The 288,358-nt window shown below is 45.3% G+C and overlaps 3 long non-coding RNA genes across 4 annotated transcripts; 1 reads left to right on the top strand and 2 right to left on the bottom strand.

Annotated features, from left to right (window-relative positions):
- Positions 1-81,847: 81,847 nt before the first annotated feature.
- On the bottom strand, positions 81,848-205,051 carry LOC132249462 (uncharacterized). The gene is made up of 5 exons (XR_009460934.1): positions 204,886-205,051; positions 139,610-139,724; positions 105,033-105,169; positions 86,592-86,644; positions 81,848-82,606 (listed from the first exon to the last, which is right to left on the bottom strand). It is a non-coding gene; the product is annotated as an uncharacterized LOC132249462 (long non-coding RNA).
- Positions 187,264-206,092, top strand: LOC109283919 (uncharacterized). Its single transcript, XR_009460935.1, has 4 exons — positions 187,264-187,551; positions 191,769-191,889; positions 202,036-202,141; positions 205,545-206,092. It is a non-coding gene; the product is annotated as an uncharacterized LOC109283919 (long non-coding RNA).
- A 29,604-nt stretch (positions 206,093-235,696) lies between these two features.
- Positions 235,697-264,089, bottom strand: LOC109283912 (uncharacterized). 2 transcript variants are annotated; one of them, XR_002091231.2, is made up of 4 exons: positions 263,490-264,089; positions 263,225-263,377; positions 237,351-237,525; positions 235,697-235,988 (listed from the first exon to the last, which is right to left on the bottom strand). It is a non-coding gene; the product is annotated as an uncharacterized LOC109283912 (long non-coding RNA). The 2 variants fall into 2 exon arrangements; XR_009460516.1 differs by having other exon boundaries at positions 235,697-235,985.
- Positions 264,090-288,358: the final 24,269 nt, after the last annotated feature.

Genomic DNA, 288,358 nt, shown 5'->3' with positions numbered 1-288,358 from the left:
GGGCCTCACTGCTGGGGAGAGTACAGGGAAGACTCTGGGGGGGAAAGGGAAACCTGCAGCCTGTGCTCCCACCCCTTCCCCTTGCTTGCCATGCCTGTGCCTCCCCCCTCACCCCAGGTTGTCTCCTCCCCACTTACTTTCTGCTTGTTCCAGTCCTTCCAGCCCTGACCCAACCCAGCTAGAAGCTACTTCTCTCTGGTTAGGCGGCACTGGGGCTGCTGTTACTGCTGACTGCCCTGATCCTGCAGAGCTGCAACAGAATGTGAGATGGGAAGGTGCAAAGAGGGGAGCAGGGTATGTTGTGGGGCAGGCTGCAGGTAGAAGGAGGGTGGTGGGGGGTTAGGGGAAGGGATGGCAGGCATAGGCATAAGGAAACATGGCAGAGGAGCAAGGGGCAGGGGTCTGACCTCTCATCTCCTACTGCTGCTTTCCCCACTACATCAGTGGATGGGGAAAGAGAATTTAAGATCAACTTCCACTAATTTGATTCCACACATAGAAAATAATAACACATTTATAATTTTCCATGTACAGAATGTAATTATTGAGGGGTCGTCTTAAATTCAAACTCATCTTGGATTCAATAAATATTGTACCTTAACTTAACACATTTTTTGCTGTACGTACCCACATATCTTTTCTGTGTCCTATGCATTACTCAGTACTCTCCTTTCACATTAAATTCTGTTCACTTCTCTGTGAAAAGATGATGCCCAGACCTCCCCATCCAGACAACTTCCTCCTTGAAAACCATATAATCATTCCAACAAAGAGATACACACTGAACTATGAAAATTAGCTTGGATGTCCTGAAGCATTTGTGAAGGCTTCAAGTGTTTCAGGGAATCTAGGCTGAGCTCCAAGCAGATAGCAAATCATTTTGGAAACCATGTAAAATTCATTAGCTGTTAGCATAGCTTTGACCTGAAACTCAGCTAAACCTGAGTTCCAGTTTCTTTAGCTGAAACTTTGTCTGAATGAAACCCTGTAAACTAAAACTCTCTGGCTTCATACACTTTAAGAAGCCACTGCCCTGTTCTTCTCTCCTGAAATCACAACAGAAACACAAGACCACTAGATTAGGCCTGTTAAAGTCTATGTAATTTAACATGACACACATTTAAATAGAACTCCTCTGTTTGTTTGAACAACAATTTTAATTCTATAAATACCCTCCCCTAGATTGTGCTGAAAGTTTTCATCTGAAAGAATTGATGAAACTTCAGATATTTAAATAAAAAGAAAGTCTCCTAATTTATCTCTGAGGGAAAGTTAATGGAGGTATATCCACCATGTGCCCATTGGTACCAATATCAAATCATGAATAAAACCTGTAGTATCAGTGACAGTGCCATTTACATTAATTCACTCTATGCTGGGAGCAGCTTTGGGAGCTCTCATTGGCAAATGACCTCATTATCATTTGTAAATCATTTGTTATTAGTGTCATATTATAGCAAGAGCATGGAGCTAGAGGTCTTGGATGAATAAGGCATAGAGAGACTACATTTCAAGTAAAGCTGCTTTTAAGGGTTATCAATGTATATTGAATAGGATAAAAATATTCGAATATGCATCACTGGACAATGCACATTAAGTTTTAAAATGCTTCATTTGCAGGAAGAGCGATGCCTTTCCATTTTTTTAAAGACTGCATCCCCCTTCTCCAAAGATATAGATCCAGTGTGTTACATAACTTTGACAGCAGTGATTTACAGTTATCTAGGCAACATTTTCTCAGCTGCTAGAATAAAACAGAATATTGGATGTGCACACCACAAATCAGGAATCTGATCACATTAACAAGATAAGACGGAACCTAAAAATATTGTATAGTCATTCAGTTATTTCCATGCGGAGCTCAGTATATTAAAGACAGCCGCAAGCATTCACTTAAAGATGCTAGCTTGGCAGCTGAATGGATGCTTGTGAATTTCTGGCAGATGATCAAACCAAGTGGAGAACTATAATAAATAATGGAAAGGACACCTTGGAAGGAAGAGACTGGAGATGCTCAGATTGTAAAAGACTTGCTTGTTATTGAGCCAAGTGGGATAACACTTACATGGAAGAAACCTTTCAAATAAACATAGATTTAGCTTCATGCACCACATCAAATCAAGTTAAAGGTTATCCAAAGCCTGATGGCCCATTGGACTAGTGCGGTGAAGATACACAAGAGATTGATGTGGTTAGCATTGTGTCTGGCCATATGCCTCCTCAGACTGAAAGGACACAGCATTCACAGCTGAGTCAAGTGGGGGACAGCCTTGGCGGGGTTTCATCTCATAACTCCAGAGCTGTAGCAGGATTCCTTAATTGCTCCAACAGAACACATTGACTATATGGAAAAAAATAAGGGGAAAAGAACTCTTTTAACAAAATTTGAAGCCAACACAGATCAAGTTGCTGAAACCATACTCAGGTGGAACATGGCATTCCTGAGTCAGTCCCACTTGCAGAGAACAACTTCATGATAAAAGGACATCTGGATGCATTCTGCTCCATTTCAGGCACATATAATGTAAAAAATGTATACGCTGTCTATATTAAAAATAAGGTATAACTGCATAGTGAAACACCTAACAGTCTGGGGGGTTTTCTCATAGACTATTCACTTTTGTGGGACAGCCAAGTACTATCAGTTCCAGAGGACCCTGCTTCATTCTTGGTCTGATCCAACAGTCCATGAAGTCAGAATGAAATCTATACTCTTGATGAAAAGCTCTTGGTGAAAAGCGTACAGTGAATGAAGCAGGGATTCATCCTATGGAACTATGCCTCATTCTCTTTATACATTCCTCCAGAACAAATCAAGGTACATTAACTGTAGATGGTGGAAGTTGGCATAGTACAGAGTAGGTAATGTATACATTGGGTAACATATAGTAAATGATACATACATCCAAGAAGTTTAGCTTCCTAAAAATTTAGAAATGTCTTAATATGGGACTTTTAGAAGAGAAGAAGGCGATTAAGAACTGGACAGCATGGATTCAGCATGGGCAAGTCATGCCTGACCAACCTGGTTGTCTTTTATGACAAGGTGACTGGCTCTGTGGATGCAGGGAGACCAGTGGATGTGATATACCTTGATTTTAGCAAGGCTTTTGATATGGTCTCCTACCACATTCTCACAGGCAACCTAAGGAAATATGAGCTGGATGAATGGACTGTAAGGTACATAGAAAACTGGCTGGAATATCAGGCTCAGAGGGTAGTAATCAATGACTCCATGTCTAGTTGGCAGCCAGTCTCAAGTACAGTGCCCCAGGGGTCATTCCTGCTGCTGGTTTTGTTCAATGTCTTCATCAGTGGCCTGGAAGATGGCATAGAGTGCACCCTCATCACGTTTGAATATGACATCAAGCCGGGGGGAGTAGTAGATATGCTAGAGGGCAGGGCGAGGATTCAGAGTGACCTAGACAAATTGGAGGACTGGGCCAAAATAAATAACATGAGGTTCAACAAGGACAAGTGCAAAGTCCTGTACTGAGGGCAGAACAATCCCATGCATCAGTACAGGCTAACTGGCTGGGCAGCAGCTCTGCAGAAAAGACCTGGGGGTTACAGTGGACAATAAACTGAACATGAGCCAACAGCATGTCCTTGTTGCAGAGAAAGCTGACAGCATACTGGGCTGTATTGATATGTGTGTTGCCAGCAGGTTGAGGGAAGTGATTACTCCCCTCTATTCAGCACTGCTGAGGCCATACCTGGAGTACTTTGTTTTGAGCCCCTCCACTCAGAAAGGATGTGGACAAATTGAAGAGGGTCCAATGGAAAGCAACAAAAATGGTGAGGGGGCAGAGGCATATGACTTATGTGCCCCTTACTGAGGGAACTGGGCTTATTTAGTAGGGCTGTACAAAACAGCACCGTTTCATTTCGACTTCCGTTTCGACAGGACAGTGTTTCATTTTGAGTTTTGTTTCATTTCAAAGCACCGTTCTGTTTTATTTTGTTGAAACTGTTTCACTGTTTTGATGCTGTTTTGATGTTTTGCCCATAGGCTATAATGGGGAATCACAAAACCGCCTATAACTTTATTATTTCTTGCCTGATTTGAATGAAAACAGCAGGGAGAGTAGCCCCTGCTAAGGCCACAAAGTCTGTCAAGTGTCAAGGAGATAGGTACAGGGGTTTTAGCGAAACTGCACCTTAAAATCTTGAAAGCAAAACTCATGTCACTTGTAAATGTGAAGGCACATGGGGGGTGAAAACAGCAGGCATGGTAGCCCCTGCTGAGGTCATGAAGCCTGCCAGGTTTCAAGGAGATAGGGGCAGGAGTTTCTGGGAAACTGCACCTCAAGCTGCTGACAAGCACAGCATGTGACATGTGACTTTGTGTGTGTGTTAAGGTGCACCTTCACTGGTGCTGGGGCCTCTACACAACACGATAATGAGCCCCAATGAGGCCTCCTCCTCCCTGACAGCCTCAGTCTGGTCCACCACTTTCAATAACAACAGGTAATAACTTAATAAGCAGCATAGTAGCACCAGCAGCATCTCAGGCAGACAAATGATCACAGAGCCTTTCTTTCCTCTCCTGCAGGAGCTTCTCCAGCAGCTGCCAGAGAACTCTCCATGTCAGCCCCAGCCCTGGGGCTTAGATGTGCCCAGGGCCCTATGTCCTTCTGGTCAGCTGACCAGAGACAGGTGCTAGGGGTGTTGGTCTTAGGACATGGCACTGGCAGACAAGGTTTTTTGGGTCAATCAGGTATCTTTTAGTAGACCAACTGAATAGTTAGAGAAATATATCTTAGCAAGGTTTTGGGTTGAAAAACCCTTTGTCAGGCTGAGGAAGCACCTGCAATTGGTGTGTGTGTGTGTGCTGTTCCTGGATGGAAGAAATAGTAAAGAAGCCAGAAGCTGGCAATACAATGCAGGAAAGAAAGCCAGTCAGTAAAAATGGAAATGGAAGCATCATGGGGATGAGCCATGGTACCAGACAACATCACCCACTCGCTTCTGGGATGTGGAAGCATGTGCAGATTCTGCCTTTTCCTCCTCCTGAGCATGCACAGGGACAGCAACAGGAGGCATGGACTCAGCTGAGCCACTTGCCTCCACAACTTCTACCTCAACCTCCTCTGAAGTGCCTTCTTGGGAAGGAGACCTGGCTCTAGGGGAAATTTGAGGGGTGTGGAGCACAAATTCAGATGATTCCTCTCCTTCCCCAGAATTTCCCTTGCTATGGCACTCAGATCCAGGTCCAGCTCTGGCACTGGAAGGCTCAGCATGGGAAATGAAATGGGGGTGGAAGAGACAACAAGCAGCAGCAGCAGCATGACAGTCATAGTGGTGTTGGGGAGGGGTTATGGCTGGTGCTCTTGGAGGTGATGCAGACTCATGCACAGGCAGTGGCATGGGCACTGCTCCCCTCTCCTTGCTGCCTGTAGAATGAATGGAAGCCTCATGCCTGCTTGCTGTAGCAAAGAGGCTGTGTCTCAGTTTGGGGTGGGGGGAACTTACAGCTTTCCCTCTACCCCCTCTTCTGCTCCTCCCTGAAGGCTTGCCAGCTGCCTTTCCAGCATGCTTCATAGTGCATTTCATAGTGTCTGGTCTTTGCCTTTGCCTTGGTGTACTGGAAAATCTGTGTCTTCTTCTGTAATGTTATCTGATTTATGTAATAAATCAGGGAACCAGCAGCGGGAAGGAGAGGATCCAGGCACATGTGTGTCCCGCACGCACATGTGCCCCCTTAACTAACTAACTTACTGACCCGAGGTGGAGGAGGAAGCAGCAGCAGCAGCAGCAGAGGAAACAGCAGCGGGGGCAGCAGCAGCTGATCCCCCAAAGGTAAGTGGGATGGAGGGACCCGGCACAGCTGAGCCAGATCCGGAGGGGTAGCCCCCCAGGTCCCATATAGCTGAGCCGGTAGGGAGCCGTGCTCCCAAGCTGCACAGCGCAAACAGAGCGTGCAAACAGGCACGCTCTGTAAGAGCGCGCCAGCATTTGCGCAGGCGTTCGCACTGGCGGGTGGGCAGGAAGGGTCAGGAGAGAGACTCCTGTACGGGTAGGGTGTAGACACCACACAGATCTACAAACGGCAGCTTAGAATGGTGTCGACAAGGAGTGCTGCTAGGGCCTCTGCCCAGGGGGACAAGGCTAACTGGGGCTGGTCTGAGGCCTCCACCCAGACCGAGCCCATGGGGGGGGGGGCTGATGTCCCCCTACCTCCTGGCCTGTGGGGGATCCCCAGCAGGGCCGGGGGGGGCAGAGATTGGGGGCCCCCACATCTGTCCGGCAGGTGCCCATCTTAGGGATCTGGAGGCACAGGTGAGGGAGCTCCGGGAGGAGGTTAGCAGGCTGAGGGGTATCAGGGAGGCGGAGGATGAAATTGACAGTTATTTCCTTTCCCTGCAGGACCAGGCACCAAAGAAGAAGCAGCCCGGGGAATGCCCTCCACAGCAAAGTGGCAGATGATCACATCCAGGACCGGAGCTGCTTGCAGCAAACAGGTACCAGTTCCTCCAGTCCAACTGGAGAACAGGTACGAGGCCCTGGCAACCCTGCAGGAGATGGAAGGGGAGGAGGAAACCCTTGGGCAGGAAGAAACACCGCATTCTTCACGCTCCGAACAGGTCAAGAGATCCAAGCAGACCCAGAGGAGGAGGCGACGAGTGCTCATCATAGGCGACTCCATCCTGACAGGTACGGAGGGGCCAATCTGTCGCCAGGACCCCTCAACACGAGAGGTATACTGCCTGCCCGGAGCAAAGATTCGGGATGTGAAGGAGGTAATCCAGGCCAGGATCAAGCCCACCGACTACTACCCCTTGGTCCTAGTCCATGTGGGTATTAATGATGCGGCCAGGAGTACCCCCGATCACCTGATGGTGGACTACACTGCTCTGGGCAGCGTGCTGAGGGAGTTCGGTGCACAGGTGGTATTCTCTTCCATCCTACCAGTGAACGGATGCGGAAGACGGCATGAGAACTGCATCCAAGAGACCAACTGGCGGCTTCGGCAGTGGTGTCTCAAGGCAGGCTTCGGCTTCCTGGACAACAACCCGCACATCATGACGAGGGACATGCTCAGTTGGGATGGGCTTCACCTGTCCCCCAAAGGTAAGCGTGTGTTTTCTTCTAGGTTGACGGATCTCCTTCGGCGGGCTTTAAACTAGGCTCACCGGGGGGAGGGGAAGATGAGGGCAGGGGAAGCTGTGGACCACCAAACCATGTGGCACCCACAAGGACAGCCCAGCCTGAAGAAAGAGAACATTGGGAACCTGCAAGACGTGGGGTGGCCAACACTACGGCACAGGTAAGAAACGAGAAGGTAAGAAATAAGGGGCCCCTTGGGACTTGGAGCGGGGGGGCAGCAAAGGCACCTGTCGCAGGGCTCAAGTGCCTATATACTAATGCTAGGAGCATGGGGAACAAGCAGGATGAACTAGCGCTCCTGCTTGCACAAAACACGACTTAGTAGGGCTAACGGAAACCTGGTGGGATTCGTCCCATGACTGGGCGGTACATATTGAGGGTTATAGATTGTACAGAAAAGACAGGGTGGGGAAAAAAGGGGGAGGGGTTGCGCTCTATGTCAATGAGCAATATACATCAACCCTCATCAAGATGGAATCCAAGGATGAGGAAGTAGAAGGATTGTGGGTTAGGCTACATGGGGGGCAAGGAGAAAGGGATTTGGTGGTAGGGGTCTGCTACAGACCCCCACATCAAGGGGAAGAAATAGATGCAGGGCTCCTGAGGCAGTTCACGGAGACCATAAAAGCTAAAGAGGCGGTAGTCATGGGGGACCTAAACTACCCAGACATCTGCTGGGAGACACAGATGGCAAAGTCCCACCGCTCATGCAGGTTTCTAACCTGTGTACAAGACCTCCACCTGACACAGGAGGTACATGGTCCCACTAGGGGGAATGCCATACTGGATCTGGTATTGGCAACGGGGGATGACATGGTAGGGGACCTACAGATCGGTAGCCATCTGGGGGACAGTGATCACCTAATAATAGAATTCAACATGAAACGTCGAGTGGGTAAGGTAACTAGTAGGGTGAAAGTACTAGACTTTAGGAAAGCTGATCTCAATGAACTCAGGCGATTAGTCAAGGACGCACTGCAGAGTAGGAGTTTTGAAGGGATGGGAGCCCAAGAAGGGTGGCTGTGCCTTAAGGAAACGATCCTTCGGGCACAATGTGAGACAATCCCCATGCGGGGTAAAAGAGGGAAAGGGGCCAGGAGGCTTCCCTGGGTGACCACAGAAATCCAGGGCAGCCTAAGGGCCAAAAGGGGAGCACATAAAAACTGGAAACAGGGAGAGATCACCAAAGACGAATATACCTCCTCTGCTCATGTTTGTAGGGAGGCAGTTAGACGGGCCAAAGCTACCATGGAGCTGTGGATGGCATCCCAAGTAAAGGACAACAAGAAATTGTTTTTTTAGATATATAGGGCTAAAAGGAAGGCCCAGGGAGGAATAGGACCCCTGCTAAATGGGCAGAAACAATTGGTGACGGACAGGGGGGACAAGGCTGAACTCCTCAACGAGTTCTTTGCCTCAGTGTTCCTAAGCAAGGGGCGCGACAAGTCTCTCACTGGGGTTGTAGAGAGGCAGCAGCAAGGCGCCAGACTTCCATGCGTAGATTCTGAGATGGTGCAGAGTCACTTGGAAGAACTGGATGCCTTTAAGTCGGCAGGCCCGGATGAGCTCCATCCAAGGGTGCTGAAGGCACTGGCCGACATCATTGCAGAGCCACTGGCGGGAATATTTGAACGCTCATGGCGCACGGGCCAAGTCCCAGAGGACTGGAAAAGGGCCAATGTGGTCCCCATTTTCAAGAAGGGGAGGAAGGAGGACCCGGGCAACTATAGGCCAGTCAGTCTCACCTCCATCCTTGGCAAAGTCTTTGAAAAAATTATCAAGGCTCACATATGCAAGAGCCCGGCAGGACAAATTATGCTGTGGGGAAACCAGCACGGGTTCATGGCAGGCAGATCGTGCCTGACCAATCTAGTCTCTTTTTATGACCAGGTTACGAAACGCCTGGACACAGGAGGAGGGGTGGGTGTCGTATACTTAGACTTCAGGAAGGCCTTCGATACGGTATCCCACCCCATACTGGTGAACAAGTTAAGAGGCTGTGACTTGGATGACTACACAGTCCGGTGGGTGGCGAATTGGCTGGAGGGTCGCACCCAGAGAGTCGTGGTGGATGGGTCGGCTTCGACCTGGAAAGGTGTGGGCAGTGGGGTCCCGCAGGGCTCAGTCCTTGGACCGATACTCTTTAATGTCTTCATCAGCGACTTGGACGAGGGAGTGAAATGTACTCTGTCCAAGTTTGCAGATGACACAAAGCTATGGGGAGAAGTGGACACGCCGGAGGGCAGGGAACAGCTGCAAGCAGACCTGGACAGGTTAGACAAGTGGGCAGAAAACAGAATGCAGTTCAACAAGGAGAAATGCAAAGTGCTGCACCTAGGGAGGAAAAATGTCCAGCACACCTACAGCCTAGGGAATGACCTGCTGGGTGGCACAGAGGTGGAAAGGGATCTTGGAGTCCTAGTGGACTACAAGATGAACATGAGTCGGCAGTATGACGAAGCCATCAGAAAAGCCAATGGCACTTTATCGTGCATCAGCAGATGCATGACGAATAGGTCCAAGGAGGTGATACTTCCCCTCTATCGGGTGCTGGTCAGACCGCAGTTGGAGTACTGCGTGCAATTCTGGGCGCTGCAATTCAAGAGGGATGCGGATAACCTGGAGAGGGTCCAGAGAAGGGCCACTCGTATAGTTAAGGGCCTGCAGACCAAGCCCTACGAGGAGAGACTAGAGAAACTGGACCTTTTCAGCCTCCGCAAGAGAAGGTTGAGAGGCGACCTTGTGGCTGCCTATAAGTTCATCACAGTGGCACAGAAAGGAATTGGTGAGTATTTATTCACCAAGGTGCTCCTGGGGGTTACAAGAAATAATGGCCACAAGCTAGCAGAGAGCAGATTTAGACTAGACATTAGGAAGAACTTCTTCACAGTTCGAGTGGCCAAGGTCTGGAATGGCTCCCAAGGGAGGTGATGCTCTCCCTTAACCTGGGGTCTTCAAGAGAAGGTTAGATAATCATCTAGCTGGGGTCATCTAGACCCAGCACTCTTTCCTGCCTATGCAGGGGGTCGGACTTGATGATCTATTGAGGTCCCTTCCGGCCCTAACATCTATGACTCTATGAATCTATGAATATTCGTAGATAAGATAATTGCATGCGTGCATATTTATGTAATATATGTATGTATTTATGTAATAAATACAACAAAAATATAAAAATGTATGCATGTGTTCCTATATACATTCTATATTATAATATGCAATATTATGCTGTGCTTCCCTGCACAATGAATGGAATGCACACTGAGAGACAGAGCACAGATTTGAAAAGAATCACAATAGAATAACAGAAACAAAAAGAGGATTTTGAGGGAGAAATAAATTGAAAAGAATCAATGAATATAAAATAACATAAAAGAGTATAGAAAGCAAAAGGTATTGATGAATCCCACTTGCTAGGCTAGCAAGTAGGAAATGATTGGTAGACTTTGTTGTCTGACACTGCTGAGCTGCTGGAAGGCAGCTCAGTAACCAACCCAAAGGGAGAAAGCAACTCACTTAAAACAATGCTGCTTTTTATGCCTTTTTTCCATCCCTCCCCCAGAGCACTAGGATTGGAAGGAACCTCAGGAAAAGATCACAGTCACTGGCCAGCTACAGAGTCAATATCAGAGCAGTCCTTCCCCCCTCTCTCCCTCCCTCTCCTCACTTTCTGTTTCCCTGCAGGCAAGCCCAGCTTCAGCTTCGAAACTCAAAATGTTTTGAAATGTTTCGACTGCCCTCGTTTCATTTCAAGGCTGTTTCAAAGCCCTTCATTTTGTTTTGATTTTGCTGTTTAAGCTCAAAATGAGTAGAAACAGTGTTGAAATGAAACAGCGGGCAAAATTTCGCACAGACCTATTATTTAGTCTAGAGAAGAGGAGACTGAGAGGGAACTTAATAGCAACTGTCACAGGGCACTAAGGTGCCTGCTCCTTTAAAAGCAGAAACTGTGTAGGGACAGGGCCCTAAGAGCCAGACAGAAACCCCACACATGCAGGTTACTATGGCAGCAGGCTAACAAGGGAATTAGCCTGCACCTGCATCCAGTCAGCTCCCCGAAAGAAGGCAGGGCCTGGGCACATATAAATCTCAGGCCTGAGGCCAGCAGGAGTTGGTTCTCTGACAGCAGCCAGGGGAAGGAGCCTCCAGGGAAGAATTGCTGTGTACAGGGCTAATAGGGCTCTAGGAGCCCACCAGGTACCCTGGCCTACAAGGCACTTAGTGCTGGGGGGGGGGGGGAGTTTGACTCTTTTAAAGGGACAGAGTACACTCTGAACTGCTTGTATTATGTTATAGCCCAGGGGTTCATATTTTGGTTGCTGTTTATAAACCGGGCTGAGGCTATTGGGGGAAGAGGAGGCCTCATTAGGGGCCCACTACAGTGTGGGGACCCCAGCACTAGGGGGTGCAGTGACAGAGAGGCTGTGGAGAGCCCAGAGCTAGTTTGGGCACAGAGACAGGGCTGTGGAGAGCCCAGTGATGACAGGAGGGTGAGCTATAGCAAGGCCCCAGAGAGGCAACTTTTAAATACCATCTGCGAGGTTCGGAGCATGGTATAGGACTGGTTTCGGAGCCATGCATCTAGCCCACAAGGCTGAAAGTGTCCTGTGAGGCAACCATTTTGAGTAGGACCCAAAAGCGGTCCAAGAATTCACAGGATTCAGTGGGGTCCATCAGGACTGTGTCCAAACACAAACTCGAGGGCAGCCTCCCTATTTATTATAGTTACCAACAAGATGTGGCAGGAGAGGGAAAGGGTGCCCATTGGGCAAGATTGGCATAGTCACGGAGCCCTAGGGGAATCATGGCCATCCCTGGGGACCCTATCCCGTGACAGCAGCCTTCAACTACCTGAAGGAAGGTTCAAAAGAGGATGGAGCTGGACTGTTCTCAGTGGTGACAGATGACAGAACAAGGAGCAACAGTATCAAGTTGAGCAAGGGAAGTTTAGGTTAGATATTAGGAAGAATTTTCTTACTGGGAGGGTAGTAAAACACTGGAACAGATTACCCAGAGAGGTGGTGGAATTGCCATCCTTGGAGGTTTGTAAGACCCGGCTAGACAAAGCTGTAGCTGAGATGATCTAGTTGGGGGTGGTCCTGCCTTAAACAGGAGGTCAGACTAGATGACCTCCTTAGGTCCCTTCCAACCCTCACTTTCTATGATTCTATGATTCTGTTTTCTAAACAGCTCCAGGATGCTCCATGCTTCATATACATGAAGGCATTGAAACAAACCTTATTAGGATAGCTCTAGTGGTCTTTTAATTGGGCTCCCAATGTATCCAAGGTCCCAGGAGCCTTAGCTTCAGAATGCACAGTTCCAGACCGTAAAAGCACTAAGTCTTATGGAACTGCACATCTTCCATATGGACCTTCATGCTCTCCTTACCCATGAGGCAGGACTCTCTATTTTTCATTATGCCTGTGGAATCTGCTGCTGACATTCAAGCTATTTAATTCCTGCATATCTCTAGCAAATTTTACATCATTTTCAAATGCAATAAATAATAGCAATGTTCATCAAGTAATCAACAACCTTAATTTTGACATGTTGCTTGTGTAACCAAAGCCCACAAGCCCTAATAATTCATTGTAGAATGCAAAACAGCTTATTAAAAATCTCCCTGTGTTTATTTCAAAGATTTTCCCAGAAAAATGCCTATCGGTAGGTAAGCTGTTTTCCCTTTTGTGCCACAGCAATTGACAGGACTGACAATTTGTTTTTATTATTCCGAAGTCACGTCTTCAGGAAAACAATAGCTTCCTTCTTCCCTCATATTCACCTAGGAGTCTCACTAATGCACTCAATCTGGGCTACTGTATAGGGACCTTCCCTGAGACATGGAAGTCAGGAATACCTGACTTGGTAACTGGCCCACTGTATAACCTCAGGCAAATTACTTTGTCTCTGTAACTGCTCCTACTACCAGTCTATCCATTTAGATTGTCAGGTTTTGGAGGCAGGGGCTGTCTCTTATAATGGGTGTGTGGAGGACCTAAGATGAAGGCCTCTTAGCACTACCCTCTAGAGTTAGTTAATGCTATTTATCTCTACTATTTCTCTGAAATACTTGTCTGAATATTTCAGCTGAAAAATAGAATTAAAACAGGTAAGCTATTAGAGACAAAGCCATTGTCAAAGGCCTACCCATTCTCCAACCCCAGACAGAGAATCACACAAACCCAAGGAGGAAAAAGATTCCAAGGGATTAAGGGGTTTTCATCCCTTTAGGGATGCAGAAGGTCAAATGCACAAATAAATGTAGTATTCTGGTTCCAATTCGAACTCCGGCATAAACATGAATAAATTCACTGATTTCAGTAGACTTGTACTTGTTACACTAATAGTCAGTTTGGCCCTGTGACTTTATTTCAGGGTTAACCAAGATAGGACAATGATCTGGGTAAAAAGCAAACCTTTAAACAAAAAATACCTAGTCTGGTATTCTTTAGGATAACTAACCATCAGAAAGAAAAATACAGAAGACTACAAAACTCCCAGTCTAGCAGGGGATGCTCAGAGAATAAAAATAATTCTTTGAAACCCCTGAAAAGTAAGTTGTTTCAATCAGAAAGATATTTAATTTAGGCAACAAAATGAATGAGATCACTTCTCTTCATACAATTCTCTAAATCATCTGACATTTTTTGAATAGACAGGGAGTGATCAAGGAGATAACGAGAGAAATTCTTGCAAGCTTCTTTAAAAAGGCTACTGAAAACAGTCAAGATAGAACATAGTGTACCCTTTTCTTAAAAAAATACCCCACTTCATATTCTTCTGTGCACTCCATGGTTCACAATCATAATGGAAATGAGTGACCTATTCACAGCCCTTTGCCTAGTCTCTGGTCTCAATAAGGCTACCGTTGCACTCACGCGATCCCTGCTGATTTCAGTGGGATTATAGCAGAGCAGCTGAGAGCAGAAACTAGTTTCTTAGGGTTTCTTTCAGCGCTGCTCTGGCAGTTGAAGCAAGCATGATTAGCATGTTAAAAGTGTGCACCTATCCTGACGTGACTTATGGAGTTCTGGGTAAGGGAAGAAAATACAGAAAAGGAAAAGACGTTTATCTAATTAATTAGTGATACTTTGCGATGGCTGTTCTAGAATAAACTCTGTAGCCTTCTCCTCTGAATGCTGCCAACCACAATCATTGCTAATCCTGAGGAGATTGTTTCATTTATGAATATGCTTTCTCTTCAGAAAAAGTGCTCGAGTTATGGTACATCGAATTCCCTGTGTACAAGCCAGGAACCGGGAGTATTTTCCTTATTAATTCTACCTTTCCATCCTTACATTTGAATTCTCTGAAGCTATTAAATGGTGTTTCCTTCTAAACTATGGAAACAATCAGTCCTTCAATAATGTCTTTCAGAAAAGGACCATATTCTGTTTATAAGGAAAAAAAAATAATTCACTGACCCTCTCAACTTATTTGCCCATTGAACTTACTTGGACAGAAAGTTTTATTATCCCCATTTTACAGACTGTTTAGGGGTGATTTGAGTGATTGCATTTAAACCTTTTGCCAGCATCTCAGTCTCCCAGGAGGCACCTTGCCTTGTCAGTAGGCAATGTAGATTAGAGAGGTATGTCTTAAAGCCAGCCCGCCTCTGGGACTTAGGGCTGGAACAGATATCACCTGATGTCTCATTTGTGCTGCCATAAAAAACTTTATGGCAACACAAATGGCGAGCTAATGGATGTCACTACCCTTTGTCACACGATATCAAAGGAAAATCAGTGGTGTGATAAAAGATAATAATAAATGTTACCTCTATATTGTGGCAGACACCTGTTTGCTCTGTGATGGGAGAGTAGAGTAGTCTGAGCTCTCCACAGCTACCCTGGGCAGGTGCTTTAAGAGCTTAAGGGCCCCTCAAACCCTTAGAGCACCTGCCCTCTTTCCCTACTTACAGAGAGGCACCCCAGGGAATCCCAGGGTACCTCTCCATAAGTGGTGATGTCAGGGTTCATCACTCAACCAGACCTGCCCTCCACAATGGCAGGAGTGAGTCCAGCTGAGCAGGGAAATGCCCTTCCTAGCCCAGATGGACTTGCTCCCCAGTGATCACTGGGGGTGGGTCTGGCTGAGTGAGTGAAGAGGGGAGATCACATCACTCCTAGTCCTACACCATCAAGAGTAAGACAAGGGGCAATGTTGGTTTCACCCAGTGAAGCAGAGCAACTGTGCCACAACAAATCGCCACACAGCTGATCGACTTCAATAGGCTATGTCTGTTTCTAGCTTTAAATACCTTACTGGGAAGCTGAGCTGTGATTTTAAGGACTTAAATTTTGGACTTGGGCATTTAAGTCCTGCCAAGGTCCCACTTGACATCTGATTCTTTTTATAGATATAGTCCTTTATGCCTGGAGTAAAAGATGAAAAATGCCCTCAAATTCCATTGACAGCCTGGCACCACAGAGGTTATTGTTTTGCCACTGACTTCAAGGAAACCTGAATATCACTCAGGTCTGTTTTAAGTACTTTGTTAACACTATTTTAAGTCAGTAGAGGCCAGCCTTTGTCAGCCATGCCATAAATAAGCCCCACACTCTTTGCCTGCTTTCCTTTTCCCCTAACCCATCTGCCATTCTGCTCACTGTTCCCTGCAGCGTTCCCTGCCTGATCTGCTGCTCTCCTTTCTGTTCCCTGCTTGATCTGCTGTTGTTCTTCCTGCCCTCTCCCTGTTCTGCTGCAAGCCTCAGGCTGGCCAACCCTGCTTCAAGTCATGCAAAATTAAGTAAAGGTAGAAGCAACATCAAACAGGGTCTTTTCTAGGGAACTGAAAATTCAAGACATTTCTTTCTTTTATTCCAAGCCTTGACTATTAGACCATTTCTGAGAGGTGAAGGTGGTACCGAATACAGAACAGTAAACTGTAACACCTGCAGGTATACCAGAAAAAAAATCTACCATTATGCCCTTTTCAGTACTATATAACAAAAATGTGTGGGGGGGTTTTAAACTTGGGGCAGTTCTGCTGATTTCTTTCCATAAGTAATTTTTTTCCAAGAGAATAATTGTGCTTTTTCTCCTTTCTCGAATCCAAATATGCTCCTCAATCATCACTAAGTGCTGCATTATTTGTTCCTGGAGGTATAGTGCAGGTAACTGCAGAGCTCTCCAGGAAATTTCTGTCGTGTATATTTTTCTGCAAATCAGACTCAGCAATACACGCAAACGTGGGATATGCTTATCGGTGATGGCTTCAATTGAAGAACAGGTGAAGTTGAAAATTAAGCATATAATTTGCTAAAGTAATTTTTCCCACCAAAATGAAAGTGCGCTATAGGTCAAAATGAGATGCACTTACTTATACTGAATATTGCTTTACTCCACACAGGTTCAATAGGGATGCTCATAGTGTATAGTACAATTCATCATTATTGAAGCTATCACCATCTACGTCTGCATAATTAGGGAGAGTTTTAAATTGCAATAGATAGGTGATATAGAAAGAAGTAGCAGAATGCATTTACTCAAAAGGTTGAAAGGGACCTCAGGGGTCATGTAGCCCAACTTCCTGGCCAGATGCAGTGGGATGTGCTATTCATAAAGGTTCCTAGCCAACCCCTTTTTGAAAATCTTCAGTAAAGGAGATTCCACAACTTCCCTAGGAATCTTGTTCCATTGTCCTATTGTTCTTGACAGCAAGGGACTGGGGTTTTTTCTAATTCAATCTAAACCTACTTGACTGCAGTTCAGACCCATTGCTCTGTCTCCTACCCTCTGTAGGAAGGAAGAACAGTTGTTCTCCATGTCCTTTATGGCTGCCTTTCAAATATTTGAACATTGCTATTATGTCCTCTTTTAATCTCCTCTTTCCAAACTAAATATACCTAGATCTCTCTACCTTTCCCTGTATCCCAAACATTGTATGACTTGCCTTTGGATCCTCACCAGTTTTCTCCATGTCCTATCTAAATTGTAGAGCCCAAAACTATACACGAAATACCAATTGAAGTCAAATCAGTTACTATTACCTTTTGCAATAGAGCTAAAGGATAGTAACTTTTTAAAGTTTGAAATGAAGTCCTCTATAACAGAGAACCATAGAATCATAGAGTATTAGGGTTGGAAAGGACCTCAGGAAGTCATCTAGTCCAAACCCCTGCCCAAACCAGGACCATCCCCAACTAGATCATTCCAGCCAAGGTCCTTATTGAGCCTGATGAGATTTCTTTTGGTCCAATCATCCAATTTGTTGAGGTCTCTCTGAATCCTAACCCTACCCTCCCACATATCTACCACTGCTCTCAGCTTGGTGTCATCTGCAAACTTGCTGAGGGTACAGTCCGTCCCATCTTCCAGCTCATTGATGAAGATGTTGAACAAAACTGGCCCCAGGACCAACCCTTTGGGCATTCCACTTGAGACCAGCTGCCAAGTAAACATCAAGCCATTGACTACTACCCTCTGATCCCAATGAACCAGCGAGTTTTCTGTCCACCTTACATCCATTTATCCAACCTGCACTTTCTTAGGTTGCTTGCGAGAATGTTGTGGCAGACCATATAAAAAACCTTGTTAAAGTCAAGGTATACCATTTCTACTGCTCTTCCTGCATCCACAAAGCCAGGCATCTCATCATAGAAGGCAATTGGATTGATCAGGCATGACTTTCCCTTGGTGAATCCATGCTGACTTTCCAATCTCCACCTTTTCCTCCAAGTGCATAGAAATGGATTCCTTGAGAACCTACTCCATGATTTTTCCAGGGACTGAGGTAAGGCTGCAGTTCCCTCAATCCTCCTTCTTCCCTTTCTTAAAGATGGGCACAAAGGTGAGAGAGATTAAAAATGTTCCCGTCCATCTTGTACTCAATGCCAGTGCCATCTATAGTGGGGTGTAAACCCACTAATTTTAGGAAACACTCCCATCGGGCAATTTCCTTGTTCATATTCATGTTTGTTGTAGTCTCCCTAGATTTTAGCATGGTTGGCCTCTCCAACCCTAAAGAAATGCCAGGCCAAACTTCCTTCTCTCATTTAAATGCAAAAAGGAATGGAAGTTTTCTGTTATTTACATGGGATTTTGACTGGGGCAAGTCCACTCATTCAAACATGTCACAGGAGGAAGCTACCTCACAAGACACCAGCCTTACTTAATTACTCTAAAGCATCACAGGAGAACTGGACATTTGAGCTGAGACTCAGAGCACTATTCAACTAAGCTAAGATTTTCAAACTGCTTTCACAAGAACTTGATCCTTCCATACTATTAACAAAAGGATCTTAGGAGTATATATTTAGTATGTATGGCAGGATGATTCAAAGTAATGAAAGTCCATGGTCTCTCTCCCAGGGGCTGTACTGCACAGAGCTTTGGCTACAGCAAATGGAGATGTGTTTCACAATTCAGCATCACAGACAGATGACAGTCCTACTGGTGGTGCACTAGTCATCATGATAGCGTGCCTGGTAATATCTTGGGCTTTGAAATGTGACACTTAAAAAATATATGGAATGCACCCTTTAGAATGGCCTACTAGAGGGGTGCTCCTCCCCCAGCCTGGGGGCCAAATCCAGCCTGTGAAGCCATGGCACCCAGCGCACAAGAAATTTGGCAGTGGGGTAGAAGTGGCAATTAATAATGCCACCCCTTCCCTGCTATCAAATTCCCAAGTTCTGAATGCCTGAGCTGAAGCCAGGCCACACTGCCTTCTCCAAGGCAGCTAGATTGGGGCCGGGCCATACCCCCTCCCCCCTGCAGGTACAGGTTGGGGCTAGGCCAAGCCCTCTTCCCCAGCATGGCTGGATCAGGGCCGGGCTACCCCTTCCCCTACTTTATGCAACCAGATCAGTTGGGCAAAAAAGTTGATCACCACTGGCTTACTATATATTTCAAAGCAAAATTAGAAATTGCAGGAAAGGAGAATATTGCCTGCAGTTAGAAGGACACTTAGCAAGCATCAGTCTTCAAAGTAATAAGTCAGTCATTTACTGTGGTGAGGAAGAAATTTTTCACACTCCCCACCATGACACAAGCTTACATAGTTACTTCCATTATTGGGGTCAAGGATGGATTCCTAGGAAGGCTCAGATGTTGGCCTGAGAGAACACCTGAAGGGCTGTTAGATTAACAGAATAATACTTAGCATTTATGCAATAATTTATGAACCTCATGCTTCTCTGACTTTCACCAAGTTTATGTAAATGTAACAACACTGGTTTCACTGACATTTTTCTGAATACAATCAGCCAGAACTGAGAGAAGTATATGGCCCTACCTGCTCAAAATGTTTCATAAACATTGATTAATGAATATTGCTGATATCTGTATAATGCAGATATTTCACATACATGTAATGAAATGGGAAACTGATGCAGAACAACTGAATCAATTTGACCAAGCTCACACGCAGGGAGTCACTGGAAGTTCTGGGAGTAGAAGCCTAATTTATCATCCTTTGGGTTTGATCCAGAGTCCACTGATGTCAGTGGAGAGTTTTCAGTGGGCTTCAGATGATGCCCCAAGACAGCCTGTTAAATTAACTAGGAGGGAGATGCTGGTCACGGATGTGTTTCCATCTTCCTTTATTACTGCCTCCTGTGGAGGTTACTCTTTCTCCAGTTCCACAGCAGGGATGCTCACCTTTAAATTGCTTGCATACACTCCCAGAACTTCAGCCTGAGGAGTGATGATTATCTAAGGCATGTACAACAAAGAGCAGTCTCCAGGTCCTACTTTCCCCTTTAAATGCATGAACATAAAAGCTAATAGAAAGATGGAGGGAAAAATCTCTATTCTTTAGAGTACCTGATTATATCAGGAGAGGTCTTTTGCTATTTGTGTACCTTTTCAGTAACCTTTTTAAGTGCTCTTGATCTGTAGATTTGAGTGTGCAATTATAAAATGCAGATGTTGTAATTTTCAGAGGGAAGAGCAGCAGCTCCAAGCATTTTTATTTCCTGGTTTTTGAAACATCTTACCCCTTTTTTTAACCCCTGGGCCAGATTCTTTGATATACCACAGCTTCTTTCTGTGGTTGCTGCTGCATAAAGGAGTTATACAAAGGGGGAAAACAGTAGTGTAACCAAGAGTGGGCAACCAGGACAGTAGCTCTGGATATTACCTTTGGGGACCTACGCTGGTATGGTAACAGTCCTTGTGATTCTAACAGTGTTATTCTGTTCCTCATTGTGGAGAGCTTACCCTTCAAGAACATAGCAACAAAAGGAAAGAATAAGAGTGGGTGGGGCGGGGGAGTGGGGCATGCAGGGCACTGCTGCTACTCTTAGGCCTGAGGAGCTGGGAGAAGCTGACAAATTCACGGGAACCCAGAAGCCCTTATTATTTGTACCAGGTGCTGGAAAAGGCCTTATCAGAGCCAGACTATCACAGGTGCAAAGCTACCTGAAACCACCTATTTCTAGCTCCTCTATTCCTGTAGAACTGTGGGAAGACAGTATCTGCACCTTCCCAGTGTAAATACCTAGCTCAAAGCAGGAGAAGCTTTTGCTCATGCTTAAGGCATTTTAAATTAACATCTTCAATGTTTGAATCATTATTTGCCCTTTTCAGCACATTCCAGTGAAATTCAAGTATCACTTGCCTTAAAACTGCAGTTAAATGCCAGAGGATTCACATTAGCATCGTCACCACATATGGTGGGCACGTGGGCAAAATGGTTTGTCAAATGATTTCATACATGCAACGTGGAGACTAGAAGCCAGAACTATCAGCTCCAAAATCAAAGACTTTTACCAGGAGAGGTAAGTGAACTATGCCATTTATTCAACTACTGATGTGAATTTATAAAACTTAAGCAGTCTGACACATCCCATCCAATATTGGAGAGGGGTACTTGTGTATTAAAAGCAACTAACATTACAATAGAACGCAGAACTGCAAGTATTGGATTATATATCCTTCCAGTGTTCTGCCTGCATTATATTCATGAGTTCTCTGCATGATTAATGGCTAGATCAGTGGGTGTAAACTACTGGAGTACAATTGCTTTGGCTTTGAGCCAATGTCTCTTACGTTGGGATTTGACAAACTGAGTGAGAGAAACAATCAGACTATGTTGGAAGGTGGTATACAGTCCTCTGACAATCATGATCTGCTGTTACTTAACCAGGTTCTTGGAAAACAACTGCAGTGATGCAGGATTTGAACCTGAATCAAGTATTTGTCACATCCCTAAAATACAGTGTCATTTTAACAAGTCTCAGGGTTGGTTTTCTGGTTTTATGTAAATTGCTGGGGAAAGGGAGTGTGTGCATGTGATTTCACAGGAGATTTTGTATATATTTGACTCCCATCCAATTCTGAGAGACAGGGAGATGTTCTTGTTTCTGCAATGCCTGAAAAATGTCTGAAAATATCCCAAACATATCACTTTCACCAAGACTTGGAAATGCCATGGAATTCTGGAATATTATATGGGCCAGATCCGTAGGTGGACTAAGTCACTGCAGCTTGTTTGACATCAAATAGACTTACCAGCTAACTATTTCACTCATAATTCTATGATTATGGATGGTAGAACAGGTTGAGGCAAAATATATACCCATGTGTGAGCACATATGCACACCCAAAAAATGTCATTGTAGCAGGTGCCCACGCCCAGACCCTACTATACTCACCCCTTGCGACAAGTGTGGCCAGGAAACACAGCCACCGAGAACATTGGAGCCAGGGGAAAATGTTGATGTGGCTCCAAAAGGATTAAGTCACATGTGCTGCTGCCAGGCGCAGCTGGGCCCAGTTCCCATAAGATAGAGGAAGTTCCAATCCTCTGAGAGGAGGGAAGCAAACAAAAACCTATTGACCCCTGGAAAGGAGGAAAGCGAGAAAGTGAAAGACTGTATTATCCAAAGTAGATTTAAAAAAAAAGGTTGGGGGGCAATTAAGGACTGGTCAAGAAAGATAATTGATGATTGAAGCATGATTTGTGTTCTGCGGGGTGTTGCAATTACTTAAGGATTCATCAAGAAAGATAATTGATTAACTGAAACATGAATTGTGTTATGCAGGGTGTTGCAATTAATTGAAGACTGATCAAGAAAAGATAATGGTTTAATTAGAGAATGAACTATGTTATGTGAGATTTCGTAATTAATTAAAGACTGAGTAAGAAAGGTAAATTGATGGAGTAGAGCCTGAACTATGCAAGGGGCTGCAGTTACTTGAAGATTGGTCAAGGAGGATATCGATTGGTTAGAGCATAGACAATACGTCACATTGAAATTCATTTAGGACTAATCAAATAAGAGAGCTGTTTGAAGAGAGTGTTCTACTGAACTGAGAAGGACCCAAATCAACCCAGAGGAATGGGTGTGAGATATTGTCTTTTGGGGGCGGGGGACTCAAAGTGGATAGCTGATCCAAGTGACAATTCATTTAAATTCATTTAATCCAGAACCTAAATGGCTCAGGCCTAACAAATTGCCGGACCAGAGGAAGATCCCAAAAGGGCACATCAAGAGAGCAGTACAGTAGAAAGCTTGGAGTTAATCCCATTGCCCAAAGAAACACCGAGACCACATCAGACCAGACTGTAGGGGAGGAGGAGCCCTGGAAATGTACCTGGAGGACTTGCATAGTGTGACCCACTAGCAGAACATCACCTCCTCATTGTTCATCTCATCATCTCAGCATGGTAGGCAAAAAAAAAACAGAGAGTGGAAAGGTAAAAAAGGGTAAAGTAAAGGTTAATGGGTGACTGCTGTTACAATCCCAAACCATACATTTCTTAAATGTGGAACAATGCAGGTTACAAAAATTATATGAATATTGCAATGCATTACCATTGCCTTTGGTCACAAAATGAAGCAGAAATGTTGACAACCCAAATAATTGTCGTTCTTTTAGTATTTCCAGCCTTGACTGGAATGGAAAGCAATGATAATATCATCAGAATGTTTATCACTAAGAAACTTGTAGCTCAACCATGGATTCTTGAATAGATGTAATAAGTATCCATACTTTTTGGTCCTTACTTATGTGCGGGCCGGGGGCGATCCGGGCCCTTTTTCGAGCCACGCGGGCTGTGGCCAGCAGCCCGGGCACGCTGGATCAGAGAAAACAGGCGACGCGCTAGAATTAGTTACGGACTCATAATGGTTAATTTAAGATTATTTTACTTACACCAAAGATGGTCGCGGTGTAGGCTGGAAAACTTGCTTGAGTTGCGGTTACAGATAGAAAAGAAGAGAGGTGGGCTAGAGTTCCTTCCCGTGAACACTCTTCTAGCCCATCCGGTTGGAGACTCTAAACCGTGAGCCCGTTGCTCCAACCGAAGAAAGTACTCGAAGTGAAGAGCTCTGAATAGACTCACACGAAGTTTGCTAGGCTCCGTGGATCCTTTTTGCGCGCAGGGAGAGGGATACGTCGAGGATTGCGAACGGCGATGGGGAGAGGCTACAGGCTGATCAGACCCCTGTTGCCTGCTTGAAATGCGCTGGGTCCAATAGGCTCCGCAACGCTTAGAGATCTTCACACAGTGTGAAGATCCCTCCTCCTGGTGTTCGTGGAGTCCTCCAACTTGGGCGGAAACCACTCAAGCCTTTTATACGGCTAGCAAGCCAATCACTAGCCGCCACGTGTGAATAATTTCACGCAAGCCAATAATGGGGCTCGAATTATCATACAAATGGCGGGAACTCTTTGCAACGAGCATTTCTTAACTGCAAAGAAGAAATGCACACTGCAAAGAAAGCTACAAATTGGTGGGAAAATAATTCAGTGGTGCCAAAGCACACACAAAACAAAAAAATCACACCCTTGGGTTGTGACAACTTAAAGCGAATTTCTGATGCTGAAACTTCTGAAATGTATCTACCAAGGAGTATTACCATATCTCATTTGCTCATGGTCTTATTCAGGTCTTCCACTGATATCAGTAAGAGATGGATCAAAGCACTTAACCTGATGCTTGCTGTATACAAATCAGAGAAATTTAAGATATTGCTCTTAGTCATCAGATGTCCCATTTTTCTTTTCCCTGTAGTCATCTAGCACCTACCAATTATTTTACATGGGAGGCTAAATGAACCCATAGATACCACAGGAAATACGGGTGAGGGACTGTAGGATCTACATTTTCATTTAAATAAAGACAGATTTTTTAAAAAAAAAGACACACCTATGGAAGAAGGCAATGCCACCTGGCTAAGAAACTTGAATTAAAGAACCTTTGACTTTAAAAAATTGGGGTGGGGTTTGATCTTGGGAGAACTATACTGAGTGTATTGAAAGTCGCATATGAAGGAGAGAGAACTCAGGGAAATTGTGTGTGAAGAATTAATTTGAAATCAAATTACCCCCTGGGAAATCTTCTAGAAATGTCCAACCATTTGCTACAACCCAGCCCATTTCAGGGCCTAAAATATTTTTTTTCATAATTTTATTTGGCTTAATGATAAACCATCTATAGTAGAATAGTTTAGCAGTGACCAGCAGGGCAATGACTTCACCAGAAACAGACAGAAGGTAGGTGGTCAAAGTTTAATAAAGGGTCTCAGAGATGCCCCAAGAGCTCCATGCTGACCTATAGCTATTTAGAATATCATTCATGCCATCCAAGTTATTAGCATGTTATGCTGCTATTAGAAATTTTAAAAAGGTTTAATCTTCCCCCTTCATCTTGATTTTGACTTTCATTTTGAATTACTTAGTCTCATGTGTCCTTTTAAATTGATTTGTGATGCTAAATTTGTGCCAAATAAATAATGAGCTTCCCAATTAGCCTATGCTGTAACAAGGCAAGGATTAAATTATTTCCAACAGTCTTACTATCTGGAGCCCTCTCCAAAAATATGCAAGAGACACTTGAAAATTTACAACTCCCGATATGTTACTTGTTTTAATGTCACTGTTTCCTGAATGTTATTGCTTTTATTAAAATAGCTGGTTGGAACACAACTAAGAATGGAAAGGGCTGTCAGCCCAAATCATGGAAGACTCATCCTTATCTTTGAATTTATTCACAAAGCATGTGCTGTGATATTTCTTATAATTATTAATAAATATGTGCTATAAAATTTCATAGAGTTCATAGACATCAGGGCTGGAAGGGACCTCAGAAGATCATTGAGTCCAGCCCCCTGCCCCAGGGGCAGGAAGTCAGTTGGGGTCTGTCATGACCCAAGGGTATGATTTTGTGTGTGCTTCGGCACTGCAGAATTATTTCCCGCCACGAGGAGCTTTCTTTGCACAGTGCAATTCTCAGTTGCAAAGAGAAAACCCTGGTGCAAAGGAGTTCCCGCCATTCGCATGCAGATTTGTTCCCCACTATTGGCTGTTTCTAAATTATTCCTATGTGGCAGCTAGCGATTGGCTTGCTAGCCGTATAAGAGGCTTGAGCAGTTTCCGCCCAAGTTGGAGGACTCTACAACCATCTGGAGGAGGAGAAGGAGGACTTCACATCTTGCGAAGAACTCTAAGCACTGTGGAGCCTAACAAACCCAGCGTGTGCCTTAAGAAGGATATAGGGGCCTGATCAACCTCTAGCCTCTCCCCGTCACCGCCTAATCCCTCGACGAACCCTTCCCTGCGCGCTCATTCCACGGAGCCTAGCAAACTCCGTGTGTGTGTGTATCCAGAGCTCTCCTCCAAGTTGCTGCTGGCCACAGCCCGCCACATGCCCCCGAAAGCCTCGGACTGCTCCCGGCCCGCACAGGGTCAAAGGATCCCAGCAAGATAAATGTCCAAATGTTCCTTTTAAAGGAGTCCAGAGTAGGTGCTTGCACCACCTCTGGAGGCAGTCTGTTCCAGGCCTTGGGGGCTCAGACAATAAATAAGTTCTTCCTTGTGTCCAGCCTGAAACGGTCTTGGAGGAGTTTGTAACTGTTTGAACTTGTCATCCCTTGGGGTGCTGTGGCGAACAGGTGTTCCCCCAGATCCTTATGTACACCCCTTATATACTTATAGGAAGCCACCAGGTCCCCCCTGAGCCTACACTTTTCCAGGCTGAAGAGTCCCATAGCTCTCAGCCTCTCATCATAAGGTCTGTTCTCCTGCCCTCTGATCATGCTTGCGCCTCTCCTCTGGGCTCTCTCAAGCTTCTCCACATCCTTTTTGAATTGTGGAGCCCAGAATTGGATGCAGTACTCCAGCTGCGGCCTCACCAAGGCCGAGTACAGCGGGAGTATGACATCCTGTGATTTGCTAGAGAAGCATCTATGGATGCAAGCCATAGTTTTGCTTGCTTTGCCAGCCTCAATATCACATTGGTGGCTCATATTCATCTTGTGGTCGATCACGACCCCCAAGTCCCTTTTGGCCATGGTGCTAGCAAGCGTAGCACTGCCAAGCCTATAAGCATGCTGCAGGTTTTTCTTCCTGAGGTGGAGTACCTTGCATTTTTCAGTGTTGAACACCATCAGGTTTTCGTACACCCATTTTCTGAGCAGGAGGTCCACTAGTTCCCTGCAAAGCCAAGGGGGCTGCTGTGCCCTTTTGCTGCCTTTCCTCTGAGCTGGGATAGACATTGCTTGTGCTTCCAGGATCACGCCCTTGAGGAGCAACCACTCATCCTGAACCCCCATCCCCTTCAGGTCATGATCTCTTAGGGCCCCGCCACCAAGCTTCCTGAGCTTGTCAAAGTCAGCTTTCCTGAAGTTGAGGACTTCTGCATTGCTGACTGACTTGCCAGCTTCATGGCAGATGGTGAAGGTGATCACCTCATGGTCACTGTCTCCCAGCTTCCCTTCTATCGTTAGGTCACTGATTAAGTTATCCCCTGTTGCCAGTACCAGGTTGAGCAGTGCTTTTCCTCTCATTGATTCATAGACTTCTTGAGTCAGATAGAGCTCATCCATGCACACGAGGAAGCTTTGCGACCATTTGGATATGGCTGAGTGCTCTTCCCATGAGATGTCTGGGTAGTTGAAGTCTCCCATGACAACCATGTACCAGGAGCATGCAGCTTCAGCCAGTTCCCTGGTGAATTTCTAGTCGAGCTCTTGATCCTGACTAGGAGGTCTGTAGTAGACTCTCACCATTGTGTCCCGTGTGCCATGTTCCCCACAGATTTTAACCCAGAGAGTCTCCAATCATCCACCCTGGGTGCCAATGCCAAGATGCTTGCCTAGTGGTAAGCATAGTATACTACTTGTACATCTGGGATATTTAAGCACAAAGGATAAAAAGTGCACAGTCAGCTAATTCATGGGCATCTAAGTCCCATTTTCAGAAGTAATTTTGACATTTTGATGCTTTTGTGTATTGACTTTATGAAGGTCTTAGGTTCTTAAATGCTTGTATCAATTTTCAAAATTGAGCCAATGCACTCAAGTCACGTCACATAGTGGCTTCTGAAATTTTGCCTGAGAGCTTAAGGTTAGCAAGTTGGCCCACTATTTTTAATTACACTAGGGTCAGTATTTCAACCCAGGCTCAAGATCACCAGGAAGTCTGTGGTAGATCCAAGACCTGAAGCTGCATCTCCAATGTCTCTACTTAGTGCCCTAATCCTTTATCACTATTTTTGTAATTTTCAGCTGTCTCATAAATTATTCCTCTATCCAGAGATGTTTTGAAGTTTTTATTTGGTAATATATCTGGGCAGATGAAGATACAGCCCATGCTTTTCCTTTCAAACATAGTTTTTAATGAGATCTTCAGAAAGGATATAAATTTTTGTCAGGTGTTAGGGATGGTGAAAACAGTGTAGATGAAGTGGAACCAAGACCCAGCAATTTTAATAGCTAAACCAATGACTTACTTAAATCTATCAGCCATGACAGGTAACTTCTTGCCTGGGAGAAGCATCATGGAAATAGATTATGAAAAGTTAATTATATAGATGCATTAACTCTTTCTTTAAGACAAAATATTTCTGAGTTACAAGAATACACTTATGAGATTAATAAAATAACCATATGGTTTAGTTAGTAATAAAATGAATCACTCCAGACTAATTATCCTCCAGATCATGCTGAGTCTAGTAGTAGTTCACTGGTGGAGAGAAGGTGTTCAAAAATAAAAAAAGAGAGTTTTACATCTTTACTGAGGGCAAGTGAAACTTACTTGCTGTCAGGAGGAAAGTACAACTCCTAAGCAAAATAGCCAGTAAGTAATTTAACTGCTAAGAATAGGGAAGTAGTCAGGAAAATATGTCACCTACTCTTATTCTACTTAAAGTAAGGTACCATGAAATTTTGAAACTATGGCTTGGAGTTGGTCCCTATGGTATATTGGACTTTGAATGTCCCCAGAGGCTGTTAAACTGGAGAACATATTGCCTACAAATCAGGTGATTTTAGAGTGCAACTTTTAAACAAGAAAATAAAAGGGCAACCTCAACTGCCATTCAATTCATATTTCAAAAAAATGTTGTTTTGTTCTGAAAACTAGAACACCTACACTTTTGGAGTACAGCACACAAGTTGCAAAGCTCTCTAAGAATCATAATATATTATTAGTACACAGGAGGCATGTCTACACAAGATGCTATTGCACAGTGGTTACTGAGCATTTATTTGGTACTTGTATAATTACGTACCAAACAAATGCGTAACTGGAGTTACTGAGCAGTAGTGCTGTCAGATGCCTCTTAAGTGACAATACTCTGCAGTAGTCTAATAATACTGTGCAATAGCATATTAGCACTGTTGGTGCTGTGACACACTACTGTGCAGTATTAGTTGGCTACTGCAAAGTCAGCATCTTGTGTAAACACGCCCAAAGAAATTTTCTGAATGAGAAGTCAATGAGATTCACAAGCCGGGGTAGGACTTCCTATACATAGCAACAAGGCAACCTAAAAAAACATGAGTTCAAAATTAGTGTTAATGTAAATAAAAGCAGTAAAGGTCCCTGATGAAGAAAATTAATTTTCTTTCAGCAAATGACATTCATACAATATCCATTCCAGAAATGTTAATTTATTCTGGAAACCATAAGACTACGGCCTGGTCTTCAATACCAACAATGTTAAGTTTTAACCCGCATTAAATTAACCTGTATTAGCTAAGTCATGTTAACATGTTATATGAGTTAAAACTAAAAACTGCTTTGCCTCTGCTTAGATTTTTACCTCCTGTTAGTTACCACATGTTAGCCACCTGAGTTAAGAACATGCCTCTTTCATATTGATGATAATGCACCCAGTGGAGTTACAATGTGCAAATGAAATCAGATTTTGGATTATACTGCGTAATGGATCTTTCTGCTTACCAGTCCATCTTTTGTGAGGCACTCAGCAGTTAAAAAGACTATCAATCAAAATTCTTTTGCAGTGATCTAGAGCTTAATTATTCTGTAGGTACATTAAAATAGTTGGAAGACATTTTAGGTCTTTATTGGAGAAAATATTTCAAAATTAAGGATTTAAAAGTGGATTTCAGTTCTATATAAATCAACAAAGTTCTGTAAACACCTTCTTAATCAACATTTAAGAATTTTGGCTTAAATTTTCAGAAGTGATTATTAATCTTAGAGCCTCCACTTTTGTGGCATCCAAGTTCTGATGTAGTACCAGGACCTTACTTAAAATCCCTTGTACCTGAAGCTATTTGAAGGATAAATAAGAGAAAGTGGAACTGAATTCTACCCTGAAGAACTGGATTCCAGTCCTTGCCACTGCCACTGAATTCTCCCTAAATCCTACTAGCCAGGTAAAGCAAATTTGTCATAGGTTATCACTAGTTATGTGACCCATAATCTGGTTGTCCAATTTGACCCCTTGAGCCTTTGGCTGAAACTGGAGTCAATGGGAGCTAAATCCTCAGAAAAATCAGAGCCGAAATGTCTCCCATTTGGTAGTCAAAATTGGTGAGTATTTTTTTTTTTTTACATTAAGCTGTAAGTAAATGTTTCACTTGATAAGGGCCTGATTGTCCCAAAACATGTGCAGCACAGTCATTTACATGCATTGGTCTTCCAAGCTGCATTGCTACTACTCCACCACTAGGTAGCCAATGAGAACACATAGCCAGTTCACCTTGTCCTAGAAAAAAAACCTAATAATCTTATGGACTCATGCAGTCTGTCCTGCATACTTCAGGACTTGAAGTGGGACAGCAGACGTTTATGCCTGTAGGATTCCAGGACAAAAGGCTTTTTCCTTGGGCAAATTAAATGTCCATTTACAGCCTTAGTAGCTCAGCTTCCCTGCACTAAAATGGGTATGAACAGGTATACATGTGATGATAATTATGTTTGTAAAGAGTTTAGATGCTGTGATGATGAGCACCTTATAAAAATTCACAATGAAGCTAATATTTCTATTTTCAGAGCAGGGATCAAATAGTGAAAGTAAACATGGCCTAGGTCTTCTATCCTCATTGATCAGCAAGGATAACAAAAATATTGAGCAGTTGCTCATTAACTTAGTACTAACTGTAATTACTATGGTATTATACACATGCACAGAGGGATTAAACTGAGGTTGCACAGGCAACTGCAATTCTTTCATTTCCTAACTTTCCAGTGCTTGATTTTGCAACCTTAATAATCATCTTTCAACATGGGAGGCAGGGAATGAGAAAGGAAGGAGATGGGTAGCTGTTGTTAGGTTTTTTGCTAATCCACTGCAAGCATCTATTCGAAATAAATCTTCTGTCTGTCACTGGTTAAACATAAAACAACTGCCTCATCAGTTCAGATTCACAAGAACCTCCACATGCTTCCCATACAATCTTAAGGTACTTAATGGTAGCATCAGGGTGACCAAGCACAAAATAATTGTACACAGTCAGAGAGACTACAATTGTTAAGAAGACCTTGTAAATGTTCCCCTGTTCCAGTGAAGCACGTGTACTCCTTTATGAACAATAACGTGATGTTTACAGACACTACAATACCCTTGGAAACAGTATGTTTCATGTCCAAGGTCACATCCGGGAACAAAGTGTTGTTAAGAAATTGATAAGCGACTGGCTACAGGCATCGTAAAATTGAAGTCTCAGCTCACTGGATGTATTTTAGGCCTGAATGTATTAATCAATAACTATAAAACTAATGCGACTCTAGTTTTAAAGATAGATTATCTTTTCTGTCCTCTTTCTCACACCTTTGAAGGTGATCGGTAAAACCAAAGTGCATCAAGTGCTCAGAAGTGATATACACCTCTGCAGAGCTTCTCTGCAAGGTTGTATGCCTCATATAAATTGTACAGCAGCCCAGCATCCAGTGACTAGCCTGTGTAACAGAGCTACATGCTAGATAGATGAGCATGACAAGGAGAGAGAAGAAAGTAGGAGTAGCATAGCAGCACATTGCCCCACCCTAGCCCTATGCTGTTTTATAGGGAGAAACTGTAGAATCCGATTCTGTGCACATGATGCATAGCTCCTGTAGCAGGTTGCCAGGCTTCTCAAACAGTATTTATTTTCTTGGGTCAATCTGCCCTGCAGGACATAGCATAAACCATAATTCAAGCACATACACACACAATAAACATTTAGATCTTTTCCCCTGAGACAGTACCCTGGCTCAGTGTTGCAGGCTCTAGCCTGGTAGCCCTCTCTTCCTTACAGTCAGTCTTTCACTCCCTTTCACTATTTCTTTGTTCTCCCTTCTGTGTCAGCTCCTTTTCCTGGGAGCCCTTAACTTCCTCTGGGCCACCAAATTTTCTGTATCAGCTGGCTGAGTCCTCTTAGACAGGCCTTTAATCACTCTCTTACTGCCTGCAGCTGAGCTCCAGCCCCTGAGGCATGCAGCCTGCTACACTCCTGCAAAACCTCTCCCATCATTTGGGTTTTGTCTTCTCTTTAGCCTGGTTCCATGCCCCTATGTGTGTTCTTGCTGACACTGTACCCTCCCTCCATTTCTCCCTGCTATCACCCATACACAGTCACTAAAACATATATATGCTTGTTTGTGTTTGCAGAGCTGGATTAAAGCCTGCACTAACTTTTGCTTTGGCTATAAACCCCTGCTCTGCAGTGAGAATGCAGGCAAGATCTCTTGAGCACTGGTACTTCCTCAGTGCCTTCTCCACAAGTCTGCCTGAGAGACAAACACATTTTCTCAAGGTGACCTGATGAATCAGGAAAGAATTCTAGAGCCTTTCACTGCAAGAAACCATAGGGTAGGCTCCCAGATTGGTGTAGAAGCATGAGGACAGAATAGTGTGGGTAGGGCTCTGAAGTGGAGATGCTCACACATGGGTTAGACTCATCTGGATGCCAAACACCTGGTTTAGCTGCGAGGTGTAGAGATACACTGAAAGTCTGTCTCTTTTATGCCTCAGAGTCTATAAAACTGTGGACATGGGGTTGGCATTCTTCTCTTAATATGCGATTTTACTATTGCATGTTAGAGCCAGATATTAAGGGAGTAACTGCAGGCTTCTGCAGCTTTATGTATAATCTATGGCTTTTCATTTGAAAGCATTCAATCATACAAGGGTAACTTTTTGTACTGACAGGGAAAATAAACAAGAGAGATCAGTTTGTGTCGGAAGACATTGACATCACTAATGAATCATACATTTCTGAGACATTTTTTTTACTATTATGTGAAGGCCAAATTACTGAACTTTATAGTTTAGCAATCGCAGTGGGTTTGTTTGGGAGCTTTATTCTTTTATTAAATTCACAGCTCTTTGTGAGAATTGTGTCACAACCCCACTTATCTTTGTACCTGATGTCATAAACAGCAGCCACTTCATTGTACTGGAGGAAGAAAAGGTTTCCTCATGGCTACAGACTGGATTAAGGCAGAAGCACAAAAACCCCCAACCTTGAGATCCTAGCTCTCTGAGTCAAGTGAGGGAAGAAAATCTCAAGTGTCCTTTAAATAACAGGATTTTTTTGCCCTAAGGGTTGCATAAAAAAGTTTGAAAACCAACGAAAATGGTTGTGCTTCCTTAAGGAGGCAATTCTCATGGCTCAAAAACAGGCCATCCCCACGCCAACAAAAAGCAAAAAAGGAGCCAAGAGACCCACTTGGCTCACCACGGATATTAGGGAGCTATTGAAAAAGAAAAAAGAAGTATATAAACAATGAAGAAACGGCTCAGCAACCAGGGAGGAATACACCTATATTGCCAGGACCTACAGATACGAGACACGGAAAGCTAAGGCAGGCATGGAAATCAAGCTGGCAACTAGCATAAAAGACAACAATAAGTCCTTCTACAAATACATAGGGAGCAAGAAAAATATCTGGCTCCACTGCAGGACCCCTACTGAATGCTCAGGAATAGCCCACAGTCGATGCCTATGAAAAGGCAGAACTCCTAAATACATACTTCATGTCATTATTCCTGAAATCAAATGCAAGCTGTTCACCTGACCAAAAGCCCAGGGAACATGGGGAAGAAAACAGATTACATGAAATCAGTCCTGAACAGGTGAGGTATCTCCTACAACATTTGGACGCTTTCAAGTCTACTGGGCCAGGCAACCTGCACCCGAGAGTCCTGAAAGAACTAGCTGAGGTTATAGCAGTGCCACTGGCCAAGTTGCTTCAAGAATTGTGGAACTCAGGAGTAGTCCCAGATGACTAGAAGAGGGCCAATATGATGCCCATCTTTAAGAAAGGGAAGAAGGATGACCCTGCAAACTACAGCCCAAGCAGCCTGACTTCAGTCCTGGGTAAAATCTTTGAGTTTGTTAAGGAGGCCATCAATTACAAGCTGGTAATGGACAGGGTGTTAAGAAGCAACCAGCATGGCTTTGTCAAGGATAGATCATGCCTGACAAACATAGTGTCCTTCTATAACCAGATAACTAGCCATCTGGATGAGGAACACAAGGTTGACAACATTTATTTGGATTTCAGTAAAGCCTTTGATTCAGTTTCCCACAGGATTCTCTCAGCCAAACTAGAGGGTACTGGGCTGGACCAGTCTACACTGAGGTGTGTGGACACCCCCTTAGTGGCTGCTCCCAGAGCATTGTAATCAATGGGATGACCTCATTCTGAAGCGCTGTCTCCAGTGCTGTCCCCCAGGGATCAGTGCTGGACCCTTGCTCTTTAATATATTTATTAATGACCTGGACAAGGGGGTGGAAACCTCAATAATTAAGTTTGTAGATGATACCAAGCTGTGGGGAAACACGGGCACATCAGAGGATAGGGTAAAGATCCAGGACGACCTTGACAGACTGGATTCATAGGCGGAATGAAATCAGATGAGGTTTAACAGGGGGAAGTGCAAAGTCCTTCATCTGGGTAGGAAGAACCTTCATCATAACTACCTGATGCATGGTGATCCACTGGATGGCACAGCATCTAAACAAGACCTAGGGGTCACGATCGACCTAAAGATGAACATCAGCCAACAGTGCAAAAGTTGCTAGAAAGGCAAATAGGACTCTGGCGTGCATCAGCTGATGTGTGGCCAATAGATCCAGGGAGGTACTCATCCCTCTCTATTTGGCATTGATGAGGCATCAGCTGGAGCACTGTGTACAGTTCTGGACCCCTCACTCAAAGAAGGATATGGATAAGCTTAAGAGGGTACAAAAAAGGACCACCCATATGGTTAAGGGCATGGAGAATAGGCCCTATGAGGAGAGGCTCTAGGAACTGGGCCTATTTAGTTTGAGTAAGAGAACGCTGAGGGGTGACTCAGTAGCTGCCTATACATACATTGGGGTGAGCATCAAGATCTAGGGGAGCATCTCTTCAGGAAGGCACCTCAAGGGAGGATAAGCCCTTGAGGGATATCTTTGAGGGCTTATTACCAATGGGCATAAGCCAGGGGTGGGCAATTATTTTGGGCAGAAGGATGCATCCCACGTTTTAGCAAGCCATCGAGAGCTGCAAAGGTATCCCCACCACTTGACAGATGCCCTGCCCCCTGGTTGCCATCTTGGAAGCAGGAGTCCCACCCCCTAACCCCTGATCTTTGACACAGAAAATCCCTCCCCTTGCACCCCGCTTTCAGCAAGGGTTTGCCATCTTGGAACCAGAAAAATACCAAATTATATTCTAAAAATCAAACACCTCCTACAACATTCATTAATTTCATTTCAAACAATATTTTTGTCCTGATTTACATGTTTCTGTACTGCACATAGAGGTGACTGCATGATAATTTAAAATGAAGACTCACTCTTCTATATTGTGGGGGCATGGAGGGGTATAGGTTTGTGGGTGTGTAGGTATGTGGGGTGTGCAGTTTGTAGGGATTTGAATAGGCATGGGGGTGTATGTGACATGAAGGAGTATGTAGGTGGGTGTGTGGATATGTGATGTGGGTGGGTATATGTGGATGACTGTGACGTGTGGAGGGGAAGGATTTGCCTATATCCTGCTGTGGCAGGCAGAGCCCCCACCAGTGCTCCTTCAAGCCCGGGCTCCACACTCCTACCACTCCTGGCCCCGGGGCACCAGCACGGCCCCATGCTCCCACTTGCATCCACTTCCCCCATCTGCCACCACTGCCTTTCTACCACTTCCTTATCCCCCTCCCCAGCTGACCGCTCTGGCACAACACCCCAGCTGCATGGCCAAGACCACAGGACACAGAAGGAGTTGGAATGGCCCAGCCTGAACTGCATGGAGCCAGCCAAGAATCACAGGGGCCAGGCCAGCTCCTGCTGCATACTGTGGTCCCAGTGCTGCAACCAGGAACCATGTGGTGCTGGAGCCACCAGCAGAGGGGTGGAGGGGAGTGGTGGCACCAGCAGGAAAACGGCTATGGCAGGTGGTTGGAACAAGTGGGCAGACAGAGTGCAGTGACAGCTTGGCGGTAGTGTGGGCTGTGCCAGTGTCCCAGGGTCAGAGCTGGCAGGGCCCAGAGCAGAGCAGCAGACACACAGGGCGGGGGCCTGCAGGGGTGTTGGAGTGGGGCTGGGCTGTGCCAGCAGGGATAGGGGAGTTGGCTCAGCTCCAGAGCTCCTGCCAGGCTGTGCCCCATGCTCCTGCCACCCTGCCCTGGGCTCCCACTGGCCCTGGGACACCAACACAGGCCCCATGCTCCCACCTGGCTGTCACTGCACTCCCACATGCCCGCTCACTGCCCCTCCCCCACTGCCCGCTTGCTGCAACTTTTGGTGCTTCCCTGCCTGCAGTTGCCACCACTCCTCTCCACCCCCCAGCCAGCTGTTCTAGCACCATGTTGTTCCCAGCTGCAGCACCAGGACTGCAGCCACCAGCTCAGCCCGACCCTGAGGAAAGGGGATGGGGTTGCTGTCTATGTAAAGGAGCATTAAACATCTACCCTAATCAAAATGGAATCAGAGGAGGAGAAAGGTGAAGCATTGTGGGTTAGGACAGTTTCTCAACCCATGGTATGTGTACCCCTGGGGGTACCCGAGACACATGCAGTGGGTACACAGGTGTTGTGTTTTGGTCTTTGCCTGCTCGGGCCAGAAGTTCCAGCTGCCACCCCTCACACTGTATTTGGTGCACCAGGGATTTCACTCTCCAGCATCAGTGTGCCAGGGGATAGGGAGGGAAGCCCCACGCAGGCTGCTTTGCTTCAGGCCACAGTGGAAAAAGTGGGACATAATGGGACTTACAGTTTCACTTTTCCTGCATCAATTTGCAAGGAGTATGTAAGATACCAAAGGTTGAGAACCACTGGGTTAGGACTCATGGAGGTCGAAGGGAAAGGGACTTGGTAGTGGGGGTCTGCTACAGACCACCACACCAAGATGAAAAGCTAGACTTGGAATTCTTGAGGCAGTGTTCAGAGGTCATACAGTCTAGGGACGTGGTTGTCATGGGGGACTTAAACTACCCTGATATCTGATGGGAGGAGCAGTCAGCCAAATCCAACCATGCATGCAGGACCTTCACCTAACACAGGAGGTATATGGTCCCACTAGGGAGAATGCCTTACTGGACTTGGTGTTGGCTATGGGGGAGAACCTGGTAGGGGAGCTGCAGATTCGTGGTAACATTGGGGACAGTGACCACCAATCAGTCAAATTCACCAGACAGTGTAGGGTGGGTAAGACAACTAGTAGGGTGGAAGTGCTCAACTTTCGGAAGGCGACTTCAGTGTGCTTAGGAGTCTAGTCAATGATGCACTGCAGGATATGAGTATTGGTGAGATGGAAGTCCAGGAAGGGTGGTCATTTCTAAAGGAAGTGATCCTTCAGGCACAGAGGGAGACTATCCCAGTATGAGGGAAAAGGGGGAAAGGAGCCAAAAAACTTCCTTGGCTAAACAGGGAATTCCAAGGGAGCCTAAGGGCAAAAAAGAAGGTATATAGGTGGTGGAAGCAGGGGGAAGCTACCAAGGAGGAGTATATCTACTTGGCCCACACTTGCAGAGAGGCAGTTAGAAAGGCCAAAGCAACTACAGAGGTGAGGCTGGCAACACAAATACAACAAAAAGTCTTTTTTAAATATGTAAGGAGTAAAAGGAAGGCACAGGGCAGCATAGGAGCCCTACTGAACAAGAAGGAGCAATTAGTGACAGACAGGGGGGACAAGGCTGAGCTATTCATGAGTTTTTTGCCTTGGTGTTCCTGAACAGGGCTCAAAATAAGCCTCCTAATGGGTTCTTACATAGGCATCAGATGAACACCAGTCCACCAACTGTAGATGCTGACTTGGTGCAGAGACACTTAGAAGGACTGGATGTGTTCAAGTCAGCAGGCCCGGATGAGCTGCATCCGAGAGTACTGAAGGAATTACCCAGTGTCATAGCAGAATCACTGGCATGGCTATTTGAGCGCTCATGTCAGGACTGGAAAAGGTCCAATGTGGTCTCTATTTTCAAGAAGGGGAGGAAGGAGGATCTGAGTAATTATAGGCCAGTTAGTCTCACCTCTATCCTTGAAAAAGTCTTTGAAAAAATTATGAAGGATCATATTTGTGGGAGTCCAGCGGGAAAAATAATGTATCAGGGAAACCAGCATGGATTTGTAGCAGATAGATCATGCCTGACCAATCTGGTTTCATTTTATGACAGGGTCACAAACCACTTAGACACAGGAATAGAGGTGGATGTTGTTTTCTTGGATTTTAGCAAGGCCTTCAATATGGTATCTCATCCCATTCTTATAAATAAAATAAGAGGTTGTGACATAGATCTTTACACAGGGTGGCAAATTGGCTTAGCGGTCGCACCCAGAGAGTGGTAATAGATGAGTTGGTATCGACCTGGAAGGAAGTGGGTAGTGGGGTCCCACAGGGTTCGGTCCTTGGACCCATACTCTTCAATATTTTCATCAGTGATTTGGATGTGGGTGTGAAGTGTACTCTGTCCAAGTTTGCAGATGATACTAAATTGTGGGGTGAAGTGCACACTTTGGAGGGTACGGAATGATTGCAGGCAGACCTGGGCAGCTTAGAAAAGTGGGCAGTACACAATAGGATGCAGTACAACAAGGACAAGTGCAAAGTGCTGCACCTAGGGCACAAAAATATCCAGCACACCTACTGGCTAGGAAATGACCCTCTCAGCAGCACAGAAGCAGAAAGGAATCTCGGAGTCATAATGGACTCCAAGAGGAACAAGAGTCGTCAGTGTAATGAAATCATCAGGACAGCTAGCCTCACTATATCATGCATCAGCTGATGCTTGACAAATAGAACCAAGGAGGTGATACTTCCTCTCTATGCAGCATTGGTCAGACTGCAGCTGGAGGGCTGCATCCAGTTTTGGGCACCCTAATTCAAGGATGTTGATGGACTCAAGAGGGTCTAGAGGAGGGCCACTTATATGGTTAGGGGCTTACAGGGCAAGCCCTATGAGGAGAGACTGAGGGACCTGGACCTCTTCAGCTTCTGAAGAGAGACTGAGAGGTGATCTTGTGGCTGCCTACAAACTCATTAGGGGAATGCAGCAAGGGATCAGAGATGCTCTGTTCACTAGGGCACCTCTTGGGGTAACAAGGAACAATGGTCACAAACTGACAGAGAGCAAATTTAGGCTGGATATCAGGAAAAACTTCTTCATGGTAAGGGTGGCCAAAATTTGGAATGGGCTTCCAAGGGGGGTGGTGCTCTCCTCTACTTTGGGGGTCTTTAAGAGAAGGCAGGATAGACATGTGGCTGGAGTCATGTGACCCCAGCACTCTTTCCTGCTTAGGCAGGGAGTCAGACTCGATGATCTGTTGAGCTCCCTTCTGACCCTAGCATCTATGAATCTATGACTTGGGTGATTGCCCACAGTCCTTCACTGCCTCTCCCCCCACCTTATCTGAATTTCTCTCCAGTGCAGAGGCAGGAATAGCCCCATGGTCCCAGGCCAGAACCCTCTGCTAGGCAGTGGCTTCCATCTGGGGGTGGGCAGAGCTGGGGGTGAGGGTGTGGGGCCAGGAGGGCCTTGTTTCTGCAGTCACTTGGTCCTGCCAGCAACTCCCCGCTACTGCCCCTGTCTCCTGTCATCTTTGAAAAGCAGCCGGGGCAGATAAATATTAATTTTCTAAATTTTTTAGAGGCCCTGCAGTTTGGATAGAATGGCCTGGTAACCTGGATCCAGCCCAAAGGCCATATTTTGCCCATAATAAAGAGTAAATTCAGGCTAGACATAAGAAAAAACTTTTTCTCTGTAAGGGTCACCAGAATCTGGAACACATTCCTAACTGAGGTGGTGCAGTCACCTTCCTTGGAGATGTTCAAGAAGAGGCTTGACAGTAGGGGTGTGCAAAGCTTCAGTCACCAATTTGATTTGGAGATTTGGCCTGATTCAGAGGCCAAATCACCTAATCTGAATCCAATCGGGAGACCAAGAAAACCCTCCGAATTGATTCAGAGCCGCTGAATTGATTCAGAAAAGATTTGGAAAAAGATTTGGAGATTCAGAAGGCAGTCTTTCAGGGAAACAGAAACTGAGAAGAGGGAAGGGGAACAGAGGGGGAAAGACAAACATCTGTAGCTGGCTGGTGATTGTGATCTTTCCCTGAGTCCCCTTCCAATCACAGTGCTCTGGGGGAGGGAGGTAGAAACAGCACATAAGCCTCTGTCTGCAGCCTTTCTGTCCCTTTTGTGAGCTGTTTCTTCCTGAGCACTGGGAAGGCCCACTGTTACAAGCTACCATCCCTGCTGTTTTCATCCTGCTGTGCTTTAACACACACACACAGTCACGTCATGAGTTTTGCTTTCAGAAGCTTGAGATGCAGTTTCCCAAAACCCCCTGCACCTATCTCCTTGAACCTTAGCAGGCTTCATACCCTCAGATGGAGCTACTGTTCCTGCTGTTTGTATCCAAATCTGCCAAAAAATGACAAAGTTATGGGTATTTCAGTGATTCCCCATTATAGTCTACGGCTGAATAGCCAAATCTCTTCAAATCAGCGACGGATCTTCTGAAGCTGATTCAGCCAAATCAGTTTGGGACACTGATCCAAATCCCTGAATCGGCCTCTGAATCAGCCGAACCTGAATCGAATACTTCCCTATTTGCACAGGCCTACTGGACAGGCACTTTGTCAAGCTTGTCTGAGCTCAATAACTTCCTGCCCAGGACAGGGGACCACACTTGATAATCTTAAAGATCCCTTCCAGTTCTATGATTCTATGATTAAACATATAATTCAAACAGGTACACAAGCATTTCTGGATCCCACAATAAGCCAGGCTCATTCAAATAGTGCACATTTTTATCCAGCCAAATGCAAGGACATATAGCAAGAAATAAAGAAGTTGCATCATATCTACAGGGACTATATCCTAGAAAGGAGTGTTTCTGTAATAGTCTTAAGAGTCACGCTTAAGACCCTCACTGCTCTGATCCTAAATCCACCCATGCAAATGGTAATGGCAAATCAGAAAGCATTCAGAAGACTCCCACCATGATCCAAAGAGAGGAAAACCTGTCTGAAAGCATCAGGCTTAAAAAATTAAATCTATGTAGCTTATCTGTGACTGGATCATCCTCTATAAACTCCTGCATGAGGAGATTTATGGTAGGGTAAGTGGTGTTTTGACAAAGGCGGAGGGAGAAAAAATTCATTGGGGGGGGGCTAAGCACATGCACACCATCCTACCCCCCCAAGCAGGTAAGTCTGTGTGGGAAAAGCTGTGAAGGGGGCAGATCAAGGCCCCCACAGTGAAGGAGGATGTGGAGTCGGGGCAGGGGCACAGGCAGGGGCAAATGGGGCCCTAGCTGGGCTGGGTGGTGAAACAATCAGAGCCTGAGTGGCTCATCCAGAGGTGCGGCGGGGTAGGGGGGTTCTGTCGCTGTGCGCAGCCCAGGAGAGATACAAGGGCCATGTGCCTCCCCCCCCCCACCACCGATCTGTGCATGGGGCAGAGGCGACTGCCACTGCATGCTGGGCTTTGCACGCCACTGCCAGTGCAGCTGCCTTGAGAGTTATGCAACACTATTTGCATCCTGCCAGGGGGTGGGCAGGGGGAGCAGTGCAGCCCAGCAATGGCAGGATGCACATGGTGTCATGCCACTTCCAGGGCCACAGCAGAAGCCATGACAGCAGCACACAGAGCTCAGTGTGCAGCCATAGCCACCTGCTCCCTGCACACAGATGCGGGGCACATGCCCCCCAGGCCTCTGCCGGGGTGCACACAGCAGCAGGAGCCCCCTAGACAAACCACCCAGGCTCCAATTGTCCCACCACCTAGCCTGACCAGGGCTCCATTCACCCCAGCCCCTGCCTCTACCCCACACCCTCCCTCATTTTGGGGGCCTCAGTCTGCCCCCTTCACAGCCCTTCTCCTTCACAGAATAGATAGACTGATTGCCTGCAGTGCTGGGCAGCCAGTCATCCACATGCCGGGCTGCAATCCTGGCTGTGTACGTGACCCTCCTCACTCCTGCTCCAGCCTAAGACCAAGCTGCCTTGTGGCCCTACCTGCTGCCCTGCATTTGGCGGGGCCTGAGCCTTGTTAGCCCCAGCCTGCCACCACCTATGGTTCTGAGGCATGTGGTGTTTGTCTGGCCTCTTGCTCATGGTTGCTTTCAGTGTTCAGGCTGCTGGGGTCTGTGCACTCTGGAATGCTAGAAAGTGGCCTTCTGGAGTCCATGTGTAATACAGAAAGAATGACTGAAGTTCATGTTCAGTAGTGAAACCTCAGAGGTATTTATCACTCAGACAGTACATTGGCTGATCTGTTTAGCAGTGACTCTATCTCAGTTAAACTACCCGGACAAGATAGCAACTCTTTGTATTAATTAGGTCACTACAAATTAACAAATGAAAAAGCAGCACTTTTATTTATATCCATAATACCCACATTTTTGTTCCAGCTCTTAACCATCTTTCTGCCCAAATACCCATTTCTACTTGTCTCATTGCCATGTTCACCAATCTGGCATTTTCAGTTCTTTTCTCAACTCAGCACCTGCCCTTATTAACTTTGCTTTACTCCTACCATTTCCTTCTTGTACCAGTTTTACTGCTTATTAATGGATTTTTACTTTGTACAGTTCTTCAAGTCATCCAGAGGTCAGTGAGGCCTGTTCTTCCCAAGTTCCTTTTTGGCACCTTGGCTTAACTATGGCTTAGCATAACTACAGCTAAACATTATAAGAAATCTTACAAGAGGGATCTTTCATCTGGTAGAAAATAGCACAACAAGATCCATTAAATCAAACAGGAAATATGATTTCCTGTGTGAGCTCAACCAAGCCACTTAATTCCTTTCTGTCTCAATTCCCTATTGGTAAAATGGAACTAATAATACTTCCCTGCCTGGTGGGGTTGGGAGTGTTTCAGGGTAGATACGTTAAAGACTGTGAAGTGTAACTGGAAGCCACATAGATACTATAGTTGGACTACTATTTTTAACAGTCACAATAATTATCTATTGGAACCATTTACTGAGGAACCTGTTAGATTAGCCATTAATTAGAGACTTAAGTTCATAGCTAGATACTTTTCTGAAAGATATGCTCAAACAGAAGTTATGCCAGAATCAAGATAAACAATATAGGCTTTACTGTTCCTAAGAACTATAAATTATTATTTTCTAAGAAATAAATCCTGTCCTTCCTTCTATGGCTGTAAATAGACATCCTATTTGAAGTGGTCCTGATCAGTCTGAATCAAAACCCAAGAGGAAAGAGGAGCAGCACAGCCCTTTACACATATAGCCATTCCAAGCTGCATTGCTGCTCCTCTACCATACCCACAGCCTGACAGGCTTGACCCTGAAAGGACTAGCACTTAACTTGAACCAACAGACCTACAACATTGGCCACAGGGAAAATGTTTTAGCACATTTTATCTCATGTGCTTCACAGGTACTGAAAGTGAGACAAGGGACTTGTATCTCTGTAGGATCCCTACACAAAAAGGCAGGAGAAATGTGACTCCTGTTTATACCCTGTTGGGATATCACCATGTATGGACATGGGCCTTTGTGACCCATTGACATTCATTGGCCTTCTTCCCCAAGGCTGGCACTAGTCAGTCCAATTGGGTCAGTCTTCCTCACTGTTTTCTCACCTGCCACAACTTTGATGACTTAATTAACGGGGGGAAGGGTGATGCCCAGAGTTGATTGTCACTTGCCCCAGTGCCAGACCAGGTACACACAATGAAAAAAAACTTATTTGCAAAGGAAATAAATTTAAATGCAACTTGCTGTCCATCCAGTGGTCCTTTCCCTGCTTCAGGAAACTCAGATGAAGCCTTTCTCTTCCTCTTGTCTTCAGGCTACAAGTGCTTGATCGCTAGAGCCGCAATCAAGCATTTATTTTCTTTTTTTCCTTCTTTCGATAATTGATGCCGTGCCGAACTCAACTGACCACCTGCAGCGGCCAATTAATGCGGAAGCATCTTCTTTTTTGGTGTGTGAGCTCCTCTGAGCTCTCAAGACCCTGCAGGTCTCTTGCCCCATTTCTGGGGACTTCAGTTCTGGGTAGCAGACAGGCAATCACCCTTTCTGCCAGCCCCATCTCTCTCCTCTACTGTCCTCCATCATTCCGTCTCCTGGGGCTGGAAATAGCTCTTGGCCACCTAATTAGCCCAATCCTCCCCACCTGGCGAGTTGATAAAACAGCGCTGGGGTGGATCAGGAAATCCCACTGGAGTGTGGCGATGCCACTGTGGCTGGGCAAACTCCTCTGGCCAGAGGTCTGCTCCAGGTACGTATTCTTGGTCTTTTCACACACCCTATCTGCAGAGATCCAGACTACACACATAGCTATTGGACAGTATGTTCAGAATCTATAAAGACTTCTGCCTCCCCTGCATGACTTGGAGCTCAGCACCACTGGAGTACCTTGTGCACAGTCACAAAGGTACATTGTCTTTAGGGCAGTAGATCTGTGACTGTGCTAATTCACCAGTTATTTTACTCCTACTAGAAGTACAGAAGAGCTGTTCTAACCTGCCACAGCCCTGAAAGTTCATCAGTGAACCCTGAGAAGCAATACCGCTGCTCTCTAGTCTTAGGGGAATACTCCATTTCTCTTTTCAGCAGTAAGCATGGGAGGGTTTACACTTCTGAGTGACGTCAGACCTCATGCTGTGGCAGTGTACTTATGCCCTTTATGCTGACGGTTCTGATCTCCCGATAGGCTACACCTGTCAAGAGAAGTGAAAAATCCAAAGAGATTATTCCTGCAGAGTGACATCTGCAGTGTAAGCGAACGCCAAACTGCTGCAACCTGTAAGTAACACATGGATCTGAGTCAGGAAGACTCCTTTTGCCAGATATGCAGCTTATTTCTAGCACTTAGCTTCACCAACAGAAGGTTAGTATTGCTCAGAGTTGCCAGCCCACTGGCAGAAAAGAGATCCTACTTCAGAGTATCATTTATTCAATAATATTGGATTAATGGTGTAAAATAATTCATCAATCCTATCCATGGCCTACTCTTAGTGACAGTAAGTAAAGCTTTAGGCACACATGTTTGTGCTTCTAAAGCTTCATTCAGACAAGTCCTTGAAAAAGATTATAAGATTATCATTCACCATGTGTCACCTGAATAGATATAAGTACACACGGAGATGGCTTACTTTCACCAGGTTAAGATCATTGTTATTGGAGGAGGCAGGACGTACAATTTGCATACTACTACTTGGGCAATCTGGGGCTTCACTGACATGGCAAGGTAAATAATTTAAAAGATGTTCATGTGAAATAACTGACACCAACTCACTAGAGGGGTGTGCATGTGCATGCACATACCTTCAGCCAATTTAGCGTATGTTGATAGCTATGTGAATGGTCCATGGATACACATAGAATCATAGAAAATTAAGGTTGGAAGGGACCTCAGGAGGTCATCTAGTCCAACCGCCTGCTCAAAGCAGGACCATTTCCAACTAAATTATTCCAGCCACAGCTTTGTCGAGTCAGACTTTAAAAACCACCAAGGATGGAGATTCCACCATCTCTCTAGGTAGCCCTTTCTAGTCCATCACCACCCTCCCAGTGAGAATTTTTTTCCTAATATCCAACCTAAACTTCCTTTGCTGCAACTTGAGACCGTTGCTCCTTGTTCTGTCATTTGCCACTGAGAACAGTCTAGCTCCACATACCTGTCTCCCACACAGACATGAGAAATCTGCACCCCCTCTTTTATTCCACATGCCAAGCCCATTACCCAAGATGGTCTCTGCTAGAACACATGGAGGCTCCAACTGGCATGAGAGGCTCATAGTGCAAGGTGCTATAGACACGGTAACAATTTGCCTCTTCCTTGAAGCCGTTACATACTGAATAGACTAGAGACACCAAAAGATGGAGAAAGAATTATCACCTTTCATTTATAGAAGAGGAAGTGAGATGCAAAGCACCAAAGTGCCTTGCCCAAAGTCATTCAGAAAGTGACAAAATGAGAATTTTATCATCGGCCTTTTAAGGGCCTGTTAAGTCCTTTGAACATAAGCCCCTTATTGATCCCAAGAAGAAAAAGTGAGTGGGGAGTAGTTGGGCTGGATACAGAGTTGCTGGTTGTAGCCATGTTGGTCTAAGGACATAGGCACCGGCAGACAAGGGTCTTTGGGTCAATGTGATATCTTTTATTAGACCAACTAAATAGTTGGAAAAATTGTTCTTTGCAAGCTTTCAGGTATAGTAGTCACCCTTCTCACCCTTCTTCAGGCATGAGGAGTCTGACTCTCCTTATATATAGACTTTCCTTATGTCTGAAGAAGCTCGCAAAGAGCTGCTGTGTGCCTGAAAGCTAGCAAAGAACAATTTTTCCAACTATTTAGGTGGTCTAATAAAAGATATCAGATCTACTCAAAGAACCTTGTCCAGGCTGGATACAGGCATGCAAAGGGGAAGGACATTTCCCCTTTGGAGGAAGCTGTCTTTCTCAGTGATCTCAACCCTGCTTTCTCCATGATCTCAGCCCTGCTTACCTTAATAAGTTACAAGACTTACTTATTCTTAGAGTGTTTTCTCTCCAATGAAAACTTTTTTTCCTTTTATTAAAGTGCCAGTATTATTTTATTTTATTTAGTCCCAGGGAAAAGGTTATATAGAAAGAAACTATTAGATGAAAAGCTTTCATTCTGGTGAGTGCTTAGGGGGAAGCTCATATAAACATTTAGAGAAAATAGAAATATTTCATTTCCATCCCTTTATTTCTGTGAAGTGACTGATTTCACTGTCAACAGCTTAACAAGGCTGGACCAGAAGCCAATGCTGAAATGCATGAAAATGAGAAAAGAATGTGATTGGAGATGCCTATTTAATTCTGACTTTATGTAGCAGCATTTACTTTAAATCAAACTGCTCTTCCTTTTAAAAAAAAGGACAGAAAGAAAAAAATAAGTCAATGGAAAAACTCCCCTTGATTTCAAAGGGCTATGGATCAGACCTTAGGGTCTGTATTACCGGGGACTGTGGATTGCTGCTTTCTTTCCAGCTGGTTACTTGTTACTTCTGTGTCTTGATTTCCATTTAAAAGTTTTCTTCTCTTCTTATATTGGGGACTTTAAAAACCTCTGAAGTAGTGTTTGCTGCATATCAATATGCAAACTAGACATCTTTATAGACATGATTTATTTTCTGTTCTAAAATACTAGTGTTTCAGCCAAACGAGATTTCACAGGGGTTACATGTTATCAATGAAGAGCAGTAACTCTCCTCACTTACAATAATCAGAGTTCTCATATCATATTCACCTCCCAACTCCCTTAGCTGTTAAGCATCACTTTCCCAGGATACTCTCCTTATTGTGCACTAGACACCACTCTCAACCTGAAATCCACTCACTTCATGGTGGATTCTAGTTTAGGTTCATGCACCCTTGTGGGTTTACTCCAAATTACCAGTTCAAACAAACTTAGAACTTAAAGCAAAAACTACCAGACTCATATCTCAGTCCTGGATACTGTGCACATAATTCACATCATCTGCTGCAAAATCACCCCCTCAAGTGAGTAATAGAGATAGTGGTATTTGGAAGCTGCACTTCAATTTGCCCTCCTCTTAACACATGCGGCAGCTGCACCACCTTAACAGCTGCTGCTCCAAAGGGGTCACAAATCCCATGAAACTTCCAGCTAGCCTCTTATGTGGCCTACCCATGGCAATTAGTGATTCCTTAGACCAGTGCTGCAGCCTCACCCCCAAAGCAGACTCCTCACCCCACAGTCTCACTGTGGAGCTCAGTCCTTGTGGAAGGGCTTGTGTAGGCCCTTTATACATACGTGAGTTTCACCTTTATTAAGTTATTCTTTCACAATTCATTCACTCACTCCACTGTTTTGACACAATATTCATGGGGCACTCAGTTTTTAGCCCTTTGTTTTCTGATGTAGGGAGCCTGAATAATTTCCACAACACCAATCATCACAGATACATCCCTCCTATCAAATTATACCCCTTATATTTTTAATTCCTCTCTCTCCAATAGTCTCTTGCTCAGTCACAGTCCATCCACTAGTTTCATACAAGAAAAATACAAATCTATCAATTCATATGGTTCCTTAATGCTATTATAATATAAATGATCACTGCACAAAGCTAATGACTATTGCCCCTCATTAACACTCATCTGCATCCTTTAAAAAAAACCCTCTTTCTGACTCTCACCATGCTCTAAATATAGATAGATGGCCACCTTTAAATACCCATGATTATTTTCTAGTCTGAGTCCAGGTGATTCTTGTTCTGTCTTCCAGGGAGTTGGTGGTAGCTATGAGTACTTAAGCATCCATTTTTGAAAATTCTGGCCCCAATCATTACCCCTAAATGGCCTGATGTTTTAACAGTAGTCTATTAAATCATAAATAGACATCTAAATAGAAGTGGCTACGTATCCAAAAAGCAGTAACCATCCATTAGTTTCCATTGAGTTGTAGGGTTCATTAACATTCATTATTTTTGAAAATCTAGTCACTTCTCTTTGTGCCCAAGTATGAATCTCTACTTTTTAAGTTTGAACACTGTGTTGTTTTAAGACCTGGCATTAATACCTGACTTTGAACATTTCACCATAACCTTCTTCACTTGGTATTCCAAAGAGCCTTGCCTCTCTTATTTACTCTCTTTGGAAATTGACTGGAAATTATATACACTTATCAGGATTTTACAAAAGGTATCTCAGTAGTTTTTCTCTGCATCATAGTTTTCAAAGAGTCCTGAAAAGATAGGCCTGTGCTTCAGAAAAAGATTAAACTGAGGTGTATGAAGAAGAACAGACCAGAGTTATACATAACATTGCCGCAGCCTTCCCTTACCCTATTACACACATCTCATGCTTTTGCTAAGAAAACATCCTGGTGGAAATAAGCAATCCTCTTTACTGAAACAGAAACTTCCTGAGAAATCTTTGTTGTTGGAACACATTTTCTGGTTGGCTTCCTGTATTACAAATTTTTCTGACCTCTCGTTTAAGCATTGCACTCTCCTCTAAATAGATTCCGCCAGTGAAAAGTTGCTAAGCAACTAGTCCCATATGATCTATTGTAGTTTCAATAAATGAAGCAGGCAGATAAAAGAGAGTTTAGAAACCTAATGGGTTGTAAAAAAACAAACAAACAACCGAACAGAAATACCACTAATGCAAATAGATCAATATTGTATTTTATCTGAAAATAAATAATTTCTGCAGAAAACACAATAGGAATATTTGAAGGGACATTTAGCAGAAATGAACTGAAAAAGGAGTACCAAAATCCTGGACTAAGTGGTGCTACTTATCACATGAGAGTCTCTAGCTGTCATCTTAATGTACCATTGGTTCCAAGCTATAGGAGACAGGCCTCCTTGTTGGGGTATTTTATCCTTGCGTGATCTGTCATGCAATTTTAAGTGGCCATAAAGAAGCTGTGGTTCATGCTTTAGAAGTGCTGACATGATACTCTTTTTTTTTTTTTTTTGTTCTAAGTTCAAAGGAGTTCATTGTGTAAACCAGGCAAAGTGGGAGGAGGGGAACCAAAAAAGAAAATTGGTGGTACAAGTCTACTGAAATAATTTTATACCAAGCCATTTGGAACTTCTTGTTTTGCTTCAGGTAATCAACCTGTTTCTTTTTAACCGTGTTTTTAATGAAATGTGGATCAAATCTATGAATAAAACAATTATTTTGAAATGGAAAGACAGAACATTTTTATTCAAAAATATCAAAACATTTGGATTTTTCTAAATGTTGCTCCCTTGTATTGGCCTGAAATGTGCCAAACTGACTAGAATATACACAGACTTTTGACTTGGCTCCCTGAACAGTAAATGGGGGGGTGGGGAGGAGGGGGATACAACAAACAAAATCCCAAATACTTAGCTTTAACTAGTTAAAACTTAGCTTTAACTCAAACCAATCCGTCATAAGATGCATACCAAATTTATGGTGATTTAATTTTAAAAAGCCATGAGATAGTTTTTCAAGATTCTTCACTCCCACCATGTTTCTCATGCAGGCCCACAACTTCCCCACAGAATCCCAAATATGGTAGTTTGGATGACCCAGCTGTCATTATAAGACATAAAACAAAACATGAGAATAACAGCAGAATTGGGCCTTAAATCCTGAAGACTATTTGTTGCATCTTTCCTCTCAGAATAAGAAGTCATTGCATAGACACACGTGGGTTCCACATAATTATGACTAAATCAGCTGGCTAGGGGGACCATTTATGTGCAAGGTAATATAAAACCATGCTTTGCTACTGCTCTCAAATGATCTGCATTATGGTATCTTATATAGGTCCCATTTAGAATCAAGGGCCTATTGTGCTAGGCACTATACAAATGCAGAGGAAGATTTTTTTTTTTTCCTGAACAGCTAACTTTCCCCACAACCCAGCTTGGAAAGTTTTTCCTCCCCATGGTTTTTTCTTAAAACTATAAACCTTCATGAAGACTCTCTTCTTACGTCAACTGAGTAGTTAAATATCTCCAAGCATAATGGCAGATTTTCTGATACAAATCTACAATGTTTCACTGCTATTACGGCTGAAGCATTTTGCATTCTGTGAAATCGTAAAACCTGTAAAATATGAGCAGATGAGCCTCGTGCTGAGGCTGAAATCTTTAATATCAAGAAAAATAACATAAGCTAAAATAAAGCTCCGATTCACTTGATATTTACATAATTAACAAAATGCTATTCCATGGCACAGTTTCAAATGCACCATGCCAGAAAAAGCTGTTTCCATCAGTGAGACCTCTCTTAAATGATAGTTAAATCCCAGAGCTATCAGTAATATATACAGCACGTTACAAAGATATGCACCATGGGGGTGGAAAGGCTGCTAGATCTCAGAAACACATAAATTCAAGCCTGGATTGGTTTTGGCAAAGCTGTTGCTTGTGGCAAGGATGTCATTAAGAGATTTCAATTTAAAAAAAATCATTTGCCTTTTTCTCAGCCATGTTTCCCCTCCCCCGTGCATTTGATAACAGATGAGAGTAAGGCCAAGGAAAATATTTTATAATGCTGTTTCATTTGTAAAGCACTTCAAACAGTCAACTGTACAGAGAATGCAACATAAAAATATTAAAAATAAATAGTTATTATTATTTATTTATTCTGTTTCATAATAGTGCATAGTAGTTTGCAGACAAATAGTATGCATAGGTCCCTGCCCAGTGAAGCTAATCTACATAAGATATGCTGTAGAAACAAAAAAGTGTAATGAAAGGGAAGTACTAGAGATGGCAGCACTTTATGATTAAGCCTGCTGGAAGCTCTATTGCAGCAGTTCTGAACTGGTGGTACATGTAGCTCCAGGGGGTACGTGAAGCCTCATCAGGGGATCGTGAGATATATTTCATACGTTGTCTAACACAGGTCAAAGGGCCTAAAAAAAGCCTTGACAATTTGAAAAGTCTTTGTATTTGTATCTTGCCATTTTTATAATACATGATTACACGTAGTTTGACATAAAAATTAATTGCCCATTGAAAGGGCGTACATGAAGTCTTACTCTGAGACCAAGGGGTACATTGACTGAAAAAGGTTCAGAACCGCTACTCTATTGTATAAGCACAGCTGTTTATCCTCTCTCCTGAACCATAGGGAAATCCACCAGCAATTTTGCACTAGTCTTGCCACCGCTCTTTTCTGAGGCCTGAGTGTGACATATCTGAGATACAGGAAGAGATCAAGTGCTGGCAAGGTTTAGTTAACCCCACCTTCTGGAGGACTATTATCTAGGAAAGGGAAATGGAAGAGGTGGGAGAGGTACACTGGCATAGTGCATTGGTTTCTTGAAATGTGGCTAGGCCATTTCATCCCATGACTAATACATGGTCTTCCCTCAGTACGTCACCTACCAGCCCAAGTTCTCTTCACTGGCTTTTACCTGTCATAAGAAGGGGCCAGCTTCTTTCTCGCATACAAACCTCCCTTGACACTTCCTGCTGTATGATTAAGTCAAACTCCACAAAGGAAGGTTATTCATCTGAGGAAGAGTGATTTCCACAGTCTTAGCACGAGGGAGTGTTATGTCTTCCTGAACCCCATACTAGGGGCTCAGGAAGGCAGGTTGTGTGAGCAGTGATAAATTTGCTGTCTTCCAAAAACATGTATACTCAACAGAGGTGCAATGCCTATTTTTGATCCTATATTTCCCCCAGCTGACAGCAGAGCCTGACTGACACCCATGAAGCTTTAATTGGACTAGTGCTCTGAACAGCAAATTGGCTAACCATTGTGCAGTTTATATTTGTATTATGTATTTGTATTACAAGAGCATGTGGATGCCCCAAATGAGATTGGAGCCTTGTTGTATTCCAATGCCTGGACCTGAATAAGAGACACCCTGCTACATTTAAAATATGAATTACTGATACAGTTGATAGAAGATCAGAATATTAATTAAGAGCAGAGTTTTAACTTTGACCCCCTGCTGGGTAGACCAAATTGAACTGGTAATATATTCCTGAAGTGGCATACTCAGCTAAAAGGCTGTTAGATTTGCATCACGCTTTGTATATTGCAATATTGTCATTGCAGGCAATTATGAAAAGCACACAGGCAGAATCATCTGCTTTCTCAAAGCACAGAGTTAATAGAAAATATTTCATCCAGAGCTGATTATCATTTTTTAAGAGAAAGTATTCAATTAGGGTTTTTTGGAGACAGAGGGTAGAAGGGGAACAGGAAGGGATGCTTATCCACTCGATCCATTTATACACTTGCAGGAGCCATGCAAGCTTCTTGCTTCATGGGGCTGATGTGTCTTGGCTGCTATCCCTAGCAATAAGAAAGTGGTTGAGCCTCAATGTGTGTTCCGTCCTGGCCCTGAGACTCTACTGGTTAATGATCACAGCAGCGGTAGTTTTATCACATAGGGCAGATCTTGCTCTCCAAGTAGAGTTGGAGAGGAAAAAAGCGAGGTTCTGAGGAAGAGGAGCAGAGGAGTGAAAAGGGATAGGTGGATGAAAGAAGGCTAAGCTCTTAAAATAGATATGCACAGATCAGTATTAAATCTTAAGCAGTATAGGCCTATATTTAGGGGTCAAATGCCCAGAGTCCTGCTATTATATTGATAACCCACCCTCACTTACAGGGAGAGTTCTAAATTACAGAGCTATGAAAGCTTTTAAAATGAGCACCAAGTGTAACAGGTAAAGACAGCTGCATGAGTCTACAGACAGCCTATAACAATAGCTCTAAGAAGTGTGACCTGTTCTGTTTGCCTCAATGGGATGATAACTGCCAGACCCTCTTCTTAGGTACTTCATCATTATCACTCTAGGGCTAGGGACAGACATTCAAAAATCCTGAGCCTGAATTGATTCAAGCTTTGCAGGTAAGTCTAACCTGGCTAGGCTGAACAGGTTTCCAACTATATAGACAATCCCTCTGAACTGAGGAAATTCAAGCACATGCCTGAAGTGGCTCAGGCTGGAAGCCAGAGGGCGCTTGAGCAGCCCTCCCTTCCCTTTCAGAGCTGAGCTGAACAGCGGGTGTCCAGGTCCCAGCAGGAGGCTCTGATTAGGTAGGGGTGTAAACCCCCAGCCTGCCTGTGGTCCCAGGCTTTTCCCAGCTTGCTGCCCAAGGTGTGGGAGTGTTGCCAGCCCCCAGCTAGCACTGAGGCAACGGGGGTGTGAGCAGTGTGCTGTATCATCTGTTGATGATACAGAGCTTTTCAATTTCCCTCTCTGCTTCTGTATATGCTTCTGTATGCAGCAAAATGACAGGCAAGCAAACCAGGGGTGGCGGGGGATGATAACAGTGTCACTCCTGTCTCAGTGTTTATCATCTCATTAACAGAGGGACATTACCAGCTACCTGTTGATTCTGCCTGTTGATTCAGCACGGACCCAGCATGTGATCTGCTAGATAATACATAGATACCTTCTCCGCAAGGCAGAGGGGAGGACAGAATTCCTGCTTAGCAGGGAGTTGTATAGGGGAGTTGGGGAGCAAACAGATCTTAAACAGCTTTTCCAAGGAAGGACATTAAGCTACCTGTTGTATAGCTCCAAAAAGTCTGTCTGCCTGTCATCTCCCACAGCACGGACTGTATCCAGCATGTGGTCTGCTAGCTAATGCTGAAGTGTCTTTGAGGGACAGAGAAATGCCAGTTTAGCACAGAAGCCAGGCAGATGTCTTCAGAGGCTGCCGAGCTTCAGTGAGGCAGCAGAGGGGAGGGGTCAGCCCAGCCAGAGAGCATGCCAGGATGCTGGGGGACACTGATTTATCTTAAATCAGCAAGGGGTCTGGGACAGACATTGCATAAACTGGTTTGAGCCAAATCAGTTAAGTCTGATACTACATTTAACCAGGTTTATCTCAAACTGGTTCCAGCCTTTTTCAAACTGGTTTATATGAATTGAACATCTGTTCTGCTACAGGTTTAAACCAGTTTCTGAGCAACTCAGTTAAACTGGTTTGTGTGTCATGTCTGTCCCTAGCCTAGGAGAGTTCTCTGTGGACACCAGAGAAGAAAAGTTTAGGGGTCTTACTTACCTACCCAACCAAATACACCCTTGTTTCTGCTCTAAAAAGTAATGGAGCCTGGGGGCTTGCTGATGACACCCCCTCTCTAAAGGAAAAAAGTGGGGTGGGGGGATGCAGGCTTGATGATCCTGAATAGGAGGGAACAGAGGTCTCCAAGCTAAGGAAGGAGTACCATGATGCGTCCCCTGCCTCTCAGACTTGAGAGGCACCTATCAGACCAAGGGGGGGGCAGGGCTATTTCATATGTGTATAGCTGTGTATATTCCTACCATGTCCTGGGTATACTTAGGGTCATAAATTTCCATACTCTGGCCCTGGATGAACAGGATATTTATTAATAGCTAGCTCCCAGTACCTAGTTTTCTTTAGAAAGGTGGTGCTTGTTAGGTCATTGGCATATTGATATTGCTGGTCTTCACTACTCTAATAGGAGCCAGTGCCCAATTTTCCTCTCATTGCTTTTTACCATATCACAACCCTTCCAACTTTGCTCATATTGTGCCTGATTTACACCTTCTTAGTCCTTCTCAAGGCTCTTCTTCTCCACAGGTCATGCTGGCCTCACTGTTCGTGATTCTTCCCTTCAGTTAGAGAAATTACACATGCATTAGTACAGGTGATTGGAAGCCGGTTCAAATCTGTTACACAACAGAAGTTCAATGCATACAAGCCACTTTCAAAGCGGCCAAAACTGGTTTAAGACAAACCTGGATGGATGTAGCATCAGACTTAATTGATTTAGGTCAAATTGGTTTATTGAATTTCTGTCCCAGATCCCCTCCAGATACAAGTTAACTCACAGCCCCCCAGCATCCCAGGATGCTTTGTACCACTCTGCAAACCCCTCCTCCCCCAGGGTGGGCAAGCTAAACCTAGCCCAAGCTGTCTGCTCTAGCCAAGCAGGGAGGCATGCTCTAGCACCCTCTAGCTTCTGGCCTGGGCTACTACAGGTATATGGCTACATTTCCGGAATCAAAAGTGAATGTCTGTTCACTTGCTTATTGGTTCAATCTACACAGCTTAGACTAACCTGCAAAGATTGAATCAACTCATCCATGGGCTTTTTGACTGTCTGTACTTAGCCTTCGTGACTAGCAGTAAATGCTGGGATTCAAGGCATTTTCCCTTAAACAAAATATTGTTTAATCTTGCCAACATGAGCAAAGTAGAACTAAAAGACTTTTAAAAGAACACAAAGTTGTACACATGTGCCTAGGTTACCTCTGATCCTAGGCAGGCCCATCTTAATCTGCACCCCTAACATCAGTGTCTATTTGTCTGTGACACTGAGTAAATTCTCCTGGATGCATAAGCTGTGCAGAAAGCGTGACCATGCAGGAAACAGCCTGGTGAGGCCAGCAGTGATTTCCAGGTGGCAGAATAGAAACAGGCCAACCTCTGTTACTGTTTAGTGTAAAGTAGTGTAAATACAAGTTTGCATGTGTAATAGAGTTGATTCACATCACAAGCCTCCAGATATTACATGGTACCAGCATACAGAGGGAGAAGGCACGGGGGTCAGGAGAGTGAGGGGAAGCATTGCAGTAATTATTAAAAAGTGTAAAGATCATTGCATTCCTAGAAAATGCATTACTTAAAAGAGATATATGTTCAGAATGAGACCACAAAAGGAAGGGGAGACAATAGGCAAGCTCTTCCACATGAAACTATTGGGATTTCCTGATAGCAAATTTTGGCCCAGTACTGCAAATTTGCACAGCAGGGCACATTTTAGCATGCCAGGCATGTGGTTTGTGGCACCACAGAGAGGTTTGCAGCACCACAAACCACACATGCCTACACATCTGGATCCAGCCACTGGGTCCATTCCCTGGTAACCATAGGGGGAAAAAAAAAGAAAGGAACCACATGTGTGTGTAAACTACGGCTGTGTGAAATTTCACCGCCCATTTTGTTTCAACACTGTTTCGAGCCGTTTCAACTTCGAAACAGCAAAGTGAAAACGGAACAGGCAGGCTCAAAACAGGGTTGAAACAAAACAGGGCAAGTCAAAACATCTCGAAAAATTCAGTGTTTTGAGTTTTGACTGGAAAGCTGGGCTTACCTTCAATGGCTTGAAGCTGTCTGCTTGAAGCTGGCTTGAAGCTGTCTGCAGACAGCTTGAAGCTTTGAGGGAGGGACAGAAGAACTGCAAGAAGGCATAATTTTTTGAACTGCCTTGCTTTCTGCTTTGGGGTCACTTACTGAGCTGTCTGTTCTAGCAGCTCGCCGTCAGACCACTATGGCTATCAGCACTGATTTTATAAAGGATTCCCTGCTTGCTACCCTAGCAAGTGGGATTTCGGAATACCTTTTTCATGTAGGTGCTTTTATTTTATTATTATATTAATTGATTTATTCTTTTGAATTTTATACTTCTATTGAATAGGGATACTGTAGAATTTACTCTATATAGAAATTTACTATATATATTTGTTTTTATACATTCATTCTTTGCACCACACCAACACTATTGAATTTATATACACAGACAAATATACTTCTATCATGTTCATAAATCTCTTCACTGCACCAGACCTACAGTTTTGAGTTTATATAGGAATGCAAACACATTTATATATTTCTTGAAAAGGAAGACATGAAACACATCATGAAGCATGGTGGAAAGGCAGGTGGCTAGTAGGGCTGTGCGAAATGGCACCGTTCCATTTTGCCTTGAGTTTTGACGGTTCAACGGAACAGTGTTTTGTCTCAAATTTAATTTGGAGTCGAAACAGCTGTTCCATTCCATTCCATCGAAACAGAAAGGTTGTTTCGATGCTGTTTCAAGTTTCACTGGGGATAGGAAGTCAGACCAGCTGGGCTGACTTCCCATCCCCAGCACTAGATCGCGCCAGGGACAAGGCAGCCCAGCTGGGCTGCTTTCCCATCCCCCATGCTAGATCATTCCAGGGCCAGTGAGACAGCCCAGCTGAGCTGCCTTCCACCCCCTGCCATTTGCACTGGGAATGGGAAGTCAGCCCAGCTGGACTTACTTCCTATCCCCAGCCTACGATCAAAATGTTTTGACTACCGAAACTTTTCAACCAGCCTCGCTTTGTTTCAAGGCTATTTTGAGGGCCTTTGTTTTATTTTGATTTTCCTGTTTCAACCTCAAAATTGGTCAAAACAGTGTCAAAACAAAACAGCCAGTGAAATTTTGCAAAGCCCTAGTGGCCACACTAGCCAACCTTCAGGGAGGGGCGGAAGAGAGGCTAGAGGGAGAGCTGTAAGTTCCCCCCACACCAAACTGAGATGCAGCCTCTTTCCTCCAGTCAAACAGATGAGGCTGCTACAAGCAGCAAGGAGAGGGGAGCAGTGCCACTGCCACTGCCTGTGCCTGAGACTGCATCCCCTCCATGCACAGCAGCCATATCCCACCCCCCCACACCATGACAACAACCACAACCAGCAGCACCAGCACAGCAGCCTACTGCACCCCTATGTCACTTCCCATGATGAGCCTTCCAGTGCCAGAGGAAGAGCTGGTGCTGGATCTGGATCTCAGTGCCCTAGCAAGGGAAATTCTAGGGAAAAAGTGGGGAATCAGCTTAGTTTGTGCTCCACACCCCTCAAGTTTCCCTTTGAGCCAGGTCTCCTCCCCCAGAAGGCACTTCGGAGGAGGTTGATGTAGAGGTGGAGGCAAATGGTTCAGCTGAGTCCGCTCCTCTTCTTCCTGTGCCTCTGCCTGTAGAGGAGGGGGAAAGTGCAGTAGCATCCATAGATGCACCTGCATCCCAGAAGCAAGCGGGTAGTGTGGTCTGGGATCATTTTGAGCTGGCAGATGATCCCAAGTATGCTATCTGCCTGCACTGTCAAGCCAAAACCAGCTGGGGCAAGGGAACAAAACACATGAGCACCACAGGGATCCTGATGCATCTCCACAGGCACCACCCCCTTGTCCTTGCTCCTCCTCAGCCTGGCACCAAAGGGAGCATGCCCAAAGGTAAGTCCCCTACTTGTTCCAAAGCCCCTGTCCCCCCAAAGCAGAGACAGGCCACCCTGGGACAGTGGGGGAAAGGTGGACAGAAAGGGGGGCATGTTCCAAAGGTGAGCAAACTCACCCAGAGAATTGGGGAGATGCTTGCTGTCGATGGCCAGACATTCTCCCTAGTTGAGCAGCCAGGGTTCAGGCAGCTCATGGCACTCACGGTCCCATCATACAAAGTGCCCACATGCACCACCTTCAGTAGGGCAGTGATGCCATCCCTGTATGAAGCATGCAGGTAGTACTTGAGGAGAAGCTGCGCAAGGCAGGTCCACAGGTGGCCTTATATTTCACCTCGGACATCTGGAGCAGCTGGGGTGGAGATCATGCCTACCTCTCCCACACAGGGCACTGGTGTGACCAGTCAGGCCATCAGTGGGCTCTCCTTCAAGCCAAGGTGATGGATGAGTCCCACACAGCAGCAAATATCATGGGAGCTATAAACTGCTTGATGCAGGGGTGGCTCGCTGGGCAGGACGAGCTCACCCATGGGTTCATGGTCACAATGGGGCAAATATGGTCAAGGCAGTCTCTAATGCCAACTTTGTTGGCATCCGCTGTGTGGCACACAAGTTACACCTTGTTGTCAGGGACACCTTGGAAGGGGACAGGCTGCTGGTGATGTTGCTGCCACTATCAGCAAGCTAATTTCAAAATGCAGGAAGGTTGCAGGCTACTTCCACCACAGCATCAAGTCGGGCAAGATGCTCAGGATAAACAAAAAGAGCTGAACATCCTGCATCACAAAATCATGCAGGATGTGGAGACTTGGTGGAACTACACACACCTGATGCTCGAGAGGCTGGTGGAGCAACAGAAGGCCATATATGAGATGGCCTTGCTCAGGGAGATTGGGATCAGCGGCCTCCTGAACAGAGCTGAGTGGCATACTGTCTCCCAGATCTTGGTGTTCCTCAAGGCCTTCCTCGAGGCAACTGAGAGCCTCAGCGCTACTGATGCCCTCCTTAGTCAGGTAATCCCCATAGTGAGGGAACTGCAGAGCTAAATGGAGAGCTCCCAGGGGATCAATGTTCCTGGCTGGGGCAGGCCGCTGTCACCAGACGTGCAGGCACTGGTGAGGTGGCTGAAGGAGGGCATCACGAGGTGGCTAGATCCCTTGCAGTCCAGTGCAGTCCATGTGCTGGCCACCATGTGTGACCCAAGGGTGAAGGGCACCGTATGCGGCAGCCAAACACTGAATCAGTGGACGGAGGTGCTGGTAAAGAAAGTCAGGGAAGCAGAATGGCAGAGGCAGGGGGACATGGAACAGGGGGATCAACTGTCTCATGCTAGCACTCCATCCATGAGCCAGTCTTGTCCTCCACCACAGATGCTGCCAGTATGGGCTAAGGGCATGGCTTCTATGGTGGGGTCCAGAGCCACCAGACCCCAGCATCAGGCCGGTAGCACTCATACCTTGGTGGCTGCCTATCTTGCCGAGGATGTGGAGACACTCTGTGCGACCCCTTAGCCTGCTGGGCAAGCCACAGCCAGGTGTAGCTAGATCTGGCCACCATTGCCTGGGAATACCTGTCCTGTCCACTGACCAGTGTGCCAAGTGAAAGGGTGTTCAGCATTGTTGGGGATGTAGTCACATCCCACTGCACCTGCTTGGATGCTGGTTTGGTGGAGCAGCTGGTGTTCCTGAAGGTGAACCTCCCACTGCTGGGGTTCCCCAAGCTCCAGGTGCAAACGGACCGAATGCCACCCTCCTCGCTCTGTCCACACCTATTTCCTTTTTTCATTTTTTTTTTAAATTAGGTAATGCCCCGCTCTCAGTTGAAGGGGGCACTAACTGCATCACCGGCCAGCAGGGGAAGAACATGTCCCTGATGAGCTCATTCCCCTGCCAGGATGAACTTGGAGGTATGGGATGGGGCTGTGGGGAAGGAGGAGACCCCAGCTCCTGGGCATGACCACTAAAACTGGACCCTGCCAGGGTAGGGAGGCCTGGTGGGACTGCTGGCAGTGCAGCAGCCCCGTAAATGCCATAACCAATGATCCCCTGGTGAAAAGCAGATAGGAGGCGCCATAACCTCCAACTAACACACAATTACACACAGTCCTGGCTGGGGAAAGCCCAGACCTGTCATGTCTTTGACAGGCCTCATGCTTGCTGGTTGCAGTGCAATTGTGAGGCTCCTGGTGTGCTTGGCTTAGCTGCCTGGAATGCCAGATTTTGGGTTGAAAAACCCTTTGTCAGGCTGAGGAAGTACCTGCAGTTGGTGTGTTTCCTGGTCCAGAATGAAAGGAATAGTAAATAAGCCAGAGGCCGTCCTGGCACGCAATGCAGGCAAAGAAGCCAGTCAGTGAAAATGGAAATGGAGGTGTCAGGAGGTGAAGGACAGGATGGGGTGGGGGTACAGGGTGAAAGGGAGATGTAGCAGTGCAGGTAAAAGTGCAGAGATACCTGGGGAGTCAGATGTCTGGCAGGTTGCACTGTGTCAGAATTCCACTATGTAATCTATATTGAGTCCATGAGTTTCTGTACCTACTACCTAGGAGGCTGATGAAGTGAAGTTCATAGGCCCAGCTGTGAAAAGTGGTTTGTAATTTGTTCCCTCTCAGGATCAGGCCCGAGAGACTGGAGGCATAGTGTTTTTTTTGGTGAGGAATGTGCCCCCACAGGTACTTGGGTATTGTTGTCCTTGATAGATTCTGGTGTGCAGTTTGTGGGGGTATTGGAGATAGTTGGCAGGTTTTGTGTTTTGAACTGTAGGAAAATGGCTTCAGTTCTGGTGATGAGGTTAGGTGCTTGTTTGAATGTACAAACCACTTTTCAGAGCTGGGCCTATGAATTGTACTTCATCAGCCTCCTAGGTAGTAGGTACAGAAACTCATGGACTCAACATAGACAGTGGAGTTCTGGCACACTGCAACCTGCCGGACATCTGACGCCCCAGGTACCTCTGCAATTTTACGTGCACTGTTACATCCCCCTTTCTCCCCCCTCCCCACCCCAACCTGTCCCTCACCCCGTGACGCCTCCATTTCCATTTTCACTGACTGGTTTTCTTGCCTGCATTGTGTGCCAGTCCAGCCTCTGGCTTCTTTACTATTCCTTCCATCCTGGAACAGGAGACACACCAACTGCAGGTATTTCCTCAGCCTGACAAAGGATTTTTCAACCTGAAAGCTTCCTAAGATATATTTCTCTAACTACTCCGGGTTTTTTTCATAATAAACATAAAAACACAAGATAAGCCATCACACACACCACGAGTAACATATATCCAACACAACATCTTTACTTCTTGCTGTCAATTCCTTCATAACAAGAAAGGCTCTGTGACAGTTCCGTTTTGCTACCTTAGATGCTGCTGGTGCTATTACTGTTGAGCCAGCTAAGTTATTTTCACCTGCTGTCATTTACAGTGGTGGACTGGATGGAGGCTGTAGGGGCAGAGGAGGCCCTCACTGGGGCACACTGCTGTGTTGTGCAGAGGCCCCAGCACCAGGAAGGGTGCACCTGAACATACACAGTGTCACCCACCCATGTCACAAGTTTTGCCTGTCAACAGCCAGAGGTGCAGGGCCCCAGAACCCAGACTCCCCCTGCACCTATCTCACTGAGAGCTGGCAGGCTTCATGGCTGCAGCAGGGGTTGGCAGGCCTGCAGCTTTCACCCTGCTGTGCCTTAACACATACAGTGTTACCTACGTCATGAGTTTTGCATGTCCGCAGCTCGAGGTGCAGTTTCTCCAAACCCCCTGCACCTATCTCCCTGAAACTTGGCAGGCTTTGTTGCCTCAGCAGGGGCTAGGAAGCCTGCAGTTTTGACCCTGCTGTGTCTTAACACATACACGACACAAGTTTTACTCTCAAGATTTTGGGGTGTAGTTTCTCTGAAACCCCTGCACCTATGTCCTTGAAACTTGGCAGGCTTCATGCCCTCAGAAGGGGCTATCATTTTCTACAAGTATCAAAAAAACTGGACAAGAAATGACAAAGTTATAGCCTGTTTCATCCTTCCCCATTATATCCTATGAAAGATATGTTGAAATAGGCTCGAAACGCAAAGTTGTTTCAATGGAACGATACAGAACAGCCGTTCCAACTTGAAACAAAAGTCAAAATGGAACGCTGTTCCATCAAACTGTCGAAACTCTGGTTGAAACGGAACACTTCTGTTCCACACAGCCCTAGTTTTAACCCAAAAGAGTTAAACAAAAACATAGAAGAGAACACTTTCACTTACCCCAAAGAAGTGAACTATTGTGAGAGATGGCAGGAGCCAAATTCTTCAGCAAACTAGATATATCAGCACTATTTAGGCAGATTTGTTTGGACACTAAGAACTCCAAGATGTGCACTTTCAACACACCATTTGGGAGATAATGTTTCCTATGACTGCCTTTTGGAATTTGCTCAGCTCCAGAACATTCAAATGCAGGCAAGAACATAAACAAAGAAGAACTGTAATATAGTAGAGCTGGAAGACTGCTAAAATGGCCCAAGCTATTGAGACATGTTAGCTTGGGTTTGTAATAGCTGTTATCCTACTGTTAATAGTTTAATTAGGATTTTATGAACAGGGAAGAAATGACTTGGAGTGAGTCCACATGGACGCAGAATCTCCAGGTATAGTGACCTCCTAGGATACAGTCTGGTGAGGCCAGCAGGTACTTCAGGATGGCAGAACAGGAGCAGGCCAGCCACTATTACTTCCTACTATAAACAGGTATGTATACGTTTTTGTGATAAAGAGTTGTTTTATGTCACAACTTTTTTTGTAACAAAGAGTTGTTTTATGTCATGTCACATGTCCAGATACGGCACCGTCTATAGATAGATAGATAGATATAGATAGTGTAGTATGTGGAGGCTTGTGACATAAAACTCATGTCTTCTTGTGACTTAAAACAAGTCATATCTTCCCATATATATAGATCTATATAAATATATATATAATCTCATATCTGCCTTTCCCTCATCCTTTGTTCTCACATCCTATGTGCGTGCCCTGTCCATCTAAAAAATCTGGTAAGTTCCTTTAGTACTCACAGGAATGCATAAAAGGCATGTTACTTCTCAATGTTTAAGAAGTCTCCTCTCTGTTTGCTAGGAGGTGTTTAATCTAGAAATCTAGAGCTATTTTCTGGCCTTCATTCACGTGTAGCCAACCCATGCTGGAACTGCCTCCTTACATTCATACAGGAACCCCTCTCTCCTTTCATACAAGCAACTAAGTATATAATATTACTATATTATTACAGAACATTTCCAAATCACATACACCGCCCGTGCCAGCAGCAGCAGAAGCTGGTCCACAGTTTCAACTTGCCCTCTCCAAATCCTCTGAGTAACAGTGGCATAGAAAAAACTCAGTTATGACAAGGTCACCTAACTAATAATCTGGCTAGATCCAAAGGCAGTCCTAGGCCAAAAGAAGCCTAAACATGAGCTGTTCCTGCTTAAAACCTGCTTGAACTAGTGACTCTGATATAGAACATCAAAGTCTGAGGGAAGATGAGAAAAGCTAGGTGCAGTTTTCTCTTTCAAGTAGTATGATTTTTGGTTGACATTTCAAAAATAAAATTGTGGAGGGCTCTCAATTAAAAAAGTAATCTGAAACTAACAACGTTTCAGGTTTTGACAACTGAAAACCACAATGTTAGATTTATGTCTGCAAGCCTTCATGTTTCCAGTTAGAACTTTTGAAGAAAAATGGTTCCCAGTCAGGTTTAAGAAATAAGGTACCTCAGATCTAAAAGGAATATGAATGCCACTGGGGGAGGGAAAGGACTTGTCCATGGATTTGGTGAGCCTCATTCTCTACTGACTTGCATTTTGAGAGTCCTATACATCAAATCAAATGGTGTTACATTCATTTCTTGACAGACAAAAATGACTACACAAGACCATCAGGCTTACTCCATCTTGTTCTTTCCTAATAATGACTAAGAAATAATAACATGAAAAGGAAAAAAAGCAGAGCTCTCCTTGCCTGGCTAGTATGGGACTGAAAAGAGAAAGAGAAAAGCAGGGGAGTAAAGATAGTTAAGTTCCAAGGATTGTATACTATTTATGAATCACAGAAGTTACATCCTGTCTCACCGGCAGGCTTTCAGACTTGAATTTACATTATGCAGGGTTTCAGAACGTACAGTAATTTTTCAGCAGAAAAAAATAATCAATTTCTTCAAAACAATCATTCACATAAATGAACCCTCCCTCCCCCTCCCCCCCGACCCTGTTTTCATCACTTAAATTGAGCTGGCTTTCTGATTACTGTTATAAAATTAAAAAATAATATGACTACTCTCTGGCATTAGTGCATTTCCAAGTAGCAAACATTCTAGTTAATGTTGCAGAGCAGTTTCACATCCTTAAAAATTAATTAAATACTCATCTTGCAAGTGAAACTTTCCATGTACAGGGTCTAAGTAATAGTGTTGGAAAACCTGAGTCAGATTTCTTATCTGGCTTTTGAGTCAGTCACAGGCGACCCCTTCACTTTCCTTTCTTCTAAAAATTGAAAAGTACATTACAGCTATGTAAAAAAAAGGCTTGTTAGCAGTAGTCACTGAGGACTGATATGCTTGATGAGTTTGAAAGTTGAACTGGTCTTGGTAAAACTATGTCAGCTGCAGACCTACATACGATGTACATGTTGGGCAAAGTGTCCTGAAGATGAACTGAAACACTGGCTACCATACATGCTCAGCCTGAGAAGTGTTCACCTCATAAGAGCAACCATTAAAGTTCTCATTATGATTGAATCATGTCAGTCCCCATGACCAAACTGCCAGCTTTTTATTCATTACCAAAATTACGAACATTTCTTGGAATATAAATTCATTTTACACGTCCTGATCTCTCTCACTTTGCTTCCAAGGATGCACTGAAGTCCCAGGAAGCCAAAAATGAATAGGCAGAAAATGGAAATTTCTACTGGTTTCTGACTAGGACCCCTTTACTTAATAAATCAACTTCTTGTCAACTGTGCCTTACCTGGAAAACTATGTAGATGAGCTATGAGGTGATAGCATGAAAGGAATTATGAAAATGGAACCTGAATGAGATATGGGAAGTGATATTTTTTGACAAAATTAAACAAATATTTGAGGCTTGTAAACCTTTCTTCTTCTTTGGTAATAGCTACTGAATGCAACTGTTTAAGAAGTACTCAAAAGAGCCATCTTAAAGATTCAGCATCCAAACCTTGCTGGTCATAGCTTAGCTGCTGGATCCCACCTGGTATCTCCATTGTAAAATTTTGGGAGAACAGACAGGACTTTTTAGTAGCTGAAAGTGAAAAACTTCACATTCAAGCCTCCTTATGCATCATAAAAAATGAGAGAATGTTGCAATTCCAATACTTTCCTTTGCAGGTCATTTCTAGGTGCCCATTATCATATGATCTACATGTTTTAACATAAGTTAGAAATGGATAAAAACCAGGGAGAAAAATCTTATTTCTCATGTGCAGTTTGTCACTGTAACTATGAACCCATACCTTGCCTCTACCCTCTCACACCAGCTGGGGTAAATCAGCATGTATTTGCTGAAGTGAACAGAACCATGCCAGTCTGTCCCTTTGGGAGAGCTGATAGCTTTCATCTCCTCTGCAAGCAGGCACACACTCTCCACTAAGAGCGACATTGACTGTGTTCCTTTGTTACCAAAATATTCCACCCACCAGATAGGCTTTAAGGGGGAGAAGAAAGAGTTAAAAAGAATAAAGCAATACATAAAATAAATATGGAAGCAGCCCTGTACTGGCATTAAGTTATATAAGTATACTTGTCACAAACAATAAAAAGGGAAAAGGAGAAAATACTGCATACATAAACAGCAGTGAATTGTTATGGCAGCAGTGCTTTCATCTTGAAAACCTCTAAGTGAGTATGTGCCCACACACAGAAAGCACAGGGTCAAAGCATGTCACTTGACTCTCAGCACGAGCTCCTAGGAGTCTTCACTCAGGGTTGGCATATGATTAACAAGGAAATACATTAAATTCAGTGATTTAGCACAAAGGAAGAGTGAGCACTCAAGCTTTTAGAGGCAATGCAAAATGAACTGTTCACTAGGCTGAGACTGCAAACCGTCTAGGGCAAGGCTGGCCAACTGTTGGCTCACGGGCTACGTGCAACCCATGAGTGGTCTATTCACAGCACACAAGGCCCTGCTACCTTGGCCTCCTCAGTTCCCCATATTTCCCCCTATGGCACTGCACCCTCCCCACCATGTTGTTCTCAAAAGACCAAGAAGTTAAGCCTATAGAACAATAAAGCTTGTTTTTTCAGAGATCAGTACCTTGCTTACAGTTCTGCTGTTCCCTCCTGCAATCCCTGGGGCCAATGCAACAACTTACACATAACACTCTTAAAAATATTGATGTATCCTTCCCCCTTTACATGTAACATATCCCCATATAATACTAACAGTGGTAGTTTAATTCAACCCATAGTTAAAGCACATTTTAACAGGTCTCTGTTAATCTTTGTGTTGGCTTTTTAGCTCTAAATGATCTTCTCAGGGTCTCTGCGTTCACAATCTTAATTCGTTCAGTTCTTGTTCAGTTTCCTTGTTCAGAAGTCTCTATTTCTGTGTCATTTTCTTGTTCCTTTGATGTTCCATTTCCTTTGGTGAATCTCATGATGTCGCTTCTTTTCTCCCCTTTATGAGCAGCAAATGTTGTCTGTTCCTTCTTAACATCTGTCCTTTCAATGTGACTACCGTATAGGATCTGGGAGCTACCTAATGGGAAATAAGTGCTTTTTGTTTCCACGTTCATCCATCTGAAATAAGCACCATATCTTTGTAGTGCAGTTGTAGTAACTCACTGGAACCTCTGTCATAGTAACATTTTTGTTTGAGTTTGTCAAATTTTTAAAGTATTTTCACGTCTTCCTTTTCATTCTGATGAGCATCATCCACAAGATTTGGCAGCCTGGTTTTGAGTTTCCTGTAAATCGCATTTCTGCTGGGGATAATCCATGTTTCATGGGTATTGCCCTGTAATTTAAGAGTGATAGGTAAACACTAGTGTGTGAATCTGTAGCTTTTTCCAACAGTATCTTCACTATTTGTACTCCATTTTCCACCAGACCATTGGATTGTGGGTATTTAGGACTTGAAGTGTTGTTACAGAATCCATATTTGTTTGCAAACTCTTTAAACTCAAGACAGTAGAATTGAAGTCTGTTGTCTGTTCTCACAATTTGTGGAATCCCATGTTTAGCAAAAATTGATTTGATGCAAGTTATGATATGGTTAGCTTTTGCGCTCCTGAGCAATGCAATTTCAGGATAGTGAGGAGAATAATCCAGCATTAATACATAATTTTCTCCTGAATGTATGAATAAGTAAATTCCCACTTGATACCACAGAGCTCTGAGCTCCTCTATGACCATCATAGGCTCTTTTCTTTGCTCTGATCTGTACTTTAAACATATTGTATGAGCCTTTACAGCATCTTCTATGTCATTACTTACGCTGGGCAAAAACAGAGCACCCCTTGCTCTCCTTTACAATTTTTCAATGCCTAGATGCCCCTCACATATTTGGTTTAACATGTCTTTCTTCAGCACTGCTGGAATAACAAGTTGCGTGCCGTTGAACAAAATTCCATCCAGTATTGACAGCTTTTCCGTAACTGAGAGTTGGGGCTAGGAATATGTTTTCCAGACCAACTAGCACAAATAGCTGTTGCTACATTTTGCAACGTGATGTCCTAAGCAGTAGTTTCTGCAATTACTGCCCACATTTCATCTGTGACAGGAATCACTCTTTTAATTAGATGAACATGTACTATGTCTGAATCTGGAATTCTGTCATTTTCTGTTGTGTCATATGCTCTAGACAAGGCATCTGCAATAAGTAGATATTTTCCTGGCATGTACTGTACAGGCTTTATAGGAAGGATCAGATTGGGAAGTAGGGAGGATGTGTGGCCCTCTATGTGAAAGAGCAGTACTCCTCCCTGCAGGTCATGTTTGACAACAGGGAAGGGTCCTCTCAGTCAGGATAGAAGAGAGACCAGGAGAGAGAGGGGCTTTTGGACCAGGAGAGGGAGTTCCTTCCTGCTGCCACCCAGGAGTAGCACAGCACATGGTTTCTCAGAATTTGGACAGCTCTGGTTTAGAACAAAGATCGTCTTTTTGTTCTGTGTGAGCAACCAGCCTGAAGAGATGGTATTTAACAATGGTTAGAGCAGTAGCCTACAACTTAGGAGACCTGAGTACAAGTCCTGGTACTGGCCTAGGATATAGAGGGAAACTTAGACAAGTGATTCATCCTCTCTGTACCTCAATCTCTCACTTGTAGGATAGTGATATTAGGACTTCCCTACCTCATAGAAAGAGGGCATGAGGATAAAAACCAAAAACAGTACAAGCTCATTGTAAGGAGCTGTGGGCCAAATAATAGGCCAGCTGTAGGCCTCTAAGGGCATATCCACACATGCAAGCACATGTGCTTGCAACAGCTCAAATAGAAGCAGTGCAAATTTGAGCCGGGGCTTTTTGCTTCAGCACATGTGCTTGGACATGCACTTGGTTATGCAGCAAATTGTGCCACTTGGGGCAAAACAACCCTGCCTGGCTCCTCCCAGATCTGCAGCCAGGGGGAGCTAGAGCCCAGGGCCAGCACCTGTGCTGTTCCCACCAGTATAAAAAGCTGCCCTGTCCTGACCCCAGAAGTACAAAAAGCTGCCCTGGCAAGTAGCTCAGGGCTACTTGCTCTCAGGAACTTCTGGGCCCCAGCCAATTGGTACCTGGGGACACTACCCCTTGTGCCAGCTGGACTGCTGAAGCAGCCCTAAGAGTTCCCTGCACCCTCTACCCACTGCAGTAGTCTGGCAGTGGGGGCTGCTGCCAGGCTGTGACCTGCTGTGCACCTCCTAGACCCAAATGGGGACTGCACAGCCAGTAGAGGCATCTGCCCCTCTGGGCCAGGTGCCAGTGGTCTTTGGCTGCAGAGTTGGCCTCTGTGCAGCAGTACTGCCACATGTGCCCCCTGCCTGGCCATCTGGGTAGCTATTGCCTGGAAGATGTTCCGGGTGTGGTGGCCTGCTTTGAACTATCAAAGCATGTCCTCCTGGCCCCATTTGGCCAGGAAGTCAGCCACAGCCAGCTGGGTCCAAGGTGCCAGCTCTGAGCAGGCAGGGTCCAAGCAGGAATTCTGGTGCTCCCTATTGGAAAACTGAAAAATCCCTGATAAAAAAAATCCCAAAATCACTCCATAAAATACCCCAAAATCCATGTTCCTCCACAAGTAAAACAAGAGACCACTATAAGGAGAGAGAGAGACTGAGACAGAGACAGAGAAAGTGATCAGATGGGCAATGTTTTATTGATATATCTACAGTGTTGAAGCAATGTGGAAGCCTATCAGTGTGTCTATCCTAATAACAAAGTGAACTCTAAATATGTGTTCATAAATTCATGAAACATGAATATATATTTTGCTGCCCCCACACACGGATTACAGCCCCCCAACAGGCGGTATGACCCCCACACAGGGGCTATGGCACCCACACAGGGGCTATCACTCCCCCTGCAAAGCCCACATGCCCCACCCCAGCCCCCTGATTGCTGCCCCACCTGGACCCATCCCCCACCAGCTGCTGCAGCCCCCCGATAGCTGCTCCCCAGGACCCCCAATGGCTTCCCCAACCGACTTCACCCTGCACTTGCACCCCCAGGCCCCCATTGCTGCCCCCAACCCCAGGCACCATCACTTTAAAAAGAAAAAAAAAAAACCTGAAAAAAGCCTCTACCTACCCCAGGAGCAGGGGCTGGGGGGGCTCCAGGGCCTCCTGGCAGAGCCCCCCCCCCCAGTCAGCACAGGGCAGTGGGGGACAGAAGGCCCCAGGCTGGGGCTGCTAGGGCTGTCTCTCTGCCCCGCAGTGTGCAGGTGGGGCCCTAGTGATACAGACAACAGCTCCAACTGCCAGTCAGTGCCAGGGTGGGGGTTTGTTTTAAATTTTTGGGATGCTCGGGTGGAGGGGCAGGGAAGTGATTGGAGGGGTGGGGGAGTGGGCATGGCCAGCAGGAGCCCCCCCCCACCACAGTCGCCACCCCCCTTCCTCCAGCCCCCTGACCCTTATTTACCAGCACTGGAGCGCTGGTACTGAAGCAGACCATGTGTTTCAGCACCAGGGTGAGAGGCCAACCATAGAGATGCTCTGGCAGCTAGAGCATCTCTGTCGAAGACCCAGCCTCTGGTTGCCTCAGGGCATGGTCCGGGACCATGCCTTGTCCCACTTTTTTTATCTTCATTTTTTTTAGACCCCTGGATATCCAGGAGTCTAATTTTCTCCCCATGCTGCAAACATTTTTTCCTTCCCGCACGTGCCTCTTGCCCCGTCTCAAAGCAGTTTGAGACGGGGCAAGAGGCATATATGCACTTGTCTGGACGTGCCCTAAGAGAGGTCAGAGCAGCATGGAGAGGGAAGGTGGAGAAGGAAATGATTGAGCAGAGACTGACAGCTGTCTCAGCTAGATATTTAAAAAGTCAAAACCCTTGGTGAGAGGTTTTATTTCCTGCCTTCCCAGAGATTTCAGAGCTTCCGTGTAAATCACATCTATCATAAGTGGGGTTTGTTAGTTTTCTTTGAGTGAAGATGAAGAAAAATTCAAAAAAATAAAAAAATGCTCTTTTTTTGGCTTTGTTCCTTGGCTACCATACCTTAGCCTATGCCTCTGGCACAAGAAGTAGCTTTGCTGGTGTGACAATTAGATAGTAACTGACTGGAAGTCATAGAAGTCTAAGAAATGTGCACTCTTTCTAGACAAGCAAAGAGAAGAATGACCTTAGTCAATAACCTAAATGATATTGGCAACGCATATACATTGCTTACTAGCTAATTATGGGGGTGGTGATAGAGCACTGAGAGTATGTGGAAAGCTAGGGGAGAATTAAATGCTGAGAGAGGTTTTGTTTATTCATAAAGAATGGCCAAATTCTGCATCCCATGTGAGCGATGTTTGACATTGAGGTGGGGATTCTGTGTTGGCTTCTTTACTCATACGGACTGGCCTGACACAGTGGAGGGTGTCAACTTGATGAGTGGGGAAGACAATAATTTGAAACATAACACTGCTAGTGTGGAGTGCAGAAAGATCTTAAGACATATCATTCCAATTAAACCAGGTTGAAGGTTAAGCCCCAAATACAATTCAGTTAGAATATTTTAAAGGAAAAAGGGATATAGCACTAGCAGAGTCAGCCTAACCTTGATACCAGAAAAGATCATACAGTAGGTCCTCAAGGAATCTGTTGTGAGGCACCAAGAGGAGAACAAGGTGATCAGGAGAACAAGGTGATCAGTAATAGTAAGCATGGGACCAGAAGGATGTCAAGCCTGACCAACCTGACTTCCTTCAATGATAAGATGACAGGCACTGTGGAGGTGGGAGAGAGCAGTGTATGTGATATACCTCTACTTTAGCCAGGCTTTTGACACTGTCCCCCTTGACATTCATATTAACAAGGTAAGGAAGTACAGACTAGATCAAAGTACTATGAGGAAGATACAAAATTGGTTGGATCATCATGCTCAAAGAGTAACCATTAGGAGGAGGTATCAAGTGATGTTCCCTGGGGCCTGTCCCAGGTTTGGTATTTTTCAATGTCTTCATTAATAATTTGGATGATAGACTTGAATGCACACTTAGCAAATCTGTAGATGGGTGGAGCTGGCAGACAATAATCAGTAGGGCAGGGCTAGGATCCATAATGACCTGGAGAAATGATCCACGTTCAATCAGATGAGATTCAGTAAGAACAAGTGCAAAGTCCTGCAACTAAGACAGAATAATTGCATGAAAATAAATAGACTGGGACATGATTGGCTAAGCTTCAGTACTGAAGAAAAGACCCTTAAGGTTTCAGTAGATTATAAACTGAGTATGAGTCAAAAGTGTTCTCTCTCTTTTTCTTTTTCGGCAACAAAAGGCAGCAGCACACGGGGTGTCACTTGCAAATCAAGCAAAGTGTTTCTTCCACTCTGTTCAGCCCTAGTGAGGCCTCACGTGGAGTATTATGTCTGGCCTTAGGTTCCACACTTCAAAAAGAATGTGAACAGATTGAAAGGAGTCCAGTGAAGAGCAACAACAATTATTAAGGGTCTGGAAAGGAAGATTTATGATGAATGGCTGAAAGAACTAGGGTTAATTAGCCTGGAAAAGAGAAGACTAAAGGGGGATTTGATAACAGTCTTCAAATACCTGAAGGGCAACTACAGAGAGGATGGAGATGGGCTTTTCTCTGTCACCATAACTGAAAGGATTTGGAGCAATTGCCTCAAGCTGCAGCAGAGGAAAGTTAGGTTGGAGCTTAGGAGGAATTTTCTGACTATGAGGGTGGTCAAGCACTGGAATAGGATGCCTAGAGAAATGTGGAATCTCCATCCTTGGAAGTTCTCACAGTTAGCAGGCTAGACACACGGTTAGCTACTATGGATTAGTCAGAGATATCTGCTCAAGGAAGGATCGTCTGGACTGGATGATCTTGTGAGGTAAACCTACTATCTTATGAACCTTTTACACTCTCCCTCTCTGAAAACCTTGCCAACTGAGTCCAACAGTTCCTCAACACCAGTCATTTTTCCATCCTTCCACATTTGATCTCAACTATGAACCATTTTCCCTTCCTTTAATTTATCTTTCTAGATTCGTGTGAGGGATTGCTACTTTTGAGATTATGTAAGAAACTCAACAGCAGTTGAACATGACATAAAACTGCCCATCATACACAAAAAACCCTGGGAATTTCCCTGGAAAGGAACAAAACTCATCATGATTTTACAGCAAAATGGAACTTCACCTCATCAAAAACATTGAAAGATTATGTCAATGAAAAATAATACACATATTGCTTCCTTTTCATTCAAGCTGCTTGGTAATTTTTTTCCCCTCCAAAATACAAGCATGGCAGATGGAGGAAAATCTCATGGAAAGGAATAAAGGAGTAGGAAAGGGAGAAAGAGAGAGAAAAAGAGGAGCAGAGGAACAAAACCTGCTTTTCTTTAATTTGGGGATATTTCATTAAAATATTGACTAAAATGCAATTAGCTACCTTTCTTTGGAAAATAATTTTGAAATAAAATTTGACTGATTTTTTTTTTTTTTAAGTCTGTTGAACATCCACCCCTTCCTTTAGGGTTGTACATATTTGTGGTTAAGAATGCTGCTAAGGTGAAAGCAGCAGAAGAGCACTACAGTGACATTCCAAAATCTTTAAGATCCCATCTACTACTGAAAGCTGGTTGATGGGGGGCGGGTGAAAGAGGGAACTGCCCCCGCTCTCAGCAAACCCCTGCTCAAACTTACTGCTGGCTGTGACTGTGGACTACAAATCCCAGAAGCACCTGCAAGCAGGAGGACAAAGTGATGAGCAACCCTGCAGAGTCCTGCTGCTGTAAGTCTGGACTACAAATCCCAGAGACCTCAGGGGCAGCAGGAAGAGGAAATAAGCACACAGCCAGAGAGCCCTTCTCTAGCACTCCCTGGCTTCTGGCCTGAGCCACTGCAGGCATGTGGCTGTATTTCCTGAATCAAAGGTAAATGTCTGTTCACTTCTGTTTCAATTTAATCTGTGCAGCTTAGACTAACCTGCAAAGACTGAATTAATTCAGCCTCAGGCATTTGACTGTTTTGACTGTACCTAGCCCAAATGAGAATTTGACCACTGACTTTACTGGGGCCAGAATTTCACCAAATCTATTCATGTAAGATACATAAAATGTTAGAGTTCTACATTGCCACCTTTCAGTTTGCTACTTCTGCTTCTGAACAAAGGCAAGGATGACTAAGATATATGGAAAAAGAAAAATCAAAACAAAACAATATGAATTTATATGCTATAAATTTGCAAAAGGATTTGCTCAGGTTGGCATAAGAAATGGGCAGACACTGATTTGTTCTTATTTCTCCAAGCTACTTGACCTAGCCCTGTTATATATGGTGGTGGGATTTGCAATTGAGATTTAGATTAACTAATATAACACATCATCGGCACTGGATGTATAAACCAGTCCCAATACCTTGTTCCAGGCAGACCCAAACCCTCAGAGTGATCCCAACTTCTTCTATTCAATAATAGGTGAATTTTATTCATACACAGTGATAACAGATAAGAGTCATGCAGGCAAAGGAAACAAAATAATGCCCTGTGGCAGGGCACTGTTTTTGCCTGACACTTCAAGGGCCAGAAGGCAGCAGCCGGCAGGTGCCTGATGATGGCAGCCATTTTGGATCTGCGGCTGCCCATATAAACAGGGCAGCTCTGCTGCTGGAGGCCAGGCAACAACACCGCCTGGCAGCAGAGCTGCGGGTATCATCTGGAGGTAAGGGAGGAGCTGTAGGGGACAGTAAGGAGGCTCCTGGTCCTGGGTATGACCTAAAACTGCACCCTGCCGGGAGTGGGTGGCCTGGTAGGGCTCTCATTAGTACGGGAGCCCCCAGGAAATGCCAGGCCAATTACCACCCTGGTGAAGGGTGGGTCATGGTGCCTTAACCCCTAGCCCCCATGACCAGGTGGCTGACCCCTTTGTTTGGAGGTCCCAGAGGGTAGACCCTCAGAGAGTAAGAAAAGGGCCATAGACTCAGGCCTGTCTGAACTCCCCCTGACTGGTCCATGCTGGGGCCAGGACCGGAAGGGTCGAAGGGCCGGTGGCCCACTGCGAGGAACACCCAAGAGCCGAGGGCCTGGGTTTCTGACTGGCCTGGAGGTGGGCCAGGGCTAGTGAGCCGAAGGTCCCAGTGGGGGGATCACACACAAAAGGGGATCAGTTCAGGGAGCTATGTTGCCTGGCATGATGGCGGAAGAGTCTGCCTGAAGGGAGGAATCCAGGTGGGTTCAGTAGTAGGGTTCTGGGGCCCAGTACGGGGGCCAGTGACAATGAGAACACCTAGATGCCATCTGCGAGGCTTGGGCTGCAGTGTAGGGGAGGAATGGAGCCGCAGATAGTGCCCCCTGGCATTGGGGCAGGAAATGGGTAGCCTCCCACTTATTAGCATCTAAATTAACTAATTAACAAGGTGTGGTAGGCGAGAAGGTGGCTGGTTAACCCAGGAACAGGTGGGCGGGCTACTCTGAGAACGGCCCCAAGCAGGCCCTGTTACATGCCCCCCCCCCAATCCCAAGGATTCACAGAGGGATGGCATGCCTGACCAGTATATGAGCACCAACCTGAGGTTCTTGTTTGATTGTCAGCAGTCTTAGATGTCAAGAGCCAATGCCCCTCCTATCCCAGACAGGGTGCACAAGATGAGCCAGTGGTGTACCCTCCGCCCATGGTAGCCTTGGGATCCCCCTGATGGCTAGAAAATGATATTTAGAGATTTGCTTTTAGGAATTGTGGTAAAGTACTTTAATACTGGTAAAGTAAATTATTGCATTAGAACAATGGTCCAGGGGAACAGCAAGATTAATTGGTTTCTAAAAGCCTATTTGTGGCAAAGTTTCACAGCCTTTAAGGAAGACACTGTGCATGAAGCCAATGGACATACGTATCCTGGGAAACTAAAAACATTCAGCTTGTATTTTCATAATAAAGATAGGCCTGGCACCAGGTCACAGTGCCCAGCTGCAAAACGCCTAGGATTTCTGGTTTAGTATGAAATGATCAAATGAAGGTGTGTGCATGTGATGGGTTTATGAAGATAGAATTTTGACTGGCAAAACAAAATATGGGTAGTATGACAACCACAAGGAAACCAATTGATGGTACTTGGAAATGGAGTCATCAGAAGAGAGAGAATAAAAAAGGAGTCTTCAGAACAAGAGGTTGGCATTGGCCCCCAACCTCCAAGGTTGCTGACATCAGACATTCAAGCAAAGAACCACAAGGTGGTGCTCACATGTATATTCTGGTCACTAGGGAATATTTTGGGTAAAGTATTCTGTAATCATCTTGCTTTCTTTGCCTCAATTACTCTTATTTCATATAACTGTGCATCAATAAAATTTGCCTATTATCAGCCAGAGGAGTTATGGTCGGTCTGAAAGTTATGCTCACCCAGAACAAGGTATCAGGACTGGGTAGTAAATCCAGTGCCAATTGTCACAACCCAAAGTTGTGATTTTTGTTTTGTGTGTGCTTCGGCACTGCTAAATTATTTTCCCGCTAAATTGCAGCTTCTTTGCACAGTAGAGTTTTCTGCTGCAGAAGAGAACCCCGGTGCAACGGAGAATTTCCCGCCAATTTGTAGCTTTCTTTGCATGGTGCATTTCTTTTTGCATCTAAGAAATGCTCGGTGTAAAGAGTTCCCGCCATTTGTATTCAAATTCGAACCACGTTATTGGTTCAAGTGAAATTATGCACACGTGGCGGCTAGCGATTGGCTTGCTAGCCATATAAAGAGCTTGGGTAGTTTCCGCCCAAGCTGGAGAGAAATTGGAGTTAGAGAGAGAAAAACCTTCGCCTTGTGTGAAGATCTCCAAGCGCTGCGGATCCTTATGGACCCAACGTATTTCTTAAAAGGCAACAGGGGCCTGAACAGCCTCTAGCCTCTCCCCGTCGCCGATAGATTCCTAGACGTATCCCTTCCTGAAACAAAAGAAACGAACCCACGGAACTTCAACAACTCCGTTGGAAAGAGCGAATTTGTAAAAGAAACGAACCCACGGAGCTTCAACAACTCCATTGGAGAGAGCGAATTTGTCGTAATCCTCAAATGAGGATTTAAGCGGAGCTGTGCCTGGAAAACTGTCCAGCCTACACCATGACCATCTTTGGTGTAAGTAAACAATCTTTAAATCAACCACTACGCGTCCATGACTAATTCTAGCTCGCCCCCGGTCTTCTCCAACCCCGCGTGCCCGGGCTGCTGCCCACAGCCCGCGTGCGCAAAGACGGCGCCCGGCCCGCACACCAATAACCCCTGCTTCTCTGAAAATCCCTCCTTTTATATTCTCTCTCTCTTCTGATGAGGCTTAATTTCTAGTACCATTGATTAGTTTCCCTGTGGTAGTCACACTGTCTACATTCTGTCCTGTCAGCATAATTCTTTGTTTCCACAAAATCATCACATGCATAAATCTTAATTTGGTCATTTACCTGTGTCTTAATTTGGGCATCCCCGCCTCCTAATTTGGTCATTTCACCAAAACTGGAAATCCCAGGGGCTTCGCAGATGGTCACTGTGTCCCAATGCCTACCAATTCTTCAGGTTCCTTATCTCTTGTTATGGGTTTTCAGGGCATGTTTTCAATTTCCCAGCCTGTCTGCTAGCTTTGGATACAGTCTGCCTTAAAAGTTGATAACACGGATCTTTGCCACAAACAGACTTTTAGAAACCAATTAACACTTACCATTCCCCTGGACCATTGTTTTAATGCAATATTTACTCCATCTACAAACTAATTCCTAAAAGCAAATCTCTAAATATAATTTTCTAGCCATCAACCACAACCAATTTCTAAAGAATGTGCAAGTAAGAGGCATGATTATATAGCTGAATACCCTGGGTTACTATTCAATTTAGTGGCCTGTTTGTTCTCTCTGTGCTCCAATGGAAGTCTGAACTAACCCTACTGAAGTCAATGGAGATATACTAGTGTAAAATGAATGAGAGAACAATCAGTCCCACTGAGAACATCCAGTGCCTTGCAGTTTGGACCCTTGAACTTGCATTACAACAGTTTGTTAATTTTCCTCTCACTGTTCCAGGGAGATTACATACTTTGGATAAGAAGAGGAACAAGAAAAAGCAACTGCAAGCAGTTCTGTGTCAGGATTATCACTGGCATAATCTCCAATGTAACTCCCTTTCCAAAGAGTCCTATGGTTCAAAGAAGACTGCAGTTTTCTGGTTGGGTACTGCCCATGCTGAGACTTTGCTGTGAGAGCGCCTGTGTTTGCTAGAGTTTTACTTCATCCCTAGCCATATAGTCAGTGATTGACAGGAAAAGCACATGTTTGGTCCTAACATCAACCCCACCTGTCTTTGAAAAGCTGAGCACCTGAAAAATTCAGTAGCTCAGCATTGCAATATTCCTACTCCAAAGCTAGAAATGTGGCTCAAAACCTTTTATGTTCTTTTCTGTCTTTTACTTGGGTTTCTCATAAATGCACCTCTTGAAATTCCTATTGGGCCTATCCAACATAAAGAGCAACAATGCCAAGATTTTCTAACATAAGTATTTGGTGGCTTAATATAAGAAGCTTTAGATTTTCAACACTCATAGCTAGAGCACTGGACTACAGTTCAGGAGACAGGGGTTCTATTCCTGATTCTAGCATTAACCAACAGGGTGAATGTGAATAAGTGTCTCCACTTCCTGTGCTTCAGTCTCTCTGTCTGTAAAACAAGGATAATGATATTTTCATCCTTTATAAACTGCTGTGAGATTTTTCTGAATAAAGAAAGATCTGTATAATAGCCAGGTAGCGTTGTCATTATTCTAAGATCCTATTTTCAAAAGAGGTGCACAGAACTTTCTGAAAAAGTCAGGCCCCCTTTTCAGATGTTTCAGTTTGGAAGCTCAAAAATAAAAGCCTCCAAAAATACAATAATCAGTTGACTCAGTGGACACTGATGAGTATCAGGTTACAGTTACAGTGATAGGATTACTACAGCACCTGGATACCTGTTTTCTGCAAAAACTAACCACAAAGGGATGATGGGCTTATTTTGAGGTAAATGGATATCAGGGAAGGACTTACCACTCTATTTCCTCAAGATAAAGGGCCTTGGTTACCTGCTGTAAGCATGGAAACCTGTAACAGAGCACTGGTATCGGCCCCTGTTTTAAGGAAGGAACAGTGACAGGGAGAAGCTTACTTGGGACAGACACATTACAGCAGCATCTGATTATATCAACCCATGGTGGTTTTTTTCAGAGCCATCCTGGTCCTCCTGGGTGATTTGCTGTTGATTGATTGGGCTGGCTGGAATGACCTGTAAAAGAAGCAGCACCGATGGCTGTTGGTGCCCTGGAAAGGGGACAGCTGACCAACCAAGCTAGTTGTGCTGGGTCTATGCAGAGGTGTAGAAACTGAGGACTAAAAAACAAAGGCCAGAAAGTGTTGCTGTAGAGTCACTGAGATGACTGATGCAGTGAGTTAATGGGAGAACAGGGTAGAGAAGACGGGAAGAGAAAAGTGGAAGCAGACCTGATGATGGGATAAGCCAGGTGAGAAATTTCCAACCACCATACAAGGAGAAACTCTGGGCTACGGTACTGGCTGGGCATGGACAGGATATAAGGCAGGGGCGGGCAATTATTTCCAGCAGAGGGCAGCTTATCCAGTTTTGGCAGGCTGTCGAGGGCTGCATGGGTAGCCCCACCCCTTGACAGGTGTCCCACCCCCTGGTCACCATCTTGGGACCAATGTCCCCATGTCTTGGGACCAATGTCCCAGGGCCAGCACCGGTGAGGCCCAAAGCAGGGCACAGGCTGGCAGGGGTAAATGGAGCTGGGCTTGACTGCACCAGCAGGAAAAGGGGGGAGCTGGCCCAGCTCCATAGAGCCCCTGCCATCTGGGACCCCATGCTCCTGCCACCCTACTCTGGGCCCCACCGGCACTGACCCTGGGGCACCAGTGTGGGCCCCGTGCCCCCACTGGCTCCCCACCCACTCATACCCAGTGCCCCCCAACCCTGCGATACAGGCAGGGGGCAGCACACAGCCCTGACCCCCTGCTTGCTGGCAGGGAAGAAGCTGATGCTGAGCATAGGGAAAAGCATCCTTTCGCCCACCCCATGGCTGGTGCTTCCTGCTGCAGCCGCTCGCAGTCCACATGGGGCTGTCTGGAGCAGGCACAGGCAGCCCCATACAGGCTGTAAGCAGCTACAGTGCAGGACGCCAGTCACAAGGTGAGCGAGGGGCCGTTTTTCCCCACGCTCAGCATCAGCTTGTAACCTGCCCTGTGGCCAGCCTGGGCTCCAAGCCAGCTCTGGGTTCACCCGTAGGCAGCAGCAGCTGTGGCCCCCCTGCTTGCCACGCTGGGCAGTGTTGGCTGCTGCTGCCTGCCCGAAGATTGTGTGCTGGGCAGTCCAGAGGCGACAGTGGTAAACACTGCCTGGTGCAGCAAGCTGGGGGGCTGCAGCTGCTGTCACCACTCACAGCCCTGATGGGCAAGGCTGGAGCCAGCACAGGGCCCAGGCTGGCAGTGGGGCTGAGCACGGGGGGTGGGGAGGGAGTGGCACCTCACCCACCTCATGCCCAGAGCCCCATGCTGCAGCCACTTACAGCCTGCCTGGGACTGCCTGTGCCTGCTCCAGACAGCCCCGTGTGGGCTGTGAGCGGCTGCAGTGTGGGGTGCCAGTCACGGGGTGGGGGAGGAGCCACTTTCCTCTGCCCCAGGAAGGAGCCTGGGGAAAAGCTGAGCACAGGGAAAAGCAGCTCCTTCCCCACCCCATGGCTAGCACTCCCTGCTGCAGCCACTCACAGCCCATGGAGCTGTCCAGAGCCTGGGTCCTACTGCCCTTGGTTCCTGTCATTTTTTACAGGAACCAAGGGAAGATAAATATTAATTTTCTAAATTTTTTAGGGGCCCCACAGGCCAGATAGAATGGCCTCACAGGCCAGATCCGGCCCGTGGGCTGTATTTTGCCCACCCCTGGTATAAGGGGTGGTGAAGCCCTGCAGCAGAGACCAGCATACCAAGCACCTACAGTCACAACATCTGCCATCTACCCGCTTTGTTGTATTTTCTTCTCCAATCAAGCCGTGGAAGGTGAATCAAAGGGGATGACAGTTTTCAAGGTCACTGGAGACTGTGAAGGTGTCCTGTAACGGAACTCAATGGTTTGAACCAATCATCCAAATCTTTCTGTTTACATTAAAAGAGACACATAACAGGGAAAACAGGGCTGAGTCTGGTAGCAACCAGCAAGATAGTAGAAAGAATGCTGTGGAACGGCAATTTAAAGAGTCAAGGGGTTCCATTTTATCTCCAAGATGTAGCTGAAGCTAACTGTGCTTCTATCTTTTGATTAGGACATGATTGTTGTAGTTGTATTGGATCTTTTCCCACCATACCCCAAAACTGTGCCTAGAGATGATAGGATTTCTGTCTGTATCTGTGGCAGTATTTCCTTCCCTCCTCCCCCCGCCCCCCACCTCTCCCACACTGTGGGATTAGGATCCACAAAGGAGAGGAAAAAGAAATGACAGTGAAAAATGGACAGTCAATTGATCTTCGAGTGGTAGGGGAGAAGGGGTGATGGGAAGGGAGTAAAAATGCCCATTGTCTTCTCTCCAACCCTTCTGAGGTTATCTTAGGAATTAATTATCTGCAGAGTTCCTCTTTGGTTTCAAAGTCTCCTTTGGGGGCATCATGCACGTAGTGGTGACTGGATAGAAGAAAGCCCTAGTAACATGGTTTTATGGGGGTCATGCTAGCATGGTGAACAGGCAGCAAGGGTACAGAACCTCTGTGAGGATTGCCCTGCAATTGAAACATGATGCACCTCTAGGCAAAAGACGGATGTTACAATCCATACTGGGCCTGATCCTATGCATTAACATCAGCTGGAGTTCTGCCACTGACTGCAACAGGAGCAAGACCTTCACTAAGCCTAAGCCTGCTGTTCTTATTCGCAAGCAACCCCACTGAGTTTGATGACTGTTCATAGGATAAAAGGCTCCAATTCTGGTGGCAGCATAAACATCATGCAGTGAATCCCCAGGTGCAGGCTCATTTTATTATAACCATGTTTCAGGAAACATGAATAACAGTGTCTCTTTAGTACTCTAGACCAGGCTTGGGGATACTGCAGTGGAGAGCTGTGTACCACTGGGTGTACATTAAATCCAGAAGCAAATGCAATGCTGGAGCAGACCTGGGCACACGCCAAGAAAAATGACAGACAGCATGAACAGAGTAGGGAGATGACTGGCAGCTTTGCTCTTCTGCAACACTCTGTGGTGCTATTAGGAGGCAGTGCAGATATGCACTAAGCATTAGAGCAGATCAGCAATTTCCAGTCATAACTTGCATTTTTTAAAAGCCGTTTTAAAAAACATACTGGGGGGGGTGTCTTTTTTTGGTAATGAAAAACATTGATTAAAGATTCCAAACTTTCTTTTTTTTATAAAAATTATATATATTTAACATGCTTTACTAGAAATCCTTCACAACCTCCTTCCTTTGTTCACTTGGAGTACACTACATCTGTATACTCTAAGTATAAAGTCTATGCAATGCACAGGCAGCCAGCTTGCTAGGCTGGAATCAGGGCAGTGCTTTCCCATCTGGAATACCACGCTGAATAAATGCAGCCTCTCTATCCATGTCCTGGCAGCTTCCTCTGACAATGACATAATGAGCTTACTTTCATGGTGGATGGAAGAGCCAGGTTTTCACAACTGCTGCTCATGTGAGGTGGTCCCAGCATGCCGATCTTCAGGACCATTGGAATTGTCAGTTCTAAGTAAGTCACTTCCAGGCGAAAGATACAGTAGCTGGCTGTCGAGCAGAGAAACAGTAGAAACCTGCTGGGAAAGCTTGAAGGAAGGAGGGTGGAGAGGGGATGGTGCTGTTAGCCACAGTTTAATTGTAATGGTTCACTTTCCCCCATCTGCTATTCAGTCATTATTGTAACCTGATGTGTGGTTGCTCTTGACAGTAGAAACAACGCACAAAAATCACCATAAAAAGTGCCACTGCATCCTGCACATCTAATTTCCATTCTGTGTGTATGCATACATGTGCACACACACATGTATAGCAATGAATAATTTCTACTGATAGCTGTTTTGAAAGATCCTCACTTTGGTTTTCATTCAGCTTTAGATGAGCTGTTCCTCACAGCAGCAGTACCTTGTAACTCCTAGCTATCAATCTAACAGCATGAGCCAGCTATGTTAAATACAGCTGAAATGCTTTCACCATACCTCCCCCACTCTTCATCTTTCTCCCCCTAGTCTTTCTATTGGATCAGGGCCCACTCAGAGCATACACTACACAAGTGCAAATCTGCCTCATTCCTACCTAAAACAGCTGCACGTGTCCCAGGCAAGGTTGCAGGAAATTTACAGGAGAGGGTTATATGACTTATACTACTTTAACAGTTATTTGGGGTTTTTAAATATAAAGTTTCCTGGCAATGTCCCAATTAAACAATATAGTCACAACAAGGGCTTATTGAAAATTTTAATATAAAGTTGAGGGGACTAAAGAGTCAGAAAGGAAACACACTGGAATGTTCTAATGAAAATAGAGAGCATATTCATGAAGGGCCAGGTTCAAAACTTGCTGGAGTCAATGCAAAGAGGCCCACAGATTTAATCAGGTACTGGATCACAACCCTGACCTTCAACCAGTGACTGAAAGTCTCTTGGTCCTTATTCAGGTGTGTATGGTCACCCTCAGCTTTACAATTTGAACAAATTATATCTGTAGGAGTAGGAGGAGAGCAGGATATCTAGTTGTAAATCTGTAAACAACTGCATAGGAAAAAGAAAAGAGCAAGTTACAAGAGCCCTTGCTTGACCCTCATAAACATAAAGGCCTAGAGCAACTCACTTGGCACAATGAAAAGTAAGAGAAGAATAGATATTCTGCTTCCATGTCATAATCTGTTTTCTGGTTTGCACTTGTCCCATTGCAGCTCAGGATTACTCCATATTCAGGCACATTGTACAGTAACCAACTAGCCTTAAATAATTTGGGTTATATTGGGTGCTTGCACATGTGACAATTTTACCATGTACACGTAATGAAAATTTCCTTTTGTGTGGCTTAATGGCATCACATTTCACACATACACGAGTTTTGGGGGTTTTAAATGAGTTTGCATCATCACAAACTAAACCACATCCCAATGTAGTTCAGTTTGCAATGTTGCAACTTGGAACATTGCAGCCATTAATCTGTCAACTCAACCCCTGGCCACAGGAGAGGCAGGCAGAGTCCACTGAAAAAAAGGATCAGGTCCCTCACCACTTCTGCCTTCAGCAGGCACCTGAGGCTGCCAGGACACCTGGGACCACCTAGAACTGAGCTGGCTTGCTCCTGGAGCAGCTGGAGGAGGTGGCAGGAGGACGGCTGGGTGTGCTGGTGGCCAAAGGTGGCAGGAATGGTGCATAGGTACTGGAAGCCTGGGCAGGCTTGGAGAAGAGTTGAATTTGGCACCACTGAGCTGGGGCAGCACCTGGCCTGCTAGCAGCCTGCCTGGCCAGTCCCATGGAGGGAAGGACCAGAGCTCCCCATAGCTCAGCAGCCACTCAGCCCGCCAGCAGCTCACCCCCCAGCTGCAGGAGGGGCAGGCAGACTCTGCTGAAAAAAAAAAGGATTGGGCCCCTTGCTGCCTCTGCCTTCAACAGGCACCTGCAGCCATCAAGACAATATCATGTATACAGGGATGGAAAAATAAAACACACCATTTCAATTTAAGGGGCACAGAATGCAACCCTGAAGGACTGAACCTCATAATGAGTAAAAAAGTGCCCATTGTGAGCTCATTTGCAATGGACTTGAGATGCCATGGAATAGAAGAGACAGCCTTGGAGACCATGTAAAGTCTCAAAGGCTTGCAGTTGCCTCTGACTTCTATTGGATCCTTTTAAATATATGTGAATTTCAGAGATCTACAGTTTCTGGAAGCTGAACTTCTTACCCATCCCATTAGAGGACCAAACCCTACCACTATATAATAACCTCAGGAACTGCCCCTCCTTCCCAAGACTTTTGTATGTTATTTTTATGCCTGGAAATCTTCCTGGGTTTTTCCACTGAGGAAAACTACCACAAGCAGATCATTCCCCAAGTGATTTTAGTCCCGGTGATCAAAGAGGACTGTATAAACTCAGTTTAGAGATCAAGGAGAAAATAAGAAAATACTGAGCATGCATTTCCATTTCCAGTTGCATTATTTGACCATGTTATTCTAAACAGTTACACTTGGCATGGAGATTTTTGAGATTTTTGGTTTTTGCATTGTTGTATACACTGCAGTACCAGTAGGCCCATTTTGTCAAATGAGGAAATCAAATTATCACACTAATTGCAGTGGATTAAACGAGTGCAATGAGACAACCAAGTGCAGCTCCTCTTAAATTCAGTTCAACCACTAATTCTAAATAGTAGACAGCTTTTACACTGGGTAAGCTCCCATGCTTTTATTACAAACGCTTACAAATTGAGCCCAATTTGAAGATGGCAAAGGATATGCTAATCTAGCCTGTTCATTTCCATTTCCACCATGCTACTTTACCCATTCAAGTTATAGACTCCTCTTCCCTATGTTACACAACAGCTAATTTGTTTTTCTAGGCAGTCTCTCTCACTGGACTAAGTCCTGTCTTGGGTACATTGGTATAAATTTAGAGTAACTCCACAGAAATCTGTGTTGCATTTCTCCCTGCCTGGATTTGGTTGCTGATACACAATCAATGCACAGATAACACCAAGGATCCATTGTTTGAACAGGTTCTTCATTCTTTGCCATTGCTCCCAGGAATCTTAGGGCATTCGTACATGTGATGTCGTCATGATGTACACGTGATGAAAATTTATTTTGTGTAGCTTAATGGTGTGACACACATTACACATACACAAGTTTTGGGGGTTTTAAATGAGTTTGCATCATTGCATTCTAAACTACATCCTGATGTATAGTTTAGTTTGCAACATTGCAACTTGGAACGTTGCAGCCATTAGTCAGCTTGCCCCTCATCCATGGGAGAGATGGACAGGCTCCACAGAAAAAGAGAATCAGGCCCCTTGCTGCTTCTGCCTTCAGCAGGTTCCTGCAGTTGGCAGGACACCTGGGGCCACCCAAGAACAGCTTGGCCTGCCCCTGGGGCAGCAAAGGGAGATGGCAGATGGGCATCTGGATTTTCTGGTGGCCAGAGAAGGTGGTGGGGAGCTGGGGGCCAGAGAAGGTGGTGGGGATGGTGCATGAGGTGCGGGGCTGCCCAGGTGGGCCACTAGCTTCCCCAAGCCTGCCCGGGCTCCCAGTACCCTATGCACTATCTCCATGCCTTTTCTAGCCACCTGTACACCCAGCCACCCTCCTGCTGCCTCCCGGTGCTGCCCCAGGGGCAAGCCATCCCCAGGTGGCCCCAGGAGTCCTGCCAGCCACAGAAGCCTGTGGAAGGCAGAAGCAGCAAAGGGTCTGATCCTTTTTTTTTTGTGGAGCATGTCCACCTCTCCCACAGCCAGGGGACAAGCTGACAGGTTAATGGCACAGATTAATGGCTCCCCAGCTGCAGGAGGCATGGGCAGGCTCTGTCAGAAAAAAAAGAAAAAGGATTGGGCCTCTTGTACTTCTGCTTTCAGTGGGTGCCTGCAGCTGCCAGGACAATAACATATATACAGTGTTGGAAAAATAAAACCTAGCATTTCAATAAAAAACTGTTTCAATTTAAGAAGCATAGAATGCAACCCTAAGGACTAAAACCCCATCACATGTACAAGTGCACTTAAGCTTTAACTAGGAATATGTTTAAGACATACCAACACAGAGATATACACAGGTGCACTTACATATTTAGTCTCCAAGCATCACTGAGTTTCATCATTTGCCTGCCACCCAGCATCTGCAAATACAAGGCACAAACATGGAAGATTCTGAATATCTGGTCCATGTTTACTATGAACCTAAGAATTTCTCTGAACTTTATAGAGAGCTTGTGTACAAGTAATTCAGGAACAGGAGCCCTGAGCCAAATTCCTTTTGAAGATAGTGGAAACTATGCACATGTATTACAAGCCCAATACTGATCCCACACACTTTAACGGAATAAAACACATATTGTTGCCTCGGCGTACCAGAGCAAACCATTTTCATGAGCAGCCCTGCTGAGGAATACTCAGAGAAGGAATTATTTTATCACTCATTTTTTCAAAGCTATATTAAAGCCCCATCAATGAAATCTGTGAACATACAGCCCCTTTAAACTCAGATCATATCTAGTCTGCCAGTTAAGCATAACCAACTTAAACTACATGTATGAACAAAGTATCTATTTCGTCTCACTTTAGTTGATAAAAAGTACAACAAATTGTCACCCAAGTGGCAGCCCAATAGTTGCCACCGCTGCCCAATATCAGGGATGGTGTGGTGAGAGTGGGGCAGGGCTTCTGGCCAGCACCAATTTACTTTCCAGCCGGCCCCTGCTCCCCACAGGGCAGCCCATGGTCCCAAGAAGGTCTAACACTTAACTGATTTAACTATTTACACTTTATTTACAAAACAAGAATAATAGGAAAGGTTATTTACAAGTGAACTTAAATGGCATAACCAGAATCACAACATAAACCAGAATGCATTCGTCAACCCTTGACCCAAGAACCACAGGTGGGGTAACTGGCAGCTTTCAGCCACTGCTGAGGTGCAAGGAAGCAAGCTGGTCACTCCCTGCAGCTCCAACAGGCTTCCCAATAAGCGACAGACTGCAACAGGTTAAGCTCTTCTAGACTGCAGCAATCAAATTGTATCAAACCCCAACCCCGCAAAGAGGCTAAAGGGTGACCCTCCATGGCAACCAAAAAGGCAAGCAACAAAGTAGGCTCCTTCAGCAATCAGCATGACCCAGCCACAAAGCTCAGGGACTCCATCCGACGACAATCAGATGCAGAATAAGGGACAGGACTGAGTCCCTTCTGGGGCAGTCAGTGGCAGAGGGTCAGCAGCACAGGCAGCTCCCAGGTGTCGTTTCTCCAAACCCCTGCTCCAGATGACTGGCTGGGCACCCTACACACCTCGCGGCTCACCAATCCCAATCCAAGCGCCGGCCTGCGCCCCAAGCTCCCAAGGACCCCCGTCCTGGCGCTCTGCCGCTCCTCAGGATCCCAGTGCCTTGCCTGCTGCTGTCCCACTTCCCCAGGGAAGGTAAGGAGTTTCCTCAACTCACCAGCCCAGCTCCCTGCTTCGGATAAGGATGCCACCTGTGCTCCTCACTGCCTCTTCTCCGCAGTGGAGTGGGGGCCCAACTGCCAACCCTAGCCTCCGGGACGCCTGGCACGTCCAGCACACTGCGATAGGGCCTTGGGGCACCAGCTTTCTGCCCCAAGCCCTGGCCTCTGCCCCCTCTCTGCTGCAGGGCTGGAGGCACGGCCCACTGCCTTCTCCCAGGGCCTTTGAGGCTCTTCAGAGGGGTCTCTCTGCTCTCTCCGCTGGGTCAGCTCACCCCAGCTCTTCTTGGGCCTCCTGCATGGTTCCCCGGAGTCACTGTCAGCAACCCCCACATCAGTTTGGCTGCTGCTTTTATCCTGTCTGGCAGTCCCTCCCTGGCTTGCAAACCAGGCAACCAGGGCTCAGGGTGGCAGGCCCCCAACCCGGGCCATCCCCCTTCCAGACAAATGAGGGGACTGAAAACCCCTTCTTTCGATTGGCTTCTCCTTTTCCACAGGGCAGGGCTCTCCTACTCCACTCTTTGGGTTGCTCAGAGTTCACCGGCACTGTTTCTAGCCCAGGGGAAGTATCTCAGCCAATCTGGTGAGCCCACATTGGCAGTCTGTTACAAAACGGAGTCTTGATTCATTTTAACACCAGGTTTCTAAAGTGATTTAGGATGGTTTATAGCCATACATTGAAACTGGCATGTGTACAGTGAGTTTAGTCTCTTTGACTAAATGTCTTTAAAAGTGGACAATTATTTCTGCAATTAATATCTGTCATTGCTAGATTGAGCACTTTCTAAATGCATAATTTAATTTCATGGGCTGCTAACTCTTCTGCATATGCAGCCTGGTATTGCATTAGCTTTGTGCTGTTAATGGTCACCTTCACTCCACTGTGGGACTACATAATACTTTAACCCATTTCAATTTGGTCACCATTTCTTACCAGATACCTTACATTCATTGTGTTTTCATAAAATTCAGCTGGAACAATCAAAGGAACACATTCAGCTATCAAAGATGATCAGGACCTGAAAAGAGAAGTATTTGATGGAACTATTGTAATCAATAGCCATGCAGGACCCGCCTTCTCCAGGTTGCTGGCTCAGAGCGAGGGGTTGCTGGACCAGGCCTTTGCAGTGCAGGGCTCTGCTTCTCATCTCCACACCCCTGATTCCCAGCACCATGGACATCCTGGCTCTGAGATGAGTGTCCATGACTGCAGTGAGAAGGCACCACGCTGTACATTAATCAGCAATTGGCTGGCAGCAGCAGGCTTTTCAGGTGAACTGCACAGCACTGCTATCACTGTGAGCAGCAAGTCAGTTCCTGGCTGTGGCTGTCCGTTGGGTCAGGAAAGGGGGGGGGGGAGGGGGGGAGAGTCCCCTGTCATGCAGGCCTCCCCAGATGTGCTGGCTCAAGGCCAGGCCTGTGCAGCAGGGGGGCTCCACCTCCCCCCCCCCTCCGACTTTCCTAACAGCTGCAGTCAGTAGCCATGGCTCAGAGCCACATGCTGTGGTGAGAGGCTGGGGAACTCCCATAGCCGTATACTGGAATCACTGAGCAGACTCACTGTTCACAATGACAGCAGTGCTATGCAGTTCACCTGAAGCACCTGCTATTGCCAGCCAAATGCTGATTAACATACAGCATGGTGCTTTCTCGCTGCAGCCATGGGTACTCAGCTTGGAGCTGTATGCAGATTTGTGGTACTGGGAACCAGGTGTGGGGAGAGGGGGACCCGAACCCCCCCTGCATGGACCCAGCCCAGATCCTCCCTGTCCCAAGCCAGCAATCTGGGGGAAGCCCGCACATGGGGGTTCCACGCCCCCCTCCCCACTACTTGCTCTCGGTGCCACAGAAAGCCACTGCTCCTGGGCAGGTAGAGGGGGAAAAGAGCCCCTGCCACATGAGCCCCCTACCCCTTGCTGTGCTGACTACGGGCAGAGTCCATGTGGCAGGGGGGGCTCTGGCAGGAGACAAAGGCTTTTTTGGCTTCTGTCTGTGACAGCCCAGAGCTCAGCTCTCTCCTGAGCAGATGAGCACCAGCTGAGGCTAGCATACTGCCCTGCAAGGGGTACTTGGGATGATGAAGGACAGTGAACTAAGGGGATTTGCTATGGGTTTTGGGACGCAAGTTCAATATACTGCTCTAACCTAAACTGATTAAGTCTAGTACTACATCCATCCAGTTGTATCTTAGATCAGGTTCTACCATTCTGAAACTGATTTGTATGCGCTGAACTTCTGTTCTGTTACAGGTTTCGCCTGGCTTTGGGTCACTTATACCAGTTTATGTGCAATGTCTGTATGTAGCCATAGCAATAAAGTAATTCCCATAATGGCAATCTTTTCTAACATCCTGTCTCCAGAGACCAAAGTACAATACTTCAAACAAAGACATAAACCTCCTAATTATGTAATATGATACACTACCACATGGGATTTTTTTCTTGCCTAGCTGATGACCAAGTTATGTCCCACAGATCAGGAGTAGGGGCCCTTCGTGTCAGACCTTGTACAAGGACAGAATAAAGAACACTCCTGGCTCAAAAGAATGTATTGTCTTCTCTTAATATTCTTCTCTCTCAGAGCCTAACTTCCCATTCAGTTAAGCAGGCAACATTCATTTACTTCATTATAGGATACCTTGTTGCAGCCACAGATTTGGCCCCAAGGTATTTTACCCTCATCATAGAGGAGGAGCTAGTTCCCATTTAAGCTCATTCTTCAACCAGGGTTATGCAAGAGTCCCTGTGATGGCTGCAGGTTCTCAGAATCGGGCTTCCTGCATACACCTTGTATTACGACCACAGCTTGTACTTATACAACTTTTGTGGGCTCTCAGGGTTTCTCCCTCTCTCCTCTTTATTTCTGCTACATTTTCTTTTTTCAGATTCTAAAAGAAGGTTGAAGTATCCAAAAACTAACATAGTATCCAAAGCAGTGATGGATTAGGCAAAAATGTATATAATAGCAGTATATTTCTTCTTAGATCTTCTCTATTCTCATTTTAAAACAGTTCAATAGCTAATTAATTTTTGACTGATGCTGCACATTGAACAGACATCTTCAATGAGCTTCCACACTGCTGCCTATATTTTTTTTTCTCTCCTGGAAGGTGACAACTAATTCAGAACCCATCAATGTACATACATAGATTAATTTGTTCCATCTGATTTGCATTACCTTGCAGCTGTCTACAACTAAAGTAATTTGCTGTCATGTTGCCCAATTGTCTCCATTTCCCCACAATAGTTTTGTCATCAGCAAGTTTTTGCACTTCATTATTCATTCAGAACTTCTTCCCTCTTAATGAATATATTGAACCACGGTAGGGTTTCGTATGCCATTCTCTGAAGCTTCAAGTACTGGTTTGTATCTGAGACCTGATACAGGACTAGATAGATCACCAAGATGTTTTGGCATGATAATCCTCATGCCAAAAAGAGGCAATAAGTGTTTCCTATTTGTAAACTGTATCATCATAGTAATGGCCTTAATCTCTCTGAGGCAGTCAGGCATTTTTTTCTCATAGCATTTCTGAGGGAAGGAAATGATAGTATCGGTATCCCTTTCTACAGGTGTCTGGCCTTCGTATCCCTATTTTACCTACGAGATAACCAAAGGACAGCTTTCAGCCAAATCTGAGTTACCATGCTAAATTGTAGGAGGCATTCTATCACACCCTCTGGGTATAGGAATAGGAAGATAGCTGCATGTCTCCAAAGGAAGATCTTAGTCCTCTAAAAGAGGCACTTACATACCCAGAGCAGGTAAAAGAAATGCACCTACACTTAATTCAGATTATTCAGTTAATCTCAAATTGCATGTTGGTTGAATCCTAAGTACAAATAGGATTCTGCCTTAAGTGATTTGCCCCAGAAAATACAGTCAATCTGCAGTGGAGCAGGAAACTGAACCCAGGTCTCTCAAATCCTAGGCTAGTGCCCTAAGCACTAAATATCCTGCCTTTTTGGGTAGATCTAGGCCAGGGACTCAGATTGCTAGCTTTAAATGAACTAGCTCAGGTTCCCCAAGAAGGAAGACAGGTTAGTCCACATGGAGTTCTGTGATAAGGTAGGTAACTTCCAGAACTCGAGCTAGTTCAGTTGTCTCTATATTAGACTGCAGCATGCAATATAAATATACCCTGTATTTCATGAGGAGGTTGCATGGCTATTGCTTCATTAATCATGTGGTTGGAATAAACTGACAGTACCTGCAATTCATGTCTCAGGGGGCATACTTTACAGTCCTTTAGAAAATTTACGCCGTAATATGAATGCTGAATTTCACTAATATGATTTATATATATTCACTTTCAATTAACCTCTAGATACTATGCTGATATTACTTTAGATGCTATAGCAATAGATATTTTCTAAGCGCATACAGATTATGATAGATTGAACAAATAAGATTCAATGGGTTTACGAGAGAGACTGAAATAAACAAAATGCAAAAAAATTCTGGAACACATGAGAAGGGTAAAAAGTCTGCTCTGAGCATGAATTTAAGTACAAGAACAAGAAGCATGCCAACCTGCCAAATTCATTTCAGAAAGTCAGTGAACTTCATAATCCTCTTAATCTGCCTTCTCTGCTTCTGTCCAGTTTTGTAACTCGCTACAATACAAGACACTGTACAAAGAACTAGTGAATACTAGACAACAAAAGGCCATTGTGACAGAACTGCTCTTCTATATCCCCTGAAGAGAGCAGATAGCATAGATTTATGCTGAAGCCCAAATGCAAAGACCAACAATGTTAGAGGGTATGTATGCACTGCAAAATGAAGGTGTGATTGTAACACATGCTAGAACACCTGAGGCTACTTACATCTCATTGGCTTGAAATAACAGTAGCAGTGAAGACATTGCAGCATGAACTTTAGCATGTGTTAGCAGCCAGAGTACCCTGTGAGATCTGTTACGTCTCAGCTGCGTGTTCTTGGGCAACCCTGGCACAGGATGCAGTCTGTCTGACTCACAAAGGACTCACCCCCCCCCCACCTAAACGAAACTGATTAAGATGCAGTGAGAGACACACCTAAGACCCTCAAGATAAGGGTGACAAGAGTGAACCAACTGCCCTAGGTCTCATCTACATCCAAGATGGAACCAGATGACCATTCATTTACATGAGAGATGGAGAACAGAAGGCCTGAAGCAGAGACTGAAGTGAATTCTGGGACCAGAGAAGCAGGGGAACACTGCATGATGGGGAATCTGTGCTCCAAATGTTAATCAACCCATGTTCACACACACCCAGCTCAGCATTTATCAGACCAGTTCTAATCTGGATTTACTAAGGACTCCCCCCCCCCGACACACACACACCTCTAAGTTTAATAGGCATCTCGGGCCGTACATTCCCCGGTCCCACTATGGGAGGCCTATTTAAACTTGATTGACTAAAACTTGGTTGCCAGGTTAAGGAATGCTGAGGCAAGAGACCGAGTCAGGGGGGGTATGGGCAACATTTGAACAATGGTTAAGGGTTCATCACAACGTCCAGCCCGTTGGAACCCTAATCACAGGTGTTGTCATACCTTTCCCGAGACGGCTGGTGGGAGTCCTCTCCACAAAAGGTTATGAGCACCCCAATGATTGCTTTAAGTCTGTTAAAAGACTATAGTAAGATCTGAAAAAGTCATGCTAAGCTGAGGCTTGGGCACAACAAGTAAAAATCCAAAATCCTGATGCTGCAAGCTATCTATTGTTCCTGAAGAAACCATGAGATATCCCATCAGTATATCTGCCATCCATAGGAATCTCAAGCTGGCTCCCAAATATTTGGTTACTCCCAAATCTTAAGTGTTTCCTGATTATCAATCAGTTTCTTGAGATGTTCCAAACCAGATAACCCCTTGTCAATAGAAAAGACAATGATTTACACTACTGAGGGTGCTTCGAAGCAGCTGAACTGAGGGTATAAAAATCTGTAAAAAGTGTGCGCGCTTCGAGAAGAACAAAAAAAAGAAGGAGGAAGAAAGGGAGAGGAAAAGGAAAGAAGAAGAAAACTCCTGTGCTGACACCATCCCCTCTTGTTCTTGGGACGCTGGAAGAACAGATCGTCTCTCTCTTCAAGGATTGTGCTACGGACTGTGCCTGTCAGCTCTGCAGCCCGAGTACCTTGGATTAGGTGAGATCCCAGCGCTCTCTCTCTCCCTCTCTTCTCTCTAGGCATACATTTCTGAACCTGAACTGTATTAGTTAAGCTTGAGCTAAGTTTCCCCAAATACTTAGTGAAACCAGGGTAGTATTGTCATTGTTTGTGTTTGTTTTTCTTTTGCATGTCTGTTACTACTAGTACTATTATATATTTCATATGCTTAGCAATAAATAACTTTTATAGTCAAACTGGTAGTAATTGGGTATATTTTTCCTTCTCTGCTTCTCTTTCCTCCCGTGCTCTGCAGCAACGCTTCTTTTACCTAAGCTAAAGATCCCTGTGAAGCCCAAAAATATTGTGGGGTCTGCTCATCAAGAGGCCAAAGATTGGGACGTGCTGAGTTTGAAACACATAAGTGGATCAGCTTGTACAGGCTGATTGACCCAATTTGACTCAGATGTGCCCTTATGAACTGAATGCTGGCCCATGAGGGTGTCAGCTGGACACCCAGCTGGATTCAGAGGGATTCTGTTCACCTGTGTGCTTGTGTCTGACTGCGGTTTATTGTTGCTCTTATTAACTGATTCTTGGCACATGAGGGTGTCAGCCTGTCCATGCTGATCAGCCCGGCCAGGTCAGGCGTGTCACGTTAATTTGTGCGTGTTTGTGTGTATGACAGATTTGGTGACTGGAGGAACCCGGTCCCATTGAGATTGAGTCCTGCAAGATAGCTCCACTGGGGGTGAGGGCTTGCAGAAGGGAGAAATACAGCTCCATATAGTAACACAAGCAGCACATTGACAGAATCACCAAGACCCTAGAAACTATCCCTAATAAATGAGCACACCCCAAATTAATGGGCAAATTTGGTAACAGATCCGTGTAGGATCCGGCTAGCACATGATACAGCCTCTGTGGATGTGGACACAGGGGGTGGAAACAGATATCGCCTAACCTCTCATTTGTGCTGCCATCAAAATTTTTTGGGTGGCACAAATGCTAAACACATAAATGTTGCTACTGTTTGTCACACCACAAGAAAGGAAATCAGTGGCACAATACAAGGCGCTAACAGGCTTTGCTACTTTATTGTGGTGGACATGCATTACCTCTGTGGTGGAAGTATACAAGTAGCCTAAGCTGTTTGCACATTCCTGCCACCCTAAGCAGCTACTCGCCCATTTTCCCTTCTTACCTCTCCATAAGCAAAAAGATCAGGATTCCCCACCCAGCCAGACCAGCTTCACTGCAATAGCTAAGAGCAGAGGAGTGAGTCTGGCTGAGTGGGGAATGTAGGAAGATCACAACACCCCTTGTCCCACACCATCAAAGGTAGGACAAGGGTCGATGTGTGCTTCGCCCAGTGAACTGGAGTGGCTATGCTGCCATGTGTCACAGCAAAGCTGATCACTTTCATTTGGCAATGTCTGTTACTAGCCAGGAACTCCTGTCAGATGAAGGACTGTGAAAGTTAAGGTGTAGACAGGCATAATATTTAGACTGGTTTAATTGCAGTTTAAACCACAAGTATCAAGATGTATGAGTCCATTTTGAATTATTTCAACCTTCTGAACCATTTCAAAAGTATACTGGATTATCAGGTATTGTTTTGAGCCAACTCCCTATGAACTGGCTGATAGTTATGGGCAGATTCCACACTCCATCACTCCTCAAACCCACTTCCTGACTGCTGCCTGCCAACTGGCTGTTCTGGTACACAGCCAGAACTCTACTGCCCAGTCTCTATTGCCTGCACTTGACCACAGCATCCCTGGGTAGGGTAAGCTCTCCACTGCTTTTAAAGAGCTGGTCAATTCCCTTCCATTTGTGGCAACTGACCAGGGCTCCATATACAACATACATTATTTGGGATGGAAGATAAGAGTGTAGGAGTGGTTGGGTGTGGGGGGGAAATGCCTGGCACCCTGCTTTTGTGGGCCAGGGACCTCAGGGAACAGTTCTCAGCTGTTTTTAAAGAGCAGGTCAATTTCTTCCCATTGGTGTTAATGGAGTGCTACCCTGAGACTGGAGAAGCAGGGATCAAGGCAGCAACCATCCCCCTCACTTGGCTTCCCCTCTGCCCCCCAATGAGCCTGTGATGCACCAAACCCTGGCCAGTTTCCAGGACCAAGAAGTTAATTGATGAGTATCTTGGGGGAAAGTTCTCTTTCCTTAGGGGGCAGCAGGGCAGGCCCCATGAGAAGAGGCTAGGGGACCTGAACCTGTTCAGCCTCCACAAAAGAAGGCTGAGAGGGGATCTGGTAGCTATCTATAAACTTGCCAAGGGGAACCAGCAGACATTGGGAGAGTCCCTGTTCCCCCGAGCACTACCAGGAGTAACAAAGAACAACGGCCATACATTGACTGAGAGTAGATTCAGGCTAGATATCAGGAGGCACTACTTCACTGTCATGGTGGCTACGAGCTGGAACCAACCTCCAAGGGAAGTGATGCTCGCCCCTACCCTGGGGGTCTTCAAAAGGAGGCTAAACAGCCACCTAGCTGGGGTCATTTGACCACAGCATCCTTTCCTGCCCATGGCAAGGGGTCGGACTAAATGATCTGCTTAGGTCCCTTCCGACCCTACCGACTATGAAACAACCATGAAAGCCCTGGTAGTTTCAGAACACCCAGGCCCCTGGGAACCCAGACACAGAGTTCCAGGCAGCACTCCCAGGCAGGGTGCCACCACACAGGTTTCAGTAAAGTGCAGAAACAAGCATTTATTGAATGTGCCGTTAGGGAGAAGGAGCAGAAAATTGCAATTAGGCTGTGCTCTCGCTTCCACCCCTGATGGTGGTTCAGTGCCTAAAAGGTGACCCTTCTATTTGGAACCTTTGGCAGTGTACATGTGGACACCTCTGACCCAGGATAACTGTGAATCAGTTCTCAATCAGTAACATTGTTGAAATGGTTGAAGTATTGCATCTGCCCACATCCTTGGAGTGTATTTGCTACTTTTGAATTGTTCTCACCTCCTTCACACATAACAGTTAGCAGCTGTTGCCCTTTTGAAGTTTCCCATTTGAAAGGTCTCCAATAGATAGTTCCTCTGTCCACACCCAGATACTCTGTCTTCATTGCTATCATTACTCCCGCTAGCTACAATCGTTTTGTTCTGCAGACAAACCTCGAGGGAAGTGAGCTTTAGCAATAAAGATGGAGACAATTAAGGGGCAATGGGTCAAACTACAGTTAGATAAAATAAGATCTGATCTAACTAGTTATTTATAGGGGCAGAACTGCCCCAGGTGTAGAGAATTAACATTGGATAGACTTACACTGTTGGAAAGAATGTTCTCTGGAGAGAGACTATAAAAAAGAGAATCAAGAAAGAAAGGATCAGGCAGAGTGCTGGACAGGTGAACCTCCATTTCTTGCCTGGAACTTGGCCTGACAGGAGCCACACTTAGGGCCCGGTGGAAGCCTACCTCCTCGCCCTACTGCATACTGTGACTGAGGAAAGCCCGGTCTGCCCAGCCCCATGGGGAAAGACCATTCTCTTTCCTTACTTTTACTTATTTTAGGATAAGGCTTAACACAAATAGGCCGCAATTGGACCTGGACAGGTTACAGGGGTGGGCAGATGAGAACAGGATGGATTTCAACACTGACAAGTGCAAGGTACTGCACCTGGGGAGGAAGAACCAGCAGCACACCTACAGGCTGGGGAGCTCCCTTCTCGTCAGTGCAGAGACAGAAAAGGATCTTGGAGTCATTATTGATGCCAAAACGAACATGGGCCAACAGTGTGGTGATGCGGTCAGGAAGGCCAACCGTACCTTGTCATGCATCCACAGATGCATCTCAAGCAGATCCAAAGAGGTGATCCTCCCCCTCTATGCGACACTGGTCAGGCTGCTGTTGAAGTACTGCATCCAGTTCTGGATGCCGCACTTCAGGAGGGATGTGGACAACATGGTCAAGAAGAGGAGGCATGATTAGGGGGGCAGCAGGGCAGGCCCTACAAGGAGAGGCTAAGGGACCTGAACCTGTTCAGCCTCCACAAGAGAAGGCTGAGGGGGGATCTAGTGGCCATTTACAAACTAGTCAGGGGGGACCAGCAGGCATTGGGAGAGTCCCTGTTCCCCCGAACACTACCAGGAGTGACAAGAAATAACGGCCACAAGCTGGAAGAGGGTATATTCAGGCTAGATATCAGGAGACGCTACTTCACCGTCAGGGCAGCTAGGATCTGGAACCAACTTCCAAGAGAAGTGGTGCCAGCTCCTACTCTGGGGGTCTTTAAGAGGAAGCTGAATGAACACCTTGCCTGGGTTGTTTGACCCCAGTACTCTTTCTTGCCATGGCAGGGGGTCAGACTTGATGATCTGCTCAGGTCCCTTCTGACCCTACCTACTATGAAACTATGAAACAAAGACATGTGAACTCTAATCAAGATTAACTAAGGCTGTCTTCCTGTCCTGACATGAAAGGATAAATAAGCAATTCTTCATATATAGTGCTTTTGGGGTAAAATTCCCCCTGTGCAAACAGATGTCACAAGGCCCATACATCACATCTTAGGGGCTCAAGTAGGACTTAAGTGGAGGCCAGTGGTCCCAAGTTCACACAAAAATCAATGACCTGAAATTGATGCTGGTTTGAACTACTGAGAGAAGCTGAATGCTATAGTACACCTTTAAAGGAGTTAACGCAGGTCACTGGTGCACATGCATAAATGGGATGGAGAGAAAGGCAAGAAAAATTGTTTTCCCATGTAAAAGAAGAAAGAAATGATTGTAAAAAGGGGTCAGGCAGATACACAATGAAATGAAAACTGGAGCTCCATAGGAGGTCACAGCATAAAAATATGCTTTCTGAAATTAGCAGCATAACTAATAATCCAAATGACTTCACACTCAGTGAGGTAGAGACAATAAACATACAAAGGTAAGCCAACAAGCCATCAGAGCCAAGTGAAATTTACCATAGAGCATAAAAACAGATTGAAACACAAATCTGTGCACAGAACATCCTAGAGAACTCATTAAATTCAAAGAAGGTCCCCAGAGCTTTCTAACATTAATATTCAAAATTCATTAGCTTATGGTTTTTAGCTTTGTCAGATGATGAATACCCAGGGGCAAACTAGAAGAATACACATACAGTGATGGACAGCATGTGTTTCTGAAGGGAAGAATCTTGACTTTCTTTTGAGGAGCAGAGGCAAGGTTAAGATCAGAAAAGCTGTGAAAATGAATCAGCCCATTTGAATTTTAGAAAGTTTCAGACAGGAACTCACATGATTGGATTTTTCCTTTATGCAGGAAGCCAAAGAAGCATATTAAGGAACCAGAAAAATCATGAAAGCAATTTTCCCACATGGACAGAGGCAGAGATCAGTATTCAGAGCTCCAGGCTTATCAGTCTAAGAGGTTGAACACCTCCTTCAGATTGGCCAGTGTTCCCAATCCCCAGAGAAGAGATGGAGAGATCAAGGCATTCTCCCTAACTCATAGGGTTGGCCCCTGTTTCTGTTCCAGAAGAGAAGGAAAGATTATGCGCTAAAATCTAAGTGTCAATCTGTGTAAACCTACAGTAACAATTTTGCACAAGATTTGCCATGGCTCTGTAGCTTCTGTAGTCATCTGTGCTACATTAAATCAATAGATCAGTGTTAAATAATTCCAATCCCTAATGGTAGCATTGTACATTCATTTTGGGCTGCTGCAGATGACAAAAAGAACATGACAAGGCTGAACCCCTCCCAGAGTCATTAGTTTGTGCTTGAGTAACTAAGAGCTGAATCTGGCCTGTGGATAGGTGACACAATCAGATGTGGTTACTCCACAAAAGTGGAGACACAAAGTTCATCTTGGGGAAAAAAGATGAAGAGTCATAAAGCAAAACCAATGCTTAGTCTGTTCAGTGAGGGGAAAAAAATGATTTTTTGTTTTCTCTGCTAAACAAACAAACAAAAACAATCCATTCAGATCTCAGAAATTTTCATCCATACAAAGGCAAAACTAACCAAATCAACACAAAAACTGTTTTATTTAGCCTAAGATGAATTGTTTTGTTTTCAGTGCTTGTGAGAAAAGCTAACAACATGAAAGTCTGTGTTCCTGGTGGTGAGAATAGCATCCTTGATCCTATAGTGGGTACAGCACTTATTCAGGATGTAGGAGATCTGCATTCAGTTTCCTCCAATATCTAAGGGGATTTGAAACACACGTCTCTCACCTCCCAAAGCAGATATAGACTATCCTTGGGTCCTTCCTAATGTAGCCTTCCTTCTGTAGTCACTCCACATGATAATGTATTACTGCTTAAATATTTATACAATATTTTGCATTAATCACAGTCATTGGACAAAATTAGCAAATAGGCATGGGAGCTGGGCCTGCAATTCAACATTGTCTTCCTATGACTATCAGCAAGCTAGAGTGCCATGCTCTCATGCTCTTTCTGCCTTTCTGACTCAGTGAATGTTTAATTACCATATTTACTCAAATACGAGGGGGAAAAAGCTCCTTGTGTTACATTAACATAAAAGGAATCATCAATAAATGCACTGCCTATCATTAAACTGCTACCAAAACCAGCATGGACACAGTAATGGAAACCAACTTTAAAGCTGATTAAATGCAGTCAACACTGAGCAGGACTATAAAACAGATAGCCCACTGTTGGGGCAAACAAACTGATAGGAACCTACCACAAAGATAGATTAGTGTGGTCTACTGTGTGCAGTCCCCCTCAGTAATGACTCTTTTTTCAAGTCATAGTGAGCCACTGCATTGACTATATTTCAACTTCTTCACTCCCACAGTTGACCTATACATTTTTTTTACCATCTCCAATAATTCCTGTTTCGTCACCAGCCTTAAATGCTGGCAAACATCCCTAAACAAGACTCCAAACAGTTCACTCAGAATCCCTCTGTCACCCCCTTTCTCAGCCTGTTGCTTATTGTCAGTGTGGCTCCATGCTCCATGAGGTGAAGCCTAACCAGATTGCCCTGTGCCTCATCTGCATATAAAATTTGGGAGGATCCTGGGACTTGTGACAAGAACAGCTGGCTTCAGTCATGAGTGGGAGGCTGATTATCACATGAATCCTTTTTGGTGGGGGAAGGAGGAGAGGAGGGGAGCTGGTATCTGGAGTACACACACATATTGAGCACTGCTGAGCTATGGGGTCACCATGGTCTGAAATGCTGTGGATTCTGCTGAGGTGCAGTCTAATAAACTATATGGTAAATCATGAGCCTTTTAGCTTTAGACTAATATCACGCATCGTGTTTTCAAATTTGCTCATTGCTTCCATGTGCTCAGGGAGAGCAGGGTCTGACAGTAAGGATATGGGGATGGGGCTATCTGACACCTCAGATTTATTTTCCTTCCTATAGCAGTGGGAGAAGAAAAAATCCAAGGCCAACCTTCAATATTTAGATTCTATACCTGGGAAATTATAACAAATTTATTAGAGGTGCATTGATACATCAGTCCCATATCAAGATTGGCACTAATATAAGGAAAATTGACAGCATTGGCAATTGACTTTTTTTAGCTGATGTAACTGATAATGTGGCTGATAAATGATACATGCGTGCGCACAGCCACTGCACAGCACACACGTAACCAAAACCACAGCCCAGCAGCGTGGAGAGCAGCCAGGTCCAGCTGGTAAGTCTGTTGTGGGGGAGCGAAGGGGCATGGGGAGGGCCAAATCAAAGCTCCCGCAGTGAGGGAGGGAGTGGATCTGGGGATGGAACTGGGGATGTCCTCAGATCTGCATATGGGGTGGGACGGGCTGCCTTTGTGCGCTGGGCCTGGAGCTGCACCAAGCCCTTCCCGGCAGGTGCTGGGCTGGCATATATTCAAGGTGGGCAGCAGCAGGGCTGGGAGGGAAGGCTGTGGGGGTTAGAGCCACCCCAAAAGTCACTGTAGCCCCCTCCCAGCACTGCTGCTGCACACCCCGAGCACAGCCCAGCCCAGCCCAGCCAGGAAGAGCTCAGCACACCCCCAGCCCCAGCCTACAGAAGCAGCCTCCCCCACTCCACATGCAGAGTTGGGAGGCATGCCCCCCGCCTCCCCCCATGCACAGTGGGAGCTTTCCCCCCTAGGCCTCCCATATGAGGCAAGGCTCTGCCTCATGCCCTGCCCCAGCCCCATCCCCACTCCCTCCCTCACCACAGGGGTCACTATCTGCCCCACATCCCTTCCCTCCCCCTGCCCCTTCCACCACAACAGACTTATCAGCAGGATGCTACTCTCCATACTACAGGGCTGCATATCAGCTATTGGATTGGTATCAGCCAATATGGCTTGTTAAAAAAATCAGCTATCGGTATCGTCCAGAAAAATCTCTATTGATGCACCCATAAAATTTTCCATACACAGATAATTTTGGGGGGGCTGTCTTATATTCAGGGTCATCCTATATTTGAGTAAATATGGTATTGAAACTACTTCAACAGAAGAAAGTGAAAGTGTCCTCACCCTGCCTTGAGCAACCAATGGGAGGAAATACTAAATACCCATAACCACTTCTGAAAACTGGCCTAGAGTGCACTTCTGTGGAAGAAAATATGCTATAGACATAGAGAAATGCTTCAGGCTACCTAAAAGAGGGACAGTGTTATCACTGAAAAAGATGGTATGCTACATTTCCTGCAAATCATTTATAAAACATGTTGCCTCTATAGTAACAATGATTTAATCTTGCTGTGGATCTAAATCTACTACAGACACTCATAAATTGCCAATACAGCAGTGAACTGAATGCTACAGTTAGTTTAGAAACAATTCATAATTAATTGGGTATATAAGTGCAGTAGACCCAATAGCTGCCAGATTATATAGCTTAGTTTGTTTTTGGCGTCTTAACTGCAAAGATGATGAGTAAGAATGATCATCACCACTCTGTAGCATAAAATTGATTTCCAAGGTGTACCATTTCCATGTGTAAAAAAGCATTTATATATTACACTAAGGCGTCTCACCTTGATAACTTATGCAACGGAAGACTGATTTATTTTGCAGCTTGAAAGAACAAAACTTAAAATCAACAAGTAAGATCCTATTCCTTAGTAAATGGAAACCAAGAGACTCTGTGTCATGACATGTCAGTCTTGCCAGTGAAGGGTGCTTCTAACACATGATCCATTACCCTAATAATCTGTCACAGAAAGATAGGTGTAACAGAGGTATATTTATACGTAAGAGGAAAAGGCCACGGTCCTGCTTCTGATGCTATGTAAAAGGAACTGCTTCTTCGCTGGTTTAATTTCACAGCTGTTTTTCCCAAAGATAGAACTGTTTATCTACCCAATAAAGTTATGAAATGAGGATTTCATCTAATATACTGCACTCTGTGGATACTCCTGTTCTAACTGCACCTTTTTTCTTTTGTTTACCTTGTTAGACAACATAAGGGGGGTGGGGGAGTCACTTCCAGTCATCTCTGTGAGTGCTCTCCCTGCAATAAGACACCAAAAGTGCATGTTGCTTTCACCCAACTCTTTCTAATGTTGCATATTTCTAGGATCACATCACCATTCCTACATGATATACTGGGAAGGAGATGATTTTCCCTGGGCTTGTTTCCCTCATACTTGATCAAAAGGGGCAAACACCTGACATCTTTGAGTGTTTTTTAATCATCATTGTTCATCGTGAGCTATCCATTTTCCTTTATTAAAATATATACTTTAGGCCATTGTAAAAATATTTGACCTAACCAATGCAATGATTTTGTTGCTTTTTCCTACTCTTTGCCTTGTCTGTTTAAATGGCAAGCGTCTTAGCCCTGGAGCTGTTTCAACAGAGTATAGTATAGCACAATAGTATTAGAGTTTGACTTCTTGGCACTATGAACATTAATAAGTAATAACTCTATACAATAGCTATTCTAAGTCAGCTTATGTCCTCCAGCTGTGCCCATTATCCATCAAATGCAGCTAAGCTAGTTATGACTTCTTTATTCTGAATTCAGCTCTTCTGATGATCTATAATACCTACCAATTGTCTGTGACCCTCAAGGAGTCTTCATCTGCTAGCCATTGTCCAAGAACAGCCACGGTCCATCTACATCTTTTCCAGTGCCAACAACCTTGCTGTATTAAAGGATAACCATAGAATCTACCAAAACCAGTCTGCTTTCTGGTCCTTTTGGTGCATTGTTGAAATGTATTAGAGAACTAACCCACGGTGTTTTGGGCCACTACTCTAGAACTCTAGAAGCTCATAGCAATTTTGTAAGGGCCAGGGACTGGAGATGGGATATTTCAAGGAATAATTGGGGGTTTTTTAGGTCTCATAAAAGCTATCCATACACATCAAAGACACCAGAAAAAAATAATTAATATTCCACTCAGTTACACTTTTTCTGTTGGTTTAACCACTGGGGGGAAAGAAATCATTTAATGAAGGGAAATCCCACAGACATCATGTTAGGCCTTTTCTCATTGGAATATTTTGTGGCCGGTCTCTGAGAAAAATACAGTAAGCACCTTGAGATTAATATGAAGGTGATGTTGTTATTAATATAATAAAAAGAGAGGTTCCTGGGTTTACATATAAAAATCATGCAGACTAGCAAAATCATAATTCAAAGTTAACATTCACTGTGCAGATGTCACCAATAGCTACAGCTGCTGGAAAAGCTGAAATGTACCAATGGGTTCTAATTAAATTCATGAGGAAAAAAAATAAAACTAGGCAAATATGGCTTGTGATGTCGGCTAATGGCTACATAAACCCAGCCATTTAGGTCATCCTTTTTTAATATTTCTGTCTCTTTACTTTCCAAAAGGAACCACCATTTTTGTTGCAATTCTCATATCTTTTACAGCTGAGGGATCTCTGAGGGCCTTTGTGTAATGTGTTTTTTAGTGCTTATTTAAGCCTTAACAAGAGGTGGGGTCCTATTGCTTCATAGCCTTCTCAGAGCCCCTCAATACATTTTCAAACAAAATGAAATAAGGTGTGGATTTCTAACAACAATTTAACAAACTTACGTGAACTATCAGGGCCATTTCTGCTCACTCTGATCTTACAGCCACATAACTCCTTTGATTTCAGTAAAATGACCCCAAATTCAGTAGCATCAGCCCATCAGTCTGCAGCCAGTGGGATCTCCAATACCTTCTCAATGCTGCAAGTAAAAAGAACATACCAACAGTAGATAGCTTCCTCTGTCTTACAAGAGGCCTGCTGAAAAGAAGTATTGATCATTCTTCCATGAAAACAAAGAAGCAGATACAGTGACAAAAGTCAGAGTACTATAGTCTCCATGGCTAAGTACAGACAGTCAAAAAGCCTGAGGCTGAATCAATTCAGTCTTTGCAGGTTAGTCTAAACTGCACAGATTAAATTGAAACACAAGTGAACAGACATTTGTCTTTGATTCAGGAAATGCAGCCACATGCCTCAGTGGCTCAAGCCAGAACCTCGGGGGTGCTAGAGTAAACCTCTCTGGCTGTGTGTTCACTTCCTCTTCCTGCTGCCCCCGAGGTCTCTGGGATTTGCAGTCCAGACTTACAGCAGCAGGATTCTGCAGGGTTTCTCATCACTTCATCTTCCTGCTTCCAGGTGTCTCTGGGATTTATAGTCCTGTTGTACCCAGCAGTGAGTTTGAGCAAAGGAAGCGGGGAGGGTAAAAACACCTCTTCCCCTGCTCCCAGCCAGAGTTTCCCCACGGGGAGTCCCTGATCCTGTACACTGGGCTGCATCCCCAGCTGCACTTGTCCTGCACACCCCCCTCCTCCGGCCTTGTCGGCCAGTCCTCACTGCTCTGGCTAGGGATCAGAGGGGCGGGGCCAGCCCTGCTGTCTGAAGTAGACAGCACAGCCCAGCATAGGGCTGCAAAGCATCTGGGACACTGGAGGACTCTGGTTCCACTTAAACCAGGAAGGGGTCCAAGGCAAGTTGCATAAACAGGTTTGACCCAAATCAGTTACGTCTGAATATATATTCAACCAGATTTATCTTAAATCATTTTCAGCCATTTTGAAACTGGTCTATGTGCAATGAGCTTCTGTTCTGTTACAGGTTTAAACCAGTTTCTGATCACTTAAACTGGTTTATATGCAACTTCTGTCCCTAGCCCATAAAAACTGGTTTGGTTACTTCCTAGCTCTCTTCATCTGGGTGAAGCATCTACTGAATACATGCAAGGCCACCCCCACTCCTTCACTTTAGGCAGCCATAAAGGTAGTTGGGTCTTGGCTCCCTGAGTACAGAACTGAGACAGGACAATTGAAGTTGGAACAGAGTTAGGCTAAGGTTTTGCCCCTTGTGCATCTGAAAGACCACATTTTGGATCCACACACTACAACTTTCCTGAAAAATATGGGCTACCAGTGCATGGCTTGGAGAAGTTCAGTCTGCTGACAGTACAATTCCTGCCTTCCCAGCCTTCTCTGGCATGTGCCCTGGTCACTTCAAGCTCTCAGAATCATAAAAAAGTACTTAGTATAGGAAACAAGCAGAAAAGAGAATGAAAACCAAAGGGCACTTAGAGACAGGCACAGCATGAAAAGAAAGTTCCAGCCACTTTCTCTCCAGGAAAAAAAAGACGTCCTAATGGAAAAATGTTGCAAAACTTTTTAGCCGCTCAGAAAGTGATTTGCCTAGGGCACCCATCATCTCTAACCCCAGAGCCAGCCTTGTCTGCTTCACCTCATTAGTTCCCATGTCAGGCTTCTCTCTCTCTCTCTTTCAACTGGTAACAGGAAGCTTCCAGAAAATGCTATTAATTCTCCCTATTCTCTTCCTCAACCACTTTTGTTCTTCCCCAGGGCACAGCATGTCTCCCCGACTCCCTTTTGGGCCTCCTCTTTTAATGTAGCTGGTCTCAGAGGCAAAGACTAATATTCTTTTATATATGCTCTGTAAGCCAATACTCTGAGTGTATAACAGTACAAGATAGCCTTATGCTTGGGTTGACAGGTGTTAGCAAGGACATGAAATGGTATTCAAAGGAAAAATGTATGGTACACTACATATGATGATTCAGTCTCACCTGGGGAGAGGGCCAAAAGGTTTGTGTCCCAAACCCTATTTTAGCAGTAGCAGCACAATGTAAACCCTGCCAAAATATCACTGGTTGTGGATAGGATCCCCAGGGAATCCCCCCAAAAAACAGGATAGATTACCAGCATGGTAACCAACCCCCGAACAAAAATAGAAGCCAAGGTGCAGAGGTCACAAATACTGAGAAAAGTCTGGTCTCACTAAGACTAAGATTTTATCCTCCAGCCTCAGATTAGAAGACAGGTAAATTTGACTTCCCCAGCTATGCTGCATACAGTCTTTACATGAGTCCTTTATGCTCCGAGTGCTCCCAGAGCCTCAGAGTGTTGAATCTCACTGCCATTAGCCCTCTATAGCTACTGGGAGGTGAACTGCACTCCGGTCCTTCTGGTGCCCAGTCGCACTCCTGTGCCCGAGTTCCAAATCATTTACACCTACGCAAACTCATCCAGGGTAGAAGGATTGTACTGAAGTCATGATTTGAAGTACAGCCTCTTCCCAGATCTCCCTGAGGATCCAGTTTGGCCTCTGATAATGGGTTGATGTGCCAAATGGAAAAACTAAGCTCGACTCAGGCTGGCAGAATCCGTCTGAAAAATGATAGCTGGTTGGAAAAACACAAATATGCTGCTCTTAAACTGAACATATCTGGTTCCGGAAACAGGGACCAAGTGTGGGGCCCAGAAAGGCAAGTGTTACTGAGTCACAAATCTAGAGCCATTTTTCAATACTATCTCCATTCAGGAGGGAGAAATTTCAATTTGTCTACACTTACTGGTTAAGTTAACCATGAATATCACAAAATTCTTTTGAGGAGATTTGCCCCTTTTTCTGTCCATTATTTACCCATGAGTTAGGGGATCACAATTTCCTCCAGTTTGTCAGCTGAATACATCTCTGACTAACTCTTGGGGTGTAGACTTCTTGCAAAGGGATTTACTGTGATTTTTCAACATATAAATTGTGCTCAGCTTGTTTAGACATTCAAGTCACATGCTACATTCTTATTGGCTAGCTGTCTCTGAATATATTTTGCAATCTGTCTGGAATTGATTCCCACTGTGTAGTGATCTGAGTCTAAATCCCTGAGCCAAATTCTGACATTTCTCATAGGAGGAGCATTGAACATGGAAGTATAGCTGGCCAAGACACTTTGCCTCAGCAGAACTGACCAGGCAGAATGATGAAGGTGAGCTAGCTTAAATACTGTGGCGTGGCAGTGAATGTTACAAGGCACTAGTGAAGCAATATAGGCATATGAAGAGAGCTGTTCAATATAGTGTCAGCTAGTGACACAGGACTTCAACAAAGAGACTGTAAGACTGTAACCCAAAGCTTCAACTTAAACCACTAAATGAGAATCATGCCATTGACTTCAGTAAGTAGAAAAGAAGGCAGGAAACTGTGCAGTCTCTCCCACAGGTCTACATGCAATCTGAATTCAGCTCCAGATTTCTTTGTATGCAAAAAGGCTTTTAAAACTGAAACCATGGACTATACGTTGAACCTAGGGATAACTTGCTAGCTCGCAACACAAAGCAATCCATTTCCTTTGCCCCAGGGTGTCTAAAAGGAAAAAAGCTTTAAGGAAATGCAGAGGGAAATGTAATCTGCAAAATCCAAACCCTTCAGAATATTTTTCTATTACTCCCAGTTTTGCTTTGAAGGGAACCTTAAAACACAACCAAGCCAAACAGGACTAAATTAAGAGTTTCTGACAGTCACAATCTTCTTTTAAAGGGCTAATTTCAAAAATTTCTTGACAGAAAACATCAGAAACTGTAGATAACAAAGATTTCATACAAAGCAAAGTATTAAGCTACTCTCCATATTCTTTTTGCATATATAAATATTAACCATCCTATATGCTCCTTTTGCATGCATGACACTCGCTGCTGTCAATAAGCAGAGACAAATTAAAATACCGAGTCAGTGCGAGACAGAATCGCTGTCCCAATAATTACGGAGGGGTGCAGCACGCTCAACACAGTGGCAGCTGCTCTGTGAGGCTTTGATAGAGGTGAGTACTGGGCAAGAGCAGACTGCACGTGAGCTAATTAAAAAACACTGGAAGGAGGGTTTTGAGTTTTGGAAAAGGATATAATAACTCCCAGGACGTTAGAACATAATATGCATCTTGTTGAGAGAATACAAACCTAGCATTACAGCAAAATAATTGTTTCATTAGAATGTCTGTGAAAGAGGGAGAGGTGGATCAGTATTCATTTTGCACTGTCTGAATGCCCTCTGGGGAAAATAATTTAATTAGATCTATATTTTATTTTTTGTAAATACAGACCTAGATGGAGGGTTGAGGAAGAAAATATTTGTATTCTTGAACAGTTTTGAAGGAAGAGTGCTGACATTCTGCAGTATTCATACCTTTAAAAAAAAGGTGCATATAACTGATTTTATAAGGGCATTTAAGATCAGTCTGAAAAATATATGGTGAATGGCACAAGCGAATTTGAAATAATAAAAAGATAACATCCTAGTGTTAAAAAACATACAGACAATGGACACGGAAAAATTGATTACTCTGGCTCAAATGCATTGCAGTAAAACTGAAATACAAGGCTTAAACAAGTGATTTTTCCAAGATTCCTCAAAATGTATTTGCATTTGTGCAGATATAATTATACTCAAGTGACCATGTAAACCTCCGCCCAAAAATGATGTAAGCTCACAATGGGTGCATCTACATGTTTATTAATGCACCCTAGTTACTGCACATTAAGTTTAGTAATTGGTTAACCAAGTAATAATTCAATGTGCAGTAACTCATGCTACTGTGCAGTAGGCACAGCCAGTTTTTTAGTGACACTTACTGCACAGTAGGTTAATAATACTGTACAGTAGTGTATTAGCACAAGGTTTTACCTGGCACGGTACAGCACAATGTTATTAGGCTACTGTGCAGTATGCGTTTCCTGTAGACATGCCCAGTATGTCTTTCTTGCTTGAGTAGTATGGCACAATGGGAAGAGTCAAATAAGTAAAGCTAAGTACATGCATAAGCCTTAATGGCTAAGTACAAACAGTCAAAAAACCTGAGGCTGAATCAATTCAGTCTTTGTAGGTTTGTCTAAGCTGTGTAGATTGAACCAACAAGCAAGTGAACAAAAATTCACTTTTGATGGCAGAAATGATTGAATCCACATGTGTGCAGTTGCCTAGGCCAGAAGCTGGGGGGCACTAGAACATGCCTCCCTACTTGGCTAGACCAGACAGTTTGGGCCAAGGCTAGCCTGCCCACACTGCAAGGAGAGGTTTCCAGGGAAAATGCAAAGCATGATGCTGGGGTCCTGTGGATTAACTTGAATCTGGAAGGGATCTGGGACAGAAGTTTAATAAACCAATTTAACCTAAATCAGTTAAGCCTGAAACTGCATCCAGCCAAGTTTATCTGACACCAGTTTGAGCCATTTTGAAAGTGGTTTATGTGCACTGAACTTCTGTTCTGTTACAGACTTCAACCGGGTACCAATCACTTATACCGATTTATGTGTAATTTCCATCCCTAGCCAATAAGATCAGGAACTTGAAATTGGGTACCATCATTCAAAACTGTGGAGAACCAGAAATGAATGCATAAGACTTAGATAGAGGATTGAACTTTCAACTAAGAGATATTCAAATTTTCTTTCAAAACTGTTTTTCAATGGAAAATTCTGATTTGGGGAGGGGGGTTTAAACAAAGAATGTGTGCTGTCTGGAAAATCTTCATATTTTGAAAAAAAATTGATTATGCAGAAAAAAATCCCTCAATTTCTGACCAGTTCTATTGCAGTCCTTAAACAGGTGAAGTTTTACCGTTGTAGATATTAGTGCATGCAGAATTTCACTCATAAATTTGTCAGGTAAAAAAAAATACTGTTTACATGAATTAGTGTTGCATAATCAAACCATGATTTTATCCTTTGGGACAATATTGTACAAAAAAAAGTATGTCAAAGATTAATGCTATTTGCATAACAGGACTCATTTATTAGAAAGTTTAAAAATTGATCAAAGTGAAAAAAAAGTTTGTTTAAATATTTTTAAAGGAGTCTTACCATGAGGTATTGGCCTCTCTTTTGTGGATACTACATGAAACAAAATTGTAAATAAGAATAATTTAGAAACCAGCAAATGTTATTTTTGCTACATTTAGCACTGAATATAAATGCATAAAAATAAAGTTTCTGTTTTTCCATGTCATTAGAAACTAGTTTTAATTGGACTAATACAATTATTATATTCTGAAATGTCCAATAAATATGCACATCTAGGTGAAGTCAGAGATCAATGTTAAAACAGTTCAATGCATCACTTAGTCTAATAGTGAAGGTTCCTTGGGATCAGGCAAGCTCATAGTCACATCTGAGACACCTGGGCAGAAGATGTGACCTTGTGGGCATTTGGAGAGCTAATTTGAATAAAGTCAGCTAGAAATTAAGACAGCTTTCCACTAATTTTACATCTCTAGTTTGAACACATTCTCAAAAAAATGCTATTTTTTTCCTGTTGTAAAAGAAAGGTTAGGCTGATAACACAAGGAATGGTAGGGTTTGACTTCTGGAGAAAGTGGAAGCCCTTCAATAGAAGGAGAAAAGTATCCTAAAAGCCCCAAGATTTCTCTATCAAATGTCCTCCCTGTTTCTTAAGTTTATAAACATCATGTCTCTTTATTGTCTCCTATAGCCTGATTGCCTCAAGTCATTTCCTTCCTACCAGCTATAAAATCCTTTGCTCCCCATGTTCCTTGGGCTTACTGTGATTCTATCAAGTCTTGACAACTATATCATCCTGTCTGGATGCCCTGCTTTCTATCAGGCTATTTCAGTTCTTCCAGTATATTGCTATCATCCAAAAACTTGTTTGAAGGTCATGATCCTCACTGGCTGATTGGCGCATATCACCTAACTGGAGATGTCAACTTAAGTGAGAAGGGTCAGCTTCCACTAAAATATGTACATGTGTGTGGACACACACACATGCATACACACACACCTTTGTTGTTTTCTTGAAGCCTGAATATGTGAACTAAGTCAATGCTAAAAAATCGAAAACAAAAAGTAAAAGAAAGAAAATCACCAGTTTTATGCCAATCCTATACATTTTTAGGCCCCAATTCATGATCACCAAGTGTTTAGAGTTGCTGGTGCAGATTATATAAACTGACAATTCATTAGCACTCTGCACTTTACACTCTGGGATATAAATAGGTGATAAAATGATCTAGGCACTTCCTTAGTCTGTGCAAGTTCCCTAACCAATCCCCACACCACTCTCTAATGGGAAGCCCTTTTTATCCCTTGGCAACTTTTGTCAAATTTCCAGGCTAGCAGAAAGAAGCAATCTCCGTGGGTAGATTGTTGTTGATGTGAATAAGAAGAGCAGATAAGGTTTTTCAGAGAGCACCCACAACATTTCCCAGCACTTGGAGATTTTTGAATTACAGATTCTCACAAAGCAACCTGTCATTCCTGGCTTTGATTTTTATTTGAATCGAAATGTTTATTTGTTATGAATAAAATATACATACAAACAGGAAAGCAAGGTAAGAAGTAGGATGATGTATGAAGATGCTGTGAATGTATTAAACTGTTGATTCTACATAATTTTGCTTTCTTTTAGTGTACACATACATACATAGACATACCAAGCCCCTAGAGTGTATTGTTGCATTTTAATAATCAACTCATTCAACTATTTCAATTAATGGGGTCAGCTATTGGCTTTCTTAAGGGATTATGCACTACCCGCATGGATGTGGAGCTCTCCAAGGTGTGTGGTCTGGGTGCAAGTAGGTGCAGCGCTCTCTCTGGGATGGGCAGGTAAAACAAACCACTTCCTGCAATGAATTTTGTGGGTTTGCTTTATTTTTTTTATTCAGAGCTGATAAAGTCAAATAAGCAACATTGCTTGCAGGAAATGAAATCTGGAAAATACATTGTTTTAGGAAAACAGAAACTGAATTTTCTAAATTCCCAGAAACCCACTAGGGATGCACTTCTCCATTTCCTTTTCTCCCTGTGAAGAGCCTTCTAGGTGGGAAAATTGAGAGCTGTCACTTTGATTTCCCCTGAATGCAAAAAATTAAAACTTTTTTAACACAGTTCAACATTTCCCTGAGGTAAAATCTCCCCTGGAATTACCCTTTGCTGAAGAAGGGCTGCAAAATAGCATCAGCCTTAACAAGAATTTGCACGGTCCCCTCTCTACAGCTGGCCTTTATAAATGGGACTGAGATAGGTTGTGCAGCCTGGGGCTTAAAGGGAGAGGAGCCCCCTTGCTTCCTTCACTCATAGGATGCTTCCTTCACTCATGTGTACTGATAATGCAAGAATTCTCTTTACCCCCTGTATCCTATATCTGTACAAGGCTCTGGTACAACCTACCCTGATCCTATTGTGTGGCAGAGAAGGAACAGCTGTGGCAGAGGTTGCCAAATGCCAACGCATCTAGTTACTGTTATGGACATATTCATCTGGATTCAGGAGAGGTAGACATAAAGAGATTCAAACCTCAAGGAAAGCAAGTAATTGGCTTGGTTGGTCACTCCCTGAAGACCAAACCCATGAGCTGATCCACTAAAGCCTAATTTGCTCTCCCTTGTAACCAAAGGATTGTCTTGTTCATCAGACACAAAAGGAATTGGCCAATAAATATTTTTTGGCTTGTTCTCCTAGGCTGTGATGGGCAAGAATTTTAATCTGGAGCTAAGATATGCAATGGTGGTTCTGCAGTTTACAGATGCACAAAAGCCTTTCTGCTAAATGACTGATGCCCTTTTGGATAACCCACACTGTACATCAGCACATATAGGAAGGATATTATAGGGACAGGATATTCAAGAGAAAGTGTGGTTACAGGAGGAGAATAAAGCCTTATTTATTTAAAGGATTAAGCTCACTTTGCAGCATTCACTCCACGCAATACTACAAGGAGGGCAGATCACACACAGTGCATTCACCCCAGTGCACAGAGTAGCTTCCACTATAAAACAGCAAAATATTTGTGACCAGACTCCCCCTGAGAGACTGGCATCCATATAAACTATACGCTGCCTTATATCCCTTTTCTTAGAGGGGGAAACAATAAGTTAAAACAAAAATAAACCAAGAATGAAGCCATCCCACAAAAGAAAATGAAATCAGAGGCAGAGCAGAGAAGGCTCATAACATAAAAGCATATCGCTTTGAAGCCACCCCAACACTTTTCCCTCTAGCTTCAGCCATTTTGCTGAGCTTTATTAAAATAGCATGTCTGCAGAGGAATTACTTGAAAGAGAAAAGTAATAGATTTTCAGAACCAATGAAAACAACCCCCCCAGAAACAGCTGAGGTTTTCATTCCCAGACGGGAGCTCTTTCATTCTTCTCTCATCTTCATCCATCATGAGCTAGGATGGATCAAACCACAAAGGATTTCTGTGATGGGGTTGCCAAGTATCTTGGGAATATACTGGTCAGTAAACAAACTGAAGCTTCTACCATAAATGCCCTGTAACTCTGAACTGGGAGGCAATGAGTATCCTTTATGATGCGGGTGATGGGGCCACATAGAAAAACATTAACTGGGCTTTTTTTTTCCCCTGGCAGCATATCAACAATATATAAATGAAGAAGAGAAGGAGGGGGGCGGTCTCCATGGGCAGCTTGTTGTGTATGGGAATAAAGCAAAGCAGATGCAACCCCTTATACTCAGCCAAACACATTTCCTGGCACACTAAGATATTTGAATTATAGCTTTGCGTCTCTTCCTAGTTAGGGTTTTTATTTTAGTCTATATTCATTGAAATGTTAATTTGTTGGGTCCGTTTTAAAATAAGGCTGCATAATAGGAAACAGAGAGGAGAGATTACACTGGCAGCGACAAAAAAGCTTCCTCTGCATTAAAAAAAAAAAAAGCTGAACAATATAGTAGGTAACATACTAAGTGGCTTTTTCTTTTTACTATAAAACGCTGTATACTTTAATGAACACTAATGAAGAAGTGTTCTGTTGGTGACATATATATATCATGGGCTCAATATTGAAGCTTTTGAAATCCCACAGACTTTGGTAAAAGTTGATAGCACTTGTCACCTTGTAGGATTGCCTCCAATTTTTCATCCTTTGATTCTGATCGGTTTCATCTACCTTTTTCAATCCATTTCATTGGACTAATGTAAATGACAGTTTCCTGGGCTGGGAATCTGGCTCATTCTTCCAGCACATCTACCCGTTTCAATGCATAGATCCCACGCCCAGTGGAATATGCGAGACACCCACTGTATAACCATTCTGCAACACTCAAACAAGGTCACACAGGAGCTTCCTCACCAGCACCCAAACTCTTGATGCTACACCCAAGGAGACACAAGTACAGATGTGGAATGAGAGGCTGAAAAATACCTGACAGTGGAAAAATGAAAATTCCAGCAGCCAATTCCTTACCACCAGGGGCTGATGAACCATGGCAAAGGTGGCAATGTCTCAACCATCTATGTACCAGAGTCAGACCCTCCAAGGAACTAATGAAGAAGTAGGGCTACACCGGAGGCAGACAATTATTTGGGCCTGCCGGCCACATAGGCAGTTCTGGGAAGCAGCTGATGGCCAGTCAGCACTGCCCCCTCCCCCCCCACCCAAACAACCAAGAGCCCATGCACCCTGTAGCTCCTCCCCACCACTGCCAACAGTTCATAGCTGCAGCCTCATCCCTAGCCCCATGCCCACTTAGGACTCACTCCAGCCGGCATGGACCAGCCCTGACCCCGGCCCACCTCAAGCCTGCTCCAGGCCACCCGTGCACGCTAAGCAATATCAGCAGCTGGGCAGAAGCTGCTGCACAGCATGGAGAAAGCAGCTCCTCACCCTCACTGCTGCCAGGCCCTTCTGGGAGTTGCCTGGAGCCTGTGCCCAGGCAATCCAGGAGGCTACAGCAAGAAGGACCCAGCAACAGTGAAGTGGAGGGACTGCTTTTTCTCACACTGAGCAGCAGCTTCTGTCTGGCTGTTGCAGCTGCTGCCGCCGTTCAGTGCAGGTGGGTGCATCTGGAGTAGGCACAGGGCAGGCCAGTGTTGGGGCTGTGCACACGGGTCCCCACCAGTAAGCAGCAGCCAGAAGGAGCCACTGCCACATGGGCTGCCTAGAAAGGCAGTGCAGCTGCAGAGCTGCGCCAGCCCCACTGCATGCCCAAGGAAGGTGGGACATGCCATGTGTCAAACAGCAGCTGGGCCAGGCAGGACTGAGGGGCCCGTGTGGGTCAGATAAAGTCCCTGCATGGGCCAGATCTGGCCCATGGGCTGTATTTTGCCTACCCCTGGGCTATACCTTTGGCCCAACCATCTATGACTGCAGTACAGAACCTCAGACTGTGCAACACCTGCTGTTTGAAGGCACATGTACAGTGAAAGCCCTCACAATGTACAACAAATGAGCTCAAGCATATATAACATAATGGTCAAATGTGGTATAGAGACATGAGAAGAAGATGACTCCCAGCAGAACCACTGACCAACCATCTGTTTTAGTGGGAATAGGATTAGGATCCTGAAATTCATGTCCCTTATCTGATAACTCCTGGAACAGGAGGCCTCCAGCAGTCTCCGGAGTAAAAGTGAAAGCAAATGATAAAATCAGGTTTAATTAGTGTAAACAAGTAGTCAAATGATTTAATGACATAGTTCAAATTCTACTCTCATTTTTATGGGTGGATAGAATTTTAATCCTTATATCTCTTCTCTTCCCATTTTCCTGAGGTTTAAGCAAAATAACACTAATTATCAGAGAGATTATTCCTAAGCTTTACTACACATTGGTTTCCAGGAAGATTCCAATGACTAGAAGCTTTTGGATCCCTGGCGAGGGAGGCAGGGGGGATCTTTCCATTAAACTGGGAAGCGCTCCCAACTTGCATCTCATTAGTCCTGTCACCTTGCATTACACCTTGAGAATTCATGGGCAAAAGGGTTGTGACACAGCAAAATGCTTATAGCCTGGATATTTGCTAGGCCACCCAAATTAACCATTCAATTATTCTCAAAAGGAAAAAAAATTGAAGAGTCTGCAGAAGATCCGAGTTCAGTGCAAATCTATTAGTCGCACACTTGTAAGTAAGTATACTTCGGAATCAGTAGAGAAGTGGCATCTTCTAAGGCAGGGTAAAGTGGTAATTGGAAAGCAGACCCTGAGAGTGCTCGATAACCTTTATAGTGATGGGCTTAAATATGTTAAATCTTTACAGGGGCTGGCTTCTTGAATCTCCAAAATTTCCATACAAGTGTGTGACAGGTGTGAAGCTTGAGAACTTTGAAAACTCAGCACTAGAGCTAGACAAAAGCAATTCAAAATAATAAAGTTAACTCAAAATTTCAGGGAAAAATCCGTAGCATCCCCGAGAGATGGAGCAACTTCTTAAGAAGCAAGTAACATAGGCAATACAATTCTCTTTGGCTTGCTGGCAATATTTTAACAAGGGAGTGCTACAAAATCATGACACTGACCATTAGCAAGCATCACCAAGAAAAGGTAGCTGTTTGTACAGTGTATAGCTGAAAGAGCAAAGGCAGGAAAGTTTCTGCATAAGAAAGAGCAAACAGCCCCTTTGCTGACCAAGAACTGAGGATGGATGCAGAGCACTGAATTTGCACTTAGACATATGTATGACAGTTGCAATTATTGTCACTGTAAAGTAGATTGTATAGTAAATTAGGATTTTGTTCCTTTAAAAACAATCTTTCCTTTTAGAGATTCCGGGCATACTGAAAGAGCATCTTCTAAAAAGATAGTTCATCCCAGTACCTCTTAGAAAGAGCTTAAGGGATTGGAAAGCAGAACCATCACAACCTCTAACTTTATAACTAAACCCCTTAACTAAAGTAACAGGATTTTTTACACTAAGCTCAGCTTGATATCAGTCCTCTTCTTGCACGCTGGTGTCTTGAGGTAATTTTAAATCTTGCAAACAGAATAAAGCATTTTATTTTTTATTTCTCTTAATGTAATACTTCTAGACAACCCTATAGGACAGTGATGTATGTTGACACTGGCCTGACATTTAAGTCAACACTTATGGATATACCAAGAAGTCCCAGTCTGAAAATAGATATTGCTGGCAGATGATGTGCGAATCAGTTTGGACAGTTCCCTCCAGAAATGCTTATAGTCTTCAAGGGCCTGATTCTCCATTGTCTTATAGCTATGTAGAAAGGGATAGTTAGCTGCGTTAGTCTGAAGTCAGGCATCTGATGAAGTAAGCCTGCTGCTTACAAAAGCTTATGCTATGCACCTCTGATTTATTTAGTCTATAAGATGCAAATCTACCCTGCCTTCTTATAGCTATGGAAGAGGCAAGGATTTTTGTGGGTAATATCTTTTACTGAACCAACTGCATAGCTGGGATAAAGTTAGACAAGCTTTTGAATGCAAGGCATTCTTCATCAGGTCTGAGGAAGAATATAGCTATGTAGTCATTTCCACATATGCCAGATAGGAATAAAATGCTATTAAATCAGGCTGATGGCATGTTCCATTTACTTTTACTAGAAGCAAATGGCTGCACAACATTCAGAGCAATGAAGAAACTGCTTCCAGGTTGTCAAGGCATTTAGCAAGTCTTTTTGTTCTAAGAATGTAAGAACAAAAGAAATACCATAGTGGGTCAGACCACAAGTCTGCCTAGCCCAGGATACAGTAACACAGTGACAAAAAATGGATGGTATGGGGAAGAGATTTAAGCAGGGCATATCCAGAGTGATCTATTCTCTGCCCCTCTCCAGCATTCAGAGGCCTAAGAAGTCTTTATTTTGAGTCTCCACTGCTTACTGTCTGTCTAGTTTAATATCCACTGATGAGGTTATCCTCCATATGCTGTGTTAACAGAGCATCTAGTAAAATGAAGACCTGCTTCATAAATGGGGTTGCTAGGCACTTCCACAATACAAATAAAAATGATTATGTTGTAGACTTAAGGCACCTCAATGTTATAACTGATACTGCAATATTAACATCCATCAGTGGCTTTGCTACCAACGATGCAGATAAGGATGTGAATTTAAATGTAAAGTAAATTAAATGTATTCCAGCAGATAACAATAAACAGATTAATCCTTCCTTTATACAATCTTAGTGTGATCAATGAAAATATCTTACAAGTTATTAATTTATATACAATGAAAAACAGGAATACCAATCTTTATGAAAATGAGCATCAACAATTTACTGATTAGACATAACTCACAATAATCATTCTAACTTACAAGTAAACTTTGTTATACATCTTTACACAAGTTGTTTAAGATAATGCTTGCTCAACCTATTTTATTTTGATCAACTTCCATTGACTAAGGGATAGTACGGTAAGCATAAGAGCTAGAAGCAGGTCTGCTAGTCTTCTGAGATTTCCTAAGACAGGAACATTTGAATTCTAAACATTTCTGGGAGCCCACAGTTAGCATTTCTGTAAGCCTGTTATTCCACTTAAGATACCGCCAATGAGCCAAACTGCTGAGAGGTACTGACACAGAAATTGAGAGAGGGAGAAAAGAACCTCGGAAATGGACATGAAGTGCCATTGTCATATAGCTGTTAACAACTGTTTAAAATGAAACAACACTATTAGTTGCTATTATTACAACAATATTTGTTATTACTTAAACAAACAACCTTGTGGAATGCAGAGAAAAATCAGAGATAAGTTTCAATGAACAACCTTAAATCTGGCCCTGCATCCTACTTGAGATCCATTTCTAGTGTGATGTCTGGTGATGAACTGAAACACAAGCGAGGAGGTCCCTATTTGGATAAGACCCCAAGCTGAGTTTCTAACCATGACCTTTTAAGCAAAAATCCTTTCACTTCAAAATGGAGCAAATTTGATATGAAAATTCACTAAGAATCAATTACCATAGAATAGCAATGTTAGCATTCACAATACCAAAGTCAATGGGACTATCCTCACACCACGCTTCGGCTGTGTAAAGAACTGGGGCTTTGAAATGTGTCTCTCTATCACAGCTATGAAATGAGGATAGATGTAATCCTGCAACCCCTGGGAAAATTGTGGGGGTTAATTAAGGTCTGAAAGTTTGCTGAGATTGAAATGACTAATCCTAAATGCAAAACATGGTACATATCATGGACTGTCTTGCCTCCTGCTGTCTCATCCTCCAGCTGCTCAGTTGACTACAGGGGACAAATGCCTTGGAAACTGTAACAGCTGTGGTGCCCATCAAACCAATAGAATGCACTTCAAATTTTTCAAAACATCTTTCATACTGAGTCATCCTCAGAGTACACATTCAAGGGGGGAAAGATTTGCTGAAGGTAAGAAGGTGAAATGTAAAGAGAGAGAAGAGATTTCTGCTCCAGCTGTGCCTGTCTGTTGGCCTGTCTCTGCCCTGCAGTTAGCGTGGTCATTTGAGCTGTGCAGTGAACCTAAAAAAAAAAGCTACCAATCAGAATGCAAATCACTTGGCATTGGTGGAAATGGATTACTCCAACTGCAGGGAAGTGAAGAATCAGATTATCAGTACCTGTTATTTAGGCTGAGTGCCCAGATTTCCAACAGTTTTTTTTCAGCATCTCCACTTCACACTGTGGTTTCTTAATTGCATTGAATTGCCTATTAATTTAGTGACTAAAAATTAGTGGGGCAGAGGAAGTACATCTCTCCTGTGATTTGTGGAAGGTCTTTGCTCATTTAACAAATCTGAAGTGTAGCTAAATAGCTCTTTCAAATTTCCACTTTCTATTCTAGAGAAAGCTCTGGTATTTAGATGCTTGTTTTTATTCCAAACCAGAATGATACACTAAAATATTGAATATAATTTTGCAAAATGCTGCGTTTCTGAACAGATTTGTTTTACACTGAACTGTGTCTATCTGAGCTCCCATGGTGCAACGTTTAGTGTAGGTATCTCATGGTCTTATGACACCTATGATGCATGACTGTGGTTCAGAAGAGAGACTGTGGGCTATCATGGCAGACATTGTTCACCCAGGGATCCAAGCCTACAGAAAGTAGAAGGCAGCATGAGGCACCTGGACAACTTTCATGAAACACTGACAGCTCAGGGGTACTCAGCTGACTGTCAAAATGAGTCAAAGTGAAATATTTTAAATTTGTCTCAACAAGTCAAAATATTTCTCTGCAGCTTAACTCCACACAAAACATTTTCTTGCTATGTAAAACTTGACATTTTGGGAAAAGTCAATACCTTCCTGTGGAAATTCTCCATTTTGTAGAAACTGCTTGTACCACTGAAAAAAAACCCAATAAAGGATAAAGAAAAAACCAAAATGTGAGAATCAGCTCTGACTGAGGGAAGTTAAAGTTAACAATCCTATAAAACACAGGAAGATTAGTTCTGGATGGGGACTATAGTGTGTGTGGGCTATATGATGCCATATTTGTAGATATAGCCACTGAAACAATAGCTCCATACTTCTGTCTGTAGAGTTTGCCATTCCAACCTCTGTCCAAGCATGTTGGTGTTATGATTGCTATATACGTAAGTAAAAATGTGCCTTTATATTTTTTAAGATTATATTACTTTTAAATTAATTATTGCACCAAAAATATATTAAACTAAATTTGGCCCACATTATCTTCTTACTTTCTGGAAACCTTTGAGTGATGAGACTTTTCTGAATGGTCTAAAATGTATAAAAGTATATGATATAGTTGTAAAATAAATCGGGTTAACAGCCACAGTTACAGTAGAAAAATAGATACTTCGAAGGACAGAAATGCCACCTATGTATGACACTCCACTGAACTGAGAAGAGATGGATTATGTGGGAAAATGATCCTTGCCTAGCTTGGGAAATGAAAAGAACAGGCCCCATGCTAATCTGCTTCCATCATTGGCCAATACCTAATGCTTCAAAGGAAAGCAAAAACCACCAAAATGCACCTGCACAGGAGGAGACATCAAGTACTCCTTATCCCAGAGGCAATCAATCAGCCAAGATCCCAAAATATGAGATCTGATTAATATCAAATGTAAATATATGGGCATTTTTAACATGAAAGAGAGGCAAACTCAATGCATTACCCCACTGAGTCTCACAGGGCACATCTACACAAGACACTTTACTGCACAATAGAGCTAATTACTGTGCAGTAAGCATCCATGTCTAAATGTGTAGATGCTTACTGCGCAGTAATTGGCTCCAACTATGAGTAAATTTGCTACCTGCAAATGCAAGTAGCATATTTACTCAAGATTACTTACTGTGCAGTAGCACATGTGTAGACGCCTGACCAGGAACAAGTGTGCTCCTGGTCAGCCAGGCAGCAGGGGGCAAGAGATTTCTCCCTGCCCCTGGGAGCTGCCTGCTGCCAGGGCGGACTCTGCCACCAGAGCCCAGGTGGGGACAAGGTTCCCCTGCCCCAGCAGCAGGGAGGTCCCAGGCCCTGCTCCATGATTGCAGGTCCGGGTCTGGGAGATGCTCATCTCCCAGCACCAGCTGTGTGATCATGGGCCTAGCACTGGGAAATCCTCTCCCAGCACCAGCTCCATGGTTATGGGGCTGGTGCTGGGAGCTTATTACCTACCAGTCCAGGTCTGCAGTCATGAGGTTGGCGCTGGGAGATCCTTATCTCCCAACCCGAGCCCCACAGTCGTGGGACCCGGGCTAGGAGATCCTTGTCTCCCAGTGACAGCTCCATGATTGTGGTGTCAGTGACCAGGGAGCTGGTGGTGGGAGAGAAGTATCTTTCAGCCAGGGCCCCATGAACATGGAGCAGGAGCTGGGAGCTCCCTGCTGCCAGGCCAGGGGGACATTGTCACCATCCGGGCTCTGGTGGCAGAGCCCACCCTGGCAGCAAGTAGCTCCCAGGGGCAGAGAGAAATGTCCCAGCCTGCACCAGAAGACAGCTATTAGGGCTGTGCAAATCTTCAGTCCCCGATTTGATTTGGCGGAGATTTGGCCCGATTCGATGGCTGAATCCGAATCGAATCAAATCAGAGGACCCTTTAATTTCTCCAAATCGAATTGCAATCCTCTGAATTGATTTGGAAAGATTCGGCGATTCGGACATAGACACAGCTTTAAATATTTTTCCTAAGTACCTCTAGGTAGCAGGCAGCTCGTGAACATTGCAATGCTGGGGCACATGGAGTGTCCCACAGGAGTGCAGAGGGCTCCCCAGAGTGCTTGGCAGCAGACCTGGAAATGGTCCAGAGGCACTTCCAGTCCACTTCCGGGTCCACCAGGAAGTGCGCAGGGCCCCCCCCCACGCCCTCCTGGCCCAGCAACTGGTGCCTCCTGGGTCTGGGGGGGCACCCAAGGTCCCCCTGTGGCTGATCACTGAGCCAGAGGGGTGCAAAGGTGCCCCCCAGGCACTCCCCAGGGGACCCGGAAATAGACAAGGAGGTATTTCTGGTCCACTTCTGGGTTTGTCTCCGAGCACATGGAGGACCCCCCACACTCCAGTGAGACGATCCATGAGCCCCAGCATCATAGCATTCACAAACCCCACTGGTACTTTAAGGTATGTAGGAAAAAGATTTAAAGCTGTGTCTGTGTCCGAATCACCGATTCTCCAAATCAGCATTGAATCTTCAGATTTGGACCTGGCCGAATCGAATCAGGGACAGTGATCCGAATCAAATCGAATCACGCCCACTTCGCACACTCCTAACAGCTATCTCCTGGTCCCTGGGCTAACACCCAGAGGGAACCTAGAGCTCCCCCTGGCTGCTGCAGGGACCTATTGTAGGGCCACAGGGAGCAGGAGCAGTCTGCTGCTTGGAGTACAAAATCTGGTCCTGCATCTCTGTACATGTAGACACATGTCTGGAAGAGTTTACTGTTGTGTAGTTTACTTGAGAGTAGATTCTTCCCAGATTATTTGCACATGTAGACACACCCTCAGAGACTTAAGTGCTGGCATTGATTCTTTTGCAGCTTCTCCCAACAAAAGAAATAACAATACATTCATTTGACTAGTAGATATAAGTAGTGGTTAAAACTAGACACTGCTTCCTTTGTAGCTGCTTTCAAAATATTTGTAACCATTGCTTGACTGTTTGCTATGTCCCAGTGGACAATGCCAATTACGTCGTTGGATTAGATACTTAATTTAGCCTAGCAGAATCTGTCCCCTGTCCAGATTGAAACATATCTTAAATTACAAGCAAATTTGCTATAATAAATTTAAAATTATAGGGTAACTTCCTATGTTTTTTCATCACCCCCTTCCCTGACTCTCTCCTTGCAGCAGTGGGATACTGACAGCCTTTATCTCCCTGCTTTATCTGTGGCAGGTTAAGGTGCTTTTGGTAATACACATTATTTATGGAGAATGGTTGATTATGTCATTTTAGAAATAAGTTAGTCAGGACTCCTATGGGATGGTTTGTATTGGGATGATCCTGCCTCAATCAGGCGGTTGAATTTGGGACCTCTAGCAGTCATCTTCCAGCCCTACTTTTCTATGATTCCATTCTAGCATACATACACATATCATATATTCCCACATGTAAGATGATACAGTATAGATGACATTACAGAGCTAGCATTACCTACCCATTACCCCATCCCTCTGATAACTTCATCATAAGGAATGTATTAGAAATAGAGAAAGCACATCACAGGAAATAAGATCCCTTACTGGAAACACCACAAAAGAAGGCCTTTACACAGTACACCATTATTACAACTGTTCATATCTGGCCCAGTAAGTGTTGAAGTCTGCTACAGTTAGCATGTTGACAGGTTTTCCTAAGACAATGGTGAAAAATTTTGCTTTGAGCTTTCACACGCTGATATTCCCATTCCAAAGAAAGCATTGTGGAGGGAGCAATATGTTCTAGTATTCTTCTGCTTTCTCCTGCATATGCCAAGAGGGCATAGAGGAGTCTCAGAGTGGCTACAAACAATTACTCACACTTTAAGAATCCTTCATATGGTGTTGGAATAGGCACCAAGTTCTTAGGTGTATTCTGTTCTATTATTTCTATCCCATTCACACAATAACCACGATGTGGGAGTACTTGTAGTGCGAGTTGTGTGCCACGTGGCAGCCAAATTTCACTTTACAGAACACAAACAAATATTAAAACTGGGCATTAAGCCCATCCTCTTTTATCATATTTGTGCAAATTCCATGTATTCTGCCTACAAAGCAAATTATGTAAATTAGTCTCAGAAAGAGAGAGAGAGAGAGAGAGAGGGAGAGAGAACAGAGCACTAATTTTTGTATTCATTTAATTATAATGAACATTCTGTAAAATAGCCTGAATCCTGAAGTAAAAAGCAGTGGGAGTTGTTGCTGTTTGGGAAAAAAAGAAACCATTAGAAAAATTTAAACAATTCACTTTATTATTGGGTGGGAGGAAAATGTCTTTAGAATTGTAGAAAGAAGATGACCTGGTGTCTGGTGTGAAATCAACAATCCTAATGCATAAAGGGGTCTGTTCTTTATTCATGGTAGGAAGTCAGGGGAATAGAAGCAGTCTCACTGCTAGAATATTGTTAAATTTTCTAGGCTGATCCTCTCTGGGATATCACTACAAAACACCAGTGCAGCAGCATATTTGAAGACTGACAGCAAAGAGTAGAATTCATGCATGTTTGAAGTTACTGTGAAAATATGGGCTGGCCTTACAAGGGAGAGCACATCTTCAGCTCTCACTGGCTTCATCTAGAGTCATTTGCCATATCGTGTATTTCTGCCATTGATTCCAGATCCATGATTTAGGAGGGTCATAAATGCAGAGTGAACAATTAATAAAGTTTTGTTCCTGTTCGTGCCAAAACAAAGGCAAGTTTCTGATCAGTTTTCTTTTAGGAGTGGACCACTCTGCACTGATGCGACTACACAAGATGCAGTACACCAGAAAAGTCCATACTAGTTCAGACTTGAACCCAAGTCCAACTCAGGGTTGTAAAGGTTCAGCACACATTTGTTTAATGTGTTCTGCAGAATAAGCCTGCAGAACAATAAATACATTTCTCAAAGTTGGGTTGCAATTCAGAGAAACAGAGTTCGAGATGTCTGGATGGGCTACGTGGATCTATAGAACTGTACACCTCTCAAAAACTATCACTGGGTCCTGGAAGCTTTCTATTCAGCCATGAGCTCATGAAAGAACAGACTTTTTAACAACAGTTCTTTATTTCTGTTCATGGCTTTTGCTAGACACAACTAATGAAGTAGAACCATGGTGCTCAACATCCAGCCCATGGGCCAGGTCCAGCTCACAGAGCCATATCTTTGGGCCCACAGAGCTCCCCACAGTCTTAAATTTTCTGGCTGAGAAGCAGTGACAATTAATGTTGCTGCTGTTTCCCTGCCACCAGATTTTCAAGCCCTGCAGACCAGATGACATGGCCTCGCATGCAGAGCCAGGGCAAGAGGTGTGATCTGGCACATGGGGTTGGGGTCTAGCCCCAATCCAGTGCAATGGGCCAGGGCCCAATCCAGTGAACTGGGCCAGGGCCAGGTCCTTATCCCTGCACACTGGATCAGGTCAAGGTACAAGACCCAATCTTTAACATGGGGCAGGGGATGCTGGGCCCCATCCAGTTCACAGGGCTGGAACTATGTACTTAAATGGCTCCACATACCAGATCAGGCCCTAGCCTCATGCACTAAATTGGGCCCCCAGACCAGGCCTGGCCCACAGACTGACCCTACATCACTCACCGAGCCCATGAGTCCAATAGGTTGGGCACCACTAGAATAGGATGGCTAAAGGTTGACCAAGCACAAAAGGGTTTTTTATAAATATAACAAATGTAAAGAATGAGGTTTGTCAATGAATGTAAAGATAGTTCACATATATTTAGAATAGTACCATAACATCAACAAGTTTTAGTTTAAAATTAAATAAAAAATGGGAGATGGGAAATGCTAGCCAGGTTTAGAAGCATCTCAGGAAAATGCTTACTTCCTGGATTTTTTTAAAAGTATGGGCAACACTATGAAGAATTGTAAGGGGGAAACGATTCTGAAATGGGTTTTGTTTTGTTCTGGGGTTTTTTGGGGGGGGGGGGGGGTTTGGGTTTTTTTTTGGGGGGGGGGGGATGTTGATGTTCCACTAGTCAAAATATAGTATTGTGGGAAAGAGTTAATTGGAGCTATAACCTCTACTTTTGGGTCCTTCAGTTTGTGAGTGTCCAACTCTTGACACCAATTTCTGATTTTTCAAATGAACTAAGAACTCAAAATTGTTATTGAGATCATTACACTGCTGGAGAGCACTGAATCTGGAGCAATGGATGGAAAAAAAAATAACAAAAGCGTCCCAGACCCTATTGTGTTAACATTATTCCATCACTTCCCCATAAGCCGATGTCACCAGTCCATCCAAGAATATCCCAGAAACACGCTACCATCACACTCTAATTTCAGATACATGCTATCCTTCACTCCCAGTTTAAATATTATACTATAGGAGTTTACAGGATATCTCCTTCAAATTGCACAACTAGTGGTACCATTTTAACAGTACCCATTCAATAATGAGGAGTCAGTCATGGTAGTATAAGTGTGCTTATACTTCTAGAGTTATTCCTGCTATAAAAAGCAGAATAAGTTGTATTAGCATTTTTAGTCTGGTATAATTGCCTCCACAGTAAAGGTTGTGCTGCTGTGACAATACTGGAAAAACAATCACATTGCTTACCACAATAGCAATACCAGGACAGAAACTGTATTTAAACTAGGGCTAAGAAATATTGGTAGGCTTTTTTTTTTTTTAAGTAAATATAATTTACTTAAAAAATAAAGATTTTTTTTCTCCTGTAAAGAGCAAACTCACCTAAACAACTTTCCTTTCAGGATACATAATGCAAAAATAAAATAAAATAAAATAAAAAATAAACCAAACAAAAAACCCCAAAACTTATTTTATTAGAGTGCCATCTTGTGGGCACTACAGGTTCTGACAGGAAGTTGGTCTGGCAGAGACAAGGAAACAGATTGAGAATTTCTTTGGGGACAGCAAATCTGATTTCAGATTTAAGACTGTTGATGAAGCAGTTAAATAAAAGCCCTTTATTTAAAATGAAGTTCACTCATTCTATAAAAACAGCATTTTTTTTTATTATGGTAACATTGAAAATCTCCAGTATAGAAAAATGCTCTATTTTTCTTGGTCCCATTTAAAACACATGCCTTGGCCCTGGACAGTACACAATGTCAAGCATGACAAAGCAGCCTAATAGGCTTGCCTGAAATTGCCTTTTAGCAAAGGAGATTTTTTGTGCGTGTATTAACTGTTGACATTAGGGGCACTGGAAATCTACCTAATAAATATAGAAGTTGTCTCCCCTTTATTCTTACCACACACCAAATCCTCTGTTCTGTTTGAACCTATTTGCAAATGAACTACCTCATCATAATCTACAATTGTCATCACACAGTGGGGCTCCTAAGGCATTGCCAGATGACAGCTTCAAAATAATAATAAAAATAAAACTTTAATAATAAAAAGTCACAAAACAAAAGTTCACTTAGCTATTTGAAAGAGTTAGAGAAGCATGAAGGGTACATATAAAACAGAGTGGATGTCTCATGGAGTTGGTAATGGAATATTTCAACCCTCAACCTCCCACTCATATACCTTTCATATAGCTGGTATGTAAATGCTTTTACAAATCTGATGTGCTTTATGATTTATCAAAGGTGAGCTGGTGTTCCCCGTACAGATTCCAGTGGAAAAGCATCCACAGAATGAAATAATAATCAACATCACCACCACAGCTGATACTCATTGTCACAGCCTTGCAGATTCAAGTAATCTTCCAGGGTGATGCAGACTCTGAATTAGATGCATGCCCCAACTCTTAAACATAGTTCTCCTGGATCAGGATTGAAATACTTAACAATATGATAGAGAACAGTAGTGCCGTTATCAGTGCTGTACTTGTTGTGGATGACATCTGGATAATACAAGTAAGAGGTATGTGGATGCAAGTTAGAGGTCCGTGTGACCCTGGTCTTCTATGAGACAACCAACAGTTGGAAAGGAAAGCAAGATTTACCAGAAGTGAAAACATATACAGTTCTTCCCCTAAACTTAGATTCATAGGATACTCTTCTAGTTTTATGGATCAAGAATATAATCTAGAGTTTTCTGAAAAATCAGTGAGGTTCATTAAACTTTCAAACAAGCTTGACCTTCTTTTATTTTTATTTCTTTTGTATTTACAGGTTTCCCTTGCTTTATGCAGGTTCTATATGTGCAAATTCACTCATGTGATGAACCTTCTTATACCAAAAATTTGGTATAATGCTGATTTGAGGAGAAGGGGAGGAGTGCGCTCATCTTATGCTGAAGTAAATAAGGTATATTAGCCTCCACTTTGTTTGCAATTCCTCCACTCTGTGAAAAGCCATTTAATTATTATAGTTGGCCAATTCATCAGACCCATCCTTGTTTTTCTCTCTGTTGCAAGTTGAGGCTAGCTTTTCTAACGAGAAATTATGGACAACACTTACAATTGCAGGTTGAAGTCAGTCAGCCAGTAGGGATGTGTATGCACCGATGTTTATGTACAGGATTACCATCCATCAGTAATATAGTGCTTTATTCTGTTCTTCAGGTTCTATTAAGGGCCTGATCTAATGGCCCCCGATTTCTAGTCCCTTTGTTATGGTCACATAGCCAAAGAATTCAGCTCCTTGTTGCTATCAAAAGTTATCTGCTAATAATCTCTTACAGATGGAAGTAGCTCTGAACAGGAAATGAGACAATTTACCAACCACACTCCGAGGCAAGATACCAAGATAGATATGAAGGGTTCGATTTACAAGTCCTCTTATATTCTTGGTCCTTCAAAGCACTTTACAAGTCATTGAGTTAAACAGCTCTGTTACATTAGTAGGAGATCTTGGCAGTCTGGAAGAAATCAAAGGAAAGCATAAAGCTGACTTTCCTCATGCTTATTCTAGCTGTAAACTGGTGTCACTCCATTGAAAATGATTTCAAAATGATTTGATTTGAAAATGAAGTGTGTGAGAGAAAAGAGAACCAGTATCTAAGAGTTTATTACCTGCTTCCTTCATGAGCAATATGAGAAAATTACCCACTTTTGTAGGCAATTTAGGCATCCAATCACACCACAAATCAGTTTTCCAAAACTCTTTTAAGAAACTGGGCTGTGTCAATTACCTGGTTACTATGCAAAGGTGCTCACTGGCCACATCTACACGAGACACTGACTGTGCACTAGCTCACTACTACTGTGCAGTAGAGTCACATGGCAGGAAGTGTGATACGTCACAACTGTGCAGTCGTAACGAGCTACTGCACAGCCAGCGTCACCTAAAAGCCATTCAGCAATGCTGCTGTACAGTAACACTGGTTCCTGCACAGACATTTAGTACTTGTGTATTACATGTACTTCTGCACACATACTAAATGACTGCACAGTAATGACTGCAGAGTCAGCATCTCATGTAGATCTCACGTAGATGTGGCCACTGTCTCCTAGAAGATCTACATCACAGAGGCTGTACAGTAGTCATAAAGATTTGATAATGCAAATTATTTTCTTTTCAATCCCAAGGTAAGGGTAAGTTTTTCTACTTCCTCCTAAGTCTTTAGCAAGTATCTGAAATAATCAATGGTTCTCTTCTAAGTGCTCAGTATTTTTATTTGTGGCTGGATTTACAGAAAAGAAATACAAAAAGATTTTGTACAGTTCACATATCAGCCCAGTCCTAAGCCACAGAATAAATTGTCTGCTGGGCCAAAAAGCAGAAATTTTAGAGGGAACCTGGAGAGAATGAACCTCTAAAAATTGTTGTACCAATTTTACTCAAAACTGCAATGTGTCGCTGAGATGAAAGAGAAAATAAATTGTTTGTTTCCCACCTCCCCTCCTCTTTTTCTTTAAGATATTACTAGATTCTGAAATGAATCCCAGCAGGAAGGCAGAAATTGTATTTTTCAAAAGATACCACATCTCTGTGCTAATTTTTTTTTTTTTTTGAATCTCAGATACATAGTGCACATCCCGCTCATGTCACCCTGATTCTGCTGCCTCACAAATCTTGTTAACCTCATCGCTGCTCACTCTCTCTCACAGCCTTTTGTGTTAAGTGGTTCAATTTCCATTCAAGGGACCAGATTGTGGGCTGCGCTGCTTAGGACAGTGGGAAACAAAACACACCAGGCAGCCTGGAGAAATGGGCTTGTTTCTTTGCCTGTGGTCTCAGGATCACTGCAAAAGCAGTAAAGACATACCCTAAATGACCCTGGGTGAGCCACATAACCTGTCTGACAAATGCCAAAAATAACCGCTGCACAGTGATGCCTCAATTAAAGTTAGATCTTAAAATAAAGAACCACTGTAAATATTTTGATTGAACTGTCTATCTTTATTTTTAAAGAATCAAACATCTTATTCTTTAGGAGCTGGGAATGCAAAGATGAACCAACTGAGATGCTGCCTTTAATTATTCCAGTGCAGTAGTTTTACCAAGATGTCCTCATGGTCTTTTTTTAGCAATTCTCCAAGTAATTCCCTCCCTTTCATAATCCAAAAGGTCATTTTAATTCATAGCCCTGTTAACTGTATTACGAGATTTTTTTCCCCCACAGGGAAACTCTCTTTCTTCATTATTCATTCCAAAAATGAATTAATCTTTTTATACTAAAGTTCCCCTTTGTCATTGCCTTTGCACTGACACTCAGCTACACCATTTGTCCCTTCACCCTCAGCAAAAATCTAAAGCTGCATGCATATATTTTTTTTCTTTTTAGCACTTTCCAAAAATTGTTCAAGGAAGTAGATGTCAGGGAAATCTATGTAATTAGTATTTTTTCCCAACTCTGCTGATAGATTCAGTTGAATTTCAGTTAATAAGAAATTATTTCCAACTAAAATTTCTAGGACTGAGCATAACTTTTATAATCATGCTTACTAAGGATATGATGATTAAATCTACAAATCTCATCATCCTATCTGCATGAATGAAGGCTAGAAAGTCACCACTTTTAAACACACAACTGCATAATATCTGACCAACAAATCCATTTGTTTTTTATTAATAGGGTCAAAGCCCCAGAGACAACTGTGGATTATAAACTCTGCACATTCTGTTAGAGGATTATTTGTAGTATAAATGGAGGTTTCCCATTTTTTCAGACTTCAAAGTTTGCCTGGATTATAGAAAAGCTCTGCTTTTAATCTTTTTTTCTTAAAAGACACCTCGACTGTATTACCTTCCAGTTCAGGATTTACCCTAATTATTTTAGAATGGAAACCTTTTTCTCAAAATAATTTTGTATTGCTATAAATCACTGATGGATGTGTGTGTAAAACCACCAACACTGAGATAATCTGGCTCACCATTCAGACTCCAGGAAAAACATTATAATACCATCCCCAGTGGACACACCTACAGTGTGTTTGTATCTACAGTAACAGCCAAGGATACTGAGGCAAGTTCCCCAGCTGAGTCCTCATCAAAAGCCTACTCAAGTCAATGGGCTCCATGAACTCCAATGGGCTTGAGGCCAGGGAAACATCTCATCTCCAAGTAGGAAAAGTTATTTTAAAATATATCACCTAATTTCAGTTTGTATGTTCCTTGGAGCAGAGACAGCTTATTTTGCAGGATATATACTACACATCAGCAGGCTTCACAACTAAGAACTGTACTTGCAATAACAATGCTGTGCCCCTGTTTGCTTGATGTGCTCGTCCTACAGTTCCCATTAACATTTAACACAGATCATGTTGCATTTCTTCTTTTACCTGATGGACAAAGACACCTTCGTGTAATGTTGTACACATATAAATATAAACATGTAAACTGAAAGTACATCTCCCATAAGTCCCCTACTATTCCATTATGACTCAGTGTTTCTGAGAACATGCCTGCTAGGCCTGTGTGAATAGGGAAGTATTTGATTCAGATTCGCTGATTTGGAGGACAGTGATTTGATTAGGAGATTCAATTCGGCACATTCAATTCAGCCGAAACAGCTTTGGAAGATTCAGCGCCAATTCAGAGAGACTCAGTTATTCAGATCAGCTGGGGAGAGGCAGGCACAGCCGGGCAGCTGCAGATTCTCCCGCGGCACCTCCAGCTGTGCCTGCCTCTCCCCAGGTGGGGGGAGCCATGGGAGAAGCCACTATGGATGCCCTGCCTAGCTCCAGCCCCCTGCACTTAAAAAAATTAAAAAAATAAAAAGTTGCAGCAGTGGTGAGCCAGGGCCTCTGGGCACTTAAGGCAGAGCACCCCCGCGCCTTGTGGGACAGCAGGGACTCGCACCTCCCCACCCCACCTGGCACCCACATGGGTGCAGCGCAGCTTGACAGGGCACTGTCTGAGAGCTATGGCTGCTGGGGCTGAGTGCTGCCGGGCTCCATGTGACTGCTACAGCTAGTGAGTGCAGGGCATTTTTTTTTATTTTTTTTTTTTAAGTGCCAGTAGGCTGGGGCCAGGCAGAGCAGCTATGGGGGCTTCCCTCCACCCGGTGAGAGGCAGGCACAGCTGAAGCAGCTGCAGGAGAATCTGCAACTGCCCAGTAGTGCCTGCCTCTCCCCAGCCAATCCAAATCACCAAATATTTTTTTTTAATTGATTCAGATGCTTCAAATCAATTTGAAGCTTTTCATAGGTCTCCCAGTTTGATTCAGAAATGCAGCCCCCAAATCAAGCCAAATCTCCTCTGAATAGAATCTGCTACAGAAGCTTCCCACAGCCCTAATGCTTGTTACTTAGCCCCTATGCAAGGATGGTCATAAAAAAATTACTGCAAAAGAAGGAATCAGTTCTGTGCAAGTAAATATTCATGGGAAAACTTCTGAGGCATTCCCTCAAGTAGCATAACTAGGGGGAGAAAACTGGGCCAACAGCTCTGGGAACCAACTTAGAAGGAAGGGATGAAAAATAATAGTTACTTCCTCAACCATCACAATTACAGCAGAGGCACAGTGGCAGCCGGAAGATGCTGCTCCCTCCATTCATCGCAACTACCCCAGGAGGTTAGCCGACTTCTTATGCCTCCAATTTCCTCAGCTCCAGGTCAGAGGATTCCTGAACTCCACTATGCAATTGATGGGATCAGGTGGAGTCAAATTTAACAACTGACTCTTGGAAAAGGAATGACAAAATGTAGAATGAGGCTTTTTGTGATAACTTTCTCAGAAATTAGAACAAGTGCTTGCAGAGTTCAGGAGGCCCTCTGACCTTCTGTTCCTCAGCATGAGTCTTATAATTATAGCTATGTTACTTAGAGTGGGATTCCTTAATGAATTAACGTTGCAGTATTTTGAGTAGCCTGTACTCCCACAGCAGAAACGGAGTTGGACGTACCTGTATCCTGCAGATGACTTTCTATACTTCACAGCATCAGTCTTTTTATCTCTGTAGTGGAAAACCTGAAGAGCTATTAACTGTATTACCAGTATTTGTCTTCAGTTTAGATAGAAGTTGAAGCTTGCCCAGGAGAGAAACCAGGGAAAATTGAAGGCGAAAAACAGACAGAAGTGCCAAAGCAGATAAATATATTTTCAAAACAGAGTCCATCACAGGAGTTAGCAGGTTCAGCTGAGGTGGAAGGTCTGAAAGCATGTGTTGAAGTACCTGCAGATGTACAATAAGGCATCACCGAGACCTCCCAGTACTGAGGGATTCATTTGCAAATTATATTGTTCTTCTCAGGTTAATAGCTTTGACCAGGTTTAGAAACCGTCTTCTCCAGCTGCTGGTCTCATAATAAGGAATGTTTCTGTGGATGGAAGTGCTGCTCTGGAAAGCACATCTAACTGCAGCTTTGTAAATAAATCAATCTTGTTCCCCCATGTTTTGAAAAAAACTTTTGTTTCATGTTGATCTAACTTGTCCCTGCTATTTTAAACTGCAATTTCATTCTGCAAATGAAATGGTCCATTTGACCCAAAATGAAGCATTATGTTTAGTTTTAGGGCATGTTTCCCCTCTTTTTAAAAATAAAAAATAGATTCAATTTCAAAATGAACTGCTATTCTGAAATGAAAGGACAGAGCATACTTCTTCAAAATGTTTAAAAGAAAGCATTCAACTCTCTCAATTGTTCCCCCTCAATTCTTTCCTCTTCCATAATTTGCCATATTTAAGTCAGACTAGGGAGTTCCCCCGAGCTGTATTTTTCAAAAAACAAACAATTAGTCTGGAAAGCATCACCTTGTTTTTTGCTCAACTTCATGTCAACTACAGAGGTCTCCAGTTACCTAATGGCAACACTATGTGAACATGCAGGGCACTGCATTTTGCAATGCAAATTTGGGGTACACCTGGGGAGTGTAGGGTGGGAACTTCAATGATTTTTGTAAGCCTTTGTAGCAAAACCCCCAGTTGCTTTTTTTTTTTAATTTTGAAATGCATTCCCTCCCTTCCCCAACTATTTCTGACTTTTTCTCTCCCTCTCTATTCCCTATAGATAAGTATGAGTAAGCTAAGACATAGGATGAGCTGTAGCATTTTTGTAGCAAGTATTTTTTTCTTCTCTCTCTCCTTCTTTGATCCACTGTTTTATATTGTATAATTATTATGTTTATATTGATTTTTACAGTGCGATTACTGTTTTACTGATTTTTACTGTTTTGTTTACTTGAGACTATATGATTTAGACCTACATGTGTAAGTTAGCATAAGTAATGTCAAGTTATGTCAAGTTTCCATTTTGAATGTCAAGCCTCCACCTTGTGTCCTCTGCCCCGGTGTAACCTATGACTCGTGTAACCAGTCTCATGTAAATTGGTTCCTGAATGAATGGGGATGAATGAGGGTGCTTGAGATACAATGGTAGCAGGCTTCTACTGAATAATCACCTCAACAACTGGACCATCAGCTCAACGACTGGACCTTTGCCTTCCATTGACTCACCCAGGAACCATGGACCCAGCATTTGAAAGACAAAGACCCTACAGAAATCAGCCAACCCACTATTGCAACAAAGTCATCTGGAACTTCATGTCCTTGCCTGGAGTGCACATGCTCAGTACACCAGGACTGACCCTTGCCTGGGCATGCCTCCTGTCACTAGGGTCACACAAGGTCTGCCCCTATAAAAAGGGGTAGTGAAGACAGAACCAGTGGGACACTCTCTCCATCTGGACCAGCACTATGCCACACCACCTAGCCACCCAGAGGCCCTGCCAGCAACCCCCTCTGGACAACACCTTGCTGGAGAAGACCCCAACTAGCCATCGAGGATCAACTCACAGCCCAGAACAGGTAGCTATCACCCACCTTCCTTCCCCCAGCAATGGACCTGGACTCTGTCCCTACACACCTTGACTTCAATCCCTCCACCAAGCCTTTTCTCTCCTGCTACCATTGTGTGGGTACGTATGTGAGTGCTTGTGTGTGTGTAGGAACCAATAGTTTTATGGGGCTGTCCAGTGTGTCAACAGGTTTATTAAATGGACATTTTGAAACCCCTAAGTTGGGTTTTTGTCTTATTGACCTCCCGAACCTCCTCCTTGATTTCCTGGCTATCTCCTGGCTGCCTCCTTCTTGCCACCGGGCTTTTCCTATTGCTTCCACCCTGGCACCAGGTCACCCTGAGTAACCCTGGGGCACACTAACCCTATGTAACGCCAAGCCCCAGTGACCCCAAGTAACCCCAGGGCACTTGACCTTAAGTAACCCCAGCTTCCTCTCTAGTCTGCCCGTTCTAATCCCGACCCTGGTAACTTCCACTCTCTTATTTTCCCCTCTCTCATCGTAACCCCCATCCATCTCCCTTCTTCCAGAAATCTTTGACCCTTGATAGTCATCAAACATCCTAAATATCCCAAGTACACCAAGCACACACACACACACCATACCACCCAAGTTAAGAACTCACCTGTGTGTATGTGTAGGTGGGTGGTGTGTGTGAACTGGAAAATACATATTATATATATCTATCATTGTGTGCATGATATATGAGTTAGTGATATGTGTATGTGTATTGAGTGTATGGATACTAACAACTGATTTTTGTCTAATTTTCAGTGTGTACATTGTGTATGTGCTTGAAATGGTGATGTGTGTGCATGGGCTTGGACTGGTAATCTTGGATGCGTATGTGCCTGAGTTGGTAGTGTGTGTGTGCACCTAATTGATTTTTGTGTGTGCGTATGTGCAATTGTGTCACACCCTCCCATCTAACAGTGCAATTTTGAGATCCTGATAGTTGGCTTGGCCCTACAGGACAACACCTTCACCAATTCACAGGTGTTCTGTTAAATTGCAAACCTCACACAGTAAGCATTGTCAAATAATAAATTTTAAATGGCAACCCAAATATGTTCTTTCAATTGTAATACATATATGCACTCATTCTCTGCATATGAAGAAGGAAATAACCCTCCAATTAGTTGCTTTATGTATTCTTGGGCTATGTCTAAACCACGTACTTGCCACATACAGAAGCAGCACACTTGAATAGCCTGTGCTGTTCCATGTGGACTATTCCCTTGGCTGGAAGCAGCATGGCTGAATGCACATGGCACTGGAGACACGCTAATAAGCAGTATTAAGGAACAGGGTCTGTGAGCCCACCCTTGGTGCTACATGAACAGGGCTACGCTGCTTCTGGTGAGGTTGGCGGCATACATGGAGCACCATGGTATGCTGTGAGCAATGCTGTCAGCTACAACATGGCGTTACCACATCAGCCAAGCTAAATCATGCTGTTATTTATTGTTCTGTATAAAGAAACATAAGGCATAGGAGGATGAACAAGCCATCATGGAGGTGAAGGAGGGCAGGACTTTACAGCATGTCAACTGCTCCACAGTCACTGCCTGTGGACATGCTCTTGCCCCACAGTAACCCATGGCAGCTTAGCTCTGTTTGTAGCAAGAAAAGACCCTCATTCAAGTAATATTTATACTAGAAAAGAGTGAGTTTTAGCATGCCAAACCAGCAGTCAGCATTTTTTTCAGACTGTGGGCCAGAACAACCCAGTTTGAATAAGAGACAAGCGGGTACGAGGACCCAGCCACCACTGCTTCCCTCTGTGGTGGCATAGGGAAAGTGCCCATTGCTGCCATTTTCCCCCATAGTAGCACTGGGAAAGTGACCACTGCCAAAGCTACCTGGTGCCAAATGCCACCAAATCTCTATCTCCACAGGCTGGATCAAAATGGCCCTGCAAGCTGGATCTGGTCATGGGCTGACATCATCTGTGTTTGAGAGGTCTAAACAGGCTCACCAGTTCAGATTTCCTGAGCAATAATCCTCTTTCTTATGTGGCCTTCACTATTTTTCTTCAGTTTCTCAAGTTGTTCAATAACAAGGATCTTTGCTTGCTGCACCTGCCCCACAGGGTTCTTGCAAATATTAAGCAATATCTGGGAATCATTTTGAAGATCAGAAGACCTATATGAATACTAACAGCTATTATTAAAAGCAGACCCTTTTAAAGTACAGCACTTTAAAATAAAGGCAAGCTGATGGCATTTTTATTTTCCCAAAATCTATCTCGTGGACCACATATGTCCCTGCTGTGCAATAGAAATGTCTGGAGATCAATGCAGTTATGAGGGGGTGAGCTTGGCTCAGTGTATAAATTGCTGGATACATACTTTGAAACAATGTCAAAATCCTGTTTCTAAGTGTTATCTTGCCCCTGCGGGCACCGGCCCAAGCCTTAAATTCACTGGGCTTGTGCTTTATGATCACCACCATTTGCTTGACTTTAAGAATTCATGCATCCCCTTCCTGTTAGTACTGCATAATTCAGGCAGGTTTCCTAGATAACATCCTCATAAAGCCTGAAGATATGGTGCATGGTATCTTAGTAAAGTCCATACATGTTAATGCCAGATAACTTGCTGTAGAAGTGGAGCTGCTTGATAGTAACACACCAGGAAACTTATCATCTTAAAAATACGAGTTGCTGCATTATCAACCAACTATGAATGCAACCCCTCAGTTATATATTTAAAGGGCCCAATTCTGCATTTCTCATTTGCATTAAATAGCTTGTTATCAACAGTGGGGCTAACAGCATGAATAAAGTGCTATTCAGATTGTGTCAAGTTTGTGGAACCATGATACATTAAATGAGTTTGTTGCATATTGGGGGTTGGGGGGGAGCTCAATATGCTATAAAATATTCCATCCATGTCATTTCTAAGGGCCTTGTCACAAGGAACTCTTAGGATGTGTTTTATGCAGACTGTAGTAAGGATTAGCATGGTGTATTAACAGTTAGTCACATGATAATGTTTACTACAATCTCTAATGCAATCTCCAGCTTGCTGATTGTTGGACCCAGCCCTGGCACCACAGTGGATACTTTAACCAGCTCCTATGAAGTCTCAGGGCTTAGACCAATAACCCTTAAACAGGTTTCAGTATAACGCAAACACATTTTTTAGGAGCTGCAAGTGATTGTGAGACCAAGCCCCAGGACCACAAATTGCTCATATCATCTCCATGGAGCAGTAGCATGATAGCAGAACACACATTATTTAAATCACAGAAGCCTACCCAACTTTGGGCCTCTCTTGTGACATCAGGAAGACTAAAGTGCTCCATCAGCATCAGCCACTCCAGGCCATGAATGTGACCCCCCTCCCCACTCTTCAAATTAACATTGAGGAAAAGACCCTGGAAGTAGTCAAGCACTTCCCTTACCTTAGCAATCACCCCTCTCAGAAAGCAAACATTGATGAGGAGACCCACACAGGAACCGGTGCACAAACACCTTCTTCAAGAAATTGTTCTGGTGTGTTTTTATTGATTGTAGTCTCTGCAAAGACACCAAGATCCAGGTCTACAGCTCAGTCATCATCCCCACTCTCCTCTACAGATGTGAGACATGGGTGACCTACTGTCATCATCTCAAGAACCTGAAGAGGTATCACTAACAATGCCTCTGGAAAATCCTTGGCATCCTCAGATGATCACCGCACAAATGCCAGCATCCTTGCTGAAGCCAATGTTACTAGCATTGAGTTGGTGATCCTCAAGCACCAACTTTGTTGGACTGGACATTGCATATGGATCAACTCTCAAAACAGAAGAGAATGCAAAAAGAGGAAAAGGAAAGGAGTCCCAGCCTACAATGTACTCTCCCTTGTGGAAAGACCCATGACTTCTGTGGACAGGTCTGTAACTCAAGGACTGGACTCTTAAGTCACTTCAAGACCCATCATTGAGCCATGATAGAGATCATCCTCAAAATTTAGGGATTGCCAATGATGATTTAATACAATATATATGTAGGTACTCCTCCTATGAACAGTCCTAACTTTTCTATTATATAAATTGCCCTTATCAAGTTTATTTTAGTGCCTGAACATGCAGACATGTTTTAAGTGTAGTTAATGTCCTAAGTGTAACACGTGACAAAGGTCCAATTCACCTACTAACTATAACTAAGTATCAAAAGTAATGGATGCTAGCTCAGTAGCTATATTCAACAACTGTAGATAAAATCGGAGAAATCAGTGTGCTGCAGACAATGAAATACATTCTAGTAAAAAATCCTTCAATTTGGAAGTAATCAAAAACAGTAACCATCTAAGAGAACGGAGATTTCTGAATCTTTGAATAGCAGTAAAAGTCTACCCTCTCAGCCTAATTGATCAATAGATTTCACTTTCAATATGTACTAGGAAATAAATCTCCCGTTGCGTGCTATAATGCCATGCAAGGTAGCCTAGGCTTATCTGAAACAGCTGGCAGTACTCTGTTATCACATGAACATATGTGGTAGCTCTGAGGGCAAATTATGCTTCCAATTTATACCCACATTCACAACAGCCTTATAGCAAATCATGCCCTGGGTTTCCAACTCAGCTCCAGTTCTGCTGCAATGGAAATCAAAGGAAGCAGGGTTGGACCCTTATGTTTTTTTTCCAAATACACTGGACACGTGCAAAAAAGTCACATTTGACACATGATTTCTAAGCCAAACTTACCCAAGGTGCAATACTAGGGCTCCAACTAGCCCTCTCCTTCCTCTAAGATATACAATGGGAAGATTATTAGTGAATATTTCAATGTGGTTACCAGAAAAGAAATTTTTTCCTCCATTATGTTAAGAAATTAAAAGAAATGTACCCTTCAAAAAGAGGTTCTTAAAAACTGTCCTTACACTAAATGAATCCTTTGGCTAGAAAAAGATTTATAGAGAAGCAATTTCCAATATGTATTCTCCTGATAAACAGATAAATCATTGCTACAGATTTTGAGCGCAATAAAATATTATTCATTAAACCACAGGAAAAAATAAATACTTTTTATTAATGTCTGGTATTAATCAGGAATAATCCCAGTATCCTTCAGATTGTTTTAAGAAGAGAAAAATCCCTTTAAGTTTATAACAATGACTATATTATTGTGTGCACGTGCACACGTGTCTGTGTGTAATAATCTATGTAATGTATTGTTATTATACAATATCTTGTTATTCTTATATTACTATTATACAATTGTTATACAAATGTTATTATACAATAAGAATGTATATATTCATGAGAAATAATCCTATCATCCTTCAAATTGTTTTAAGAAAAAAATCCCTTTAAGTTTATAATAGTGTATATATTCCCTTCCCTCTGGATCCTTTACTGAGCTAGTGTCTTCAGATGATATCAGAGGGCAATAGTTTGCCAGGTGAGCTATAAAAGTGAGGTCCTGACCTTCTGGGATAATTGAGTGTCTGCTTCCTAGCTTTGTCCTGGCCAAATTCCACCTCCAGTAATGACATTCTACAGAAGTAAATGGTCTGAGCACTTCCAATTGGATACAGTTTCAGTTCAGGATGCAGTTTCAAATGGATACAGTATTCTTCACTTTGCTAAACTGCTGTGCAGCATTGACATGGACTTTGTCAAACAGCACAGCATTCTGCCACGGTAGTGACTGAATTTCAAATCATCATACATCAATCCCTATATATCGTTCGCATATCAGTTTATACAGCAGCATTTTTTGCCTGTTACTTAAAGTGGAATCAGTTTGCACTGTGGGTGGAATTTCAGGGTTGGGGTGTTCACTCACCTTTCATAAAAACCTGGGACATTGGATTATAAAAGCCACATAGAAATAACATTAAGATTACAAAATCAAGTACTGAAAAGTTAGCAAATGCCAGAATAAGATTTTACAACTTTAACTAGGCTACCTTGCAGGCATGCATTATGATGCAGTTAGTAATTTTATGATTACCTGCTGTTCTCTTTTACACAGGTCATCAGAAGAATTGAAACCTTGAAGTCCATCACACGGACCTCCACCCATTCAGCTGAGTAAATGGTAGCTGTAAGTGCTTATTACGGTCTACATGGACCATCCAGCAGACAGGAATATGATGCAATCTACCAGCCTTGTATGCCACTACTGGCTACAGAGTAGGGGCATGTTGAGACATGGAAGTTATGGGTTCAATCCCAGGCTCTGGGTAAGCAACATATGACCCCTGGGCTGGATCCAGCCTGCAGAGTAAGGAGGCTAGGGCATGCATCAGCAACAAGGTCACTTTGGTGACAGCATATAAAGAGTTGGGTCATGAGGAGTTCTGCCTACATCATGGCTGGGGAGCAGGAAGAAGCAACAGCAATGGCAGCCAGGTTGGATCTGAGGGAGGCTGGTGTTCCAAACCTAGTTATTCTGGTCCATGGCTCCAAAAGGTTGCCAGCTGCTGCCCTATGCCATCAGCACATTGGCCGCATATATGCAAGATACTTTACTGCTCATTAGACTAATCCTCAACCCAAGGCAGAGAGGAGCAGGCAGGCATGGAGGTGCAGGGGGCTGGGTATACCACTGCTTGCCTGCCTGCCCCTTGCTGAGAGCTCCACAGGTGCACTGGGCACAACACCACACCAGTGTGGTAACCACACAGGGGGTGGCAGGCCCAGAGGCATGCCAGCACAGACCCCTGCTCCTCAGAAGCCCCAGAGCAGGCACAGCTGGTGACAAAACTGGGCTGGGCTCTACCATTATACTAGGTACTTCAGGGGAACAGGGGCCAGACAACCCAGCTGGGGACAGGATCAGCCACTCAGAGGCACAAGGGCAGTTCCCAGCAGAGCTGTGCAAAATTTCAATGGGCGTTTCGTTTCAAAGCTGTTTCGACTTGTTTCGAGCTCAAAACAGCGAAATTGAAACGAAACAAAAGGCTTTGAACAAATGAAAGGAGGGCATTTCAAAAGTTTTAAAATGTTTCAAGTTTCAAAACTGCCTTGCTTGCAGCTAAACAGAAACTAAGGAGAGGGAAGAAGAGGAGGAAGGACTGCTCTGATATTGACATATAGCTCCAGGTTCAACTCCCCAGCTCTCTGATCATTTCCCCAGCTCTTCCTGGGGGGTGCGAGTTCCCAATCTTCCTGAAGGGTTTCAGCAGGATGCTGGTGCAGCCTGGGGTCAGCAGCAGCTGCTCGGTGCTGCTGCTGGCCCCAGCCTGCAGCAGAAGCCTGCTGAAACCCAGCGCACATATCCGGGGGGCCTGCGCCCCCCAGGGAAGAGCTGGGGGGATGTTCATGCACAGATCCAGGGGCCGTGCCCCGCAGGAAATGCTGGAGGAACTGATCAGAGAACTGGGGAATCAAACCAGGAGCTCCAGCTGACACATGGAGCCACCCCAGCTCCGGGACATTGCGCGACACGCAGCCTACTATGGCACACAGATCTGAGGGCCTGCACCCCCCAGGAGGGCTGCAAGGCTGTGCCAGACTCATAGATTCATAGATGTTAGGGTCGGAAGGGACCTCAATAGATCATCGAGTCCGACCCCCTGCATAAGCAGGAAAGAGTGCTGGGTCTAGATGACCCCAGCTAGATACTCGTCTAACCTCCTCTTGAAGACCCCCAGGGTAGGGGAGAGCACCACCTCCCTTGGGAGCCCGTTCCAGACCTTGGCTACTCAAACTGTGAAGAAGTTCTTCTTAATGTCCAATCTAAATCTGCTCTCTGCTAGCTTGTGGCCATTGTTTCTTGTAACCCCCGGGGGCGCCTTGGTGAATAAATACTCACCAATTCCCTTCTGTGCCCCCGTGATGAACTTATAGGCAGCCACAAGGTCGCCTCTCAACCTTCTCTTGCAGAGGCTGAAAAGGTCCAGTTTCTCTAGTCTCTCCTTGTAGGGCTTGGTCTGCAGGCCCTTGACCATACGAGTTGCCCTTCTCTGGACCCTCTCCAGGTTATCCGCATCCTTCTTGAAGTGTGGCGCCCAGAATTGCACGCAGTACTCCAACTGCGGTCTGACCAATGCCCTATAGAGGGGAAGTATCACCTCCTTGGACCTATTTGTCATGCATCTGCTGATGCACGATAGAGTGCCATTGGCTTTTTTGATGGCTTCATCACACTGCCGGCTCATGTTCATCTTGGAGTCCACTAGGACTCCAAGATCCCTTTCCACCTCTGAGCCACCCAGCAGGTCATTCCCTAGGCTGTAGGTGTGCTGGACATTTTTCCTCCCTAGGTGCAGCACTTTGCATTTCTCCTTGTTGAACTGCATCCTGTTGTTTTCTGCCCACTTGTCCAACCTATCCAGGTCTGCCTGCAGCTGTTCCCTGCCCTCCGGCATGTCCACTTCTCCCCATAGCTTTGTGTCATCTGCAAACTTGGACAGAGTACAATTGACTCCCTCGTCCAAGTCACTGATGAAGACGTTAAAGAGTGTCGGTCCAAGGACCGAGCCCTGCGGGACCCCACTGCCCACACCTTTCCAGGTCGAAGCCGACCCATCCACCACGACTCTCTGGGTGCGACCCTCTAGCCAATTCGCCACCCACCAGACTGTGCAGTCATCCACATCACAGCCTCTTAACTTGTTCACCAGTATGGGGTGGGATACCGTATCGAAGGCCTTCCTGAAGTCTAAGTATACGACATCCACCCCTCCTCTTGTGTCCAGGCGTTTTGTAACCTGGTCATAGAAAGAGACTAGATTAGTCAGGCACGATCTGCCTGCCACAAACCCGTGCTGGTTTCCCCTCAGCATAATTTGCCCTGCTGGGCTCTCACAAATGTGAGCCTTGATAATTTTTTCAAAGACTTTACCAAGGATGGAGGTGAGACTGACTGGCCTATAGTTGCCCAGGTCCTCCTTCCTCCCCTTTTTGAAAATGGGGACCACGTTGGCCCTTTCCCAGTCCTCCGGGACTTGGCCCGTGCGCCACGAGCGTTTGAATATTCCCACCAGTGGCTCTGCAATGATGTCGGCCAGTGCCTTCAGCACCCTCGGATGGAGCTCATCCGGGCCTGCCGACTTAAAGGCATCCCCACACATGATCGCCAGCTATGTCGCTGTAGTGGCACACTCCCTAGGTATAATGCACTGCTATGGCAACATAGTGGCAAAAATCTACCCTTGCGCCACACACACAGCATAATAACCACCTGTACCGAGCCAACTCTTACTTTGCACCTTTTTTTTTACCCTGTAAATCCTTTCCCCCCACCTCCCCTGCAGCTGTATCCTACAATGCACAGGGTAAAAAAAGGAAGTAAAGTAAGATTTTATATAAACCAAAAGGAAACACTAAAGCACAGCACCATAGCAATGTCGCCATATGGCAACTTATAGACACACCCATAGTGGATCTTCTGACACAGGGGATCGCATTTTTGATGGCAGGTCAACTATCAGGGCTACAGCTAAAAAATGGCTTTGTTTCTGACCGGTTGCAGAGGGAAGGGATGGTGAGAAGTTTTTGATGGTGACAAGAACAGAAGTTAACTGCCAGGTAAGTTTTCTGCTGCAGCAGCTCTCTGACAAGCTCTGCAGATATTTCTATGATAGGAGCATTTGAAAGCCTGGAGCCCTGCTGTCACTGCAGTCCCACCAGCAAGTGCTAGGTGGTCAAGCCAAAAGCAGTTCACCAAAGCAAAATCACAATGGAGAAAATAAAGGAGATTTATCTGTACAATTTCAGGTTCCCTTATCACCCTGATACTGAAGTCATTGCAGAACTTTGAATGTGCTTGCAGCAGCTTATTATATTCATCAGCGTGAAGACTGAAGCACCTGCTAATGTTTCCTCCATGGTGCCAGACTCTATTTTGGAAATGATGCTGGCTTGTAAAAGAGATGGATGATGGAAAGAAATAAAAGCAATTATAAGGATTATTTAGTTTGACTGTCCCCAAGCCACAGAATTCCTTTTTTATCCTACTGGTATCCTATAATGCACAGGGTAAAAAAAAAACAAACCCAGAATGCATACAGATGGGTGATGGAGCAATACAGCATGGGATGTCTAAGGAAAATGCAGTGCCCTTATTCCAAAACTATTTCTGTGGCGCATGGCCACAGTGATACACAGTAAAAATTGCTTATTTGTGGTATCCTGGTGCAGGGTAGCTGTACTGCTCACACAACAACAGATGTCCAATAGTTAACACAGATACACAAAACCTTCAGTAAATTTCTTGTGCCTTTATTTTCCTCATGCAGCCTACAAGTGTTTTTCATTGAAGTGAAGTTACTCCTATCCTACTGGGAGTGAACTGAGCCCAGGCAGCATGGAGTTTGCTCTGGCTCTGTGTTACAGCAATTCTTTCATCTAAAGTCATGTGCTGTTACTTTCTGATTTATGTTCAATATATTAAATTATTTACAAACAAAAGACCCACTGAGCTGGATCTATCTTTCTCTTCAGTTGTTTGGTATCAGGCACACAGCCCACATTATTTGAGTGTCAAAATATTAAAAAAAGGAGGCAGCCTTTTGGATTCAACTGAAGAAGTTCTACAGTTTCCTTCCCATGATCTAATGTGTTTGTTTTTTTTAATTAGGGTAATAAAGTTTATATTGCCTTTAATCACAGCATACTCACTATGTAATTACTCCGTAAATACATGCATAAGAATTGCTTGTATGTGCGGAGGTGGAGGAGCGAGAGGGTGGATGTAATTACGTATATAGGGAAACGTAATGATTAATTATCTGGAGTACATAATCTTACCAAGAGGTTTGATAAAGTGCAAGCACAACTGTCTCTTCTGTGTGTTAATTATTTGCAGCAGGGCTTGATCCAGCTGTTCTTACCCAGGAAAAATCCCATGTAAATCTATCTGAAGGAAATGCCACAAACTGAAATCAAGGGGAGTTTTGCCTGAATCATGATAAGCCCCAGTCCAGATACCATGTCTCAGATTCTGATCTCACTTACTTCATAATAAATCCTGAATACCTCTCTTGGCTTTACTGGACTTACAACAGTAAGCCGTCTCAGAATCTAGCCAGTAAGTATGAAAAAGGTATAGTCACAGACATTATTATCCTCTGCTACCATTAGAAGGTCATCATAGATGAGAGAAAGAAAGGAATCCTTAAATAAAGGTTTGTGTGCCAGGGCCAACCACTGAAAGAGCATGGGATCAGATTTTCAAACCTTCCAGTTTCAATGAGCCTGGCACCCAACACATAATATGGGGCATACTGCCACCTCTTCCCCCAAAAGGTGCTATAGATTAGAGGGGCGGGCAATTATTTTAGGTAGAGGGTCGCTTACTGAGTTTTGGCAAGCCATCGTGGGCCTCATGACAGACAGCCCAGGGCAGATAAATATTAATTTTCTAAATGTTCTAGGGGCCCCACTGGCCTGGCGGGCCGTATCCAGTCCCCAGGCCACATTTTGCCCGTCCCTGGATTAGAAAGTGCAATCGTAAAAGAAATTCCAACCAACCTGACTTAGCAATGAATTCAGCAACAGCCAAAGAGAGTTGCCACCATGTAAATTAAATGGTCCTCATTCATTCTCTCATGCCCCATTGATATGCTACACTGACTAACACAGGCAGCATAATCTGTTCTCTCCTGTTTATGTAGGTCACACCTAAATTCTTAAGGATGATCAAAGGGATAAGGATAAACATGGAAACAAGCTGGGAATTGTTTGGAAGGGTGAGAGTGGAGGAAAGATTTTTTTTATTTTTTTAATATAAGATTCTACCCAAATTCTAGTTCCTAGATGGCAAGGAGCATTGATAATATTTGATGTTGTGTAACTGTGTGCAGGCACACACTTCTCTATGGAGATCTTTCTTTAACAACCAAAGTTTTGTGTTTGTGTGTCCAAGAAAAATAGCCTCGATTCCCAGGTAACCTATGAGAAGAACCACAACTTAACAAATTGTGACAAGAACAGAGGAATTAATTTCATTTCCCTTTCCCATCACAATCTTCACTTGATTCCTCATTTTCATGACCAATTGTAACAACCACTAGACTTGGCATGTGGATGTATAGCCCCAACCATGATAAAGAGAATAGGAAATGGGTCCCAACTGAGCTCATTCTTCTTACCGATTTCAAATGCATAACTGGAGACATACCAAATGCTCTGGAGCCCCCTAAATGACTATTGTCATAGTGGTCCCTCTGCTCTTCTTTCTACTATACTGCACAAACCTACTGACCCTTCCCTCCGCAGCTGGAACTGTCTCTACTCAGGACAAATGATCAGCTACACAATATTGTCTGTTCATTTCCCTTACATTTGTTCTTAAGTATTTTGTTCTTTTAGTTATTAGGCCTTTAAGGTCGTTTTATAAATGACCTGAAAAAAATAAAAGATGAATTTAAAAGAACACCCCTTAGGATGACTGCAGTGGTAGGGATTGGGCATAACATATGAGAACACCTCACTTTTTTCCATACTCATCTCCTTGTTCAGTTGAAGGGCTTTATCTGTCTAAACTTTTGCTCTTCCCTTTGTGTTACAACAAAGCCTTGTTCCATATCACTTCTCTTTAATACAGCGTGCTCATATTGACCTTATTTGCACACAACAAATACAGCCCTGGCCAGAGCGCCAGAGTGGCACCACTTGCATAGCCTTAAAAAATGCCCCTGATGAGATATCAGCCCCTTCCTCCCAAATTCTGCAAAAGTCTAGCATGTCACAGCAGAAGAAAGCAAGTGTAAAAATAACAAAACCCGAGTATGACTTTTCTAAATATGGCTGGATTTCGACAAGTGTTTAAATTAAAGATAGCTTTAGGTGCTTTGTGGCACTGGGGCTATAAAGTTGAAAAATCAGGATGAAACTAATCAATTGTGTTCCATGCACCTCTACCCCAAGCCTCCCATCCATGTGAGGCTGTTATTATTTGCCTTGTTTAACTAAATGCAGTACATATTTTACAGAAGTTTGTTTCATTTGATTATAATTATCCCATTTTGTTATTTATGATAATCCATTTTTCTCTTTCAAACATTCCAGGATGAAGCTGCTCTTGGATGGTGTGCATCATTATATGCTCTAACACTTGCATGTTTAAATGTTCTGATATTCACCAGCCTGAGACAGAAAATTGCCCCTCTCCCTTTCTTTCTTTCTTTCTTTCTTAGTGACTGGAGCCTTAGTGTGTTATCAAGACACTATCTTACAAGGCGCACACTGTTTTCACAGAAGGTTGCTTCAAAATGTTTTATATATCTGCGTCACAGCCTTGGTTATGTCTGCCGAAGGTACATTAATCCTTATATATTTTTTTAATTGTGTACAAACAGGAACATCTCACATCTATGCCAAGCCGCACTGCAGTATAGCTCTACCTTTATCACTTGTTATATCTCTTGTACTAGAAAATATACAGTATTTTATAGTCTAGTAGGTTTTTTTGCGATTCTCTGATGCATACTCCTTGTGTTATGTCTAATGTCTCTTTTTAAATGTTTCCTCTTTCCTAACAATACTTCACAGCAAGTCAATAAAAGTAACAGTGAGATGCATCAATTGCTATTAAATATTTGAGAATGGTGGTTCCCCCTTTTTCTTGCAGATGTTAAAAAACTCATTTGTCTTAATGATATCTCCAGGATTCAAAGTGATCTTAATCAATAGGTGAAATCTAATTTATCTGTCCTAACTCCTGTCTGGACAAATTATCTCAATTGCAGTAAATTCATTTCCTAAATTACAGTATTATTAGATGCAGATGAGTTCAAGAAAGTTGAGTGCATTGGACAGAAGACAAAACACTTGGGTTTTAATCCTCATTAATTGCTGTAACCTGGAGCACAGCATCTAACCTCTTTGTAACTCAGTTACCCCATCTGTAAAATGCAGGCATTTGCATATTCATCTTTCATAGAATTATAGAAAAAAGGGCTTGAAGGGATATTAACAGGTTGTCTAATCCACAGCTTCTGCTCCAGGGTAGGATAATCCCTATACATTATACAACCAGCACACATTTTCGTTCACTCATACACAGTGCATGTCTGCCACTTAAACCTACTAGCAGTTTAGACAAAACTGCTAACTAATTTAAGTTTAAAATAAAAAGGTAAACTGCTCTAAATTAATCTGCATCATCACAGAACCTCACAAGAGAGGCAAGAGACTCTTCAACAACCAAAAACCTACCCATCCAGAGGAATTTTTCATCTGTTGACTCCTCTGTGAAATCCTAAGAAATACAAACTTTCATTTCTACCCAGGAGAACTATTACAATCTTTTCACCAACACCTGATGAAGGGTATCTGTGCCCAAAAGCTTGCAATTAAAGACATTTTTATCATCTCTACTATGAGCCCAGCTTGCTTTTTCCTCTAGACCAATATGGCTACAACATGGATACCCAAGTTAAAAGAGACTGAAAACAATGCAACTATTCATATGCATCACATTAACCACATGCTTCAGTAGCTGACCAGACTGCAGCCAAGCTTACCAACCTCATCCAAAATGTTCTCACCCACGTACAGCACATGATTTCCAGAAGGATAGCAAATCAGTCAAGTACAATCCATTTTTTACTTCAACAGTCGAAGACACTTCAGCATGAGGGCTGTCTTTTGCTATATTTCAAGTCTCTAGCCCCAGCAGTAACAGCTGCAGAACTTTTCCAAAATAAAGATAACAGAGTTGTTTATAGTAGGTAATATATATTTTTTCCCTTATTATCCTTGCACTCAAAAATGGCAGAAGCCACTATTACCCAGACTTAAAAAAATATTACCTGGAGGCAGAGACTGAATTTAAAATTTTTAGTTCTAACAATGAAAGTTTTGGGATGTTGTAAATGAATGAAAATAGACTGTTAGAATGGAAATCGGTAAGCAGTATTTACGAAAGCAGTCACTTCACCCCACTCCAAACCTAAGGCAGTAGCTAAAAACAATACTGAGGTTCCAATAAACTTAACTAACACCCTTATTTTACTGGATTATCAAGTTTCCTCGTCTCCCTCAGTAAAAGCACAGATGGCTAATTCTGTATCAGCTGATACTTGTGTATGGAATCAATCATTCTACCAGGGGGGTTTGGTCTGGTTTTTTGCCAAAGAACATGAAGTTAGTGAAGTTCAATGTCCAAATATTAATAACTGAAACCTTAGTGAAAGCTCATTTAATTAGGAATCATTAGGCATTTTAAATAATTGAGAGGAAATTGTTTGGCTTTGATAAAACTCTCACAGGCAGAGACCATAGTATCACTTCAGTTGTTTTAATATAGTCATGAAAACAGATTCTTTGCGTCTTTCAAGACCCAGTCTTTGCTTGATGCTTCTTTCTTAAAGTACAGTATCTTATTGATTCTTTTCAGAACATGTATTAATGACTGTAACCAGAATACAAGGAGTTTTAATTACATTATCAATGGTATACATTAATGTGATTAGTGATAAACGAATTCAATTAGAAGTTCAATAAGCACAATGGACATCCAGGGTGCTGTATAAATAAATTGTTGATGAAGATAAAGCTGCTGAATTTATAATGGCCTCTTATGTACCCTCCCTGTTATAGGGAACCATCCAATGAATTGCATTGCCTGCAGAAGCCAAAAACAGCAGAAATTTGTTAGTGTGGCTTCATTAGGAACATGCTGCCAGGAAAGGCCTATGGACTCAGACCTGGAACCAATGGATAGGGCTTTTGTGCCAATAGTATATAATCTTCTGACAATTTGCAAGGCTCCATCCAGCTCGTGGGAGATCCTTGTAGGGTCTGGATGCTTGCCGTCTACCCTCTTCTGTAAAAGGGGCTAACCTTACTTCCCTCACACAAGATGTGTCTACACAAAATGCTAACTGCACAGTAGCCTAATAACGCTGCATAACAGCACGTCACAGCATCAACAGTGCTAATACACTACTACACAGTATTATCAGGCTACTGCTCAGTAGTGTCACTAAAAAGGTGTTTGCCAGTGCTGTGCAGTAATTCTGGTTACTGCACATTTATTTATTACTTCATTATACAAGTACTAAATTAATGTGCAGTGTTTGCTGCATATTTAGTGAACATGTAGACATGCCCACAGGGGAGAAGTTTGCCAATAAATACTTGCAGACTTCCTTTCCTTAGCTCCCATCAGCGAGTGCTCCTACAGGAGGTGACATTGATCAGGTCCTGGCTATTGTGTTAGCTACTAAATACAACAGCCATGTCCATGTAGGTGTAGTAAAATGTTGGCAACCAAAGCAAACAAAGGGCATCCATTTCCACCTGTGCAAAGTTAGTGTGAAACACTGTCATTCTGATGTGGCTGTGTTTTTCACTTGCTGAAATGCATCTCACAACATGGGCCCTGGAGGCGCAGATGAGGGAGCTCCGGGAGGAGGTTAGCAGGCTGAGGGGTATCAGGGAGGCGGAGGATGAAATTGACAGTTATTTCCTTTCCCTGCAGGACCAGGCACCCAAGGAAGAAGCACCCCGGGAGGTGCCCTCCACAGTAGAGTGGCAGACGGTCACATCCAGGACCAGGGCTGCTCGCAGCAAACCAGTACCAGTTCCTCCAGTCCAACTGGAGAACAGGTATGAGGCCCTGGCGATGCTGCAGGAGATGGAAGGAGAGGAGGAAACCTCTGGGCAGGAAGCAACCCCACATTCTCCACGCTCCAAACAGGTCAAGGGAACCAAGCAGACCCAGAAGAGGAGGCGTTGAGTGATCGTCATAAGCGACTCCATCCCGAGAGGTACAGAGGGACCCATTTGTCGCCAGGACCCCTCAACACAAGAGGTTTACTGCCTGCCCGGAGCAAAGATTCGGGACGTGACGGGAATGATCCAGGCCGTGATTCAGCCCACTGATTACTACCCCATGGTCCTAGTCCATGTGGGTACTAATGATGCGGCCAGGAGAAGCCCCGATCACCTGATGATGGACTACCATGCTCTGGGCGGCGTGCTGAGGGAGATAGGTGCACAGGTGGTATTCTCTTCTGTCCTACCAGTCAGTGGACATAGAAGACGACATGAGAACTACATTAGAGAGACCAACTGGCAGCTTCGGCAATGGTGTCTCGAGGCAGGCTTCGGCTTCCTTGACAATGACCCGCACATCACCATGAGAGACATGCTCAGTTGGGATGGGCTTTACCTGTCCCCCAAAGGTAAGCGTATGTTCTCTTCTAAGTTGGCGGATCTCCTCCGGTGGGCTTTAAACTAGGCTCGTTGGGGGGAGGGGAAGATGAGGGAGGGGGAAGCTGTGGACCAAACCATGTGGCACCCAGAAGGACAGCCCAGCCTGAAGAAGGAGAACATCGGGAACCTGCGAGCCATGGGGAGGCCAGCAGTACAGCACAGGTAAGCAATAAGCAGGTAAGCAATAAGGGGCCCTTTGGGCATCAGAGCCAGGGGGCAACAAAGGCACCAGTCACAAGGCTCAAGTGCCTATACACTAATGCTAGGAGCATGGGGAGCAAGCAGGATGAACTAGCACTCCTGCTTGCACAAAACACCTACGACTTAGTAGGGCTAACAGAAACCTGGTGGGATCCTTCCCACAACTGGGCAGTAGGCATTGAGGGTTATAAGCTGTACAGAAAGGATAGAGTGAGAAAGAGAGGGGGAGGGGTGGCACTCTATGTCAATGAGCAATATACATCGACCCTTATCAAGACAGAATCGGAGGAGGAGAAAGTAGAAGGATTCTGGGTTAGATTACATGGAGGTCAAGGAGAAAGGGATTTGGTGGTAGAGGTCTGCTACAGACCCCCACACCAAGGGGAAGAACTAGATTTGGGGCTCCTGAGGCAGCTCTCAGAGACCATAAAAACTAGGGAGGTGGTAGTCATAGGGGCCCTAAACTACCCAGACATCTGCTGGGAGACACAGACAGCAAAGTCCCACCAGTCCCGCAGGTTCCTATCCTGTGTACAGGACCTCCATCTGATGCAGGAGGTACATGGTCCCACTAGGGGGAATGCCTTACTGGACCTGGCATTGGCAACGGGGGATGACATGGTAGGAGACCTACAGATCAGTGGTCACCTGGGGGACAGTGACCACCAAATAATAGAATTCATCATAAGACATCGTGGGTAAGGTAACTAGTAGGGTGAAAGTGCTAGACTTTAGGAAAGCTGATTGCAATGAACTCAGGTGTTTAGTCAAGGACGCACTGCAGAGTAAGAGTTTTGAAGAGGTGGGAGCCCAGGAAGGGTGGCTGTGCCTTAAGGAAATGATCCTTTGGGCACAGAGGGAGACGATCCCGATGTGGGGAAAAGGGGGAAAAGGGGCCAAGAGGCTTCCTTAGCTGACCAGAGAAATCCAGAGCAGTCTACAGGCTAAAAGGGGGGCATATAAAAAGTGGAAACAGGGAGAGATTACTGAAGAGGAGTATACCTCCTCTGCTCGCACTTGTAGGGAGGCAGTTAGACAGGCCAAAGCTACCATGGAGCTGAGGATGGCATCCCAAGTAAAGGATAACAAGAAATTGTTTTTTAGATATATAGGGAGTAAAAGGAAGGCCCAGGTTGGAATAGGACCTCTACTAAATGGGCAGAAGCAATTGGTGACGGACAGGGGGGACAAGGCTGAACTCCTCAACGAGTTCTTTGCCTCAGTGTTCCTAAGTGAGGGGCAAGACAAGTCTCTCACTGGGGTTGTAGAGAGGCAGCAGCAAGGCACCAGACTACCATGCGTAGACCCTGAGATGGTGCAGAGTCACTTGGAGGAACTGGATGCGTTTAAGTCAGCAGGACCGAATGAGCTCCATCCGAGGGTACTGAAGGCACTGGCCGACATCATTGCACAGCCACTGGCGGGAATATTTGAACGCTCGTGGAGCACGGGCCAGGTCCCAGAGGACTGGAAAAGGGCCAATGTGGTCCCCATTTTCAAGAAGGGGAGGAAGGAGGACCCTGGCAACTATAGGCCAGTCGGTCTCACCTCCATCCTTGGCAAAGTCTTTGAAAAAATTATCAAGGCTCACATTTGCAAGAGCCCGGCAGGAAAAATTATGCTGAGGGGAAACCAGCACGGGTTCATAGCAGGTAGATCGTGCCTGACTAATCTAGTCTCTTTTTATGACCAGGTTACAAAACACCTGGACACAGGAGTAGGGGTTGACGTCATTTACTTAGACTTCAGGAAGGCCTTCGATACGGTATCCCACCCCATACTGGTGAACAAGTTAAGAGGCTGTGACTTGGATGACTACAGTCTGGTGGGTGGCAAATTGGCTAGAGGGTTGTACCCAGAGAGTCGTGGTGGATGAGTCGGTATCGACCTGGAAGGGTGTGGGCAGTGGGATCCTGCAGGGCTCAGTCCTTGGACCGATACTCTTCAATGTCTTCATCAGCGACTTGGACGAGGGAGTGAAGTGTACTCTGTCCAAGCTTGCGGATGACACAAAAAACTGTGGGGAGAAGTGGACACACCGGAGGGCAGGGAACAACTACAAGCAGACCTGGACAGGTTGGACATATGGGCAGAAAACAACAGAATGCAGTTCAACAAGGAGAAATGCAAAGTGCTGCACCTAGGGAGGAAAAATATCCAGCATACCTACTGCCTAGGAAATGACCTGCGGGTGGCACAGAAGTGGAAAGGGATCTTGGAGTCCTAGTGGACTCCAAGATGAACATGAGTCGGCAGTGTGACAAAGTCATCAGAAAAGCTAATGGCACTTTATCGTGCATCAGCAGATGCATGACAAACAGATCCAAGGAGGTGATACTTCCCCTCTATCGGGCGCTGGTCAGACCGCAGTTGAAATACTGTGTGCACTTTTGGGCGCCGCACTTCAAGAGGGATGTGGATAACCTGGAGAGGGTCCAGAGAAGGGCCAGTCGTATGGTTAAGGCCTTGCAGGCCAAGTCCTGTGAGAAGAGACTAGGGCACCTGGACCTCTTCAGCCTCCGCAAGAGAAGGTTGAGAGGTGACCTTGTGGCTGCCTATAAGTTCATCATGGAGGCACAGAAGGGAATTGGTGAGGTTTTATTCACCAAGGCGCCCCTGGGGGTTACAAGAAGTAATGGCCACAAGCTAGCAGAGAGCAGATTTAGACTGGACATTAGGAAGAACTTCTTCACAGTTAGAGTGGCCAAAGTCTGGAAAGGGCTCCCAAGGGAGGTGGTGCTCTCCCCTACCCTGCGGGTCTTCAAGAGGAGGTTAGATAGGCATCTAGCTGGGGTCATCTAGACCTAGCACTGTTTCCTGCCTATGCAGGGGGTCGGACTCGATGATCTATTGAGGTCCCTTCCGACCCTAACATCTATGAATCTATGAACATACTACAAGGTTTTAAAAGTATTATTAATCCCATTTTCTTTGTGAGGTATATGGGCAGGTTGAGTGACTTGACCACAGTCATACTAAGATTAGCTTGACAATGATTTGCTGTTGCTCTGCACATGATACAAGCATTTAAACTAGTGAAATGCCACCAGATGAGAAGAGCAACTTACAGTAACTTTCCATTCACCTTGCACAGGCTTAAATTGCTATAAGGTTCAGGGCAACTTCAAATCCAGCCCAGTGTCTCAATTCCCATCCTGGGCCAGGTGCTCAGCTGATGTAAGCCAGTACATCTCCAAAGACATCAGTGGAACAGTGCTGATTTCTGAGAGCTAAAATTGTGGCCCCATGGCCAGATCCAGACATGCAGTCATGTGCAGTTTGTGGCACCACAAACCTCTTTGGGGCACCACATACTACATGCCCAGAACATTAAAAACATGCCCCTCACTACAAATTTGCAGTGTGGGGGCAAAATTCGCTACTGAGAAATCCTGGTAGCAAAAAAAAACCCCAAAAACAAAGTGCACCAAAAAAGTGGTACACTTGCCCCAGGAGAAGGCATTGGCAGGCACAGAGGCTCAATCCTCTCACGAGACAATCTGGCTGCTGGCCAGAACATCTCCCCTAGCTCCTCCAGCATGCTGGGAGTGGAAGGAGTGGGCAAGAGGTAGTTTTCCTGAAGCAGGGTATTTTGCCCTGCACCAAAGCCCACACGCAGGGGCATGTACAGTGGTAAAAAGTAGTGGCACAATTTGTTTCCCCACTGCAAGTACCCACCCCTACATGTGGAGATGCACCCTATTGCTGCATCCAGACATTTGGTTCCCTAGTTGCCCCCAGGGAATGCCCATGCCACATGCCCTCTGGCACATCGCACATTACCCTGGATTGGGTAGGGGAGGCTTGGGCCAGCAACTGTGCTGGCCCTAGCAGCCTTACCTGGTGTCCTGAGGGCTGGAGAAGCTGCAGCTACATTGCTCCTGCAACTGGGAGCCTGCCAGCAGATGAAGTGCGGCTCCATCTGGCCAGGCTCCAGTTTGGGGCAATACACGCTGCCTCCACATGCACCACCCTGCTTTTTTTCTGCATCTTTTTTTTTTTTTACTGCAGGATCTTCTGGAGTCTACCCCTCCCTCCCCCCTAGCCCCCAACTGCAAGGTAGGTACACAGAGAATGCCTAAATGTGTGGTGTGCAGAACCACAGACAGGGCTGCGGCACCACATACTGGGCTGCGCACGTCTGGACGCGACCCATGTGTTCAGCTCAATAAAACAAAAGCCCCGTGGTGCATTCCAATCTGCTGTGTTGTTATATTGTGTTATTGGAACATGACAGATGTAAATCTTAACCTAGATAAAGTGTAGAACGTGAATTGAATATACAATAATGTGGAACACAAATATGCCCTGTGTTCCATTGTTGAGCCAACATAACCCAATTATAATATATATGAAATGAATTTGTTTTCAGTCACTAAAAGCAATTGCTTTTAATCCAGAAAATGTGAATGAAATCTACTGCTACCCACTCTGGAAAATTTTTACTTAGTCTAGTTTTTGAATAAGTAAAGAGTTCTAACACAATAGGGCAAAAGAAAAATTATTATAATAGAAAAATCTACTCTTCAGGAAAGAGAAGCCAATAAAAATAATGGATTGGTAATATTGTTCCAATCTTTGATTGCTGCCTTATAGAAAAAAAAATGTATTTTTTCTTTTAAAAGACATCCAATGCACTAACCTCTCTACAACCTTTCCTGGAGTCACTGGCAGATTCCTTCAAAGTCCATTTAAGTCAATGGTAAAACTTTAAAACTCCCACCTACTCTGGACTTCGGAGCAGGTAGGTATTGCAATTAAAAGCTTGCCAGTTTCTAGAGTGAAAATTGGCCTGGTGGCTATCAAATACTTTCCAATAGCGAATTTCAATATTGCCATGCATGTTTTCAGGCAAAACAAATAACTGGATCAAATACAGAAGCAAATATAAAGTATTTGTAAGAGGAAACATTTTCTACTTCCTATAAAAGTAAGTACTAAAGATCAGAAGATCTGATGTCAATTATCAATATGAGGATGGTTTTGCTAGTGAGGTGATGCAGTATTAGTATAGACTAAGACCCTGATTCACCATTGATTCACATTGACCCTGATTCACATTGCTCTACAGCTCTTGTAGTCATTTACCTCAGTGTAAAAGGGTGAAGAATGACACCAGTCATAATGATAGTATTTAAAAGTTACTTTTATTGCCATAACTATACAAAAGATGCAAGGCAAAGGTGAATCAGGCTCCCTGCGGCTACTACCCGTGTTGAACCTTGAGGCATGAGCAGCACAACCAGTTCAGGAACCATGCATGGCTGCCTTGAGAAAACCCTCACTGACAGCTCTGTAAGTGTCTCCTACTGAGACAGAAGCAGGAACATGGATATAATCATTTTCAAAAACTCCCCCCAAAACTGAGCACAGCTGAAGTGGGAAAATGAGGACAAGGAGGCCTTATTCCCCAGCTTATGGCCTACATAACTTTTTGCCATGTAAAACCTATGCTAATTCAGAGGTAGTACCGAGAGCACGTTACAGAGGCAGCAATTTTTCTGTCACAACCCAAGGGTGTGATTTTTGTTTGTGTGCGCTTCGGCACTGCTAAATTATTTCCCACCACTCGTAGCTTTCTTTGCAGGGTGCATTTCTTAGTTGCAAAAAGAGAAACGCATGGTGCAAGGAGTTCCCGCCATTTGTATTCAAATTTGCGTCCCACTATTGGCCAGTTCTAAACTATTCCTACGTGGCGGCTAGCAATTGGCTTGCTAGCCGTATAAGAGGCTTGAGCGGTTTCCGCCCAAGTTGGAGAACTCCAAGGAGAACCCCGCAAGGGAGAACTCCACGACTATCAGGAGGAGGAGAACTTCACGTCTCGTGAAGATCTCTAAGCGCTGCGGAGCCTATCGGACCCAACGTGTATATCAAGAAGGCTATAGGGGTCTGATCAACCTCTCACCTCTCCCCGTCGCCGCCTGATCCCTCGACGTATCCTTCCCTGCGCGCAAGTTCCACGGAGCCTAGCAAACTTCGCGTGAGTCTATTCAGAGCTCTTTGCTTCGAGTACTTTCTTCGGTTGACACGACGGGCTCGCGGTTTAGAGCTCTCAACCGGATTGGGCTAGAAGGTTCACGGGAAGGAACTCTAGTCCGCCTCTCTTCTTTTGTCTGTAACTGCAACTCAAGCAAGTTTTCCTGCCTGCACCGCGACCATCTTCGGTGTAAGTAAAATAATCTTAAATCAACCACTAAGCGTCCGTGCCTAATTCTAGCGCGCCACCTGCCTTCCCCGACCCAGTGTGTCCAGGCTGCTGGCCACAGCCCACCGCGCGGAAAAAACCCCCCCGAGGGCCTCGGACCACTCCCGGCCCGCATGTATTCCAAAGCAAGTATTATATACCTAAGAAATTCAGAGGTAGGGTTAAATGTAAAAGGATCCCAGATGTGCAGTTAGAGCCTTGACTCGATGCAATCATAGCTCCACACCCTCTCCCTTTCTGTCCACATAACAGGAGCAGAAGCCAAAGGCATTGAGTCTCTGAAGAAGGTAAGGATCCCACCTGCTTCCTCTCCCTCCATGCCTGACATACATCCACTCCTCTCCCCTCCCCTTCCCCTCCCCTCCACCCCTTGGTCCCCCTGGGTATTCTCTGCCAGCCTAGAAACAGACGTGGGGACAGGGACCCATCTTCCCATTACCTCTACTACTGCCACTGTCCCAGGCTGAGTCTGTCACTGTACCACCCAGCTGAAATGGCTCTGGAGCATCCCTTGCCTCCAGAAGAGTAGGGAGAGTAGCAGCAGCAGGTGAGGGGGAGGGAAGGGGACATGTCTCTGAGTAGGAAGAAGACAAGTCTGATTAAGGAAGGGATCTCTTACCTTCCTTGGGGACTTAAAGTTCCAAAATGATGCTCCTGCAGCACAGTCTGCTGAATGTACTGGTGGCACGGGGAAAGAGGCTAGAAGCTAGGTATGCAGCCATCCCTGCAGCATCAGTCACTGCACCTACACCCCCCTTTGCAAAATCCTGGATCCACTTCAGCATGCAATAACCACACACTGATGATGATTAATAAATAAGTACTCACAGTTGCAGATCAGATTAAATTCATTTTTAATTAAATTCAAAAGAACCAAAAAAACCATTACTTTCATGATGTCTTCAAATAACTAACGGGTAATTACAGAGAGAATGGAGATGGGCTTTTGTCATGGCCACAGGAAGCAGAACTAGAAGCAACAACCTCAAGCTGTGGCAAGAGAAATTCAGGTTGGAGATTAGAACTCTTTCTTATAATAATGGGCAAACTTTGAAACAGGCTACCTACAGAAACTGTAAAAATCTCCATCCTTGGAAGTATTTAAGAGCAGACTTGGCTTGAATGGTGTAGTCAGGGATGATAACTGCCTTGAGCAGGGAGCAGGACTAGATGACCTTGTAAGGTCCCTTCCAGCCCTACTTTCTCACAACATCGTTCACAGGTATGACAGGACAGAAACATGCCTCCATCCCCACCTATTTTTTCAGGATCAGCAATTAGCTACCAAGTTGGAAATGTAATCTTTTTCAATTTTTAGCATTTTTAATTAAAAACAAATAACTTTTGGATTCCTCAGAGCAGCTTCCATGTTCAAAAATAAGAAGCAACTGACAATGCTTTACACCGACTATAGCAAGCCACAAACAATGGCAGGGTGTGCTCTATGAGTTTATCTGTGAGCCTTAAGCAGTCAAGGACAATGACTGAAAATGTTTTCAAGACGTGCACACACAAGAAAAGTCCATCTTCTCCACCCATGCAGAGGATCTCCAGGCAATGAAAGGAACACAAGATAAGGGTGCACTGTTGGGATGATTCATGCAACATGTCTATGACGTAGCTCTGCAGCTGACAGAAAAATAATCTTTTCTCCCCCCTTCTACCAACCCCCTCCCCCAAAGTCCCTGCACACGTGTCAAGCATCATCTCCACCCTGAGTGTGGGAATTTGGTCTAAGAGTTCAGCATTCATAGACCACATCTACATGTGTGCTTTAAATCATCACATAAAAATCATGGCATTAAGCTAATGTGCAGTAAAATAGTTTACTGCACATTAAGCATCATTAAAGAAGCATGCCAATGCACTACTGCACATTAGCACAGCCTAATGCACATTAATTTAGTACGTCATATTAGAGGTACTCAATTTAATGCACATTAGAAAAGGTGCATTATGCATGTGTAGCCATGCCCATAGATGCCAGTTTTGTTGCCCTCCAATTACTAAATGAGCATACCTGCATATGTGCAAGTCATTTCCATGTAGCTCTATATTTCTGATTTTTAAGGACATGTGAAATTAGTCCTAGCGAAAGGCAGGACTATATGGTATGAAGTGTCCTAGTGATACATTCATTGCCAGGCTCTTTCTAACAACACAGTTAATCATGCTGCTTTTTATTTCTATACCTGGTTCCTCTAACTGTCCTTAACAGTCTTGAGAGTAAAAAAGGCAAACTGGGCTGTAGGGTTGTCTACTCTGCTATGACAACTTGATGTAACTGCTTGAACCGTTTAAAAAATGTTCGTGTTCATTTTGTTTCATCACAGTGGGGAATAAAGTCTTGCTGCACTAAAAGAAGAGATTACAGGGGATCACAGCCATGGTAATAAGCAGCAGTTTATGGAGGAAAAAATGATTACTTTATAGCGTTTCTGTGGAACCTTTCTGTCTCTGAGTCATGATACAAACTCCCAATTAGAGCTTCACTGGGGACAGATGGTACAGCTTTCAAGACCTGACTTAGTAATAAAATGACCCTCGACTAGGAAATAAGCTTCTCATAAACTCTTATTTCCATAATATTTGAAGTTTCTACTTTGCAGACCTCTCAGAATTGCCAGATGAAAACTGAGCATGGGATCTGGTGTCTATATCCCAGATTCACTTTTAATCACTTACACTGTTATAAAGAAAAAGTTGCTTGCTGTGTTTCAGCTCTTTTTTTCCTATTGTCATTAAGACCAGCATCTATCCATTAGCTGCAGGGAACCCCCTGGAGTAGTATTAATATAGTTCATTCAAGGAGTCCCAACTGTTCAACAGTCCATATGCCAGTGATTGCGAGATGATGGTACTGCCCTTAATGTTGCCCTTCCACTAAGCTTCACTAAACAAAGCCAAATAAGAAAATTACTTCTCAATTCTGACTTGAACAATGCAGAAAAAATTAATGCAGTGTACTCCTAATTTTGGACAAAGCTTTAAGAAGCAGCCCTGCTGTGTTCCAGCCTGGCTGAATTTGCTTTCTGGGTAGTGACCTGGCAAGGATCACCTGAACCTGGGTTGCAACCAGTGCTGGGCTGCCAATTATGTAGTCATTGGCAGCCCGATATCGAAAATGCTCTTTCAGCTAGCCATTACATACTGTGCCATACAGATAGGTAGCTATGAACCACTGCTATCTTTTCCAAGTACAAGGTCTAAAAGATATAGGCTGTAGCTCTTCAGTGCATTCTTGGCAGGAGAAGGCAGCCCCTTAAGCAAATCAAAACTGTCAAAATATAGCACCAAATTCTATTCTCAGAAAAACTCCACTGACTTTAGAGAATCAACATAGAATCTATATGGATGCTCTGAATAATTGTATTTACTCTTGAAGAATAGCAAGTAGTAGGGTGGTCACATTGCATCATTCACAATGGTGCTTCCTGAACATGGAACCATGACAGCACACAAAAGGGCTGACCCCAATCTCAGCGAGGTCTGATCCATATTAGAAATATAACTGCATTTAGTTAACTGTACTCAGTTAAGACAAACCAATTTGATCCGGTTTAATTCTGTAGCTTATTAGCCAGCTGTACTGCAGCAGCACTTGAGTCTCATCCGTGGACTGCATCTCAGCTGTGCTAGAGGCGATATAAACACATATCAGTAAGGCTACCCCTCTCCTAAAGAGCTTACAGTTTGAGTCATTTACTGATGGGGATTAGCAGAAGCGAGGGAATGCTGCAGAGAAGGAAATAAAGGAGCAAATAATAGGATAAAGGAAGAGAAGCAGGAGGTAGAGAGCAGAGGCAGGGGGTTGGCAGAGTATGGAAAGGAAGGAGTCTGGGAAGAGAGTGATGCAAACAGAGAGAAATCCGGAGAGCCAGCTAAAGAAGATGGTCTGTTCTGTTCACGGGGAACACAAGGGGCCAGCTGCACCAAGAGGTAACCCTGGACAAAAGGAAGTCCCTTTGCATTGGATTCAGTAAGAGGTCCCTCCTTTGCCTCAGCCCCTACCCCCAAGAACTGTTGTGTCCTCCTAGTGGCTAATGGAAGCTCTACCCCGGGGCAACTTTTATACAAGCGCACAGAGATTCACACAAGGTACCCACTCATATGAATAAGGCAACCAGGCCTCACTTCAACAGGTGCTCCTTGGTTCTTTTAAGAGAAGCTTGGGAGAAGCTCCAATACTATAACGATTAATAAATAGGTAGGTAGGTAAATGCTTTTGTGTCTTAACAATCTAGTTGTGCTCAAGGGATATTCCCATTTTCTCTTTGCTGCTGCTCAGTTGCCGACTGAGTGTGTTGAGGTTGGTATTGATGGTGCCGTGTGCAGTTTAGCATAAATGCAAATGGAAGTTGTGATCCAGCATGTTTATTTAATAGAAACTACTGAGAGAAATAAAAAGAAATGATTATAAATTAAATGTCCCTGTCTCTTCAGGCATTAAGTTGGGTAGTTTAATTTATTTTAGCAATAGTGGAGAGAGGAAGTATAACAAAAGGTGTATTTGAGTAGATTTCATTCAGAAGAAGCCTACATTTAAGAAAGAAAGAAAGAAAGAAAGAAAGAAAGAAAGAAAGAAAGAAAGAAAGAAAGAAAGAAAGAAAGAAAGAAAGAAAGAAAGAAAGAAAGAAAGAAAGAAAGAAAGAAAGACTTTTTTTTTTTTTTTTTTTTTTTTTTTTTTGACTTTTAAGAGACCTTTATTCCCCGGAGGGTGATGACTCGGAGCCAGGCAAAAGCATGTACAAGGATGCCCGAAGCTCTGGGCCTCATGGACAAGGCCTGGGCTCGTGGCCTGCAAGGCCTGCCCGTACACGCTAGACAAAAAAAAAACCCACCAACACAAAGAAACATAAGGACTATTTACAGTATTTACAGTTCTGCCAGCAGGGACAAAGACTTTTGACTTTTAAGAGACCTTTATTCCCCGGAGGGTGATGACTCGGAGCCAGTCAAAAGCATGTACAAGGACGACCGAAGCTCTGGGCCTCGTGGACAAGGCCTGGGCTCATGGCCTGCAAGGCCTGCCCGTACACGCTAGACAAAAAAACACCAACCAACACAACGAACATAAGGACTATTTACAGTATTTACAGTTCTGCCAGCAGGGACACCCATGGAGGCCTCCGGGGTCGACCCGCACGAGCAAAAGTCCAGGGCCTCGGCCCGCTTGACGCGTCTCTGCGGCTTGAGCAGCCGGTGGCATCACAGAACGAGGATCAGGCGTCCCGCCTCGACCCGGCACAGCACCCCCTCGAGGGCCCAGCGCTCCTCAAAGGCGGGCACCGTCCGCCGGAGGACAGCGTGCTCAAACTCGAGCGAGAGGCGGGCCCGCACCAGCAGGCGGAAGAGCTGCAGGGCGTCGACCATCCCGGTGCCGCTGAGCTGGTTTCGCCGGCTCTTCAGGGTGGCCATCTTGGCCTGGCCCAGCAGGAAGTTGGCCAGGCTGACCGTGGCCCGCTCGGCCGCCCGGTACGGAAAGGAGTGGACGTAAGCGTCTTCGGAGAGGTCACGGCCCAGTACCCGAAGCAGTGCGCCCAGGGCGGCAAAGAGAGGCTGCAGCCGGGGGCAGTCGAGGAAGGCGTGGAAAATGTCCTCGTCCAGCACCCCCGGGCAGAAGGGGCAGGCCGCCGAGGCCGCTGGGTCCAAGTGACGCACAAAGGTGCCGGTGGCCAGGATGCCATGCACGAGCCGCCACTGCAGGTCGCCGGTCTTCTTGGCGATGGGCGCCTTATACAGCGTGCGCCACGCCGGGGTCCCGGGCCGCGCCAGGCGCCGCCGCCACGCGGTGTCAGGGCGGCCGGCGAGCACCTGGGCGTGCCGGGTGCGCACCACCCACATGTAGAGGCCCTTGCGGGGCAGGGTGCCAAAAGGGCAGCCCGTATTGCTGCTGGGGGGCACCGGGAGCCTGAGCAGCGTGTTGGGCCGCTCGGCCAGCTCGCCGGGTACCGCTGGGATGACGGGTAGCGGTGGGAAGGCGTCTTCTGCGGCGTCTGCGGCGGGGAGGGGCCGGCGAGTCTGGAGATGGGCTTCCAGGGCGGTCGCTGCCTCCGCCGGGAGGGCGGCCCTAACGGCCCGCAGAAGCCGCCCCGCGGTGCGGACAGAGCGCATCGCCAGCCGGGCAGCCAGGGCCTCGGGTGACAGCCAGTCCGACCGAGCGGGGTCCAGGAGGTGCTCCAGGCGGGTGGAGCGCGCCTCGACGAGAGCTGCCGTGAGGCTGGCGGAGGCCAGGCTCGGCACGACACGGTGCAGGGCCGGGTTGTGGACCAAGGGCTCTCGAAGGAGCTGCGGGAACCGCAGGTGCCTGGCCTGGGGACAGAGATGGAAGGCCGCCCGCCAGGCCCGCACCACGCTGCGGTAGAACGGGGGAAGGACCGCCCCGTTCAGGAAGGTGAGGTCCAGTTGGAACAGCTCCCGGTCAAAGCCGAGGCCCCCCACTCGCCGCAGGAATCGGCACGCCAGCTGTCGCCACGGGAGGTGGCCCTCGGTGTACAGGAGCCGCTGGAGGGCCTGCAGCCGATAGGCGGCCACCCTGCTGGCCAGATCGATCAGGCCCTGGCCCCCCTCGCCGGTGGGCAGGTAGAGGGCAGCTCGTGGGAGCCAGTGGCGTCCGTCCCACAGGAAATCGACCAGGAGCCGCTGCAGTCGCTCCAGTAGCTCCGGCGGAGGGTCCAGCACCGCGCAGCGGTGCCACAGGGTGGCCGCCGCCAGGTTATTGATGACGAGGACGCGCCCCCGGTAGGAAAGGCTGGGCAGGCGCCAGCGCCACCGCTGCAGGCGGGCCTCCACTCCCTCCTCGAGCCCGTCCCAGTTGCGCGCCATGAAGGTCGTCGGCCCCAGGAACACGCCCAAGACCTTGAGGCCCTCGCGGCGCCAGGCGAGGCCCCCCGGCAAGTCCGGCGGAGGCCTGCCAGTCCATGCGCCAAGCAGCAGAGTGTCACTCTTGCCCCAGTTGATGCGGGCGGAGGAGGCGCGCTCGTAGGCCCGCTGGCAATCTGCCAGAGCCCGCACGTCTTCCCGGGTGGCGAGGAAGACGGTGACGTCGTCCGCGTAGGCCGACAGCCGGAGACGAGGGCCAGCGGACGGGCCCGTGGCCGATGGCAGGGCCACCCCACTCAGGCGGCGGCGCAGCGCGTGTAACAGCGGCTCGATGGCCAGGGCGTAGAGCATGCCCGACAGCGGACAGCCCTGGCGAATGCCCCTGCGCGCGGGGAACGGAGCGCAAAGCACCCCGTTCACCTTGAGCAGGCTGGAAATGTCCCGGTACAAGACCCGGAGGGCCCCGGTGAAGAGGGGCCCAAAGCCAAAGGCCTCCAGCGTGCGGAAGAGGTAGGCGTGGCCCACGCGGTCAAAGGCCTTCTCCTGGTCGAGAGAGAGGAGGCCGACGTCGAGGCCAAAGAGCTCGCTAGCCGTGAGCAGGTCCCGCAGCAGGAACAGGTTGTCTTGTATGGTCCTGCCCGGCACGCAGTAGCTCTGCTCGGGCCCGGTGAGAGAGGCCATGACCGCGCGGAGGCGGGTGGCCAGCGCTTTGGCCAGAATCTTGTAGTCCGCGCACAGCAGGGAGACCGGCCGCCAGTTCTTCATGTAGCCCAGGTCTCCCTTCTTGGGCAGCAGGGTCAGCACCGCTCGGCGGCAGCTGATCGGCAAGACCTTGTCGGCGAGGCTCTCCTGGAAAACGCGCAGGAGGCTGGGGCCGAGGAGAGGCCAGAAGGTCTTGTAGAACTCGGCAGGCAGCCCGTCGAGGCCCGGGGCTTTGCCGGAGGCGAGGCCGGCCGTGGCGGCCGCCAGCTCTTCCAGGGACAAGTCCCGCTCCAGCTCGCCGGCCTCCAGGGCATCGAGACGCGGTAGGCCCTCGTGGAGTTCCCGCGTGGCCTCGGGGCACGACGGCTCGGCCGCGAACAGGTCGCGATAGAAGGCGACGGCACGTTCGCGGACTTCGCCCGGCTCTGTAATGACCCGGCCCTCAGGAGTCTTGAGATGGTCCAAGGCTTTGCTCGCTGCCCGCCGCCGCTCCAGGTCGAAAAAGAAGCGGGTCGGGGCGTCGGTTTCCACCAGCTCCTGGCAGCGGGCGCGGATCCTCGCGCCGCGGGTCGCGCTCTCCGCCAAGTCGCGCAGGCATTTCCTGCGGAGCCGGAGGCTCTCGCTCAGTGCCGCGTCGCTGCCAGCGGCCAGCAGAGCAGCCTCGAGCTCCGCCACGTCCTCCTCCAACTCCCGGATACGGCGGCGCGTCTCGTTCGCGGCCAGCTGGGTGTACTGCTGGCAGAAGGCTCGGGTCTGGACCTTGCCCACGTCCCACCACAGCTTCCAGGAGGAGTGGCTCGGTCTCGCAGCCTCCCACCTCCGCCAAAAGTGGGCAAAGCAGTCCCGGAAATAAGAGTCCTGGAGCAGACTAATGTTCAAACACCAATACGGTGCCCGTGCACAGGCTCTCCCCGGCAGGCTCAGTTCGCTGAAGGCCAGGCCATGATCTGATAGACCCGAGGGAGCGATGCGGCTGCTGCGCAGGAGTGGCAGGTGGTGCCTGGTGATATAAAGGCGGTCGAGGCGAGCCATGGTGAGACTGCCGGCACTCGTCTTGGCCCAGGTGTACTGGCGCGCATCGGGATGCAGGGCTCGCCAGACGTCCACGAGGTCTGCCCCCTCCAGGGCAGCTTGCAGCTTGCGAGCGGAGGGCAGGTGGGGCTCAGGCCCTGTGCGGTCGAGGCGCGGGGCAGTGGTGCAATTGAAATCGCCCCCGAGGAGGAGCAGGTCATCATCCTCGCTAGCGTCGCGCAGGAGGGCAGCCAAGCTCTCAAAGAAAGCGACCCTCTCCTGGCCATCGGAGGGCGCGTAGATGTTGACGAGCAGCAGACGGTGTTGCGCGAGGGTGACGCGGACGGTCAGCAGGCGGCCGGGGACGACCTCCCGCGGCACCGCCGCGTCAAGCTGCAGCTGCGGCGATAAGAGTGTCGCGACCCCCGCGCGGAGGTTGGTGCCGTGGCTCAGGAACACCTGTCCTCGCCAGGCAGCCCGCCAGGCCGCCTGGTTGAACCTGTCAGAGTGGGTCTCTTGTAGGAAGGCGACGGCCAGCCTCTTCTGCCGCAGGAGCTCCAGGACGGCCTCGCGCTTCACCGCGTCTCGACAGCCGTTGACGTTGAAGGTGCCAATGGTTGTGGCTGCCATGGGGGTGGGTGTGGGAGAGGAGGAGCAAAGCAGAGTGCGGGTGGAAGAGCGAGCACCCAAGAGCAGAGCAAGGCAATACAGACAGGTCAGGGAAGGCCTACCGTGCCCTACTCTAGTCGAGGGACCCGCCCAGGCCCCACTCCACTCTCACCCTCTGGGCAAGCTTGTCCAGACGGTAGGCCATCTGACGTGTGCCCCGATCTTGCTTCATGAGCTTGACTGCCGCCCTGGCAGCCTTGACAAACACTTTGGGGTCCGCACACCACTGGGTGATGTGCCCCGCTACATTTTTCTGCCCCTTGGTTAGCTTCAGCAAGGACAGGAGTCCCCCATAGTCAGGAGAGACCCAGGGGGGCTCCGCCAGCTTGGGGTGCATGTTGCCCACGGAAGAGCGGCGAGGCCGCACCCCCGGCGGGAGCTCGCCCGCAACTGCAGCGTCGACCCCCTCGATGTCCAGGCACATCAGCCGCCTCTCGTCGTCCGAGTCGAGGACCGGCTCCGCGAGGACATTCCCTGTCTTCTTGGGGGGGGAGGGGCCATCCCGCTCACGACGTCTCTTGCGAGACTCCGAGAGCTGGATCTCCATCTCGCTAACTTCCCCATCTGCTCCGGTAGGCTGGGGCGTGACCAAAGGGGCAGCGGGCTCTCCCGCCACCCCCGGGGCCAGGCCACCGGAAGAGAGACATTCGCCACTATCCCTGCTGCCGCCTGACTCCGGAGGCTGGGGGACAGGCGAGGGGAGGGGGACCCCTGAAGGCCCCTCCCCCCCACCCGCTAAGTCTGCCTCGTCGGTGGCTACATCCGACGGGGCGGGTGGTGTGGCAGCCGGAACGGGGTCCGGCTCTGTAGTGGGGGGGTCCTCGGCACTGGCCGAGGAGGGGTCTGTCAGGGATGGGGTGTCCTGAGAGGCCCCCCTCATCTCCCTCTCTTTTTCGGGTGGTAGGGAGGATGCCCGAGCCCCATCATCCGATGAGGCTCCAGCACCGCAGTCCCCGGCCACCCCAGCCACTTCGGCCGGGGCAGGCAGGGGGCAAGGGGAGGCGTCCGCCTCTCCACCCGGTGGGGCTGCTGCACCGAGGGCAGGGGGCGCCACAGACGGGGGAGGGGGCGGTGGGGCCATGGTAGCAGCACCAGCCCCTTGGCTGGACGATGGCTTCCCGCTGGAGACCCCGGTCCCCTGAGATGGAACGGAGGGGGAAGGAGGTCGGGAGGAAGAGCTCCCAGCCTCCCTGGGCCTGTCGCGTGCCCCAGAGGTCGACGCGCCGTCTTTCGGCGCTGCCGCAGGCGGCGATGGTCCGGCTGCCTTGCCCCGAGGGCACTGCGCGGCCAGGTGGGAGGAGCCCCCGCACTTGAAGCACGTGGTCTCTCCCACAGACAGATAGATAATAAACCGCCGCCCCTCGAGCGTGAGGCTCAGGGAGCGAGGCAGCGACTGGGGGCCCTCCTTGAGGAGCATGAAGACCTGCCTCCGAAAGGACAGGACGTGCTTGCCCTGAGGGTTCTTGTTTCCCATCGGCAGGCGGCGAAAAGGACTCGCGGGAACCCCATAGGCCTCGAGTCCCCTGGCCAGCTCCCGATTGGAAATGTGCGGTGGGACGTTGGAAATCACCACCCTCACTGCCTGAGTCTCTAGGGGCGTGATAGGGTAGTGGACGCCCGCAATGTCCAGGCCCTCCGCACACACCCTGTCAACCAAGGCGGGCTTGCTCAAATAGATCATCGGGACCGTGTTCACGCGCCCCGCGTAGCGGATGGTACGCCATCCCAGGAGGGCGGCCAGAGCCTCCACGCAAGCCTCGAGCCCCACATGGAGAGGGGCATGAACCCTCAGGCCATGAGACAGTGGGAGGTCCTGAGAGACATCCTCATGCCAGCTGCCAGGCGTAGGAGCCGCCATTCCTCGCCAGGACAGGGTTAAACTGCGAAGCGCAGCAAAAAAAAAAAAAAGCCTCAGGCTGGCCCGGGGACTGGGACTGGGAGGGGGCTGAAAACGCCCCAAAATCGGCCTGAGGGGGAGCAGAGCAACCCCGCAGGGGCTCAGGGCAAGCCCCAAGGCAAGGGGAGATGGCAGGGACCAAGGGAAGGGGCCCTGGGGGAGGGAGGCAGCAGAAATCAAAGGGACAACTCAGGCGGGGGTGGGGGAGGGGCAGAGGCAAACGAGGCTGCCAGAGCCCAGGGGAAAAAGGCTCAGAAAGTGGGGGGAAGGGGCAGGGAGGGGGTCCCCAGGGACAGGGTGGGGAGAGGCAAGGGTTTTTTTTGGGGGGGGGACAGGAAAAGGGGGGCAGGGAGTGCGAGGCAACGAGCTGAAAGCACCTGAGCTGGAGGAGCTTAGAAGGGCTTCAGCTGTCGGCGGCCATCTTGAAAGAAAGAAAGAAAGAAAGACTTTTGACTTTTAAGAGACCTTTATTCCCCGGAGGGTGATAACTCGGAGCCAGTAAAGAGCATGTACAAGGATGCCCGAAGCTCTGGGCCTCATGGACAAGGCCTGGGCTCATGGCCTGCAAGGCCTGCCCGTACACTCTAGACAAAAAAAAACAACCAACACAACGAACATAAGGACTATTTACAGTATTTACAGTTCTGCCAGCGGGGACACCCATGGAGGCCTCCGGGGTCGACCCGCATGAGCAAAAGTCCAGGGCCTCGGCCCGCTTGACGCGTCTCTGCGGCTTGAGCAGCCGGTGGCATCACAGTACGAGGATCAGGCGTCCCGCCTCGACTCGGCACAGCACCCCCTCGAGGGCCCAGCACTCCCCTCAAAGGCGGGCACCGTCCGCCGGAGGACAGCGTGCTCAAACTCGAGCGAGAGGCGGGCCCGCACCAGCAGGCGGAAGAGCTGCAGGGCGTCAACCATCCCGGTGCCGCTGACCTGGTTTCGCCGGCTCTTCAGGGTGGCCATCTTGGCCTGGCCCAGCAGGAAGTTGGCCAGGCTGACCGTGGCCTGCTCGGCCGCCCGGTACGGAAAGGAGTGGACGTAGGCATCTTCGGAGAAGTCTCGGCCCAGTACCCGAAGCAGTGCGCCCAGGGCGGCAAAGAGAGGCTGCAGCCGGGGGCAGCCGAGGAACGCGTGGAAGATGTCCTCGTCCAGCACCCAAGGGCAGAAGGGGCAGGCCGCCGAGGCCGCTGGGTCCAGGTGACGCACAAAGGTGCCGGTGGCCAGGATGCCGTGCACGAGCCGCCACTGCAGGTCGCCGGTCTTCTTGGTGATGGGCACCTTATACAGCGTGCGCCACGCCGGGGTCCCAGGCCGCGTCAGGCGCCGCCGCCACACGGTGTCAGGGTGGCCGGCCAGCACCTGGGCGTGCCAGGTGCGCACCACCCACATGTAAAGGTCCTTGCAGGGCAGGGTGCCAAAAGGGCAGCCCGTATTGCTGCTGGGGGGCACCGGGAGACTAAGCAGCGTGTTGGGCCGCTCGGCCAGCTCGCCGGGTACTGCTGGGATGACGGGTAGTGGTGGGAAGGCGTCTTCTGTGGCATCCACGGCGGGGAGGGGCCGGCGAGTCTGGAGATGGGCTTCCAGGGCGGTCGCTGCCTCCGTCGGGAGGGCGGCCCTAACGGCCCGCAGAAGCTGCCCCGCGGTGCGGATGGAGCGCATCGCCAGCCGGGCAGCCAGGGCCTCGGGTGACAGCCAGTCCGACCGAGCAGGGTCCAGGAGGTGCTCCAGGCGGGTGGAGCACGCCTCGACGAGAGCTGCTGTGAGGCTGGCGGAGGCCAGGCTCGGCACGACACGGTGCAGGGCTGGGTTGTGGACCAGGGGCTCTCGAAGGAGTTGCGGGAACCGCAGGTGCCTGGCCTGGGGACAGAGATGGAAGGCCGCCAGCCAGGCCCGCACCATGCTGCGGTAGAACGGGGGAAGGACCGCCCCGTTCAGGAAGGTGAGGTCCAGTTGAAACAGCTCCCGGTCAAAGCCGAGGCCCCCCACTCGCCACAGGAATCGGCACGCCAGCTGTCACCACGGGAGGTGGCCTTCGGTGTACAGGAGCCGCTGGAGGGCCTGCAGCCGATAGGCGGCCACCCTGCTAGCCAGATCGATCAGGCCCTGGCCCCCCTCGCCGGTGGGCAGGTAGAGGGCAGCTCGTGGGAGCCAGTGGCGTCCGTCCCACAGGAAATCGACCAGGAGCCGCTGCAGTCTCTCCAGTAGCTCCGGCGGAGGGTCCAGCACCGCGCAGCGGTGCCACAGGGTCGCCGCCGCCAGGTTATTGATGACTAGGACGCGCCCCCGGTAGGAAAGGCTGGGCAGGCGCCAGCGCCACCGCTGCAGGCAGGCCTCCACTCCCTCTTCGAGGCCGTCCCAGCTGTGCGCCATGAAGGTTGTCGGCCCCAGGAACACGCCCAAGACCTTGAGAAGAACAAACGAACGAACGAACGAACTCATGAGAGTTAAATGCTGTTAACTAACAGGTAAAATTTGGTAGAGTTCATAAGAGGCTCACAAGAACTACATGAGGTCCCCACAGGACTCTAGATTAACCTTCAGTTCAAATATATACCCCACAGCCTGTCGCAGTCCCCAGCAATTCCCTGGCTAGCCCAGAACCAAAGTCTGAAAATTTGGGGCAAGATCAGATGCAGATATTAAGTTGGCGGCTTGATTCCACTTCTATTGCACATGTAACTTAAATCAATACCTCCGGTCTCCACGCTTACAAGACTACGTTCTATACAGCAACACACCATCTAGAAAAAAAGAATGTTGAAAACGGAACTCAAAACAACTAGTTCTGAAATTATATAATCGCATTCAAAATCTGCTTCTAGTTTTGAAAAGTTACTGTGTGAAACTGGCTCCTTTTGCTTTCTACCACTGCTTGGAATCTCATCTCCCAACTTTACTGGCAATAAGAGTTCTTATTTCTTTTTCCCCTTGCACATCCTGCTGAGCCCAGAGCAGTTATGAAAGAATGACTGGATTCCATTTTGGCACATGCACCACCAATACAACTGGAAACTAAGAGCATAACGTTCAAAGACAACAGGGTTGCATAGGTGTGACTGAAGGCAGAATTAGAACTGTGCAGAAGTTGTTACACAACACAACCCTATGCATGATTTGTCTGGATCTGAGTTTGCATGACAAATGGAAACATTCAGCTCTGCTTTGCCAAAGCAGCCATTCAGTTCACAAATCTTTTGAGCAAACCCGGGCTGATTTTATGCTTCTATGTCCATGCTAGCAGCATGCTTAGATCCACAAGGTTCTGAAATGAAGCCAGGTGAACACTGCATGATTGCCACTGAATGTCAGTTTGACCTCAGAAATCAAAAGGAGTGTGGTATATAGGTCTTAACCCACACAGCTGGAACACCTCTGTTATCCAAGGCAAGTCCCATTGCTGGGGCACCTACAATCCTAGACACAAAGTAAAAATTCATATTTCTCCATACTATTACCCAGGAACACAACAAAGTACCTTTCCATATGAATGACCTGTGGGAGGCAGCTGCTCCAGGCTACAATGATCTTCATTGCACAATCCTGGAGGGGGCTCTGGAACAGCAGCAGCACCATCTTATTGGAAACAGCCTCCATACAGCATGGAGGTAGACTCTAAAGTGTCCCCAACTAATAATCAAATGTAAAGCCATGATGAATTATTGCTATGAACCATAAAACTGTGGAGTCTGGGAAAGTTACTTAGTATGTATAAATAAAAGCTGCTGATTCTGCAAGCAGTCATAAAGTCAGAGGTATTTGAGGGCACTGACACTTCGCAGGCCTGGCCTGAAGTAATATAAAGAGTGCTGCCAATGTACATCTTTGCATTTTTTTAGGTGCCAAAGTCAGCAGCTGTTACAGAAGCTCTACAGAATTATGGGCTGTTACCAGAAAAAAATAAAAAATATTTTTTTAAGAGCTTTAAGCATAGTAATATACTCCAGAGTCAATAAATCTACAAAATGAGAAGAAACAGGAGGTAAGCACTCAAGATGCAAGTATACTGATGAACATACATCCTGTGTTATACACGTCACTAAACTCCTACATATCATTGCATTACGTGGTATTGCCAATCCTTACACTTGTATTGTGACTATTGTGGCAGGGCTAATTAGCACACCCTAAGCACCCTCTGTGTCTCATGTATCAGCATCCCCACATATCAAAATGGAGGTGGGGGCACTTCAACTGCTCAGAAGCAAGAGTGAACTTGATATTAGGATAGAGTAGGCTGAGTGTGCAGCACTAGCAGTTGGAAACAAACTTTTCCCTCTTATGCCGAGCCAATAGATTTGCTTTTTTTTTATGGCACAACACTGTGTCTCGTTTCAAGAGTTCCAGAAATGAATTGTAGATTGCTCCCCTATTTTTTCCTTCTTCTTGACATGTATCTGTTAAGCAGTGTTTGTCAAAATCTGTACTTTTATTTCTGCTTTGCCCCATTCTAATACATGCTGAAAGATGGAGGTAGGGCAGTTATAGTAAAAGGTCACTTTAAAATAGAAAAACAAGCAAACCAACACCCCCTCTCTCATCCCCCACAATCAAGTGGACAATGACAAAAATCCATCAATGTTTTCACTGGATAAAGGATGCCATCTGGTGGAAGAAAAGCCATGCCAGCTCCTTAAATCTGAGAGGAACAAGAGGGGAAAACCCCTCTTTCTTAGGGAAAAAAACAGCTTGTCTTCCTACTAGATAGATGCCAGATCAATCAGATACAGCTGACCTTGTCTGCCTTAAAAGCTAAATACAGAGCTGAAGAATGAATGTTGGCACATCAGTAGATTTTGAACCTTGACAGCACAGAAGCTTTATTTAATTTGATCAGTTCACACAAGAGATTTTAAATTGCCCTCAGCAAAGACACATTGCCATTCTCTCATAGATTTTTGAAGGCTAATGTTATTTATGGGGTATAAGCTAACTGTATTTTATGAGTTCAAATGAAATGAAACAGAATCTCTTGTGACCAAATACGGGATAAATACAAATGCCATCGCCTTACCCTTGAATTAGCCTTCACAAAGCTCATTACCAGTCTGCTGGATTATTCACAAAAAAAAAAAAAAAAATCCACCTCAAACCCCTACTCTTTCTGAGAATTGAATAAACACAATATCATTTAAAATAAACAATAATCCAATAAGGATTTCAGTTCAACCCGACAATGGTCCTGTTACGCAGCTGTTTCGTAAAAACAGGTTACAGAATTAAAGGAAACATGTCTACCTTTTCATTGTGCTTCTTTGCCCTATAGAAATGTGGAGACAAGACAGTGAGGATTTCTTGATGAGAATTTTTTAATTTTCTCTCAGTTTTCCTGGGATTATGTATAAAACTTGCAACTAAAGTAGGAATCATTAAACATAGAAGCCAAAATCTATTTAAGGGTGGGGATGGGGAGGGAATCAAAAGCAGTATTGGATTTAGGAGTGTTCTGCTGAAAGCAAAAATAGATTATTTTTATTTCCCCCTTTCCTACATTCACTTTAGTAGAAGTCTTTAAAAAACTCCCTTGACTGGTCTTTTTAAACCACATTTTCTGCCTCTAGGACAAAATGTTGCTCTTAGAGCCAGATTCTTTTCCTGCTGAAGTCAGTGGCAAAAAAATCCACATTCATGTTATGAGTGCAGAGCCCAGTTTTGGAGGGTGCTGAACAATCTTGACTTCTCGTCCAGTTCTTTGTAACTGGGGAAAACCCTCTGGAGGGAAGAAGCACAGCATTATCCATTGCATTGTTTTTTTAGCAGGAGTTGCTGGTACTCAGTGCTTCTTACATGGGGCACAACATTTTGCTCCAGATTAAAGCCCGAAGACAGGAGTCTTAGAGGGAGGATGATGCCATGAAGACATCTCATCCTTATCTACCTCCCACCCCTGCCTCATCCAGGGCTAGCTCTAAAAGCTTTCAAGTCAATAGAAGCACGGAAATGTACAGTAGCAGAGAACCTTTCCCCATGTCTCTTACTTAAAGAGCAATTATGATCATTATTATTACTCATTTTAGTCATTTAGATTGCAGCAGCACCCAGAGGGGATGTTATGCTGTGATATAAAGGTGACCATATAAAAAATGGCACCAGGTCTGTTCCTGTAGGTCTACACAGACACAGCTGCTTATTTTCTGACATAAATTTGTTTTTATCTGCTGTTAGCAGTGTGGCACTTCCCCAGCTATGGGAGAGAGAACTGGGTTCTTCTATTACAGTTTGTGCAACAGCAGCAGAAGTGAGGTCTCTTGTTCAGACTAGAGAACCTGTATTAGTGAAGGTGCTATATAACCCAGAGAGGGGACAGTAGCTATCTGACCCCGAGGTAGATTCATAGGGTTAGCCCTCACACTTCAGGGCAAGAAGTGATTGCTAACTAAGGGCGATTAGGAACATTTTTTCTACCTCCCCGTGGGCTGCTATTTACATAATTGTGCTTCATGTGATTCTGAAGCAGGTCTTGTCAGGAATAGGTCAGGAAGAACAAATCAGCATGTAGTGCAGCAACATATTTGTGAAAGCTCAAATAAACCCTTTGTGCATTCAAGTAAATGTTACTGTTACATTCATGATAAGGATTTAAGACATAGAAGCCCAATAGCAGAAAGTGTTGGTGCGACCCCAAAGCCATCTTCTGAATAAGTAGTAGCAGCAAGCAGGCTATGGCATCTGTTAGGCATATTTGCCTTCTCTGTGAGCCCCTGTGAGGGTGGGAAGACCCAAGGCAAAAATCTACCCTACAGAAACCAATAGACCTGGTCTACACAGGTTTTGCACATATATACCATGTTAGTTAGGGTTATTTTTTTCCTATGCATCAATACAATCCTAAAGTACAGCTTCACTTATACTAGCATAAAAGGTCTCTTGCTGCTGCAGGGAAAGAGCTCTTCCTGTAAAACTGTGTCTGTACTAATTGAGGTGGACCACTTTAAATCTGCCTCTAACTAAAGGGCTAGGGACAAAGGTTACACGTAAAATTGGTTTAGGTGATCAGAAACTGGTTTAAACCTGTAACAGAACAGATGTTCAGTGCACATAAACCAGTTTGAAAATGGCTGAAACCGGTTTGAGACAAGCCTGGTTGAATGTAGTATCAGACTTAACTGATTTGGATCAAACAGTTTATGTAATGTCCGTCCCAGATCCCTTGCTGGTTTAAGTTAAACCTGACTCCCCTAGCATCCCAGCATGCTCTCTGGGCTGGGTTGGGCTCTGCTGGCCCCTGCCCTCTGCCTGCAGCTCCAGCAGAGGCTGCAGGCATCTGCCTGGCTTCCCCCTGCTCCCTGTCCCTGCCCACCACTCCCTAAGCAGGGATTATTCTCCCCTCCCCTCTGCCTTACACAGACACCTCTCAGCATTAGCTGGCATGCCACATGCTGGCTATGGTTCATGCTGTGGCAGATGGGACAAAGGCAGAATCAACAGGCAGGTGGAAATGCCTCTCTGTTGTTTTCTTAAGGGGTTATAAACACTGAGTTAGGGGTGATAAACACCATGTTATCAATTCCCCACTGGGCTGGTCAGAAAGCTGGGGTGTGGGGGGTGCCCCCCCCCCCCCCAATCGAAGCATCCTGTTGGGGCCTGGCCCGCAGCCCTGTGGAAGGGAAGGGAGGGCTGCTCTAGCACCCCTCCCTTCCCCGACTTCTAGCCTGAGCCACTCCAGGCATTTGCCTTAATTTCTGGGATATCTGTGCAGTTACAAGTTGATTCAGCCTAGCCAGGTTAGACTAACCTGCAGAGATTGAATCAATTCAGGCTTTTTTAGTGTCTGTCCCTAGCCAAGCAGTTCAATGTTCTAATGTTTAAGTATGGCCTATGGAGCCATCCCCATGCTTTCTCAAAGACTGCAATTATTCCTGGCCTTTGTGCAAGGGGCACAAGTTATGTCTGGTACCCACCACATCTGAAATTCCTCCCCATACAAAAGTGAAACCTGTCTTGGGCTGTAGAATGTGAGACTGGGGTAAAGTGTTCTTGTGCTTTAGTGATGCAGTCATATTGAAAAAAAAATGAGATCAGAAAGGCAGCTCTGTGATGACTCAGTTCATGAGGCTTCCTGTCTTCATGGAGACAAACCTGTCACATCCAAGTCATTATCTCCAGTAGCCATGGAGTGTGACACTACAGGATATGCAAGCAAAAGAAGAGTTTAAACATGAGAAGGAGAAGAAAGAAAGAGAGACAAGTCTGTCCAGTGGCTAGGCTCCCAGGAAAACGAAACTGCACAGCAACAGAATCAGCTAGTTTCTTGTTGCACTGCATCAAAGTGTTATAGTGCATGCAATCATTAGGGCCATGCAAGGCTTTGGATCTGGAGAAACTTTGGATGCTTCGATGTCCAAAGCAGCATATCTGGATCAAAGCGCTGGCTTAGTTATGCTTTCTGAAGTGGTTTGGAGCTTCCGAACCACTTCAGAAAAGCTTCGGAGCCACCTCGGAGATCCGGCCATAGGGTATAATGGGGGGGGGGGAAATCAATGAAATATCTATAACTTTGTTGTTTTTTGTCTGATTTGGATGAAACCTACAGGGGTGATAGCCTCTGCTGAAAGCATGAAGCCTGCCAAGTTTCAAAAAGATCAGTGCAGGGGTCCAGGGGGAACTGCACCCCAAATTCTTGAAACCAAAACTCATGTCACGTGTACGTATGAAGCCACAGCAAGGTCAAAACTGCAGGGGTAGTAGCCCCTTGTGAGGCCACAAAGCCTGCCAAATTTCAAGAAGATAGGTGTAGGGATTTGGGGGGGGGGGGGGGGGGGGGAAACTACACCTCAAGATGCCGACAGGCAAAAAAACTTGTGACATTGATGACCCTGTGTGTGCTAAGGCGCAGCAGGGTGAAAACTGCAGGCATGCTAGCCCCTGCTGAGGCCACAAAGCCTGCCAGCTGTCAAGGATATAGGTTCAGGGGGAGTCTGGCTTCTGGGGCCCTGCACCTCTGGCTGCTGACAGGCAAAACCCGTGACATGGGTGACAGTATGTGTGTTAAGGCACAGTGCGGTGAAAGCTGCAGGCCTGCTAGCTCCTGCTGAGACCACAAAGCCTGCCATCTGTTGATGAGATAGGTGCAGGGGTTCTGGGGCCCTGCACCGCTAGCTGCTGATAGATGAAACTCATGACATGGGTGCTTGTCCAACCGACAGTGTCTGTCTTGGGACAGTTGATTGTCTGTATTGATTATTTCCTCTCCTTAGTCTGTGGTTTTGTAGGTGTTAATCCATACTCATTAACTCGTTATGTAGTAGCTAAGTGTTGTGTATTGAGCTGGTCCCTGTAACACAGTAGCTTAGCAGCCAGGCCTGCAGTAGTTCACCCCCCCACCATGTCCCAAGACAGACAGTTGCACAAGCACCCATGTCATGAGTTTTGCCTGGTCAGCAGCTAGAGGTGCAGGGCCCCAGAACCCCTGCATTTATCTCCTCAAAAAGCTGGCAGGCTTCGTGGCTGCTGCAGGGGCTAGCAGGCCCTCAGCTTTCATCCTGCTGTGCCTTGACACATAGTGTCACCTGTCATGAGTTTTACTTGTCTGCAGCTTGAGGTGTAGTTTCCCCCAACCCCCCACACTTATCTCCTTGAAACTTGGCAGGATTTGTGGCCTCAGCAGGGGCTAGGACCCCTGCAGTTTGGACCCCACTGTGGCTTAACATACACAAGTGACACAAGTTTTGCTTTCAAGAGTTTGGGGTACAGTTCCCCCCAAACCCCTGCACCGATCATCTTAAAACTTGGCAGACTTCATGCTATCAGCAGAGGCTACCACTCCTGCAAGTTTCATCCAAATCAAACAAAAAGCAAAGTTATAGATATTTAATTGATTCCCCATTATACCCTATGGCTGGATCTCCAAGGTGACTCCGAAGCTTCAGAGCCACTTTGGCCGGACTGAAGCGGGAACCCAGTCCAGAGCTCCAGATTGGATTGCTGGCATCCAAAGCGGCCAGATTCAAAGCTGGATCAAATAGCTGCCTACTTGCACAGGCCTAGTGATTACCACCTCGTCCTTATCCTGTCAGAGAAGGCTGCAAGAAATGGAGCCTGAGGGAAGGTGTCCTATGCCCATGTCAGCACAGAGTGAGGACGCATGCCACACAAACCTCAGCTCTGTAGTCTGAATGAGAAAGGAAGATGGACAGGACCCAGGGATTACTGACAGACACTCAGGCGGAAGGTGTACAAGAGGCGGCAGCAGAATTGATCATACCCCACAAACTGATGTTATTTCTCAGTGTGGCTCAGTTCCACACCAGTTGCTACTATTCCCATGACTACACTCCAGCACTCACATGCTAGATATAAATGGGCAAGAGTGTCAAGCAGCCATTTACTACTCAAGGTGGCCACATAAATCTCCAGAAGGCAACCCTAAATTATAATATAGCAATTACATTCATCTTGGCAGTAGGCACCCCTGCAGTGAGTGACTACCAGATAGGAGTCTCAGTTCATGCAGCAGCAAGCATGAAATCCCTGGAAGTCCCAGGCTCACCCCTCTGGAACAATACTATTCCTCCCCCCCCCCCCCCCCCCCCCCCCCCATACATGCACATCCTTAGGCAGATTAGAAGGTGGCAAGGGACTGAGTTGGTGACTATTACTTATGGCCTCACATGGGTCTCAAAAGGGGAAGAGGTAACCTCTGGAGCATATCTTTGAAACATGTTTTTCAACATGCCTTTGTTTTATGAATTCTGCCTGTTTTATAACTTATTATATGCTACTGCAAGCCATCCCAAGCCTTTGTTGGGAAGGGCAGCATATAAATCAAATGCATGGCATTCAGACCTCACTAATATTGCTTTCCCCCATAAAGTGATCTGAAAAGTGTCTTTATTCCCCCTTAACAGTCTTCAGACAAGCAAGAATGGCTCATAATGCCTACAGAGGTTCCTGTGGGTGGTTAGATGAGCAGAACTGTATACAAGGATAAAGATAACTGTCCTAATACAGATGTCCCCTGGAGGAAGTTATAGGTAGACAAAACTACACAACATCTCTCATGAGTTTGCAGCTTTAGAATCACCTTTGGCTCCTTTTATATTTGTAGGCTCCAAAACAGCATTTCAGGGATGCAAGAACATGCACAAAGTTCCTCCCTATCTCTCATACAGCAACAGTCACCACGTACAACAGTTACAAGACGAACTCATTAAACTACTGCAGCACCCGCCCTCAAAATGTGCTTTTTAAAAAATTACATTAAAGTGACAGTTCAAAGTACTTCCTCTCCAGAGTTTTACATCTTACGATTTTATGTCTTATTTATGATATTCTCTCCATTATAGGTTGAGCTTCCTTTAAAAACTGAAGTAAAAGAGCTGCAGGAGTTGAGCGTGAAATGAATATATTGAAGAACCAAACTAAGTTGTAAAAGCAAGTAGGTTTCTAAAATTATGCAAATACAGGAGACCGGGGAAGGGAAGTCTCCTCAATGATGTGATCAAAAAACACATCGGAGAGCAAATGTGTCAAACTGTATGAAGTAACTGAAGCATTTAACTGAAATGAACACATAAAGACCTAGAAAGACTATTCTAGACAAGTAAAAACAAACATAATGATTGCTAACTAATTGCGTTATTTATGTTTATCGCAGGATTACTTTATCATTTTGGCTTTCTAAAGACTTATGATCTACAATGCATTTATCCTCCACCGTCTCTTTTAATCATATCATTTTGGAAGTCTGATTGCAGCTTTTTAGAACTTTTGCTTAGTGTGGCATGATAATTACCAGACACTGCAGAACTCAGGGAGAATTTCCAAACTCAGATATACATTAGAGGAGGGAGTGAACTTTGAGAGAAAAAAACTGCTTCAATTATTTAAAAAGGCGAGAGATTATGAAGGCAACAACTCCTCTCCCATTCCTCCCAGTTTCCCCCCTAGAATATAAAAGGCAACAGGGCAGGGGAAGGGATGGTGAAAAAAAAAATGCACCATGCACCTTTCTCCTTCCAATTTATACTGTATAAACATATGTGGGCCACTGTGGTATACACACGCAGACACACTATTTTAATTCAGTGCTTTGAATTCTGCTTAGTTATTAAGAAAAAAACCACCTTTCACATAGCCCAATTATTAGAAATTCATGAGCCAGTGACACATTGATTGATTAGCAATCCTTAGAGTCCTTCTCCTCCCTGCCACTAATAAGATCTGATTGATGGTTATTTTTGAAGTTGTTTACTACAAAGAGACAAGAACTTGATAGACATAACAGAACCATCGAGAAGAGTTTGAGAGCTTAATGAAGAAAAAGTATTTAAAGAAGGACCTCAGAGGAAGAAGCAGGATTCTTAATCAAAGATTTCAAATGGAGATTCAAACACGAGAATGAAAGCTTACATAGTATGTGAATTCCTGGCTGGGGTCACCTGCCCTCAGTCCTCTTTCCTGCCAGGGGCAGGGGGTTGGACACGATGATCCATTGTGGTCCCTTCCGATTCTACACTCTATGAATCTATGAATTAGTATACACGCAGAGGGAGAACCAGCCTTGAATGGACCCAGTGACCACATGCAGCCATTTTCCCAATGGAAAACAAAAGTGTGTTCAAGCTTTTTCTCTTGGAGCCCAAAAATGGGAGAAAAATAACCTGGGAAAAGCCAGGGTTAAATCATTCCCAGGAGTTTCTCTCGGGAGTCTAAACGCCTGCACACATTTCTCCTGGCTTAGCTTCCCCCAAAGACACTTCAACAGGAGAAAATCTCCTGTGCCTCCCCAAGACCAAGGTCATCTCAGTCTAGCGGGGAATAGCTGCCCTCCAGGTCTTCCCAAGACTAAAGTCACCCCAGTCTGGAAAAGGCATTGAGGGCAGCTATATCCCACCTCCTATCTACAGGAGAGGAGCGGAGGAACAGACCAGTTATCAGAAGCAAACAAGGACTTTGCCCCTGTTCAGCTGAGCCAGAGGGGCCAGGAGCCTGTTCTGCAGAGGCTTTCCAAGCCCAGCTCCTGGCTTTCCCCAGGTTCCCCTTGCCATCTAGCTAACAGAGTAGAGTAGGGGAAGGCAGACTTGTGCTACAGCAGTGAGGCTCAGGAACCTTGCCACCATCACAAAATGCCCTCACCTTGCCCCATCCCATTCTGGATTAGCCCAGAGCAGTGCAGCAGAAGGCGGACTGCTGTGTCCCTGAAGCAAGGCTCCTAGGATCAGTTTGGAGGAGTGCAAGGTGTGGAGACTATTCTCCTGTGGGGGAGAACTGATAGGGTCCAGCCCCAAGAGAATGTCCCCCCATCCCACTAATCAGCTGAAAACTTGTGGCAAGTTTTGAGTATAGTCTCGATCTGCAACACTTGCTGGGCAAATACCTCATCTCCCTACATTGTTACCATCAAGCTAACCCTATTTTCGCTTTGCACCACTGCAGCTACGCACCAACATGATATTTCAAATGACATGTTCTGCATTCTAGTCAGACATCCCATATTGCTTCATGTTGTAATGCATCCCTTCTTGAATTTTTTTTTGTCCTGTGTCTTTATGAAATATGGACCAGAAGGCATTGGAATTCTACGGTTTGTGGTTCAAGTGTATCATTCCAATCCTCCTCCTCGTTTCTGTGAGAAAGTTATTTCCAGTGCATGCTTCTGAGCAGATGAATGAGCTAAGGGGACGGTGCTGACTGGAAAGGATTCCAGTGTGGAGGCAGAAGCCTTGTTAAAGGGGCAAGAGTCTCTCTGCCTTATCTTGGGAGGCAAAGGGCTTCCAGGAGAAGGAGAAGTGAATGTTATCCCCAGTACCCTAGAAATGCTGAAATGTGAACTGCTAGAGGCTCAGCTGTTATCTGGTGAGATGGCCGAGTAGGCAGCACACCTGTGGCTGCAGCTAGATAGTGAATGCCAAAGTCACAAGCAGGCTAAGGCAGCAGGTGGCAACAGGAAATAAGAGTAAAAATAAGGAGTGGAGACATCTGTTGGCCATGGAGGCAGAAAGAAAGACTTTGACTTTTAAGAGGCATTTATTCCAGGGAGGGTGACAAATCGGGGCCAGTAGAGAGTATGTACAGGTTGGCCCGAACACCTGGGCTTCACGGACATGGTCCTGGGCTCATGGCCTGCAAGGCCTGCCCGTACACTCTAGACTAAAAAACCATAGCAAGCCAAAGCTCTATTTACATATTTACATTTCTGCCAGCGGGGACACCCATGGGGGGCCTCAGGGCTCGACCCGCGCAAAGCAAAGTCCAAGGCCTCGGCCCGCTGGACACATCGCCGCAGCTTAAGCAGCCGGGGGCGTCACGCAGGAGGTTGCCCAGGGTCTCTAGGAAGGCGACCCTCTCTCTCCCATCGGTGGGTGCGTAGACGTTGACGAGGAGCAGGCTCTGGTGTGCCAGGGTGACGTGGACGGTCAGCAGCTGGCCGGGGACGACCTCTCGTGCCACCGCTGAGTCGTACCGCAGCTGTGGCGAGAGGAGGGTCGCCACTCCCGCACTGAGGTTGGTGCCGTGGCTAAGGAACAAGCGGCCTCTCCAGGCGGCGTGCCAGTCAGCTTGAACGTACGCATCGCTGTGCGTCTCCTGGAGGAAGGCGATTGCCAGACGCTTCTGCTGCAGGCCCTCCAGGATGGCCGTCTGCTTCACCAGGTCTCTGCAGCCGTTGGTGTTGAGCGAGGCAATTGTAGTAACCACCATGAACAGGAGAAGAGGGAGGAAGGGTAGGCAGCGTACCGGTGGGAGAGAAGGTGACGGACACTGGGCAGAAAAACCGCGGAGACAGGGAAAAGGCCTAGCGTTGCCCTGCCCTATTCCACAGGCACTCCTCGGCCCCACACCTCCCTCACCCGGGTCACCAGCTTCTTGAGCCGGAAGGCATGCTGACGCGTGCTCGGGTCCCGGTGCATAAGCCTCGCCGCGTCGCTAGAGGCACGGACAAACTGCGCAGGGTCCGGGCACCATTGCCGGATACTCTCAGCCACGTTCCTCTGGCCCTTGGTCTGGTCCAAGAGGTTGAGGAGACCTCCATAGCTGGGGGCCACCCAGGGGGGTTTCTCCAGCAGGAGGTGGATACTGCTGACTGAGAACCAGCGGGGCTGTACCCTGGGAGGGGACTTCCTGGTGAGACCACTGAAAGTGTCCTCAATGGCCAGGCTCCCTAGCAGGCCTCCCTCTCTATCTGGGTCGAGGACCGTCTCGGGGAGAGCGATCCCCATCCGCTTTGGGGGGCAGATGTCATCCTGCTCCTTGGGCCGCTTGCGGCACTCAGAGGGCAGGCACTCCATCTCCTCCTCCTCATTGGCCCCGGCAGGCATGGGAGCGAGTGGTGGGGTGGCAAGACCCTCTGCCATCTCTCCTGCCTGCTGCTGCTCGGGAGGCAGGCACTCTCCCCCTGCCTTGCCACTCACAGGCCCCACTGGCTGGGATGGGGGCGAGGGGTTGCCAGACCTCTCCGGGACACCCTCAGTCATGGCCGGAGGTGGCAGGGTTTCCGGGGGGGGGCAGGCAGAGCGGGCTCAGGTTCCCTGGCTGCCTTTTCCCCAGTGCTGTCCGAGGCAGGCCCCGAAGGGGCAGGAGTTCCTTTAGACACTCCTTTATTCTTCTTCTTGTTCTTTGCTTTTTGGGGAGTAGCTGGCACCTCCCCCGTAGGGGGTGGGCCAGGCTGCTTGCCTGTCGCCACCTCCAGGTCCACCACCTTGGTTGGGGCAGGGGTAGAGGGAGGTGGAGGGGGGGGGTCTTGGGTGCTCCACCTGACGGGGCCCCAGCGCCCGAGACTCTAGCCACCCCGGGGAGAACTGGGACAGGAAGGGACTGGGAGGAGAAACCTGGGAGGATGTCCCAGGCCCCCCCCCCCCCCCCCCGGGGTGACATGCCACTGCCAGAGGGGTCAAGCCCCTCCGATGGAGCAGGGGTGGAGGGGGCCCTGGCAGGTCTCCCAACCCCACCCTTTGATGAGGGTCCTGCACCCGAGGTGGATGCACCATCCTCCTGGGCAGGCGCGGCAGCCGGTGCCTCGGCTGACTGCCCAAACGGGCACTGGGCAGTTAGGTGGGAGCTGCTGCCGCAGCGGCAGCAGGAATTCCCACCCAGGGAGAAATATACCACGTAGGATCTCCCTTGCAAGGCAAAAGTCAAGGAGGGAGGCAGTTTCTGAGTGTCCCCCATGAGGAGCATGAACGCCTGCCTCCGGAAGGACAGGATCTGCCTCAGGTTGGGGGTCCTACTCCCTATGGTCAGCCTGCGCCAGGGGCTGGTGAGGACACCGTAGCGCTCGACCACGTTGGTGAGGTCCCGGTCTGACAGGTGCGGGGGCACGTTGGAGGCCACCACCTGCACTGCCAGGGTCTCCAGGGGCGTGACCAAGTGGTGGACCCCCGAGACTTCCAGCCCTGCCGTACACACCTCCCTCACCAGGTTGGGAGAGCTCAGCTAGATGATGGGCACTGAATTGACCCGGGAGGCATACCAGACGCTCCGGCGTCCCAGCAGGTCCACCAGAGCTCCGGCACAGTCCTCCACCGTGATGTGGAGAGGGGCGTGCACCCGCATGCCATGGCTGAGGGGAAGGTCTGCAGAGACATCCCCATGCCAAGTGCCTTGGCTGCTGGCAGGCATCCCAGCAGGAGGAGGGCTAACTCTCTCCCGGGAGGGAGGGAAAAAAAAAAAAGCCTCAGGCTGACGCCAGGGACTGGGAGGGGGCTCAACACGCCCCAAAATCCGCCTGAGGGGGGCAGAGCAACCCTGCAGCGGCTCAGGGCAAGCCCCAAGGCAGGGGGAGATGGCAAGGACCAAGGTAAGGGGCCCTGGGGGAGGGAGGCAGCAGGAATCACAGGGAGAACTCAGGCGGGGGTGGGGGAGGGGCAGAGGCAAAAGAGGCTGCCAGAGCCCAGGGGAAAAACGCTCAGAAAGCGGGGGAAGGGGGGCCCCAGGGAGAGGGTGGGTGGAGGCAAGGTTTTTTTGGGGGGGGGGGGGGGGGACAGGAAAAGGGGGGCATGGAGTGCAGGGAACGCGCAAAAAGGCACCTGAGCTGCAGGAGCTCAGAAGGGCTTCACCAAAGAAAGAAAGAAAGAAAGAAAGAAAGAAAGCACTGTAATACCGGGCCGATGCGTGGAGGGGCTGGAGCAAGCTCCGAGGCCCGCTCCCTGCACCAAAAATGCGTTTAATGCGTCGGTCCTCACATCGAGGACGTATACTTTATTTCACAAAAGATCAGGTACAGAAAGCAAAAAACCATCAAACCACACCAGAGAAAAACCATTCCAGGACATTCAGAACATCACACCGTGACAAACACCTTCGCAGTAATACACATCATGTCTAACATGCTATATATAAGCGCCAACAAACAGACGGCGACCACCACTCAGCCTCAGAACCAGCCTGATTAAAGGGTCACGAACCTAGGGCGTCTACACGGGCGGAACTTTTAAAGCCATCTCTTCTCCCAACCTGAAGAAAGGACTGTTAACAACTTTATTTCACAAAAGATCAGGTACAGAAAGCAAAAAAACCATCAAACCACACCAAAGAGAAGCCATTCCAGGACATTCAGAACATCACACCGTGACAAACACCTTCACAGTAATACACATCTTGTCTAACATGCTATTTATATATATATAGCCCTCGAGAAACGAACAATTCCACCCTTCCCTGTCCCGTAGTACACGTACAAAACCCTTCAACTTCTCACCCCGAGAAAATAAACAAAAGCAGTCTGGTGAGGGCCCAGGGCACGGCACAAGCCGGAAGCCACGGTCCGCCACCGCGCCCGCCCGGTCGCCTAGACCGGTCATGACATCAGAGCGCGTATTTGAGACGGCCATCCTCCACGTGGCACAGCGCTCCCTCAAGGGCCCAGAGTGCCTCGAAGGCGGGCACCCCCCGCCAGAGCACAGTATGCTCAAACTCCAGCGAGAGGCGCGCCTGCACTAGGAGGCCAAAGAGCCGCGGGGCATCGTCTGAGCCGGTGCCGGCAAGCCGGTTACGGCAGCTCTTGAGGACGGCCATCTTGGCCTGGCCCAGCAAAAAGTTGGCCAGGCAGATGGCGCCCCGCTCGGCCGCCCGGTACGGGTAGGAGCATATGTAGGTGGTCTCTGAGAAGCTCCTGCCCAGCGCCCGCAGCGGCAGCTCGAGGGTGGCAAAGAGCGGCCGCAGGCGGGGACAGTCCAGGAAGGCATGAAAGAGATCCTCCTCCACGCCCCCAGGGCAGAAGGGGCAGGCCGTCGAAGCGGCTGGGTCAAAGTGGGACGCAAACGTGCCAGTGGCTAGGATGCCAAGAAAGGAAAGGAAAAGGAAAGGAAAAGGAAAGGAAGTTTTAGCAACCAATAGTGGCAGAAGCAGAAAGAGGCAAGAAAGAAGTGAAGCTGTGGGTCTTCCAGAAGAGGATAGCTGAGATGGGGAAGAAGGTGGTTGATCACCAGGGCTGCTTAGAGGCGATGGAGGAAGCCAAGAAGAAGTGCTGGATAGGCTTCAGGGACTAGGCAGCCCATGATCCATGAACATGGAAGGATCCTGTTAATGCCACCAGAGCATCAAGGGAAAGCTACTTGGGAGCGAGCTGCCAACCCTGATGGAAACCCCTGTGGACAGGCAGAGAAGAGGGACTCTGAATAGGGAGTGTTTGAGTTGGTTAACCATATAATGAACAGTGACCATATATTTGGGTTATGTTGCAATTGAGGAAAATGGTATAACTGGTGGTTTGGCAGGGACTATAGGGGTGGTGGTGGAAGTCTCATAGTGTCTGGTGGGGGCGCACTGAGAACACCCAGAGGGGTGACTCCATAGTGCCACAGGGATGCATTGAGAAAAGGTCTGGTGCCAGGAAGCAGGGGGAAATCAGGAGGATCTGGTGCCTAGGGCAGACTAAGTTCACAAAAAGAGAGACATACCTGGGGGGGGGGGCACATGGAACACAGCCAGAGACTGGCAGGGCCAGGGGAGTCCATGAGTCTCAACTGGCCTAGGAGTGGGGCCAGGATTTAAGGCAGGGATGGACAAAATGGTGAATCTGGCCGGTGGCCAGACTTCACTTCCCAGTATTTCCTGTGCACACTGGGGTTGGATGGGGAGTATTGTCAGGGCATGAGAGCGGCAGATCACAGCTCTGCCCCAGCTCTGGACCACGCTGTCACTGCTGCAAGATCCCAGCTCCAGAGCAGCTCCCTGCCAGCACTGTGGGGGGCTGGTCCCCATGGAAACCCTAGCCCCACACTGTCAGGGTCCCACCACTGCTGGGGTCTCCAAGGAAACTGGCTGCAGCAGTGCAGGTAGGGGATGCTGGGAAATGGAGTCTTTCACAGGAGTCTTCTGGCCTGCATACCAGATGTGTCCCCCCCCCCCCAGCCTAAGGGGAAGGACCAAAGGTCAGTAGGACCAGAGCCAGAGACCAAGGGGGCCAAAGAGCCATGGACCATAGGGGCAGGTAGAAAGACAAGGGAGCATAGTCGCAAGGAACAATCTGAGGGTACCCAAGGGGTACACAGAAATGGGAGCAGCTTTGCCCTGAATAAGAGAGCCATAGGGGGGCTGGGGCGATCCAAACTGGGCCAGAATAAAAAATAGGGCCTGAAGCAGTTGTGCTAAGACCAGAACTAGAGGCAGAGTGGAGCTGATTAGAATTAGAGACAGAGACAGAGAGCAGCTTTGCCCTGGATGAGGAGAAGCACAGGGAAAGCTGCAGGCCAGTAGCCATCCAAGCATGGGCCAATCCAAATGAATGCAGCCAGGACCAATGGCTCCAAAATTTGGAGAAGAATAGGCCTGAACTCCAGAGGGGGGAGGGGGAGAATAGAAATTGGAGGGGAGGGTTTATAACAGTGTGGCAGTGTACCAGGTCAAGAAGCCTGGTGGCAGTCTGCAGACTTGCAGGGGTTACAGCCCAGCTGGTGGCTGTAAGGGGTGATTGTAGGCTGCATAGGCAATAGAGCCAGCCGCCTTTAGATAATTAGCTATCAGAAAGCTAAAATTCTCCCAGGAAGAGGAGCCAGGAAGAGAGACTTCTCTCTGGGGAAAGAGAGATGGAGGCCTCCTGGGAGGGAAAAGAGCCAGAGGGGTGCAAGAGCTTGACTGCTAGAGAGAGGAGCCTAGCACAGATCAAGAGTAAAGAGCTACCTGGGAGGCTGAGAGCTGAGAAGCTAGGAGAGAGCCAGCAGGTCAGCACAGCAACGCTCAATGACCCTGCCTGGAGTGCCTCTCTCCTGGGAGCTGGCCAAAGACTGAGCACATGCATCAGGCTGTGCATATAGTTAGAGTAAACTGGGTGGTCCGACCATGTGTGGGTAGTTTGAAGTAGGTGAAGTGCTTATGGGGGTTGACTCCTGCCAAGAGGGAACATGGACAATAAACAGAGGCTGGGAGCCTGTAAAAGGACACTGAAGGACTGTTAATGAACTAGATAACCCAAACCTGCTACACACCTAAAATGAAAATTATATAAATTCCGTCTGGTTGCATTATACTATTTGATAAGATACTGCTTTGCAATGATTCCTGTTTCACCTTGAGTCTCTACATGCAATTTGGGTGGATCATTTGGGGGGCACTTAGAATGTCCTCAGTGTCAGAGCATACTGCTCAGAGATGCTGCATCATGTACCCCTAAATCCAGGGGTAGGCAATTATTTTGGACAGAGGGCTGCTTACTGAGTTTTGGCAAGCCATCGAGAGCCGCATGACAGGCAGCCCAGGGCAGATAAAAAAAAAAAAAAAAAAAAAATTAGAAAATTAATATTTAGGGGCCCCACGGGCCACATAGAATGGCCTGGCATTCGGCCCCTGGGCCACATTTTGTCCACCCCTGCCCTAGTCTGTGTCCCGATTAGGGAAGGGATTAGTGGAATCTACCAAAAACCATGGCTGAGCAGTGGAGTCTCTTCTAATGATATGGTCCAGCCTAGTGTAGTAGTGGCAAGTTCTCCTTCATGTTCATCTCTTTCTTACTGGGATTCAAGCCAGTGCTATAGCTATATCCTCATTTCTTTGTTTTATTTTTTTTTTCTTCCCCAGAGAAGATTTTGTGAATTCTAACACACCAAAATATGGAGTTATACATGGGCCTGTGCACACATCTTTCCTGAGAGGGCAAGGGAGGCCAGGATACTAACATGGAGCAACACAGCATCATGAGGTATTACTGTAATACATAGGGGCATGACACCCCAAGCGCTCAAATAACAAAGATTAATGAGTTACTACATGCTAGCATTTAAAGTGAGGTGGAGCAGTAGATGTCTGGTAGTAGAGCAGTAGCTCTACATAGCTGAATAGACAGGAACCTTGATGGTCAAAGCTGTGAAGGATATTAGGACTTGGCACAAGTACAGTAGTTGTTTTGGGACAAGGATGCATCCTTCTTCAGGTAAACTCCTCCCATATCTCAGTAAACCCATGCCTAAAATGTGTGTAACAACATGTGTCAGTGTCAAGTGATTCTGCAACAACAAAAAGTGTTTTTGGATTGGAATCACTATTGAATCACTGAAGTTAACCTGAAAAAAAGGGTCAGGTATAGATAGGCAACCTAGGTGGAGGCTGACAACCTCGATGGAAAACATGTTTGACAGGAAAAAGGGTATTTGTGTTCCAATCTATTGTTGTTCCTATAATGAAGGGACCCATTGATATGTCTGAATTATGGACCTGAAGTTTTCTGCAGTTTGTCACATGGTTGTGACAAATTTGTCATCTCTTAAAATAGTATGAGAGTATTACTAAGGACTCACTTCCACTTCCAGTGATTTTGGTGGCAAGTTTTCTAGCGAGTTCAGTGACATAAAATCAAGCCAAGACTAAATCTCTCTTTTGACTCTGGTGCACCTATTTGTTCATAAAATGATGCTATTTGATTGTGAAGAACAGTAGCTAATTGCTGCTCCCCACCTTCAGATAATCAGGCAATAGTTCATAAAAATTACAGAAGAGCTGGGGGACTCTTCCTGGGCTGGATCAGGGGAAGGAAGGAAAACAAGAGAGTGGTACAGCTCTGATGTGAAAAGCAGTACTTTACTATAAAAGGCTTATAGGATTACTGTTCCTAAAGGGCCTTCATGTAGAGCTGTATTTGGCTGTGGAGATAACAGAATTAGAGAAGGGAGGATGTTTTTCTATCGTATCTTTGCAGTGCTATGGATAAAAAAGATATGGAGTTTCTCTTTACTGTGGGTGGATATTAAAATTTTATTTCATGACACCTAAGTATCCTGCAATACTGAATGATTTACCAGTGAAAATGCAATATGATGTTGCAGCTACACTATTTCTTACACTTTGGGTTGACTGTAATTGTGGGTGAGATGAATGGTTTTGAGTGATAGAAACAGTGGGCAAGATTCTCAGCTGGTGTAAATGTCTGTTGGCAAACAATGTTCAGAGAGGTATATTGATATCTACTGGCTGAGGATACAGCCCAATATTTTTCTTCTTTGGAAGCCCTATTCACAATCAGGGCTAGAAAGTACAGGGAGAAGGCACTTTGGTGCTTCCCTCTGCAGCAGGGATGGCCCCCCCAGGCAGCACCCACCCACAGGCACCTAGCTCAGGCAGTCCCAGGGGGCACTGCAGCCACAGAGGGAAGCACCAAGCTCCCACACAGCTCAGGCAGGCAGGCTCCAGGGGGAAAAGAAATGGAAAAGAGAGATGAGGCTTGCCATTTTTCTTGGCCAAAGCCTGCCTTCCCAGGCTGTTGCCAGGCTTCCTGCAGAGCCATGGAGCTCGGTGCTTCACTCCACAGCTGTAGGGGCAGCAAACTAAAAACTCCAAGTCATTTAAGGTACATTACACCGTCAAATTTCCTACAGTGGCTGAAATGAATGAGCAATATGCCACCAACACATACAGACACCAGTACCATTAAAGTGGTGCAAAAGCATTTGACCTGCTTTAAAGTGTTGTGCACACATGCCCGTCATTTTGTCTACACACAGGTTGTTCAAACAAACCCAATTTACCAAGCAATCCAAATCCATCAGTGTGTTCCCATAATTGTTACCATCCTGCAAACCTAGGTCATTGTTAAGGTATTAAATAACATTAGGTTGAGAGTAAATTCCTATGGAGCCTATAAGATATACTCCTTTGGATGAGATTCCTCCTTTCATCATTATATTTAGAGATCTGTCAATTAACTAGTTTTAAATCCATTTAATAGAAGCAACACTTAACTTTGCCTTTTTATAAAGATATCTTTCCAGACCAAGATAAGTGCCTTACAGAAAAGTATTTTATGTCAACAGTTACCATAATCAAGTCAACTTGCAAGCTCATAAAACCATATACATATATATCATGTTTATTTGACAAGACTTATTTTTCATAAAGCCTTGTTGAAGAGCATTAATTATGTTACCATCTTGTAGTTCTTTGCTGATTGTGCCTTTCCACAATTTTGCTCATGATCAATGTCAGGCTAATAGGCATATTAGTCTCCTGGATTATTTCATTTATCCTTTTTTGGCAGACAGCACATCAGAATAAAAATTGGGAATTATTTGTTTAATAAAGCAGATGATCAGGTCTCAGTGGTGAGCCGTGTTCTGTGAGGAGCTCAAGATGTTTTAGCTAATGTTCACATCTTTCTCTGGAAAAAAATCTAGATAAAATATTAGACAAAAGATGAGATCTAGCTGGTTATAGGCTCCCAACCTGTAACTTCGCTAGGTTAACTGAAAGCTTCATGTATACAGGCTGACTTCACAAAAATGGAGGGCTTGCATGGCTTTAACTATAGGGCCGGTAGGAATATCCACATAGAAAACCAATTTTTTACCAAAAATATTTCTGCAAAAACACTTCAGCTTCAACAGCCTAATCAGGTGCAAAGATAGTGTTTGGAAAAAATGAAGGAGAGAAAGAAGGAATCTCATTCTAAGGCATGATGGTGAACACCCCAACATGGGATAAGGAAGATTCACATCCTACCTCTGTCTCATCCACAATGATCCAAGATGAAAGACATTGCTCTGAATCCGGCAGAACTGGGATTTGACCACGCATGTCTCTGATCCTATGCTGGGATCATGAAACACACACACACTCACATGGGAAAGAATTTTTTTTTTTTTTAAATCTAATATGATGTAAAAACAAAAAACAAACACACACAGCCACATTTCAAAACCTCAAAAAAAAGTCTCTGAAATGAAGCTATCCTTTAATTAGCTCAAGATTTAACCTAAAACTAGACAAAAAATTGTCCATTTTCAAACTGCTAATTTTTGGATTGCCCTGCTGGGGGTTAAAAATCCAAGTTTGGGTTTCTCATAGATGATGGCAGCAATATAGACAAAAATCAAACCTTCAAGTCTTCTGAATTTTAACTACCAAATGTGGTGCACTCTTCCTAGATCAGTTAGTACTAGGTTCACTCAATGGCAGTTCCAGTTCAGCATAAAGACTCAATGCCAGCCAATCTGGAAGAGATATGGAGTCACCATTAGCACCCAACGGATGCCAGGTTAAGTAAATAGGAGTCCTTCAATGAGCATTTGCTCAGACTAGAACTGGTTGATAAAGCTTTGCCACTCCTTTGAAAGAGGAAGAATGCTTTACATAGTCAATTCCCTTTCACTGAGGATTTGTTTTAGAGAACTGAGTTGGGGCAAAGTTCCAACAATGTTATAATGAGACATTTTGCCTTTTTGTTTTGAAACATGCTTGCATTATAATTATATATTATATTATTAAAGGAAATCTGATATTTTCAGATTTCCTTTATGGTGGGATTTTGAGATTTATTTTAGTTAAAAATGAAATTTCCATTCTCTTAACAGCTCTAAACAAGAGCCCTAGACCAGCTCCTGATGCCTATTCCTGTTTATGTTGAACTCCATGCTACTCATACCATTGACTTCCATAGGAGCTGAATTGGGACTGTTGAATATAAGGTGGCTGGAGGTTAATCTGTTAAGCAGGAGGAGAAAGAGAAGGTTGGAAACCAGAGGAGTAAAAGGATAGTTCTTTGTAAACGGCAATCTCCACAAATAAGTTGAAGTCCTCCACAAGACTATATAGCAAGAATGGGCAAAATATGGCCCACGGGCCAGATCCGGCTCACCAGATGACTGGATCTGGCCTGCAGCTGTCCCCACAGCACTCCACATGGGGCCAAACCCTGCCTGCTCACACCAGGGCAGTCCACTGCTGCCCACCCCAGCCAGTATGCACAGTGGCCAGGAGCTGGAGCTAGAGCCCTGAACACTAGGGCAGGAAACGCCCAGCTGAAGCTATCTACCCACTCACCTGGAATGGTACAGTGTGACAGGGGGGAAAAAAAAAAAAAAAAATCTGGAGTAGGAGCCATCGCTGGAGGCTGGGGAGGGGAGCAGCACTTGGCCAGCTGCACTGGGAACAGCCCTGCCAGAATCTCCTCGACATAGCACAGTGCAACAGGAGCACGAGCCAATGCTGGAGGCAAGTGGGGAGTAGAACAGCATCTGGCTGGGCTGGGCCATGGCCAGGAGTTCAGTGCAGGCTGTACCAGTGAGAGCAGGTGAGGCTGGGCTCCATGAGGAGTGCCACAGGGGCAAAAGGGACTGCCACCCAGGCAAGCTCTGCTGCATTTGCCCACGCACCCCGTGCTCAGTGGCCCCCATCCCTCCCCTCACCCATGGCAGGCTCCTATGACCTAGCACCCCGGCAGCTCTCCCCCCCACACATGCACATATCACCCCACACCCCCTACCCAGAGGGCAGGAGCATGTAGGGAGCAGGCCCTGGGCTCCAGCCCACAGCTGTCACCACCCCACAACCCAGCCCTATGATTCCAGCCTCACCCACTCCTCCCTCTCCTGACCACTGCTCCCTATCCACCTGCAGCCCCATAGGGAGTTTTGGTGAGTTATGAAGGGGGGGGGGTGGGAGGGGGAAGCGGGGTGCTGATCCAGCCTGTGACAGCTTATCAAAACTCCCCATGTGGCCCTCACGGCCCAAATAAGTTATCCACCCCTGCTGTACAGCATGCCTGCAGGCTAAGCAAGTATGGAGCTGCCTACAGGAATTCCTTGATTGGGCAAGACAAGAGTTGATTAGAGTGAGGTTTATGAACCAATATCAATAAAAGGAGACAACCGCAATAATCCACATGGAGAACATTGCAACTTCATTTGAAATTCTCCCTGGAACTTGCATTAGGTTTCATGAGAGTAGCTCCCTAAAAACTGCCTAATTATCAGCCTGACAGTTTTACATACCACTTTTCTGAAGAAAATGAAAGGAAGGATGAGGGAATTTCATGGAAGATCTTTTTATTTCCCATGACAGAAATATCATCTTATTTGCATGTTAAGATTTTATATCCACCTTGGTTCTTATTTGTGGAAATATGTTCACACTAGTCTATTCTCCATTAAAAAAAACCCCCAAACCACATGGGGTTACATAACTCCAGCAAGCAGCTAAGAGCAAAGGCATTTTCAGGACATCCTAAGAGGTTGCCTTTGCACAATTTCTTAGATATTTTGATATAGATGACCATCTTTCTTTGTAAACAGAAAAGAAAAAAAGTAAGCTTACACATAAGGAAGAAAATAAAAGTCAGTCACATGTACTTAAACATATGCCTCAGAGTACTGCATCCAGGCTTAGTACTTCAGCTGAGGTGGTTCTGCCACTCAGTTATGGTGGGATTTGAGACAAGTCACATAGGTAAAACATTTTCAGAATTGTTCTGTGCCTAACCCAATACACAGTGAGCTCGACACTTCAAAATTATGGAAGTCAACAGGAGCTGCTAAGTTCTCAACACGTCATGCCCCAGCTGCTTCAGGCTTAAAACTCAACAGCAGCATCCCAAAATGGTAGCCATTCTACAATACAATCCTTAATCTCCTTATGCTTCAAATTGCATACTGAAATATAGGGATTACATTTACTGCTATGCAAGGTCTGTTGCTCTTCTTATCTAGAGGCATTCAAGCAACTGCAAGGTGTTATCAGAGATTGTGTACATGGTACCTGAAGCTAAATTCTGTGAAAGGCCATATGAGAGAAGCAATGAAAAATAGTTGTCACTTTGCATCTGCACTGCCTCATTGTTTTGAAAAAAAAAAAAAGAAGAAGATAATCCAACCCATATAATCTTCTCGAGCATGAACAACATTCACAAATGCATGTGGGGTCGATTCAATCCCCACACCAAAACTATTGTGCATGGGTTTGCTCTCTCTATTATCTAGATTATATCTATTATGTACCATGACTCAGATTAATTGAATAGCCTCATACTTTTAATGGTATTACCCCAGGCTCCTGCTGCAAATTATTATTTTCCTTCCGCTTTACTAAATATTAAATGGCTGCCAGATGCTGGCAATAAACATGAAGCACAAAGTACTTCTGTTGGATGAGCATGGAGGATGTGGAGAAAGGCAAAAGGCATGCATAATACAGAGGAGTTAACACCACTACTGGAACCAAACCTTTTGAATGTAAAGATTCTTGTATTGCTATTTGCAGTGCTAATGAATATTAACATGTTTTCATTTGTTTACCAAGGGCAAAATCTTCCTTTTTTTTACTGGATCATAATGGAAGGGAAAGAGTTAAGGTTGTATGTTCAAGTTGAACTTGACATCTGCCATCTTTTGGGTGCCTAGCTATCAAGTCTGAAGTTTGAATCATATTTTCTTCTCTTTCTTTAGAATATTACACTCTGAGCATGTTACTTCTGGATATTTTCATTAGGGTAATATTTTTATTAAGAAACACATTACAAATATATTCAATTGCCATGCGGCATAGAGCAGTGACAGATTTGGCACCCTTATACAGTAGTTTCAAGTCCAATGACAGCTATAAGGAATCCTAGTGACACTGCTTTTAAAATAAAATACTTCACTTGTATTCTTCCTCACAAAGGACAGTTTTAGAACCATTAGTAATTGATTCTGTGAAAATATAGCTAGGGAAAACACAAGGAAATAAGTATAAAGCTGTCTATCCAGCTAGAGGGAAACCCGAGACATCTGAAAGCTCAATTAACTACAGAATTGAGTAACTGATATTGCAAATGTAAGCCTGCGCTTCCCATAGCAATATGAATGTGTTGATCCCAAATCTGTGTTCCCCACTCAGAACTGTCATGGAGTGAACTTAAAATGTATGTTAATGAATTACCAGCCACTGCCTATAAACTCTATTTCCAAAATGGGTGAAGAGTGTGAGAGCTACCTCCACTTGAAACAGGGTAGCATGACCCTCGTATAAGAAAATAGTTCATTTCATTGCCACACCTTACCTCTGGAACTATTCATCTAGGTGTTAATGTAGTGGAAGTATAAACAACATTCCTGTCACTGTACAAAAAGAAGAGTATAGATCTCTTCCCTGAAGAGCTTGCAGCCAAAACAAGACAGACGCTGTTAACAAGATATTTGGAAACCCATACATTAGAATACGTGCACACACATAGGTATTGCATTATTATTAACTCATTTCACTGTGGATTTGGGCAGGCACTGCATGTAGGCTGGAAAATGAAGCATTAGAGAATCTCCTGTGGTTCTTGTAGGAGACACACATACCAATGCTATCCAGTAGGTCTACAGGAAAGATGCATACAAGAGCCATAATTGGTTATTAGAATCAGTCATTTTGACATTAATAGAGTGAATGAGCAAGAGAGTTTCATGGCAAACTAGAGTAGCTTTTACATTTTCAAAATAGGGGAGATTTTCTAAAGGTTTGCTCTTAGCTGTGCTTCAGTGGTTGACCAGTTCTAATATGGACTGATACTCTCAGTAGGAAACCAGAACACCTTAGTGAGGGCAAATTTCTCCCACTGATTGTAGTCTGTGGCTGAGAAGCCTGACAAAGTGTTTCATGTTGAGAACGACAATGTTCAATTTGGTTTGCTGCCGTTCAAATCTTAGGTGAACCATTTTATACAAATCTTCGTTAATTATGTATTAATTTCAATATTATTACGTGCAGTACACAACTGCTGCTCATTAAAAATTAATCTGCATTCTATAAATTCTATTTAGTATTCATTATAATGCAGCATTCCCTGGAAAGACACCTCCTGATGATGGTGTTGCTTTATATAACCAAGCAGTTATTTGCTGGCAAGAGGATAAGTCTTTACAAGTTTACACTCTAAATAATCAGTTAAAAACAGGACAGCAAAGAATCCAATTTCATAGAAGCCAGCTTTGCAGGGAATTGAAAGAATATTTTTTTCAGAGTCCAAGTGAGCGACTGGAAGTTGGGAATCCTGAGATAACCACAGAATCCTAGAGGCTGAGACTAGGTCACATCTAGTTGGACTGCAGCTTTCAGATCAGAAGTAGGAACGCAAGGAAGTCCTATGCCTATGTTAGACAGAGATCAGAGCAGTCCCTTCAAGCCTTAACGCCCTCCCCCCCAAATAAACCTGTAAGAACAGAGAATGAGGTCACAAACAGCAACCTCCCAATGCCCTACAGGGGCCCAACAGTAGTGAAGGAGAACAGGGCCAGAGAGACATCAGTTCCCATCACCCACTGGCCAGAACTGATTGGCTCTTATCCCTTCCACTGCAATAGGAAAAATAAGGCCTGATGTAGGCCAGCCATTTTTCAAGCAGCTATTGTAAAGTACTGGTAGCATTTGGTTTGTGTTCCATAGAGTCAAGTTTCCAGCCTTTAGCAAATGTATATTGTTCAAAGGGCTGGAAGGACACAGTCTCAGACCTTTGTCTTTAAGGAACTATGTGCATCAAACTTTGTGGAGTTCTCTCCAGTCTGCCTGTAAAGCGAGTTATAGAGATCCTGCTCTCCCTGAACTCTGACCTGCTCCTGCTGCAGTCACTGAAAGTCATTCAGTTGCTTTCAGTGGCTGCAGGAATATGGCTCTCCCACTATGCCCTGTCAGGCAGTGATTAATCAGTCAACCACAAGCATGCCTGCTGTGTTTTAAAATATATAAGGGAGAATCTGCTTGACTCAGTGACAAGCAGCACAGAGCAGAGCAGCAACCTATTGGTAATTGGTTGTGACTAATTAAGTAAGCTAAATGCATAGGCAACTTAATAAACAGTGATAGCCAACTGCTAAACAAACTACCAGCTGCTAATTGCAAAAGTTTCCGAAGCTTGTTGACTTGAACTTTGGTTAGTTACAGGCAAAACTGCCTAGGGGAATAAGCAAGCTGAAACTCACTGATGATTGTTTTCCAATGTACTACGTACCCAGAAAGAAATTGGAAAGGAAAAAATGTAAGGCAACTAAGAATAAAAGTGATTGCCAAAGTGAAAGTGCTTGTTTAAAACGGCTCATTCCACAGGATGAGAAAAAGAGGTATCCTTTAAAGATGCGTGGTTTATTGGTCAGGGTATAAGACTTGTCTTGGTAATGATTACTAGAAAGCCCTGTTAAGTTAAAGGTAGACTAGGCAGCCGTGCAAATTGAGGTCCTCAGTTATTAAACATTGTTACAAAACAACTACTTGGTGAAGCATTTGTGTGGTACTGTAGACTACAAATAGGCAACAAAAATGTAAGGGGAAAGTGAACCTTATAAATTGATCTGTTATGCTAGAGGGAGTGTTTTTAAGTCTTCTTTGAATGAGCTGACATTAGGCAACTTGTCTAGGTTCTTTCAAGATAAAACCCTATTGCACTGTGGTTAGTGTATGTTGAAAGTGCAGTGTACCCAAGTGCAGGGGAGCTGGACCCGATGACTTGCAAGGTCCTTTCCAGCCCCTAACAACTATGAAAGTTTGGGAGGTTCAGCTGCATTTCAGTCAGATCTGGGAACCAAGACCTCAGGGTTAAAAGCAATTATAAAATCACCAAGGCCTGTTCCTTCATGATCTCATTTGCCATCCTTCCATTCAGCAGCCATGAAGGGCAAGGCATATGGAAAGCCTAGCTCCCTTTAGCTGTTACAGAATTTGATTGTCTGCATCTTATGCTGTATGACTTTTGGTTTTCTAACTCCACTTGCACACAAACAGGTCCATTCACAGTCTTTCAAGCTTTCCTGGGCTGTTTCTTGGTTCTAGCCTGTAGCTGGCTGAGCCACATGACTTCAGTGTTTTACACCAAAGAAAGAAAGTTGAAGACCAAGGAAGAACTCCTTCCTAGGACACAAACAGGTTATCATGCTCCCTTGTACAAAAGGATGTTGTGCCATTTTCAAAGGAGACCATTTCTCTTGTTCTAGTACATCTCAGAGATGGACTGTTGCACCCTCCACATCACAGTTCTGTGGTCTAGTGCTTAAGACACATACTCACCTCTTTGGCAGGGCAGTCCAGTATCCTAGTCACTCGTCCCACTAAATTATTTTGATTACAGAAAGACTGATTAACAACAGTGACAGGAAATGGGACCAAAACTTTGGATGGAAAAGCCAGACTTCCTGAACCTACTGTTAAGAAGGGACTGATCTACTAGTTTAAAGGTAGGCAATCTGAGTTGGATCTTAATGATCACAAGATATAAAATTTCAGGAGTACCTAGTAGCTATACCACTGTATTTTGAGTTCCACTAGGTAGCACTATTCAAGGTAGATTATGTGGTACATGGCAGCTACTATACTTTGTTTGTAACAGTAATCATTTGTTCTCTCTTTAGTTAGATGGCTTTCATGGCATTTTTCAAGTATCTTAGCGATGACAGATTGTATGTTCACTTCTCTCGCAACCCAGTCTGGAGAACTAGAGGCTCATGAGTTCACTGGGCACAATATACTGAAGCAAACTAAGAGTTCTACCTTGATTGCCCATTCAGGCACATTGTATTCAATAGGGTATTGCAAGAGTAGACATGCACAGCATTTGACCTGGTGTTATGTTAAACCACAAAATGGAGAGCAAGAACTTAAAGAAACTATCTTTCAAGTGATTTAAGGGGGAGACAATAAATACCTGGTTTCAGTTCTCCCAGATAAAGTACCTCTATTCCTTTCAGAATAGGCACATTCTTTCCCTATATCCGTATTAAATTATACTGGTTGTCTAACATTTCTCCATGACCAACGTGGCTTTTTATTAGAGTCTTATCTATGTAAACACAAGTTGGAGAATGTCCAGAGCACTGGATCCACATTACGAAGCCACTTATAATGATACACAGCAATTTTTCCTTATTGAAATTGTTACATTCAGTAATAGCGCTCATTTGCTTACCTAGCCTTGGAGATGATATGTTCACATTGTTCTCATTATTTCTAATGTACTTTTCATTCCATATCATAATAATTCCTCAGTGGCTTTTGACTTAAAGAGCAGCCCCATATAACAACACAATCTAAAATCTTCCAGGACTGGGGACTTGCTAAGATACTGGAGAAAACTGATTTTATTCACTCCAGATCTCATAATCCTGTTTGCATCAGCCAGCAATTGTGTACTTTATGTATAAGATAGCAAGTAGCTAAATGAGGCTACAATCCCATTAATAAATTTGGATGATGCAATTTGCAGCTGTCTGAACAGAGTTTTGGCCAGATACTTGCTAACCTCTCTGCACAGAGCTTTAATGGGCTGCAGCAGGAGCTATATATTATCAGATCCTTTAAATTCTGAATTGAGTCAGTCTTCACAGGTTAGTCTAAACTGTGTAGATTGGACTGATAAGCAAGCAGACATTCAATTTTGATTCTGCAAATGCAGCCATATGCCTGCAGCAGCCCAGAACAGAAGCCAGGGATTGCTAGAGCATACCTCTGGGTATGGCTGCAGCAGACAGCTTGGGCCAAAGCCAGCCTGCCACCCTCCAAGGACAGATTTGCAGGGGAAATACAAAGCATCCTGGGATGCTGGGGGAGTGCAAGTTAACTTGAATCCGGAGGGGATCTGGGACAGAAGTTCAATAAATCAGTTAAGTCTGATACTACATCCATCTAGGTTTATCTTAAACTGGTTTCAGCTGTTTTAAAAGCAGTTTATATGCACTGAACTTCTGTTATGTTAGAGACTTGAACCAGTTTCCAACCACTTATCAGTTTATGTAAAATTTCTGTCCCTAGCCCTACAGAGATCAGATTGCTATTCCCTGTGCATGATTATATTGTGCCTAGGACAGAGTGAGAACAGAAAATAATTAACAGCACCACCATCACCACAACCGCTTAGCAATAGAGTCCCTCAGCTACTAAACAAGATGAGGCTAGTTCCATTTGCTCTGTGTGGGCATTACTTGCTATTGATGTGTATTAAAGCAAATGCTGAGTTTGCAATAAGAGCTTTGCAGAACCCTGAAGTTTCTCTAATTTTAGCACAGACGATTACTCAAGGAAAAAGTTGTCACAAAATAACACCCAACACTCTCGTTCGATATCCTTCATAGATATCAAGAACACTTAATTATCTCCATTTTACAAACAGAAACATTCTAGCAGAGAAAGAGTGACATCCCAGTCATCCAACATTTTAGTAGCAGACTTGGAAAATCAAATAAAACTCAAGTCTGCCAATCCCAACCCATTTTTCATCCTACTAGCACCACAGTATTTTTCCAGAAACAGGTTATTTGCTAACACCTGTTTGCTACTAAACATTCTTCTTTTAATCCAGAAGAGGAACAGAAAGAAAACCCAACACAATCACATGACATGTGTGATCAATACCCACAGAGCACAGCACAAATAACAAATGGTAAAGCACAAAACAGTTCAAACAAGCCATAAACTGAAAGTGATTAATCCAGATAATTTAACAAATGCTTATCAAAATGAATTATGATGACTTTTGATGAACAACAAGAAAGATTTCTATACCTCCCTGCCTGCCATCTGACACCACCAGGAAAGGAATCCTGCCTGATCTGCACAACAGAGAGCAACTCATAAAGACACGCTCATGGACCCAGAGGAACAGATTTCCATCTTGAACTTCATTTTTCCACAGAGGAAGCTGATTTCTTACCTATGGGGACTTTTTACCATTAATTTTCCCTGAGCCTGATGAATGGCATGTGAGCCTGAAAGCATACAGAAAAAGATCTTTTATTTTTGCACTTCCTTAGTTGGTCTAATAAAAAGGTATTGTCTCTGAACCAAGTTCTAGATTTTTGCATATCAATAATGAAAACATTTCAAACCAAGTCTCATTCTCAAAACCTCAAAGTTAGATAGCAAGCTGAATTTCACAGAAAAAGACACAACTATAGTAAATAAAATCATATTTATACTGAAAGCTCACCTTCTCTGGCTGCAACACTCTCAAACATACTATGCTCTTTAACATACCCAACTGGAAGCAATAGTAAAGCCCTCACAATACAAAAATAAACTAAACTAACTGATCACCTTGATACCCACACAAAGCAGAGGGCTTCAGGTTAGCTAAAGCTGTGTGATTATTAGGCCCAGCTGAGAAAGGGTCAGGTGATCAATATACAGGGTTCAGAACTCAGCTTGAAGGGAGCTGAAGAAGATAGAGAGGTTCTTGTAATAGGTACTAAGGCAGAGCCAGAGGCCAGCAGCTGACCAGCCAGCCATCTTCTCAGTACAGGTGAATGCAATGGAAATAGTCCTAGGAAACTAGCCTGTGACAAGCACCGTCATTTCTGTGGCTATTTTTTGGTTTTGAGTTAATCAAAGTTTATCTCGAGAGAAGAGCCTGAAAGATACACAGGTGTGGTGCTGAGTTTTTGCTGGGCTAGCCTGGGCTTGTGGCACACCACTGCAGGGAGAATTCTCTATAATTGTTTATTTTACTTACGGTAGCATAAAAGCTTTACTGTGATGTGTGTTTACTAAATAAATATGTACTAAAGCTGTTCCTTCCTTGGTGAACTCACAATCTAAATGCAAAAGACAAAGGGAAGCAGAAATTAAACAAAATGTTCTTTTTCACAGATACCAGGACTGAGGCAGAGTGATTAAGTGATTTGCCCAAGGTCACACAGTGGTTTCTAGCACAGCCAGATTCAACCCAGATCTCCTGAATTCCAGTCTGCTGCCTGATCACAGGACTCTCCATTGTATAGCAGACCAAGATTGGTATAACCATCTGTAATCTGAGGCCAAGTAGAGACAAACAGGCATTACATGTAACCTGGTATAAGTGATCAGAAACTGGTCTAAACCTGTAACAAAACAGAAGTTTGGGGCACATAGACTGATTTAAAAATGGTGGAACACGGAATATGAGAGCGCTTGTCTGCATAATCAACATTTACCCACTAACAATGTTCCTGGTTTAATTTTCCTTTCTTAGTTTATGACAAGTCAGTAACATGGATGTGATACACCATGTAATGGCTTATTATGCTATAACTAATAAAATATGCTAGGGGGCACGTCAGAACAATTTTACCCTCCTGCCCTTTCACTACTATTTTACTGCCAGGTGGCATTTTAGGACAAGATTTGATATTTTGGTTGGTTTATTTTCATGGGTCATGCCGGGTTCCTTTTGGGGGGGGAATTGGTGGTGGCTTTGCTTGAGAGCCATGGGTTTTGGGGGTGGGGAGGGGGTGAGTTCAATGAGCAGTGCTGCCCATCTCCCTGGTGAAGCCTCCCACTTTTTTTCTGGGAGCTTGTTGTATGGGGCAGTGCTGGTTGGAGCGGAAAATGTTTTCATGCAAAGGTCTGCAAGAGTGAGCCTGCCTGCCTCCCCCTCACAAGTCTGGATTGGCATTGGGGGGCTGTACCGCAGGCCTCCCAAAGGGGCCATCCCCCTGCCCAAGCCTGGTCCCAGAGGAGTTCTGCCACCCACTTTTTCTGCACTCTTGTTGCACCAGGCACTGGGTGGGGTACACTTAAGGCTATACAAGGATACACAAAGGGTCTAGCTGCCCCTGCCTCCCTGTGTGTTGGCATCTGAGTATCATGTACCCAGGCTACCCAAGCTAAAACCTGAATGAAAACGTTACGAAAGGATTTTTTTATGTAAAGCAGAAAGAATCCTGTATCTCCTGTCATTTGTATTCTCATGTCAAAAAGTAGGACTTCTTCCAAAGCTGAGAACCAACCTCTACCCCCAAGCTTGCCCCTCTTCTCCGGTACTCCTCTTCCTTCTAAACCTATTTATGTCCCCAGCAGTAGGGGTGTGTGAAACAGGCTGTATTCAGTTCGGATTCAGATTTGGCCTGAATCGGGGACAGTAATTCAATTTGTTGATTCGGATCGCTGTTCTAATTCGATTCAGCCAAATCCAAATCTGAGGATTCAATGCTGATTCGGAGAATCAGTGATTTGGCCATAGACACAGCTTTAAATGTTTTTCTATGTACCTCAGGGTGCCAGGCATGGCTTGTGAATGCTGCAATGGTGGGGCGGATGGAGCGTCCCACAGGAGCGCAGGGGAGGGGCACCCTGCGTGCTCAGTGGTGATCCCAGAAGTGGATCACAAGTGCTTCCAATCCACTTCTGGGTCCGTCACTGAGCGTCAGACCCCTCCCCCCCCCAAACCCCTCCAGCTTGGCAATCGGCCATGGGGGGCCCTGGATGCCTGCCCCCAGACCCAGGAGATGCCAGTTACCAAGCTGGGGGCCCGCACATTCCCCAGCAAACCCAGAAGTGGACTGGAAGTGCTTCTGGTCCACTTCCGGGTTTGCTGCTGAGCACACTGGGGGTCCCCCCTGCACTCCCGTAGGATGCTCCATCCACCCCACCATCACAGCATTCATGAGCTGCCTGGTACCTTGAGGTATGTAGAAAAAACATTTAAAACTGTGTCTATGTCCAAATCATCAAATCTTTCTGAATCTCTCTGATTCGCTTTGGAGAGATTAAAGGGTTTCCTGATTCTATTTGGATTTGGAGATTTGGCAGGGAGTGCAGGGGGTTGTGGGTCAGGAATGAGGGGCACCAGCTGGGCTGGGGAACTGCAGGCTAGCTAGGAATGAGAGGCGCTGGTGGGGCAGGGGGCTTCAGGTTGAGAGTGAGGGACATAGGCAGGGCTGGAGGGGTGGCACAGCGGCTTGGCTGTAAAGCATGATCATGTTTTCTGTGTGATTGTTGTATATTGTGCCTCCTGCAGAACTGGAGAAGACCATGTCCCATTCCCCCTCAGACCATTACTGTAAGATTCCTCAACAGAATCTGTAAAACCAGTTGAGTGACTCTGGCCTAATCCTGGAGTGGTGACCCCCCTTTGAATTGCTTTGTCTGCATTAACAATGCTCCAATGAAGCTGCTTTTCAGCCCTGGATGAGGGCACCGGCAGGGCTGGGGGGCAGGGGCTGCTCTCTCATCAGTCTGTGCCTTGAGGCAGACCTCTGAACCTGGCTTGCCAGGAGTTTGAACAGACACCAGTCCAGTTCAATAAACCATGCTGTGACGTGACTGTTCTGTGGCCAACAATATTATTGTTTTCTTGTTGCTTGCCCTGTTAGGAATAGAGGAAGCCATGCCCTAGCAAGCAGTCCACAGAGACAAATCCGTATTCCTGCATTACCTTCCACTATGCCAAAGACTTATTCCATGATTAATTACCCATAACTACCCAACTCATACCACATGCACCCAGTGCTACATGTTAGGGTTCTCTCCCAGAATTGGCAAAAGCCTGCTTAGCTGTGACCTGCACTTGGCAAGCCATGCACTTTATTTCCTCTGTTCATCAGTCAGCCACCCCGCACATTTCAGAGGTCCCAGGAACATTTCACTTGCAAAAATTCCCTGCCAGTCCCCCCTCTGCCTGGACCTGGGGCTGTGGGGGACCCCCTACTCACAGTGAGTGGCCTGCTCTCACCATCCACTGTTTTGGGGCACCCCAGGCCAAGTGTTAGGGTGTGCTCCCCAAATTTCAAACTTCCTGCCTCTACTGAAGGTCAAGGAACATCTGCACCACACAGCACCCCCAGCCTTCCCCCACTCATCCCCACATCTGGAGGTGTGGGGCAGGGACCCCTGCTGGCAGTGACTGACCTTCTCACCATCCACTGTTTCGGGATAGCCAATGCCAAGGCAATATGCTATGGTTCATGAGGCTGCAGTTTGTTTCTTTAATTCCCAGGTCCTTATTCCTGGTTCCCGGTTCCTTTTTCAAAGCTAACCTATACCCAATAAAAGCTTTTTATTAATGAATTACACATTCTAAAGAGAGAGAATTTCATTAGCTATGCATATTTACCAAATAATATATAAATTAATATCCTGCATACACTATGCCTGTGTACCACCAGGGGACTCTCCTGGACACCTCTGGTGAGTCTTGCATGGCTCAAAGCATGTCCTGATTGACAGCCCCTCATGCGCACTGTAATAAGTATATGGGCTCAAATAAGGAATTTCTTTTGGCCTGGGATTAGAGATGGAAAGCCTTCTTAGGCCCCCCCCCACTATGACTCTGTGCTACTGGGGGAGTCTCCCAGACACGTCTAACTAGAGTCTTGCCTGGCCCAAAGTGCTGTTTGTTCATGCCAGGCTGCCAACTCACAGCCCCCCATGCACACTATACTAAGTATATGGGCTTTAATAAGGAACTGTTTTGGGGGCTGGGATGACAACTGGAAATCCTTCCTGGGCCAGCCCAAATGGTTGGGGTGTCCAAAACAGTTCCCAGTGCCAGAGACATGATGTGGGGTGGCCCTAGCTCTGGGGTGTAATGGCCATGTATAACAGTGCATGGGGAGGTCAGAGATGCGCCCAGCTCTGGGGTGTAACAGCTACATATAATAGCATATGGGAAGGGCTGAGATACACCCCAGGGCTGGGTGCAACTGCCACATAAAATATTTTATCACAGCCCTCACCATACACTGTTATACATGGCCATTAGACTTCAGAGCTGGGAACACCTGGGTCAGTCCTGGGTTGACACAGTTGTGTCCAGAGAGATGAGGAGACAGTACCATGGTCTGCTACTGTGGTCAGTGTCAGGGGGAGCTGTTCTGGCAATGAGGGAATTGCCTGGGTGACCAGTGGGGTCACCCTAAAACCAGCACCCCAGCAAGGTTGACAGACGAGGCATGAAGCCCCTGGTCCTAGAGAGTCCCCCAGTGCCACAGAGGCATGGCATGGGGTAGCCCTAGCTCTGGGGTGTAATAGCCACATATAACAATGCATGGGAATGGCAGAGATTTGCCCAGCTCTGGGGTGTAACAGCTGCATATAACAATGTATGGGGTGGGCTGAGATACACCCCAGGGCTAGGTACAATAGCCACATATAACAGTTTAGCATGGTCCTCAGCATACCCTAGCAGAGCCTTTCACTCCTGTAGCTTTTGTGTACCACATGGGAGACCTGGGTTTGATTCCCAGCCAGGCTAGCAGAGGCTTGAGTTGCCTACAAAATGGAATTCTCTCTGGGGAGCGGGGTTCCCCTCATATCTTTAACCCTGCCCCACCGGGGTGCCTGTGCCTCAAATTTTGTGGGATCTGTGCCTTATATTTTGGGAATGCTGTGCTTCAAGTCTGTTATTGATTTGTCTCTGTTCTATGTGTATGTTCACCTAAAAGCCTTTTGACTATCCTCTGCTCCCCTGGTCCCCCCCTCCCCCCAGGTGCACAGAGGGGGGGTACCATTATCTCCCAGGGTCCCCTTGCCCCCTGCATATGTGTTATATTCCATCCTGTTCTTTCCATATTAAACCTATATATGGTTAAGTTCCACTTGGTCTCTGCTCTATAGGGGATAGGAGGACAGCTGCTTCCCCATAAGTGGCTATCCCTCCCATAGCACACTTGCACCTGCTAAATCCCTTCAGTTGGAGAGGGGTATCTTATCTGAGTACTACTCGGGTTACATTTACTACCCGGGTTACCCCTACCCTTCCAGCCCTGCCAGTCCCCCTCACTCCTGACCTATCCCCCCTCAGCCCTGCCAAGCCAAAACCCAAAAACCCAGTCCAACAAAAAGTAACTAATTAACCTGAGTCTTGAACTGCCTGACCCATAACAGTTTGATCTTTGCCACAAAGTGCATGTGAACACAGGGAACAATTTTTTTTTGGAATCCAAGAAAGATGCATTTTTCATTAATCTAAACCTTGAACTTTTAAATCACCAATAAAAATTTGCAAGATTAGCCCCTGGAGTCTTGCTGAAGTACTGCAATAGAAATTCAATGGATTTCCATGGATTACTGAGTGAACCCAAGCGGTACCTGCTGGTGTAACAGTTGCAAAGCAGGGAAAATCACATTTTTGGGCGTAAGTCAGATCCACATTGAAAATTTAAAACATTTAAAAAAACCCTCATGGAAGAAATTCAGAGCTAAAAATAAAACATGTTGGAGGTGTTTTAAATTACCAAGATAAGAAAATTGAAAACAATAAAATCATCTGACAACGTGGATGCACAGACACTATTTAGCTAGCTTAATGGTGATTTTTGTCACGTGAACATAGGAGAAGTGTAACGTGATAACAGGGTGTCTTGGACGGACGGAACCGACTCGAGGTGATATACAAATTGCTCGGTCGTTTGGGCGGGCTGGTGAATGGAGAGGCAGACAAAGCGTATTGATTGCAAAAACTTTACTTACGCCGCTAGTAGCCGCGACGCAGGTGGTCCGGTCACTTAAACAACTCCACGAGTTGCTCCAGCTGGCAAGGCTCAGGCCAGCTAATCCGTCCACAAATTAAGCCGGCAGGGAAAGGGTACATTGAAGGATTGCGCTCGGCGACGGGGAGAAGAATCAATAGGTGATCAGGCTATCGATCAGCTCAGCCACAAGTCAGGTATCTTTAGAGGCACTCTGCAGTGTGCTCAAAGTTCTCCGACTTGGGCGGAAGTCGCACAAAATTTTATGTGGCCAGCAAGCCAATTACTAGCCGCCACGTAGGAATAATTTAGAACTGGCCAATAGCGGGACACAAACTTGCATGCGAATAGGGGGAACTCTCTTGCACCGGGGTTTTCTGCTGCAGCAGAAAACTTTTGCTGTGCAAGAGACTCTCATGTGGAGGGAAAATTCCATCGTGCCGAGGCACTAAAATCATTGGGTTGTGACACAGGGGAGGTGTAATGTGCACAAGAGCCCAGATATACCTGGGTAGATATAGTATCAGACTTAATCCATTTAGTTCAGACTGGTCTATCAAACTTCTGCACCAGATCCCCTATTGATTCATATTAGGTTGCTGTCCACTGGCATCCCAGGGACCTTTGGGACTCCCCCCTCCCCTGCTCATCCCCCTCACATGGAAGTGGGGAACACAGCTGGGTTGCTCCAGCTAACCACCTAGTTGGACCCACCCCTGGACTATCACACAACCAAGATAGCAAATCCTCTGTGCCCCAGCCCTGTGTCCTACCTCTGCCTGCCAGCAATGGCACTGGTGGGAAAGGTGGGGGAGCAGAGGCCCCCTCCCATGGGCCCAGCCCTAGCCCCCCCAAACCCTAGAAGCGCAGCTGGGGGGCCCTCTGCTCCCCTATGCACTGTTGTGTTGCTCTATTGAGACAGGGAAGCAGGAGCTGAGGCTGAGAGCTGCATAGGGCTGTCAGCTGAGCCAGGTAGTGCCGCTGGGGCTGGGAGTGCAGGCCCCTGCCTCACATCCTGGCTCCATCTCCACCAGCTTCTAGCAAGCACAGCTGGTAGGAGACTCTGCTCCACCACCCCCACCACTGTGCAGCTCTGCTAACTTGAGCTGTGTGGGGCTGTCAGCCAAACTGGGCAGTGCTGGGGGGTGGAGGAAGCACAGGCCCCTGCTGGTCCCAACTCCCGCAGACCCAAGTAAGCACAGCTGGGGGTGGCAGGGCTGAGGAGAGAGGCTGTGCTGGGAGGCATGAAGGAGTGCCCCCACCTTCTGGCCTTAGCCAGTGCAGGTATTTGCAATCTCCTCCTCCCCGCTAAAGACTGAAGGTACATTCTGTTCACTTCTGATCCAATCTATGCAGCAGAGAGAAACCCATGTAGGTTGGAATTATTCTTCCTCAGGCTTTTTAAATGTCTAAACCTAGCCTGAATGCCTTGAACCCAAGTCTGTCAACATTTACATTGCTGTTGCTTAATGTAACTAGAAGTTCCAAGAAAGCTCTGCAATGCTTGCATAACAGTGACCTAGAAAGGCTTTGTCTCACATAAAACAACTTGATTTTTCAGAGGTGCTAAGAAGCTGCCCTGAGAGGTGTGCACCATTTGGATTTGGAACCTCTAAAAACCAGGTCAAACATGTTAGCAAACCTCCACTAACCCTCTTTCTCTGTTCTATCCTGCCCCCTACCTCCTGGCTTCTGACTGGTGTTTCTGCGGAAGGACTGATTAAGCTGTGATTCTGATGACATTTCAGTAATATGTAAGACAGAGCAGGGAAGTAGCTATTGATTTTTTCTGAAGACTCTGACCCAGATGCAGCCTGAGAGAGCATAATTGCACCAGCCAATAATATTTGGCTGATTTATGCTGTTGAAAAGCCCATTTGTTTTAGTGATCTTTTAAGATCTGTCTTAAAAGGTACTTAAGAAATTGTATGATGTATTTTCCTACTAACATCATGCAGAACATGCTCATCATTGATTTTCATTTTCCCATTTCATTCTGTTCAAACAATTATAGGCTAAAAATACACTAACTGGTATTAATGTCATTTGGGGGAGCTTAACACTTTCCATTTTCAACAATATGAGACATCTGATCAATTTTTCTCTCTTGTGTTTGGAAACAAGCATGAGAACATTTTACAGTTACAAATCCTCTTCCATGACTAGCAATAGCTCCACTCCTTATCCACTTCTCAGGGCAGTGGTTCTAATATACGATGGGAATGATCCAAAGTCCACTGACAATGAAGGAAGCCTGTTCATGGTCTTCTTCAATAGGGTTTGGATCAGGTCCTGGGAAGAGTTGGTTCCAGGTTCTTTGTTTTGGGGGCCACTCAGATTTGGCCACCAAAATTGCATGCAAGGAATTTACTGCCACTGAAAATCCTCATATCCATCAGAAGCACTGTTTCTGCCCACCAGAGTGCATTTGGGGAATTTGCACATTGTGCCTCAAAGCCCAGAAACTTCCCATGTTTGGCTTTGGAGGAGGACAAGAAGAAGAACTGACAGAAATGTATTCAGAGCAATGACAAACCACTGGCTCACCTGAAAAATGAAGATGCACTCAAGGACTGCATCCAGATGAGCAGAGGTGTACAACTGCAGAGGCACAAACAGTAGCGGCACAAATTTGTGCTGCTTTGTGCCGCAGCGCACGCCCCTGTATGTGCCCTTTGTTGCAGTCCATGCCCAACTCCACCTGACTCCTAGCTGAGCTTCATGTCCTGAGGCTGCCTGGAGCACAGGGTGTGGGGTTAGCTGATAGGCAGCCCCCTAATAGAGTAGGTGCTGAGACATTTGGTTATAGCCCTTAAGGTCTAGAAATTGTTAGAGATTCTATGCAAATTAGGCAGTATCCTAACATGCTTGCTCATCTGTCACCTTTTTGCTCAGATTCCCACACCAAGCCCACTCACCCAGAATCAAATACATTATTTGCCCTCTCAGGCTTCTCCCAGATCCCCTGTGACTCCCAAATAACAACTTTTCCCATGCCCTCTCTCTGTCTCAAGTTCCCCTGGCTTTTCCTTGATGCTGTGCCATTTATTCTCCTAACTTTGGCAGGGCTTCTCCACGTCAGGGAGTACATGCTCAGAATGGGGAGATAGAATATAGTCATTTTCAGCCAGCAACAGTCTGCTCTTACATTTGCTGGTGGTTGCTCATAGCTAGATATCTGTGCTGATGAGTAGCCACAAGCAAAGAGTGGTTTTACATGGAGAGGGAGAAAGTTCCGCTAACGGAAACCTGGTGGGATTCGTCCCATGACTGGGCGGTACATACTGAGGGTTATAGATTGTACAGAAAGGACAGGGTGGGGAAAAAAGGGGGAGGGGTTGTGCTCTATGTCAATGAGCAATATACATCAACCCTCATCAAGATGGAATCCAAGGATGAAGAAGTAGAAGGATTGTGGGTTAGGCTACATGGGGGGCAAGGAGAAAGGGATTTGGTGGTAGGGGTCTGCTACAGACCCCCACATTAAGGGGAAGAAATAGATGCGGGGCTCCTGAGGCAGCTCACGGAGACCATAAAAGCTAAAGAGGCGGTAGTCATGGGGGACCTAAACTACCCAGACATCTGCTGGGAGACGCAGACAGCAAGGTCCCATCGCTCACGCAGGTTTCTAACCTGTGTACAAGACCTCCACCTGACACAGGAGGTACACAGTCCCACTAGGGGGAATGCCATACTGGATCTGATATTGGCAACGGGGGATGACATGGTAGGGGAACTACAGATCGGTAGCCATCTGTGGGACAGTGATCACCTAATAATAGAATTCATCATAAGACATCAAATGGGTAAGGTAACTAGTAGGGTGAAAGTGCTAGGCTTTAGGAAAGCTGATTTAAATGAACTCAGGCAATTAGTCAAGGACGCACTGCAGAGTAGGAGTTTTGAAATGATGGGAGCCCAAGAAGGGTGGCTGTGCCTTAAGGAAACTATCCTTCGGGCACAAAGCGAGATGATCCCCGTGCGGGGTAAAAGAGGAAAAGGGTCCAGGAGGCTTCCCTGGCTGACCAGAGAAATCCAGGGCAGCCTACTGGCCAAAAGGGGAGCACATAAAAAGTGGAAACAGGGAGAGATCACCAAAGACGAATATACCTCCTCTGCTCCCGCTTGTAGGGAGGCAGTTAGACGGGCCAAAGCTACCATGGAGCTGAGGATGGCAACCCAAGTAAAGGACAACAAGAAATTGTGTTTTAGATATATAGGGAGTAAAAGGAAGGCCCAGTTGGTGACAGACAGGAGGAACAAGGCTGAACTCCTCAACGAGTTCTTTGCCTCAGTGTTCCTAAGCGAGGGGCGCGACAAGTCTCTCACTGGGGTTGTAGGGAGGCAGCAGCAAGGCACCAGACTACCATGCGTAGACCCTGAGATGGTACAGAGTCGCTTGGAAGAACTGGATGAATTTAAGTCGGCAGGCCCGGATGAGCTCCATCCGAGGGTGCTGAAGGCACTGGCCAACATCATTGCAGAGCCACTGGCGGGAATATTTGAAAGCTCGTGGCGCACGGGCCAAGTCCCGGAGGACTGGAAAAGGGCCAATGTGGTCCCCATCTTCAAGAAGGGGAGGAAGGAGGACCCGGGCAACTATAGGCCAGTCAGTCTCACCTCCGTCCTTGGCAAAGTCTTTGAAAAAATTATCAAGGCTCACATATGCAAGAGCCCGGCAGGACAAATTATGCTGAGGGGAAACCAGCATGGGTTCATGGCAGGCAGATCGTGCCTGACCAATCTAGTCTCTTTTTATGACCAGGTTACAAAACGCCTGGACACAGGAGGAGGGGTGGATGTCGTATACGTAGACTTCAGGAAGGCCTTCGATACGGTATCTCACCCCATACTGGTGAACAAGTTAAGAGGCTGTGACTTGGATGACTACACAGTCCGGTGGGTGGCGAATTGGCTGGAGGGTCGCACCCAGAGAGTTGTGGTGGATGGGTCGGCTTCGACCTGGAAAGGTGTGGGCAGTGGGGTCCCGCAGGGCTCAGTCCTTGGACCGATACTCTTTAATGTCTTCATCAGCGACTTAGATGAGGGAGTGAAATGTACTCTGTCCAAGTTTGCAGATGACACAAAGCTATGGGGAGATGTGGACACGCCGGAGGGCAGGGAACAGCTGCAGGCAGACCTGGACAGGTTGGACAAATGGGCAGAAAACAACAGAATGCAGTTCAACAAGGAGAAATGCAAAGTGCTGCACCTAGGGAGGAAAAATGTCCAGCACACCTACAGCCTAGGGAATGACCTGCTGGGTGGCACGGAAGTGGAAAGGGATCTTGGAGTCCTAGTGGACTCCAAGATGAACATGAGTCGGCAGTGTGACGAAGCCATCAGAAAAGCCAATGGCACTTTATCGTGCATCAGCAGATGCATGACAAATAGGTCCAAGGAGGTGATACTTCCCCTCTATCGGGTGCTGGTCAGACCGCAGTTGGAGTACTGCGTGCAATTCTGGGCGCCGCAATTCAAGAGGGATGCAGATAACCTGGAGAGGGTCCAGAGAAGGGCAACTCGTATGGTTAAGGGCCTGCAGACCAAGCCCTACAAGGAGAGACTAGAGAAACTGGACCTTTTCAGCCTCCTCAAGAGAAGGTTGAGAGGCGACCTTGTGGCTGCCTATAAGTTCATCACAGGGGCACAGAAGGGAATTGGTGAGTATTTATTCACCAAGGCACCCCTGGGGGTTACAAGAAATAATGGCCACAAGCTAGCAGAGAGCAGATTTAGATTGGACATTAGGAAGAACTTCTTCACAGTTCGAGTGGCCAAGGTCTGGAACGGGCTCCCAAGGGAGGTGGTGCTCTCCCCTACCCTGCGGGTCTTCAAGAGGAGGTTAGATAAGCATCTAGCTGGGGTCATCTAGACCCAGCACTCTTTCCTGCTTATGCAGGGGGCCGGACTCGATGATCTATTGAGGTCCCTTCCGACCCTAACATCTATGAATCTATGAATCTATAAGTTGCTATTCCTTCCTAAAATGCCCAGCCTCTCTCATGCTGCTCCTGGAAAAGCAGGGTATCCTCCCTAGCATGGGCAACTGGTGCCACCTGAGTCAAGGGGGGCACGTGCCCTCACAGCAGCCAGTCAGCAACCAGGAAGGGGGTCCCCTCACACCTGATCTCGCTGACTGGCAGTGCCAGCAGCGCTCCCAGAAGTGCCAGCGGTGCTTCACCTGGTGCCCCCACTCCCTGGCTGGCGCTCATGGGGGGGGGGGCCACTGGTGCTCCCTCCTGCCCCCCTTGCCCATTGCCTACATGGGGAGCGCTGCCTGTCAGGGGGTACACTAGTGCTCTCAGGGGGTGCACATGCACCTCCGTGCACCCCTTACACATTGCCACTGCTCCCTAGCTTGCTCCTGCAGCCTTACAGCTAAGAGCAAGCAAAACTTGGAGACATCTGAACCTGAAGCCTCCGGGCTTGGGCCTGCAAGTGGGATGCCCACCAAAGGTTTTGGAAACATCTGAAGCCCCAGATTGGGAGTGGAGGAAGTAAGGCCGCTTATGGTTCTGAACTGACTCACGGATTTGGAATTTGTTTTGGCTAATTTGACTTGGAATATGGAAAATTTAAAAAACTAAAATAAAAAAATTCAGTCAGCTGCTCAATAACTCTAATATGTTAGATTGATGAATCAAGGATGGAGCAAGAAGCAAAGATGGATTAAGGGGCAAAGGAGAAATTGGAGGCATGAGGGGCAGAGGACATATTCATAGAGGTGAGGATTGACTGACTGACTGCGATGAGCAGACATAATGGGGACATACTGGAACATTGAGGCTGAATTGTGGAGCTGCTATAGGATCCAGTGGGTAGGAAGAGACATTATCATGGACCTAAGGGAGAGTGGGAAAAAGAAAGAATCCCATGGATATGGAGTGTCTCCTGTCCAGATGCATCTCCTCCCCAGAACGTGCATTAAACAACAACAACCTCAGTTGATACATCTGAACTTGTCTATTGTGAGGAGTTTTCCTGCTCCATCCTGCCTCCTGCCTTTACTTTAATCTTCCCTCCCATATCACCTTTATGCCTTCTCCCCAACCTTGGCTCCCTTGCACTTCCCCCACTGCCCTACTCAGTACCAGCTACAATCCAGTGCTTGTTTCCAGGGCAGACATGGAAGTAGGTGCTAATCTAGGCCATAGTCTGCACTTGGTGGTGGTGCAGCTGTGTTGCCTAGAGTCTCCCCCTCTTCCATCATGTGCTTTTGAGAGAGCTGACTTAAATAAAGTGCTCAGTTGCTGGCTCCAGAGAAGATAGGGCAGCTACAGTATTGTTCAATGTGGAGTTATGAGTGGAGGGATGGGGCAGGGGGCAAAGGTGCTTTTGTTACCTACCACAGGCAAGTTCACCAGCGCAGATGGCTTATGGCATCTTTGCTGGCCAGTCTCCTGTGATTTACAAAGTACAGTTTTCTGTAAACCAACAGGGGCAAAACCTGTAAACAAGAACATTCTTGGCTTCCAGAGACACACAGATTTGTAAAGATGAAAGCTGTCTTTTTTAGGCATGTGGCAAAGTGCCAGAGAATAAGCTGATAAAACAAATCAATTAATCCATCAATTAATTTCTGTTAAAATTAATCAAGAATATGCAGATGTGTTTCATTCAAGGGCTAAAATCATTCCATATATATTACTGCACATAGTTCGTCAATAGAGTGAGTCAGTCAAGGAGATTGACCCGACTGAGGTTTTCCCTTGGGTATTTTGACACTGGCCATTGTGGATTCAGTAAAAATACAACTGGGAAGTCTATTTCTTGACTCTGTGTGTTCATTCTGGTTGCAACTAAAGTGCTTCTGAGAATGTCCCTGTAACCTGAGGAAATAATCTTACTCAATGTCAGTAACTTCTTCATAAATACAAGTCTCTTGTGTTGCTCTTGTCACTTACGTTGTAATGGAGTGGCTGGAACAGGCTATATTTAGCAGCTGGGTGCATGAAAATGTCAAATCCAGATATCTACAGAGATGGACACTAAGTCTCTTCCTTAGTTTCAGCAGCTGAAATGTCATATGTGTGCTCCATTCAGGACACTTAAGATGGGAGTCCTTGCTTAGTGACAGAATGGGCTTGTCTCCCCTGGATTACTAGAGTCATATTTGGAGACTGAAGTGAGGAGAAAGAACTGAGGGGAGGGAAAAAAAATGTTTGTGTGATTAAAAAGTGGAATGACAGGCTTGTTAGTGAGTCCAGCAGTGAAGAACACTGTGGCTGATCAACTTTGCCCTCTGTGTACCACAGCTATCACTGAAATGAAAAGGAATGATCACAAAAGGCTTTGGGGGATGTGGTGGTAATTTAATCAGCTATGAAAGCTCATAACCGGACCAGAAAAGAGTGCCTCTTTCAGAAGTCTTCAAAGGAAACCTAAAGTGCAACAAACCAATAATATACAAAAAACTAACAGGGCAAAGATTTTTATGGACAGCCGGATTGTGTCCTAAATTTCCTTTTAACAGCTGTGAAAGAGTAAAAGCATTTTGTTGTTTGCTGGGCCTTGATGGTTATCAGCCATTACAAAGTATTTTAGTATGTGTTTCTGCTGGTGTCAATAGAAACATAAATGCTCATTTATTCCCCATCAGCTCCCTCTGAGACAGATGAGCCACATCCTTTGTGAGACATTTGCCACAACAGACAGAAACACCAAGCCCCAGAGAAAGATGTGACTTTCTTGAATTCTGTCTGCCCTTCCACAGGGCACCCCTCTAGCCTGGCACAGTGTTACACACCTTGAATGCTCCTCTATAGTCAAGTGCTGCAGGTATGAAGTAGTGATTATGCTGTTATGTCCCTCCACAGTTTCTCTGATTCCATTCCAAAAACTTCTCTGATAATTTTAAAAGATGTATTTACTGAAATGAATAGGAAAGTGTGTTATAAAGGCTTCTTCTATGTCTAGCAAGGCTTGATTTTACAAACATACGGGTACATTGTGATCTTCACTGAATGCCCTTCCAGCAATTCCCCATATGCTGTACCTGAACCTGGGATACAGGCATTAAGTGTAGTTATAAGTTTGTTGTTCCCTTCCTGGAGCAGGTGCAGATTGGCAGGGAATAAATGGAGCCTTGACACCATACACCTAGCTCAATGCAGCTGAGCTAGAACTGGGCTACTCTGTTCAGATTTTTTTCTCTGCAGTGAATATACATGTGCAGTGCAGCAGCAAAGAGCTAAGAGTTAGAGGGACACATGAAAAAATCTTGACTGTGTTTTTCCTTGCACGTTTCTATTTTTTCCCCTGAGAGTGCTACTGTTTGCATCAATGACATCAAGTGAAAGGACAGCAAAGTGGAATTGAGCAGCTCACTCTTTGTGCTCAAGGGCTGGGTATGAGCAGCATGGTTATTGTCCAGTGGTATGGTTGAAGAACAAATGACAAGTGTGTTAGGCTAAGCCTTAGTGTCCCTGGCCTTGTGCTTAAGAGATTGTATGTGCTCAGCAGTGTTCAAGAAGACTCCAGAAAGCCTGAACTATTGAACAGTGTCCTACTTTCTGAGCTTCCAGCATGCTCAGTTGGCACACAAGTGATAAACAGACTTGACGCCAAAGTTGCAAACGGTATGAAGCATGCCTTCTGAGGTGACTGGTATTGTGACTGGATAAAGCCTGCGAGACTGATAAATGTCTAGCAAAGTTATGATTGACAAGTGCATTTGTTGGTTGGAGAAATGATTGACATAACCCCTAAGAGACTGACTGGTTCAGAAATGTGGTGTAATTGAAGGTTATAAAAGTAACCAGATCTGAGGGATGTGGGTCTCCTGCACGTGGATGTTGTCTCCTGAGGTTGCCTGCAAGAGTGAGTGACAGTCTGGGAGACCAATATCTCCTCCCTGCAGTGCAGGTGTGTCTTCTGCAGAATGAATGTGTTCCTTGCATTTGGGTGCTGGTGACTGCATGTGAAACACTGGGGCTGGAGGGCCCAGAGTAGCCCAGGGCCAGTGTGGTCCAGCATGTGCCTGCATCTTGTACACTTGGTAAAAGAGTGGCAGGAGATCCTCAGCTGATCGAGCCAGAGTGAGTGATTACCCCACAGGAGTGAGCGAGGGCCTGGGAGGCCAAACTCTTCTTTGTGTGTTTGAGGATGTGTACACAGAGTGAGGGTCTGGGGGACCGGCATCTCTGTAGTGTGTGGATCTGTGTGAGTGATGAGTGGTGCTGTCTGCAGTGAGTGTTGGCTGCTGGTGTGAGTTGACTATTGCTCTCTACCACCCTTTTATGAATCTAGCATTGGCATTGACATTTCTTGTTGTGTATATTGTTTGTTGTTAAATGTAGTCATTGTTGTTACCTCTCTATCTGGTGTTCATATCATGATTCACTAATTAATTTCTGCTAACTAGAGCCAGGCTGCAGGCTTAAGGTTAGTAAGGGTTGAGACCCGAATCCTTCCACCACGGATCCTTAATTGGGATTAAGAACTCCATTTGCATACTTAAGGATTTTCCCATTCAGTAGGTGTTAATGACATCACTTACTGCACTCTTGGAAGGTGCTCAGTCATTACAGTGGGGGTGGCAACATAAGGACTACTATAGAATAGGCTCTATCTAAAGGACACAAATCATCAAGAAATATTGATGATGGAGCAAACTGAAAGCACCAAATGTAGGTCTTTTCAGATCTTGGGGCCAAGTCGTGGGCTGGTAGAAATTAGGATTTCTCTGTTGCTTTCCATGGAATTGTTTGAATTTTCACTGTCTGAGGATCTAGACTATGATGAAAAAAACCCCCGGAAAATAGAAGTGCTCAATCATAATGTCTCTTTTTTATGGGGTCAGCCATACACATCTCTTTGCACTGATTGTGCTAATTCCTGATTTCATGGCACATGATCTCCCTCAGTACTCATGGTAAGAGAGCATGTACATCTCAGGTAAAATGCTTTTATTCTTCCTGTACATTGACTCGGTTTATTGGGCTCTCGTCGTATAAGCTGACATAGTTCTCTTACAGTCCATGTTATGCCAATCTGCATTAATGAAGGACCTGAACCCGATGGCTCAGGTTTGGGCTGGACCAGATGATCTTCCAAGGTCCCTTCCAGCCTATATTCTATGAATCAGTGATTCTCAACTAGGGTGCCCCAAGATCCTTTCAAGGGGCCACAGGGTGTCAGAGGCAGACAAGGTTCTTTGGGTGAATCTGATATCTTTTATTAGCCCAACTTAAATAGTTGGAAAACAATTATTAAGCAAGCTTTTGGGTTCAAAAACCCTTCATTAGGCTAAGGAAGTACATACAATACATACAAGTACATACAGGGTGTTATACAATGTTAGCACTGTTAGGTGTGCAAACACGATTCAGAAGATAAGCCCACAGATTTCAAACAGGAATCCAGAATATTAAGGTATTCTACGTTGCTGTGGTCTTCCTGAATTATTTGCAACAAAAAAATGCTTTTTATTTTTCTTTATTAAAAAATGTGTGAAAACCAACAGCTGGCATTATCTGACGGCTGCCTCCAGCTAAAGGAGGTGTGCCTCCAGTCAAAGGAGGGGTGCCTCAAGGCTATAAAGGTTGAGAACCACTGACCTGAACCAATGCATTGTAATAGGTGAAAAGAAATCTAACGTTCTGTTTCTTAATTTATAATTATGTCTAGTTGAAAGGATGTGAGAGCACATTTGTGTTGATTATCTCAGGTAGGTGCATATATTTTCTGTCTTGTACAAGGTAAAAAAAGATCTCCAAGCAGATCAACTTTAAAGAACATCCGCCATTCATGGATATTCTAGGTAAAAAGCAAAGAACAAAAATGTTATCTTCCATGACAAATCCCTCCGAACAGGATTTCCTAGATGACAGTTGGAATTGTACCCTACAGCCTAGAGGCAAGGGAGAAAACAGTGATCCACCGATGCTGTTGCCCAAAGTATGAATATGGCCCCTCCTCTATTCTCGGGATGGAATAAAAAATTAGTCTTCATATTACATTCAGTCTTTAGCTTCTGTCTCTCTGAGGTACTAATTTGCCCCTCATTGCTGTTGTAGCTAACTCTAAGGGCGCTTGTACACATGATGATGGTTTAATCCCCAAGGTTTTATTCTATGCCCCCTAAATTGAAACAGTGGGGCATAGAATAAAACCCTGAGGACTAAACTGTTTCAATTTTTCTGTCATGTTATAGTGAGGGTCCCAATCCTTTTTTCTTTTTTTCTTTTTTTTTGTCAGAGCTGGAGCCTGCCTGCAGCCAGGGAACAAGCTGCCAGAGGGCTGAGCGGCCCCTGAGCTGCGAGGGGCCCCAGTCCTTCCCCTCACTGTGGCAGTGCCCCTGGGGCCACCTGGGCAGGCTGCTAGCGGGCCAGGTGCTGCCCCAGTTCAGAGGCAGCACCTGACTTGATCTAACTATTCCCTGACCCTGAGCTGGGGCAGCACCTGGCCCACTAGCAGCCCCGAGACATGCTGCCACCACAAAGAGAAGGACTGGGGTCCCCCACAGCTTAGGAGCCACTCAGCTCACTGGCAGCTCCCCCCACACCCCAATCCCCAGCTGTGGCAGAGGCAAGCAGGCTCCGCTGGGAAAAAAAAATAGAATCGGACCCCTCGCCACTTCAGCCTTCAGCAGGCACCTGCAGCTGGGGGGGTGAGCCAGCCTCTCCTGCGGCTGGGGGGTGAGCTGACACTGCAAACTAAACTACATCCAGATGTACTTGAATTTTCAATGATGCAAAGTCATATATACCCCCAAATATTGTGCACATCTGCACTGTAATGCCATTAAGCCAAGTGAAATTTTCATCCCATGTACAAGTGCCCTTAAGCACAAACAGATCTTCTTCTCCAAGGCCCCATTACAGCCTTTGGACTGAGGGGAAAGATGATCCACTGGTTTGCATATTAGCCTGGGGCTTGGGGAACCTAGGTTCACTTTCCTGTTCCATAACGTAATTTAAGAATGTCACTTACTCTTTCAAAGCTTCCATTCCCATTTAAAAATGGGGATAACAGCATTTCCTTAACTCACAAGGGTGTTGTGAATTCATTTATCTCTAGCATGAGAAAAGACTCCTGCCTCACTGAAGTATGAAAGGAATGAGATAGAGCTTTATCCCACGCACAGGGAGACCTTTCCACCTCTAATGGCATGTGTCTTAATTATGTGTAGCATTTTATGATTCCTTGCCATTGTGTGCACCACTTTTTTGTGGAGCACCATAACAGTACAACACAGACAGTTTGCCAACTCAAAGGTAGTAAAATTGAATTAATAACTAGAAGAAACATTCTTTTTGGCTCTTGCTGGAAGCCAAAGCAATTATCAGCCCAAATTACCAGTTTTTAGCAGCAGTATTTATCAGACAATCAGATAGATTGATACAATCTACCTTTATTTTTTTACGAAAAAGACTATAAAAGTTATTTCTCATTTTTCTTTCCTTTAAGATGGTTCTTGTTGATCTCATCTAACAAAGGTTCTCTTTGTATCTGTCTATCGTGTTTATAGTATATCTCAGACACAATTATTCTTGAGTATTATGTTCCTGTTCTCATTTGAGCAGCAGCACAAGGGCAAAGTAGTTTATGTTTGTTTTCTCCTATTTGTGGCCTGATCTATTACATAAAAAAATCAGCTAACAACCCCTCTCTCTTCCTCCACTCATAGTTCCTTGTTGTTTTCCTCAATTCATAAATGTAGGTGTTTTTAAGCACTAGGCTTTATGATCTTCCTAGACCTGATGTTAGGGATAATTTCACAGAGAAAAAGCAAATAGTACAGGAGAGCAATGCACCGAAGGAGGCTTGTTTACAGACCTTCATCTAAGAACACAGCATCCGTGTCATGTTAGAAAGGAGTGGACTGCACATTACACGGAGTAGATGCAGAAACTTTTTGAAGCTATGGCCCTTTATTGGAACCGGGCAAATAATTCATGATGACTCATTTGTTCAGCAAATACAGCTTCTTTTTCTACTAATGAACTGCCTATGAGCAGATTGCAGCATTCTCCAATTCATGCAGTATTTGAAATGATTTGCCAAATAATTTGGTTGAGTCTCCAGCTTGTTAGGAGGAGTTCTTCTTGTTTTGATTGGATACATGAGTCACCTAGTGTCTTTCTAGTTGCTATCAAGATGTGGGTTCTTAAAATCAGGTTTCCAGGGCAAATATTTTCATTTTCCTATCCTCTCTCCACAAATATTCTTCAGGATTCATTAAGTGCACACAGCTATCTTTCCTAGTTACTGCTACCTTCCTTCTCTACCCTCTTCTTCTCTCTTTATTATTAAATTATCATTATAATTTACATCACTTGAAGGCTCAAGACTCCATTTTGCTTAGCACTCCACAAACATACAGAGAGCTTGCAGTTTAAAGTGAAAACCCAGAGAAAAGGTGAGAAGAAGAGAAAAGGCAGAAAGAAAGTGGTTTCCACCATCTGTTCATTGCAGAGTGGGGTTGAGGGGTTGTGACTTGCCCTTGGTACCAGATAGAGCTTGTGCCTTAACCACAAGAGCATCCTCCATCTTTGTCCTTGAAGCATATCTACCCCAAAGTCCAGAGGTGTGACTGCAGAACATGTAAACAAGCTAGTTTTAATCTGGCTGGCCCAAGTAATAGCAGCAGTGTATTCACAGCAGCATTAGACTTCAGCACAGAAGAGCTACCTGAAGAAGTGTGCAGTGTCCCATCTGGGTGCCTATACATGAGCAGTAATTACAGGGCATCAGAGCAGGCTCAATTAATCGAGTGTGGTAACTAATTACCGCACTCCAGCAGACTTCAGCATCTCATGTATTAGCTTCCCTGTGCTTAAAAATGGTGGTGGGATGCTCTAACTAAAGCTCATCGAACAAAATTTAGTTTAAGCAACCCTACTGCCATTTTTAAGCATGGGGATTCTGATACACAGGGTGCTTTAATTAAAGCAGCTTTTGGAGCAGCTCTAATTCAAGCGCCTCCCAGAGCACATGTATAAATAGTAACAACCCAAGTTGAAGCTTGTGGCATCAGTGCTTCACTGCTCTTGGTATTCGAGCTGACTAACCTAAAGTTAGTTCAGGTGCACCTTCCCATGTTACAATAATACCTCCAGAATGCAGGGCAAGCATGCCTTCCATCTTCACTGGGGCCTTGGAAACTGCAATAAAACCTTGAAATAGCAAAAATATTACTCTAAAATTAAAGCATTCCTCCCAGTAAACTAATTCCCTGGAATAGTCACAGAGGGCATGGATGTGTAACATGTTTACACTGGCATGACCACACTCTAGACCAGTATAAAAAAAAAGAGTGGGCATACACTATATAGCCCCACACCATTGTAGCTTGGAGTTACTCAGAGGAAAAAAACACAGTTGTGACAGGCATAACCTAAATGTGGGAGGGTTAGAGTTCAAGAGCCATGAGCCGGGGAGTCCAAACACTAGGGTTAGGCAGGAGCTAGAGACTGGGAGTTAGGCAAAGGGATTCCAGGCAAGGGAACAGGAACACTGCTTAGTCATACGCAACCAAACTGGGAAATCAGAACCAAGGGATCAGGAGCCAGAGTAGGGGACCAATGACCACTGGGGTTAGACAGAAAGGAAATATGTCCTGTTACAAGCTCAACGATCACAACAAGGTCTGCTGTGTATATGCAGCAACCACAACCAAGCACTTCTACCAGCTGAGGGCTTGTCTATCTGTTGGCTGCCCTGAGTCCTGACAGCAGTAAAAATATTCTGTGTTAAGTTATATCAGTGTGAGTACAGAGATATTTAAGGCAGCCATTTGCTCAATGCAGCGAGGTTCCCCTACCACTAAATGACAAGGTGTTGCAATAACCTAATTATTAGGGGATAACTCATTCTCCATCCACTCTATATCCCAGTGTAATTTACATCAGTGCGCACAACAAATGAAATTATGCTTATGCCCAGGCCTGGAGAGTGAACACATCTTAAGTGAAAACAATTTGAAAGGAATATTTGCAGAAAATATTTTGCAGCCTCCACCCTATTTGAACCAAAAGTAGGTTACCATCAGTCTGGAGATCCATTCTGTGGAACAAAGCCATGTTGCAAGGCAGACAAGAATCTACCTCTGAAGCGGCTGGTATTCACAGCTGCCAAAAGTGGTACTCCTTCTGTCTCTGAAAAATAGTCAGCTAAATTGCAGGGATGAGTGCACAAAAAATGATCTCACAACCTTGCTGCAAAATTATACATCCGTCTTGGGTCTTACCATACTATATGTCAGTGCGGTGCAAAACATCTGTTGCTGGGCTTGCTGCCAAGTTCAGCAAGACTCAGGAAGAAACCAAAGTGGTGATGTATGTAGCGATGGAGCTGTAACAATTTTGTTTTCTGTGTCCTGCACCATTACATGTGATTTGTGGATGGCAGCAGCTTTTCTGTGGCTGAGATTTTCTCCCACTGCTGGAGACCTTAAATTGGTTCCTTTCTGTTTGGCTTCTCCACTTTCAGTGTAAACGAAAGCCACTTTAAATGGGATGGCTTTGGCTGCTTTTGTGTATGGAGGAGCAAAGTGTTTATACAAACACTTGACTGGGACAGTTTCATAGTCAGATCTAGGATATTAGAAAGGGGGCCACAGAAACAGTAACCTCTGCTCCAGGTGTGGTTGCACTGTCCCACTCCCAGCCCCCCTCCCCTCTCCATATCAGTGCAGGAAACCACATCATGGGAATAGCAGCAAGAGACTTTAAGTCCCTAAATAAGGTAACAGTCTCTCAGCACTCTCTCCCCTCCCCTTTGTGCTCACAGCACCTCCCCTCCCCTTGCATTCCCCCTCTTGTCCTTCCCCTTGGCCTCTCTACCTCCAATGCCCTGGCCACTCCTGCCTCACTTCAGCCAGGGCTGTGGGAAGTGGCTGCATGGGGAGCTGGGTTTGACTGGGGACAGCAGTGGTGTCATGTGGGTTTCTACTGCCTGAATCTGTTTCTGGGCTAACAGGGAACACCCAGGAGGACTGGACGGGAAGGGGGAACCTACCCATAGTCCCAAGCTGAGCCTGTCTCTCAAACTCATCTGTATAGCCTGGCTTGAGTAGGGCAGGAGCAGCTCCAGAGCTCCACCACTCTCAAGTCGGCTGGGGACAGCAGTGGCAGGTGATGGAGCGGAAGAGAGAGAGGGCTGAGTATAGAGAGGGAAGGAAGGTGGTGCTGGAAATGGGGGAGGGATTCTTACCTGATTCAGGGACATAAAGTAAGTTGCCAGCTGTTGCTCTCATAGTGTGATCCAAAAGGAGAGTGCAACTGTGCTACTGTACCCCCTCTGGATCTGCCCCTGGATGGTTTAGTCAGTGGTGATCCTACCTTGGATTTGATGACCTCATGAGGTCCTTTCCAGCTCTACTAGTCCATGTTTCTAAGTCATCACGCAATGCAGAAATACTTTTTAACTGTGCATTGAATAATAATTTTTGAAGTAAGGGCCTGATCCAATGCTCATTGATGCTTCAGAGCCATATCATTCTTCTGCACCAAGTCTAAAGAGAGTAATGGGCATGTACTATTTGTACAGTATAACCAAAAAGCAATAACACCATGAAAAGTCTTCTATACCAGGAGTTCTTAACCAGGAGGCCATGGCCCCTCGGGACCCCTTGGATCACACTATGAGAGCAACAGCTGGCAACTTTATGTCCCGGAATCAGGAAAGGAGCTCCACCCCCCACCCCACTTGGGGGGCTACAAGCAGGTTTCAGAGGGTCCACCCAGCCTGGCCCAGCCTGGACTGGCCTGGCCCAGCCTGGGGAGGTGTTACGCCTCAGCTCTGTATTCTTGGGCAACCCTGGCACAGGATGCAGTCTGTCTGACTCACAAAGGACTCCCCCCCCCCCTCCTCTACCTAAACGAAACTGATTAAGATGCAGTGAGAGACGCACCTAAAACTCTCCAGATAAGGGTGATAAGAGTGAACAACTGCCCTCGGTCTCATCTGCATCTGAGATGGAACCAGATGACCATTCATTTACATGAGAGATGGAAAACAGAAAGCCTGAAGCAGAGACTGCAGTGAATTCTGGGACCAGAGAAGCAGGAGAGCGCTGCATGATGGGGAATCTGTGCTTCCAATGTTAATTAACCCATGTTCACACACACCCAGCTCAGCATTTATCAGACCAGTTCTAATCTGGATTTGCTAAGGACTTTTCTCCCCCCAGACACACACACACAGCTCTAAGTTTAATAGGCATCTCGGGCCGTACATTCCCCGGTCCCACTATGGGAGGCCTATTTAAACTTGATTGACTAAAACTCGGTTGCCGGGTTAGGGAATGCTGAGGCAAGAGACCGAGTCCAAGGGGGTACGGGCAACATTTGAACAATGGTTAAGGGTTCATCACAGCATCCAGCCTGCTGGAGCCCTAATCCCAGGTGTTGTCGTATCTTTCCCGAGACGACTGGTGGGAGTCCTCTCCACAAAAGGTTATGAGCACCCCAATAATTGCTTTAAGTCTGTTAAAAGACTATAGTAAAATCTGGAAAAGTCATGCTAAGCTGAGGCTTGTGCACAACAAGTAAAAATCCAAAATCCTGATACTGCAAGCTATCTATTGTTCCTGAAGAAACCATGAGATATCCCATCAGGATATCTGCCATCCATAGGAATCTCAAGCTGGCTCCCAAGTATTTGGGTTACTCCCTAATCTTAAGTGTTTCCTGATTATCAATCAGTTTCCTAAGATGGTCCAAACCAGATAACCCCTTGTCAATAGAAAAGACAATGATTTACACTACTGAGGGTGCTTCAAAGCAACTGAACTGAGGGTATAAAAATGTGTAAGTGTGTGTGCTTAAAAGAAGAAAGAGAAAGAAAAAGAAGAAGCAAAAAAAAAAAAAAGGAGAAAGAAAAAGAAGAAGCAGGAGGAAAGAGGGAGGGAGAAAGAAAGAAGAAGAAGAAAACTCCTGTGCTGACACCATCCCCTGTTGTTCTTGGGACGCTGGAAGAACAGATCGTCTCTCTCTTCAAGGATTGTGTTACGGACTGTGCCTGTCAGCTTTGCAGCCTGGGTACCGTGGACTAGGTGAGATTACAGTGTTCTCTCTTCTTTCTAGGCATAAACTTCTGAACCTGAACTGTATCAGTTAAGCTTGAGCTAAGTTTCCCCAAATACTTAGTGAAACCAGGGTAGTATTGTCATTGTTTGTGTTTGTTTTTCTTTTGCATGTCTATTACTATTAGTACTATTATATATTTCATATGCTTAGCAATAAATAACTTTTATAGGCAAACTGGTAGTAATTGGGTATATTTTTCCTTCTCTGCTTCTTTTTCCTTCTGTGCTCTGCAGCAATGCTTCTTTTACCTATGCTAAAGATCCCGGTGAAGCCTAAATTATTGTGGGGTCTGCTCATCAAGAGGCCAAAGATTGGGACGTGCTGAGTTTGAAACACATAAGGGGATCAGCTTGTACAGGCTGATTGACCCAGTTTGACTCAGACGTGCCCTTATGAACTGAATGCTGGCCCATGAGGGTGTCAGCTGGACACCCAGCCGGATTCAGAGGGATTCTGTTTACCTGTGTGCTTGTGTCTGACTGCATTTTATTGTTGCTCTTATGAACTGATTCTTGGCATATGAGGGTGTCAGCCTGTCCACGCTGATCAGCCCGGCCAGGTCAGGCGTGTCACGTTAATTTGTGTGTGTTTGTGTGTATGACTGATTTGGTGACTGGAGGAACCCAGTCCCATTGAGATTGAGTCCTGCAAGATAGCTCCACTGGGGGTGAGGGCTTGCAGAAGGGAGAAATACAGCTCCATATAGTAACACAAGCAGCACATTGACAGAATCACCAAGACCCTAGAAACTATCCCTAATAAATGAGCACACCCCAAAGTAATGGGCAAATTTGGTAACAGAGGAGCCACCTTGGCCGCCTGTGGCTAAGGAAAGTCCCAAAGAATGGGAAAAAGGTTGAGAACCCCTGTCCTATCCAACCCCAGAGGTTGCTTCTGGTGACATAAATTCACCACTAGGCCACAGGCAGTTGAAAGCAGGGTTACAGTAAGGGGTTTTGAGCCAGAACTTATGCCCTAAGAACCACCCAGGGTGCCAAAGGAGGTAAGGGAATTAGGAGCCAAGGATTCAACAACTGGAGTTAAAGATGAAGATAAGGCTAGGCACAGCTCAGAGCAAAAACTGAAGGGAAGGCAAGGCCACATCTTAGCAGATAAGATCTAGAATAGACGCATTAAGTATCTGGTGTTTCTCCTCTGCAGATCTCTTCAGTGACTGAACTGCTTCTGAATGCTGAGCTGTGAGATATAGATCAGTGAGGACCAAGGGTACTAAATCCCAAACACAACACAGTCATTCTGAGTCATCACACACTGGCCCAGGTAGAAGCACTGAAATCCCTAGAAGCAGTTGCTACCACCAGGGACTAATATGTCTCCAAAGGTCTCCCAAGGGGTGCAATTTCCCCTTTTGTATCTCCAGTCATTTCACTGGTGCTCCTCCTGATGTACACTAACATAAAATAGTTCAGCATGTGTTCCCTGCTACCATTTCACTTTTACATTTTCAATGTTACAAAAATTGAAAAAAAACCCCAAAGAAACAAGACCCAGTGTAACTACTAAGAGGCCTTTCTAAAATATTCCCGGAATTCATTAGCACTCTGTACTGTGTGCACATGTGTCTTTGTAATAAGAGACACTGAAGAAATGAGGCTTGGAAAATGAGAGTTCTGTAAAGCTACATAAAGTCTTCCCTTTTTCTCCCTCTGCACATACACATCCTTCCAAGCAGAAGAGCTTTCTTTTTTGTTTATGGAGGGATTTTTTTTGCTCAGAGGTGTGAGGGAGAGATTAGGAAGAGGCACTCCAGAAATGAAGCTGTGAATGCAGGGGGGGGGGGTGTGTGTGTGTGTGTGTGTGTGTGTGAGAGAGAGAGAGAGAGAGAGAGAGAGAGAGAAAGAGAGAGAGAGAGATTAAGTATAGCTTTTGAAGCCTGCTGTCTCCATCTTTTTTTTCCTTTCTCTGTTTCTTGTTCACAGTGCCTCATTTTCTCTTTAAAACAATCACATATTTTTCCACTACATGGAATTTATGGAGACAGGGGGAAATGAATATGTCCAAGAAACGAGACACATTACTTCATAGACTAAGGACTGCATGATCCCCTGAGTGGAGGTAGCTCTAAGTTCAAGAAGCATAAAGCTGCCCCCATGCAGGACAAAGTGGTAGCAAAAGGATTCCCTGAATGAAACACTCCTCTGGTGTTACAGAGACCCCCTCCCTCTTTCAGAAGCAGAGATCCACAGCTAGCTTCTCCATCCATGCCTGAGGCCCCTGGACAACCAGCACAGCCTAGACCTGTTATACAGGCCCCAGGATCAGGGGAGCCCATGGGTAGTTTAAAGCTGCCATTGCAGCTTTACCCTGTCCTTAGCTGGGTCAAGTCCTATTCAGCTATAGCTTAGGGTCTGGGTGAACGTACATACTATTCTATTTTGTAAGTGGCTTCCTTTTTCTCTTAGGTCATTCCAAGCTGAGCACACTTACTGATTATCAAATGAACTCTTAATAGGTGATAGGTATACTTGTAAGAGATATTAACATTAATGAGACCTAACATAACCAGACTTCTTCACTGATGGGTCTTTCCTCCAGAGAGGTTCAATGATCAGACAAGGAGTATGGCAGAAGTGTGATTTGTTCCATATCACCTAACAGATCAGCCTTGTGTAACACAAGCCTCTTCACAACACAGTAGCAAACTCCAATGGATTCATGTTGGAGTCTTGTAAAGGTACCATCCCAGAACTCAGCTCTGTACTGACTGGGGAAAGTAGAGAAACTAAAGCTCTGGCCCTTTCTTGCTCATTTACAGATGGCAATCCCATCTCAGCTCCTATAAAGATACAGTGTTAGTTGTACAGTCACTCTCTGCATCACCCAAAAGTCATCCCATACTCACCCAAACATCACCCTAAGATATGGCAGCATCACCCTTTTTCTTATTCACTTTTCCGTCTAAATAAGTATCATTATGTTTCTTCCCTTTCCCTACGCTGCTCGTCTCTCTTTTATCATCTTCCTCTCACCAACTTTATTCAGCCACTTAGCTTACCCAAACAGAAATCATGGAAACTGAGTCAATAGCATGATGCACTTTTTCCACAGGGTTAATGCCTGTGGGGCTATTGCTTATGTACTTGTCATTTTTCATCCTTTTCAGATTTAGAGTATGGCTTAGTTTTGTTTTTAGTAAGCCAATCTTACTTTACCTGGACTTGCTGATCTCTTAAACAGTAAGCCAAGTGGTGAGCATCCCAGTCTATTAGGCAGGAGGCTGTCTGTAGAAAACTGCTATATTTGGGAGAGACCCACAAAGAGAAGAAAATATTCAGTGGTGGGCAGAGAGTGGGTGGAAGAAAGAAAGCCAAGCATTCTGCTGCAGATGTAGTGTTCCCCACACCTTGCCCCAGTGCAACCACTGGCACAGGTTAGCAATCACCCGTCATCTTATGTTCTGTTCCTGTGGAGGATCATCTAACAGAGAAAGAGACAATTAGGGAAGAGCAGGTTCTTTACACCTTGTTTTGCCCTTCTTTGCTAACACCAAGTGACATTAAACCCATGAGTCTATAGTTTCCCTGCTGATACAAGTGGCTAATAGCACTGGAGCAGCAGCAGCACAATTGTTCCAACAAATGCAATGGCTTTGTTGACACAGCAGCACCATGGTATCTTCCTTCAGTAATAAGAGAAATTCAGTGCTTCTCTTTGGGAATTGTATTTATCAGTAGCACAAAATTGCTTATCCCTGACCGTATGGAAGAGCACTTATAAGACAACAGTCATAAGAAAAAAGCATTTCATTTTGCAGTACAAGGAGGTTTCTAAGGTGCTCCTTTTACTCCAAAAATTAAACTATTCATTTAAAGAGAATATGCCAGAGGAAAGTGTTTTCTCATCTCATGGTCTCAGGATTAGGAACTCATCAAAAGGATGATTTTATGAATATTCCTATGCCATATGCAACAACTAGCCTTCCAAGCCCAGTGTCCTATCAAGTTGCCAGTCCTACAGTCTTCACAGGAACATTAAAAAAATCCTTAGTGGACAATTACATATTAATTTTCCCTTATGAGAAATTCTTGTCCAAGGCATCAAGTTAAAATGAGGTTTACTCTGTAAGCCATGAGGTTTATAGCTCTGTGACAAACCACGTATAATTCCTCAGTAACCCACAACATTTGAGCTGTGTAATGTCATTGATAATATCCAGTTATTATATGGTTATATCTATACTCTTTCCATAACACTCTTGAAAGGAGAACCAAGAAGTCCGCCCATCCACTCCTGCTCTGCATATGACCATAAGAAAATAGTGCTGGAAGGGACCTTGCAAAGTCATCTTTCTAGTTCAGCCCCCTACTCAGGGCAGGATCATCCTCGACTAAACCATCCCAGCCAAATGTCATGAGCCAGCCCAGGATAGGAGGAAAGTGAAGTGGCTTGGGAGATGCCCCTGCTGCCACTCTGGAGACTTCCATCTCTGTTGTGCCTCAGGGTAGCAACAGGGCTGCCTTTTGGGGGTTGGGGGAGTATGCTCCAGTATCTCTTTTTCAGATCAGGCATACACAAAACTGGATCTGGAGCTGCTGGAGGGGGATGTTCTTGTCAAGAATGCTGCAAAAGCAGAATGGACCTACCCTAGGAGTCCCCATTCAATGACCTTATGTGCCTGCAAGTTCCACAGTCTTAATTTTTAAAAAGGATTTCATTTGATCCAGTTTAAGCACACTGCCTTCAATTCCATCAGATTTCTCCTGGTGCTAGTATCAGGAGGAACAGTCAATAGGAGCACCAGATTTATTTTCTCTTTATTCCATTCATTATTTTTTCCAAGTTTTGTTCACCTCCTCACTGAATTGCAGAGTCCCAGTCTCTCTCATGCCCCTGGCTTTGTCGCAGCTTATGCCCTGGTTCCCATAATTCCCTAGGGGCACCTTGGAAACAGAAAACAGCTCTGGAGCATGTCATGCTGGGACACAGGCAGCCAAGTCTGGAGCCACTCAGGAATCAAGGTGCCACCCACAGGCAGGACAAGTAAGCAAAACCTAAGGTCAGACCAGATCAGGAAGCCAGTTGTTTGATCCAAGATCTACTGGCTTCGATCTAGAAGCAAGCCAGGTCAAGAAGCCAGGAAGTCAAGCAGAGAGCAGGGCCAAGGAGCACAGCAGAGGGACCAGCAAAACAGTCCTGAGTCAGGTTGACCCCTGTTACCCACACATTTCCCATTCTGGTTCAGCAGTTTATATGGGGGAAATGGAGGATCAGCTAACCCCAGCCAGCCACTCCGGTGACAAGGAGTAAGCGGAGCATTAGTCTCTGCTAGAGACTTCCAGCCAGTCTTCACCAGAGTAAGTGACTAGCTATGGGATGGCCAGCTGAGATGAATGGCTGTGCTGACAAGCTGACTCCCCAGGTTTGAGGCGTGCCCTGACAAAGCAGTATATTCCAGTAAATGTTCTTGACCCACCCATGACAGTGCCTCTTTTCCCAGGACTGGCACAGGCCCTGTTGGCACCTCTGAGAACTGAGGAAGCATTCTCAGAGAGCCATTTTTGTCCCCTTCCAGTTGCCAGGGAGACAGAGAGTTGTGGCTGTATGTTACAATCCAACTTCTTTAATGGTATATATTAATTTACATGAGCCAGCTATTTGTATGCTAAGCTTAGGTTTGCTGTTAAAACAATACAGCTCCTTAGATTATGGACCTGATTCACCATTGTATAGAGTTAGACTGGTGCAAAGCTGGGTTTATTAAGGATGTGGCGACAAAGTGATGTAATTATCAGCTCAGTCCTCATGCCAAAGTTAGAAATCCCAGGAGCTCCGTTCCATTTTTCTGAAGCTTCAGGATGTGGTTCCTGCTGATATGAAGCAAGTGAATTAATGCATTTTAGAGAGAAAGTGCATGAGATTAATAGAAAAGTCAACTAAACTATTATAATCAGGGAGATGAAAGTTTTTTCCTCTCTTTAATGCATTTTCTGCTTATATTTATAAGATGCAGCAATTAACGTGCTGGTCATAAGATGGGAACATAAATAATGGTGGAGTATGGTATTAGCAAAATATTCCATTCATCACAGCTGAAGGGTAAAACACTGACCTCAGAAAACAATGTCTCAAAAATAGGGAAAATGAGAGAATGTAATAAGTGCATCAGCAAAGTGCTTTGCTATTAGCCAGTCAGCACAAGATGATGCCCTACTCAAATTGGTAGGGAAAGTATATTTCTTTTGTCCATTAACATGCATTTCATTATTTTTGGCACAGTTGTGAGGAATTATTCAATAACCATGATGGATCTGCAGGAATGGATGGGTTTTACAGATTATTGCACATTACATAGCATTTGGTACATTGGAGCACATCTCTAGCTGATGTAAATCAGTTTGGATTTGTTGCCTTCAATGGAGTTATCGCAATTTATACCTGCTGAAGTTCTGGGCAACTTCTTCTAAACAAAAGTGCTGTTCAGGGACTTCCATCTGCTCAGATTTATTTCATTCTATTTTTATTCAAGTGACTTTAACAAACCCCCCTAATTCTCACTAGCTGATGGTATTAGTAATACACACTAGTTTCTCCATAATGAGTGCGTCTACATGAGACGTTTACTGAGGAGTAAACTAATCAGTTCCACAGTAAGTACTGTGCATCTACATGTGTACCCCTATTAGGCTGAAGTAAACTAATTAACTCCTCAGCAAGGTAGTACTTGTAAATACAAGTACTATCCTACTGTGGAGTTTTTTACTCTGCAGAAATGCACATGTAGACACTGCCCTGGCTGGCTGGGGCACAAAGGTGCTTCAGTGCAGAGGCCACCTGCTGGCTGGCCCCACATGGGAGCACCCTTGTGTCCACTGGAGCACCCTCTATAGTACATTGAGCCAGGTCAAGACAGCCCCGGGCAGGCAGATTGACCACTGTAGCCCTGTCAGCTGGGGCTGCTCTGACCTAGCTCAACATGCTGAGGTCCTGGGCTCATGTTCAATAATAAACTCTGGAGTTTATTGTTTTGCATTAATTGCACATGTAGACGTGCACAACAAGGGCTAGATTGTATAGATGTGATGGGCACAATGACATCATATTGCAGACCAAGCAATGAGGGGGGTGGAAACTAAAGCATTTTCCCTTCTTCCCACCTACCTGACCATGTGATCTCATACCACAACTTAGTTCAGGGTTAACATTTTCAGGAAAGTTTGAAACAAATTTACCAAGGTATTGAGGAGATATGGAGATTCCAAAAATTGCTTTGGCTTTAATTTTGGAAGATTTTCTTTTTGCTGGCTTGTTTTTGTCTTCTTGCATCTCCAAAAACTCATTTTCTACTAGTCCTAATGAAGACAGGTGTCTTCAATGTGATCCATGTTCCATGCATGGCAGATGGATCTATTATAAAGGAAGGCAGGTATAGGTAATCCACGTGACAAATAATGGTTGAGGAATAGGAATGAATACAATGGATCACTTAACAGCTTGCATAACCCACCAGAACTCCTACGTGCCTTACAGGCTAGGGACAGAAATCACATACAAACTGGTGTAAGTGATTGCAGACTGGTTCAGATCTGTAATAACAGAAGTTCAGTGCACATAAACCACTTTCAAAATGGCTGAAACTTGTTTAAGGTAAATCTGGATGGATGTAGTATCAGTAGGGACCTACCTACTGAACACATGGCAGAAGTGGGGTGTACTGTGGCTCCTTTAATCTTGCAGATTCCCCCACAACGTCCTGTTCCCCTGCCCGCCCCCCCCCCCCCACACTGAATGGTGGAGAGGCCCCACTTGCAGCTCGCTCCTGATCAGTGGAGAGGTGAAAACTGTTGTTTAAAACATGTCGCCGTTTTTGCCTCCCACCACTGATTGGCTGAGGGGCCCTGGACAGCCCTACTGTTTGCTGCTGACTGGTAAGTAGGCCAAAATGGTGTCATGTTTAAAACCACAGTTTTGGAGGGAGTGGTGGGGTCCTCTGCTAATCAGAAGCTGGGTGTGGTTTGTGGGGGGCAAGGGGCAAGGTGCATGTGGGGGAACATGCAAGATTAAAGGAGCTGCCATGCACTGTACTTCTGCCATGAATTAGGTAAATCCCTAAGTATCAGACTTAACTGATTTAAGTTAAATTGGATTATTGAACTTCTGTCCTAGATCCCCTCCAGGTTTAAGATAACTCACAGTCCCTCAGTATCCCAGGATGCTTTGCACCTCTCCTGCAACCATGCCACTACACCCCCCATTTTGCAAGGTAGGTGGGCTAGACTCAGCCCAAGCTGTCTGCTCCAGCTAAGCAAGGAGTCATGCTCAAGCACCTCCACCCCAGCTTCTAGTCTGGGCCACTGCAGGCCTGTGGCTGCATTTCCAGAATCAAAAGTGAATGTCTATTCACTTGCTTATTGGTTCAATCTACCCAGCTTAAACTAACCTGCAAAGAGTGAATCGATTCAGCCTCGGGGTTTTTGACTGTCTGTACTTAGCCTCAAGGTCTTTTGAGATTCAGATTCCTGACACTGAACAATTCTTGAACATGTATTAAACTTGACTGCACTTGTTAATAATATTTTCCTTCTGTATACTTTTCAGTACGAGCAATTTTCAAGACAATAATAAAAAAAATGCTGTAGAGCCATCTCTCAGCTCTTTGGTCCAAATAAATCACAGGTCCTTCATTGTTTTTAATCTATGTCAAGCTTGATATCCTTCCCCCCACCATTCATCATTCAGTAGAAATTCATTCCCCAGGAGCCAGCTGATTGATAATAACAAAATGTTTAAATACCCACTGCCTTCAGACCATATATAGGAAATGAACAGTTCGAACAGCGGGCTTGTTCCTGCAAACACTTGCTCCCAGGCCTGGTGTTTACTTCCAGATATCCAAGGGGGGGCTACTCAAGCTACAAAACGTTATGCCCAGTAGTAAGTATTTGCTCAATCAGTTGCTGATGCATTAAAAATACATCCAGGTGACCACCTATGAACTTAAACTTTTCTGCAGGGCCTCTACTGCTACATTTAAATCCTTCTTAAAAAAACATTTCCATCATGGAACTTGCAATGCCTCAAGTCAACTTGTATGCAAACGGTTGTTCTGTCTTCCCTTCAGCTCCCTCTACTTGCCTGCCTTAGAACTCAGAACTAAAGGCAGAAGCAGAATTATCCTTTATAAGTGTCTGTAAAGTCCCAGCATATTTTGATTGCTACAGTAACCAAATAATCTATGTTTTGCTTGTTGCCCTCAACAATATAAAGAGTGATGACTTCTTCCTTCCCCTTCCTTCCTCTCCCTCTCCCCTATCCCTGTCTCTTCACAGGGATAATGCACTTCCGCTGACCTTTTCCACACCTACGTTACAGTTAAGTAGAAAATTTTTTTTAAAAATTGGTACCCACAGAGTGCACTTTCCAACATGTAACTTGTGTGTAAACTGCTAGGTCATGGTTTCTAAAATAATGATGAAATCTTCATGAAAGCACAACAGCAGCAAATCAACACAGCAAAGAGAGAACAAAAAGCAAAATGAGAAGGCGTTTATCAAATTATTCCATGACAAAAAATACAGTCTTTGGACGCCAACTGGCTCAAGCATCAGCTTTTAGTTAAGCTTATAAATTGGCTCAAAAATTCTTACATTACATCAAATTTAATTGTTGGCCTCTGTTTGTATTTTGGCATGGTAACAAGCACCATCAAATCTATCACATCAATTGTACACACACATATATACATGCATCATGCAAAACAGGCAATTCTCTGATCAGAAAAAGCTAAATACTATCTTGCATCTGGAGAGGCTAATAACCCAAGTGTTGAGGCAAATGGGGAAAATATGCTATGGTGATGGGTATTATCTTATGATAGACGGGTAAAAAGCAAGGTAACCCAGATTCACTGTAGGCAGAGTTCCAAAGACTTGAGGGTCTAGGTTTAGACATGGGCAGACAAGGTTCCTTGGGTGAATTTGATATCTTTTATTAGACCAACCGAAATGGTTGGAGAATAGTTATTAAGCAAGGTTTCGGGTTCAAAAACCCTTCGTCAGGCTAAGGAAGCTTCAGCAGTTGGTGTGTGCTCTTCCTGGATCCTGGATAGGTTTAGACAGGCATTCAAAGCCTAAGGGATCCCCTTGAAACCTTTTCATTCTAAAATTCATGCTACTAAACTCCAAAAGGATTTTTTTTCCTGAAACTGCCTGTACTTTCTAGATTCAGCCTATCTGGAAATATCATGGAATGGAGAGGTTTCTACTGCCTTGCACAATGAGTTGTCATTTGCACTTGTGCAAAACAGTAGCATTTTGCACCTGCTTCATGCAAGTGAAAACAACTACACATTGCATGTGACACCAGAGAATCATAGTCTGCTGAGAATAGCTCCTGAATAACGAGCAGGATACCAAATGCAATGCTGGGTGTCCTTGCCCATGCTGACTGCAAAGTCAGTCAGAGTGGTGTTAGCTGTCCTGACACATCCCAGCAATCTTCTAATGTGATAAAACTTTGTAGTAAAGGCAAAAGAGTGAAAAATATGCTTACTGCTTAATCTCACATATGCACAAGCTATATTCACATTTTTAAATCCAAGTCTTGTGTTCCATGCACTCACAAAAGGATTTACAAGATCAGGACTCCAGGATAAAATTGTCTCTGCTCGTACAAGAAGTGATTGCTACATAAAACAAGAGAGGCAAAGTCAAACACATTGCCTGCCAGTGAATAGCCTTAAATTACAGGGGGGAAAAATCATGAGCTTAAATCACGCAACAATTACCATGGAAGTGTCCCTCCAAACCATTATTAAACGGATAAAAAATACTTTTTATTCTATGAAGATGTTATTTCTGCAGATTTAAGAGTTATCTAATCAAAATCAGCTTTCCTATTTCCTGTCTTACTTCTTATTTTGACTCCATACAGTAGTTTTATCACATCTCAGCTTTCATTCAACTGAGATCCCTGGAGATACTTTACCATAAGATTGCCATACTTAGACTTGATGTTCCTCGGAAAGCACATCACTGTAACATTTTTGAAAGGCCAAGTTGTTTCCTATTGTCCCTTAGGAGGCAATATCACTTCATCCTATCGTTATTTAAATGTACCCACAGTTTCTTGGCACTGTGCCTGAACAGAACTGTCAGGATTGTATATTCAGGTTATAACCTAAGGAGCACTCACAATCTTATCTTATCCTGAGTTGCCTAACATCAAAAGAAATATTGAGAACACAACCGGCTTTATGCATCTCTGAAATGTGCAGTTGCAGAGGCCCCTAACTTAAGGTGGAAGAAAGTAGAGCATCTGTTTAAGGAAAGGTAATAAACTCTAGGTTTGTATCTGTAGTTGTTATTGGGAGCCAAGGTGCCCAGGTATTAGGAAAGTGTGTGTCAAGAAGGACTTCTAATGGGTTTACATGGAGCTTCTACTGTGGAGTACTTTTGTCCCTATAAATTCCTCATAGTTGTTATTGAATAGTGCAATGGCATATAGGGTCCCCAAATAAGGCACCCATTGTGTTAGTTGCTGCTCAGCCACAAAAGATAATATAAGTTGTCCAAGGTTACAGACAACTGGGCCCAGATCTGATTCTCAGCTTAGTGTGATAACTGCAGATCTATCTTCTCTACATAATTTCAGACACACATACCAAAAGAACTCACTGAGCTGGCTTCATGAGACTGGTGGCTGCTTATCTGCTAAACAAGCCACACACTTGTTTCCTAGAAAAGGTTTGAGGTGAGTCTTAAGATAGCCAGGGGCAGAGCTAAGAAACATTGCTTTTCCTTCTCACTCATCTTTATTTTCCATTATCTTCTTTCATGGTGTGGGAGTAGTGCTGAATATTGGGGAGAGAGAAAAGAGAATTACTTGGATCAAAAAATGTGACCCTCCTGACAGACACATAATAAGCAGAGAAAGGTGGCCAGTCCAAGGAGACTAAACTTAGGAAAAATGAGATGGAGCTGAGTAGTAGTAAAGTTAGTCTGAATATCAAGAAATACTTCTCAGTACTAAAATGTAACAAATTGTGACTAATCCTTCCAAAGGAAGAGAGGACTTGACATTTAAATTATATTACAGTGGACAATCCTGCACAAGCATCAGGATAAAAGCAGCATGAGATAATGTAGTAAGTCTTGTTCACCTTTAATTTCTGTGGTTCTTACAATGCCATGCTGAAAGTCATTTCCTGACTGGTTTGATATCAGGCTGTAGAAAGCAATTCATTTGCTTGTAAAGCCTTTTAGACTATTGATATTGACTGGCATGGCATTTTCATAGATTCAGAGATTGTAAGGCCAGAAGGGACCTTGGAAGATCGTCAGGTCCATCTCCCCGGCACCAAGCAGGAAAGATAACTGGGGATCAGGTGACCCCAGCAATGTGACAGTCTAGTCTCCTCTTGAAGATTTCCAGGGTATTCCAAAATATTTGGAATATATCCCCAAAAGCCAGACTGAGTCTAAGGTCAAAAATCTATGTTATTTTGGGTGGTTAAAATACTGACCTGGGATGTAGCACACCCAAGTTCAAGATCATCTGATTCAGAGCAGAATTTTTCCTCCAAAATACCTCTGGGTCAGACAGAGCTGAGACTTGAACATGAGTCCTTATCATCTCATAGCAGTATCTTCACCACCAGGCTAGATGGGAGAAACATTGCTTTGGCTTTATCTAACACTTCTCTTCTTGATGCTTCAAAAATTTTCATTGTATCAAAAGCGCTCTAACCAGCTCTACTTAGGATTTTATAAGAAACCATATATATTTGTGCATATATATAATTAGGTGCCTCCGTAGTCATTTGTATGAAATGGAATGGAAAATGCACATGCAATTAATTACATACCTTTACTCAATTAATTCTTTCACACATTTGACCACAATGCATCACTTATTACAAGTGTGTGAATGTGCAGAGGCAATTGTATGATTCAGGTTTACTCAAAGGAAGGATGGAGTAAACAGAAATGGTAAAATAATCCTTCCATAAATTTATTAGGATTCTCAAAACTTCAAAGAAAATGCCTCTCTGCTTCAGAGCTCCCTGAGAATCTGTGAGTGGAAGGACTTTCTAACTTTGAAGTGCGTCTCTGCAAAAGATTTTTTTTTTAATGCTGCTGGCAAGGAATCCCTAAAGATTTGTCAGTCTCCATGATTTGCTGCTCTCTGCTAGTGAGGAGAGAGGAATCCCATTACTGGTCAAACAACAAGAGAATTCAGAAATGATGTTTAACATCTTATGAGGGACTCTGGCATGAATAACTGGGAGGGGGGAAACACATAACTTCTCTGGAGATTAAAACCTGATTAATCCTTCTTTCACCTCGCAAGTGGAATAAATCACAGTCCTTTTTCTGCTCCACACAGAAACCATGCAAAGTGAATGACTGGAGAAGTAAGTAGTGACTGGATAGGAAACTGATGTAAAAAACAGTGTGTGTGTGTGCATGTGTGCGTTTATGTGTGTGGGCAGGTGAGCATGTATGCCCACAACCAAAAGCCAGTAGAAAGTACTAAGATGAATGCAGGACACCTAGGAAACACAACCGTTGGACCAAAACAGCCTATGTACAAACCATGACTGAGTAACTGATCTCTGTTCAGTCTTGTTCTATCTGCTCTGAACTGCTATAAATCTATAATCAAAGTGAGACTGTATTGTCCCAAAGTTCTCTAAAAGTTTTTAATTTAGTTTATAAATTTGGGGTGGACCAGGTCTTTAACCAACAGTGCACAGATGTACATTCACTTAGCTATGTAGGCACGTGCACATTTTGTAAAGTGTATATTGAATGAGAAAAGCTTACACAGCTTGTATGAAGCTTGCTTTTATGAACTCTATGTGTTTGGAATACACAGTAAAAACCCATAGAGGATCTTGTACATATCTAAATATAAGACAGTAGGAAAAATTAATTTTATTCTATTTCAGAAATACTGCACAATGTTGTAATTCAAGACTGCATCCTATATATACACACACACATCAGGACAGAGTTAAGGTTACAGATGCAAGCTCTGGCATTACTTGAGTGCTGAGTTTTGAGTTCCTTATTAATGCAATATTAACATTATCATTGTGTATTTTCAGGTCACACTAGAGGTATTTATAAACAGCTTAAAGAGAGGCAATATAATTGTCAGTAATAGGTGTCACATACAGAAGTAGATGCTGCCATGCTAAGCATGTTGTTGATACAACTAGCATGTTATATATTATAATAATTATATTTAAACTGTATATATTATGAATGTATTATATACAACACTTAATAGAAATAGTATTGTATGATACATTATATAGATACTTAATATATGTTATTTGGACAGAATTCATATATGTATTTACTGTTTATATTATAGCAATGCAGGAAACGACATACCATACAATAATCCAGTAAGAGAAGATGACATATTATTATAAGCAATGGTAATAAGCAACCTCTTGGACTCTATAACAAATGATCATCTCCTAAAACATCTCTTAATCATGTGTTAACCTTTTCTAAGTTATGTATTATGTACTTTTAATGTCAAGTAACTCTTCTTAATGGAAATCTGACCAGACCCTGGATTTGCTTGGAGACAAGAGTTCCAGGCTGTAATGAACTGTGCTGGCTTCCAGACACTGGCAGGATACACAGCAACTTTGCTCTCTAAATGCTTGGGTCTAATCCAGGAATTTCAGAACCTGAACATTTGAGGGGGAACTTGAATACAGAGTTATGGTTTGAACTGTTTTTTTCAATGTATGTTTATGTAATGAACACATTTGTAAAGATAACAGAAATCTGGTCTTGATTGCAGGTTCTAATTAATACAAATAAATGGCAACAGTATATTTAAAAATTAAAGCATTTTCTCAAGATTATTCATCCAAATACTCTGTGATTCTGTTAGTCTTCCAAGTCTTCTGCACAAAATCAGAATCAGGATCTTAAGAAAGGATCTATATAATGCTGAGTTTAGTTTAGAATATACCTGAGGGAACAGCTGGAGTTGCCCCTGGTTTTTAAAATAACTGCATCAACTGGATTATATTTTTTAGTTTTCCCTTCACTCTCCTCTTAACACAGTCAAGCAGAAAATAAACCTCACGTTCATCATTAGAAACCCTCAAACTACTTCATTTGCTTTTAAGACAGTCAGTATAAGTGTAAATTCAATTAAAACTAAAAAGCCTATGCTGAAATAGCATTCATTTCCTATATAAACTCATAGAAGCAATGGAAATATTTGTCTTCAAAATTCCATAATTGCAGATAAGATGACTGGATCAGCAGAATAGAAGTCCAGCCCTTAGGCAGCACCAGGATGACATCAAGACTTTCTCCTGGGTATGAGCTTGGTTAGAAGAAAAAGGTAGTGGCACGGAACCCAAGAGAATGCAGAAAGCAGTATAGACCCTTTCCACATTGTGGGCAGGTGATGGAGAAGACAAAGAGAATACTGATGATTAACTCCAGCATGTGAAAGAAACCAGGAGGGACTTTTACAGGGAGAAACTGCAAGTGCTTGAGGCAGTGGCAAGCTATAAATCTATTGCCAGGAAAAGGAGGGCAGTTTTGGCTGGCAGGGTGAGCCTGGAGAGTTTTAGTCTGTCAATGTGGGAGGTGGCCTGGAAGGATCTTGTTTGTCAGCAGCAAGGGACAGAAAGCAGTACAGGATGTGCAGAGCTGTTCTGAGCAAAAAGGGAGACTGAAAATGAACTGCCAAGGGCTGTTTGAAATCATCCGTGACTGCCTCTTCAATTTGTTTAAGGGGAAGGTTGGTGAAGTGTCACATGAAGTAACAGAAAGGGGAGTTAAAGGACTTATCCAGATGGGACTTTATCAGCTAGCTATGGAACACTGGATACATGAGACTGTCAAGCCTGGCACTTTGCAGATTCTTGGACCTGAAAAGCTGCCTCCCAAATGTAATGGTATGACACATTCTCGAGTCTTTTCCATGGGAAGTTAGCAGTGAAGGTGATATGGAAAATGTTGCCAAGAAATGACAAGAGCAAGTCCCAGGAAGAATCCATGTCCACATATGAGTGATACTTTGGAACAGTGCCCAGCGGAAAGTCCTTGGGCAGAGTCACTGGGAGAGCAACCTGCAGACTGTTTGGAGTTGCAGATTTGACCAAACAAAGCAAGCTCTTATGCATTTAGTAATACTTTCAGAGGCAGAGTTTTGAAGTGGGGTGTGTGGATTTTTTTCCTAAATAAAATTGTTACCTTCTTTTTTACTTGTAGGACCAAATGTAAATAGTTTTTATGCAAGAATATGACTGTTTTGACCAGGGTTGCTCCGAAAGTCGTTGTCTATGCTAAAGCATGGGGAAAAGAGGTGGGAGAAGTGGTGACACACTACTCAGATTTATTAAGTACGTAACTTATGCTTTTAAGAGAAGATGATAAAGTAATGAATATATCAAGTGACAAATGAAGTGAAGGCTTTCAAGTGGTTCTTGTTATGTATTTATCAGTTCATAAGTCTTGTAACAGGAGTGCCCTATGTCGACTTTCCTGTGCTAAGTGATTAATTTTTGTTTTATGCAGTCTTGAATAAAAGATGTGACATTATTGACCTGAGGAGCTTGATTCCCCATTTTGACTGCACTCCAAATGAAGGGATGCAAGGAACAGGATGGGTGCAGACAAAAGTGACAGTTTGTGCCAGATCTGGCCCAAGAAAGCATGTCATGACCAAACAGAAGTGCACATCTGCAGACCGCTTTAAAAGGGCCCAGACCTGCAAAAATCTGAATGCTCATTGCATGAGAGTTCAGATGAACACACTCCAAAACACAGCACATTGTGTAACTTGTGTCTGCCCAACTCCTAGCCTGTTGCTGTTTTCATAATGAGAGAGGGGTAAGGGAACGAGGAGTTCAGTCTGGGGTTTTCTGAGCCAGCGCTGGAGGCCTGAGGTGGGGGGGGCTCTAATCCAACCACCCCCCACTCCAACCCTGGCTGGGGAACTCCAGAACAAGTTTCCTCTGCTCCCTTTCCCCCTCCCATTCTGAAAACAGCATCTGACCAAGGAAGGGGGGGGGGGGGCAGGGAAGTGGTGTTGCTATGGAGACGGGGCTGCAGACTTGCAGCAAGCAGCTGGAATCCCCAACTTCTGGGCCCCAGAGCGAACTTCTGTTGGGCCTGGGGGATCATTGCAATTCATAGCGCTTCCTGCAAAGCACTATAAATTGCAACTGGGAGCTGCTCTTCTGTCTGCACCTGATGTGATTCTCTGACTCAGGATTTTCTAGCACTGGTGTAAGGTTGGGATGCTTAAGTGCAGCCCTAACTAGTGTGCAGTACTTGTACAAATGGAGAATTACACACAGAGCAATTTTGCTCTGCCAGGCTTCTTCCCTCCCAGTGAGCCAAACAGGAATCCTTCCATGTTATGTCTATATCACCTCCTGAGTGAGCCTGGGTGCACTGCCCAGAAATAAGTCCTGATTACTCATGCCTATTCTATATTCATCAAGCCCACAAATTAGAAAGAAAAGGTGGCTCAAGAGGGGCCATGAACTTTGTGACTCTGAGTGTATGCCCCAGGGCCACATTTAGGCTCTCTTCCTTGAAAGCCAGGGGGAATGGGGGCACCCATTCAGTGATGCACTGAATCATACAGGCCTGTTCCCGAGCCATCCACACTACCCATTTGGTGAGACTAAGGGTGCATATAAATAGGGATGAGTAGGCCAGGCTCATTGCTTGTCAGCATGCCCAGATTCCCTCTGAAAGCTGTATAGTCATACCCCTCTTGACCGCAGCGGGCTTTGGATCATGATCTTACACATTTTTATTGTGCTCTTAGGCTGATACTTTGTGCAGCACCTTTCAGGCCATATCGAATGTTTTACTGCAGACCTATAAACTTTTGGAAAACAGGGTTTATAATGGAAGCACTGACACAGACCCTTAACTATAGCACAGCTTTTGGATGCCGCTACTGTTCAGCCTTAACAAGTCTCCTATCAGCCTCGTAGCAATAAAGAAGAAAAAGCGGTTGCATTGTGCTGTCAGGCAGCATTTCACTCATGTCCTGCACACATTATTTTTTCAACCTATCTTTGTCAAATTTAAAAGTCTATTTCATATCATCTCCTAATACATCTGTTGTTGTCATGGCTTTCGAACTTCTACTGCTCTTTGAGCTACACAAGCCATTAGATTTATGTCATCATTAATTTGCCTTTCTATATGCAGCAGATAGGCTGATTTATAGCTTCAAAATCACTTCTGGTCATCTATATCTAAGTCAATTTTATTCAAAAAGCAAATCACATCGAGCCTGCCTTCCTATTCTCTCCTGGCAAACTTTCCTGCCTACTTGTATATACAATCACAAGAGATTTTAAATGCAAGGCCTACAGTGAGCCCCAACTTCACTCCATAATATCCACAGTGACCAAATCCACTGATAGGTGTGCTGTTTTATAGAGAAGGCCCAAGGAGGGTTTGTGTAAATTGGCAATGATCAGGGTTAGACAGGCCCACAAAGTCCTGCTCAGAAACCTACAACAAATTCAAAATCTGTTTCTGTCCCATTAAACAAGATGAATAAAACATGACAGAGAATGCAAACTCTGAAAGCTTTGGCTTTTTCGAGCATCTTCTCAGTTCCCTGCTAGCTAGCCTCATTGCTAGTCTGTCATTTCTCTGATGAATCGCTGCAGATAGCTGTCAGTATCATTGTCACTATGATGAATGAGACCACTGACTGCAACTTTCTCAAGAAATATATTGTGCTCATCTGTTGTCGAAGCATGTAGCATGCCTCTCCCAAGGCACTCCTAAACTGCAATCACTTTTCTTTATTTGAAGTTGTGGGAATGGGGCATTATGATTTGGCCTATTTGAAGTGTGACGTATACCTAAGAATGTTTAGTGCAGTACTATTCGTACTGCACATCTATTAGTGGTCAGACTAAATCACCATAATGGTCATTTCTGACCTTATAATTTATGAACTATTAATTGAACAGAGTTTTTATGAGATGACCCATGATTGTAGCATCTGGACATAGAACCATAGAGTTGGAAGGGCCAACTGGCCCAACCCCCAACATATAAACTACTATGTTAGTTTGGTGTTTTGATGTAAGTAGATAATTAGATGTTGACACCTTAGCAATATACATTGATAGAATTCTTTGGTTTTGGAAAGATGAGAAATTATAGCTATTGGAGGATGTGGGGGTGGGGGGGGGGAGGTTGCTGTAGTAAGCTTCACATAAAAGTAGTTTAGCTACAGTTTTAATACGTGTTTTGATACCATGACTCTTTGTTGCGCAGCTCTTAAACTCAGATAAACGTGTCATATTACTAATATCTTTAAGGGACCAGGGCAGGCAAGGTTTTCATTGTTTCATAGATTGTAAGGCTGGAAGGGACCTCGGAAGATCATCGGGTCCAGCCCCCTGTACCAAATAGGAAAGATAACTAGGGGTCAGGTGACCCCAGCAAGGTGACTGTCTAGTCTCCTCTTGAAGATTTCCAGGGTAGGCAATTGCACCACCTCTGGACAGAGCTTATTCCACAGTCTGGACAACCTGACTGTGAAGAAGTTTTTCATAAAGTTAAGCCTAAATCTATCTTCCAGGAGTTTGTGGCCATTACTCCTGGTTTTCCCCTCATGTGCCCTGGTGTACAGTTGTTCACGAGCCCTTGATGTACTCCCCTAGTAGTAGCAGTAAGCTGCTACCAGGTCCCCTCTCAGCCTTCTTTTTCTCAAGCTGAAGAGTCTCAGATCCCTCAACCTTTCCTTGTATGGCTTGCCTTTTAAGACTCTGATCATATGGGTGGCTCTTCTTTGGACTTCCTCAAGCTTGTCCACAACCTTGTTAAAGTGTGGTGCCCAGAACTGGATGCAGTACTCCAGCTGCGGTCTCACCAGTGCAGTTCTTTGGGTAAATGTGATATCTTTTATTAGACCAACTCAATAGTTGAAAAAGTTGTTCTTTGCAAACTTTTGGGTACAAACACCCTTCTTCAGTAGAGGGAGAGTCACTAAGGGATCAGGGTGGGTCACCTGAATGGCCGGGGCAGGGTCCAGAAGCCACACTCAGAGTCCAGAGCCAAGAAGCCAAAGTTGGGAGCTAAGGAGCCAACAATAAGGGTCAGAGAACCAAGACAGGGGCCAAGAGGCTGAGAAGGCAAACCAGGAACCAAGAAAGAAGCAAGGCACCACAGTCTTTGCCCAGATAGCTAGCTCCTGTCTACTCTTGGCTAATAAAGTACTGTGTGGGCAGAGTCCTCTTCCTGTAGCCTAGGGAGTGACTCAGCCTACTCCTAGACTACTTCCAGCTGAGGCCTTGTGCTGAATCATCCCCAGCTGGGCCCAGGTTCATTACAATATATGTGGGTAGGATAAATAAGAGATACGAGATAGAAATCTTTCTTGATACACTACAGTGTAATTTCAGCAGCAGATTATTATTGTTTGTCTTTTGTTTCCTGCATGTTATCAAGAGCTCAATGGCAAATCTCAGCGCTACTCAAAGTAGACTGCACTATGAGGATGTTCCACAATAATCCCCTTGTAATGCAGTAGTTAATCATCAAATTCTGGGTGCCAAGTGATGCATTCTGTTTGTGCTGTGGCTGAATGGGAGAGAAAGAAAAGTGATGCTGCTCAACAGGGAATAAGGTAAAGAAGATGCTTGAATGTCAGGTCTGGCTGGGAGTGTCTCAACAACCAAAGGATAAATACACTGGTGCCCAATCTTCACTGGTGTTCCCACTCTTGGTCTGGATACCATCAAAGGAATAGAGGAAAGTGAAATACTATGGAGGTCTTGGCAGTATACATGTTTTCCTATCCTGAATCCCACACTGCAGTGCATTGGCCTTTGAAAAGGGAATGACAGTCTGGTTTATTCCTTCATGCCTTGCTATTCCGTACTTAGCTGGCTAGCTAGATCTTTCTCACCTCAAACACCATAACTGAACTAAAATGTTGACCCAGTATGGACTAGAACGGCAAGTGCACAAATGCTTAGCCATTCTCCATGCTATAAGGCAGAAACCAAAGAACTGATCTGTTTCAGTGTCTTGGCTTTCAGAGAGCCAAGGAAAGGGACAGGAGACAAATATATGTCTTGGAGGTCAAGCAAACAGAAGGCTGAGGAAGATAAACTGCACGGGTTTTTTTAAATGCCGAGAGAAATATAGGGAACAGGGAAAGAGAGGCTGACAGAGTGCCTGACACATGAGGGAAATGAAGGATGAAGAAGTAAATGCCTTAGGAGGGGCTCTGGAGGGGGAAAACAAAAGATAATCAAATGTTGCCCTTCCACAGGCCCTTGCAGGTGTGAAGCATGAACCAGCTCCTCAGAATAGCACAATGGTAAGCAGTGACTGAATGGAGGCATTTTACTTTACCTGTCTTGTGACTTTAAAGAGTCCGCATTATTGCATGCAAGCCCCTTGTGATCTTTAATGTATTCATTCTTACAACACCCTGGAGAGTTAAAGAAGGTCTATTATCCCTACTTTATAGGTAGGGAACTGAAATCAACAGGGTATGTCAACACTGCCTGCTGAGAGAACTGGCATGCAGCTGAGACATAAACCCTTAAGACCACCTTGTGAGCAACCAGGCTTGCAAATCTGCAGGGTGGATGCAGGGCTGCGCTGAATCCTATGCTCAGCAAATTGCACACTGGACCCTTATGGAGAAGGCGTGAGTGGGCGGGGCTTGTTCCTCAGCAGTGTGCCAGGTTCTCCCTACAGCTGGTGTAGCTATAACTAAAAGTCTTGCTACAGAGAGACCTGCTAGAGTAGGAAGCTGAGACTCAGGTTAGCTAGCACTATTCTTACCTGTTCCCTCCTGATCAGTTCCACAGCCCTCTCCCCAATTCTTAGGCTCAGGAGTTAAAACACATACATTTCCTATCCTAAGAATCCCTCTGAATCTTCTTTTGTTTTCTATGAGTTGCTTTTTTGTGTTTGTCAGCTTTTTCTCCCTTCCTTATTATGCACAATAATTTCAGTTGTTACAAGTACCAGCATATTAAATCCTATATCCACTCTCAGCTTTACATTGTCTGTGGTCTTTAAACTAGTCCATATAATAATGCATCTGTACAGTGGAACCTTATACTGATGTGCCCTCAGTCAGGGGTGTCAAGCTGGATCTGGCCCATTGAGCCCTATCATTTGGCATGAAGTGCTACCTGCAGCAGCACACACTGCTGTATGTGGCACCCATATCAGACCAACCCGGTAGGTTAGATCTGGTACATGGGGTCAGGCTATGGGCCAAATCTGGCCACAGACTGGCCTTGTGCTCCCAATCTGGGTTTAGGAGATGGTAGGGGGCTCATCTCTTTTACAAAGCTGATTTCTCCCCATTGGTGAACCGGTCTTGAATTTAACAGCAGTACTGCAAACATTGTGAAGATGAATATCCAAAGCCCATTCTTGGATGCAGTGCCATAAACAGGCATTAGCTACCTTTGCTTGGATTCTCCTTTTCTTATTCCTAAATACACTCATGTGAGTATTTGCTTAAATTTCCATATGTGCCTGCAAGAGGCTGGGTGGTTGCCCCATTTTAGCCCTGGGAGCTCTGTATTCCTCAGAGAAACTGTTTTTAAGCCTTCCCTTTTCACCATTAGAAAGTTTCTCTTTGAAGCATGCACATACCATGTCTCTCCTGGGAGATGTGCATTTTCACAAACTCATAATGCTGTTCCCCTTGCATCGCCTTTGCAGAGTTAGCTCTGAAATCATTGTAATATTTTCAGCTAGTTCCTTAATTAAAATTTCAACAATTAAAGGGTGTCTCTTTTATACTTCTTGTTTGATGTCAAAGGCATAATGCTCTGCTCATTTACCAGAGTTCCTTAGAAAAGATGCCCATATGATCTCGGAGTATTTGTGCCCTTTGATGACATAAGAACAGTGTAATGAGTATTTCGTACTAATAAAAGGAATATAATACACCACTTCACATTTATCCTTTTCTCATTCCTCAGGAGAGACAATGGGTTAATCGGTATTTCCAGTTTCACTCCACCCAGTATACGTGAATGCACTCACTGTCACACCTGTGTACACTGCTACGCTCTCCTGAGGTTCGCATTCTGGGAGAAGTCCCTTCCATGCAGGCCATTTTGCTGTTTATCTGCACTTCTGTCTTTCCATGGAGTCAGGTATTCCTAGGGCAGGAGTGGGCAATTACTTTGGCTGGAGGGCCACTTACAAAGATTTAGTGAGCCGTCATGGGCCAGGTCAGCACCTACCCCCCTTGATCAGGATTGCAGGGTGGTGAAAATGTGGGGACGGGGCCTGGGCAAAGCCATGATCTGCTCCCCACATGCCCCTACAATGGGCACCAGTTCTGTGGACAGAGACTTGTGACTCTGCCCTGGGCCCAGGCCCCAATTCCATGCTGTCACTGCCCTGTGATCCCGGGGTCTCCATGGACAGGGCATGCAGATGAACAGATGGGATGGGGCTGCAGATGGGTGGGGAGCAGTGTTTGGGAGTGGAATGGGTGGGCAGGGCTAGGGATCAGGATGTTAGGGTGGTGACAGCGTGGGACTGGGACTGGGGCAGAGCTGCGATCTGCTCCCTGCATGCTTCTTCCCTCAGAACTGGTACCCATCACAGGAAGCAGATCACGACTCTGTCCCAGCCCCGTGCTATCACTGCCCTGTGATCACAATCCCAATCCCCAGCCACACCTGTCCATCCCACTCCTGGATGCAGCTCCCCACCTGCCCACCTGCAGCCCCATCCGATCCTCCCAGCCATGCACCCTACCCAAGTGAGACCACATGGGATGGGCTAGGGTGCCTGGGCAGCAGGGACAGGTCCGGCAACAGCAATCAGAAGAAGCCACTACCAGGGCTGCTGGAAAATGACGTCTGGCCGCTGTGCCACCCCAGCCCTGTTGTGCACCCAGGCACAGCCAGCAGGAAAAGCCATACACACCATGGCCCAGGTTGCCCCCTATGCTTGGGCTGGGTAGGGCCAAGGGACCTGCTACAGGCTGGACAAATTGCCTCGGCAAGCCAGATCCAGCCCACGGGCCGTATTTTGCCTATCCCTATCCTAGGACAAAAGGGTAAGGTATTCCTGGGGAAAGAGAAAGAGGATATTCATCCTGTGCCGTTCATGTCAGCTGAAAAGCCAATGAACAGTTAATTCTCCCAAAAGCTGCATTAATTCTTCCTTCCCAACCCTCACCATGAAGCAAGAAAACTTCCTTCACTAGAGGACATCATGGTGGTGTGAGAGCAGGACAGATAGGATTCAGGTTGCAAAGGATCCAAAACCTTAATAAAGTCATACCTACTACAACAAACCTACTACAAAAACCAAGCTTTCATTCAAAGGCAAAATATCCCATCAGATTGAAAAACATAAATGCCTTCCTATCTTTGCAATGAAAATAAAACTATCCTGATATCAATGGATGTAGACTGTGGTGAAGTTACAGACCAAGATACCATTGTGCTAGACATTATACAAGCACCAAAAAAAAGAAAGAGAAGGTAAAATAGATACAGACAGGGGAAAGCATACAAAGAGAGAATGAGCCAGCATTAATCAGTGTGCCAAGCAGTAGGCTCAGCACATGTCAGCAATGGATTTTGGCAATGTAGGCTCATTACAGACACGAGTCAACATCTCAGGGCTGGAAGAGAGTTGGCAGATAGGAAAGGGAGAGGCTGGAAAGGGCCTTGAAAGTAGAGATGTTAGATGCAAGAGGGAAAAGAAAGTGAATGGAGAGATACAAAGAGAGGGACTACAAAGATGTCCTTTGCAGCAGCAGTCTGGTGTGTATTTGATGAGCAAGCCCCTGTTCCAGGTGCTATTAGTACCCTCCCAGCCCCTGGATGCACAGATATACTGAATTCACAGCAAACTAGAAATCCTTCAAAGCTGAGGAATGTGACTGGAATACATTGTGAGTGACAGTGAGCACCATCTCGCAGGCACAGTGAGTGTTTAACCATTTCTTCTCTTCCATCCCTGCAGCATCATTACAAATTAGATCCCTGCTCTCTAAATCGCTGCAATAAAAGCTCCCACTGTGCCATGTTACGCTAAAGGAGACGCAATGAAACACAACCCGACACCTTCAGTTTCTGAGCTAATCCATCACAATGTGCTGCAGCTCTAACAAATGCCTGCTTCGGGCAGATAACAATGGGCATTTCCAGTTATCCCCAGGTGGTTAATATGTGCAAGCAGTTTGTAACCTGCATCTTCAGGACCACAGCAGCTGCTCCACTGAATCAGTTCACAATATTGATATAAATGATGGACATTCTTTCTGGCCCAGAACTATGCACACATTTTTAAAAGAAGGTTTACCTCCAAGATAATTCTTTGTTTCGCTCCTAATTCTATGACCAAGTGTAAAAACAAGCAGTGTCAAAGATGCCTCTGGCTTTTTTATTCCCTTTCAAGAGAAACTGTCAGTCCTGTTAAGAAAGCCAAGCTGTAGGCCATTTGGGTAAGTAGGGAGTGACCGACTGGGAGCTTACTCCCAGAAGAGTAAGAAAAAGGGAAGAGGAAGCAAGCTGTGAGTCGAACAGCACGCGGTGCTGGGGCCAGAACCAAAAGCTCCTCTACTTGTGCTCATGGCAGGATAGAAGGGCTTGGTTTTTAGTTTGTTTGCCCATTTGTTGCTTAAAGACTGTGTTTTACTTGGGAAGACTGGCTGAGAAGCTCTTCAGGGAGCAAAACTTACCTACAGAAGCCAGCTAACTAAGCACCCCACTTACAGATACCTAGCTCAGTGGCCCCATTTTCAGAGGTTCTGATCAGATACATATACACTTAAATTTTAAGCATTCAAGTTTGAAAGTTCTGGCCACTATCTTCTTTGAATGCTTTCAAAATATTGAGCCTCCAAAATGTTCAATTATCAGATTTATTTTTTATGGGCCTAGTCCAACGCTGTTTGAGATCAGTGGCAGCCTTTCCACTGACTTCACTGGGCCTTAACTCAGGACTTCATTTTGTAAGTCATTTTCTCGTCTTAAATCATTGCATTAATATTTAGGGTTCCAAGTCTCTGTTCGGTTAATCCTTCCTTGGCTGTTTTACCTTCAGCTACCATCCTTCATTCCATTTTTTGTCCATATAGGCTAGGTACAGATAGTCAAAAGCCTGGAAGCTGAATCAGTTCAGTTTTGCAGGTTAATCTAAACTGCACAGATTAAATTGGAACAGAAATGAACAGACGTTTACCTTTGATTTGCAGTGGCTCAGGCCAGAAGCCAGGGGACACTACAGTACAGCTCTCTAGCTGTGTGTTCACTTCCTCTTTCTGCTGCCCTCAAGGTCCCTGGGATTTGCAGTCCAGAATTACAGCAGCAGGACTCTGCAGGGTTGCTCATCACTTCATCATCCTGCTTCCAGGTGCCTCTAGGACAGGGGTGGACAAAATGCGGCCTAGGGGCTAGATGTGGCCCACCAGGCCATTCTGCCCTGGGCTACCTGTCATGTGGCCCTCGATGGCTTGCCAAAACTCAGTAAGCGGCCCTCTGCCCAAAATAATTGCCTGCCCCTGCTCTAGGATTTGTAGTCTACAGTTGCAGCCAGAAGTAAGTCTGAGTGGGGGAAGGGGTGTTTAACCCCCCTCCCTGGCCCTAGGCCCCAGGCAGGGTTTGCCTGGCCCCCCAGATAAGGGGCAGTCCCTCCCCTTCAGACTGGGCTACATCCCCAGCCGGGCTTGCCCCCCTCACACTTTATCAGCCAGCTCTCACTGCTCTGGCTAGGGAGCAGAGGGGTGGGGTCAGCCCTGCTCTCCAGAGCAAACAGCACAGCCTAGCCCAGGGCTGGAAAGCATGCTGGGATGCTGAAGGACTCTGATTTAACTTGAACCAGAAAGGGGTCTGGGACAGAAGTTTCATAAACCAGTATGACGCAAATCAGTTAAATCTGATCCTACGTTCAACCAGGTTTATCTTAAACGAGTTTCAGCCATTTTTTAACTAATTTATGTGCACTTAACTTCTATTCTGTTACAGGTTTAAACCAGTTTCTGATCACTTAAACTGGTTTATGTGCAACTTCTGTCCCTAGCCTTACAGATTCAGAAACTGTAAGGCCAGAAGGGACCCTGGGATCATCTAGCCTGAATTCCTAAAAGAATTTCACTCAGTTATCCCTGCATTAAGCCCCCAAATCAGGGGTTTAACTAAAGCAGCTTTTCCAGAACAGTACCCACACTTGCCTTAAAAATACTGAGAGATGGAGAATCCAGCACTTCCCTTTGGTAGCTTATTCCAGTGGTTGATCACCCCAGTGTTAAAATCAGTACATCCTATTTTCCAATTTGAAGTTCTCTGGATTTAGCTCCCAGCCATTCCTTTCATTATCTATTTTTTCACGCTTTTGCTCTTTTTATTTATTTCTTGTATATAGCAACCTTGCCTGACTTTCAAGGAAATAGGGGATAGAGTATGAAAAAAATTCTGGACAGAAGCTTATTTTTAAGGCAAAGCTCCTCACTGTGAAACACTTTATACCATGTGGCACAAAGTCAGAAAGGGGACAAAAATCATTCCCCTCTCAGAATATAGCCCTCTGCCTTCTGTACAAGATCAGTGCTGTCAGACAGGACACTGAAGTAGAGAACCATAAACAGTTATGAGTGCAGATCAATGCTGAGGAGGGATGGATGAATTGTAGCTCATTAATTCCCATTCTGCCTAATCAAGTGATTTGGGAGGAAAAGTTAAGATTATAGCATAACTTCTAAACTAATGTCTAAACCACATTCTAAACTAGCATAACTTCAGTGGAATAATGTCAGTGAAGTATCTGAGGACCTGGTAAGAGATGGGTGAAATCTTCCAAGTTAGTCCTCTAACTTATGCCCCATATATTTCTGTTTATTTCATTACATTAGATGCAGTTAGGACTAGAAAAAAAATCATCTGAGCATTCTGCATTTTGTCTCCCCCAATGAGTTCCAGATCACATTAGCTTAGCTTTATAACTTGACAATACATTTGTTTGCTTGTTTTGTGAAAAATCTTTCATACAAATGTCTTGTGAAGCATTTCACATCATAGTGAATTACAGTCTGTAAATGCAAATACAAGTAATGTGTGCAGAAAGATTACAATATATCCTCCAGGTATCATCTGGAGTCATATCTGCTTAGTTTACTGACAACAGATAAGATATTTCTGACTGCCAGCAATGTATCTCACCCTCCTACCTGAAAATTAAGATGTAGTTTTTCTACTTTGAACATCATTGCTGACAATAAAGATTTGAGATTGGGAATTTATCCAGTGATTCTGTTGATGATGCATGAGGTATTATTTAGCTCATTTTTTCTTAGCTCCACTGTCTCTGTAATGCTAGCAGCTGGGAAAATGGGGAAAATATTGGGGAGAACAGCAGGAAGATTGGGTCAGTGAATGGGAGGATTCAGAAAAAAATAAGTAGGTCTGACTAAGACAACATGGAGAGATGAGAGGATAAATGTATCTCTGGGAATCTTTCTAAGCCAGATTCATAACTGGATCAAGTTGTCCAATTTTGTTGAAGACAGTAGATCTGTTCTGGCTTATACCAGCTAAACATCTTTGCTTTTTATGGAGTTACACTGTGCATGAATTTCACCTGCTAATGGTAACCAACAGCCATTTTTATTGTCATTGCATATGTGAACCATGCTTTCAAACCTGACCCCCATTTGCCTTTCATCTGTAAGAAAGATGATAGAGGAAAATGCCCCTACAAATTACTAGCAGCACTCAGGAATAAAATCTAGTATGTTGAAGACAGAGTCATGGAGCTGGTTTTATTGGTCTGAACACGCTGCCTTATTGTCAGGAGATGGTTAGCAGGAGATTAATGGACAAACCATTGATTACAAGCACATGACTACCTACTGGTTTTCTTTTCACATTTTATCCCAGGCACTGGTCTCTTCTGACAGTACAGCAGGGCTGCTTTCTTATACTCGTTGATGCTGTGGGCATCACAGAAAACAACATTTGAACAACCTGGCTTAGAATAGCTCTGATGCATACTCTCAGCACCCAGCCTCTGACTTCAGAGTAAATGACAGTGGTGTGACTGATTCACGCCGTGGTTTCACTTACAGCTTGATATTCATTTGCATGATTTTCTGCATGATGACAGGAACATGCAAAATGTCAGGATACAAATGTCTCATTTAATGTGGAGGTACAGGTGAAAAGGGAAGGAAAAATGACAGTACTGTTGAGCAGGTCTGAGGAAAGGGCATACTCTCCAAAGACTAACACTAAGCTGTGAGAGTACTGGACTGTTGGATTCTCTAAAGATATGCTTCCTAAAATCAAAAAGGGCTCTGTGTGGAGCGGAGTGCGGGAGGGAGAATTTTCATACAAAGTCACTCACAATACGTAATTCTTAAAGGAATCAATTCATTTGCAATGCAGAAGCTATCCAAATTCCAGGAGCCCTCCTAAAGGAATACCTGTAAAAAGAATAAAATTGCTTCTTCCTAAACCTTGCCAATAACTTGTTCTAAAGAAGCTGCTAATGGAAGGGTATCTATGCCAAGCAGGCATTTAGCTGTGCCCCAGAGTCCACTGACAAAAATCAGACTTCAAAAATCCGAATGAGCCTAAATTTGTGTGATTTGCATTAACAGCATACATTTCATGTGCCAAAAAATTAGCATTTCAGAGGTTTCTGTTTCCTGATAAATACAGTAGATGTATCCATAACACAGAAAATATACATGAACATCTGTTTTAAAAGAGGTGCATGGGAAGGAAGGATGGCACTTCTGTGTTGCTATCCTCTGCTTATATTCTGTTAAAGCCTCCAAGTAACTCAGTTTTTGTGCTATATCTTATTATTATTAGGTAAGTCCATTTTCAGCTTTACCATAAACCCTGCCATGTTTTCATACTGTCAATGGGAGATTTCTGCAGTAATAAATGAAACAATATCTCCACCTAGTGATTGAAAATAATGTTGCTCTTCACTATAGAAAACAGCTGGTAGAACCTACCACAGAAGTACACAGTTCTTCAGCTTTTTTCAATAGATCTCTGAGAGATTTTACTTTGCATAATTAAACAAGCCTACGGTGCATGAAAGGTCTTAAGATTTATGCCTCCAGAAGCCAGAATGCTTATATGAAGAAACAGAGTGCAGGTGTCCATGAAATATCAGATTGATGGGCTTTGCATTTGATTCCAGCTTGAGTATCCTAAAGGCTCAGACTGTAATATGATTCATTCCTGGTACTTTGAATACATTTTGGAATGATTAGATTATTCAAATGCATTGTACGATGCCATGGAACCTGAGTAGATGTGGCATTTTAAAGTATCTTGGCTAAGAATCCAGGCTTTCCTTTTTAAGAGATTTTGAGAGATAGGCTTGAGGCATCCTAAGGGAAAAATCTACCCAAGCTTAACAGCCATCTGGGCCTATACAGGGAAGGCATGCCATTTTCCAGAGCCAGTGGTATGCCTGTGACTTCCTAGCTTGAATGACCCTGAGTGGCAGCCTTCAACCCCAGTTACAGAGTAAGTCTTGAACTCATGCCTCTAGAGCCCTATCAAGATACTGCTATCTCTTTGTTGCCACACCACAACTTGAGACAGCCAAAAAGGCCCTGATTTTCCAAGGAGTATGGATTCAGCATTTGCTGAAAATCAACTCCCTTGAAGGTGCCTCAAGTTAGACACTCAAACGAACAAGGTATCAAAAATTGTGACCCACTACTGAAATGTTTAGACTTAATGCTGTTAATAATAGAAAGGAGAATTGATACTAATGCTAAGGAGCACTTGTTTACCACTGTCCTTGGACCATTTCAGTAATTTATGTTAAGGTCAACAAAGGTGAACAAGCTTTGGGAAGTTAGAATGTCTCAGACCTCTGTAGCAGGGAGTTGGTGGAGGGTAGGAGGCTTGTGCTGTGTGTGTAAAGGGCTGCTTCTCATTCTCTGTGTCTCCAACAAAGCTAGAAGCCTGTTAGAATGACTCTGTGTGAGGTGCACAGCTCTGCTATGGATTTCCACATTTAGAAGGATGACTCAGATGAATGTTTATACTTGAAGCTATTTCTGATGGAGATAACACCATGCCAATGTAGCTAAGTGCCAGGCTTTTGTGTTACATGAGAACATCTTAGAGGAGGAGAAAAGCACTTGGGAAGGCATGATGGTAGCACTAGAGGAGGCCCTCCAGTAGAGGCCTGGCACGTATTAAGTCCCCTCACAGGAAATTGAAGCCTTACAACAACGCGGATGTTCACATTTACACCCTAGAGCATCTTTTGAACCAGGCTGTTCCACATATCAATGGAATGAGAGGAAGCACAAGGCTGCATTATCAGTTTGCTCAAGGCCTCTGCTCTGAAGCTTCACAAGAGGAAGTCACTATAAATGGGGTCAGAAAGTTATCCAGCCCTCAGAGCCACTGGATCCAGCCCCTGGACATGGAGCTTCGATGGTGTTCAGTGGCAGGAGGCTTTGGCAGCATTCACTGGTAGGCACCCTCCCCGTGCCACAACCAGGAGACACAGCAGCAGTGAGCACTTCCCTTTTACTGTGGCAGAAAGAAGCAGCAGTGGCAGCCTGGTCTTAGAGCTTACCTGCCCACCTCTGTCCCAAGGTGGGTCACTCTGGCCTCACTCTGGAAAGGCTGACAACCACTGCTATAAATTAATTTAGTATACGTGGCATAGTAGTTATTGGCTTCTTGAGAGGGCCGCATGTATCAAACAACCCCTGTTAAGCCTGCATGGAGGAGCACCAAAAGCATTTCCTTTTTTGAAAGTTTTCTGCCATAGCTAGCCAATTTGAGCCTGCAGATTTTTTGGTTTTCCAACGCAAGGCAAGCAGGTACTGTCTGCAAATGTAACTCCTACTCCAGGTTGGATGATGTGATGTTGTTGATCCAAAGGAGAGGAAATAAGCTGTTGGAAAGATATGCATTTTAACTGGGATTTCACATGTGCATGAAGTGCAGAGCAAAATAACTCAGCTAAAAGTGCCCAGAAACAAGGGCATGACAGTTACAAGAGATGCTTGGTAGTAGCTGCTCCTCATACTGTCAGAAGAGCTTTTGTTCTGGGCCAGCCACTGGAAAGATATGTCCAGTCACCCTCAGCCTCTGGAGGACTGAGTTCCCCTGAACCAGGGGGAAGAGTGTGGGTTAGAGACTGTTAATTGCCTGACCAACATGTAGGGTTACCATAGGGTTTTGCTGAATATGTCTTCTTTCTGAGTCCTTCCATTTTCATCTGTGCGGTTTTTTAAAATATCAAAAAATGCCTGGGATTTTGCTCTGCTCAACATCGAAGTTATTTCTGACATTTCTCAGCTTCCCCTAGCAAGGAGCTGTTTGAGGCTGGGCGGAGCTGGGGAGGGTGATTGGAGGCAGAGGCATCACATGGTGGTAGGACCAGCCCCAGCAAATGTATTCAGGTAAGTCTGCACAGGGCAGGGGCTGGAGGTCCAGGGCTTGGGGACTGTCAGTGGGGGGGGGGGGTGTGGAGGGGATAGGTGCCTGCCAGTGCTGGGGGAAGCACAGTGTCCTGGGTGCATGGTGAAGCTGGAGCTGCAGAAGGGCAGGGGGGCCTTTGGGTGCCTGGGCCGGCAGCACAAGGGCCAGTGCCTGTGTTTGCAAGGGTGGAACAGGGAGACACTGCAGGGCTGCAGGGAGCGGGGGACTGCGAGTCAGGAGTGAGGGGCACCGGCAGGGCTGCAAAGAGCAAGGAGCTGTGGGTCAGGAGTGAGGAACACCAGCACGGCTGGTGGGGCTGTGGCTTGGGAGTGAGGGACACCCGGGGAGACAGGGCTGGGGACTGTGGGTCAGAGCATGTGGCACAGGCAGTGCCAGGGGGCTATGGATCAGGAGTAAGGGGTATCAGCAGGGGTGGGGGGGTGCTACAGATTGGGAGTGAGGAGCACCAGCATAGTCTGGGGAGTGGGGTAGTGTTAGGAGTGAGGAGCAGCAGCAGGGTTGGAGGGCGAGGGTGTGGCTGGGGAGTGAGGGGTAGGGGTAGGGCATGGGCATATCACTGCCCCCTCCACAGTCATATTACCTGCCACCCTCCCCTACCAATGTGCATCTAGTGTGAGGCATTCTAGTTACCTGAATACCTGTACCACTTTCAGTACAGGCAAGCACAAATCCAACCTTGCTTGCTACAGAACCCCTTCATTTGAATAACATTCAATCCACTGTGTTTATAGATGTCGATACAGACCTGAGAGGGAAGCAACTGTCACCCCAATGGGAAACAACCTGTTGAATTTAAAGAGAACTGTTAGTGAACTGTTTTACACTCAGATTCTCTCTCTCTGTTAAAGAGAGAACAGGAAAAAGCTGAATGCAGTGCAAGCTTGTACACTCTTACCTGAGCTTATAGGGAGAAGATAATGTTCTGAGGTTCCTGCAGCCTTATAGAGTAACAGCAAATGCTTGCTGTGAACTTTGATACCAAAACATGTGCTACTCTGAGTATAAGCTAATGCACTGATTCTCAGCTAGAGTGTCAACGCACCCTGGGTGCCTTGCAGTCCTTTTAAGGATGCCCCAGGATGTCCCATGAAGTTAGCACTGTTGGTTATGCAAACATGATTCACAGGATAAAACCAAAGATATTAAATAGGGATCCATAGTGTTAAAAAAACATTCTGACCTGTCACTGTCTTTCTGAGTTCTTTCCAACAGGAGAATTGCTCTGTTATTTTTCTGTAGTCAAAAAACAAGTGAAAACTAAGACCTGACACTTTCTGACAGGTGCCTCTGGTCTAAAAATGCTGAGAATCACTGGGCTAAAAACTTATGTTTCACTAGCAGCTGAGAGAAACTCAGTCAATTATTAACCAATGTTGCTACTGGTGGAGACCCCAGAGTATTTGCTAATAGTGCTGTGAAGCATTTAGAAAGGACTGAGATACTGACATTTTTCTTAAGGTCTGAAAGGTCTAGGTGACATCTATAACCTCTTGGAGTCACACCATGGAAACTAAAAGAAACCATCTTGGAAGGAAAATCAAAGTAGAAAATAGGAGTTCATAGGTGCATGCAAAAAACAGAAAGGTATAGATGTCACGTTTCAACCATATTTTTTAATGAAAGTCACAGCAATAGAGAGCAGGAGTCAATAAGAAGAACCTCAGCAGATTTACCGTCTAATAAATTCTCTTTAAAATTTATTTATAATATTCTGAAAATGATTTGCTATTTTTTTTACAATTTGCAGTAGTGTCTGTGCACATTAAGTGCTTGTTTTTTAAAGAAACTGCATGCTACTCTGTCTTTGAAAGAAGCCTGGGAAAGATGGGGGGTTTTACAAACAAGACTGTGTTAAATGGCTTGGTTTAATTCTGTGTAATGCTTTCTGAAAAATCAAATCTCTAGCCTGTGTATGGAAAAGAGTCAAGCTGAGGTGCAGAAGGAAGAACATAATAGAAGCGTATGTATGATCATCTTGGCATTCCCCTAACTCATTAAACAAACATTTTCATTTAATCAAAAAATCCAGTTTTCTGCTAAAAAGAGCAGAAAAGTTTTCAGCCATCCTAAATTACAGCAACCAGTGGAATGAATGCATCACCAAATATGCTATACTGAGTGAGCATGGGAGCTGACTACATTTAGGCTGTCTGCACCACTCACTAGGGCTGACCTTATAACCACCTTCAAGCCCATGCTTGCTGACCATTTATACTGAAACCCCACATCTGACCCCCCCCTATGGAAGTCCATCCTATCCCTGGAAGCTCTGTTGAACTTCAGTTTCTGGCATAAACTCTAGCTACTAGGCAATCCCTCCCTACTGTGTTCAACACTCCACCCCCCACCCCTCCTACTCCCTACCCCAACCATTCCTCAGCACCACTGTGCAGTGTTCATGAGCCAGGAAGTCTGCTGGCAGCAATCCCAGAACTTTCTGTTCCTAACTTCCAGTCCACTTCTTGTCTCTGTTGTCCATGATTAAAGCCAGGTACAGAAGATAATGCAAGCAGTTTAGTTCCTTTGAAGGTCCCATTTGAAGAACAAGAAGCATGGTGGACTACTGTGAAGGGGGCTACTAGGTAAGGCACAGATGGAGCAGGGCAGCTCATGTGGCTTAGGCTGGTTGAAATAAAAGTGTTGAGAAAACACTACTAGGCAGAGGAATGATTATATTACATATACAGTCAGGGGAGTATCAACAGCAGTGATACTCAACCAGGGTGCCATAGCACCCTGAAGTGCCTCAAGACCTTTATAAAGGTATCACAGGATGCTTGCCAATATTAGCACTGTTAGATGTGCAAATACCTACATATGGGGCATGTTTACACCTTTCCCAATGGCAATGTTGTTACCATGCCATGCTTTAGTACTTCCTTTTGGAAGTACTAAAGCATGGTGTAGTAACCACCCATACATGCAGTGCACGGTTATTTTTAACAGTTACTTTGCTGTAGAGGTACACTGTTGCAGAGGAGTGCACGACTACGACAAAGTAGCTGCTGGTCACGTGTAGACACCCATGGACACTACATCGCTGTAGTATATCACTACAGCGATGTAGCATCACATGTAGACATCCCCATGATTCACAAGATAAACCAGAGATCTCAAATAGGAGTCCATAGTGTTGAAAACCTTCTAACCTCTTGTGGTCTGAGTTGTGTACCACAGAATCGCTCCATAATTTTTCCATAGTCAAAAAATGAGTGAAAGGTAAGAACTGCATTTTTAAAGGGGTGCCTTAAATCTAACAACGGGTGCCTTGAGTCTAAAAAACTTGAAAACAACTGATCTATAGCATAGACACAAAGTCAGATATTCCTGGAAACTCCCTGAGATTGAATTCAGCCAAAACTAGGGTGACAGGGCAGGGTATGGCCAGGGACATTTCTTCAGCATGAATTCAGCTGCTAAATTTATAAGTGCTTTGACATTAGAGGATCTTCCTTTGTGTAACAGACATTGAGGCTGCTCTTTTCCCAGTGACTGATTGGTTAATTGTTGCTTTTTGTATAGCAGTAGCACTTTGGGCCCCAACCACAACTGAAAGTGCCTTGTGCTGGGCACTATGTACAGACTGTAAAAAGTAATTTCTACCTGAAAAGCTCACAACCTTAATACACAATGGGTGTGTCTACACATGCGTTAGATGCGGGAGTAGTTTGCTCGTGAGTAAACTACATGGGAGTAAATGCTCCTGGGCAGATGTCTACATGTGTAGGGAAGTGGGAACAGATTTGCTGCTAATGGCAGCAAACTGCTGTCATTTCCTGGGGCCCTGCAATGGGCCCCTGCTACCACCAAGGAGAGCTCTGTGCTCCCCCACAGTGCTAGCCAAGGGTCTGGCAAGGAGCACCAGGCCAGGAGACAGCTGTCTCCTGTCCAGGGCTGGGATATTGCTCCCTGCCCCCGAAGGACTACCTGCTGCAGGGGTAGGGACAAATGTCCCCCTTCCCCAGCAGCAGGGAGTGCTCAGCCCCCGCTCCCTGATGAGGGCAGTGGAGTTGAAAAAAGGTGCAGGGGTGTGGTAGGTCCCAGCACCCTGCCATATCTGCCAGCAGGACAGCTAGCAGTGAGCTCCCAGCTGCGTGAGGATTCCCCACCAAGCTGGGGGCTTGCTACTAGCTTCCCCATCAGAGGATCAGGGCAGGGGGCTGGGACCTGCCTGGCCCCTGCAGCTCTTTCCAAGCCCCGTGCCTTGATCACCTGATCTAGGCATGGGGCTGGGACCTGCCCCTTATTGGGACAGTTCCCAGCCTCCGTTCCACTATTGTGAGGCAAGGGGGTGGAAAGCCTGTTCCCTGCTCATCTTCATGATCATGGAGCTGTGGAGGGAACATGCTGGAGAGCTTGTTCCCCATTCAGCTCCATGAGTACAGAGCTGGGCAGGGAACAGACTTCCCAGCCCCTGCCAGCAGGGAGCTCCCAGCACCAGGTTCATGACCACAGGGCCGATGCTGGGAGATCCTTTTCTCCCAGCACCAGCTCAGCAGTCATGGGGCTGGCACTGGGTCATGGAGCTGGCCCTGGGAGATAAGGATCTCCCAGCCCCCATTCCCCAGTCACAATCTCGGAAATGGGGGCCTTGGAGCTCCCTGCTGCTGGGCCAGGGGGACATAGTCGCTGCCTGAGCTCCAGTGGTGGAGCCCACCCTAGCAGCAAGCAGATCCTGGGGTCAAGAAGCAACCTCCTGCCCCCTGGTAGTCAGCTGACCTAGAGCAGATTTGCTCCCATCAGGTGTCTACAGGAGCACTACTGTACAATTAGTAATCGCAAGTAAAATTGCTAATTGCATTTGCAGATAGTAAATTTATTCGGGATTAGTGAGGTTTACTGTGCAGTAAGCATATGCTTATTGCACAGTAAAGTACACTACTTCGCAGTAAAGCATCTTATGTAGATGCACCCAATGAGTAGTAGAAAGGAGATGTAACATATAATGAACTGAGGTCCAGAGAAATTAAAAGCTAGATTTGGCACATGTACTTAGACATTGCAAGGTTCAGCCTAGCGGCTCTATATGGCACGCTGCTTTGCAGAATTCATAACCCCACGTTAGGCCTTTAGGCTGCCCTATACTATGCACAGGGAGTGTTAGCACTTACTAAGAGGATTAACGTAAACCACCTGAGCAAATCAGAAGGAAATACTCTGTGTAGCTTAAGCCTTTTCTCTAGCAGGGAATCAGGTGTCTAACTGTGCTTGGAATTCACCGTTCTGGAATGAATGGAGGAGTTCACATTTCTTGGACTACTGCTTCCATTGGGTTCATGCTTTCAGACCCATAAGAGCTAGAAACATCATTCAAAACAAAGCAACAACTGAGATGCTAAGGCTGATCAGTTAACTCCAAGAGCAGAAGTGGTAAATCGCAGCCTGTACTACGTACCATTTAATCCAGCCCTGGTAACAAGGAATTTGTGGGTGGATTGAGCTAGGCGGGGCTTGTGCTCTGTGTTTGTATGGCAGGGGCTATTTATTTTATTCTCTCTTCTGCAGCCCACCTATGCAGATAAAGAGCAGTGTGTGATCTTGAAAATACAATGGATTTAGCCATGGCTGATCAAAGAATGCAAAATGGTAGGCTGGAAGCATGGGCTCTGTTTTAGCACATATGCTCTATAGTTTAGTTTTTGGCTGCCCTGCCACTTACCACAGGGAAAAATTTGGACAGTACTTTATAAAGTAATTTAAAAATCGTTGTTGGAGGGAATGACAGAATTATACTGGAACATGGGGCCCATTATACCACTCTGCCTTTGACTGCTTTCCGTGTCATTGCTATCCTCTTTGTAGCTACATCAGAGGCAGTCAAAGCTTCCTACTCTCTGCCCTGGGAAATGTGCTGCAGTTCACCTCTGGAGGAAAGAGATGGCTCATTCTTTACATCTATCCAATCTTTTTCCTGAGCCTCAGCATGAGAGTGGCACTGCTAACTGAGATGGTGGGTTTTGTGTTGTGGGCACCTGTCCAACAGGGATTGACTGAAATCATCACTGAATTTCAGGCAGGTCACAGAAACACCCTCCCATGTTTAATGACTTGGAAGCTACTCATCTAAGCTGGTTTCATACTGGTGACCTGTAAATTTAAGATCAGGGATCAGCTTCTACTGGTACCAGTGGACCTAGAATTTCACCCTCCATAGCTCATCTGCAGTTTGCTGAGTCACCCAATCTGCGCTCTCTCTCCTCTGTCTCATTTTCAGTATTTAAGGATCATCAAGAATCTCATCCTGAAGAAATTTTCCACGTCTGGAATCCCCCTTTCCAGATTTATCACACTATAAGCATGGCCTCTAAGGATGCAATTCTCTTTTGCCTTTGGCCTCATGCATATTTTCCCAAGTAAAAAGTGCAGGTACAGTGAGTGTAAAATACTACTAGATCAGACTGGGTACATCTACATGAGATGTTTACTGCACAGTAGACTAATTTTCTCAGCAGTAAAGTCTCAGCGTCTACACATGCAGCCCTATTATACTACGGCAGCATTATTTAGTGCACCACAGTGCATGTGTAGGTACTGACAGGACTGGCTGGGGCACAAGGGTTCTTCAGTGCAGGAGCTGCCAGCCTGCTAGCCCCGCACTGAAGCACCCTTATGCCCCAGCCAGCCCCTCCACAGCACATTGAACCAGGCTGAAGTAGCCCTGGGCTGGCAGGCTGACTCCCTGGGCCCCTGCCACCCAAGGCTGCTCTGACCCAACTCAACATACTGCGGCCCTGGGAGCACAAGGAAATGCAGCACCTGGGAGCAATAAACTGCAAACTGCACCAGAGTTTATTCAGTTGAATTAATTTCATGTGTCGACATGCCCACTGTCACCATTTCACACCCACTTTGATCTGGTGTAAATGAACTCAAGAGATGCCAGGCCCTGGAAAACAGATCTTTGCATATTTAAGAAGGCAGATTAAGCCTGCAGCATAAAGCCAGCCATAAAGATCGTGAAACAAAAGCTATCCTATGTATATGGTGAGGAATATGCAATTTTATTCCTAAAGTTAGGAATAAAGTGAAAAAGAAAGTGAAAAAGAAAGAAGTGGTATGTGCTATCTCATCGCTGACAAATGGAATATTCCATGTCCAAACCTGGAGCATTTTTTTTTATACTAGACCATATAATATTGCTGTGGGTTGGATCAAAAGCAGTTTCCAGATTTCATTTGAACGTGACTATATAAATGTATAAATAAATGAGTTACTTGAAAACATTCATTCAAGAGGTGCTCTTTTTTGTTTGCTTGGTTGTTTTTTATTTTGGGGTATGTTTGTTTTACCAATATTGTAATAGTCTAGAATCTGGGCACAATTCTGTCTGTGACTTTGCCAACAGCCCAGTTATCCTGCCCTTGTCTGATTAGTTCTAATATCCTATCTAAAAATATAAGAGCGGGTTTATAGGTTCTGTCAAGATGGTCAACCTGCAGCACAGGTGCCACAAGTGGCACAGGCAGCCTCTGTCCATGGCACGTGGCAGATCAGGGAAGGGACAGGGAGCACAGTGGAAGATAGGGCAGGGAGCAGAAAGCAAAGCAGCAAATAGGTAGGGGACACAGAGAAGGAAGCAGAAAGCAGAGCAGCAAATCAGGCAAGGGAAAGAACATTCAGGGAAGGTGCACTGCTAGGTTGTGGCATATCTGCCAAATAGTTGGCTCCCACTGGACTGTTAAAGTGCAAAGAGGCTTTAAAGGTACAGCTAAGGATTTTTCTGTCAAAAAGTAATGCAAGGGTTTTTTTGTTAGCTGCTACTTGTTCTTTAAGTAGCGGACAGAAAGGAATGTTGCTGGGATTGTGTTGTGCTGCAAAGATCTTGAAGGAATGCTCCATGTGGCATAAAAGCATAAAGCTTTCCTTTTTGTCAGTGCCTGCATGGAAGATGGGAAGCTGGTTTGGGGCCAATCACTTTTGTCCATTTCCCCCTTCTTAGCTGCATGTCTGTGAGGCTCCATAAACTGGGTCTAGATGCCCTTTTTCAAGCTGAGAAGCAGTTTATTCCTGAAGTCAGTGGGACTAGTCCAGGTAGGATATTACTCACAGGAAGGAAGGATGACAGAACCTAGCTCTATATCTTTAGTTAATTGAGCCAAGTAAAGAACACATAAGTATTTATCCCAAATATAGCTATTAGGATAATAATCCCTACTTAAGAGTAAAATCTTACTTTTTTGTTTCAAGCATTCTCTGATTTTTCTCTTTCACCTCTTCTTAATACTCCAGATATTTTGTTTTATAGCCTATCTTTAAAAAAGACTGACCATGTATAAAAGACTTCCCTAGTAAGAAGGGCTTTCAACTAGATTCCATGGGAGATGATGAACAAAATGCTCCAGCAACAGAGCAACAATCCAGACAGAAAAGGACCAGAAGAAGCAGCTCAACTCTGGGAAAGAGCCGGGAGCCACAGGACGGCACAAAAGGGAAGCAAGTAGGCAGGAATGCAAAATACATCCAATGTATGTTTGCAAATGCAAGAAGTATGGGAAATAAACAAGATGAGGTAGAAGCAGCAGCCTGAGAAAAAAACTATGATCTGACTGATATCACAGAGACTTGGCAGGTTAGCTCTTATGACTGGTATGTCAACATTTAGTATTACATTCTGCTTCAAAAGGACAAGGTTGGGAGAAAAAATAGTGGTGTCTGTAATATGGAACCACTGCCCATTACCAGGCAGGCCTGATTAGGTAGGAAACTGGGGGTCAGGCAGGGCAACCACCACAAGCACCCAGTTGGATTGAACCAGGGATTAAAAGGCCAGACAGCAAATGAAGCAATTAGCTACAGCTTGCCCTAGGAAAGATGGGCAAAAAGTCCAATCACGTGGTCAGAAGGAAGCTGGGCTGGGGATATAAGTCCAACCTCTGAGCAGGTTAGGGTAGCCCCTGCTTACAGCAGGGAGAGGAGCCTGAGATAAAGGAGCTGCTGGAGGTAGATTTAATCCCTCCCAAGATGCCCAAGGGAGCCACAGGTGAGAGGTAGAAAGGTAGGGCCTACAGGCAACACTTTACCCAGAGGGAGGGAGACTATCTGTTATGAAGCAGTTGGCTTGGGGGGGGGGGGGGGGGGTTGTTCCATTTTGGACTTGTAACCAGGGAACTCAGTTGTGAATAGAGGGGTGGAGGAGGCCACGAGCAGGAGGGGCCTAAGGAATGCTTCCCTGCAATAGGTATCTAAGGTCAGTCCCAAGCTAGAGGGGTAGAGACTAATAAGGTGAAAGTGGACCCCTAGGAAACGGTAGACCAATACCCGAAGGCTGTATTGAACAGTAGGCCATGGCAGTGGGTACAGTCAGAGACAAAAAAGGGCCAAGGCTGGGACAGACAAAACCTTTACAAGTTCTCAGAATCCTATATACATCGCCCTTAAAGGGGAAGTACCAGAAAAAGCAGAGGTCCCAAAGTGGGGCTAGCCTGACCAGGACCCTTGAAGTTACAGCTAGCCCCAGGGACTGCTTCTTCAACAACCAACAGAAGAACATCAAAGTCTGGAGATAATGTGGGACCAAGTAAGAGCCAACAAATGGGCTAGATCACAAGGGGGATCAGGTGCCAGAGTGGCTACCTCTCCCCCTTTGGGCATCACAGTGTCATCTTGTACACCAAGAACACAGACACTTGTTCCCTGGTTCAAGAGGAAGACAACAAAGAAGAATGAGTTTAGGTGAAGATGAAAAATGAAAGGAGAAGCACGAATATAATGGTGAGGATTTACAGACTTCCAAGTCAGGAAGAAGAGGTTGACAAAGCACTCTTCAAGGAGCTGACAAAAATGTCTGGCCAATTACTGCCCTGTTTTGAGGACAACTTTCTGTTCCAGAATATTGAGAATAAAACCAGGGGATCATCCATCTTGGATCTTGTCCTGTACAATAGGGAAGACTTGGTGGAGGATGGGAAAGTGATGGCCAATTTGAGAGGAAGTGATCACAATATAATCAAATTCCATATCTTGAGATGGAGAAAGCATGAAGTCATCAGAACTAGGACATCAGGTTTCAAAAAGGCAAAGTCAATTGACTCAAGGAGGCATGAAGGCATGGTGCCACAGGAAGACAGATTGAAGGATAAAAGTGCTCAGGAAAACTGTAAGCTGAACAGGAAACTCTTCTGACATAATGGAAGCACAAGAAGAATGGCAAGAGACCTATGTGGCTGTACAAGGAGCTTCAAAGAAAGGAATGCCTTGAAAGAAAGGCATACAGGCAATAGAAAAAATGAGCAGGTCACCAAGGAAGCATATCAGGAAATAGCAAAGATCTGCAGGGACAAAATCAGGCAGGTGAAGTTAAAGAATGAGCTGTACCTGGTGGGTGAGGTTAAAGGCAACAAATAGAGGCTTTAGAAGTATGTTGGCCAGAAAAGAAAGACCAAGGAAGCCATAGCCAAGTGAAACTCTTAACACAAGATGCAAAGAATGTAGAGCTACTCAACAGCTACTTTGCCTCAGTCTTTACAAAAAAATTAAGCTGCAAGCAGATACCTAATAAAACCAATTTGAATAAGGGATGATATAATAACAGAGACAGTCAGAGAGCTTTTGATGGGTCTGAATGAATTCAGGTTAGCAGGGCCTGATAAACTTAATCCTAGGTGTAACCTCCCATGACATTCACTGGAGCGCTTCGCCCTTTCTGGCGGTTCGGGCGCAGCTGTCTCCTTTCGAGTTGACAGTTTGCCTTCCAGTTAAGATACCTCGGGGGGGGCCCCAGGGATTCTCACCTACCCCGTCTTCTTATTACCAGTTATAGTTGGGAGGAAGTTTTTGAATCCTGCCTCTCCTGGTTCCTTCCTTCAGCTTTCTTCCCTGGACTCCCGTTTCAGGGCTCTGCCTCCCCTACACCCCACCTTACACCAACCAAAGATGTTGTCCGTTGGCTGAGGCTCAGACAAAGTCCACTCACCATGGTAAGGACTTTTGTCCTGATATAATCACAGTCCAGTTTGGACGGCATACCATCCTGATTCAAGCCTCACGTCAGCCTGATTTGCTTTCCTCTTCACCCCAGGCTGCCTTACTCCCAGGTGCTTTCCCCTTGCTTCTAATGTCTACTCACAGCCTCAGACTGTTTGCTTCTTTCTCTCTTCCCAGGCTTGCCACTGTCCCAGTCTATACCAGCTGCATCAAGGACCCACGGTCTCATCAAAGGTAAGAATTTTGGCTCTGCCAAGCCAGCTTTGTCAGAGCATTCCCTGTCCTGGGTTTGGCACCACTCACCCCTGTCGGGGCAATCGTTCACTCTTGGCCACTCTGGGCCTTCTGAAGCACTCACTTCTGGTCCTCCCTAAATGCCATCTGATGGGTTTTTTGTTCCCCCTCCAAGGGCTGGCTGGAAAATTGGCATCAGCATGCAGCCATAAAGCGTGCCCATGCCAGTGCAGCTCACCGTGCCGGCTCTCCTGTGGCCCACTGTGGCCACTTTTGCTTTTCCCCTTCCAGCCTTGGCATGGCTTGTCCTCCCGCGGTGGCCTCTCTCCCACCGCACCTTTGATCTTCGGTGGTGTCCTGCTGGCTTTGTGTCTCTCTCCGCTCCCGGCTTCAAAGTAAGTCCTGGTCTGTGGCAGTGTCCCTGCCACACCAGGATATTGAAGGAACTGGCAGAGCAGATCTTGGAACCCTTGGCAATGATACTCATGAAGTTGTGAAAGACAGGCCAAGCACCAGAGGACTGGAGAAGGGCCAACATAGTGCCTCTTTAAAAAAAAAAAAAAAAAGCTAAAAGGAGGACTACAGATCTGTTAACCTCTCTTCAGTACCTGGGAAGTTGCTGGAACATATCTTAAGGAAGTCAATAGTGAAGCATCTGGAGGATGAATGGCAGATAACAAGCACCCAGTATTGACTTACTAAGAACACCTGTGTCAAAAAAACTTAATCTCCTTCTTTGGCAAAATAACTACTTAGATGGATAAAAGCAATGCTGTGGATAAAGTGTATCTGGACTTCAGTATAGCTTTAGACAAAGTGCCACATGACCTTCTTATAAACAAATTGGAGAAATGTGGGCTAGACAAAACTGCTATATAATGGACAGACAATTATCTCAATAGCCAGAAGCAATGGGTAATTTATCAACAGATCCATGTCAGAATGGCAGGAGGTTTTGAGGGGAGCCCTATAAGAGTCTGTCCTGGGCCCAGTGCTGTTCAACGTATTTATTCGTAGAAAGCTTCTTGAGCAAGTATGCAGAGGACATAAAACTGGGAAGGACTGTGAATATGTCAGAGAACAGGAGCACAATTCAAAAGGATCTTGACTGATTGGAAAGCAGGGCTGCAGCTAATGGATGAAGTTCAATGCTGACAAATGCAAGGTGCTACACTTCAGGAAAAATTATCAAAAATACAAATACAAAATGGGTTGTACCTGGAGTCTTGGTAGAACACAAACTCAGTGAGTTTGTAGTGTGATGTAGCCAGGCAAAAAGTGAATGTGGTTTTGAGATGCATGTAATAGAAGCATTAGGCGCAAGACACAGCAGGTGATAGTATCTCTACTCAGCACTGGTTAGGCCTCATCTAGAGTATAGTATACAGTTTTGGGCTCCACATTTTAAAAAGGATGTGGAGAAGTTAGGGAAGGTCCCAAGTACATGACAAAAACGATAAAGGGCTTGAAAGGCAAGTCATACAAGGAGAGGGTGATGGAAATAGGTATGTTCCGCTTGCAAAAAGGCACTTAAAGGGGGACATGATAGTGTCTTCAAATTCATGAAGGACTGTCATTAAAAAGATGAAATACCGTTTTTCTCTTGCTACAGAAAGTAGGACATGGACTAATGGCTTGAAGTTGCAGCAAAGTAGGTTTAGACCGGATATCAGGAAAAACTTCGCTATTAGAATAGTTTCATAGTTTTATAGTAGTTTGGGTCAGAAGGGACCTGAACAGATCATCTAGTCTGACCCCCCTGTCACACACACACACACACACACACACTGGCAGGAGTACACGCTGGGATCATATGGCCCCAGACAGGTGTTCATCCAACCTCTTTTTGAATTTACCCAAAGTAGGAGTGAGGACCACTTCCCTAAGAAGTTGGTTCCAGATCCTAGCCACCCTAACAGTGAAATAGTGCCTCCTAATCTCTAACCTGAACCTATTCTCCAGCAGCCTCTGGCCATTGTTCCTCATCACCCCAGGTGGTGCTGGGGAGAAAAGGGCTCTACCTATTTGCTGTTGATCTCCCCTGATGAGTTTGTAGGCAGCCACCAAATCCCTCCTCAGCCTCCACTTGCTGAGGCTGAACAGGTTCAGGTCCCTCAGCCTCTCCTCATAGGGCCTGCCCTGTTGCCCTCCAACCAAGCAGGTGGCCCTCCTCTGAAACCTCTCAAGGCAGGCCACATCCTTCTTAAAGTGCAGTGCCCAGAACTGGATGCAGTACTCCAATTGTGCCCTGACCAATGTCGCATATAGGGGGAGTATCACTTCTCTGGACTGGCTTAAGATGCATCTTTGGATGCACGACAAGGTGCGGTTGGCTTTGCTGGCTGCGGTCTGGCATTGGTGGCTCATGTTCATCTTGGAGTCAATAATGACTCCAAGATTCCTTTCTACCTCTGTGCTCACAAGGGGGGAGCTCCCCAGCTTGTATGTATGCTGTGGATTCCTTCTCCCCAGGTGCAGCACCCTGCATTTATCTACATTGAACCCCATCCTATTACCATCCACCCACTTCTGTAGTCTGCCTAAATCTAATTGCAGCCTCTCTCTCCCTTCAAGCATGCCTACCTCTCCCCACATCTTGGTGTCATCAGCAAACTTGGACAACATGTTTTCCACCCGCTCGTCCAAGTCGCTGATGAAGATGTTGAACAGTGTGGGCCCCAGGACCAAGCCCTGGGGGACCCCACTATTCACATCCCACCAGGTCGAGTACGACCCATCCACCACCACTCTCTGGGTGCATCCCATCAGCCAATCTTTGACCCATCCAACTGTGTAGGCATCAGTGCCACAGTCACTCAATTTATTAATGAGAATGGGGTGAGAGACAGTGTCAAAGGCCTTCTTAAAGTCTAGAAAGACTACGTCCACGGCAACACCATCATCCAGGGATTTAGTTACCTTGTCATAAAAGGCAATCAGGTTGGTCTGGCAGGACCTGCCTTTGATGAATCCATGTTGATTTCCTCTGGGCATGATCTCCCCTGCTGGCCCCTCACAGATGTGATTCTTGATAATTATTTCAAGGATTTTCCCCAAGACCGCCATGAGGCTTATGGGCCTATCGTTTCCTGGGTCCTCCTTTCTCCCTTTCTTATAAATGGGGACCACATTAGCTAGTTTCCAATCTCCGGGCACCTGGCGCATGGACCACGATTGCTCATACAGCCAGGCCAAGGGCACAGCAATGATCCCTGCCAGCTCTCTCAACACCTGTGGGTGGAGGGCATCAGGGCCCGCAGATTGAAAACATCCAGCCCTTCCAGAAGATCCCTAACTACATCTGCACAGACCCGAGGCCTGGCATTGCTATCCCCAAGATTGCCCCTACCTGTGGTGGGAGAATTGTCCTAGTCCCTGTCCAAGAAGACAGAGGCAAAGAACTTGCTAAAAATTTTGGCTTTCTCGTCTGGCGTAGCCACAAGATTACCATTTGAGTCTAGCAGGGGCCCTACTGCCTAGTGAGGCAGTAGAATAGACTGCTTAGGGAAGCAGTGGACTCACCAACATTGGAAGTGTTCAAGAAGAGAGTGGACAGGTATTGATCAGCGATGATCTAGGCATATTTATGGATATTTTCCATGCTTCTGGGCTTTGCTGGTTGCCTCATGGTGCCAGAAGGGAATTTTTTTCCCCTCCTAGTGCTACATTTTGCCTCAGAAACATTGGGTGGTGGCTGCAGCCAAGGCTGGAGATTTTGACTGGGATGTATCAGTGCTCTTGATGGGACTTAATCCTAGAGGGTCTTGCCCTCCCACTCAGGGCCAGAACAGTCATCATACTTGGAGGTCAGGAAGGAATTTTATCCCATGGTCCAACTGGTATGGCAAGTTGGGGGGTTTGCCTTCCATCATTGGGGGGGGGGGGGGGCATGGCCTTCTTCCTGGGCATATTTTAATAACTTTTGCAGCAGCAGGATGCTGGCTGCCATGTTTTCCCCACTTTTCCTTTGGCAGATTAGGGTGTTATATCTTGCATTGTGTTTTGCTTAACTGTGTTGTTTTGCTAGGAGGTTAGATAACAGATTTGTATAGGCTGGTTTGGATAGGGACTGTGCGGGCCAGGCCCCGAGCCCACCCTCGTCGCCATGCGCAGCGGTGATTCTGATCCCATTCTGGCCGCCATGGGCAAGCCGAGGGCGAAACCGGGGTTGTACCGGACCCGTCTCTGGTGCACGCGGGCTGTGGCCGTCAGCCCGGACACGCGGGGTGGGAGAAACCGCGGGATGGTCTTGTGCACGCGAGTTAGAATTAGTCACAGAGGCGTAACGGTTGATTGAAAAGATTGTTTACTTACACTGAAGATGGTATGGTGTAGGCTGGACAGGTTTCCAGGCACAGCTCCCGCTTGAACCCTCGTTGGAGGACTCTGACAAAACGATTGCTCCCATGGAGTTTGCTAGGCTCCGCGGGTCTGGTTAAGTTGTGTTCGAAAAGTTTCCCCGGAGTTATTCAGGCTCCGTGGGTCCGATACATTTTCCCCGGAGTTTGCTAGGCTCCCCGGGGTCCGAAATTATAGGAAAGGGATACATCTAGGATTGCGCTCGGCGACTGGGAGAGGCGAGAAGCGAAAGCTCCGTAGGCTCGGTTCTATTGCCTCTCTCTGCCTGCTTAGGGGAGGCGCACCGGGTCCGCGAGGGTCCACAGTGCTTGGAGATCTTCATACAGAATATCTCTCTCTCCTCCCTCCTCCGGTGTTCGTGGAGTCCTCCAACTTGGGCGGAAACTACCCAAGCCTTATGTACGGCTAGCAAGCCAATCGCTAACTGCCACGTGTGCCTAAATTAGGAGTCGGCCAATAACATGGCGTGGACCCTAATACAAATGGCGGGAACTTCTTTACAGCGTGTATCACTATGATGCAAAAGAGATGCACACTGCGAAGAAGCTGTAATTTGGCAGGAAATCCCCCATTGCACCAGAGCTCTTTCTAGCAACAGAGAGCTCTACCGTGCAAAGAAAGCAACAAATTTGGCGGGAAATAATTTAGCAGTGGCGAAGCACACACACAAACAAAAAATCACAACTTTGGGTTGTGACAGGGACAATCCTTCCTCTGGTCAGTGTTGGACTAGATAATCTCTAGGGTTCCCTTTCAACCCTACATATCTATGATTCGATGATTTGAACAAACAAAATTATTTTCTTTTTGGTTTTATCAGTTTCTGCCTACTCTCCCTTAAAGCACTACTTCTTCCCTCCTGATGTTCTTTGGAGCTCTTTGAAATACAAATCACTTGTGCCTGATTCTGAAAGCTTGAGAGGCTGAGATTACCAGCAAATATTTGAATGTACTGTTGAGATCATTCATTAGCATGTTTTCTTTTTTTTCCTAGAGATGAAAGAGCCACTGTGAAGTAGTTAATGTTCAGCAATTTAATCCTAATTTAATTAAAGGAGGTGGGGAAAAAACCCTGTCCAAAGTGATAATATTGTGTTAAGGTTGAGAATTTAGACTCCTAGGGTGGAATTCTGAAAAGTCTCATTGTCAGCCTAAGGGCCTATCTACACAGAGAACTTATTGTCAAAAAACGCTGGGTCTGAATTCAAAGTGCAATAGCTAGTCCACACTAATTTTCCACTCTTCATCTGCATTAAGAGCCTTTATTTGCAGTGTATCTTAATCCTCTTCCAAAGTGAATGAACTTGAGCAAAAACAACTCTTAGTGGAGAACAAGTGTTTTCATGAAAAACTAGCATGGAATAGCTACTTCAGGAGATCTCCCCATGGAGATAATTCTGGATTCTGCTGTCATTAAAGTCAACAATAAAGCTCTCTTTGATTTCAGCAGGAACAGAATTAAGGCAATGTTAAGCACTTAGAAAATTTCCACTCCTACAAATGAGGCAGATCTCCACTTCCTTTCATCTGCTATATAAAACTCACTACAAAAGTGGTTAAGACCAGGAAGTAGAGCAAATACCTCTACACATGGTAAAGTGTGTTTGAGCGTGTAACAGGTTAGGTGCCCGAGGGCCATTATGATGCTCCCTGCTAGGCTCTGCAATGTTTCTCAGGGTCTTGCCTTGCCTTTTCACCTCCCACACCTTCATGGAAACTTCATTAAAGAGAGGCTGCCCTCAGAGACCGGCAAACTTAAAGTGTTCTCTCTCTTATCCAGTGGTTGACTCTCAATCTTGCTTGCCTTAAGGGTTTATTATGTGGCTCTATCCACCCCTACACCATGCCCTGTGCCTCACAGGTGTTTTAAGTCAGTAATTAGGTAGGACACTTGTCCCTAAGTCACCAAGCTACCTCAGGCCTTCATTCCCTTGTTGGGGCTTCAGCCTTTCCAGTTTCTGCCACTCTACCCTGGCTGGCCCCTTAGCCAAGGCCACTGTTTCTCAACCTAGCTTCTGGGCCCCAGCCCCACGCTCTGTCCCTATCAGGGCTCTGGACCCTGTGGCCCCCATGCTCTGAGTGCTGTGACTATGCCCTGAGCCTGCCCCCCAGTAGGGCTTAAGGCAATCACTTACCCCTAGGGTACTAATGGGACCTCCAAAAACCACCCCTCATAGTGTGTGTGTGTCCCTGCCCAAACCACCAGTTTATATCACAACACAAAACGCCTCTGCTTACAGCAGAAAACTATCCCCCATGCTGGGTCTCAACCTAAACATTCACTCCCAGTCTGAACCACCAGGCTGTCTCCCATACTGGGCCCTACTTCTCTATAGACTGTAGGCATCTAGCTTGCAGGTCTCAGGGTCTCTCCCTCAGCCAGGAAGTCCCCCTTAGGCACCAGAGCTCCTTCCCATGTAGCCAGACTGACTGTCCTCCCTTATTTTACTTAAGCCCTGCCCCTTTCTAGTCATGTGCCTCTCCTGTCAGCTGACTTGACTATAGGGCTGTTCCCTAACCCCCTGTGCTGTGCCATGAAGACCCTGCCCTTGAAGGGGCACCTTCCAGTGACAGGGCAAGGGTTCCCTGTTACAGAGTGCTATTTAAAAAAAAATCTAGGAAATTGTTTAAAACTGGTGTTAACAGGATCCGATGGCTGGAAATCGAACCACACAGATGTCCAAGTTAAGATTGTTTTCTCAACCCTCCTGCATATATCCATTACGATAAAAGGTTCATTTACAGACCCCTGTAGTTTTTTAATGCAGTTTGAATATGAATGAGGGAGGGTTAACAAATAGTTAATGCAGGTGTGTACAATGGATATACTACTTTGGCTCACTGCTGGGTAATAGTATTGGAACCACTTGGCATGGTGAGGGTGATAGACTCAGACTCTGATGGTGTTGGTGTTCTGGGCAGACATACTGAAATGGGAAATTGTTATTAAACTTCTGCTTCATTCATGGAGGAACCTCCAGCCTGTGTGATAGAGACCAGCGAAAACAGTGTTGCTAATCATTAGTGCTAATCAGAATAGTGTGTGGGTAGGGGGAGTCCATAGATTTTTATTTTTTTTTTTTTTTGCTGTATGCCAACATACAACAAAATAAAATATTTCCGTTTCTGTTGTGGTGCTTCATGAAAGTGGCAATTACTAAATGGATCAGACTACATTTTCCATGACTAACTACTCTTTTTTATGAGACAAGAGCCTGTACCATAGGACACCCAATCTTCAGCGTAGCATGGGAAATGAGTTGCAGCCGGAGGGCCCATCCTAGAGAAGAGGATGGGAGCCTTAAAATGCTTGAACTACATCTCTCAGTAAACCTGGCAGTTCCCTTTTTAAACGAAAATGCTTCTATTTCTAGATGAAAAAAATTAGTTTTGAACATTTAGTTTTTTGGATGAAATATCAAAATTTTCAGCAGAAGACAAACATATTGCAAACCAAGCAAAAAGATTCTAGCTGAAACTCATTTTTCCGTTGAAAAGCAGCTTAGTGGAATGTTGTGATCAACCTTACAGACCATGTCAGTAAAGATTTATTTGCCTACATACAAGGGACAGGGTTGAGGATAGCATATCCAGTGCTTTGCTTTCTGAATGTTCTTTGAACAGAGCTTGTGTAGACATATATAAAATGCAGGCCTCTTTCCAAGAAGAATTTTTTTATTATTGTTGTTTTCCATAATGTGCCAGCTGTTCCTTAAGGCTGCCAATTAAAATATGTATTTGTTTTTGGGACAGGTGTAAAATGACTTATTTCAGGACAAGAATATTTTTTCTGTCATTCTCACTTTGGGAGAATTAGTGAGACTTCTATATTCAGATGTTTTTTTCTCACCTCAATATGATGATAGGGAAGGGGAAAGAGTGGGACAGGTGTAAAATGACTGATTTTGGGACAGGAACATATTTTTCTGTCACTCTCACACTTTGGGGAAATTAGTGAGGCTTATTTATAGATAGTTTTTACTTACATATGGTGAGAAAGGTGGCAGCTCCTGGGTCTTCAACTGCTTGTACATTTGCCGACTCCTACATTGTCCCTTCTCAGTTTTAGAGGAGGTCTAGTGTGATAACAGCTATAGCCAGAGAGTAAAATTAGTAATTTTCAGTTAGTAGCTATCAAAGGGAAGTGAAGCAATTTCCTTAACTGTTTCCATAATTTCCATTAGCTATAGGGTATAAGGCATTAACCCAGAGGGATAACTAGCGTTTTTGGCACCCTGGGCAGAGATGCTGTCAAGTACCAGAGATACTGGTCATTGCAGGTGAGATGAGGGACAGGGAAAATGCTGAGTGCCAGAGAATATGGGTTCAGTGCATTGAGGGCTGCTGCTGGAACCTCCTCTAAATCAACTCCCAGGGTAGGTTCTCTACTTCCTCTGCCCAATCAAAGGATTTGAAGGGACCTGCAAGATCATCAAGTCCAGTCCCCTGCCATGGGCAGGTGATTATTGGGCTCACATGAGCTCAACAAGCTGCTTGTCCAGCCTCCTTTGAACACCTCTAAGGACGGCCACTGCAGCACCTCTGCTGGGAGTGTGCTCCAGATTCTAGATACTCCTATGAAAAAGAAGTTTTTCCTAATGTTCAACCTACATTTTCTTCAATTAGCTTGTGCCAGTTGGTCCTCGTCCTCCCTGCGGGTGCCTTTCTGAAGAGTTGCTCCCCTAGATCTTGGTGTTCACCCTTGTTGTACTTGTAGGTGGCTATCGAGTCACCTCTCAGTGTTCTCCAGTTCCTGGAGCCTCTCCTCATAGGGCCTATCCTCCAGGCCCCTAATTACACAGGTGGACCTTTTCTGTAACCTTTCAAGCTTATCCACATCCTTCCTGAAGTGCAGTGCCCAGAACTGGACACAGTACTCCAGCTGTGGCCTCACCAATGCCAAACAGAGGTGGAGGAGCACCTCTCTGGATCTGTTCTCAACTCATCGGCTGATACAAGCCAGAGTCCTATTTGCCCTGCTGGTGACTTAATCTCACGGTTGGCTCATATTCATCTTCTGGTGGATTATCACCCCCAGGTCCCTTTCAGAGGTAGTGCCAGCCAGTGGACCACCACCCATCATATAGTTGTGGTGAAGGTTATTCCTACCCAGATGAAGGACCTGGCACTTGTCCCTATTGAACTGCATTATTGAACTGCAGTTCTATTACTTCATTAACATGCTGCATGCAAATAAATGGCTAGATGCCACATGATTTGGAAAAAAGGAATGATTTTGTGTAGCCCTCCTCAAGAGCCCAATGCCAGTCCCACTGGCATCTGTTCAGTTTGCATTGCCTCTGCTCTGGACAGGACTTTGGACTGAAGAAGGCAGCTTCCCTGCCCACCTCCTAACACCTGCATGCTCTAGATCAGGGGTGAGCAATTATTTGGGCTGGAGGGCCACGTAACAAGTTTTGGGGAGCTGTTGAGGGCCGCGCACATAAATTAATGGTGCTTAACCACAGCTATGCTTAAAAAAATTATAGAATGTATAGTATCAACTTTATACTGCCATAACCAGTTTTCTGTACAACATCACCACATTTCCATCTGCAATTCCAGAAAAAAGTTCCCAAATTACCACACAATTTTCCAAATGTCATATTTTCATAAGCATTTCCATACAACAGGTCCCAAATCACCACAGACAATCACGTTGCCACAGTTTCCATGCAACTTCCCCCCCACCACCCCCACTGACCTGTGGTGTGGCAGTACCCAGCACCAGGTCCTGCCCATGGTCCCCACATGCCCCCTCCAGCCATACCACTACTGACCTAGTGCAGGCTGCACTGCACTTCCTGCCACGGAACAAGGCCAGGTGGTGCCAGGTCATGCCATGTCCACTGCGGTCTAGTGTGCAGCACGGCTGCCACAGGCTCCCAGGGAGCAGCAAATCCGCGCGGGTGCAGGGCAAGCAGCGGATGCAGGGGTAGGCAGCGCGGATCAGCATCCCGTTGACACAGGATGGAGGAGTGGCTTGTGTCCACCTGCTGTGTGGTGGCAACCCCCGGTGCTCAGGGGAACTTGGGGGCAGGGGCTGCATGTGGCAGGGTTGCTGCTCATTTCCCCCAGGCTGCTTTGCCAGCTCTGTCCACATGCAAAAGATACCTGGGTGCACGCTGCTACCCCCCCCCCCCCAGCTGCTGCACACCACACCCAGAGCACTACTGCCTTCTTGTGTGCAAGGGCAGGGGCAAAGCACTGGGTCCTGCTGCCCTTTGGTGGACAGCAGCTAGAGGGGCCAGGCACCACAGCAGTTCTCCATCTCCATCCTTCATGTAGTTTCCACACTTAATCAAAATAACAAGGCTTATTAACATGCTAACGAACGTGACATAGGTCTATCCAAAACTTATCCCCGAGCCAGACAGAATCAATTGGCAAGCCAGATATAGCCTGTGGGCCTTGTTTTACCCAGCCCTGCTCTAGATTCATGCAAGTCCCTGAGGGGTCACAGGAATGATATTCCTGGCCCCAAATTTAAAGCAGCAGTCTCTCTACTGGAAAACACACTCCTGCAAGACCTGGGGAAGGTCCCATGAGGTCCCACACACTTTCATTCCAGTGCACAAGAAAGAAGGTAAAAGAAGCTATTTGCAAACTGGTGAAATGGCTAGTGTAAAACAGCACAGCTTCACTGAAATCAGTAGAGCTACAACCATAAGAATATGGCCAGGTCTAAGTGTATATCCCTAATTTTCAACCAACTTATAAAGTAATTTAAAATTAAATTACTCAACCTATTCTCTGATTTTACTTTGGCTGGTAATTTATTCACTAGGTTCCCCATATTTCCACAATGATTTGACTCCTTTCCTATTACATTTGAACTGTTTTCTGCTTCATCTGACTTCATATGTCCACCACTTTTCTTTATACCCCAAGGTTATTTCTAACCTAGTTTCTTCTCAATGCATTTCTCATTGCTCATTCTCAGACACCACATTTGCAGTGTCATTAAATGATATGTGCTTTTTCAAGCATTTTTTTTAAATTGCCTTTGAATTTTCCCTAATTTTATTGAAATATGCCCATGGTTACTTTTAAATTATCCTCGTGCCCACTTTAATGTAATCACTTTTAATGTCAAACAACTATTGTAGCATAAATAAGTCTTAACTTCCATTACAGTTTCTCTGCCCCTTACCAATCTGATGTTTAATTCAGCTGCTGGATTTTTATTTTGCATTAATACCTTCCTGCAGAAGCATATCATTTTGAAATATGGGGGAGGCTGGAAATAAGCACAGCAGGTGGAATCATCACAGCTCCATTCCTAATGAAACTCATGCCAGCTAAGAATCTGTTCCCAAGGCCTTGCTTGCGGAGCTGTCTACAAGGAAATCACTTACACACAACTATTAGGGAGGATAAGCTTTTCCTTTTCCTATTGGATTCTAACCAAATGCTTAATAATACTTACATTACATGGATGTCAATGGGACATAAACACTCTTGTAAATCAGGGCCTAAGAATAGAGTAGTTCCAAGCATATGTAGTTAGAAAAGGCAGATAAGTATTTTCCCGTGCTTTCAATTTAGGGTGTGATTCTGATGTTTCAAAACACAATTTTGAAAGAGGAAAAGGCACCAATTATTTGGAAACTGGTAGGGTTTATTATTCACTTGTAGACATACCATGTTGTTTACTTATGGTTAGCCTGAAGAAATACATTCTGAGGGAGCACATCCACATGATACACTAACTGCACAGTAGCCTAATAATAATGCACAATAGTGCATCACAGCACAGACAACGCTAATATGCCACTGCACAGTATTATTAAGCTACTGCACAGTAGCATCACTAAAAGGGCATTTGCTGGCGCTACTGTACAGTAACTCCAGTTACTTTACTGCACATTTGTTTAGTACTTGATTCTACAAGTACAGGCAACCACCACTTAGTGCTCTTAATTGGTTTCTGAAAAACCAAGCATTAAATGGAATAGTGTTAAGTGAAACCTGTACTTGCCTGTACTAAATTAAATGTACAGTAACCACTCAAAATTAAATGAACATGTAGATGCACCCAGATTAGATTTTTAGCACCATACACCAAATAGAGTTGACTTTGTGTGGTTACCATCCCAAATTGCACATTGCAAGCTGTGTCAGCACTATAATTCAACTAGACTTTTTGTTCACTTTCTATTTTTGTAGGAAGCATTCAACTATCATTCATTTGCAATATGATTATCAAGTTCAGAAAGGGGTGGGGAATCAGAAATGTTTGACAAGAAATGACAGAATTCAGTAGAAGAGTTTTGAGATATAACAACACCCTTGTCTTTTTACTTTGACTAGAGTATTAACCAACATTTCTAGGCTCTTATAATCTCTCTAAAAATGGCTGTCAATAGGAGGGGTTCCAACCATATTCAAGTCTACTTGTTCATCTGTATAATGAAATAAGGGAGGCTACCCACAGGCCGTAGAGTGAGCCTTGATCCACTTGCAGTACCCCTGGGTCTTTCCTGGACCCTCAGCTGCATTGATTTGACACTTAAGTTCAATAGCCCTTCTCAGCTGGCCTGCGCCCATGTAGCACCCTTGTAGCCTCAAGGGCTACATGCGTATCTCTGCCCCTCCACGGCACCCATAGTCTTAAGGGCTCAATGCCTGGCTCCGTTTCTTCCCCTACTCCATGCCCCCAAGCCTCGAGAGTGTTCTCTCTTCAATGTTAATTATTTATATACTCAGCCCCCTTGGGATCTTGGACCCCTGGTCCCCTACATAGCCTCTCATTGAGCTCTCAGACCCCTGGTCCCACATACAACGCCTCCTCTGGGCTCTTAGAGACCCAGGTCCAGCACACAGACCCTCTAGCCCACTCAAGGCTCATGGACCCTCTGGTTCAGGTCTCAGCCTTTCCTAAACTGCTTGACTCCTTACTGGGTCCCACTCTCAGTCTGTGGGGTCCTGGATTACTGGCTCTCTAAACAGGCTTTGAGCCTGCCATTGCAGGGCTCAAGGCTAAACTACTAGTGTATTTGGCAGACACCTCAAACCCTCTAGGGACCTAACATTTAAAACAAAGGCCACTTGCCTGTACAAGCCCAGGCTTTCTCAACCTAGAGAACTTGCCTCCGTTCCCACGCCTGCAGACTTGTTCAACAAAATCCAGGTCCCTTCAGGAGCCCTGCAGCTGGGAGCTCCTTGCTTCATGGCTGCTGGGGAGAGAGACTAGCTGACCAGTGCAGGCTCTGTGCTTATATAGCTCAAGCCTGAGCCCTCTTCCAGTAAGATGTGTCCCTCATTAGCTCCCCTGTGCTACCGCCAAGTGGCTTCACAGGCTGCTTGCACCCTTAAAAGAAGCAGGCACATCCCCATGTCCTGCTACAGTACTGATCTGGACCAGCCCCAGAGCCAGCACAAAAGAGCCCCTTAGACATATGTGCTACATACAGTGGGCACACCAGACTGGCTTCCTCTGCCATATCTAGCAGTTGAGGTGATGGGTCGAGCCATGTGTACTTCATGCAGCACCAGGGCCGAGGCTAGCGTGTGCCACATGCAGTGGGCTCAGTCGGTCCGAGACCTATGGGCCGGGTCTCACCTACAGGTCATATCTTTGCCAGCCCTGGTGTAAAAGGTATCTGTGTTGGAGGAACAGGATAAAATTATTGTGGCGTGGATCATGCTCATTACAAAATGTTCATTTTGAAGTTTTTCAGAGCTCAGGCCCAATCATACAAGACTTAATCACATGCTTCACTTTTGTTAAAGTACCAGAGTGCAGAAAGTGAGACACATGAATAAAGCAGACATCTTGCAAACACATAGGTACTGGCCTAACTTTACAAGTCTAAATAAAATTAATCATATTCATAAGTGTTTGCAGCAGTGATGTTTAGTTTTTGCAGGAACATAAACTTAGGCCCTGACCTTGCACTGAGTTCTGTGCTATCAGATCCCCCAGCCCATGTGGAGCTCATGCCAGAATCTGGTCACTGATTATTATAAATGCCAAGCCTGAAGTTATGACCACTATTACAAACAGCTGCATTAGAAATGGGGTTGGCTGATTAGCTGGCAGATTTGAATAAGTTACATTAAAACTATTCAGTCTTCTTATTTCAGAGCTCCCATGGATGTTTTTCTGAATCATGTAAAGATGGATGACCTTAGTCCAAGCTGCATCCTTGGAATGATCTTGTGTTTTTTACACACAGACACCAGTTGAATTACACATCTATTGCATAAGGGTGAAATCTCATGACTCTGCTTCCAAACCAAATG

The sequence above is a fragment of the Alligator mississippiensis genome, chromosome 3 (assembly GCF_030867095.1).
Source record: "Alligator mississippiensis isolate rAllMis1 chromosome 3, rAllMis1, whole genome shotgun sequence".
Lineage (NCBI taxonomy): Eukaryota > Metazoa > Chordata > Crocodylia > Alligatoridae > Alligator > Alligator mississippiensis.
Note: the sequence above shows the minus strand (reverse complement) of the source record. Positions and strands in the feature narration are given on the sequence as shown.